At 45.5% G+C, this 238,573-nt stretch overlaps 7 protein-coding genes and 1 non-coding gene across 27 annotated transcripts; 2 read left to right on the plus strand and 6 right to left on the minus strand.

Annotated features, from left to right (window-relative positions):
- Positions 1–2,669: 2,669 nt before the first annotated feature.
- Positions 2,670–63,383, minus strand: CMC2 (C-X9-C motif containing 2). 14 transcript variants are annotated; one of them, XM_054534185.2, is made up of 6 exons: positions 63,212–63,378; positions 51,286–51,413; positions 47,235–47,370; positions 23,941–24,056; positions 8,467–8,538; positions 2,670–3,051 (listed from the first exon to the last, which is right to left on the minus strand). In XM_054534185.2, exons 3-6 carry the CDS (start codon positions 47,278–47,280, stop codon positions 2,965–2,967), a joined length of 321 nt encoding a protein of 106 aa, XP_054390160.1. In that variant the 5' UTR covers positions 47,281–47,370; positions 51,286–51,413; positions 63,212–63,378; the 3' UTR covers positions 2,670–2,964. The 14 variants fall into 14 exon arrangements, with proteins under 14 accessions (XP_054390160.1, XP_054390161.1, XP_054390157.1 ...); XM_054534181.2 differs by lacking the exons at positions 47,235–47,370; positions 51,286–51,413; positions 63,212–63,378 and adding exons at positions 5,496–5,589; positions 35,666–35,797; positions 36,864–37,007 and having other exon boundaries at positions 2,923–3,051; XM_054534186.2 differs by lacking the exon at positions 51,286–51,413.
- Positions 33,758–59,656, plus strand: CENPN (centromere protein N). 4 transcript variants are annotated; one of them, XM_003778669.5, is made up of 11 exons: positions 33,758–33,849; positions 38,520–38,700; positions 41,067–41,112; positions 44,155–44,214; positions 44,605–44,681; positions 46,937–47,113; positions 49,424–49,525; positions 51,525–51,588; positions 53,151–53,263; positions 56,646–56,772; positions 57,040–59,656. In XM_003778669.5, exons 2-11 carry the CDS (start codon positions 38,530–38,532, stop codon positions 57,120–57,122), a joined length of 1,020 nt encoding a protein of 339 aa, XP_003778717.1. In that variant the 5' UTR covers positions 33,758–33,849; positions 38,520–38,529; the 3' UTR covers positions 57,123–59,656. The 4 variants fall into 4 exon arrangements, with proteins under 4 accessions (XP_003778717.1, XP_009249251.1, XP_009249250.1 ...); XM_009250976.4 differs by lacking the exon at positions 49,424–49,525; XM_009250975.4 differs by lacking the exon at positions 44,155–44,214.
- A 915-nt stretch (positions 63,384–64,298) lies between the features above and the next one.
- Positions 64,299–73,622, plus strand: ATMIN (ATM interactor). 2 transcript variants are annotated; one of them, XM_024233809.3, is made up of 4 exons: positions 64,299–64,646; positions 69,803–69,928; positions 70,726–70,925; positions 71,606–73,622. In XM_024233809.3, exons 1-4 carry the CDS (start codon positions 64,329–64,331, stop codon positions 73,413–73,415), a joined length of 2,454 nt encoding a protein of 817 aa, XP_024089577.1. In that variant the 5' UTR covers positions 64,299–64,328; the 3' UTR covers positions 73,416–73,622. The 2 variants fall into 2 exon arrangements, with proteins under 2 accessions (XP_024089577.1, XP_054390153.1); XM_054534178.1 differs by lacking the exon at positions 64,299–64,646 and having other exon boundaries at positions 70,705–70,925.
- A 12,340-nt stretch (positions 73,623–85,962) lies between these two features.
- C18H16orf46 (chromosome 18 C16orf46 homolog) lies at positions 85,963–107,869 on the minus strand. Of its 2 annotated transcripts, none has more exons than XM_002826675.4 (4): positions 105,577–107,869; positions 94,565–94,654; positions 92,162–92,409; positions 85,963–90,548 (listed from the first exon to the last, which is right to left on the minus strand). In XM_002826675.4, exons 3-4 carry the CDS (start codon positions 92,369–92,371, stop codon positions 89,571–89,573), a joined length of 1,188 nt encoding a protein of 395 aa, XP_002826721.1. In that variant the 5' UTR covers positions 92,372–92,409; positions 94,565–94,654; positions 105,577–107,869; the 3' UTR covers positions 85,963–89,570. The 2 variants fall into 2 exon arrangements, with proteins under 2 accessions (XP_002826721.1, XP_054390154.1); XM_054534179.2 differs by lacking the exon at positions 105,577–107,869 and adding an exon at positions 105,260–105,553.
- A 2,437-nt stretch (positions 107,870–110,306) lies between these two features.
- On the minus strand, positions 110,307–124,086 carry GCSH (glycine cleavage system protein H). 2 transcript variants are annotated; one of them, XM_002826677.6, is made up of 5 exons: positions 123,796–124,086; positions 118,259–118,338; positions 115,250–115,313; positions 112,449–112,580; positions 110,307–110,952 (listed from the first exon to the last, which is right to left on the minus strand). In XM_002826677.6, the coding sequence occupies exons 1-5, from the start codon at positions 123,941–123,943 to the stop codon at positions 110,855–110,857; spliced, it is 522 nt and encodes a 173-aa protein (XP_002826723.1). In that variant the 5' UTR covers positions 123,944–124,086; the 3' UTR covers positions 110,307–110,854. The 2 variants fall into 2 exon arrangements, with proteins under 2 accessions (XP_002826723.1, XP_054390155.1); XM_054534180.2 differs by having other exon boundaries at positions 110,307–110,970.
- A 4,443-nt stretch (positions 124,087–128,529) lies between these two features.
- Positions 128,530–165,791, minus strand: LOC100451910 (polycystin-1-like protein 2). The gene is made up of 14 exons (XM_054534424.1): positions 165,687–165,791; positions 165,334–165,516; positions 163,234–163,358; positions 162,028–162,154; positions 160,958–161,114; positions 157,948–158,133; positions 155,212–155,539; positions 151,104–151,237; positions 149,040–149,167; positions 144,719–144,879; positions 139,472–139,682; positions 136,415–136,516; positions 135,796–135,927; positions 128,530–128,927 (listed from the first exon to the last, which is right to left on the minus strand). Exons 1-14 carry the CDS (start codon positions 165,789–165,791, stop codon positions 128,841–128,843), a joined length of 2,166 nt encoding a protein of 721 aa, XP_054390399.1. The 3' UTR covers positions 128,530–128,840.
- LOC112129515 (U6 spliceosomal RNA) lies at positions 133,678–133,784 on the minus strand. Its single transcript, XR_002911906.1, has one exon. It is a non-coding gene; the product is annotated as a U6 spliceosomal RNA (small nuclear RNA).
- Positions 165,792–167,702: 1,911 nt separating the features above from the next.
- Positions 167,703–219,666, minus strand: LOC100452660 (polycystin-1-like protein 2). Its single transcript, XM_054535069.1, has 18 exons — positions 219,246–219,666; positions 215,438–215,599; positions 214,188–214,373; positions 206,399–206,509; positions 205,397–205,544; positions 200,464–200,684; positions 196,556–196,960; positions 192,877–192,954; positions 188,926–188,975; positions 187,134–187,251; positions 183,438–183,645; positions 179,125–179,245; positions 177,288–177,429; positions 175,450–175,626; positions 173,046–173,191; positions 172,164–172,358; positions 168,357–168,488; positions 167,703–168,219 (listed from the first exon to the last, which is right to left on the minus strand). The coding sequence occupies exons 1-18, from the start codon at positions 219,544–219,546 to the stop codon at positions 168,154–168,156; spliced, it is 2,967 nt and encodes a 988-aa protein (XP_054391044.1). The 5' UTR covers positions 219,547–219,666; the 3' UTR covers positions 167,703–168,153.
- Positions 219,667–238,573: the final 18,907 nt, after the last annotated feature.

The following is a 238,573-nucleotide window of genomic DNA, read 5'->3' on the forward strand; positions in this document are numbered from 1 at the left end:
CTGGGACTGGCTTCCTCTATGGAAAGGCAGGAAGTACAGGGAGCCAGAGAATGGGGCCGGCTGGGGATGAGTTCTAGAGGCCTGGCCCTTCCTTCTGCCTCATATTAAGCCCCTCACCCCTTGACCCCCTACCCCATCAGCTGGGGCCCCACTCAAATGGTATCACCCCTAGTGATTTGGTGCCTTCTACCAAAGTACAGAGGAAGTGTTTCCAATACCCCAATTTGGGTGCACTTGAGAGAAAAACAATATTGAGGGGGCCCTTACTTTGTGCCAGATAATCTATCACATACATCTCAATCAATCCTCACAGTAACTCTATGTGACAGGTACTGTCACTGGGTTGAACTGGTTTAACCATAACTATTCACCGAATAACCAGAAAGATCTTTATAAAATATAAATGAAATCATAACCACTCCCTAAAACCTAATGGTTTTCCATTACACTCCAAATAACATGCAAGTTCCCTGAGGTGGTATCCAAGGCCTGTGTGTTCTGGCCCTGCCCACCTGTGTCCTCAGCTCATGCCACCCTCCCCCTTGCTCACTGTGCTCCAGCTCACTAGCATTTTATTTGTCAAACTCCCTTCCTAGAGGGAGCTAGAAAGGTAGATCATTGCCATAGCCTTCAGTGTGGCTGATGTGTGGTAGAATAAAGATCCCTTTATTCTCCAGGGATCAGCAACAGCTGGAACACAGAGAGTAAGACCTAAAAACAGTAGGTGGTTTAAATATCCCATAAAAATGTACTCATATATTACTTATAAAATTTTTAAAAATGAATTTCCAAAGTTTCATCCTGCTCTTATGGTCAACTACTGACATTGGCCTACAGGGCCTTAGCTGGCATCTGCATGCTGACATCTCCCAATTCTGTTCTAATCCAGGCGACTCTAACGAGCTGCAGACCTAAATACCCAGCAGCAACCCGGAAGCCATCTCCCCCTGGATCTTCCACACACACTTCACCTCCCCAGTACTCCCTCCCATGCAGGTACAAACTGAATGCCTGAGACATCCTAGACACTTCCTTAAACCCTACACCTAGTCAGTCATGCTGACTCCATGCTTGAATCGTCACTCCTCTTGATCCCCAAAGCCACATCTTTCATCCAGGCCCTCATTTCTCACTCAAGTTAGGACAAAAACCTAATTGGTCTCCCTGGGCGTAATCTTCCTTCCCCTCCAATTTATCCCCCAAACTAAAACCAAAAAAATCTTACTAAAATACAAATTGAAATATATCAGCCTTCCAACTAACTCCTCTCCCCAAATCCCTATCACCATATTAAAACCTGCAACTGGTCATCATAGCACTGAAAAAAAATTCCAACAGATTTCAAAGCTGTCTGTGATCTTCCTCCACTCTAAGCTCCCATATTCTAGTCATGCTAAATGCCTTAAAGTGAGCCTCAGAATGTATCCCATTTTCACTCATTTGTCAAAGATCATCTTTGCTAAATAGCTTTCTTGGAATAGCTCCTTCTTCATGAAGACTGAACATGAATGTCCTCTGTCTTCTATGACACCTACCTAATCATGGCACTTTGATGATTACAGGTAACTAAAAGTCAACTTATCAGTTTACTGCAAGATTCTGAAGGCAAAATGTCTCATTTCTGTATTTCTACTGCCTGACACTAGGGGGACTGAATAAATATTCATACACTTTGTCTTGGAAGGTACTTCAGAATTAATTCTGGTTCTTTCCCCATTCTTTCACTGAATGTCTGTTATGCTCTGTAATCGACGTACTGAGTGAAAGTCCAGCTTCTTGAATACCTCCTGTGATGGGGAAATCACTTATTAAAAACCGACACCAACAAGGCCTCATGCTGGACATTATACACAGAACTCCACTAGAAGGAGCTCACAGCTGAGTCTGTTCCCTGACACCTGACAAGAAGATCAAGCCCCTGCTGTGACTGCAGCTGGAAGCTGCTGACTTCCAGATTGTCACAGGTCTCAGAAACACTTGGCAGAAGGAACACTGGTGAGATGACTGCTAGAATTGGGCATGGGAAGAACGGTCCTATACTCAGCAGAGAGGAGACACACTGGCCTAAGGTTAATGTCCAGGAGTTAACTGGCACCTTGAGTGGGCACATTCAACCAAATGGGAAAGCAAAGTCTGCTAAGACTCAATTCCTAACCAGATGCAATTTTATCAATGTTAAGTGTAAATATCTAATCTTTTAGTCTGGGCAGAGTGGCTCACGCTTGTAATCCCAACACTTTGGGAGGCTGAAGTGGGTGGATCACCTAAGCTCAGGAATTTGAGATCAGCCTGGCCAACATGGCGAAACTCTGTCTCTACCAAAAATACAAAAATCAGCCAGGCATGGTAGCCTGCGCCTGTAGCCCCAGCTACTAGAGAGGCTGACGCAGGAGAATCACTTGAACCCGGGAGGTGGAGGTTACAGTGAGCTGAGATCGCACCACCGCACTCCAGCCTGGGCGGCAAAGTAACACTGTGTCTCAAAAAAAAAAAATTTTTAATCATTTAGAAAATCACTCTTTAAAAACAATAAAGTTGGAACATTTTCAAATAGTTAACACTGCTGGGATTTCCCCAGAACTCTTCAACATCATGTTGTCAAAAAGAAAAAGCCTAATGGCAACATTTTGCTCTAATGCCAGAAGAATCTAAGAGAAAGGATAAAAAAATTATTTAAATGAATTATTTTATTGAGGGAGATAAGTTACTCAGATATTAACTGGTTATAGGCAAAGGGAATAAACATGGTGAAGTCAGGTTTGCTGGTAAAGGGGAGACGGTACTAAACGCCCTGCCCAACAAATACTCAGAATCCAGGGTTTTCATATTTCTCCACGGTTCAATCTCTCACAGGTCACTTTCCATTCAAAGGATTATGGAAACCAAATAAGACAGGATTCTTTCAGGTATCAACCCAGAGTCTTTAGGTCTTCTCTCAGCCAAGGCATCGAGTGAAAATACAATTTATTTTTCGGATTCCTCTGGAGGATTAAAAAGTTTCTTTCGCATTGCAATGCCATGCTCCCTGCTCTTGGTCCTGTTTTCTATGTACTGAAAAATAAAAGAAGGGGGGAAGAAAAGAAACAGCAGATTATGTCACTATTTATAGCAGTTTACTATTTAGAAATATTTGCAAAATATAAATGTTCTTTGAGATTAACAGGGGTTAAATTTTTTAAACATGTTCTTACTGACAAAATTCTTATCTTTTATTTAACCAAATCTGAAATTGGAAAGTTACCTTAGAGAATATCTCATATCTAGCACAATTTCATTCAATACAGTACAGCATCTACATGCTAACAGGTGCACAAATGTTTGCTCAATCAATTTCCTCCCAAAATATGAATTAAATAAGTACTGAAGATGGGCAAATTCTGTCCATGTTCTCCAGGGGCTCACCGTCTAACTAGTCCTCTAACTTCTGCTGAGTACCTCTAGTGGAGAGGCTCACTTCCTTGAGAGCCTGTCTAACTGTTGGACAATTCTAGTCATTCCAAAGTTTTTCATTTTAAACCAAAAGTGCTTCCCTGTAAACTCCTTGAGAGGTAGCCTGTCTAACTGTTGGACAATTCTACTCATTCCAAAATTTTTCATTTTAAACCAAAAGTGCTTCCTTGTAATCTACCACCTTTTATTTCTTCTTGTCTGCTATAATTTTCAAACATTTAATTACAGATAACCCACTTCCTACCTTTTGCGCTGAACATTGCTAGTTTCTACAACTGCTGCACAGAACATAGCCTCCATCTTTTAATATCTAACCTATAAAATGACTTTTATTTCATAAAGCACTTTAACATTAATGCCCCTTACCCAAAAAAAAAATCACAACCAAAACTGAATACAGTGCTCCAGTCACAATGACAGACATAGACTACAGTGGGCCTAGATCTTATGACCAACTCACATTGTATTTTTTTAGACATTATCAAGAGTAACTAGCTCTTAGCAACCATATTATCCTATTGACTCATATGGAAATACACAGCTCAACTTCCCAAGGTTTCTTCATCACCAACAGTTAACAAACCTGATACTCCTCAAATCCTATGTTTCTTAACCAGCTACATATAAACACAGTTTTCACCTCAAGAGGTTTTCAGCCTAGTATTCTGATCTGGCCAGCAGGTTATAAATAACAGGAGACACAAAGCCTGGCACTTAGATTTTCTTAAATAGTTAACCTACATTTAAAGCAGAGGAACTTAAAAGTGTTTTCATATGGATGTATGTACATGCTTATAATATATACACCAATCCAACACACTTTTAAAGGTGAATGAGTGTGTTTTCCCCTGGGCAGAAGGGGAAAAGGGTAAAAGTAAATTCAAACAGAAAAAACTGAAAACATGTGAACAGTTAAACATCAGAATCTTTTAGGAGCCACAGATCTGGAGAGTGAGGCCACAGAAATTAAAGATTACTGATACCGAGCTCATCAGGGACAAACCCCACCACCCAAGAGAGAGTAATGAGGGGACTCATGACTTTGAGTTACTTCACTCTTCTGGGCCAGTAACTTCAAATATAAGGAGGTGGGCTAGATACTCTTTAAGAAGTTTTCTAAGTCAAAAGTTTTGACTGAAGAATTCTAACATATCTTCTGGAATGGTAGTTTTCAAACTTTTTATTCCTTCCTTGTCAAAAGGCTACTTCAGGCCGGGTGCGGTAACTCATGCCTGTAATCCCAGCACTTTGGGAGGCCGAGGCGGGCAGATCGCCTGAGGTCAGGAGTTACTGACCAGCCTGGCCAACATGGTGAAATCTCGTCTCTACTAAAAATACAAAAATTAGCTGGACATGGTGGCATGCACCTGTAATTCCAGCTATTCAGGAGGCTGAGGCAGGAGAATCACTTGAATCCAGGAGGAGGAGGTTGCAGTGAGCCGAGATCGCACCACTGCACTCCAGCCTGGGCGACAAGAGTGAGACTTCGTCTCAAAAAAAAAAAAAAAAAGGCTACTTCAAATTACACATGAAGCACCAGGTCCTTTCAAAGTCATTCATTTTATCTATCACACATTAAATTTACTCATAAAATTGTTGGGGGAAAAAATCAAAAAACGCTATTCTAGAACAAGGAAGGATACCTGCTCTGAGAAAAAGCTTTCATATCTACCTTTAATCACGTCTTCTGGATTGCCCCCAGCAATCAGGTTGAGAAGGGTCTTAAGGGAAACTCTTCAGAAGATAATACTTTGTAGCAGGCTAATAAAATAAGTTACAGAGCAAATTAAAATATAGTCTACATTAAAATATGTTAAGACATCTTCCAAAGGAAGTCAAGATGGTCCCTGAATAAAAGGGGAGAAAAGGATGAAGATGAAGTTACTCACAAAACTCCATCAAACAATACAGACAGAATGAAAGAAAGGCCAATTAACTCCAAACCAAACAAAACAATTAAGAGGGACAAAAGAGAATGCCACAAAAGTACTATTAGTGTTTCTTTTCAAGAAGAAGAACAAAAGGCCAGGTGCAGTGGCTCACACCTGTAATCCAAAACTTTGGGAGGCCAAGATGGGAGAACTCCTTGAGCCCACAAGTCTGAGACCATCCTGGGCAACACAGCAAGACTCCATCTCTCTAAAAAAAGGAAAAAAAAAGAATAAAAGGAGTGACACAGCAGAGTCCTAACAAGAAATGGCCATACCCTTTTTCTACTTAAAAGCTTCATGGAGGCCGGGCACAGTGGCTCACGCCTGTAATCCCAGCACTTTGGGAGGCCGAGGCGGGTGGATCACAAGCTCAGAAGATTAAGACCATCCTAGCTAACACGGTGAAGCCCCGTCTCTACTAAAAATACAAAAAATTAGCTGGGCGTGGTGGTAGGCACCTGTAGTCCTAGTTACTCGGGAGGCTGAGGCAGGAGAATGGCGTGAACCCGAGAGGAGGAGTTTGCAGTGGGCTGAGATCGCGCCACTGCACTCCAGCCTGAGCGACAGAGTGAGACTCTGGGTAAAAAAAAAAAAAAAAAAAAAGCTTCATGGAATGAAGTAATCAGATGACACATGAAGCAAACAGTAGCAGGAAAGCATTTGAAGCAAGCATTAAGAGTAGAGAAGAAATACGTGAGTGCAGACTCAGAGGTTAGTGATGGGCAAGCAGACAGAAAAACATCTACAAATTAGAGAATAAAGTAACATACAACTACACAAAGGACTTAGAAAAGAAGTCAAAGAGAAAACATGAGATGTATAGGAAAACAAACTCAGACAAAATAAGAAGAATATCTCCAACGGTCTACCAAAAAGTCACTAACAGATCTCAGGCCAGCTGAGAAGACAATTTCATATGAAGATTGAATTGACAAAGCAGTGGCAAAATTTCTGAACTACAGGGGAAAAAAATTTAAAAACATGAAAAAAACCTATGCTATACAGCTGAAAGTATGTAAAAAACAAATAGCCATACTGAATAAAATAATATGAGCTATATTTTTCCATAAGTTATTTATTTATTTATTTATTTATTTATTTATTTATTTAGAGACAAAGTCTCTCACTCTGTCACCCAGGCTAGAATACAGTAATGTGATCTGGGCTCACCGCAACCTCCGTCTCCCGGGCTCAAGTTATTCTCCTGCCTCAGCCTCCCGAGTAGCTGGAACTACAGGCGCCCACCACCATGCCTGGCTAATTTTTTTGTACTTTCAGTACAGCCAGGTTTCACCATGTTGGCTAGCTGGTCTCAAACTCCTGACCTCAGGTGATCTGCCTGTCATGGCCTCCCAGAATGTTGGGATTATAGGCATGGGCCACCACACCCGGCCAGTATTATTTTTTAGAGATAGGGTCTCACTCTGTCACCCAGGCTGAAGCACTGTGGCGACCTAGATAGCTCACTGCAGCCATGAACTCCTGGGCTCAACCGATCCTCCCTGCTCAGCCTCCCAAGTAGCTGGGACCACAGATGTGTGCCACCACACTTGGTTAAATTTTAAGAGATTTCTTAGAGACAGGGTCTCACTATATTGCCCAAGTTGGCCTCAAACTTTTCACCTCAAAGGATCCTCCTGCCTCAGCCTCCCGAATAGCTGGGATTACAGATGCCAGCTCATAAGTTTACTATTAAAGAAACATCATGAAAACCTAGGTGTAGTTTTCATGTAAACTGGCTTTTTCATATAAAGGACAAATATTTTTAATAAATCTGTTTAAAAACACTAATAAGGCTGGGAATGGTAACTCATGTCTATAGTCCCAGCACTTTGGGAGGCCAAGGTGGGAGGACTGCTTGAGGTTAGCAGTTTGAGACCAGCCTGGCCAAAACAGCGAGACTCTCATCTCTACAAAAAAATGTGTAAAACCTTAACCAGGCATGGTGGTACACACCTGTAGTCCTAGCTACTCAGGAGGCTGAGGTGGGAGGATCACTTGAGCTTGAGGCTTCAGTGAGCTATGATCACCCTACAGGGTGGCATGCACCTGTGGTCCTAGCTACTCAGGAGGCTGAGGTGGGAGGATCACTTGAGTTTGAGGCTTCCGTGAGTTACGATCACCCTACTGCACTCCAGCTTAGGTGACAGAGCGAGACCCTGTCTCAAAAGAAAAAAGAAAAAAAGAAACAAACTATTACTCTTCATTGAGTACTCCAAAAAGTTCTTCAAACAGTAAAGGTGAATGTCACACTTTAAAGGGAATCCAGGAAGGGAAAAACAGCCTAAGCAGAAAACAAAATCAAAAGAAAGATGCTGGACAACTTCAAATATTATATTTAAATCTTTCAATCTGAGGCAAAAAAAAAAAAAGTTCAAAAATAACAAAAATGATATCTGAAAGGCAAAATTTTAGCCATCATATATTTTAAAAAGTTCTGGATACAAAAAATCTGATGTACAAAACAGAAATTGAATCAAATTTCTTTTCAAAGGTTTAAAATGCACTCTGCTTATTTGGCAGTGCCTGGAAAAAGACAATGAACTGTGCACTGTGGCTATTTGCCCAAGTCCAAGTCGTGCCCTAAAATCAAGTTCAGGAGATGACAGTGTTCCAAAACAAGTCAAATTAGATCCCTATGGCTTACACAAAGCATAACTACAAAGAAATTCAAAATGTTAAAGCTGAAAAGAGCCTAATTCTAGCCTCCTCAATTTATATATAGAAATTGAGGCCCAGAGAGTTTTAGTTACCTGCCAATCAGCTAATAGGTAACTGATATAAGTCTTTCTGCCGGCCAGAGATACAACTTCCTAAACCATTAAATTCATCCAGATAACCTACAGTAATCATCATAAGGAAGCTGTTTTCCTCATTTGTGTTCATGGCCAAAAAGCTATGTTCTAAAACTGTCCCCAGAAAAGCTTTCATTTCTTCCCTTAAACAGAGGAAGTTCATACATGAAAGTCAATTTTCTCTGTTACACTAAAATTTGGGAAAAATTCAATAATGGCAGTAATATACAATATTCCAAAATGTTCTGTTTTATTGTTCAACCATATCCAACCTTTGACACTTTTCTTACCTCATTCTTCAGGCATTTTCTCAACTCCCGATCGAAATCATTACAATAACCAAAAAATTTCAGAATGTTGTGCTAAAAGGAAGAAAAGGAGTAAAATATTTCATCCCATAATATGCCAAGGTTTGGGGCACATAAAATTTAAATACTGCTACAGAAATGAGTTTATAGTGTCACTTTGTTAATAAACAAGTAATAGTTAAATCACATGTATAAAACACAGTTGGCCCTTGAACAACATGGATTTGAACTGCGAGTCCACTTATACCTGGATTTTCTTTCAATAAATATATTGAAAACATTTTTGAACATTTGTAACAATTAAAAAAACTCACAGATGAACCACCATAGCCTAGACATATCAAAAAAAATTTAAGAAAAAGATACGGCATAAATGTATAAAACATGTAAATACTGGCCGGGCACAGTAGCTCACACCTGTAAATCCCAGCACTCTGGGAGGCCAAGACGGTGGGTGGATCACGAGGTCAGGCATCAAGATCAGCCTGGCCAAAATGGTGAAACCCCGTCTCTACTAAAAGTACACAAAAAATTAGCCGGGTGTGGTGGTGGGCACCTGTAATCCCAGCTACTTAGGAGGCTGAGGCAGGAGAACTGCTTAAACCCGGGAGGCAGAGGATGTAGTGAGCCGAGATCGCGCCCCTGCACTCCAGCCTGGGCAATGGAGTAAAATTCCGTCTCAGGAAAAAAAAAAAATGTGAATACTAGCCTATTTTGTCATTTACTACCACAAAACATATACAAATTTTAAAAAGATAAAATTTATCAAAACTAACACACACACAGAACATAAATAGCACCATTCAAAATTGAGAGAATTGTAAGCAAACATAAAGATATATCAAATCACAACTACGTAAAATTAACTGCGGTATATACTGTACTGCCGTAATAATTCTGAAGTCACCTCCTATTGCTATTACAGTGGGCTCAAGCATTACAATTATCCACTTAAAACACCCTGTGATACCAATAACATACACAGTAAGCAAGTCATGTTTACTGCAATAACCATAAACCTTGAATAACACCATGGGACCCATATGAAGTGCCACTAGTAATGCTGGAAGTGCTCCCAAGAAGCAGAGAAAAGTAATGACATTACAGGAAAAAGTTGAACTACTTGAAATGTACTGTAGGTTGAGGTCTGCAGCTGTGGTTACCTACCATTTCAGACTGACATACATCATCTTGTAAACAGATGATGTAAACTTACAATATCAATAAATACAATACCATACTATAAATGTATTTTCTCTTCCTTATTTTTTCTCTAGCCTACTTTATTGTATGAATACAATATATAATACATATAACATACAAAACATGTTAATCAACTATTTATGCTATCAGTAAGGCTTTCAGACAACAGGAAACTCTCAGTCAAGTTTTCGGGGAGTCAAAAAGTTATAAGTGGACTTTCCACTGCATGGGGGTCAGTGCACCGAACTTCCAAGCTGTTCAAGGATCAACTGTATACAAATGAACAAATTATCCTGGTTCTTCTTACAAAGAAGGAATAAATGTTCTGCAAGTAGAAACAAAGATTTAAAGACTTTTTCTTAATGAAAGGGAAGCCCACTTACTAACTCACCAAAACCTCACAAAGACAGTATAAAAGTTTTATCATGACCTAACTCCCTTTTCTTAAAGGAAATGTTAAAATCACAGCACAATCCATTCTCTATTATAGGGAGTGGTGTCAAGCTGCAGTGTGGCCACACTGCCATGGGCAGAGTAACTTCACTACCAAACACTGTCCTGTAAAAGAGTTATCTAATAAATGCTTAGTGCCATAGCCCTTTTCTCATTTGCCCCCATTCAAAATGTCACCAAAATACATCAAATAAGTAACACAGCTGCGCATGGTGGCTCACGCCTATAATCTCAGCACTTTGGGAGGCCAAGGTGGGCGGATCACCTCAGGTCGGGAGCTTGAGATGAGCCTGACCAACATGGAGAAACCCCATCTCTGCTAAAAATACAAAATTAGCCAGGCATGGTGGCACATGCCTGTAATCCCAACTACTCTGGAGGCTGAGGCAGGAGAACTGCTTGAACCTGGGAGGTGGAGGTTGCGGTGAGCTGAGATCGCGCCACTGCACTCCAGCCTGGGCAACAAGAGTGAAACACCATCTCAAAAAAAAAAAAAGAAAAGAGGAAAAAAAACCACTATCATTACATGCCCTATAAAGGTCATATAAATAAGCCACTAATTTACTAATTTACAATATAAGGAAATCTGCCTGAAGTTCAGTCTGATTTAAAAAATAAAATCTCCTAGTTGTTTCTAGTCCTATGAGTATTATCATGGCAAAAAGTATGAGTGCTCTAAATCAGGTTAAGCTGAAGCCTGAAGTTAAGAACCTGAATTTCAGTAGGAACATAATTAGTGTGTTTGCACTTCACGATTTTCAAGGGTGGGTCAGATAGCATGGTGATCTGTTTTATAATGACAGGTCATAAATGCTGAACTTGGTAGTTGTAATAATAAGCACATCTTTTCCTTTTCGTTCTAATTAAGGCTTTCATGGAAACCAGACAACACATAATTAATAAGCTATGCCTCATGCTATTTCTTTTTTTCCTGCTTCACCACCATTTTAAACGCATGTTACAAGTCCACACTGAATAAGTGGTCAGTTTTTCCAGAAAGCATTTAACATAGACTAAACTCTCCTATTTGTTACCTAATGACCTTTCCAGAATAAATTCATTAATTTAAAAAACTTTTTGTACTTAATTTTTATTTTACTTTTTTCTTTCCTCTATCATTCCCAAAGAATAAATATTTCCTGTGTATTTTCCTATACTACTACTTCCTTGACAACAAATAAACATAACAATGCATTTTCATGTCTTCAAGTCAAGTAGACTTTTCAAATATAAGGCAATATTACATAGCTGACATTTATTCATATCATTCCATATATGTACATCTTAATTCAAAAATCCATAACAAAAACTAATTTATATGCTTCCTTTTACCTCAACATTAACTAAGGTAAAATGAGAATTATACTCTTGTGATGTCACATGAAAAATATTAGACCCAAATGCCCCAGAGAAATTGGTAGAAGAAACGCCCACAGACTACAATTTGCTTATACTTACATGGACTAAGTCTCTAGTGCCTGATGTCAATTTCTTGTGAACCAAATCAACCGAGTAATTGACTGAATAAGTGAATCAACAGATATCTGCGAATCTTTTACATAAAGGACAATGTCCCAGGTACCAGGGACACAGAAGTGAGCAAGGTGGATCTGGGTCCTACTCTCACAGTACATAGTCAGAGGGAAAGAGGCAAATAAGAAGTAATTGCCATAAAGCAGTGGTTCTCAAAGGGCAGTCCAGAGACACCGAGGGGTTCCTGAGACCTTTTAAGGAATGTACAAGGTCAAAACTATCTTCTCAATAATACAAAAACATTTGTTTTGTTCGTTTTCATCCTCTCACAAAGGTATAGCAGAGTTTTCCCGGGGCTACATGAAGTCTAACATCACAACAGACTGAATGTGGAGGCAGACATGAGAATTCAGGTATATTTTATTAATTCAGACATTAAAAAAATGAAAAGCAATGCAATTCTTTTCGCTTATTTCTGGTTTGAAAAATAAGATTTTCGTGAAAAATAACCATGCTAACATGTCATCTTAACATGTAAAATTATAATTTATCATTGTTACTTTAAAATAAATTTTTAATTTCTCAGCCTTCATTTCTAATCCAATAAATACTGTAGATATCACCCACATAAACAATAGCTCCCTAGAATCCTAAATAATGATAAAAGAGTGCAAAAGAGTCCTGAGACCAAAAAGCATGAGAACTGCCACGAAGTAGAAAAGCTATTACGTAATGATGCTACTCAAATAGAGTGACTGCACCAGGAGAATCTAGGCCAGGAAAGGGAAAAGGAAACGACCAACTAAGCTGAAGAAAACCTGAAGATGATAAAACCTGGTTTAGCAAACAGTAAGTGGAGCCAGGAGGAATGCACTAAGCTCAGCAAAGGAAAAATCAAGGCTTGTAAGACAGAAATATCATTCTCCCATATACCTGCAAAAAAAAAAAAAAAAAAAAAAAAAAAAAAAAACCACAGGAATGAGGGGGAAGGAGCTGTGCGAGAGTGGCGAAGACTAACAGCTACTCAAGGATGAGTTTCATTAAGGACTTGAAACACAAGGCAAGACATTTATAATGCATTGTATAGGCAAAAGGATCTATTAAAAAGGTGACAACAAGCCAGGCGTGGTGGCTCATGCCTGTAATTCCAGCACTTTGGGAGGCCCAGGCAGGCGGATCACCTGAGGTCAGGAGTTTGAGGCCAGCCTGGGCTAACATGGTGAAACCCCATCTCTACTAAAAATACAAAAATTAGCCGGGCATAATGGCTGGTGCCTGTAATCCCAGCTACTCGTGAGGCTGAGGCAGAAGAATCGCTCGAACCAGGGAGACGGAGGTTGTAGTGAGCCGAGATCGCGCCACTACACTCCAGCCTGGGAGACAGAGTGAAACTCTGCCTCAAAACTAACTAAATAAATAAATAAAATGCAGATTCCTAACAGCTGCAGTGAGCTGAGATTGCGCCACTGCACTCCAGCCTGGGCGACAGAGTGAGACTCCGTCTCAAAAAAAAAAGGTAACAATGATTAAACTTATTTTTGAAAGATCACTCTAAATCCAGGGTGGAAAACTGATTTAAACAAAAAAGAAAACACAACCGCCAGGAGACCAGATAGAAGTCCTTTACAGGTGGCCCCAATAAAAGCGTTGGCACGGACTATGGCAGTGGCACTGGCAAAGGAGAACAATGGTTCAAGAGAGATTCGGCAGAGAACAAACAGCACCTGGTTAAGGACTCACAGGAAGAGGTGAGGCAGATGGAGGAATTAAAGATGACACTGACTTTCAGCTAAGAATGACAGTGGAAGTTTTAAAAAGAGATAAGATGAATTTGTATCCGGACATGTTGAGTTTATTGGTGGAACAGTTAAGTCCACTATCTAGCTGAGATAAACAGACCCGGAACTCAGAGGAAATCTGAGCCAAAGATACAGATTTGAGAGTTACTGAAACCAGGAAAGTGAATGATTTTTTGCAGGAAGGTGTAGCCTAGGGTATCCTGAAGAGTGGCCAAAAAAACTTAAGGAAAACCAGGGAAGAGAAAGTTATGGTAGAAGCCTGTGGAAGAGTGTTTTGAGAGGGAATCAAATGCTGCTGGGAGAAAAGTGAGGTAACTACTGAAAACATCCACCAAATTTGGCAGTAGTGCAGTCATTAGTGATCTTGATAGTTTTGGGACCCTAGTGAGGGTAGAAGCCAACCTGAAAGAAGAAAGCAGTATTCTTTCAATAGTTAGCTCTGAAAGGGACGCTAACACAAGATACCAGAAGGCTGGGATTATGGGAAGGAATCTTATGTATTTATTTTCTCACAATGGAAAAAATGTGGGCATTTCAAAATGCTAATAAGAGAAAAAGGGAAAATACAAAAATTTTTAAATGGTGGAAAAACCCAGTACTTAATGAGTTTATCTCTGGATGGTTGAACAAAAGGTAATTTTTGTTTGCTTTATACTTTCCTACCTTTTTTATACTATCTAAAATGATATGTATTATTTACATATTACTTTTATAAATCAGAAAAAATACGTAAGGATTTCCAAGTAGCTTTGAGGAAATCAGTTGTTCTAAATTCTGTATTTTACCTTCAGATGGAAAGAATATCTCAGTCTTGCTGACAAATGTAGGCAAAATAGGCCAGTAGATCAGAAGCCACCCACAGACACCTGAAAGCTGTGGAAATAACATTTGTCTGCAAAGATCACAGCAGAACTATAAAAGCACGGAAAGAATGATAAAAGCACGGCAAGGTAGGCTATTTGGAGATAAAACACTCCTGCACTTCAAGCAGGTTGGAGAGCACTGCAGCATTCCAGCACAGACAGGAAGACTAATCAACAAAAAAGACTAAAACAGAATTACACAAACTCAGGGCTAGAAGACATCTTAGGTAATATAATTCACTCAATTAATTAATTAAATAACCAGGATCAGGCCAGGCACAGTGGCTCATGCCTGTAATCCCAGCACTTTGGTAGGCCAAGGTAGGAGGACAGCTTGAGGCCAGGAGTTTGAGACCAGCCTGGGCAACACAGGAAAGCCTGTCTCTACCAGGAAAAAAAAAAAAAAAAAATTGAATTAGCCAGGCATGATGGCACACACCTGTCGTCCCATCTGCTCAGGAGGATGAGGCAGAAGGATCACTTGAGCCCAGGAGTTCAAGGCTGCTGTGAACTTTGATTGTGCCACCGCACTCGAGCCTGGGTGACAGAGTGAGACATCCTCCCCATAAACTTTTAATTAACTTTATCCCCCCAGATCTAAACCTACAGAATTATGGTTGTTTTAAGTCACTAGGTGGTGATGGTGTTGCTGTTGAGAGACATGGTCTCGCTCCATTGCCCAGGCTGAAGTGCCAGAGTGACATCATAGCTCACTATACACTCAAACTCCTGGGCTCAATTTAACACGTAAAAAGTGCAAGTCTTCAGAAAGATCAGTTAAGTAAAATATTTCTTGATGACAGCAGATGTCTTTAAAAACATTTGTCAATTTCAAACTTGAAGAAAAGTTGCAAGAACAGTACAAAGAATTTCCAAATAGTAACATTTCACCACATTTGCTTTATCCTTCTAGCTCTTACATACACACCCAAGCTTTTCTTCTGAACCGATTAAGTTGCAGATATGATGCATGTTTCCTAAAAAAACAAGGACTTAAATTTAAGTCCCCATACGATTATCAAAATTAGAAAATTAACATTAACACTAGTATCTAATTTATAGACCTTATTCAAATTTCACCAATTTGCCTAATAATATCATTCATGCAAAAGGCAAAAAAAGTTGGGTGGGTTTTTTTTCCTGGTCCAGATTGCCATTGCATTTAGTTGTCATGTCTTTTTAGTCTTTTTTTTTTTTTTTTCCAACTCTTACACTATTTTTCTTATCTTTAATCTTTATTTGAAACAGCTTGCCTCTTTTTTCTTTCATTACCTTAACATTTTAAAGAGTACAGGCCAGTTATTTTGCAAAATGCTCCCCCATTTGGGTTTGTCTGCTGTTTCTTCACAACTTGATTCAGGTCATGACTTTTTGGCAGGAATACCCTAGAAGTGATGTTGTGTCTTCAGTGTATCACATCAAGAGGCACATGGCAATTTGTCCTATTATTGATGTTAACTTTTATTACCTAGGTAAGAAGCTACCTGCCAAGTTTCTACACTGTATTCGTTTTTCCTCTGTAATTATTATGGGGACACACTTTGAGACCATTTAACTATCTAATTATTTCCTCAAACTTTTCACCCACTAGTATGAGGATCTATTAATGATTACTGACTAAATCAATTACTACTACAATGGTTAACAAACAGTGATTTTCTAATTCTAGCACTCCTCTTATATTTAAGTTGGCATTCTACTGTAAGGGAAACTTTCCCTTCTCATCCATTTATATATTTATATGAGTTTGGACTCATGGATCCTTATTCAATTGATTATATTATTTTCATTACTTTGATGCTCTGTCCCATTTTTGGCCAGTGGGAATCCCTTCAAGCTGGCCCCTGTCCTTTTAACAGCCCCTATCATTCTTTGATAAATGTCATACTTTCTGGTACAAGATGTTGCAGGTTCTTCTTGTTCTTTCCCAGCCCTAGCCCTACAATCAGTCATTTCTCCAAGGATCGCTGTTTCTGTTTACTGAAGAATGGTATTTAAAAACAAAATCTGGGCGTCACGTATGCTCATTGCTACAGGAAAACATATATTGAATATATACATTAAATAAACATAGACACACATATCTATCTATTCTACATCTTATATATATTGAAAACCATGAGTTCACACTGATACCTCTAATTCCAATCCAACATCACAGGATACATCCTAGTCTTTCCACTTCCATATTTATGACAGTAAGAAACCTGTCTCTTATTATCTACAATATGTTTACTTATTTGCTAAGTCTTGGAATACACAGAATACACAGAAGCCAGTTTCAGAGCTGCCAATCCACGCCACTGCAAAATCCAAACTACTAACAACAGCTCTACTTTGTCTTTAGCCTACGTTCAAATTACTTGGGTTAGTTCATTTTTTTCTTTAGTGTAATTAGATGACTCATTTCAAGTAAGTTTGTTTGGTTTTGCTTGTATTCCATTTTTGAGTTTTCTTCCCAACTCTGCTCATCCTTTTTTTCATCCCCCTTTTTTTCTGAGTATATGAAACATTAACAAAGTTCAAACAGCATGAATTATACAAAATACATATTTTTTTGTTTTTTGAGACAGTCTCACTCCGTCACCCAGGCTAGCGTGCAGTGACACAGTCTCAGCTCACCGCAACCTCCGTCTCCCAGGTTCAAGTGATTCTCCTGCCTCAGCCTCCTGAGTAGCTGGGATTACAGGGGTCCGCCACCACGCCCGGCTAATTTTTTATTTTTGGTAGAGATGAGGTTTTGTGATGTTGGCCAGGCTGGTCTCAAATTCCTGGACTCAAGTGATCTGCCCACCATGGCCTCCCAAAGTGCTGGGATTACAGGCATGAGCCACTGCCACTGGCCAAAAGATTTTGTAAAAGTGTCACTCCTCCACTCTCTCTACTTTGCTCCTACCCACCTCTCAGACGGTAATTAATCTCATTAGCTTCCGGTTATCTTGTTTCTTTTTGCACAAATGAGGAAATATAAATGTTTTCCTATCTTCTCCTCCTTTTTTATACAAACGCTAGGATACTATAAATACTGTTTTGTCCTTTGATGTCTTCACGAAATATATCCTGTAAGTCATTACATGTTGGTTCAAAGCAATTTTTTTTTCTTCTTTTCAGAGGCAGGGTCTTACTCTGTCACCCAGGCTGGAGTGCAATGGCACAATCATGACTTACTGCAGCCTTGACCTCCTAGGCTCAAGTGATCCTCCCACCTCAACCTCAGCCTCCTGAGGAGCTGGGACTACAGGCATGTGTCATCTAGTGACATAATTTTTAAAAATTTTTTGTAGAAACAGGTGTCTCACTATGTTGCCCACGTAGGTCTTGAACTCCTGGGCTCAAGCAATCCTCCCACCTCAGACTCCCAAAGTGCTGGGATTACAGGACTGAGCCACCAAGCCTGGCTTTTTTTTTTTTTTTTTTTTAAACAGCTGCACTGCCAACTGAAAGACTCTCAGTGGCCAAAGCTGGAACAATTTGGGCAACAAAACAAAGTATTATTGGATTATAACCCAAGGTATAAAGTAAATATACATGAGTCCATACTGACATAAGTAAATAAATGGGGGAGAACAGGCAACTCTCCAGAACAGAATTCCAGAAGATTATGTAGATACTCCACCACCTTGGAGGAACAGGGTAACTTCCCAGTCCTTACGTGTAGGCTGCACACAGTGACTTCCTTCCAAAGAGTTATGAAAAGGGAGGAAAAGAGTAACTTCAAAGCAGAGAAACCTAGCCACGTGCAATGGCTCACGTCTGTAATATCAGCCCTTTGGGAGGCTAAGGCAGACAGATTGCTTGAGCCCAGGAGTTCAAGACCAGCCTGGGCAACGTGGCAAAAACCCATCTCTACAAATATACAAATACAAAAAATTATTCGAGCATGGTGATGTGGCCTGTAGTCCCAGCTACTCAGGAGGTTGAGATGAGAGGATCACCTAGGCCCAGGAGGTTGAAGCTGCAGTGAGCCAAAATGACACTACTGCACTGCAGCCTGGAAGACATAGTGGACCCTGTCTCCAAAAAAACAAAAGGTAGAGAAACCTAACACATATCTCAGCCAGGTGATCAATGTCAACATCAACAGTGATAAATTATGTTGTAGTATGCAGCCTTGATGAAAATGTACTTTACCTCTGTGGTCTTCTTCCAAAAACACATGATCCCAGTCCAACTATGAGGAAAACAAGACAAATTCAAACAGAGGAGCATTCTACCAAATACCTGACCATTATGCCTCAAACCTTTTCGGGTCATCAAAAACAAAGAAAATGTCACAGATAACAGGAGCCTAAAGAGTGACAAGAACTAAGTGTAATGTGTATCCTGGACAGAATCCTGTAACAGAGAAAAGACATTAGGTAAACACTAACCTGAAGCAATCTGACTAAGCATGGACTTTAAATATCGATCATGTATCAATATTGGTTTATTAACTGTAACAAACACCTTATCAATGTAAGATGTTAATAATAAGGGACACTAGATGTGAGGTATATGGGAACTCCCTGTACTGCATTCACAATTTGTCTGTAAATCTAAAACTGTTCTAAAAAAACAAAGTCTGTTTAAAAATAAAAATTACAAAACAGCTGTATAGTGCTCCATTGTGTGGATGTACCATAGCTCATTCAACTACTTTATGTTGGGAAAGTGAGTTCCCAACATTTTCCAAGTGCAAACAACACTGCTGTAAATAACTCTGTGCATACATTTTTTCATACCGTTAGAGTTATACTTTTAAGATAAATTCCTATAAGAGGGACTGATGGATTAAAAAGCAAATATACGGCACTTTTGCTACATGTCAGCAAATTCCTCTCTATAAAGATTATAACAATTTGCAGTCCCATCAGAAATGTATGAGAGTATACAGCCTTGCTAACAGAATGCGCTGTCACACTGTTTAATTTTGCCTCCCTGCAGATAAGGAATGGTATGTTCAGTATATTTAATTTGTATTTCTCTAATTATTGAGGTTGAACATCTTCTCATGTTTAAAGGCCATCTTTTCTTTTTTTTTAAGTTGTCTCTCACGCTTTTGCTCATTTTTCTCTCTGATTTTTGGCCTCTAATTCCCCCCTCTTTTTTTTCCGTAAAGACAGGGTTTCACTTTGTCACACAGGCTGATGTGTTGTACTGCAGCCTCAAACAACTGGGTAAGTGATCCTACTGCCTCAACCTTCCAAGGAGCTAGGACTACAGGCATGTGTCATGCCCAGACACTTTTATTTTTATTTTTTGTAGAGACAGGATCTTGCTATGTTGCCCAAGCTGGTCTGGAACTTCAGGCCTCAAACGATCCTTTATCCATCTTTGATTTTATTGCCTCTGAAATTCAGGATCCTTACTTAGGCACACTTTCCCCACACCTAGGTTATATAAGAATTTATCCAGGTTTCTTAGTGTTTGTATCGTTTCATTTTTGACATTTAGATGTCTGCCTCATTAGTTGATTCATATGTATGGTATTCTAACTTTTTCCAAATAGCTATATAATTGTCCCCATGCTATTTACTTAAAAATCTATCTTCCAGACTTCTGCTTCTAGCCATGAAAGAATAAACTGAATATATAAAACAACTATTTTCAGATATCGAGACAACAGACTACAGGAGTGTGATACCTGAAAGAAAGAAACAAAACAAAGTGAAACCTACATTCACCTAGCTTTCTACCTACAGACAATTTCCAAACCACATAGCAGAGAACAGAACTCAAGAAGAGAACGGTGGTTTCACCGAGTGGAGGAGGCAAACATCAGAGGAATCCGGGCAGGGTGGGGCAGCTGGAATTTGTGAGGAAGAGATAAGCAGCAAAAGAACTCCAGAAATCTACATGGAGCTGTCTTGAGTCACTGACAGTATTCACTACACATGTGTTGGGTGACTTTCACAATGCCACAAGCACTACGAAGAACAATTACAGCAGCTACAAGCTGAAAAACGCAGAGAGCTCACACAGGGCTGGGAGTCAATGGAGTCCTTATAAGCCAAAGTAGAGATCTCATTGAACACTCAAGTCAATCAGTAAAGAATCCTATTTTAGTAATTGGGCTAAACTAACTCTAGAGTAAAGGCTATGCCAGCTATGCCCTAAAAATATATAAAAACACGAACTGCCTCCTGATACAAAAGATAAAATCCAAGTCATCAACAATGTTCAGCCTCAAAAAACAAAAAACCAGTAAACATGTTTTTTGTAGAAAATGACAAGCTGATTCTAAAATTAATATGGAAATGAAAGTACTTAAAATAGCCAAAACAACTTTGAAAAAGAACAAAATTGGAGGATTTATACTATATGACTGAGACTTACTACAAGGCAGTAATTAAGACAGCATGGTACTGGTGTTAAGAAGAGACATATAAATCAGTGAAACAGACTAGAGAGCCCACAAATAGACCCACTCACATATGGTCAATTGATTTTTGACAAAGGGACCATGGTAAATCAGCAGGGATAGAACAGTCTCTTCAACACATGGTGTTGAGACAACTGGCTACCCACAGGCAAAGAAAATCAACTTCAACTCACACCTCATACCATACACAAAAATTAACTTGAAATCTCAGATAAGAATATACAAATATCAAAAGAAAAAAATGAAATCAACTTGAAATGAATCATAGACCAATGTAAACCTAATACTACAGAACTAAAAGAAAACACAAGAGTATCTTTGTGACCACAGAATACACAAAGCTCCTTAAGACACAAAAAGCACAAACCATGAAAGGAAAAAAAAAGACTTCATCAAATGTACAAGCTACTCTTTGAAACACATCCTAAAGGAAGTAAAAAAAAAGCCACAGAGAAAATATTCACAATACACTTATCAAAGGACTTGTATCCCAAATGATAAAAAGAATGCTTATAACTCAGTCATAAAACAACCCAATTTTAAAATACAGGCAAAAAATTTTATATGAATGGCCAAAGAAGCACATGAAAAGCATATCAAAATCATTAGTCATCAGGGAAATACAATTTAAAACCAAAAGGAGATACTACTACATATCCACACAATGGCTGAACTTAAAAAGTTTATAACATTAGGCACTGGTGATGGAGAGTGGTAGGAATGTAGAGCAGTATAAAATGGAAAACAGTTTGGTGGCCTTTTATGAAGGTACATATACACTCAGCAAATGACTAGGTCATATGGTAATACCATTCCTAGGTATTTACCCAAGAAAAATAAAAAGATGTTCACACAAAGACTTGCACATGATGGCTGGGTGCGGCGGCTCATGCCTGTAATCCCAGCACTTTGGGGGGCCATGGCAGGTGGATCACCTGAGATCAAGAGTTCGAGACCAGCCTGACCAACATAATGAAACCCCGCCTCTACTAAACATACAAAAATGAGACAGGTGTGGTGACACATGCCTGTAATCCCAGCTCCTCAAGAGGCTGAGGCAGGAGAATTGCTTGAACCTGGGAGGCAGAGGTTGCAGTGAGCCAAGATTGGGCCCCTGCACTCCAGCCTGGATGACAGAGCGAGACTCTGTCTCAAAAATAAATGACTTGTGCATGAATGTTCACAGCAGCTTTATCCAAAACAGCACAGCTGCAAACTGTTTATTTGCCTAAATGTCCATTAATAGGTAAATAAACGGTGGCATATCCATACAATGAAATACTACTCAGAAATAAAAATAAATGAACTAATGACATGTGCAACAGCATGTTATGAACCTCAAAAACATATCATGGTGCAAAATATAGGAATATACAATGTAGGCCGGGTGCAGTGGCTCATGTCTGTAATCCCAGCACTTTGGGAGGCTGAGGTGGGAGGATCACCTGAGGTCAGGAGTTCGAGACCAGCCTGCCCAACATGGTGAAACCCCGTCTCTACTAAAGATAAAAAAAATTAGCCAGGCCTGGTGGCACACACCTGTAATCCCACCTACTAGGCAAACTGAGACAGGAGAAATACTTGAACCTGGGAGGCGGAGGTTGCAGTGAGCCAAGATCACGCCACTGCACTCTAGCTTGGGTGACAGAGTGAGACTCCATCTCAAAAAATAAAAAGAATATACAATGTAGTGTAAATTTCTAACAAATTCTAGAACTGCAAAATTCATCTATATCAACAAAAAGTAGTGCAGTGGTTACCTGGGCAAGAGGTAAGGGTTGGTGACTCACTGCAAAGGGGCACAGGAAACTGATAGAAATGTTTTAGATCTTGACTGTGATGGTGGTTGCATGGGTATCTATATTTGACAAAACTCATCAAACTGTACACTTAAAATAGATGCATTTCCTTCCATGTAAATTATACCTCAATAAAGTTAATTTTTTAAAATCCATCTTTAGTTCCAGTGATTCAAGAAGCCACCTTTATTATAAGAAATCCATTTGAAAGAAAAAAAAAAAAAAAATTTAAATAGATTTCAATTTAAAAATAGTCATGGACCAAAAAGCAATATACAAATATAGACATAAAACAAAGATTACTTAAAAGCTAGGATTGAAAAACTCTGGCCCTTAATTTGATTAACCTTGGAAATAAACATGATGAGATAATATCCTTATTTATGTCTAGTATTACAAAAAGCACAACATACATCTAAAGGGCTATACTGGCAAAATCCTCAATAACAAGACTGAAATGTTATTCCACAGAGTCTCTTTCTCTCCACTGTGCCTCTCTGTTGCTAGATCCTCTCCCCTTTTCTGTCTCTGACTATAACTGACCATATACAAATTGAAATATTCTACTTTAACACAAATAATTAGTTCTTGTTCCTTAAACAGTGAAAATTTTATATAGTTTTTACTTTAAAAATCGAAATGTTGTTTTATTTATGTAGTCTGGCTCATTTGATCTATATGTATAGTGAAATAGCCCAAAAAATATTGTCATCAACAACATTCTTTGAACAAGTAAAAATATCTGACTTCACATTTTATAATTACTACTTACCACCTTACTTTTGGTTTATAAATTTTACTCATTTAAGTGATACTTTGTATTATTAAAATTTGATATATCTACAGTTTATGGATATCATGAGAAAAACTATGCAAAGCTAAAGAAAAAATAAATGCTTCTTATAACAACGGATCAAACATATAAGGAAAAGCTAAATATTCAACAGCTATAAAAATGTCAGCTTGATTTAATGCATTCCAAATATGGATGGGCTCCTTTTGTATTTTGGTTTTAACCATGTAATTTTACTTCCATTCCCCTAACAACTAAACACATCAGATTAAGCCAATCATAAATTTAGTTAATGTCTAATTATATAACGCGTTTCTATTACCATTAAACACAGAATGGTAGCCATCAAAGAACAGATACTTTTAGAATAATTCCATTATAATCAGAAGTGTCAGTGCTGAATATAATTGTTCTAGTGCCCTATAATTAGGAAAGAGAAAGCATTTTATTGTAAGAACATGGATTCCAGTTCAGACGTTCCCTAACAAACTACCATGTCTGATTTTTACTAATCATAAAAGGAGGTAGTTTGTGTAAAAAAAAAACAAAAACAAACAAACAAAAAAACACATATCAACTGCTAATCTTGACTAAACTCAGACTCCTTACTAAGACATTATCATTTCCTTCTACCAACGGAGATAACATTTTACATCAGTGTGTTGTAACTAAGTTTCATTTTGGCTGTACAGTCGTTTTTCTGAACTCTTACATTTTTGTGACATTCCTTAAGCAAGTTAATCAAGACGTTGCATTCTTCAGTGTGCAAGTGTGGAGATAAGTCAGGATGCATCTTTAGGAGATGATGATGGATCACAGCAGTGCAACCTGTGGATACAAGAGTGTCTTGAATATGCATAAACACATTTGTTATGCCACCTAAAAGTATCTTCATAAGAACCTCTAGTGACCTTTATCAGAGAAGTATGTTAACCATTAACCAGCTGTGTGACCTCAGGCAAATTATTAAACTTGAGACAAAGCTTTCTAATTCAATGATTTAACATATTCAGCAAGTTATCAGTAGTATTTAGAGAACCTGCAGGTTCAGGAGAAAAGCAGGAAGCCTCAAGAGACCCAATCCCGGAAATCAGCGCTAAAACAGAAACAGCTTGCTTATATTAATAAGCCTGACTTCAAACATTTTCGCCACATTCCCGAAATTAACAACTCATTTTGTTCAGATGAAATTGTACCAATTAAGAGAATTGGCTTATTATTTTAAAATGTATATTATTCTGAGGGTTAAAGGGTCATTAGTCTCATATTAGTGTGAATATAGACTGCTTTTTTCTTAATAGCTGGCTGAAAAAAAAACTAAACAATGAAATGAAACCAGAAGTTGTGAAAAAAATTTTCAAATTTAACAGATATAGCCATAAAACTAATTATTACACTGAAAACATGAAGATGAAATCCCTGAACTTAAGTTTAGTTGGTTCATTCACAAAGTGGAAAATTAGCAGCCAAGGTCAAAGGAAAAACATCATGGGCAGCTGGTTTTTTTTGGTAGTCAGGGGTCTTGCTATGTTGCCCAGGCTGGTTTCAAACTCCTGTCCTCAAGTTATCCTCAGCCTCCCAAAGTGTTGGGACAGGCATGAGCTACCATGCCCCACCTGGGCTTAACCTATTCTAAATCAGAAATGATTACCAAAAGAAAGAACCGATTAGCTGCTTTAATTTTTTAAAAGTTCCAAATAGAAAACAGGAACCAACCCATATCCATTAGGATGGCTACTGCTGAAAAAAAAAAAAAACACAGAAAATAATGAATGCTAAAGAGGATGTGGAGAAACTGAAACTCTTGCGCACTGTGGGCGGGCATGTAAACTGGGATAGCCACTGTGGAAACTGGTATAGCAGTTCCTCAAAAAATTAAAAATGAAATTACCATATGATCCAACAATTCCACTTCCGGCTATATTCTCAGAAGAATTAAATGCAGGGTTTTGAAGAGATATTTGAACACCCATGTTCACGGCATATTATTCACAATCATTAAAACATGGAAGCAACCCAAGAGTCCAAAAGACAATGGATCACCACAATGTGGTATATACATACAACGGAATACTATTCAGCCTTAAAATGGAAGGAAATTCTGACATATGTTACAACATGGATGAACTGTGAGGACATTCTGAATGAAATAAGCCAGTCAAAAAACATATATATAGGGTTCAACATACACAAATCAATAAATGTGATTCACCACACAAACAGAATTAAACACAAAAACCATGTGATTATCTCAATAGATGCAGAAAAGCCTTTGATAAAATCCAACATCCCTTCATGATAAAAACCCTCATCAAACTAGGCCCTGAAGAACATACCTCAAAATAGTAAGAGCCATCTATGACAAACTCACAGCCAACATCATACTGAATAGGCAAAAGATGGAAGCATTTCCCTGAGGACCGGAACAAGGGAACAGGATGTCCGCTCTCACCACTCCTATTCAACACAATACTGATGTCCTAGCCAAAGCAATCAGTCAAGAGAAATAAAAGGCATCCAAATAAGAAAAGAAATCAAACTGTCTCTCTTCACTGATGATATGATTCTATACCCAGAAAACCCTAAAGACTCTGCCAAATGACTTGAGTAGTTTCAGGATACAAGATGAACATAGAAAAATCAGTAGCATGTCTATACACTATAACGTTCAACCTGAAAGCCAAATCAAGAATGCAATCCCATTTTCAATTGCCACAAAAAAATAAAATACCCACGAATACATCTAACCAAGGAGGTAAAAGATCTCTACAGGAGGAACTACAAAACACTGCTGAAAGAAATCACAGATGACACAAACAAATGGAAAAACATTCCGTGCTCATGGATTGGGAGAATCAATATCATTGAAATGGCCATATTGCCCAAAGCAATCTACAGATTCAACACTACTCCTATCAAACTACCAATGGCATTTTTTCACAGAATTAGAAAAAACTATCCTAAAATTCATATGGAACCAAAAAGTGGCTCAAATAGCCAAAACAATCCTAGGCAAAAAGAACAAAAACCAAATGTATCACATTACCCTACTTCAGACCATAAGGCTACAATAACCAAATCAGCAAGCTTCTACAAAAACACACACATGGACCAATGGAACAGAATAGCCCAGAAATAAAGCCACACACTTTCTGATGTTTGACAAAGTCAACAAAAATAAGCAATGGCAAAAGGACTTCCCATTCAATAAATGGTGCTGGGATAGTTGGCTAGCTATATGCAGAAGAATAAAAGTGGACCCCTACCTTTCATCGTATATAAAAATTAACTCGATAGATTAAAGATTTACATAGAATGCCTCAAACTATAAGAATCCTGGAAGAAAACCCAGCAAACACCATTCTGGACATTCACCTTAGGAAAAGAATTAGGACTAAGTACTCAAATACAATTACAACAAAAACTGAAACCTAATTAAAGATCTCAAAACAGCAAAAGAAACTATGAATAGAATAAACAGACAACCTACAGAATAGGACAAAATATTCACAAACTATGCATCCAACAAAGGTCTAACATCCAGAATCTATAAGGAAATTAATTCAACAAGCAAAAAATAAATAATCCCATTAAAAAGTGGGCAAAAGGCTGGGCATGGTGGCTCACCCCTGTAATCCCAGCACTTTGGGAGGCCAAGGCAGGCAGATCACAAGGTCAGGAGTTCGAGACCAGCCTGGCCAATATGGTGAAACCCCATCTCTACTAAAGATACAAAAATTAGCCAGGCGTGGTGGCGGGTGCCTGTAGTCCCAGCTACTAGAGAGGCTGAGGCAGGAGAATCGCTTGAACCCGGGAGGCGGAGGTTACAGTGAGCCAAGATGGCCCCACTGCACTCCAGCCTAGGTGACAGAGTGAGACTCCGTCTCAAAAAACAAAACAAATAAACAAATTTTTAAAAAGTGGGCAAAAGACATCAACAGCCACTTCTCAAAAGATATACAAGTGGCCAAAAAACATGAAAAAATGCTCAACATCACTAATCACCAGAAAAATGCAAATCAAAACCACAATGAGATACCACCTCACATCAGTCAGAATGGCTACTACTAAAAAGTCAAAAAAACACAGATGCTGGGGGAGGTTGTGAGAAAAGAGAATGCTTATACACTGTTGTGGGAATGTCAATTAGTTCACCCACTGTGGAAAGCAGTCTGGAGATTTCTCAAAGAGCTTAAAACAGCTACCACTTGATCCAGCAATCCCATTACTGGGTATATAGCCAAAAGAAAATAAACCATTCTACAAAAAGAGAAACATGCACTCATATGTTCTTTGTAGCTCTATTCACAATAGCAAAGACATGGAATCAACCTAAGTGTCTATCAGTAATGGATTGGATAAAAAAAAATGTACATATACACCATGGAATACTAAACAGCCATAAAAAAGGACAAAATCATGTCCTTTGCAGCAACATGGATGCAGCTGGAAGCCATTATCCTAAGTGAATTAATGCAGCAACAGAAAGCCAAATATGGCATATTCTCACTTATAAGTGGGAGCTAAACACTGGATACTCACAGACATAAAGATGGCAACAAAAGACACTGAGGACTAATAGACGGTGGAAGGAGGGTAAGGGCTGAAAAACCGTTAGGTACTATGCTCACTTACCTGCCTGACGGGATCAACAGTACCCCAAACCTCAGCGTCACCCAACGTACCCATGTAAGAAACCTGTACATTACATATACGCAAAATCTGAAATAAAATTTGAAATTACATATTTTTTAAAAGGCAAATACTTTAACATTCCACTTATACGAGGCACCTAAAGTAGTCAAAATCAAAGAGACGGAAAGTGGAATGGCGGTTACCAGAGGGAGGTGGAAGGGCAGGAGGACATGAATATGGAGTTACTGTTTAATAGGCAGACTGTTTTACAAGATATAAAGTATTATGCAGATGGATGATGGTGATCACGGTTGTACAACATTATTAATGTATCTGATACCATTGAACTGTGCATTTAAATGGTTAAGATGGTAAATTTTATGTTACGTGTATTTCACCATGCGAATTTTATGGTATGTAAATTATATCTCAAGCTGTTAAAAAAAAAAATTGTGAGAAATTCAAACTGCCCATCCACCTCCCACTCAACAGAAACAAAAAACTGTCTGAACAAATAATTCCAAAGGATTACAGCATAGCTACTATTTCAATTGCAACTTATAAAAATGCAGTAGCTCCCTGTTCTATTCAGTTAACTACTAAACACACACACACCCCCCACAGCTGAAGACCACAAAGCCATTGCACCTAGTTTTCATTTGAAACGAAAAACGAAAATGCAGCCAAGTTTAAATTTTGTTTGCCTGCCACTGACTCCAAGATCCTTCCAATGACATTAATTTTTGCCTTAGAAAAATTAAGTTTCATAAAGTTCAGCAATTTAAGTTATCTAATATCATACCAATACTATGCACCTACATTTATGTGAAGTGTTACTTATCTGGTTTCTGCCTTATTTTTTCCTAAAGAAAACATACACTGGTACAGGCCAGGTGAGGTGGCTCACACCTGTAATCCCAGCACTTTGGGAGGCTGAGGCAGGTGGATCACCTGAAGTCAAGAGTTCAAGACCAACCTGGCCAACATGCCGAAACCCCATCTCTACTAAAAATTCAAAAAATTAGCCGGGCGTGGTAGTGGGCACCTGTAATCCCAGCTACTTGGGAGGCCGAGGCAGGAGAATCACTTGAACCTGGGAGGCAAGGTTGCAGTGAGCCAAGACGGCACCACTGACCTCCACCTTGGGTAACAGTACAAGACTCCATCTCAAAAACAACAATAACAGAAAACAAACACTGGTTTAATCACTAGAAAATGTCTCTAACATTTTCTAAATGTATTTGACAAAATATTTTTGCACACTTCTATCAACCAGCACTCAAATGTGTGCCTTTACAATTCAGAAACAAGCTTATGATGTACTGAAATGATTTCTTTAATTGACAAATACCTGAGAAGACACCTGGCCGAGATAATATTAATAGATGCAAAGATGTATGTAAGCCTAAGTACATAAAATGGTACATATTTTCCTCCCTCTATAACAAGTTTACCTCAAATACGTATACTATTGTCAATCTGGGTAGGGTACCAATAAAACGTCTTCCCTTCTAATTCTCATTATTTAGTTTTACTTTGAATTGACAAATAATAATTGTATATATTTATGATATGTCAAAGAATAAAATGGTTTAATTTCATTTCCTTTTCCTATTCTTGGTAAGAAGCTACTACTTAATCTAAAGCTCTAAACACTCACCTTATCCCTTATCCAACAGATTCCTTGCTTTCCCCATCACTCCTTTCTTCTACCACATATTTTTAGCTAGATATGCTCTTCCTCCCCTTGCCCTCTATCTACCCGTCACCTATGCTCCCTTCCATCCACTTTGTGTCACTTGGCTTTGCCTAAATGTTGGTGCATACACAGATGTACTGCTGTATTCTGGGGTGTAATATGTAAGGTACAGCTGTAAAAATGGCAATGTTCTCTCAGAACACATGTAATTAAGTGCTGATGTCTTCCAGTACTCACCTTTAAAAGACTATTCTAGTAACACAATTTAACTCAAAATATATTTAACTGAAGAAAAGCTAAATAAGTATTCCATACTCTTATTCTTAAAATTTCTTGAAAGTCATAAGAGGATATCAACGTTATTAGTTTAGAAAATAATTTGTTGAACACTTGCCAAGCGCTAAGCACAAGTCTTATAATGCAACAACCCTATGAAACGGGTGGTAGCCTTTTAAATTCAGTTGAACCATGAGAAATTGTATTTTTATAGGTCAAAATATGCACTGCCCACATTTTCATAGAGAAACTAAGCCCCAGGTCACACAGGAGTTAGCTGCAAAGTCACAACCCAACATAATCTCTAACCATGACAGATTTTTAATCCATGTTCAAAATAGGAAAGACAGGCCTTCACAGCAGTTTGTGAATGAAATACATTCAGATGGAAAAACTATTTCCCAAAGAGCTTCTGATTGACTACAAGTTCAACAGGTAGTCATTCCAGACCCAAGTTCCAAAGCAGCCAACGTAATATTATCCTGTAAGTGTGGAAATAGTGAGTATTTCCACAAAAAAAGAGAAGAGTATTGTATTTGTCACTAGTCAGCTACTCACAAGTTATGTCATTTTGGTTACTAATCTGAGACCTAAGTCTCTCTTTCATAAAATGGAATTTGCTCTTGACCTATATCTCAGTGATGGCATGGGTTTAAAGTAACTTATGTGAGGCCGGAAGCGGGGGCTCACGCCTGTAATCTCAGAACTTTGGCAGGCCGAGGCAGGCAGATCACTTGAGGTACGGAGTTCGAGACCAGCCTGGCCAACATGGTGAAACTCAGTCTCTACTAAAATACAAAAATTCGCTGGGCGTGGTGGTGGGGGCCTGTAATCCAGCTGCCTGGGACGCTGAGGCAGGGGAATCGCTTCAGCCCTGGAGGCAGAGGTTGCAGTGAGCCGAGATGGCACCACCTGCACTCTAGCCTGGGTGACAGAGTGAGACTCCATCTCGAAAAATAATAATTATGAACATCAGCAGCATGGTGGAAACGAAAGTGAAAGGAACATAAGACCCCGTTCTTGGATGTTTCCAGTGAAATAGAGAGAGAGGGATAAATTCCATTCAAACTGTTATTATTTGAATAGAGTAATATTTAATTCCAGTGCAGACCCCATGCCAGGCTGCTCCTGGGAGCGACCCCAGGGGCTGCCTGGGGAGAAAGGCTTAACTACTCTGACTTCCACCAGTTTGTCAGTCTCATCTTTACAATGGCATTTAAGAAAACATCAAAAGGGTAAATTTGTCACGATTCCACCACCTCCCTCCTCAATCCAGCCCCATCCACCGTGTATGCACACAATGATACCAAAACAGTCCACTGAAATTCCTTAAAATTTTCAGCTGTCAAATGTGTTTTGATAGCTAGCTAAGGGGCCCATAAGGGCAATTTTAACTTTTCCTGGGGAGTAAACTGGGAGGGTAGAAGCGGTAGGGTACTCTTAGTGAAGATATAAAAATTATAGCTTTATTTTACTCACTCCTTCAACCTTAGTCTACTGATTCTGAGGTACAATTTTCCTCAAGAGTAGTCTAAGATTTCAACCACCAGGTGGCACAATTTTAGAAAATAAATCAAGAGCCAGCGCTGTATTAACCCTAGTATAAAGAAAACGGGCAAGCATTCTAATAACTCACTTCAGCAAATCTATAATCACAAGGAAGAACCCTGTATTTTAATGCCAGTTGGCTTTTCTTTAGAAAGATTTTCCTATTGTGCGGCTGCACAGGAAATTTACACTACAGTTGTAATTTCTAATGTTACTGCAAAATAAGCAAAAAACAAGGCCAGAAAAGTCTGTTGTGCAGAGTCTGAAGAATCTGTTCTCCAGAAAAAAGACTGTAAACACTCCGCTTTCTAAAACATATCTTTTTAGGCTAGGCGCGGTGGCTCACGCCTGTAATCCCAGCACTTCGGGAGGCCGAGGCAGGCAGATCACTTCAGGTCAGGGCAAGCCTGGCCAACATGGTGAATCCCCGTCCCTACTAAGAATACAAAAATTAGCTGGGCGTGGCCTGTAACCCTAGCTACTCAAAAGGTTGAGGCACGAGAATCACTAGAACTCGGGAGGTGGAGGTTGCAGTGAGCCGAGATCGCGCCACTGCACTTCAGCCCGGCCGACAAAACAGGACGCCGTCTCAAAATAAAATTTAAAAACATAAAAATATATAAAAATAAATAACATAAAACATTTTTAAAGCCTACATTTCGGCCCTGGTATTAAATAATTACTTTTCAACTTTTCAAACTTGAGCCATACTGCAGCAGAGGTCGCAGACACGGTCGGGGACTGCCTCCCCTGCCCACTTCCGCTTATCACAGCGACTTATCACAGGACCAATTCTAAACCGATACCACTAAGAAAGTGACTGGAGCTGGCACTGTAGACTCCATGCCAGGCTGCTTCTGGGAGGGACCCGGGGGGCTGCCTGGGGAGAAGGGCTTAACTACTCTGACTTCCACCAAAGAGTTTCTCAGTGAATGCGCCCTCGCAGCTTTCCCTGTATAAACATTACCAGGACTCACAAGGTGCCGAGCACTCTGCCAGAATCATGTGAATTTCAAAGGAAAATACTCGTTCATACATCTCAAGGAACGCACAGGCTCGTGAGCGAGCATTCTTGCAAATGCACATGGTAAATGCCCAATCGATGTTCGTTGAATGTCAGAAACTGACAACTAGTTCAGGCCTCAACGCAGCAGGAAACAGATGAAAAAGAAACTCATTTTAAATCAACTAAACAAGTGCAAACGCCATGCATATAGAGGAGAGGAGATACGAATGGCATCACAACATAATTCCTTTGCCATCGAAAACTTCCATGCCTTTTAAGGTTTTAAATGAAGACTTCCAAAACTGATTTACTTAAGACTCTACATAAAACGCCTGATCTTTAAACCCAAGAAAAGAAAGGTGAATGTATTACTTCCCTAGAAAAAAAAAAAAAGTATTAAAAGAGAAAAAAAGAGTAAAGTGTACTGACGGGGCTCTTAGTGGGTTCTCACATCACAGGGCACTGCAGCTGAGACATGCTTGAACGGCCCCCGTTTTCTACCCCCAAATTCTCAATTCAACAATAACAACACTTTATTGGGCGCTCATCGTGTCAAACCCTGTGTTGAGGGCTCCATTCCTCAAGGCTCATTCTACCGGCGAGGAAGCCCCGGCTCCGGGAGGGGAGGAGCGCGCCCAAGGTCACCAGCCAGTGAGTGGCGAGCGGACTCTAACCCAGAGCGACGCCCAAGGCCTGTCTCGGCCACCAGCGTGTTCCAGCGAGCGCCCAGCCACCTCACTCGCAGCCTCCCCAGCGCAGCAGCCCAGCTGTGGGCCTCCGGCAGCCGGGTCTTCCTGGTCCCCGCCTCCAGGGGCCGACGGGCGGCAGGAAGGGGCTCGGCGGGACGCGCCGTCAGGGGACCTGAGGAGGAACAACGGACCGCGTTCGGAACCGCCTGGACTCCCGAGACTCACCCGACTCGTGGCCACACCGGCAGAACTCAAGCTGCAGTCACCGACGGAGACGGCCGACCCGAAGGCCGGCTGCCAGGGAGCAGACAGCTGAACCCCTTGCCAGACGCCGAAGCCCAGAGACGCCCTCCACCGCTCCACCGCAGTCCCGGCTCCCCACCCCCGCCGCCCGCGGGCCCTAAGGCGCATGCGCCGCCTGGCCTGGAGGGGCCCATTTCCGTCCGTCGTGGGGGGAGGCACAGTGAGTCCACTGAGGCACGGTAGCGTCTAAGGCACAAGCCGAGCACACAAGCCAGATCGTAATGGAGCCTATGTGTAAGGCCACTACTGGTGCAAGGCTGCACACTTCTAAGAAGAGCGGCGCGGGGGCTCGGCGACCTTCGCTTCAGTCGCTCCCCCGTGCAGTCCCTTGTGTCCAAGACACAACCTGATGCTTGCGCTCTAGTGGGCCGGGCTTGGAGGCGGCGGGAACTGCAATTGGTGGCTTTGAAGGCGCGGCGGGCGGGAACAGCTGCTGAGGAGTCAGACTGCAGGAGATGTGGGCCGGTAAGAGAGCCCCGGGCGGCATTGGATCGGGACCCGGAGGGTGTGGGGCCTTGAGGAAGCCAGATCCCAGGCCTCGGGGGCGGCTTTTTTCACAATTGTCGCACGTTGTGAGGCGCAGGATTGGCGCTAGGTCTCGGGCTCGGGGCGGGGAACTACGGTTCGGGTCGAGGTGAGGGGGCGATGACGCTGTGCCGGCCGTGGCGTCACCTCGCCTGCGGTGAGGCGGGTCGAGCCTTACGTAGGCGCGCGACTGCGTCAGAGGCGGGCCGTGTGGTCATGTGACCAGGGGCTCGGCTTTCCGATCTTGGGGTTGCTTCCTGGCCCAGAGTTGGGGTTTTGCTTTTCTGTCACCTCGGCTTCCGTCGTTTTTCGTCCGTGTATCCTCTTGCGTTGCTCCTCGCATTGCCTGTTGGAGCTCAGCAGAGGTGTGTGGCTACGGGAACGTTACTTAAAATGGATCTTTTCGATCATGCGTTCCACAGATCTTGAGCATCTACTGTATGCCAGGCACTAAAGCGCTAGGAAGTACAAAGAAAGTTTAAAAATGGGGCCGGGCGCGGTAGTTTACGCCTGTAATCCCAGCAATTTGGGAGGCCGAGGCGGCCGGATCACCTTAGGTCAGGAGTTCGAGACCAGCCTGGCCAACATGGGGAAACCCCGTGTCTACTAAAAATACAAAAATTAGCCGGATGTGGTATCAGGTGCCTGTAATCCCAGCTATTTGGGAGGCTGAAGCAGGAGAAGCGCGTGAACCCGGGAGGCAGAGGTTGCAGTGAGCCGAGATCGCGCCACTGCACTCCAGCCTCGGCGACAAAGCGAGATTCTGTCTCAAAAACAACAAAAAAAGGAAAGTTTAAAAATGGTCACGGGGTAAACGTTTACTAAAGGGATTTCCGTCTTAATTGGTGAGATTGAGGGCGCCCTACCAAATTTCTTTAGATTGGCGTTCTGCAAAGTTTACCCAGAATTAATCATCTGACGTACTCTTTAAAAAAAGATGCTAAATCTCAAGCCCTCCGTGCGCCCTTCTCACAGTTTAATTTGATAGGGCCCAGGAATCTTCATTTTAACAGCCTAGCCTCGCCTGTGGTTTTTTGTTTTGGTTTGGTTTTTGGTTTTTCTTTTTTGAGACGGAGTCTTGCTTTGTCGCCCATGCTGGAGGGCAGTGGCGCGTTCTCGGCTCACTGCAACCTCCTCCTCCCGGATTCAATCGGTTCTCCTGCCTCAGCCTCCCGAGTAGCTGGGACTACAGGTGTGCGTCACGACACCCGGCTAATTTTTGTATTTCTAGTAAAGACGGAGTTTCACCATGTTGGCCTGGGTGGTCTCAAACGCCTGACCTCAAGTGATGCACCACGCCCGGCGCGCTCCCGGCCCCTCGCCCATGTTCTTAATGGGAGAGATGTTGATTTGGTGTTTCACTGACTGTTGAACCCCAGTCCGCCCAGGTTGTCTCCTCAGGCATTCATTCCACAAGTATTTATCAAGTACGCATTAGACTGTTCTTGGCCTGATTGGACATACTGACTATAGTGAGGCAGTTCTGATCTAGGAGTATAGCTGTGAATAAAAACATCATCCTGCCCTGGAGCTCAATTTCAGAAACAAAATTTAAAAGATAATTTCAGATAGTTCTGTAAAGACAATCAGCAGTGGATGGCCTGGTGCAGTGGCTCACGCCTGTAATCCCAGCACTTTTGGGAGGCCGAGGTGGGAGGATCACTTGAGATTGGGAGTTCAAGACCAGCCTGACCAACATGGTGAAACCCCATCTTTACTAAAAATAGAAAAATTAGTTGGGTGTCATGGTGCACACCTGTAATCCCAGATACTCGGGAGGCTGAGGCAGGAGAATCATTAGAATCTGGGAGGCAGAGGCTGCAGGAGGCTGCAGTGAGCAGAAATCGCACCACTGCACTCCAGTGTGGATGACGGAGCAAGACTCTGTCTAAAAAAAAGGAAAAAAAACAATTAGCAGTGGAGAGTGGGGAAGTAACTTTTGGTTGGGTGGTGAGGATAAGCCTGAGGAGAAACCATCTAAGCTAACACCAGAATTACAAGAAGTCACTGGAGAGAACATGTGCAGGAAGAACCTTCTAGGGAGTCGTAACTACAGGCACAATGGTCCTTCCCCAGAGAGATTATTTAAGAAACTAGCATAGTTGGAGCTCAGAAAGCCAAGGAGGGAAGCGGGGGCCACGCAACACGGGGTCTTGTAGACCACAGTGAAGGCTTTAGATGGCCCAGTAACTACACAAAGAAACAAATCCGACTCCTGTTTCATGATCCTGATTCTGTTCCTACGACCTTAATTCAGTCATTTTTCTATTTCTAAATGACTCCTAATCCTTCCTCTTTATCTTTGTCTTACTATCGTTTTCAGTATATTGTTAAAATACAGTCAACTATTTATTTTCAGAAGTGGACAAGGATAATTTTTCAGTGTTCAACAAATAAGTCACAGCCAGGACTCTTGTAGGAAGATACTTCTTTGTTCCTGGGATTCCCAAAGTTGTGAAGGAAACAGATAAGACTGACAGGCTTGTGTCTTAAACACAGATGCCAAGGTCTGTGTGTGGCTTCCTAGAAGATATACTGTTAAGGGACATTAAAGTATGCAGATGGTACCCTGCATTGTTTAAAAATCATGTTTGCAGACCATGCGCAGTGGCTCACACCTGTAATCCCAGCACTTTGGGAGGCCGAGGTGGGCAGATCACTTGAGGTCAGGAGTTCGAGACCAGCCTGGGCAACATGGTGAAACCCTGTCTCTACTAAAGATACAAAAATTAGCCAGGCATGGTGGTGCACGCCTGCAGTCCCAGCTACCTGGGAGGCTGAGGCAGGAGAATCATTTGAACCAGGCAGGGGAGGTTGCAGTGAGCCGAGGTTGCACCACTGCACTCCAGCCCGGGCGACAGAGTGAGACTCTATCTCGAATGAAAAAAATAAATAAATATCATGTTTGCTTGCTTTTTTGTTCTGTGTTTGAAGAGAGAGAGAGAGATGCTCACCGGTGTCCCCAAATAAAGTAGCAGACGTGAGATCAGCTGTCACCATTGGCTGACAACTTCTGCCAAAGGAAAATAATAAAAGGGCTCAGGATCTTCCTTCCTTATTCCTGCAGCCGCTAGGTCATTCTTCTGGAGATTATATCCCTTGCCTATTGATGAGGGAGGCACACGAGATTTGGGGCTCAGGACGTTATAGACAGTTAAGGAATCTCACCTTCAGGCATGGGCAGGAGAAGTGAGGGAGGAAAGAGCTCTTTGTTCACAGGCAGTGCATTAAAGGAATAAGAGAGAGCAATCCACTGCACCGCTAGCTCTTAGCATGTCCTGTGGACTCACAGATCCAGCTGTTTATTCAGTATCTCCATTTGGACTCTCATCTTTATCTTAATATTAACAGATTCAGAACAGAATTACAGAATTCTTGAGCTTTCTTCTGCCCCTCTCACAGTCTTGGGCATCTCAGCTAATAGTAACTTTGTCTTTTAGTTACCTGGTAAAAACCTTGCTTTCATCTTTGGTTCTTTTCTTGATCTAACACCCCACATGTAATCCATTTGGAAACCTCATGAGTTCCCTCTTAAAAGTGTATCCAGAACCTGACCTCTTCCCCTGCCTCACTAACCTCCAACCTCTGTCCTTGCCTCCTTACACTGTGTTCTCAGTACAGTAGCCAGATTGATCCTGGTAGAAAAGCTAAACAAGAGCATGTCCTGCCTGTGCTCAGTAACTTGTAGAGTGAAAAAAGCAGTGATCCCCGAGGTGGCTTTCAAGGCCCTCCATGATGACTGACCTCACCTCCTTCTCTATGCCTCCTTCCTGTCTCTGCTGTCCCCTCACTGGAGGCCACCCTTCCCTGTTCCTCGAAGGCCCCAAGCAGGCTCTTGCCTCAGGACTTTTGCACATGCTGTTCCTTCTGCCTGGAAAGCTCTTCCACCACATGACTCCTTCTCCTGCAAGGATTGCCCCCAAGTTATATTCTCTATGAGGCCTACTCTCTCCAGCACTCCCACGCTCAACTCAGCCTGCCAAAATTATTCCATTTTCTCCGGCGCTCCTCACTTTTAACATAGTTTGTGATTTCCTTGTTGTTTCTCTCTCCCCACTAGAATGGATGTGCCATAGTGGAACAGATGTTTGTCTTTTTGGCCAAAGACATATCTATCCCCAGTGCCTAGGAAAGGGCCTGGCATGCACAGATCCTCAGTAAGGGGTTACATGAATCAGTAAATGAATGAATGATTTATATATCATCGCCATCAAAACATCAAAATACTCCAGCCAGAAAAGGAGAGATAGCACTAATTTTTAAACTCTAAAACATTTAAATATACATTAAGGAGAAAATAATTAAATGCTCATGCTAAAACACTGCAGAATAGCTGAAAAAGTGTAAACATTTAGGTGTTTGACCTACAAATCAAAATCCCAGCTAAATATGATGCTGATGGCCAGGCGCAATGGCTCACACATGTAATCCCAGCACTTTGGCATGTTGAGGCGGGTGGATTGCTTGAGCCTAAGAGTTCAAGACCAACGTGGGCAATCTAGTGAGACCCTGTCTCTATTTTTCATATGTGTGTGTGTGTATGTGTAAATAAAGACAGACAAGTATTGTATTTGGTTAATATTTGTTGTGCTGTTTTTGTTTTGTAAAAGTGCCAAAGAGATGGATGAGACTGTTGCTGAGTTCATTAAGAGGACCATCTTGAAAATCCCCATGAATGAACTGACAACAATCCTGAAGGCCTGGGATTTTTTGTCTGAAAATCAACTGCAGACTGTAAATTTCCGGCAGAGAAAGGAATCTGTAGTTCAGCACTTGATCCATCTGTGTGAGGTAACAGTGTTAAAAATGATGAGTCTTGAATAGAGTGCTACCCCCTTGGGTTTTTCTTTCTTCTATTCCTTACTCCAAAAGAGATGCAAGGTAGCTGCTAAACTATTAGTGAAGTGATGAGGGCTATATACAACTGCAGTGGAAAAAAACCTAATTTTTAATTGACCTTTTCATCTTAAAAGAATGCTTAAAAGTCAATAAGATGGAAAAAGTAAATATCATAGGAGAAGAAAAAAACAGTACAAATTAAAATAAGGAGCAGTATTTTTTGCAGTATTTTTTTAAACCTATCAAATTATCAAGGATGAAAAGACAACACCACCCAAACATATTGGCAAAGTTGTAAGGAAAGAGACTCTGTCTTTCATGTGTATTTATCTACTTAATTGCTTATTGTTTTAAAATGTTTTCAGACTATCAGAAAAGTTGCAAATATAGTTCAAATAATTTTCTTATTCCAATATACCCATCTCTCCTTCAGTTTTATTTATTTATTTCTTTATTTTTCAGACAGAGTCTTGCTCTCTCATCCAGGCTGGAGTGCACTGGCACAATCTCAGCTTACTGTAACCTCTGCCTCCCAGAGGTTACAGCCTCCCAGAGGCTGAGGCGATTCTAGTGCCTCAGCCTCCTGAGTAGCTGGGACTACAGGCACGCACCACCACAGTGGCTAATTTTTGTATTTTCAGTACAGACGAGGTTTTGCCATGTTGGCCAGGTTGGTGTCGAACTCCTGACCTCACGTGATCCACTCACCTTGGCCTCCCAAAGTGCTGAGATTACAGGTGTAAGCCACCATGCCTGGCCTCCTTCGCTTTTAAATAAATATACTTTTTGACCTAGCAATTCTACTTACAGAAATTTATGATGAGAGAATAATAAAAAAAGGAGGTATGTATAAATACTATAATTGATAAATATTTAGTTATATAAATCAAGATGCATTGTAGCATTGTTTTAAAAACAAAATACATTCACATAAAGACATGTGTACTGATGTTCACAGCAACATTATTCATAAAAGCCACAAACTGGAAACAACCCAAATGTCCATCAGCAGGTAAACAGATGAACAGACTGTGATGTTTCCATACAGTGGATATACTCAGCAATAAAAAGGAATGAAGTATTCATAGATGCTAACATATGGATGGATATCAAAATAATTGTGCCGAGTAAAATCCAGACCAAAAAAATGAGTACACACTTATGTTAACATTCATATAAACCTCTAGAAAATGCAAACAAATCTGTAATGACAGAAAGCAGATCAGCGTTTGCCTTAGGACTAAGGCTTGGGAGGTAGAGACATGGGAACCAAGAAGAGTGGAAGGAAGTGGGCGGTGATAAGAAAGGGACACAAGACTGGACTCAGTGGCTCCTGCCTGGAATCCCAGCACTTTGGAAGGCCAAGGCAAGCAGATCATTTGAGGTTAGGAGACCAGCCTGGCCAACACGGTGAAACCCCTTCTCTACTAAAAATACAAAAATTAGCTGGGCATGGTGGTGCACACCTGTAATCCCAACTCCTTGGGAGGCTGAGGCAGGAGAATCACTTGAACCTGGGAGACAAAGGTTGCAGTGAGCTAAGATTGTGCCTTTGCACTTCTGCCTGGGCAATAGAGCAAGACTCTGTCTTAAAAAAGAAAGAGACACGAGAAAATCTGGGAGGCAGTGCTGGTGGATATTGTCACTGTTTTGATTGTGGTAATGGTTTTGTGTGTATATTCATAAGTCAAAATGTATCAAATTGTATACTTTAAAAATATACAGTTTAGGCCGGGCGCGGTGGCTCACGCCTGTAATCCCAGCACTTTAGGAGGCCGAGGCGGGCGGATCATGAGGTCAGGAGATCAAGACCATCCTGGCTAACACAGTGAAACCTCGTGTCTACTAAAAATACAAAAAATTAGCCGGGTGTGGTGGTGGGCGCCTGTTGTCCCAGCTACTCGGGAGGCTGAGGCAGGAGAATGGCGTGAACTGGGAGGCAGAGCTTGCAGAGAGCCGAGATCGCGCCACTGCACTGCAGCCTGGGCGACAGAGCGAGACTCTGTCTCAAAAAAATATATATATATACAGTTTAATGAATGATAATTATACTTCAATAAAGTTAATTTTTAAAAAATCAAAAAGTTAAAAGTGATAAATGAGGAATAAATTGTGACAGAAGGTTGTGAATGCCTGGACTAAGACATGAATCAGAAAGAATGTCCATTGGTTAAGAGGAGAACAGATTGGAGACAGGTTGTCAGTAAAGTACTGAGAATGTGCTAATAGTCTGTTCTAACCAATCCTAAAATGTGTTTTAAATGGGATAGAGCCAAACCTATCACCACAGTTACTAAATAATTTGTTTTCTCTTTTAGGAAAAGCGTGCAAGTCTCAGTGATGCTGCCCTGTTAGACATCATTTGTAAGTTTTAGTGATTTGTATTTATACCTAACCAATCAGTTTCATTAGAGGCAATTTTGTTTCTTTGTGAGACAGGGTTTCCCTCTGTCACCCAGGCTGGAGTGCAGTAACGCCATCTCAGCTCACCGTGACCTCTGCCTCCTGGATTCAAGTGATTCTCCAACCTCAGCCTCCCAAGTAGCTGGGACTATAGGAGTGCATCACCACATATGGCTAATTTTTTGTATTTTTTGCTACAAGGTTTTGCCATGTTGCCCAGGCTGGTCTCCAGCTCCTGGGCTCAAATGTTCCTCCTTCCTCAGCCTCCCGAAGTGCTGGGATTATAGATGTGAACCGCTGTACTTGTCCCAGAAGCAATTTTGTATATAACACCTCAGAGTCTAGAGTTGAGGAGACCTTGTTTCAAATCCCAGTATGTCACTCAGCAGTATGTTCTTTGACAAGTTGCATCACCTTTCTGAGCCTCAGACTTCAAGCAGAGATAATAATACAGTATCTACTTCACGGTATTCTTGTTAGGATTAAATGAGGCAGTGCCTGAGAAGCTGTTATCGTGGTAACTGGCACATCAGAAGCACAAAGTAAATGTTAGGCTTTGTATTACTCACGTTGCCAACTTACAACAGCTCAACTTAATTTTTCAACTAGTATGAAAGCAGCAGACATTCAACAGAAACCATACTTTGAGTTCCCATATGACCATTCTTTTCTCACTTTCAGCACGGTATTTAGTAAGTTACATGAGGTATGCAACAGTTTATGATAGAAGACTCTGTTGGATGATTTTGCTCAACTGTAGGCTAATGTAAGTGCTCTGAGCACACATAAGGTAGGCTAGGCTAAGCTAAGATATATGAAGGTTACGTGAATTATTTTCACCTCAAGGTGGATTTATCAGGCATAGCCACATCATACGTCAAGAAGCATCTGTATTATTATTATAGGATTTGAAAATATCTTTCTGAAAATTCATTCCTATTAGTGTAGCTTCTCACCTCTCCTCCCTTCCATTTCACTGATTTTTGTCTAGCTTTCCTGTCTGTACTTTTTCAAGATGCCTGTTTTTTTTAATCAGAAGGCAGCATAATATAGGGGCTGAGAACACAGGCCCTGGGGCCAGACTTCTTGGGTTCATTTCATGGCTCCATTACTGCCTCCCTGTGAGCCCTGGAGGAAGCTGGTTAACATCTCTGAGGCATACCAACATCTCTGGTATTATCATTTGACCAATCTGTACAATAGTGATAATATCACATAAAGTTATGGTGAGGATTAAATAAGAGTACATGTTAAATACTTAGAGCCTGGTATTAACTAACTGCAATCATTAGGTATTAGCTGTTTTCTGTAAGTGTAACAAAAATTATCTTTATTAATACTTTGCTCCAACTCATGGCATGCTCCAATTCGGCTATTGCTGAATTTACAGCATCTGCCTCTGATTTAGTTTGTCTCATTTTCAGTGGTTGGATTCTCTCAAGCATAAAAGGTGGATCCACACCATTCCCATTTCTCATACATTGATTCAAAAATTCATTAAGCACCTGGCTGGATGCAGTGGCTCACACCTGTAATCCCAGCACTTTGGGAGACCAAGGCAGGTGGATCACCTGAGGTCAGGAGTTGGAGACCAGCCTGGCCACTATGGTGAAACCCCATCTCTACTAAAAATACAAAAAATTAGCCGGGCATGGTGGCAGGTACCTGTAATCTGCTACTCAGGAGGCTGAGGCAGGAGAATCACTTAAACCCAGGAGACAGAGGTTGCAGTGAGCCAAGATCGCACCACTGCACTCCAGCCTGGCAACACCGCGAGACTCTGTCCAAAAAAAAAAAAGAAAGAAAGAAAAAGAAAAGAAAACCTGGTCTGAAGTCCAGAGACACAGATAAAGGTCTCAGTGCAGAGAGAGTTTTAAGCCAGAAGGACGAAGGGATATGGTTGAACTTGCTAACTTCCTAGGTCCATTTCTACTCCAAGATAGGAGTAGTTTGTAACTCCTGAAAGATGTTTTCTGTCATATACTTATTCATTCATTCATTCGTCAAACATATACTGAAGCCTGCTGTGGTGGTGTGGGACACTTGGGAGGCTGAGGCAGGAGGATCGCTTGAGCCCGCAAGTTCAAGTCTAGCCCAGTTAACGTAGTGAGACCCTGTCTCTAAGAAAAACAAAACAAATATTGAGTGCTTGCTTTATGCCACGCAGTTAAGTTTAGACCTGGGACTACAACAGTGAACAGGTCCCTCATTTCCATCAGAGTCTAACTGGAAAGACAGGCAGTGTACAAATGAACATCTAAATAAATAATGTGGCTGGGCACGGTGGCTCATGCCTGTAATCCCAGCACTTTGGGAGGCCAAGGTGGGTGGATCACCTGAGGTCAGGAGTTCGAGACCAGCCTGGCCAACATGGTGAAACCCAGGAGGCAGAGGTTGCAGTGAGCTGAGATTGCACTATTGCACTCCAGCCTGGGCAACAAGAGTGAAACTTTGTCTCAAAAAATAATAATAATAAATACATACATACATACATACATAATGTGACGTCAGGTAGTGATGAGTCCTCCCATGGGAACTGGGAACTAACGCAGGGCGTTTGGGGTAGGGTGATCAGGGTGGGGACTACTCTGAGTAGAGAGCAGAATGAGGTGGGGAGTGGGGTGTGTAAGGAGCTAGGAGAGGGCAGAGGAGCAGCTGGCTCAAATGTGGGTCCTGTGGGGCACAGCATTCCCTGTCATGCCAGATTAATGTGGCATTCTGTGGGGCAGGCTTATGTGGAAATGGAATAAATGGGCTAACATAGAATAAATACCAAAACTCAACTGTATTATCTAAGTCAGTTGAATTGAGTAATTATGATTTGCTTTATTTATATGAATTAAATTTAATCCATATAAAGTTTATATTTTGAATACAAATCTGTATAACCCAATTTGTGAATTACTGTTATTTTCCCCAGTTTTAAAGTATAGAAATATCTATAAGCATATTACTTCAAAGTTCTATGATATGCTAGTAGTAAACCTTTCTTCCCTCTCTCAGATATGCAATTTCATCAGCACCAGAAAGTCTGGGATGTTTTTCAGATGAATAAAGGACCAGGTAATATTTTCTGTTTACAATTGAATATTTATATTTGATTGTTTGACTTGGACTCAGGAGGCAGAGGTTACAGTGAGCTGAGATAGCACCACTGCACTCCAGCCTGGGTGACAGAGCGAGACTCTAGATCCAAAAAAAAAAAAAAAAAAAAAGGAATAGCAGTATGTTCCTCATTTCTTTCAAAATGAGGTGATTATTTATTACTCACTTATGGAAAATGAGAAACATATTTCTTGGTGCCATGTCAGAAGTACTAGCAGCATTTGTGTGATTTGATCATTATTACTCTGGAATTATACAAAATGCTTAGTTTCATGGTACTTTACAAATGTATTTACTGAAGACATTGTAGCTCTCTTGATTTTTCTTTATTTTTTTTCACTTTGGCAGGTGAAGATGTTGACCTTTTTGATATGAAACAATTTAAAAATTCGTTTAAGAAAATTCTTCAGAGAGCATTAAAAAATGTAAGAATAAAATTCATCTTTTACATAAAATTCAATGTCATCACGTCTGTGCACTTAAAATTTGCTACTATCATAGTTTTTTTTTTTTAATTTGTAAGAAATTCAGTTAGTAATCGTTCATACTGTTCTACTCCATATCAAAAACACACTGTAAATATTATGAAAACTTCCCTTTCCTCTCTCCTGTCTATTCAGGGCCTGAGGCTTCTTTTTCCAGAGAAGCCCAGTCCAGCAGAGCTCTCTGCAGTGATGGAAATGCTCTGTATTGACATTGTTCAGTTCAGCCACATGTAGCTGCTGAGCACTTGTGGCTAGTGTGACTGAGCAGCTGAATTTTTAATCTTTTTTTTTTTTTTTTCTTGAGACAGAGTCTTACTCTTTTGCCCAGGCTGGAGTGCAGTGGCAAGATTGCAGCTCACTGCAACTGCCTCCTGGGTTCAAGCAGTTCTTCTGCTTCAGCCTCCCGAGTAGCTGGGACTACAGGCGCACACCACCATGCCCAGCTAATTTTTGTATTTTTAATAGTGATGGGGTTTCTCCATGTTGGCCAGGCTGGTCTTGAACTCCTAACCTCAGGTGATCTGCCTGCCTTGGCCTCCCAAAGTGCTGGGATTACAGGCATGAGCCACCACACCCAGCCTGAATTTTTAATCTTATTAAACTTTGATGATTTTTTACACTAAATAGCCACATGTAGCTAGTAGTTCCAGTAATGGTCAGTGCAAACCTGAAGCACCCTTGATTTTACAGATGTTTTTGCTTTTGTAATGTGAAACAAAGAAGCTATTCAGAATAAGACAATCTTCCATTCAAGCCAGTAGAGGCCCACTGAGCACGTGATTGGGGCCAAGCTCTATGATGCTCACTCAGGAAAGTCAGATAGGTGTGTGCCGCCATACCCTGGACTGGGGAGACTTTCTTGTCTCCTGCACCAAGGGTATTTGGAAAAGCTGCTAAAGAATGGGCAGAATTTGCTAGTGCCACTGTAACAACCCACTTTTCCTAGAACAAGATCTCAGAGGGAGGAAACAGAGACGTGGGCAAGCCGATTGCATCTCACTCAAGTCCCTCCTTTTTAGGCTCAGAGCTTTAAAGGGAAGCTGAATCAGAGAGGAGTTGATAATCCAGGAGCAGGCTATTAAATTCCAGACCAACTGGCAACCATATTTAAAAGTTTGGAAAGGCCTGTATTTTATCCATGAAATGGATTCAAGGTAGTACCTCTGGTCTCGCCATGTAACATTCCTTTAGAGGAGTTTTTAGCTTCTGAGCTAAATGCATAACAGCATTAGGAATAGTATATTTTCAAGCCCATTATGACATAGAAATCTTCTTTTTCTTCTTCTTTTTTGTTTTTTTGTTTTTGTTTTGTTTTTTTTTCTTTTTTTTGAGACATGGTCTCACTCTTTTGCCCAGGCTGGAATGTACTGACATGATCTCGGCTCACTATAATCTAGACCTCCCAGGCTCAAGCTATCCTCCCACCTCAGCCTCTTGAGTAGCTGGGACTATAGGCACATGCCACCGTGCCTGGCCTTTTTTTTTGGGGGGGGTAGATACTGAGTTTCACTATGTTGTCCAGGTTGGTCTCAAACTCCTGGGCTCAAGCGATCCTCCTACCTCAGCCTCCCAAAGTGCTAGGATTACAGGCATAAGCCACAACACCCAGCCTAATTAGATAGAAATCTTACTGTTAAACTTCATAGCGTGTGCTAGGTCTGGGTTAGATGCTAAGAAGGCTTCATTATAAAACAAGTAACTCATTTGTAAGGCTGCCTTACCTCATAAACTCTTACACATGGAGGAACAGTTTTCAGGACAAGCCCAAGAAATTATTGAAAAAACAATCACCTCTACAAAAAAAAAAAACTTTTTTAAAAAAATTAGCCAGGCATGATGGCACGTGCCTGTGGTCTCAGCTACTAGGGAGGCAGAGATGGGATTCCTTGAGCCCAGGAAGTTGAGGCTGCCATGAGCAAGCTATGATCATGCCACAGCACTCCAGCCTGAGCAACTGAACAAGACCTAGTCTCAAAAAAAAAAAAAAAGAAAAGGATTTTTTTTTTTTTAAATCACAAAATGTTTTCCCAGAGATTCCCAAAATACTCATGAAAAGCAGAAAAGACTGCCAGGTCTCAACCTGCATACAAGAGTATAGGGACATCGTTGTTCACCCCAAAACAGCACCTGGAGTTGGTGCCACAATGAAATTTTAATTAGGAAATTAAGCCTTTTTTTTTTCTTTCTTTAATAAGGTGACAGTCAGCTTCAGAGAAACTGAGGAGAATGCAGTCTGGATTCGAATTGCCTGGGGAACGCAGTACACAAAGCCAAACCAGTACAAACCTACCTACGTGGTGTACTACTCCCAGACTCCATACGCCTTCATGTCCTCCTCCATGCTGAGGCGCAATACACCGCTTCTGGGTCAGGTATGGAACAAATTATTACAAGCTATAATATTTTATTATCCTATCTCAAAGGTCTATATAGATTTTAACTGCTCAATAAGCATTTGATAGAGAATACTAGGCCAGGTGCAGTGGCATGTACCTGTGGTCCCAGCTACTTGGGAGGCTGAAGTGGGAGGATTGCTCATGCCCACGAATCCGAGGCTGCCGTGAGCTGCCGATCACAAGACAAAGCAACACCCCACCTCTAAAAAAACGAAAAAGAGATTCTTGTTCTCCTAAAATAAGAAACAGAGAGTGTTGTTATCTGCAGATGGGAACATGGCATAAGATATTAGATTGGAGCTATATTTTATTGTTTTTTGATCTAGAAATAATGCATACTTAATATAAAAAAATGCAACCGATGCAGAAGTCTCTAAAGATATAAAGTCTTCAAAGCTTCATACCCCTTTTCCCTATTCCATTCGTTCAAAGTAACTACTGTCAAAGTTTGCTATTTCCTTTGACAAGATGGTTATTAGAAAAGCCAGGGTAGGCCGGGTGCGGTGCTCACGTCTGTAATCCCAATACTTTGGGAGGCAGAGGCGGGTGGATCACCTGAAGGCAGGAGTTTGAGACCAGCCTGGCCAACATGGTGAAACCCCGTCTCTACTAAAAATACAAAAAAATTAGCCAGGTGGCGGGCACCTGTAATCCCAGTTACATGGGAGGCTGAGGCAGGAGAATTGCTTGAACCCGGGAGGCAGAGGTTGCAGTGAGCCCAGATCGCACCATTGCACTCCAGCCTGGGCAACGAGAAAGAAACTCCGTCTTAAAAAAAAAAAAAAAAGAAAAAATTAACATAACATTTCCACGTGGTTACAAATGAATATACCTCATTACTTTTTCATAATTGTATAATTTGCTTATTAATGAACATTATTTTCATTTGTAACCATTTCTCCCATGTTCCATACACAAGAAGACTGCTTTCACATAAGATGTAGCCTCTGTTCCGAGCCTGCTTCTCTTTATGGTTCTGCCTTTAATATCACAGTCTTCCTAGCATCTTTCCCCAAAGTTAGTTCTCCCTAAAGTGGCCTGACACTTGCTGCTACCACTATTAGCATTCACAACCACAGTGGCACCTTCAATTGGTTCCAGAGCTGCCACATCAGCTGGTTGTAGGTGAGCAGCTCCACTATCCTGGCTGCATCATGTCCTGTCACTCCACAGCAGAGCTGGGTGGAGGTGCGGTGTGGAGTACCAAGAACTCCATTGTTGTGACCAGGCAAGCCGTAGGGTCCCTGTGACTACTTGCTTGTCATTTAAGTTTTTTGGTGGTTTATTGAAATGGCAAAGACTGCTACTCACTTCTATTTCCTTAAAACACTTCTTTACATTTGGGGTCTCCTCCTCCATGATACCTAGTGGTCTTTCATCAACTTATAGCCAAGTGAGTACACCTTGCCACAGGTAGTTTAAACATTACCCCAAAGGCTAATGTTCTTTTTTTTTTTTTTGAGATGGAGTCTCACTCTGTCACCCAGGCTGGGGTGCAGTGGGGCGATCTTGGCTCACTGCACCCTCCGCCCCCCAGATTCAAGCGATTCTCCTGCCTCAGCCTCCCAAGTAGCTGGGACTACAGGCACTCACCACTATACCTGGCTAATTTATTTTTCTATTTTTAGTGGAGGCAGGGTTTCACCATGTTGCCCAGGCTGGTCTCAAACTCCCAACCTCAAGTGATCCACCTGCCTTGGCCTGCCAAAGTGCTGCGATTACAGGCGTGAGCCACCACGCAGACTAATGTTCATTTCTATTGTGTATCTTAAGGCAAACTTGTCTCTGTTCTCTAGATCCGGGTAAACATCTTATCCTATCATAGTAATTCTGTTTCAGTCTTCTTTTCCCCTAATGACAGGACACTCTTATGAGCTGTATTCAATACACACTTTTTTCTTCAGTATTTGCCATAAAGCATACATATCTGCATTTTTGTATGGCAATATCATTATAGTATTAGATGACTGATATTCAAAAACAGTAACATTTTGAGTATTTATTGTTTATTCCTAAGTCTGAACTTGATTTATTACTACCTCCTAACTTTAAACAGGATTGCTTTTCTAAAAAATAATACAAAAGACTGCATTTATCAGAATCTTAATGCCATTAACCACTTTGTTTTTGAAGCTCAGTAACAGGCTATCACATTTTTTTCTAGACTTCTTTTTACATTTACGGGGAAACTATTCACTAATTGCAGCTCTTACATCTTACTTTGACAAGTATTATAAACACAGAGACAGTAATCCTAATAATAGTCTTGCAAATTTTCATTTCAAGGCGCTGACAGTTGCTAGCAAACACCATCAGATTGTGAAAATGGACCTGAGAAGTCGGTATCTGGACTCTCTTAAGGCTATTGTTTTTAAACAGTATAATCAGGTGAGCCAATCAGTGACTCTCTTTAAAGGTAAATCTTTATCTTCTCTTTGACACAGGAGTTAGAAGCTACTGGGAAAATCTACCTCCGACAAGAGGAGATCACTTTAGATTTTACCAAAATGAAGAAAGCTTGCAATTAGTGAACATGAAAGGAAAATAAAAATTCCTCACAGTCATCTTTTTATAATTGTATTGTGTTTTATACCACTCATTAGTCACTGGAGTCTGTGTGGTAGATCTCAGCTTCCAAATCAGCTAATCACACTAGAATTTGTTTTCTCTTTAGAGTAACTTCACATTGTCTTTTGAAGCTAAATATATTATTCTTTGAAACAACAGAAAAGTAGAATTAACTTTTTGTCCCATCAGTCAAGCAGGTTATACAGGCACTGGAATTAAAGGGAAACGCAGTGGTTTTTTAAATCCCAAAGTTCATTTGTTAAAATTATTTGAATGTAATGTTCCCCTCTAATGACAAATACAGATCTGTCCTTACAGATGCAGGGGTGTTTTTTCAAACTATGCATGGCAAATGTGTGCATATGTGTTGACACTCCTGCGGGTGGATTGTTAATGCTCTGTGTATATCTTTGAGCCACTAGAGATGTTATACTTCTGTTTTTTCATCTGTTCTAAGCAGAAAGAAGTGATGGCTCTCTGCAAACAGTCCCTCTTTAAGGAAAAACTAACATTAAGAAGTTATATCATGAGGCCAGGCGCAGTGGTTCACGCCTATAATCCCAGTACTTTAGGAGGCCAAGCTGGGAGGAATGCTTGAGCCCAGGGTTTTGAGACGAGCCTGGGCAACATAGGGAGACCCCATCTCTACAAAATAAAAAATAAATAATATTTTTTTTTAAAGTTAGATCATGATTTTCTTCTCTAGCCATCCCCTCCTACCTACTACCCTCTCACCAAATTGATATAAACTGTTTTGCTATAATATGACAGTAGTGACCGGGCATGGTGGCTCATGCCTGTAACCCTCGCTCTTTGGGAGGCCAAGAAGGGCAAATCCCTTGAGCCCAGGAGTTCAATACCAGCTTGGGCAATATGGCGAAACCCCGTCTCTACAAAAAATACAATAAATAGCCAGGCATTCCAGGCGCGGTGGCTCACGCCTGTAATCCCAGCACTTTGGGAGGCCGAGGTGGGTGGATCACGAAGTCAGGAGACCGAGACCATCCTTGCTAACTCGGCGAAACCCCGTCTCTACTAAAAATATAAAAAAATTAGCCAGGCATGATGGCAGGCACCTATAGTCCCAGCTACTTGGGAGGCTGAGGCAGGAGAATGGCGTGAACCCAGGAGGCGGAGCTTGCAGTGAGCGGAGATAGTGCCACTGCACTCCAGCATGGGTGACAGAGTGAAACTCTGTCTCAAAAAAAAAAATAGCCAGGCGTGGTGCCACATGCCTATAGTCCCAGCTACCTGGGAGGCTGAGTTAGGAGGATCTCCAAAGCCCAGGGAGATTGAGGCTGCAGTGAGCCATGATCATGCCACTGACACTCCAGCCTGAACAACAGACTGAGATATTGTCTCAAAAAAAAAAAGAAAACACATTGTCAAGCACTGAACTATAAAAACAATGGATTCAGTGGGTGAAGGTAGGAGAAGGGGTTCAAGAGATTCAGACTAACAGTAGGAAAGTTATTTTTCCAATCTCAGTAAGTTTTTTAGGGTTAGGAAGATTCAGCACTGACGACGCTGAAATACCACAGTGCAAATGCTGCCTTAGATTCCCTGGGCTTTGCACTCACCAGATCCATTTCTATGATAAAGCACAGAGCTCCTCAAACAGAACACTCGAGTTGCAGGCTCAGCAGCCTCCTTGTCAAGTGTCCTGCTCAACTCAGCCAACTCAGCCAGGATATGGCCTTGGATCTTTCTGTTGGAAAAAAATAAACATTTGGCATACTTCAATATACTAAAAAAAAAATTAATATGTGTACTTCAAGATGTCAAAATTAGTAAAATATTCACTTTTTTTATTTCCTAGACCTTTGAAACTCACAACTCTACGACACCTCTACAGGAAAGAAGCCTTGGACTAGATATAAATAGTATGTGTGTGTTCATATGAAACTGAATTTTGGAAATGCATCATTCCCTCATAGATTTCTTTCACTTGGTAAAACGTGTATAGTAGGATCCTAATTCAAAAATTTTATTGTTTTCAGAAAAATTGAAAAGTAAATATCTGTTGAAGGAGTAAAGCTAATCTACCATAGGTCTCCTTTAGAATTTACTAGAATAACAATAAACAACAAAACAATAATTACAAAAACAAAAATTAGCTAATAGTTGTTGAGCATTTCTTGTGTGCCAGGCACCACACTAAGATGTTTATATGTATTCTTTCCTTAATCTTCACAGTAGTCCTGTGAATAAGCGCTATTCATCAGGAAACTGGGTTTCAGGGAGGTATGGTAACTCTAGGCAAAGTCACACGGCTAAGGAGTGGCAAAACCAGGAGTGAAATCCAGGTATGTCTGGATCTGGAGCCCATGCTCTTAATGCGCTGGATAAACTTCTAAAACAATGAGAATCATGACTGTATTGCTACTCACAGATGTCTGAAGTCTCTCACTAGAAAACCCAAGAGAACAGAGTACAGAACTACTAAAATAAATTTACAAAAGTGGTGGGGTAAAATAAAAATTCATAAAAAAATGAAAACTTGCCTATCTCTTAGTAGAGATTTGGCAATGAAACGAAACAGTGCCACTGTTATAAACTAAACACTTTTATGATTTTCCAGTGTCATAGGAACTGCTGTTGATCTCATCTTAGGTAAAGAAATCAGGATATAAAATGGCGTGTATCTTACGATTCCAGTTTTAAAAATACATAGGTGAGGCTAGGAACAATGTTATGCATCCATGGTCCTGGCTACTTGGGAGGTTGAGGAGGGAAGATCACGAGCCCAAGAGATCCAGTCCAGACTGGGCAACATAGTGAGACCCTGTCTCTTTTTGTTTTTGTTTTTTTTAGACAGAGTCTCACTCTGTTGCCTAGGCTGGAATGCAGTAGCATAATCTCAGCTCACTGCAACCTCTGCTTCCCAGGTTCAAGCGATTCTCTTGCCTCGGCCTCCCAACAATCTGGGACTACAGGCGCCTGCCACCACACCTGGCTAATTTTTGTATTTTTAGTAGAGATGGGATTTCACTATGTTGGCCAGGCTGGTCTGGAACTTCTGACCTCAAGTGATCCTCCCGCCTCGGCCTCCCAAAGTGCTGGGATTACAGGCGTGAGCCACCATGCCCGGCCGAGACCCCATCTCTTAAAAAAAAAAAACATATAGGCTGGGCGCCATGGGGATATATATATATGCATCTTTATTTTTGTTCACTATAGAAAGAGCTAGGCAAAAATATACTAAAATGCTAACAGTGCTTATCTCTGGGTGGTAGAATTATAATTTTTATTTTCTCTTTTATCAACCTGTACTTCACTACACTAAGAAACTTCCCTACACTAAGAAATTATTATAGCCAAAAGAAGCAGTAAATGTTATTTTAAAATTATACAAACAATTTGAAGGGTTAGGAATGAAAGGAGGATAATTTAAGGATGAAATATATTCCTAATGGCTGTTTTATTTGAAATCTTCCACCTATAGTGGATTCAAGGATCATTCATGAAAACATAGTAGAAAAAGAGAGAGTCCAACGAATAACTCAAGAAACATTTGGAGATTATCCTCAACCACAACTAGAATTTGCACAATATAAGGTAAGACGTCATAATAAATATTAACTACAAGATATCAACATTGTTTAAAAAAAACAAAAACCTTAAGTGGAAAACAAATCTAAGAAACTGTTCCTTTTTCATTTGTCACTTAAATTTCATGTAATAAATTTATGAATTAAATAGACCTCTTTATCGTATTTATAAGTTCCTCTGTTAGCAAAGGAGATCTTTAGAAATTATGAATCTGGGCCGGGCACGGTGGCTCACACTTGTAATCCCAGCACTTTGGGAGGCCAAGGCAGGCGGATCACCTAAGGTCAAGAGTTCGAGACAGCCTGGCCAACATGGTAAAACCCCGTCTCTACTAAAAATACAAAAAGTTATCTGGACGGGTGGCACGTGCCTGTAATCCCAGTTACTCAGGAGGCTGAGGCAGGAGAATCGCTTGAACCCAGGAGGCGGAGGTTGCAGTGAGCCGAGATCGCGCCACTGCACTCCAGCCTGGGCGACAGAGCCAGACTCCATCTCAAAAAAAAAAAAAAGAAAGAAAGAAATTATGAATTTGCCTTTTTGTTTCACCTTACATATTAATGCAGTTATGCATAACTGGCAGTAATCTGTATATTTGAGGGGGAAGAAATGTAGATTATGCTATTCTAGCCCATCTATAACCTAGGACAGTATTTGGCACATAATAGGCGCTCATAAATACTTCCTGAATAAAAGAATGAATAGGTAAGTCATTACATCGCCCAGCCAGCATCACGTGGAGAAAAGCCAGTAACCTAGGCAGTACCACAAAAGTGGCTTGTTCAGAAGTGTGCCTTCCAGACATGTGCTGCTGCCCACCGGGAAGGCCAGGGCAGGGGGCTACAGGTGTTGAATGCAAACCCACTGCCACCACTAGGAGAACTTGAGGCTTATATTGTGATCACTCTAATTTCAGTCCATGCTCATACTCAAAACACCTTACTGCACCCAAGCCCTCCAATAAATTATTTTCTCTTTAGCCTTTCTGTAGCTACAGGCCACACTTTAAATCTGCCATTGATCTGCTCACTTAGGCCCAAAGCCTGTTTGATATGATTTAGTTTTAGTGGGAGAAATGGATTGACACCTTTCAAGTTGGGTCCCTTCATGGCAGGCTTTAAACTAGTTCCTTTAAACAGTTGATAATCTAGGATAGTGGTTCTCAAAGCGTAGTCCCTGGATTAGTAGTATCAGCATCACTTGGGAAGGGGGAAGAAATGCTGATTCTTGACCCCACCCTAGTCCTACTGGACTGGGGGAGGTGGGACCCCGCATTCTGTTTTCACGAGCCCTCCAGCTGATTCTGCACACACAGGCATGAGAGCCACTGGTCTAGGATGCAGAAAATGTGCTTTCTAAACTTCCCTTTATACACATCTCAGAATGGCACTATTCTGTATGTCAAGGTTACACATTTAATCATAGCTTCTACTGATTTTTTCTACCTTTTCTATTTCAAAAAATGTCAAATCTGGCCAGGTGCGGTGGCTCACACCTGTAATTCCAGCACTTTGGGAGGGCGAGGCGGGCAGATCACCTGAGGCCAGGAGTTCAAGACCAGTCTGGCCAATATGGTGAAACCCCATCTCTACTAAAAATACAAAAATTAGCCAGGCATGGTGGCACACGCCTGTAGTCCCAGCTACTCAAGAGGCAGAGGCAGGAGAATAGCTTGAACCTGGGAGGCGGAGGTTACAGTGAGCCGAGATGCACCACTGCACTCCAGCCTGGACAACAGAGCAAGACTGTCTCAAAAAAAAAGGGTCAAATCTTCAGAAAACTTGCAAGAATACTCCAATGAATATCCATTTCTCTTCGCTTCAGTTCACCAGTTGTTAACAGTTTGGTGCCTTTACTTGAACCATTTGAGTTAGTTGCAGACATTACTCATCCACCACATAGTTTACTGTATTGCCTCTGAATTTTAATGATCACTTTAAGTTAAAAAAAAAATTGAAACTTAGAATTTCATGAATATTTGATGATATCAGATGGTACGGTAATGGTATTGGGGTTCCCTTTTTTCTTTTTGAGATGGAATCTCGCCCTGTCACCCAATCTGGAGTGCAGTGGTGCGATCTTGGCTCACTGCAACCTCTGCCTCCCAGGTTCAAGCAATTCTCCTGCCTCGGCCTCCCGAGTAGCTGGGATTACAGGCACCTGCCACCACACCCGGCTAATTTTTTTTTTTTTTGATTTTTAGTAGAGACGGGGTTTCATCGTGTTGGCCAGACTGGTCTCGAACTGCTGGCCTCAGGTGATCCACCTGCCTCGGCCTCCCAAGGTGCTGGGATTACAGACGTGAACCACTGCACCCAGCCACAAGTTGATAATTATTTTACCTGGGTGATGTGCACTTGGGGCTCATACCGTGCTCCTTACTTTTGTATGTGTTTGAAATCTTCCATAATTAGAAGTTAAAAAGATATCTCAGCTGGGCACAGTGGCTCACACCTATAATCCCAGCACTTTGGGAGGCTGAGGCAGGCGGATCCCTTGAACCCAGGAGATCGAGACCAGCCTGGGCAACATAGCGAAACCCTGTCTCTACAAAAATTCAGAACTACAAGGTGTGGTGGCACGTGGCTGTGGTCCCAGCTAGTGGCGCTGAGGCGGGAGAATGGCTTGAGCCAGGGAGGTCCAGGCTGCAGTGAGCCATGTTCGTACCACTCCAACTTGGGCAACAAAGTGAGACTCTGTCCCAAAAAAGAAAGAAAGAAAGAAATCTCAGTGTGACTCAAAAAAAAATGTGGTATTTTTACATTGAAGTTACAGATTGCAAAAGATAGCACTAATTTTCCATTAAGAATGCAAACTGTAAAGGGCACCTGAGGGTGGAACTGACAGCATCTCCCAGGTGGCAGGCACTGTGCATGCTGGCATTTTGCCTTGGATGTTGTTTGATATACCAGTTGCCCTCTATGTTTTGTTTTGTTTTTTTCTGAGATGGAGTTTCACTCTGTTGCCCAGGCTGGAGTGCAGTGGCACCATCTTGGCTCACTGCAGCCTCCACCTCCTGGGTTCAAGCAATTCTCATGCCTTGGCCTCCTGGGTAGCTGGAATTACAGGTGCCCACCACCATGCCCAGCTAATTATTGTATTTTCAGTTAAGACAGGGTTTCACCATGTTGGCCAGGCTGGTCTCAAACTCCTAACCTCAAGTGATCCACTTGCCTTGGCTTCGCAAAGTGCTGAGATTACAGGCATGAGCCACTGTACCCGACCTGCCCTCTATGTTTGCAGTTAGCAGATTAAATGGTCCCCACCCCTGTTAATTCCTGTATTTCTTAATGGCAAGAATTAATGAAATGTATCATTCTGATTTCATTATATTTTACCATTCGTATTTATACAGTACATTTAATAGTCATTTATAAATGTTTGTTGACAGCTTGAAACGAAATTCAAAAGTGGTTTAAATGGGAGCATCTTGGCTGAGAGGGAAGAACCCCTCCGATGCCTAATAAAGTTCTCTAGCCCACATCTTCTGGAAGCATTGAAATCCTTAGCACCAGCTGGTGAGTGGTCAGCTTACACTATAAGCTAGAAAAATTAACAGCATGCCTCCATTCCATCCTTATAATCTGCTAATTACTTCTGAGCTCTCCCATCACCCCAGTCTGCTAGCCCATCCTGCTCTCTCTTGCATCTTCTGCTTCTGTACTTAATGGGGAGGAGGGGCATCTATGATCCACCCTCTAATCTCAGCCATTTTTAAACTGACTCAAATCCATCCTCCTGTGATGACTTTTAATTTTCTTTTTCCTTTTTTTTTTTTAATTTAGGTATTGCAGATGCTCCACTTTCTCCACTGCTCACTTGCATACCCAACAAGAGAATGAATTATTTTAAAATTAGAGATAAATAAGACGTGCGTGGTTTCATAAGCACAGCTCCTCCTTCTTGATACTGCACATGCACTTCAGCTCATGGCTAGCTGTATAGCTTCCGTCTGTAAACTTGTATTTTCAAGAATCCTTGGTATTGAATTTTTAGAAATGCTCACATCATTGTTGGGACTGATTCATTCGTCCACGATATGCCTCCTCTCTCCGATATCCTGCTAACTATAGCCATTGTGGCATTTGAGATGACAGGACTACATATATATGGCCCCACACTTGACCTTGAGTGCCTGAATGCTGTGAAATCAAGCATATGGCACAGCGCTCAAGACTTTTGGGTTTGTGTCCTTTTTTCTATGGCTGTCTCTTCTCGATTCTGGAGAGGTCTGGTTCCAGTGGCTCGTTTCCAGGGATTGATTCTTAAGCTCTGGATCACAGAAAGAAGCAACAAGGAACTATACTCAACTCAAAACTTTTTAGGAGAATCATGAAATTGGTCCATTCGAAGGATGGAGTTGAGTCTATTGTGTTATTGTTGCAAGAGGTTGCATATTTGGTGAGTCAGTTACATAAAATAATGTTCTTATTGTAAATATACTTCTCATAATCTATTTTATCATATGTATAACATTCAAACTGACAAATATTATACTGACTTATGAATAAAGGTGTCAAAAAACTGGCACATCAGTTAATTTTGATGAAAGTACTTCAGTGATCATCACTAAATACCCTATCTTTTTAAAAATTTTTTCCTTTCTAATTTTTTATTTCTTTATTTATTTATTGAGACAGGGTCTCACTCTGTCACCCAAGCTGGAGTGCAGTGGCATGATCATGGCTCACTGCAGCCTCGACCTCCCAGGCTCAAGTGATCCTTCCACCTCAGCCTCCTGAATAGCTGGGATTACAGACGCGCTCCATCATGCCCAGCTAATTTTTTTTGTTTGTTTTTTGTTTTTTGAGACAAAGTCTCCTTCTATCGCCCAGGCTGGAGTGCAATGGCACAATCTTGGCTCCCTGTAACCTCTGCCTCCTGGGTTCAAGCGATTCTCCTGCCTCAGCCTCCGAGTAGCTGGGACTAAGGCCTGCACCACCATGCCCAGCTAATTTTTGTATTTTTAGTAGAGACAGGGTTTCTCCATGTTGCCCAGGCTGGTCTCAAATTCCTGGGCTCAAGCAATCTGCCCATTTTAGCCTCCCAAAATGCTGGAATTATAGGAGTGTATTAGTCTGTTCTCATGCTGCTAATAAAGATACCTAAGACTGGGTAATTTACAAAGGAAAGAGGCTTACTGACTCACATTTCCACATGGCCAGGGAGGCCTCACAATCATGGTGGAAGGCAAATGAGAAGCAAAGTCATGTCTTACATGGCGGCAGGCAAGAGAGCTTGTGCAGGGAAACTCCCATTTATAAAACCACCAGAGCTCATGAAACTTATTCACTACCATGAGAATAGTAGGGGGGAAATCGTTCCCTTGACTCAAGTATGTCCACCTGGTCCTGCCCTTGACACATGGGGGTTATTACAATTCAAGGTGAGACTTGTGTGGAGACACAGCCAAACCATATCATAAGCATGAGCCACCACGCCCGCCACCATGTCTTTTTTAAACATTTTAAAATCTATTCTTTATCTTGTTTCAGAGAGAATTTGGAGTTACAGAAACACATTAGACTGGGCATGGTGGCTCACACTTGTAATCCCAGCACTTCGGGAGGTTTCTCCTAGTGTATGCTCACACTTCTGATACCAGATATGTGGGGGGAGGGGGTTTCCCCCACACATTAAGCAAGTGTGAAACATGATATACAAAAATGACTTCACTCTGGGCCGGCCGGGTGTAGTGGCTCACGCCTGTAATCCTAGCATTTTGGGAAGCCGAGGTGGGCAGATCACCCGAGGTCAGGAGTTCGAGACCAGCCTAGCCAACATGGCAAAACCTTGTCTCTACTAAAAATGCAAAAATTAGTTGGGGGGTAGTGGCAGGCGCCTGTAATCCCAGCTATTCGGGAGGCTGAGGCAGGAGAACTGGTTGAACCGGGTAGGCAGAGGTTGCAGTGAGCTAAGATCATGCCACTGTACTCTAGCCTGGGTGACAGAGTGAAACTCTGCCTCAAAGAATAAAGGCCAAGCATGGTGGCTCACGCCTATAATCCCAGCATTTTCAGAGGCCGAGGCGGGTGGGTCACAAGGTCAGGAGTTCGAGACCAGCCTTACCAACATGTTGAAGGTTGAACCCCGACTCTACTAAAAATACAAAAATTAGCCGGGTGTGGTGGTGTGCACCTGTAATCCCAGCTACTCAGGAGGCTGAGGCAGGATAATCGCTTGAACCCGGGAGGCAGAGGTTGCAGTGAGCCGAGACTGCACCACTGCACTCCAGCCTAGGTAACAGAGTGAGACTCCATCTTACAAAATAAATAAATCAAATAAAATAAATGACATCACTCTGGTTCAGAGCTCTAAAATGGAGGGAGGAAACCATTCTAAAAAGGACTCCCTACATGACCTGCAACTTGAAAAAAAATTAAAAGCTCCAAAAAAAAACAATACAGGAACTTACCTTGAACCTTTGAATTGGGCCAAATTGTGACGACCACTGCATCCTGGAAAATTTTATTTCACCAGCACTACAACTCCTCAACAGCACCAACCAATAACTATGGATTTTTGTACTAAGCCAGTCGCCTCTTTCAAAACAACTTGTCAACTTGTCTAATCACCCTCAGCTTTTTTTAAAAACCCCTCCTCTACCCTCTCTCTTCAGAACACAAGTGGCTTCTAGCTGAATCTGTCTCCCAAATTGCAATTCCTAAGACCTCAATAAAAACACCTTGTCTTGCTGCTTTGCAGTGTGGTCTTTTGCCCCTTGGATGACATTAAATGGTGTCAGAATTGAGTGGGACAAAGAAGCGACTCCCTTCTTTGTTCTGGTGCAGCCACGGATTCGAGCACAGTTCCTGCAGGAGGAACCCCATGTGTTCCACACCTCTCCCGTCGCCACGGATTCTGTTTATGAGTTGTCTCATTCCCTAACCCCCTACCTTGGTTGAGGTTCTTTATCCAACATCCTTGGTTGCCAGCTGTCCAGTAGCTGGGATTACAGGCACGCGCCACCATGCCCAGCTAATTTTTGTATTTTTAGTAGAGACGGGGTTTCACCATGTTGGTCAGACTGGTCTCGAACTCCTGACCTCAAGTGATCCTCCCGCCTCGGCCTCCCAAAGTGCTGGGATTACAGGTGGGAGCCTTGGTGCCCAGCCAAAATTCTATTTAACTTGATTTTTCTCTTCATGGCCAACTCACTGTTTCATTTGTGAAACTACTAGGGAAATTTCAGACTAGGGAATATTGAGGCACAGAAAATGATGGTACTTGGGCATGCTGGGTGCTTTTGGAAATGGAAAGGCCTGAGAAATAACCTTGAGAGTCAAGGTCCCTCTAACCTTGTCTTATTCTTGCCTCAACCAAGGGCAGAGAGGAACTCCCTCTGGAATTTCCTTGTCTGACAAAGAAAGCTCCTTACTAAAAGAAACACAGTTGCCTTCTATTCTGTCCTTCAAATCTCATTATCTATCAAAGAAATGAAGACTGAGGAACAGAGCCACACATGGATGGACCTTTTCATAAGGCCTGCCCCTCAGGCTCATTCAGATTCCAAAGAGAATCATTTACCAGTTAATTTCTGTCTCCCTGGTCCATTTACTCTCCCTTATAATAATGTACTGCTCCTCAGAAGAATTACACACGTTCCCCATCTCCTTACTCCCCTATGAAAAAGGGTATATAAGCGTCCACACCCCACTGGGGGTTGGGGAATAACCACTCTGTGATGACTCCCCTTCCCCCCAGGCACATTAATAAAGCTTGTATGCCTTTTCTCCTATTAATCCGTCTTTTATCAGTTGATTTTCAGTGTTTTTTTTAGCACTTTTTTGCAGGATCCAAAAGCTGCTCTGCTATTCTGGAAGCCACATTCAAGGGACCCAGGACCTGAGCAGCTGGCAGAAGGACTTGTACCTTCTGTTTGTCCCATTGTATCCAAGATGTTAAAATCATGATGTCACAACATTTAGACATTTAAATGGTTAATCAGATGTATGCCTCTCCTGATATACAGCTAACTGCTATAGACTAATGCAGGCCTCCTTGTTAAAATGGACCCCTTGTTACTCCAATTTGACCAATCTTGGAAGCTTGGATGCGCACTGACTTGACAACCACTTTTTGTGGGACATAACACTCTAGACACAGGTGTTTCTAGCTCTAAGGGAAACAGATAACTAATCTGTGGCCAACCAACCAATGATTTATCAGCTATGCTGCCTCGGATCTTGATCAAAAGAGGAAAATGTGAAAAGTGATACACAAAATGGCGTCACTTTGGTTCAGAGCTCTAAAATGGAGTTGGGAAGCCATTCTAAGAAGGACTGCCTACACAACCTGCAACTTGCAAAACACAAAAACGAAAAATATGAATTTGCCTTGAAGCTTTGAACTGGGCCAAAACTGCAATAACCACTACATCCTGGAAAACTGAATTTCACCAGTTTTACAACTCCTGAACAGCGGCAACCAATCAACTATGGATTCATGTACTAAGCCAGCCACCTCCACCAATGATAATTCTTTCAAAACAATTTGTGTATTAACCCTCTGCTTTCTTTTAAAAACCTCTACTTCTCTCCCTCTTTTCAGAACCCCATTTGGCTTCTAGGTGAATCTGTGTCTCCCAAATTGTAATTTCTAAGACCCCAATCAAAATGCCTTGTTTGGCTGGACGTGGTAGCTTGCACCTATAATCCCAGCACTTTCGGTGGCCGAGGCAGGTGGATCACTTGACCCCAAGCTGGCCAACATGGCGAGACCCTGTCTCTTTTCTTTTTTTTTTTTTTAATTAAAAAAAAAAAAATGCCTTGTCTTACTGCTTTGCAGTGTGGTCTTTCACCTCTTCTCTTTTTTTTTTTGAGACGGAGTCTTGCTCTGTCACCAGGCTGGAGTACAGTGGTGCGATCTTGGCTCACCACAACCTCCGTCTCCTGGGTTCAAGCGATTCTCCTGCCTCAGCCTCCTGAGTAGCTGGGATTACAGGCGTGCGCACCACACCTGGCTAATTTTTGTATTTTTAGTAGAGATAGGGTTTCACCATGTTGGCCAGGATGGTCTCGATCTCTTGACCTCGTGATCCGCCCGCCTCGGCCTCCCAAAGTGCTGGGATTACAGGCGTTAGCCAGCACGCCTGGCCCTTTCACCTCTTCTTGGTTGACATAAGCAATCAGTTCTACAGCAGATACCAGCTGGGTATGCTCCAGTTCAATTCCAACACTAACTACCTGGCGATATCATCAGACCCCATAGGTTAAGGGCTCAGTCCCACAAAACTGCCACCCACTTCTGAGGCCAGTTGCCAGCCTCAGGTTGTTTCACCTGCGCTTCTGACTAACCAGCTATAAACTGCATTTCCCACAACCCTCTCTTCATGTTCAATTAATTTGCTAGAGCAGCTCACAGAACTCAGGAAAACACATAGACTGACTTCTTACAAGGGATGTTACAAAGGATTCAGATGAAAAGATGCAAGAGCTTCCATGCATGCCCTCTTTGAGTGCGCCTCCCTCCAGGAAACTCTATGCATTCAGCTATCTGGAAGTTCTCCAAACTCAGTTCTTTTGGGATTTTATGGAGGCTTCATTACCTAGGAATGATTGATCAGCTTAAGCTTCAGCCCCTGTCTCCTCCCCAGAGGTTGAGGGGGAGGGCTGAAAGTCTGAAGCCTCTAATCCTACCTTGGTCTTTGCAGTGACCGGTCCCATCCTAAAGCTACCTAGGGACTGCGAGTCATCAGTCAACTAATTAGCATACAAAAAAAACACCATTTTGCTGGTTCCAAGGATTTTAGGAATTGCATGCCAGGACAAAGACTAAATATATACTTCACATTATCACAGTTATCTTGCAAGGCAAAGGGACCTGGCAGTTGGAGAAATTATCCTGGATGATTTGAATGGGCCCAATGTCATCACAGGGGGCCTCAAGAATAGAAGAATCAGAGGGATCACTACTGAAGAAATCAGAGTGATGTGATGTGACGAAGACTCAACTCACCGTTACTGATTCCGGAGATGGAGGAAGGGGCCGCAAGCCAAGGAATGTAGGCAACCTCTAGAAGCTGGGAAAGGCAAGTGAACAGATTCTCCCCTGGAGCCTCGGGAAGGAATACAGCCCTGTTGACACCTTGATCTTAGCCCAGCAGTCTCATTTCTTTTGACCTCCAGAGCTGGAAGATAATAAATCTGTGTTAAGGCAGTAAGTTTGTGGTAATTTATTAATAGCAAAAGAAAATGAATATAGCTGCTAGTATGTAAAAGGTGGAAGTTTTCACATAAAACTCTAGCCACACCAAAGATGAGTAGCAGCTTCCCCCTTTTAATAAAGGATGTGTTTCCAATTTCACTGCAATCCTCACCCCTCCCTTTTGTCTACCCCAGCCTCCTATGTCCATTTACATGAACTACCCAGTCTAAGTATTTAAGTTTTGTAATCATATACTGAACTACAGTGTCTCCCAAACAGTAATCCTAATTTCAGCAGCTAAAATAGAAGCAAGCAAATCCAGCCTTCTTAAAATGATTAACCCTATCAGTTATAACAATCCTTTCATTTGTACAGTGTGGTCTAGGTCAAGTTACTTAATTTATATAAGCCTAAATATCCTTCTCCGCACAAGGTGGGGCAAGTTACAGTACATACCCGCTACAGTCGTTTTGAAGACAAAATGAGACACAGCATGAAAAGTGCATCCACCAGACCCACCTGGTACCCAGTAAGGCCTAGGTAATAAACAACGGCGGAAATTAGAGTACTTCTGCCTCACCTGCCACTAGACATTTGGGTTGTTTCTAATCTTTGGGAAGTAAACGCATTGCTCAACGTATTGCTTTTTCTTTTATGTGACTACTGCCTGAAGTCACGTTCCTAGGAAGAATGGATCGATTAGAGAGGCAGGGCAATACCTTTTACCTGCTGGCAGGTGAAATTTCGCCTCCTGGCGGCGTCACCTAAAGTCCTCTCCCTCCAAGGCGCGCCCTCCGCGGCCGGCAGGGGGCGCCGAGGCCGCCTGGGCCCGCCGGATGCTAATAAGCCTGGCGGCCCCGCCCCCCTCCGGAAGTGGCTGCGGCGGGGGCGGGGCCTGCGAGCTGGGCCCGGCGGCCGAGCGGGAGCCATGGCGGCCTCGGAGGCGGCGGCGGCGGCGGCGGGGTCCGCGGCTCTGGCGGCGGGTGCCCGGGCCGTCCCGGCGGCCACGAGAGGAGCCGCCGCCGCCGCCTCGGGCCCGTGGGTGCCCCCGGGACCCCGACTGAGGGGCAGCCGGCCGCGGCCCGCGGTCGCCGCGCCGCCGGCGGGGGAGCTGATCCAGCCGTCGGTGAGCGAGCTGTCCCGGGCCGTGCGGACCAACATCCTGTGCACCGTGCGCGGCTGCGGCAAGATCCTGCCCAACAGCCCCGCGCTCAACATGCACCTGGTCAAGAGCCACCGCCTGCAGGTGAGCCCGACGCGGCCGGCGGCCCGGGCGGCCGGGCCTGGCTCCAACAGAGCGCCCGGCGCCGGCGCGCGAACCCGGCCTCGGGGGGACGAGCGCCCTGCGCGCTGCCGCTGCCCCACCGGCCTCTGCCCTCCCCGGCCGGAGGCGGTTCTCGAACCCTCGCGGTGGGCCCCGCAGGTGCGGCCTCTGGCGGGGAGGAGGAGCCGGGAGCCCCGGGTCCGCCACACGCGCCGGTTCCCTGGCCCCGAGTGTCGTGCCGGACGCCGGCCCAGGCATTTTACACGTTTTTGCCCGTGAGTTCTCACGGCAGTTTGGCGAGGGACGCATCGTCTCCATTATGTTAATGAGAAACAGATTATGCAACCTAGATGATGCGGGGCTTTAAACCGGGGCCTCTGGTTCTGAAGCCCTGTGCTTGCCACCACACCCACAATGCCGCCCTTAGGTCCTGCCCAGTGGACTGTATGTGCCAAAATAACTAGAAGAGAGGGTTTTAAATGTTCTCACCACCAAGAGACAATACGTTTGAGGTCAAGGACATGTTAAATACTCTGACTTGGTCACTATGCAATGTATGTGTGCATCCATGCTGCACACCGCACCCCCATCAGTAGGAATAATTACTGTGTGTCGATTAAGAATAAAAAAAATGTTTTAAAGGAGCGGTAGGTTTGCCTCTAAACACCATCAGTCTGTTCCATGGTGTTAGTAAGATCAGCTCAGGATTGAGACCTAAGGGAAATTGCCCCTGTGGCTCTTCTTTAAGAGGGGGACACAGTAAATACACCATGACAATAGTCTGAACAACCCTCCACGTTATGCAAAACGGGGCAGTCATTTTCAACCTTGGGACACATCTGTGACAAGCTTATTAAAAATCCAGATGTCCAACCCCACCCCAGACCTATTAAGTCATAATCTCTCAGTCATTACAATGGCAAGTTTCCTTCCACCACTCTAGGCCAGCAGTGACATAATTCAAAAGCGCAAGTCGTTGAAAGCAATTCTGCGAATATGTAGCTTTTGATGATCAAGAGTAAATTTAGAGTACCCAGAGTATTGCATGTTCTGTCTGCCCATAGTCAGGCTTCTGATAAGAATTTCACAGCAGAAAACTCTGAGGTTGTAGTCTCTAGTAGGACAGATGTGTCTCCAATGAAGGGTGATCTGCTCTTACCACCATCTAAACCGAGATGCAACAATATTCTCAAATGAACATCAGGGAGCCAGTCAGGAAATGTAGGTGAGGTATGCTGAGGAAGACCCTGCAGGTGGGGCCAAATTGTTGGACTGAAAAGCTCTGGGTTTCTTTCAGAACACAAGTGTAACTCTGGGAATGGCTTTCAACCTATTGTTTTGTTTTCATACTAAATTTTAACTAAATCCTTTTTTTCCCTGTTGTTTTTGTGGTTCTTTGTTTGTTTTTGAGACAGAGTGTCACTCCATCACCCAGGCTGGAGTGCAATGGCGCCATCTCAGCTCACTGTAACCTCCACCTCCTGGGTTCAAGCAATTCTCCTGCCTCAGCCTCCCTAGTAGCTGGGATTACAGGCACCTGCCACCACACCCTGCTTATTTTGTTTTATATTTTTAGTAGAGACAGGTTTCACCATGATGGCCAGATTGGTCTTGAACTCCTGACCCTCAGGTGATCCACCCACCTCGGCCTCTCAGAGTGCTGGGATTCCAGGTGTGAGCCACCGCGCCCGACCTAAATCCTTTATTTAATCACAACTTAGGTGTATGAACTATTTCTTATTAGTTTCTGTTGTTCCTTTCTGTGGAATTGCTGTTAGGAGCTCTAGCTCTTTAAAGACCCTGGTAAACGTCTGTTGAACATAAAGATACCATTTACTTTTCAGGACTGGTTAGTATACAGTAGGTTTGTTTCTAATTATGTTGGGTTTTTTGTTTTGTTTTGTTTTGTTTTGTTTTGTTTTGTTTGAGACAGAGTCTCACTCTGTCGCCCAGGCTGGAGTGCAGTGGCACGATCTTGGATCACTGCAACCTCTGCCTTCCAGGTTCAAGTGAGTCTCCTGCCTCAGCCTCCCTAGTAGCTGGGATTACAGGTGCATACCACCACGCCCAGCTAATTTTTGTATTTTTAGTAGAGATGAGGTTTCACCATGTTGGCCAGGCTGGTCTCGAACTCCTGACCTCAAGTGATCCACCCGCCTCAGCCTCCCAAAGGGCTGGGATTACGGGTGTGAGCCACTGCGCCCAGCCAGGGCAAACTTTTTTTTAGCAGGAATTATACCTCACCAGATCCATTACTTTTTTTCTTGACAAGCAGACTGACTTTCCTGTCTTGTCCTGGCTTTCCAACTGTAGTGCCCAGTGGCCCCTGAGCAGCTGCTGTCTTGGTGTCTTCCTTTAACGAAGGTGGTCTGTGTGATGCAATAGCCATCTATATGATGGTGCCTAGTATGGAGATCTGTACCCTCAGTCTGGTTACTACATAGAAGGCTTTTCAGGGTCTTGCTCTGTTACCCAGGTTGCTGTCAGACTCTTGAGCTCAGGTGATCCTCCTGCTTTAGCCTCCCCAGTAGCTGAGACTATAGCCTCCTGCCACCACGCCCTGCCTCAAACATTGTTCTTTTTTTTGTTTGTTTGAGACAGTCTCACTCTGTTGCCCAGACTGGAGGGCAGTGGCATGATCTCGGCTCACTGCAACTTCTGCCTCTCGGGTTCAAGCAGTTCTCTTGCCTCAGCCTCCCGAGTAGTTGGGACTACAGGCATGCTCCACCACACCTGCCTAATTTTTGTTTTATTAGTAGAGACAGGGTTTCGCCGTGTTGGTCGGGCTGGCCTTGAACTCCTGACCTCAAATGATCTGCCCGCTTCAGCCTCCCAAAGTACTGGGATTACAAGAGTAAGCCACTGCACCAGGCCTCAGACATTAATGTTGATACCTGTTTTCAAAGTATTGGAAGAAGGGAGGGGTAAGGACAGGGAACCGGGAGGAAGGCTGGCTGGGAAGCTATCTTAGGTTGTAAGAGCTGTGTTGACCAGAGACTCCACCTGCTTTCTGCCCTGAGTATCTCATTGGCAGGTTTTCATATAGTCAGTGGAAATTTTCGGTCTTAGTTACAGCTGCTTGCATAATTTCTTTCATTGTTTATATATTTTCTAAATTATATTTTCTTCCCCTCCCCACTAGTTGCTGTTGGTTCTTATTTTATTCTAATATTTCTTCCCAAAACACCCCACCCCCAACCAAATCTTCCCTTCTTAACATAAATGATGAGCAACGAGGATGGGCGAGAATGAGGAATTGGATTGCAAGCTGTAGAGTATGTGCCGCCTTCTGGTTTGATGTAGGTGCCTAAGGTATATGGCCGTATTCCATATCCTGTAAGGAAATCCAGAAATCTAGCCCAGCCTTGTGTACGGTGGGATTCATGGAGAAATGAAAGCTATGAGGATTCAGGGGCAGGAAGAGCAGAACTAAATGCACATTTTTTTATTGCTAGAGATTCTTTTGTTTCTTGTGTATGAAAGCAGTGGAGGGGACAAGCAGGCACTTAAAGAACCTCTTATCAAGCAACATTTATATTTGTAAAACATGGCTTAGAGGATTTTGTTATTTTTAGTCCAGAGGTTTGCTTTTAATGATTTGCCAGAAATTTTTTAAGGAAAGGAAAGGTTCCAAGTTGCTCTATAGACTATATTGTACAAAGATTTCTAATTTTAAATTTAGAATAAGATGACAAAGCAAACCGTTTCCTTCTTGGATGCTTTCTCGGAAGGCAGTCAGGTGGTGCTAGAGTAGCTAGACAGACAGTTTTTCCTAGTTTTTGCTACAGTTCCTACAATCCTTTCTTTTTACCCTCTACTCTTCAACTGTGTCTTACTTTTCCTCTTGTGTATTTTCTTTCTGTCTTGTTACTGGATTGTTTCCTCTCATAGGTTCTTTTTTCAGTTATGTGCACAAAAGATACAGTACAAAAAGTCTAGTGCATTTTATTCTTGAAAGTATATAGAACTTCAGAATAAAAACACCACTTTCTCACTGCACTTCCATTTTATCGTGCCATCGCCATTTCTCATCTGAGCCATCCTACGCTTGAGCTTATTCTCTGAGGACAGAAATGGGAAGAAGGCCCCAAAAGCAGTGGGTGGGGGTGGGAGGAGGCTGCTGTGCTGGTGAATGGTGGGGTGTTGGCTCTCAGAAAACAGGAGCATGGACAGTGTCAGCTTGTTGCCATGACAGTGAGGTTATTAAACATCCATTTAGACTGTCTTCAGTGGTCTCTTACCCAGGCATGATAGTTTTGGCTTACATGGCCATCTGAAGAGATTCAGTATAATACTACCAGTTTTTATTGAACATTTATTCTGTTCAAAACATTCCCAAAGGCAAGAGAAGATACAAATAAATCTCTGCCCATGAAAAGGTGTGGGGGGCATTAGAAGGCATTCTCTTAGGTGTAATTAAGTAATGAGAGAAGAGAAAGTAGTTTGAAGCTATGGAGTAAGGGACTTCGAGTATCCCAGGCTCAAGAAGATGGGACTTGAACAGTACGGGGGTGCTGCTGAAAACGTTTGAGGGAGGTAATGACATGATCGAAGCTATACTTGAGAAAGGTGAATCTGATAAAGTATGAGTGAAAAAGAGACTGAAGGTCTAGAAATTAGATTGAGGCTAATGACAAAATCCACATAAATAGGAGGACTTGAACGAAGGGGCACTTAGAAGAGGACAGGAGATAGTAAAAGGCATGCAACGATGAGAGCACACATTACGGGGGAGCATGAGGGAGGTTGGAAGGGATAATGAAAGGATTACCGAGCTTCGCTGACGATGTGTTCGAAATGAGCAGGAATCTTGTAGTGATCCTAATCCGTGGTTTTATGGAGCATTTCACAGCGTAGGAACATACAAGGGGGGCATCTCCCTGGAATGTAAATTGACTAAGAGGAATTCAATAACGGTCCAATGAATGCAGGATTTTACAGTCTTGCTTAGTATTCTCACCACATTTCATTTAATCTACTCATACTCTCTTTCTCTTACTGCTAACACTAGATGGAAAAACTCTAAGTTAATTAAAAGTATTTCACAAAATGTGCTCATTTTCAGTCATTCCGTTTGCACTCCAGCCTGTTGTGTTGGTTTTTTGAAATAATTATTTAAAGTAATTTTCCTTTTGCAGGATGGCATAGTCAATCCAACAATAAGAAAAGATTTGAAAACTGGACCGAAATTCTACTGCTGTCCAATTGAAGGCTGCCCCAGAGGCCCTGAGAGACCATTTTCTCAGTTTTCTCTCGTAAAACAGGTACTCTCTACTTCTCTGAGGATGAGATACAGATGCTATAAACCTATTGTGCATTCTGATTACTTAGCAGACATAACTAAGAATCGAGTAGACAGCTGCTTGTGAGAGGAGATGCCTGCGTGTCTCCCAGTTGGTATAAACCTGAGTATGCTGTCACACAAGTGGAGGGAAAAGCGGCACGGTCTGGAGGGAATATGTCTAGAAATGAGTTAAAATACAGAGAGAGAGAGTAAACCAGTTCAGCAAAGAATGAGAAAATGTTTGCTCGCAGATCTGTGTGAGTCTGCATACCTCCAAGGGCCCAGCACAAAGGCACAAAGGAACTGTTCTCCCAGGGGAATAAGAACCTGCAGAATCCAGGAAAAGAAGTTTTGGAAGCCACAATCTTAAGAGAAGGGAGGACCTCAGTGACTGGGACAAGAGGTGTTTCAGAACTGGAAGAGATTGGCATCTGAAATGTTCCCCCCGAGGGTGTGCTGGAGGGTGTCCTGAGAAGAGCATTGTAAAGACATTTTTTTCCTGCCTGCAGCACTTACAGATCAGAGTAAATGCTGGGGACCATAGATGTTTCCAAAACAATCTCCTCACTTTTCACAAAGCAAAAGCAACAAGAGGAGGCATATATATAATTAACGGCAATGTGCCTGCTTTTACATTCTTTTGACTTGGACTGCTGTATTTTATATGTTATTTATATTAACAGTGTAAAATCATTATTAATTTGGGTGTATGATGGTTTCTGAAATGTTTTGACCAGTTGCTGTTTTTCATCTTAGTCCCTTCTGCGTTTTTCCTAGCACTTTATGAAAATGCATGCTGAGAAGAAGCACAAATGTAGTAAGTGCAGCAATTCGTACGGCACAGAATGGGACCTGAAAAGACACGCAGAGGACTGTGGCAAGACCTTCCGGTGCACGTGCGGCTGTCCCTACGCCAGCAGAACGGCATTGCAGTCTCACATCTACCGAACTGGCCACGAGATCCCTGCGGAACACAGGTGAAGGGAAAGAAATGATGGCACAAAAGTCAGTAGCTATGGGAAGCATTTCAGATGAAACATCCTGGAGAGCCAGTGGTGTGGGGAGAGAAAAGGAATCTTAGAAAATGTGTGACGTGGAAGAAGGAAGCTTTTGAAAATGGAAGCAGGTCTTGCAAATGACCCATGTCTGGGCCTGAAATCTTGACCCAATTGTTCCCCCTATTTTTTTCTGCCAACCCTCTTTGAGAATCCCTTGTTATTTCCATTTGAAAATCTCAGCTTCCAGAATTTTCTATCAGAGGGAACCAAACTGCCAACGAATAAGTTTTATCATGAAACTGTACTTCATTTAAAGGTCAAATTTTCATTTAGTGTGATAGCTTCCTGCCTTAGAAATGATAAAACTTGCATTATGTCTTTTAGCTTCTTTTGGCTTAAAGATCTGAGTTGAGTTCTAGTAATTAGAGCTTAACAAAAAAAAGGTATGCCTCCTCCTCTTCTGTTTGCATGTTTCTGAAAGTTCACCTGCCATAATAGGACCAACTCCCATAGTTGCGAGAGAGTGGATTTATCTTGTCTGCGTTGAATATGACCTCTGCTATAGATGGGGGAAATGGCATTTGTAAGTGAGGATAGAGTGTCATGGTCGAAGAAAGTTGTATTTTAAGGTTTTCTTTTTGCTCTGTCATTGTTTTCAGGGACCCACCTAGTAAGAAAAGGAAAATGGAAAACTATGCACAAAACCAGAAGTTATCCAACAAGACCATTGAATCATTGAACAACCAACCAATCCCTAGACCAGACACTCAAGAACTAGAAGCTTCAGAAATAAAGCTAGAACCATCTTTTGAAGACTCTTGTGGCTCTAACACTGACAAGCAGACTCTTACAACACCACCGAGATATCCTCAGAAGTTGCTTTTACCAAAGCCCAAAGTGGCTTTGGTTAAACTACCCGTGATGCAGTTTTCTCTCATGCCTGTCTTTGTGCCTACAGCCGACTCCTCAGCCCAGCCTGTGGTGTTAGGTGTTGATCAGGGCTCTGCCACAGGGGCTGTGCACTTACTGCCCTTGTCAGTAGGAACCCTGATCCTCGGCCTAGATTCAGAGGCTTGCTCTCTTAAGGAGAGCCTACCTCTTTTCAAAATTGCTAATCCTATTGCTGGTGAGCCAATAAGTACTGGCGTTCAAGTGAACTTCGGTAAAAGTCCATCTAATCCTTTACAAGAACTAGGGAACACGTGTCAAAAGAACAGCATTTCTTCAATCAACGTGCAGACAGATCTGTCTTATGCCTCACAAAACTTTATACCTTCTGCACAGTGGGCCACTGCTGATTCCTCTGTGTCGTCTTGTTCTCAAACTGATTTGTCGTTTGATTCTCAAGTGTCTCTTCCCATTAGTGTTCACACTCAGACATTTTTGCCCAGCTCTAAGGTAACTTCATCTATAGCTGCTCAGACTGATGCATTTATGGACACCTGTTTCCAATCAGTTGGGGTCTCCAGAGAAACTCAAACCAGTGGGATAGAAAGCCCAACGGATGACCATGTACAGATGGACCAAGCTGGAATGTGTGGAGACATTTTTGAGAGTGTTCATTCATCATATAATGTTGCTACAGGTAACATTATAAGCAACAGTTTAGTAGCAGAGACAGTAACTCATAGTTTGTTACCTCAGAATGAGCCTAAGACTTTAAATCAAGATATTGAGAAATCTGCACCAATTATAAACTTCAGTGCACAGAATAGTATGCTTCCTTCACAGAACATGACAGATAATCAGACCCAAACCATAGATTTATTAAGTGATTTGGAAAACATCTTGTCAAGTAATCTGCCTGCTCAGACATTGGATCATCGTAGTCTTTTGTCTGACACAAATCCTGGACCTGACACCCAGCTCCCATCTGGCCCAGCCCAGAACCCTGGAATCGATTTTGATATCGAAGAGTTCTTTTCGGCCTCAAATATCCAGACTCAAACTGAAGAGAGTGAACTTAGCACCATGAACACCGAGCCAGTCTTGGAGTCACTAGACATAGAGACTCAAACGGACTTCTTACTCGCAGATACCTCTGCTCAGTCCTATGGGTGTAGGGGAAATTCTAACTTCTTAGGCCTTGAGATGTTTGACACACAGACACAGACAGACTTAAACTTTTTCTTAGACAGTAGCCCCCATCTGCCTCTGGGAAGTATTCTGAAACACTCCAGCTTTTCCATGAGTACTGATTCATCTGACACAGAGACCCAAACTGAAGGAATCTCCACTGCTAAAAATACACCTGCTCTTGAAAGCAAAGTTCAGTTGAACAGTACAGAAACACAGACCATGAGTTCTGGGTTTGAAACCCTGGGGAGCTTGTTCTTCACCAGCAACGAAACTCAGACAGCAATGGATGACTTTCTTCTGGCTGATCTGGCCTGGAACACGATGGAGTCTCAGTTCAGCTCTGTAGAAACCCAGACTTCTGCGGAACCACACACAGTCTCCAACTTCTAAAACTAACAGTGGAGTCCGTGTGTGAGACGGCATCTACCATTTCCTCTGGATTAAAACTACAGACTGGGGACAACAGTATTAATTCGATTGAATGTGGCTGATGATGCAGTTGCTTAGCTTCTTTGTGGGTCTCTGCCTTTTGTACTTATAAACAGAAATTTGTGTATAAATGTTAGTGTATTATAAAGTTTGAGATGTTGATCTAAATTGTTTTTGTGTTGCCTACATTTGCCTTTTCACAGCTAGTCTTTTCATGTTAAAAAAAATGTATTTCATACCTGTAAAACCTATATAGCCATTTAGCTGAAGCCCAGCTTACCAGGTTCAAGGGTACAAACTTCTCAAATCTTCAAAACATTTTAGTCAAAGTGTAATATACTTAAATTGCACCTAAAATATCTTTGGCAATGCTTGTTAGAGATTCCTGATTCCTGTTACTAATCACTAAAGAAACCGGATGCCGCCACCGTAGGATTTAAGCAGTAGTGCTTCCGTGCTCTCAAGACTCCTGCTGCCTGGACCTTCGTCAGCTTTGACACCTCTTTTCTGATTTAAAGACACCAAGGAAAACTACAACTGTCTTTAGTTTTGAATCAGTTTTCATGTAATCAATGCCACCTCTTCCCTACATGAACTACTATTGATACCAGGATACAAGTGTATAGCACTTTACACACAAGAGGTTTATTGATGTAAAATTATTGGCTAGGGAAACAGCAGCAGGCCAGTGTGGTGGCTTACCCCTGTAATCCCAGCACTTTGGGAGGCCAAAGCAGGAGGATCACTCGGGCGCAGGAGTTCAACACCAGCTTGGGCAACATAAGGAGACCGTGTCTCTGGAAATTTTTTTTTTTTTTTAATTAGCCAGGCACAGTAGCATGCGCCTGTGATCCCAGCTACTTGGGAGGCTAAGGTGAGAGGATCACTCGAGGAGGCTGGGGCTGCCATGAGCCATGGTCATGGCACTGTACTCCAACCTGGGTAACAGGGCAAGACCCTATCTCAAAAAAAAAAAAAAGGCACCAGCAACAAGCACTTAGTGTAGTGTTCCTACTAAATAAGCGTAGGTTATCCAAACCTTGGGAACAGGGAGTTATGGAAACATGCCTATGACTTCATCTTGGGGTGTGTCCTATGAAGATCCTTTCTGCTCTCCACAGTAGGCCAGAGCTGGGGGCTCTGGAGCTGTTTCCCCAAGTGCACCCACAAGCTGGATCTGAGTTTTGTCACTCTAAAACAAGAATAAAAGTGGGAAAAGGGCATCCCCCATTAGGTTTCAATACTTTGCACTTCCACTAAGCTTCATAGGGCAGGAGTGCAATCTACAATTATTTTAAAGTGAATTTCCTTCCATTCACCATTCTTCATCTTTTCTTTGAATAAGGAAAAATATCTAGCAAGGATATTACTTGTGCCTTGAGGCTAGCAATTATAGGACAGATTCATCTAAAATATGGTATTCTGCATTTTTTTTAAGTGAATAATACCAGTCTTCAAAGAAAACAAGGTGAAGACCTATTGCTTCAATAATCAAGAATGCTTTCTGTGTTTTGAGGTAGGAGCATGATCAAGTATGCTTGGGGATTTTCTGTATTTAGGAGATCCTAGATTCTTAATTGTTGGCTAAGTTCCAGTCAAGTAGGAATCAGTGCAGCCTGTAAGTTCTCCACACTGACACACACACAAATGCTTCTTTCTGTAGCACATGCCTGTGTTACTGAAAGCTAAATCCTCAAAACCTAGTAAGGGGACTAATGATTCATTAAAGTAAATTGATGGTTTTGCAACTAATTCCTATCCCATACATTTGATACAAAAGAAGTGTTGGTAATGGATAAATAACACATCCTGGGCAGATGAGCTCAACCTAGTAGGTAAGAGCTTGCTTTGGCCACAGTCACCTATGAGTGGGTTTCAAAACAAACATAAAGCCTTAACTTAGAATTTCATTATGTTTTAGAATCATCACTGCCTTAATATTCAAGCATCTATTTAAGTTCTCCTAATAAAGGAGAAATGCATGTTTATGGCTTTTTCGTAAATATAAATGCAGTGATCTATGGCTTAAAAAATTTGTTTCCGTGACAATGTTTGTAAGTCTAGCCAATAGAGTTATTTACAGAAGAAAAATTAGCATGTAATAATACAAGAACTGTTTCCCCCTCAAAACCTGAACCTGAATTATTTGTAAAAACTGAAATTTAATGATTAAAGAGAAGTCAGAATTGTACCCTTTTTTGTGAATTCTTGAACCTACTCATAAATATGACTTATTTTATTGCCTTAAGTTTTCACACTCATTGTCTTTTGAAAGCCATATGATAAAATGATTTCATCATACCCAGTTATTTTCATTGTTTTTTCTTTTGTTCATGAAAATATGCTAACAATTTTCCTAGAAAAGACACTCCAGGTAATACCAGCCAGATGGCTGACTAGAGGTCCCTAATGCTTGTTGCCCCCACAGAAAAGGACCAAAAGAACAAATAAAATACATTTTGACTAGAGTATCTAAAAGAAAATGAGGCCTGGCACAGTGGCTCACGCCTGTAATCCTAGCACTTCGGGAGGCTGAGGTGGGTGGATCACCTGAGGTCAGAAGTTCGAGACCAGCCTGGCCAACATGGTGAAACCCCATCTCTCCTAAAAATACAATAATTAGCCGGGTGTGGTGGTGCATGCCTGTAATCCCAGCTACTCGGGAGGCTGAGGCAGGAGAATCGCTTGAACCTGGAAGGCAGAGGTTGCACTGAGCCAAGCCTGCACCACTGTACTCCACCCTGGGTGGCAAAGTGAGACTGTGTCTCAAAAAAAAGAAAAGAAAATGCTGGAGTACATCAGGGGAGTGGTAGAGAACCTGTGGCACACAGAGACTCAGGACGTCCAGAGAAAGAAGGGAGCGAAATACCCTGCTCTGCCACCCCGTCTCCCCAGTCAGGATCAGCTCAGAACCAAGGTGGATTTCTGCCTGGGGAAAAGGAAGGCAGAAGGTCGCCAACAGTTCCCATTACCAACACAGATACCTGTAGTCTTTTCTGCTGGAGAATCCTGCAGTTCTCTCAGGCCCTGAGCCCAGTTTAGAAAGCATCCTCGAATTCACATGGCCGTGTTACTGCAGAGAAGAAGCCCACATTGTGACCCAAGCTACTACAGCATGGCACCATTTTCAACCTGGACCCACTGCCCTAGGGGACAGTAACCACTGCATCTCTCCATTCCTGAGGCTCTGCTATCACTACACCATCTCACACACAGTAGTGCAGCATCCCCCAGCTGAGGTGCTACAGCTCCCTACTCCTTGGGAACAAGCTGCCCAAGAGCTGCTCCATCTTAACCATCCTGGCGGCAGCACAGTCCTTAACTCAACTACTCAGAACCTAGGCCTAGCAGAACAGCCATGACCCTAGCACCCAAGCCCATGCAGGGCCCTGCCACCAAAGGAACAGGAAGTGTTGTTCAGCGGGTAAGCCAAGCTCAAGCCAGTGGACCAGCCCTGCATTCCCTCAGCATGTCAAAAGCCTGATACTCCATCCACAAAGGAGCCATACTCAACCCAGGATGCCAGCCACACAGTTTACTGCAGCCTAGGTCACTGAGGCACTTGCAGGCATTGCTGACATTGATTACAGCTGAAGAACCTGCATGAAGACCACACTACTACCGTACCCATACAGAACCAAAGCCAGTGTGCCTTACTCAACCGATACTTAGGCCCCATCTGCACGTTAAAGCCTTTCCCTATGAAAGCCACTCTATAGAACTGGAAAAGGCAGCTGATCCATCAGCTGCAAAGGAATCAACATAGGAACACAAGAAGCATGAAAAAGCAAACAAATATGACACCACCAAAGAAACACAATAATTCTCCAATAACTGACCCCAAAGTTAGATAGAAATTTATGAATTTCTTGAAAAGAAATTCAAAATAATGATCTTGTGGAAGCTCAGCAAGACACAAGAGAATACAGATAAGCAAAATAATTCTTGATCTGAATGAGAAATTCAAGAGAGAAAGGTATTTTTTAAAAAGAACAGAAATCTGAAGAATTTAACAAATGAAATAAAAAATACAATTGAGAGCTTCAACAGCAGACTAGATCAAGCAGAAAAAAAAATAATTTCTATTTTTTTATTTCTTATTTTTTTGAGACGGAGTCTCCGTCTGTCACCGAGGCTGGAGCGCAGTGGTGCCATCTCGGTGCACTGCAACTTCCACCTCCTGGGTTCAAGCGGTTCTCATGCCTCAGCCTCCTGAACATCTTGGATTACAGGTGTTTGCCACCACGCCTGGCTAATTTTTGTATTTTTAGTAGAGAGGAGGTTTCATCATGTTGGCTAGTCTGGTCCTGAACTCCTGACCTCAGGTGATCTGCCTGCCTCAGCCTCCCAAAGTGCTGGGATTACAGGCGTGAGCCACCACACCCAGCCAGAAAATAAAAAGAATTTCTGAATTTGAAGACAGCTCTTTTGAAATAACACATTCAAAGGGAATAAAGAGAGAATGAAAAAGAGTGAAGAAAGTTAACAGGACTTATGGGGACATCATTATGTGAACAGATACTCACATTATGAGATTTTTGGAGGGAGATGGAGAAAGGCACAGAAAGCTTATTTAATGAAATAATAGCTGAAAACTTCCCAAGTCCTGGAAGAGACATATGGACATCCAGATCCATGGCACTCAAAGAATCCCAAATAGATTCAACCCAAAGAGGTCATCTCAGAGGCACATTGTAATCAAACTGTAAAAATTCAAAGACACAGAGTTTTAAAAACAGCAAGAGAAAAGCATCAAATCATATATAAGGGAATCTCCATTACACTATCAACAGATTTCTCAGAAGAAACCTTGAAGCCTGGGAAAGAATGGGATGATATAGTCAATGTTCTGAAAGAAAAAACAAAAAAAAACAAAAACTGCCACCCAAGAATGTTATACCCTGAATGAAAGTGAAATAAAGTATATTTCAGACAACAAAAGCTGAAGGAATTCATCACCACTAGACTGGCCTTACAAGAAATGCTATGGAAGTACTTCAACCAAAAGCAAAAGGATGATAATTACTTTCATCATTTTGTATGTCATATGAAAACATATGACAGTATAAAACTCACTGGTAGAGGTAAATTCATAAATTCAGAATACACCATTACTCTAATGGTGGCATATGTCTTTCAGATCTCCAGTATGAATAACTACAGCTATAATACACTGTTAAGGAATACACAAAATGAGGTAAATTAAGACACAATTTTAAATTGTGGAGGAAGGACAAAAATTTTTTGTGTGAGTATCTGTACGGGACCAAAGTTGTTATTAGCTTTAAAAAGTCTATTATATCTATAAGATTTTTCATGTAAGTACCTTAGTAACCACAGAAAGAAAAATTACCTCAAATACACAAATGAGAAAGAGAAAGGAATCAAAGTTGAGCACTGCAGAAAGCCACCAAAACAACAAAAAAGAAAAGAACGAAGGATATATAAACCAGAAAATAATTTTTAAAATAGCAGGAGTAAGTCTTTGCCTATCAATAATAACCTTGGGCAGGGCATGGTGGCTCACACCTGTAATCCCAGCACTTTGGGAGGCCAAGGCAGGTGGATCACAAGGTCAACAGATCGAGACCATCCTGGCCAACATGGTGAAACCCCTTCTCTACTAAAAATACAAAAATTAGCTGGGAGTGGTGGCACGTGCCTGTAATCTCAGCTACTCAGGAGGCTGAGGCTGAGGCAGGAGAATCGCTTGAACCCGGGAGGTGGACGTTGCAGTGAGCCGGGATTGTGCCACCGCCCCTCCAGCCTGGCAACAGAGCAAGATTCCTCCTCAAAAAAAAAAAATAATAAGAATAATAATAATAATAATATAATAATAATAACCTTGAATGTAAATAGATTAAATTCTCCAGTTAAAGATATAGAGTGGCTGAATGGATTTAGAAAATAAAACCTGCAACACCATCCAACTATATGCTGCCTGCAAGAGACTCGCTTAACATGCAAGGTCACACAAAAACTAATGTGGAGGGATGGAGAAAGTTATCCCATGCAAATGGAAACCAAAGGAGAACACGAGTAGCTATACTTATATCAGGTAACACAGACTTTAAGTCAAAACTGCAAAAAGAGAGAAAGTCATTATATAACAATTAATATAACCATTTTAAATATATATGCAACCAACACCAGAACACCCAAATATATAAAGCAAATATTATTAGATCTATAGGGAGAAACAGACTGCAGTACAACAATAATAGGGTATTTCAGCACTCCACCTTTGGCAATGGACCAATCATCCAGAAAATCAACAACAAAACATTAAACTGCACAATAGACCAAATAGACCTAACAGACATTGACAGAATATTCCTCCAAAACACTGCAGAATACACATTTTTCTCAATAACACATGAAACACTTTCCAGGACAGATCACATGTTAGCCCACAAAATAAATCTTAACAAATTTAAGATTAAACTCATTTCGAGTTTTTTGTTTCTTTTAACCACAATGGCTATTACTAAAATGTCAAAAAATAACAGATGTTGGTAACTTTGCACAGAAAAGGGAACACTTATACACTGTTAGGGGGAATGTAAATTAGTTCAGCCCCTGTGGGAAGCAGTTTGGAGATTTCTCAATGAACTAAAAATAGAATTCAAGGTAGCAATCCCATTAGTGGGCCTACTAAAGGAAAACAGATCGTTCTACCAAAAAGACAGATGCACTCATATGTTTATTGCAGCACAATTCACGATAGCAAAGACATGGAATCAAACTAGGCGTCCATCAATGGTGGAATGGATTTCTTTTCTTTTTCTTTTTTTGTTTTGTTTTTGAGATGGAGTCTCACTCCATCGCCCAGACTGAAGTGCAGCAACCTCCGCCTCCTGGGTTCAAGTGATTCTCCTGCCTCAGCCCCCCAAGTAGCTAGAATTATAGGCGTGTACCACCGTGCTTGGCTAATTTTTGTATTTTTAGTAGAGACAGGGTTTCACCATGTTGGCCAGGCTGGTCTCGAACTCCTGACCTCAAATGATCCACCCACCTCGGCCTCCCAAAGGGCTGGGATTACAGGTGTGAGCCACCATGCCCAGCCTGGATTTCTAAAATGTGGTACATATACATGATGGAATACTATGCAACCATAAAAAAAGAACAAAATATATCCTTTGCAGCAACATGGATGTAGCTGGATGCCATTACCCTAAGCAAATTAACACAAAAACAGAAAACCAAATACCCTATGTTCTTATTTGTAAGTGGGAGCTAAACACTGGGTACAAGCAGACATAAAGATGAGAACAGACACTGGGGACTCTTAAAAGTGGGGAGGTGGGAAGGGGAACAAGGGTTGAAAAACTACCCATTGGGTACTATGTTCACTATATGGGTGATGAGATCAATGGAAGTCCAAACCTCAGCATCACACAATATAACCATGTAACAAACATGCAAATGTAGCCTCCACACCCCAAGTCCAAAATGTTTACTAGACTGTGAGTTCTAAATTAACAAAAGAAAAAATAATTTTTAAAAAGAAAGAGAAGGGTTATATCAGTTTGGGGGGTTTAGGGACACAGCCTTTGGGGTACCACACAGTTTTATTTTCCTTGTCTCTCACAATATATCCATGTGTGTTGTCCTCCAAAGCATGTTTAAATGGCATTAATTAGATTTGACAACTAGGAGGGGACAACATATGTGCCTTCATACTCTCAACTTTTAAAAGGCTCTAATTTGTTAAATGACATGAATTTTATGTATGTATGCATGTATTTATTTATTTATTTATTTTTGAAATGGAGTCTTGCTCTGTCGCCCAGGCTGGAGTGCAGTGGTGCAATCTCAGCTCACTGCAACCTCCACGTCCTGGGTTCAAGCAATTCTCCTGCCTCAGCCTCCCGAGTAGCTGGGACTACAGGCACGCGCCACCATGCCCAGGTAATTTTTTGTATTTTTAATAGAGACAGGGTTTTACCATGTTCGCCAGGCTGGTCTTGAACTCCTGGCCTCAGGTGATCCACCCACGTCAGCCTCCCAAAGTGCTGGGATTACAGATGTGAGCCACTGCGTCTAGCCATGAATTTTAATCTAGTTTCTTCAGCAAGCTGTTAGCCAGTAAAATGTTTTAAGGCCAAGAAGATGACTACATTGTTTTTCAATGTTTAAATCCAAAGGATTCTCTCAGTTGTTGGAACGGTATTTATTAGCAGATACACTGATATTTTAGTTTACATATCCAGAGACACAGGCTAGAAAACAAACAGGGAGAGCTCTCAGGTTGTCGGTGTTCTTGACGTTCACAGGGGCACTGCATTTAAAAATCAGCTTGCTTGAAAGGAGCAAGGCCCAAGCTACGTGAATCAGTAAAAGCAGCACTGGCTACGCCATAGCTGGAACACTACCAATATCCAGTTTCTTCAACAAACTCCAGAAAAAACTCTAAATGTTTTATTGCCTTACGAATAAATAACAAAATGAAAACTCATAAATATTAGTAAGACAATTTAATTTATTGCTTTACTAATTAATAACAAAATAAAAACTTTGTTCTAACTCCACGCATTCCAAAATAGTATAGTTTGACCTATGAGAGACCACAACCATGGCCCCTCCACTAACTTTTCATACTTTACTTCAAAGCAAGTTACTATTACAGAACATTAGGCTGCAAAAAAGAAACAACAAAAAATTTAAACAAGTGATACTCTTTTTAGCATCAGTGAAATAGTCCAATATATCTGAAAATGAAAATAAATTGTTTTGAAATTATCTCCACGGTGACTTTGTTATTTTCAAAAGTACATATATTATATTACCTCTGCATATAACCTCTTTTTCGGGGGCAGGTTGGGGAGACCTAAAAGAGCGAGCTGATGACCATGGCAGGTGTAAATAAGACCTTGCTCCAAACTTGGCGTCTTCTTACTGCTTCTGCTTGCAGCGTTTGACTCTCTACTTTCTGGTGATCCGCCGCTTTTCCATGTCCTGGGTGAAATATTTGCATTTGATTACATCTCAACCATCTTGCTGCTTAGGACTGAATGTGAAACTGACCCCTCTCCTACTTTATCTTCTTTTTCCTGTGCTGTAACGAGAAATTTAATGACTGCAGAAAATGTAGAGCCCATGCTGTAATGAAAATGTGGCAGAAGTCAATGCATCTGAATTATGACAAAAGGATATTCAACCATGAAGACTCCCCTCAATAACTTTTTCCTTGGTAGATGAAACTAGTCTCTAAAAACCAACAAGCAAACAACAACAAAAATAAAAAACTTTTTTCTTTTTAAAAAGTGAGCCCACCAAAATTAACATTTTAATTTTGGGAAGCCAACCAACCTTTGGCAAATTATGCTTTAGGAATTATTTACTCTCTATTGTCTTATTTTAGCTCATGGAAATAATTTTACTTATATTTTAGAGTTAATACTATTAATGACTTGCAAGGTGGTATCAATTTTTTTGCAGCTTCTTTTTTGGTAACGCGAGATATATATATCTATATACATGTTGGCCAGACTGGACTCGAACTCCTGACCTCAAGCAATCCACCCATCTTGGCGTCCCAAAATGCTGGGATTGTATACAGGTATGAGCCACCGCACCTGGCCACATGTGATATATTTTTTTTTTTATTTTTTGAGACAGTGTCTCACTCTACTGCCCAGGCTGGTATGCAGTGGCGTGATCTCGGCTCACTGCAAACTCCACCTCCAGGGTTCAAGCCATTCTTATGCCTCAGCCGCCCGAGTAGCTGGGATTACAGGCACGCCCCACCACGCCCAGCTAATTTTTCTATTTTTAGTAGAGACAGGGTTTTGCCATGTTGGCCAGGCTGGTCTCGAACTCCTGACCTCAAGTGATTCACCCACCTCGGACTCCCAACGTGCTGGGATTACAGGTGTGAGCCACCGTGCCTGGCCAACATGTGGTATATTTTTAAAGCATTTAAGTCACTATTCTGTTACAAGATATGTGCTTAACTAGTAAGAACCCTTCAGAGTTAAAGTTCTCTAAATAACGACCATAATGCCAAGTATTCCTCTGACATCCTACTTTCCTGAAATTTAGAGAAGTCAGTCATGAGGATTTCATTGAATAGCCAAAGAAATTAAAACAGAGGCATGAACAGTAATAAGGCCAGTGGTATTTATCCCAAATTCCATATCGGATTTATCTTCAGAGGACACACAGATTGGAACACATGAAATCACTAACAGTTCTTTCACATTTAGAGGTTTAGTGATCATGGTTATTCTTGGGCAGATAAAAAGGAAAAAAAAATAAAGGCTTAGTGAACTGTCATAACCCTGTGTGGTTATGAAAATAAAAAACTATATTATATTTTCAAGCTAGCTCTCCTCAAGTTTTAATAAGTGATAAAACTAGTTGGGCATGGGGGCTCATGCCTGTCATCCCAGCACTTTGGGAGGCAAAGGCAGGCGGATCACTTGAGTCCAAGAGTTCGAGACCAACCTGGGCAACATGGCAAAACACGTCTCTTCAAAAAATTAAAAAAAAAAAAATTAGCTGGGCATGGTGGCGTGTGCCTGTACAGCCAGCTACTAGGGAGGCTATGGTAGGAGGATCGCTTAAACCCTGGAGGCGAAGGCTGCAGTGAGCTGTGATGGTACCACTGAGCTCCAGCCTGGGTAACAGGTGAAACCCTGCCTCAAAAAATAAAATAAGTAGATAAACTTTTTATTATTATTATTATTGTTTTGAGACGGACTGTCGCTCTGTCACCCAAGCTGGAGTGCAGTGTTGGAATCTCAGCTCACTGCAACCTCTGCCTCCCCGGGTTCAAGTGACTCTCCTGCCTCATCCCAAGTAGTTGGGATTATAGGCATGTGCCACCATGCCTGGCTAATTTTTGTATTTTTAGTAGAGACGGGGTTTCGCCATGTTGGCCAGGCTGATCTCGAACTCCTGACCTCAAGTGATTCACCCACCTCAGCCTCCCAAAGTGCTGGGATTACAGGCATGAGCCACCATGCCCAGCCAACTGTTTCATTTTAAAAGATACATGGGGAGGAAGATTTGTAGTTTAAGCTAAACGGGAGAGAAAAGCCACTTTGATATATACATATGAAGCACAGATTGCCAGTGCTTGCTAAGGTGTATCCCACAAAGTATTGGCTGCCTCTTCATATTTACGCCTGTTCAGCCCAAGCAGTGAGTGTGGAAAAATGAGTATTAAACATCAGAGGATTTTGAATAATGGCATTAAAGGTAAATACACTAATTTAACATCTTCGACTTATCTTGAAAACCTTGCCAAACCAGTAATGTACATTCTCCTGAAGATGGGAAAAGAGAATGCCCACAACTCTTCCTGTCACTGACTGAATGGGCCCTCCTGTTACTCTGAGAGACTATTCTCAGAGAAAAGCAGACTTGGCGGGGTGCGGTGGCTCACACCTGTAATCCTAGCACTTTGGGAGGCTGAGATGGGCGGATCACTTGAGGTGAGGAGTTCGAGATCAGCCTAGCCAACCTGGTGAAACCCCATCTTTACTAAAAATACAAAAACTAGCTGGGCATGGTGGCAGGCACCTGTAATCCCAGCTACTCACGAGGCTGAGGCAAGAGAATCACTTGAACCCAGGAGGGGAGGTTGCAGTGAGCCAAGATCGCGCCACAGCACGCCAGCCTGGGTAACAGCGTCAGACTCCGTCTCAAAAAAAAAAAAAAAAAAAGCAGACTTATGGCTGCTTCTTTACTTCTTTCTAGAAAGGACCTAGGCAGGTGCCACCATGAGACCCTAGAGGACCAGCGCAAAATGGACAGCACATATGCCTCCTGGGGTGTGGCAAGCTGGGCGTTCCCCCAGCTCCCTTCATACCTGCAGCAAGGCACTTGCTTGATCTATAAGTAAAGCTGTCAAAGAAGCTGCAGCAAAGGCGGTGGGCTCCAGATTACCAATTCCCTAAAGCAGCGGTTCTCAGCTAGGGTGATTTTGCCCTAAAGGGGCATTTGGGAAAGTCTGGATACATTTTTGGTTCTCATGACTGGGGATGGTATTGGCATCTAATATGTCAAGGCCAGGGATGCTGCTACACATCCCACAATGCACATACAGGCCCACCACAAAGAATGATCCAGCCCCAAATAGTGCAAAGGTTGAAAAGCCCTGTCCTAAAGATAGGCCAGGTGATGGGGTGGCTTTCAGCATTGCTGTAAATACAGCACCCACCTGGGCCATTCAATCCTCCCATTCAGTCCTCTAAGAAGTTATGTGTATTGTTTAGAATGTATTGGGGCCGGGCATGGTGGCTCACACTTGTAATCCCAGCACTTTGGGAGGCCAAGATGGGCGCATCATTTGAGGTGAGGAGTTCGAGACTAGCCTGGCTTACATGGTGAAACCCTGTCTCTACTAAAAATACAAAAATTAGCTGGGCATAGTGGTGCACACCTGTAATCCCAGCTACTCGTGAGTCTGAGGCAGGAGAATTGCTTGAACCCGGGAGGCAGAGGTTGCAGTGGGTTGAGATCATGCCAGCCTGGCCCACAGAGGAAGACTCTGTCTCAAAAAAAAAAAAAAAAAAAAAGTATGTGTTGGTAGAGAAGGTTAAGTGCCCACGGTCTTAGGTTAAAAAAAAAATTTCTTTAGGGTTTTTACTATCATCATCTTTTGAAATGTATAAACTGAAATTCATTTAGTTTTTTTTTTTTTTCACATTAGAAAGGCCAGGATCCAGAGCAAGACTGATCAAAACCTGAAACAGGCCGGGCGTGGTGGCTCATGCCTGTAATCCCAGCACTTTGGGAGGCCAAGGCGGGCGGATCACAAGGTCAGGAGATCGAGACCATCCTGGCTAACACGGTGAAACCCCCTCTCTACTAAAAATGCAAAAATTAGCTGGGCGTGGTGGCGCACGCCTGTAATCCCAGCTACTCAGGAGGCTGAGGCAGGAGAATCACTTGAACCCGGGAGGCAGAGGTTGCAGTGAGCCAAGATTGTGCCATTGCACTCCAGCTTGGACAAGAAGAGCGAAACTCCGTCTCAACAAACAAACAAAAACCTGAAACAGAAACAACTGTTCACCATTTTGAGTCTCTATAATAATAATGTTTGCAGGCAAGTTAAATGCATTAAAATGACAGAACTAGGGAAACTTCAGACACTACTCGCTCATTTTATAGGCAAAGGCAGAAATGCTCAGTGGCAAAGCTGGGGTACTAAAAAATATACATCCTAATGGTTCTCACCTCCTAGGAAAAAGGAAGATGGTTCTTATCTTTACTTATTGCAGTGAATACTGGATTTATCCTGAGACTGTGTCCAAGAAAATATACAGATGCTTTTTGATCTAGGAGATTGAACTTGAAAAGTTTTTTCCTGGAACACCTCCGTATGCACAAATTCAGTACAAGAGTCATGCCTTAATCTGCACAGTGATGGTGTTTACACTGGCACAGTGGAAATACAGGCAAAACCAGATGCGGAAAAAGGCCAGGGAATTAAGATGGACTGGACCCAAGCAAGGAGCACCTTAGTTGACAAGTTGCAAAGGTAAGTTCTGAGAACCCATTAGAGAGTAAAGACCCATCATCAAATATCCAAATGCCAGCTTGCAGGCCAAAGGACTTCCATACAATTTTGAACAGTCAGTTATTCATTAGAGGGAAATTATCCAGCTTGTTATATTTGATCCACTCAATGCATTCAGGAAAAACACAGATCTCTGTTGGAGTTCAACATACACTACCTGGTCATCTTCACCACATCCTGTGTCTGAAAATTGTTCCCATCTTAAAGGAAGAAATGACATTCTTGAGCCCTCCTTCCTGCCTTATGTGATATTTTCCACCTAGTACTTCAAACGTCCCCAACCTGTAAAATATAGTTTGAGCCTTCAGAAACCCAGGCTACAAACCTTAATGCTGTCCTGACCAAACCCAACCCTCTGTTGAACAATTTCTCCTTGGGTTAGAAGAGGAAAATGATCCCTGATTCCCATGCATACATGCAGGATTAAAAGAGATAATGTCTGGGAAGAGGCCTTGGATTCTTATTTTATTTATTTATTTATTTTGAGACAGTCTTGTTCTGTTGCCCAGGCTGAAGTACAATGGCGTGATCTCAGCTCACTGCAACCTCCAGAAACCCAGTCTCTACTAATAATACAAAAATGAGCTGAGTGTGGTGGTGAGCACCTGTAATACCAGCTACTTGGGAGGCTGGGGCACGAGAATCACTTGAACCCAGGAGGCAGAGGTTACAGCGAGCCAAGATCATGCCACTGCATTCCAGCCTGGGTGACAGAGCGAGACTCTGTCTCAAAAAAACAAAACAAAACAAAACAAAACCCTAGGCAAACAGACAAGACATTACAAAGACCACTATGGAAGCAGATATTTACAAATACAGTCATATATTCTGTCTACTCCATCGTTTAGGAGACAGGAAATCCAGAGTTCAAGTCCAACCTACCTTAAGCAAATTCAAACTATGTAATTACAAAGCAGCTTAATGATTACTGGTATCACAGAACGGTTCATCAGAACATGTGTCTATATAGCAACATCACTTGGCATTTAAAATATAAATCATTTACAAATGTCATTTAATTTAGATAGAACTGTGGGAATATGAGTTGGGGTAAAATGAGGGTAGAGGAAGGACAGAGGGAGAAAGTAACAGCCCCTTTCCAAAAGTGTCTGGGGTTGAGGGTTTCCAAACATTAGATGCAAAGTAATGCCAAAGGAAGCATGTGGGATGATAATCACAGTGATCTTTTTATTTTTTTTCCCAAAAAGTAATCTTTTTTTTTTTTTTTTGAGATGGGGTCTCGCTCTGTTGCCCAGGCTGGAGTGCAGTGGCGCGATCTCTGCTCACTGCAAGCTCCACCTCCTGGGTTCACGCCATTCTCCTGCCTCAGCCTCCCGAGTAGCTGGGACTACAGGAGCCCACCACCATGCCCGGCTAATTTTTTGTATTTTTAGTAGAGATGGGGTTTCACCATGTTAGCCAGGATGGTCTCGATTTCCTGACCTCGTGATCCGCCCGCCTCAGCCTCCCAAAGTGCTGGGATTACAGGCGTGAGCCACCGCGCCTGGCCCCAAAAAGTAATTATTCTTAACCTGCTTCCCAGGCTGGATTTTGTAGCACTATAGCTAAAACTTCCAGACAGACAGATTAGTATGAGGGTGGAATCTGAGGATATGGCACCCTGAAAATGCAGGAGACGACAGACAGTGTATATACATGGAAACAATCTGAGGGTGTGACACCCTGGACACACAGGGTCTCTGATGCCTTGGACGTCCTGGACCCAAGCTGGAGTTTTCTTTTCTTTCTTTTGAGGTGGAGTTTCACTCTTATTGCCCAGGCTGGAGTACAATGGCACGATCTCGGCTCACCACAACCTCTGTCTCCCGGATTCAAGCAATTCTCCTGCCTCAGCCTCCTGCGTAGCTGAGATTACAGGCATGCGCCACCACACCCGGCTAATTTTGTATTATTTTAGTAGAGACAGGGTTTCTCCATGTTGGTCAGGCTGGTCTTAAACTCCTGACCTCAGATGATCCACCCGCCTTGGCCTCCCAAAGTGCTGGGATTACAGGCGTGAGCCACCGTGCCCGGCCTGGAGTTTTTTATTAAAGCAATTCTTCAGATCTTTGTTGCAAAAGCAAATGAGGCAGCAGATAGACACCTGCTTCGTTCAAAAAATCAGGAGGCACTTTCAAAAAATCAGCCCAGTATACTTACTTTGAGGCACGAGGGTGGGGCAGAAAGGACACCTGCCAGATGGCTCTGGGCTGACCTGGGGCCAGCATGGAGGGAAGGAGGCCCTTTGGATTCCCCACCTTCTGCGTGGCTTCTGCTGGGAGTGGACATGAGGCAGGCAGAGGCCGGGGCTGGCAAGACCAATTGGCATTTTGTGAATAGCTAAGTAGCAGAAGCACGTAACACATGAACATGGTGTTTTAGAAAATAAATCCCAACAATCCACTGAGGTTCAGTTTTCTTCGGCTGTACTATAAAGAAAAAATGGAGGAAAAGAAGAGTAAAGACAGACTGACGGGGAGGAGAGAAAGAGAGGGTGGCGGGCGGGTTGGAAATGAGAGAGAAGAAAGAGAAAGGATGGCTGCATCTCAAGTGGTGCTTTTTCCCAGGGGTTCTACCGTGACCGCTCAGAGGATCCTGTGGGTAGAGACAGGAATGACAACTCTGCTCACTGTGAGAGATGGCAAGAGAGGTCTTGGGAAAACTTTGGTCTCCAGCATTTGGGGCCTGTTTTCCTGCTTGGCCTTTGGGAGAACGTGCTTTTGGGTGATCACAGGAGATCTTGGCTCCTTGGCTTTGAATTTGGATTTGTAGTTTTGCACTCCCCGTTTCTGCAGAAGCTGCAAGGCAGCAAGGTAGCGAACGTTGCTGGGGTCTGGAGGGCACGCCAGGTTTTTCTCAGACAGGAGGGACCAATGCAGGCAGCGCTGCTCCGGATCGGCCAGCAGGGATGTCCGGGCCGCTGGGGACGGGGAGGATGGCGTGTTGTTGACCATAGGGTGTTTGGCCAGCTCACTGGGTCTCTTTTCACCTTTCTCATCTGCTGTTTTCAAGCCGTATGCACAAGCCACACACCCATCCTTTTCCACACTTAGCACCTTCTCTTCTGACTGCAAGAAAGAGTTCTTACTCTTCTTACCCAGAACATCCAAGGCATTTGAAAGTGAAGCCTTCAGGGGAGGCAGAACTAGGAGGGCCCTGGAAGTCAGGGGGCCTGGGATGGACAGCCCTCTGTGGGCCCCTCCACTGGGGTTCCCAAGGGCCTTGCCCCTGTTAGTGTCGGGAATGGCCCAGTCTTTGTTGCACCAAATAAACTCCTTGATTTGCAGACTTTTTTTCTCTGCTCGAAAGTAGGTGGGAAAGCAGATGTTGCTAATTGCCCTGGAAGCAGTGCTGGGGCCCTGGGGGGCTGCCTGAGTCTGGGAGGGGCTGCTCTGATCCTTCTCTGGGCCCCCCTCAGTAGGAGGCTTGGTCTCAAGGCTCCAGTGGGAGAGGTTAACACACACTAAGCAATCGCTGCAGGCACCTTCCCCTACCCTCGCCTTTTTTGGTGTCTTCCTCGGCCAGATGCAGGCAGCTGGAGAAGTCCTTCCCCACCCTTGGACCTGCAAATAAAGCAGCATGTTACTCCTCCAGCTGAGGGGCCCAAACCGTCCTTGCTCCAATTTTGGCCACATTCCCATTTTGGCAGTCTTATGTGAAACAATATTCTTATTTTTATTTATTGTTTCACTACCCCTTCCCCTACTAATAATTTTCTTAAAATTCATTCACTTAAAAAAAAATTCCTTCAAAGTTGCAAAGCATGTAAAAAAAGTGTAATACCTACTTTCACCCCTATAAAGCAATAACAGTATTTGTAATAGTATTTGTTAATCCTAAATACTAGCAAGGGCATTTGTTAATACTAAAATACTACGCAATAGTATTTGTAAATGGCCACTTTGATGTGCTGACTATATTTCTTTTCAAATGCATATTTAAATTCGAAGCTATTAAAATAAAATGAAAACCGTTCATACTTGTCCCACCAACAAGGATTTCGAGCACCGCCAGTCTCTGCTTCCCATACCTGGGGAACACTGTTGCTTGGAGAGGCTGGAAGGAGACCGAGGAGCAGAGGCAGGTTCTGGAATGCAGAGGAGCCCTGCATACCCAGGGATACCTACTCCCCATCCACGCCCAGAGTCCTCTGGCTCATCTTGCCACAGAGATCACCATTAAAAAAGGGTTGCCAGTAAAAATACAGGACCACATTTTGGACATACTTATATTGATAAATTAGGTATTGTTTATCTGGTAATCCTATGTTTAATCACTGGATTAGACCAAGTTTTCTTATAGTATTATGCTTTTTTTTTTTTTTTTAGTTTTCTTATAGTTTTAAATATAGGATTCTATGATTGATTCTAAGAATTGTTTAAGAGTAAGCCTGCAGACCAGGCGCAGTGGCTCAGGCCTGTAATCCCAGCACTTTGGGAGGCTGAGGTGGGCAGATCACCTAAGGTCAAGAGTTCGAAACCAGCCTGGCCAATATGGTGAAACCCCGTCTCTACTAAAAATACAAAAATTAGCTGGGCATGGTGAGCACCTATAATCCCAGCTACTTAGGAGGCTGAGACAGGAGAATCACTTGAACTCAGGAGGCAGAGGTTGCAGTGAGCCAAGATTGTGCCATTGTACTCCAGCCTGGGTGACAAAGAGAGACTCCATCTCAGGAAAAAAAAAACAACAAAAAAACCCCACAGAGTTCTAAGTAGAACCATTAGGAAAGAAGCCTCAGTTCTCTCAGGGAGTTCAGCACAGCTGTTAACGAGCTCAGGGTTCTAGAGTCCAGGAGACCTGGATTCAAGCCCTGCCTTGGCTACTTATTGGCTGGGTGATCTCGAGCATGTTACTTTATCTTCCGAGTGACTCGGTATATTCATCCACAAAGCGAGGCTGGGAAGAAAACTTGCCCCATATGGCTATTGAGATGTTAGATGAATTAATTTATCCAAAGCACTTAATACTGTGCTGTCCACATACTAAGTGGCCATAAATACCCACAGTAGGTGCTGCTATTATCATCAGTAATATTTTACCTCGATTCCAGGGTTTCTACATGCCATTGATTCCACATTTTTTGGTAATATTAACTACTTTTGGAAAAAACAGGTTTGCACCAAAACACTGATGTGCGAGAGACAGAAAAGCTGTGACTCAGGAAGATACTTACTGCCTCTTCCCATCCAGTTCCAATAATAAACTCTTTGGCTTTTTCATCTTGTTCAAGCGTAATGTCACTGATATCGAGAAGACAATAAACATGATTTTTTTCACTTTTTCCATCTGGACAAGTATAGGTTGGTTCTGTTTCTTCTGTGAATTGAATTTCATTATTTTCAGCATTTTCTAAGTCAGTCTCATTTTTCTGACAGAGATCCATTACTGTGATGGTTGCTTAAAGTTTTTAACATCTTCTTGCTGTTTGAAAACATGAATGGAACTTCGTTTTTAATATTAATTTTTTTTTTAAAAAAGCAATTCAATACTCAGGTGAAATATCTTCAAGACACATTCAGGAATATGGCCGGCCACGGTGGCTCATGCCTGTAATTCCAGGAATTACTTTGAGAGGCCAAGGCAGGCGGATCACTTGAGGTCAGGAGTTTGTGAGCAGTCTGCCCAACATGGTGAAAGCCCGTCTCTACTAAAAATAAGGCGGGTGCCAGTAATCCCAGCTACTCGGGAGGCTGAGGCAGGAGAATCACTTGAACCCAGGAGGCAGAGGTTGCAGTGAGCTGAGATTGGCCACTGCACTCCAGCCTGGGTTAGAGAGTGAGATTATGTCTCAAAAAAAAAAAAAAAAAAAAAGAAAAGAAAGAAAGAAACATTCAGGAATAGACTGAGAACAAATATTATGAAACCATCCACTGCCAACCACTGGCACTATGAAAGATAAGGCAGCCAGGAGCGATGGCTCACACTTGTATTCTCAGCACTTTGGGAGGCTGAGGCTGATGGAACCTGAGGTCAGGAGTTTGAGGCCAGCCTGGCCAACATGGCGAAACCCCATCTCTACCAAAAATACAAAATTAGCTGGGTGTGGTGGTGCGCACCTGTAATCCCAGCTACTCGGGAGGCTGAGGCAGGAGAATCACTTGAATCCAGGAGGTGGAGGTTGCAGTGAGCCGAGATCACGCTATTGCACTCCAGCCTGGGCAACAGAGTGAGACTCTGTCTCAAAAAAAAGAAGATATGAAGAGACATAGGGAGAAGATGGCCATCTACAAGCCAAAGACAGCAGCCTGGAACAGAGCCTCCTCTCACAACCCTCAGAAGGAACAAACCCTGCCAATACTTTGATTTTGGACTTTGAGAATCCAGACCTATGAGGTAATACATTTCTGTTATTTAAGCCACTCAGTCTGTGGTACATTGTCATGATGCCCCTAGCAAAGTAAAACAGTAGGTGATGGTGATAACCCTATCTACCATTAATGGATGTTTTTCTGGAAAATGCACTTGGCATTTAGAATCTAGACAAAGGGTCTGGAAAGTTGTAATCCTGATCAGAGCCAAAGAGCTGAACAGTTCCAGTCCTGTTTACCGGCTGTGTCCATTGAGCAATGACTTACTTTTCTGGGTCTGTTTGCTCATCTATAAAAAGGGCAAAAGTGGCTGGGTGCGATGGCTCACTCCTGTAATCCCAGCACTTTGGGAGGCCGAGCTGGGTGGATCATTTGAGGTTAGGTGTTTGAGACCAGCCTGACCAACATGGTGAAACCCTATCTCTACTAAAAATACAAAAAAGTTAGCCAGGTGTGGTGGTGCACACCTGTAGTCCTGGCTACTCAGGAGGCTGCAGCAGGAGAATTTCTTAAACTTGGGAGGCAGAGGTTGTAGTGAGCCAAGATCACGCCACTGCACTCCAGCCTGGGCGACAGAGTAAGAATCCATCTCAAAAAAAAAAAAAAAAAAAAAAGGCAAAAGCATGCATGATACCTTCCTACAGATGCAGAAATTAACTAGAATACCTGAGCAGTGACCACCAAAGCTCTGGCTCAAATGCTGATAAGCACCCAGTGTCTTCTCAAGAAGTTCCTTGCTTGTGATAAGACAGAAGCCACAGGGGACACCCACTCCTTGCTTTTTCTCAGCCAAACATGACCCATGCCAGAAAACTAGTTTTTTTCATTTTTTGTTTAGGAAAAGATCAGTACTTCTTATGACAAATCTGTTTAATTACCATTTTGACTTTTTCACATAAGCTTAGTTTTTTTGTTTTGTTTTGTTTTGCTTTTGAGACAGAGTCTCACTCTGTTGCCCATGCTGGAGTGCAGTGGTGCGATCTTAGCTCATTGACAAAATTTACTGGAGTAAATTTTGCATAATTTCAAGTTGGAAGTTGTACCTCCGCCTCCCAGGTTCAAGCAATTCTCCTGCCTCAGCCTCCCAAGTAGCTGGGATTACAGGCATGAGTCACCATGCCTGGCCAACACTACATTTTTATAAGCACTTTACTTATGTAATGAGGGTTCATAAGGAACTATATTGATTCCTTGTGACTCAAAACTAAGAATCATCCCTGAGTCGATTAACACAGTATTATTAATCAAAAGGTCAGATTACTGCATACCAGATCACCAGATGCACCTTCAGAACACTGGTGTACTTCAGGCAGGATCAAGACGCTCCGCTACCGAAAGAGAATATTGGTGGTCTTTTCCTAATTAAAAAGAAATTCAGTTAGTGGATAGGAAAGTTGTATTTTAAGTTTCTCTTCTCTAAACATACTATCAAGTTTTTTTTGTCTCGCTCCGTTGCCCAGGCTGGAGTGCAGTGGTGTGATCTCAACTCACTGAAACCTCTGCCTCCCGGGTTCAAGCAATTCTCCTGCCTCAACCTCCCAGGAAGCTAAGACTACAGGCGCCTGCCACCATGCCCGGCTAATTTTTTTGTAACTGTCAAGTTTTATTACCCATTCTTGTCTTCCAGCTCATGTTAGCAGATGACACGCAGAAATGGACAAGAATCAATAGAGAAGATCAAAGAAAAGAGTGGATATGTGATTCCTTGCAATTTGTATGCAGTTTTACTTTTATGTTGGAATGCAGACATCTATATTCATATAATATTTTCTGGTAGTAAAATTATGCCTGACTTACACATTTGACATAAACCAAGAGCTCATACCATCCCATTTCTTGGCTTCCATTGGACTTTACAACCTGATTCAGTTTGAGAATCACCAGGATAAAGCATACATCAAAGTCCATACAAACGTTTTCCACCACATCAAGAAAACACAAAGATCACAGTGAAGATGTTGCCATGGAGATGCATTTGCAGATGCAACTCTAAAACTGGATTTAGAGTACAAAGCGGGAAAGCTCAAAGATGTAGGCCAGAAGGTATTAAACTCTATTACACAAGCTATTAAAGTGATTAGAACCAACATATACAAAAGAAATAGTTGACTCTGATCCAAGCCCCCAAAATGCATGTTTGAATAAACAAGAATAAACCCAAAGAAAAATTGATCAAAGAACTTAAGATATTTGGAAATGAAATAAAGATGGTGAATGAGAGCCTAAAAAATATAGCCTATGGAAATTTACCATAATCCAGAAAATACCTTTTCTAGTAGCATTTAAAGACAGACACAAAAAGGAAATGATCAGCCAAATAACTGTAAAGTGGTTTATTTTCTTTTACCAATAATATGATTTGCTTCAAAATAATGTGAGGTTGAGGTTAGGGATGGAATAATGAAACCAAAGTGCCCTTAAGTTCTGTTTGTTGTAGATGGGTATGAGGACATGGGGATTAATCGTACTATTATATTTTTATGTAAGCATGAAATTTCCTGTAATAAAACTTTTAAAGCCATGATGTTATCGGAGAGCTCCAAGAAATGAAATGTGGAATAATGATAGAAGCCAGGGTACGATGAATTTTGACCTTAAGCAAACTGAAATAAATGTGGTTTGTTTGTTTTGGTTTTTTGTTTGTTTTTTGTTTTGAGACACTCGCTCTGTTGCCCAGGTTGGAGTACAATGGTGCGATCTCGGCTCACTGCAACCTCCGCCTCCTGGGTTCAAGCGATTCTCCTGCATCAGCCTCCTGAGTAGCTGGGATTACAGGCATGCGCCACCATGCAGGGCTAATTTTTGTATTTTTAGTAGAAACGGAGTTTTACCATGTTGGCCAGGCTAGTCTTGAACTCCTGACCTCAGGTGATCCACCTGTCTCAGCCTCCCAAAGAAATAAATGTATCAATGAACAGATAACATAGTTTGTGTAATTTTAAGTTGGAGTAAAGACCGTGAACAAGGACTTATTGAAAAAAAAAAACACAGATGTACAACAAAGATATAACATCAGATAATAGGGTTTATAAAAGTGATTTAGAGGAACTCCAGAAGTATTTGTCCAATTATTCTTAAGTCACAGTACACAAGGCCTTCTCATTGAATTTATTGAATGGCCAAAGGAACAGGTGTAAATGCAGAAAAGAACAGACATTACTATTTGGATCTGTGACACTATATTGAGATCATGTAATTTGTTAATGAACTGAGAAGTACATAGACTATCAAATGCTCCTTTGTTATACATCCGGCAAAGTTAATGTAGCTTTAACACCTAACCAATCTATAATTTAGAGTACGAAGTGTCTTGCTCTTGAAATGAACAAAGACAACCATTAAGCTACCACAGTCAACAGTAGAGGCATACCAATTGAATACAGCAAAATGACATGTTTTCTGTTGTGTGTTGTATAAAAGTTAAAATTGGAAAAGAGGGGGAGAAATCAGTGTAAACTGAGAACAATGAACGTATCTCCTATTTATAAATAAGTAACACTGCCCAAAGAAAAACCTATGTGGAAAGAGACCACCCGACCAAGAACATAAAAAAATTTCCAAAGGCCTGGTAGCTGAAAAGAAGTGAAATGATAGCAGAAGAAATGACCATGCCATATAGTACAGAAAGGGCCTTTGTATTTCTTTGCATTTTTTCTTTTTTTTTTGAGATGGGGTCTCATTACATTGACCAGGCTGGTCTCCAACTCTTGGCCTCAAGCGATCCTCTCGTTTTGGCTTCCCAAAGTGCTGGGATTACAGGCGTGAGCCTGGACTTTCTTTGTTTTATATATATATATATATATATATATTTTTTTTTTTTTTGAGACCAAGTCTCGTTCTGTTGCCCACGCTGGAGTGCAGTGGCATGATTACGGCTCACTGCAACCTCTGCCTCCTGGGTTCAAGTGATTCTTGTGCCTCAGCCTCCCAAGTAGCTGGGATTCCAGGCGCATGCCACCATGCCCGGCTAATTTTTTTTGTATTTTTAGTAGAGACAGGGTTTCACCATGTTGGCCAGGATGGTCATGAACTCCTGACCTCAGGTGATCACCCGCCTTGGCCTCCCAACGTGCTGGGATTATAAACATAAGCCACTATGCCTGGCCCTTCATATTGTTTTGATAAAGAAGGTAATAACGTGGGTACTTTATTATTTTAATGAAAATGAAGTTAGAAATGGACTTATAAAAAAAATAGAACTCTTATTTTGTGTTTGCTTGTTTTTGGTTTATGTCTTTTTTTGCCCCAGATAGGACTCAAGCTGCCAGGCTCTTTTTGAAGAAGGCTGCAGTGGGTACACTTGAGTTAGGAGGAGTACTGTCTGTCAGTCTCAACTACCTAGCATTAGTCAAGACAGGCAAGGATAGGCTGCAATAACAAACAGCCCTATTTCTTTTCCAGTGGTTAAAAAAACATAGGCTTCTTTCTAACTCATGCTGCAGGTTCATTTTATGATGTCTGGAACTCTGTTCCACATCATCCTCACTCCTGAACATGAACTGACCGAGGCCGCCTGCGTCGTCGGAAACCACAGCCAACTGTGATGCAGAGTGTGATGGCAAACATGGCTCTTAGATGCTTCTTTCTGGAAGTCACTCATTTGACTTCAGTTCACATGTCATTAGCCTGGAGCAAATCACAGACATTGCCTAACTTTAAGGAGAAGCAGGGCTAATACTTCCTTCTATATCTCCAGGAGGAGTAAGAAGCCAGATTTTGGTGACTGATCATACTGTCCTGGTACCACATTAATCTGGTATCATTAGACGTGAAATACAAAGAAAATGACCCATATGTACTGTGAATGTCACTACCTAAAATGTGGACATTTATCATCATTGAAAATAGAATCGAGACTCCCTGGACCATTTCCTAGGAATGGGAAGTCCTAGATTTTAGGAAGATAAGACTGGACTTAAAACATTATAATGCGGTTCTTAAAACCTTTTTCACCAGGCGCGGTGGCTCACGCCTGTAATCCCAGCACTTTGGGAGGCTGAGGCGGGTGGATCACGAGGTCATGAGTTCAGTACCAACCTGGTCAAGATGGTGAAACCCCGTCTCTACTAAAAATACAAAAAAAATTAGCTGGGCGTGGTGGTGGGCGCCTGCAATCCCAGCTATTCAGGAGGCTGAGGCAGAGAATTGCTTGAACCCAAGAGGCGGAGCTTGCAGTGAGCCGAGATCACGCCACTGCACTCCAGTCTAGGCGACAGAGTGAGACTCCATCTCAAAAAAAAAAAACAAAAAACCTTTTTCAAATTTTTGGATTCTAAAATTTATATGAAAACACAAAGGCCCAAGAATAGATTGAAAGGTTAAAAAAGAAGTTGTAAGAGTGCACTGATGAATATTGAGATGATATAAATAGGAATCTACAGCAGGATTCTTTACACTGACAAGCCAGTTTTAGAATTTATTGGGAAAGGTAAAGGAACTAGAATAGCGGAAACATTTTAAAAAGGAAGAATTAAGTGGAGGAATCACACTACCCAGTTTTAAGAATTACCATAAAGCTACAGTAATCAAAGCAGTATGGTATTAGTGAATGAAGAGACACATAGGTCAATGCGCCAGAATAAGGAATCCAGAAATACACCCCCCCAAATATGGCCAATAGGTTTTTTTAAACAAAGGCACACAAATAATTAAATACAGAAAGGACTGTCTTTTCAACTAATGGTGTTGCAACAATTAACCGACTATATGCAAAAACACTTTACAATGGATCATAGATATAAATCTTAAAACTGGACAGCTTTTATTTGGGGGTTTCCTATTTTTTATTTTCACTTATTTATTTTTGAGATGCAGTTTTGCTCTTGTTGCCCATGCTGGAGTGCAATGGCATGGTCTCGGCTCACTGCAACCTCCGCCTCCGAGGTTCAAGCCATTCTCCTACCTCAGCCTCCCGAGTAGCTTTATGATCTTATAAGTCACTCTATAGTTTCACTTCTATATAATAACTTATAGTCATGTATAGTTTCACTGCTGGTCTCAACTGGTTTATCAGCCATTGGGGTCAGCCCACATTCAAGAGGAAGGGGCACAGACTCTTCTTCTGTATGGGAGAAGTATCAAATAATTTTCAGACATGTCTTGAACCACCACACCATGCTTTTCTGACTCCAGAGTCCATGTGTACTTCTTTTCACTATATTGTGTGGACATACTTGTTCCTGGGAATCCAGTGCCAATCAGACAGCGGCGATATGGTGAGTTATATTTGTTCTGACCTCGTGAGACTCCATCCAGCCCCACTAAGAGTGAAAAGAACATTCCTACCTGGTTCCTGACATGATTGCTCCTTACTAGAGATCAGTATATTCAGAATGCCAAAGCTCCACTCCCAGTGGTATGGGGAAGCTCCAAGTGGCCCAGTCAAATGTGGCAGGTTATCACTAACCAATAAGAGCGACCGACTATCTGTGATCAAGGCTAAAAAATGCCAGAGAAGAAAATATAATCGCTGTAGGGGAAGATAAGTCACTATATTGGAAATGAACACTTCCAAGACAAAGAAACACTGGTTTCAATTAAGATACAAATGCTGGGAAAAGAAAAGTCAGTGCAGGCTGGTGCAGTGGCTCACGCCTGTAATCTCAGCACTTTGGGAGGTTGAGGCAGGAGGATCACTTGAGCTCAAGAATTTGACAACAGCCAGGGCAACACAGAGATACCCCATCTCTAGAAAATTTTTTTTTAATGGCCAGGCGTGGTGGTGTGTGCCTGTGGTCCGAGCTACTAGGGAGACTGAGGTGGGGGATCGTGTGGGACCCAGAGGGAGATCTTGTCTCTAAATAAATAAATAAGTAAATAACCCCAAAAAGAAAAAAAATTTAAAAGTCAATGCATAACGTTAACTGGTACATATACTGAATCTCTAAGAGAATAACTCACTAGTTGTACCACCTTATAAATGAGAAAAAAAATGCAGGAAGGTGAGGAATGTTCCAGGATCACTGTGAGAGACAGCTACTGCTGCCCAAAGAGCCACTGTCTTTGCCTACATTGCAGCCTCCATTGCAGTTGGATTAGAGACTTGTGACTAGCCTGGTCAACAGACTGTGAGTGGAACCAATGTGTGTTACTTCTTGGGTGAGGCAGTGAATAGGTAACGTCCTCCTTCAGTTCTCTCTTCTCTTCCCACAGTGACCCTGGGGGTCACATGTTGAGTTAGCGGCTCCACAGAACGGAAGAAGCCTAGATTTTGAGTCACAGCTTTGAGAAATGTCCCCATAAACCCTCATCAGACTGTGCACGGATGAGAAAAAACTTAATTACTCCAGCCATGAGATTTGAAGAACTGCTTGTTGCTACACCAGTCTGTCCTATACAGGTAAGTACAGTTACTGAGATTGTGTCAGAGCTGAGATTACAAGGCCAGGTGGGACTCTGACTCTGAGGGGTTGTTCATGTAATGATTATACCTGATGCAAAAAAAGAAAAAGAAGAAGAAGAAAAAAGAAACTAGCTATAACATACTTTTTATTATTATTATTATTATTATTATTATTATTATTATTATTTTGAGATGGAGTTTCACTCTTGTTGCCCAGCCTGGAGTGCAATGGTGCGATCTTAACTCACTGCAACTTCTGCCTCTGGGTTCAAGCGATTCTCCTGCCTCAGCCTCCCAAGTAGCTGGGATTACAGACATGCGCCATCATGCCAGGCTTATTTTGTATTTTTAGTAGAGATGGGGTTTCTTCATGTTGGTCAGGCTGGTTTCGAATTCCCGACCTCAGGTGATCCACCAGTCTCAGCCTCCCAAAGTGCTGGGATTACAGGCGTGAGCCACCGTGCCCATCCTAGTTTTTATTTTTTTATTTTTATGTTTTTGAGATGGAGTCTCACTCTCTTGCCCAGGCTGGAGTGCAATTGCATGATCTTGGCTCACTGCAACCTCTGACTCCCAGGTTCATGTGATTCTCAAGCCTTAGTCTCCTGAGTAGCTGGGATGACAGGCGTGTGCCACCATGCCTGGCTAATTTTTGTATTTTTTTGTAGAAACGGGGTTTTGGCATGTTGGCCAGGCTGGTCTCCAACTCCTGATGTCAAGTGATCTGTCCGCCTCAACCTCCCAAAGTGCCTGGCCAATTATAACATACTTTAAAAAATAACTGGATGAAGAGTTACATACTAAAGGGAACTAGCTATTTAGTCCTCTAAATTATAGCTACCATATAGGAAGTCACATGATGCTAGCAGAAAAGGACTAGTTTCAGGTAAAAAAGGAAAATACAGTTGCTGTTTCACAATAGGAAAATATAAAACATAAAGTATTTTACCACTATAGAAGGGAACAGATGTCTGTAGTTATTACCCTGTGTAAAGCCAGATTGGTATGTACCATAAATTCAGGCTAAAAAGTGCCTATTAGAGATTGAAAGTCTCATGAACACAAGCTCCATGTCTTTGGAAGATTAAAAATGTGCTTAATTCAAAGATACAACTCTGATTAGAGGCAGAATTAATAGCATATAAGGTTAATTTGTGGTCATGGAGAGAAAAATGGGTAAAAATACCTGCTACAATAAGCTCTTCTAGAATGTTCCTGAAAGACAACGTGGTAGGCAGAATTCTACAAATTCTCTCCCCTCAAGATTTCCCACCCTAATCCCTGGGTGAATAGGATGAAATATAACATCCACAAATATGTTATATTACATGGTAAAAGGGACTTTGCAGATGTAATTATGGTTATTAACCAGTTGACCTGAAGATAGGATATTATTTTGGATAATCAGGGTGGCCCTAATCAAATGACATAGTCTTCTAAAACAAACTTGTCTTAGCTAGCAGCAGCAGAAGTCAGAGATACAAAGCACAAGAGGAATTCAATGCATTGTTGCTGGCTTTGATGAAGTGGGGGTCACATCCCAAGGAATGTGGATGGCATTTGGGAGCTGAGAAAAAACCCTGGTTTACAATGAGGAATTAAACAGGGATCTCAGTTCTACGACTTCAAGAAACTGAATTCAGCCCACAGTCTCAATGATCTTGGAAGTGGGTTCTTCCAATAAGAGTCTAGACTGGATGACTTAGGAGATCTTAAACAGAGAACAAAGCAACAACAGAAAACTAATACAATAATAATTCAGCTTAAATACTTCTGCTTAAGTACTTTCAATGACTGAGTGAGTGCTCATAACTTTACAGGAATTTTTTTTCTTTCCATTGGAAGCTCTAAAGATTTGAATGATCTCAAATTAAGTCATCCGCAAGCCTGCAAATTTTGTTCCTCAGTTCTGGGTATTCTTCTCAAACGCAAATCTGAAAACATCCAAAGACAGCTATCATTTTGTCAGATACAAATCTCAAGTTCCTCATCATCTTAAGAATGCAAAATTACCTGTCTCTTAAAATGTGGTGCCTGGAACTGAAAGCAATACCTCAAAAGTGGTCTGACTATTAGTGTCTACTTTCAAATCTGACTCCTTTTGATCTGAAATCTACATCTATTAATTAAACAAAGTTACTGTATTTTTTAAAAAGTATAACCCAATCTTTTTTCTTTCTTTTTTTACGACAGAGTCTCGCTCTGTTGCCAGGCTGGAGTGCAGTGGTATGATCTCGGCTCTCTGCAACCTCTGCCTCTTAAGTTCATGAGATTCTCCTGCCTCAGCCTCCTGAGTAGCTGGGATTACAGATGCGCGCCATCACGCCCAGCTAATTTTTGTATTTTTAGTAGAGACAGGGTTTCACCATGTTGGTTAGGATGGTCTCGGTCTCTTGACCTCGTGATCCGCCCACCTCGGCCTCCCAAAGTGTCGGGATTACAGGCATGAGCCACCACACCCAACCCTATAACTCAATCTTGATTAACACTGAGCTTGAGGTGAACTACAACTTCTAGATTTTTTTTTTTTTTCACATGAATGGCTAAAAATTCCTGTCTTCTTTACTCCGTAACCATGCTGTTGATTTTCTTTTCTTTTTTTCTTTTTCTTTATTCTTTTTGTTTTACTTAGATGTAGACCCCAATGCATCAGATCCTTGTAAAATTTCCCCTTTTGTTTTTGGACCATTATTAAACCTGCTTAGATAGTTCACAACCTAACTCTGACTTCCCACAGTTTGACCATTCCTTCTTGCTTGATGACTCCATTAATTTGACGAGGATACCTTCTGTATCTCCATCTACATCACGGATAAAGACGTTGAGAAGGATGGGTAAAGGATAATGCCCTCTGGGTATCCCTTTCACTTGGACATTTGCTAATTATTCAACTAGCTGCAAATTCACCTTCATCTTACTCCCTATGCAATGATCTGGCCTATGTTTCTAAATCTTTTCTACAGTATTCCACATCCATCCATTTAGATAGTCTTTTTTTTTAGAGGAACCTACCAAGAGTTATAGAAGTTGATGTCTCTCTCTCTCTTTTTTTAAAAAGACCTATTGCCTAGATCAGGGATAAAGAATACATTCTGGCCGAGCACGGTAGCTCACACCAGTAATCCCAGGACTTTGGGAGGCCGAGGCCGGTGGATCACTTGATGTCAGGAGTTCAAGACCAGCCTGGCCAATATGATGAAACCCCATCTTTACTGAAAATACAAAAATTAGCCAGGCATGGTGGCTCACGCCTGTAGTCCCAGCTACTTGGAAGGCAGAGGCAGGAGAATCGCTTGAACCCAAGAGGCAGAGGTTGCAGTGAGCCGAGATTGCACCACTACACTCCAGCTTGGGTAACAGGGTGAGACTGTCTGAAAACAAAACAAAAAAAATTCTGAATTGTCAACTCCAAACGAGTAGTGGCTACCTAGAGTGTTGTATTGAGAAGGATCTTATGACCTGACTATAGCAGGAAAAATTTCTGGGGTTGATTAATTATGTCTTCCAGAAAATAAGAGTGTGCCACATGTTTGCCAGTCTGTCTACATAGTCAGATTACAAATATCTTACTGTAGCTTCCTATACCTGGTTGACAGATTCCTAATCCATTAAGGGTGGGGGAATACTGATGGACCAGGAGAAACCAAGGCCCAAGGTATTAAGTCAAACGCAAGCTGTTTATGTCAAAAGCAGATAGATGGTAATCTCTCAAAACTCCTTATCACCTTGCCCCAACTTCTCATTGGCTCTCCACTGTGCCACACACCCTCATCTTCCTACAAGCTACAGATTTAAAGGAATCTTAAATTCCAACCAGGGAAAGATGAGTTTCTGGCAGCCTCATTTGGAGTTTGAATGAACGTTCCTGTGGGTCGGGTCCTTAACAACCAATGCTGAATGAAGGAATAATCATTAGAAATACTGTTAGCCATGGTAGAAGTTAAGTTTCTTAATACAGGACCAATCTTCACTTATATGAACCAGTTAAATAGGTCCTGAAGACTGACCTGGGCATCCTGATCATTTGTGACATAGTTTCTACAGGAAAAAGAGTTGGGAGTCGCATTTAGAAACACACTGGAAGGAGCTGAAACTTTGTCTCAAAGTTAAGCACCTGCGCCACCTAACTTGCACAATTTGTTCATATTTCCAAGAGTATAAATTTTATCCTCCTTGTTAACTATATGTGCCTTCTGCTTATTATATGCCTACAGGTCACAGGAACCTCAAGTATTTCACAGAATGATGCCGAGGAGCGCAGTTTCTACACCATCCCTCCCGATCAGACCACATCTATTCCAATCTCAGTCTCAAACTCTTCCCCTTTTTCAACTCACATTAATGAATTCACTAAGTACCTAGCACTGAGAATAAAAAGTTAAAGCAGCATTCGTCTTCTCTGCTCTCACACAGCTTACAGTCCACAGCAAAGCATACGTCATCAAACACACGCGCTCCACCTGCCAACCCTAAAGCCCAGGCGCATCACGCTCGGCTCCACCTCTTCATCTAGCCCCGCCCCTTCCTGCAGGCCACACCCCTTTCCCTATCAGGCTCCTCCCCTTATGCCATGAGCCTTTCTTCCTCATCTAGCTCTTCCCCTTCCTCCCCCAGTTCCTACCGTGCCACAGAGACGCCTGCCCTTCTTTCAAGCTATCCCATTCAGAAAAGCGCTCTGGCTTGCCCTTTCGAATTCCTCCCCGTCCTCCGTCTACCCGCCCTTAAAGGGTTCCGCGCCCAACGGCTCCTTCTCAGGCCCCGCCCCCTCCCCAGACCCCGCCCGCTCTGGGGAAGCCCCGGCCCATAGTGCCTCTGCCTTTCGCTTCCCCCCGTCAGAGGGTCGCTTCCTTTCGAACGAGGCAGGGACTCTCGCTCTGTCGCCGTTGGAGTGGTCCCGGGCCTTGCCCCAGGGGTGGAGAAATGGCCGTTCACACCTACCTGTGGGGCCGAGCGGATGGAAGGCCCCGAGACAACTAGCCCCGGCCTACTTGCAGGGGCTACTCAGGTCGCTGCCGGCCGCGCCGTTGCCTTGGGTTACGACCACGCTGGGGGCCGGACCGCGGCGGAAGTGACGTAGCCCAACAAAGCTGAGCACAGGCGGGGCGGTTCGTGGCACCTCCTACCCGCTCCGGGCGCTGCCGCCGGAAGGGCCGGCGACGGAGGGTCTTAGATGGCGGGGCTGGAGGCCCACCCGGGCTTTCGGGCCGGCGAGTCCCGTGGGGGCGCCCTTGTGCCTGCTAGGATATTTAGCAGATGGCAGGCGACCAGAAACGTCCTCACTTTTCTCCTTCGGCCCCCTGGGGAACCGCCGTGAGCGTTTCCCACGGACACAAACTTAACAGGCCCAGAACGTCCAGGGAGGACGCGTTGTGAACCTCAAAGAGCCCACTTACGTGACCGACAGCACCGGGCCGACGGGCACTCGCTGAACTGGCCCGGAGCAGCACAACTCTGAAGTGGGCACTGGCATCTTTTGTACAAATAAAGGAAAGTGGCCCCACGTCCCTAAAACAACAGCTTGCTGAAGAGAGATCGCAAAGCATCCCCCACTGCAGCTCGGGCCTGACTCCAAAGCTCTTCTGCTTTAGAAAGTGTGACTATTTCTGCTGTAGAAAACCGGTATCTAGGCCGGGCGCGGTGGCTCACGCCTGTAATCCCAGCACTTGGGAGGCTGAGGCGAGTGTATCACCTGAGATCAGGAGTTCGAAACTAGCCTGGACAACATGGCGAAACCCTGTCTCTACTGAAAATACAAAAATTAGCCGGGTGTGGTGGCGGGCGCCTGTAATCTCAGCTACTTGGGAAACTGAGGCAGGAGAATGGCTCGAACCCGGGCGGCGGAGGTTGCAGTAAGCTGTGATGGCACCACTGCACTCCAGCCTGGAGAGCAAAACTCAAGTCTCAAAAAGAAAAATCGGTATCTAAGTTCTCTAGCACTGTGATTGCTCCAATGAGACGGATTCAGCTATAATTCTGTTCCAACTTTTTTCATACGTGAAAGCTTATTAGGTACCTTGTTCACATAAACAGGAAGATGCCAATAAAAGGGGTTTTATTGTATCTCAAGCTAGTAAGTATTAACCAAAAACATTTAAATGTTTTATCAGGTGACAATTTGTTTTGGTCTTCCTTCAGATCTATTGAAAACAGCTGGGCACCGTGGCTCACACCTGGAATCCCAGCTGAGGCAGGAGGCTCCCTTGTGCCCAGGAACTGAAGGTTGCAGTAAGCTATGATTGTGTCACTGCATGCCAGCCTGGGAAACAGTGCGAGACCTTGCATATTAGAAAAAGTTTCTGGGAAGTATACCAAAAGTCTTAACTAAGATTTGCTAAATGAATATTAATTAAATAACCTAACAGCAAGTACATGGGGAAGTTGGAGGATCTAGAATCTGACTTCCTTGACACCAACTATTCCTGCATTTAGCAGGTAAAAGCCCGATAGCATGATTGAGTGGAAACATGAAGGGACAAGGGTTTGGCTAGTTATGTTTATAAAAAGTCAACATAGGAATTGAGTCAAGATACCAGAAACTCTACTTATAGTAAGATCCCAATTGCAAAAACGGAGAATGGAAGCATACAGAACTGTACCTTCTGCTCAATTTTGCTGTGAATGTAAACTTCCTCTAACACATAAAATGTATTTTAAAGAAAAAAAGCCAGGAGTGGGGCTTGCGTCTGTAATACCAGTTACTCACAGGAGAGGCTAAGGCAGGAGAATCACTTGAGACCAGCTTGGGAAGTGTCACAAGATCCCATATCTATTTTTTAAAATTAAAGGGGGATGGCTGGGTGCGGTGGCTCACACCTGTAATCCCAGCACTTTGGGAGGCTGAGGCGGGTTGATCACTTGAGGACAGAAGTTCAAGACCAGCCCGGCCAACATGGCGAAACCCCATTTCAAAACCCTAATACAAAAATTAGCCGGGTGTGGTGATGGACGCCTCTAATCCCAGCTACTCAGGAGGCTGAGGTGGGAGAATCACCTGAACCCGGGAGGTGGAGGTTGCAGTGAGCCAAGATTGCACCATTGCTCTCCAGCCTGGGCGGCAGGAAAGGCCTGCTGCAGGGAAGAAAGAGGAATTTAGTCCTGGTGTAAAGAAAGGCACCTCTTTTAAGTATGGGAAGGAACGTGTGATTTGGTCTGAAAGAATACAGTAAAAAGACACGCTTGTAGTTAGCATAATTTTTTAAACTGTGCTCTTTTTAGTAGCCCCAGAAAAACTACAGAAATTGGAAAAATTCAGCGGCTGGGCGCGGTGGCTCACGCCTGTAATCCCAGCACTTTGGGAGGCCGAGGCGGGTGGATCATCTGAGGTCAGGAGTTTGAGACCAGCCTGGGCAACATGGCAAAACCCCATCTCTACTAAAAATACAAAAATTAGCTGGGCATGGTCGTGGTCCGGGTGCCTGTATTCCCAGCTACCCTGGAGGCTGAGGCAGGAGAACTGCCTGAACCCGGAAGGTGGCGGGCCTGGGCAAAAGAGCAAGACTCCGTCTCAAAAAAAAAAAACAAAACAAAACTTAAAGCTAACGACTAAACTACCTGGGAGGTGATAGCAGAAAAAAAATTTAACACTTGGAGGGTAACCTATTCAGTTTCTCAAGTTTTAGTTACTAGAAAGCTTTCTTCAAAACTTCTGCTCTATTAATGCCAAAACCATTCAAAAGGAATATGAGGTCATGAAAATTAAATTCCCTGGATTCAGTCAATTTGAAGAGCCATTCAAAGCCTGTATTTTCGGCAGCACTGTCACATCAATGACAGTGGATTTGGCTCTGTGTTCTAAATAGTGGAAGAGCAAGTTGCCAGATGTTCTACTCTTTGAAAAAAGAGGGGCTGTTACAGAGCAAGTATGTGTGTCTTTGGGAGGAAAAGGGAAAAATAAAAAACCGCCCACCTTCTTCAGAGACTATAACCACTCATGGACTTTCATACTCTAGAATGGCCACTTTTGCTTCCCACCTTTATTTAGAACATTCATCCTCCCCCTCTTCCCTGAGATTCCCATTTAAATTTTTTTTTTTTTTTTGAGACAGAGTCTCGCTCTGTCACCCAGGCTGGAGTGCATGGCGTCATCTTGGCTCACTGCAGGCTCTGCCTCCGGGGTTCACGCCATTCTGCTGCCTCAGCCTCTCAAATACCTGGGACTACAGGCGCCCACCACCACGCCCGGCTAATTTTTTTGTATTTTGAGTAGAGACGGGGTTTCACCGTGTTAGCCAGGATGGTCTCGATCTCCTGACCTCATGATCCGCCGGCCTCGGCCTCCCAAAGTGCTGGGATTACAAGCGTGAGCCACCGCGCCCGGCCCCATTTAAATATTTGTGTAGTAAAATTTGCTAAGGGACTGATTAAGAGTAGACCAGGAAATGTGAAAATCATTACGACCACCCAACTATTTAACAAATTTCTTATCCTATCACCTTGCATACCTGTGAAATGATGGTAGTAATCAATGCCTAGAGAACTTTCAAAACAAAAGGGTAAATCTATGTAATTATTACTCATCCCCATCTATTTTCAAAGCAGACAGATCAATTAACCTGACTGACAATTATACAATATAGACAATCATCCAGGATACCTTGGATACTTTTTTTTTTTGAGACACGTTCTCACTGTCACCCAGGCTGGAGTACAGTGGTGTGATCTTGGCTCACTGCAGCCTTGACCTCTCAGACTCAAAGTGATCCTACCTGCCTCCCAAACAGATGGGACCACAGGCAGATGCCACCATGCCAGGCTAATTTTTATGTTTTTGTAGAGACAGGGTTTCACCATGTTGCCCAGGCTGGTCTCAAACTCCTGGGCTCAAGAGATCCACCCACCTTGGCCTCCCAAAGTGGTAGGATTACAGGCGTGAGCCACCACGCCTGGCCAATACTTAAGATTTAAGGGTACAAAGACATAGTTTAGCACTGATATGGCTACTGGCAGAGTCTTGGAATGAAGAGTTTCTTCAGCTGAGGAGCAGGAAAGATTTGTATGTTATTTACCTACCTACTTTCGCTAAGTCCTTAAATTTGCTGTTTATTCACCACCAGAAGGTGGTACTATATGAATACTTCTCTTTTCCTCTAGTAACTGAGAAAATGATACAGGAGTTTATCTCCTCTTGCTCTGTGTGTATGTACATATATATTTGCATGTGCATATAGACCCCCACCCCAATATTACCAGCATATTACAGTTGGTTAGCGTATGCTATATATTAGCTACTTGGAAATAACTTTTGGCACTCTATGCTTAAGCTGCAAAGAATACTATCAAAGTCCATTATCTGAGCTCATAAAGCTTCAATCTTTGTCCACTTTTATTCCCATGACTTAAGTGGAAACCTGAATGTGGTTTAACTTCTTAAAAATACCATGTGCTATACTGATCAAAACTTCCACCTTCCTTTGTCTTTCCTCTTCTTTCTTCAGACCTCGCATGATAGAAAATCAAAGTTGGTGATTTATTTTTTTATCATGTTAAAGGTGACAGATCTTGGCTTAAGAAAAACCAGATTTGTGACTAAAGAAAACATTTTCTTGGAGCTTTTCATTGTTCTGGCTTAAATTTCCTTTTAAAAAGTAACTTTCCATAAGTTAAAGTTAGCACTTTCACAAATACTAGCAGAGTCACTAAATGAAATATTAACATCAAAACAAACATGATTAACGAAAAAGTATTTTATTATTTTGCTGCAAAGCTGTTGCTTCACTGTATAAAAATAGCACCAGCAAATGCAGTGTATTGCAAAATTAAGATAGTGATGTTCCTCATCTGACACTGTACAAGCAACAAAAACCTCTTCACATCCAGTTATTTCCAATGGAAAGATCATTAAGTATTTCATCCCAAATCCAGGTATGGATACATGCAAGTTACAATATTATATAAGGCTTAAGAATAACAACGTTATCTTTGAATTATGTAATTTTTATAACTAGTTTTTACGATGGATAATTTCATGAATTCTGAACACTAGAGCCTAGTCTAAAAATCATAGGATATTGTGAAAAAGATGCATATTATATTTATCTATAATCATTAGAAAGTTAAAGACCATTTTCTTTCATTAGCAGTGTTAACAGTAGTTTTTTTTTTCCCCATCGGTAATGCTAAAAGTTGCTATTCTAAGTCTTCTATCCACCACTAATTTAAGACAACTCTGCTGGGTTGCGTTATTTCATACTAGTTTATTTAGGAGTTCCATTTATTTTCACTCCTCAATAGATTTTATGTATTTCTCATATGCTTCTTCACTCATAAGTTCATCTAGTTCTGAAGGGTTACTCAGTGTCATCTTGATCAGCCAACCTGCAACCAAAAGACAACCTTATATTCCACATTAACTTTTTAAAAAGTCAAATTCATCCAAAACGTAAAACAGATTTCTGAGCGCCTCAATCTCGTATTCTTTACAAAAACCATACATTATTTATTCATGGAACTTTAAATTTTAGCCTTAAGAATTAAAATACTTGTATATAACAAATGAAAATAATTATGGCTAGAGTAGATTCTACCATAATAAATTAAGAACTCTTAGGTTGTAATAAGCATCAGAAAATGACATTTAAATCTTTAAGGGCCAGGCATGGTGGCTCATGCCTGTAATACCAGTACTTTGGGAAGCCAAGGCAGGCAAATCACTTGAGGCTAGGAGCTTTAGACGAGCCTGGCCAACATAGTGGAACCCCATCTCTACCAAAACCACAAAAATTAGCCGGGCATGGTGGCGGTTGCCCGCAATCCCAGCTACTGGGAAGCTGAGGCAGAAGAAGTGCTTGAACCTGAGAAGGGGAGGTTGCGGTGCGCCGAGATCACGCCACTGCACTCCAGCCTGGGCGACAGAGGGAGACTCTGTCTCAAAAAAATAATAAAAATAAGTCCTTAAGTATATGATCCAAATATACAAGGCCAGGTATGTCTTTAACAAATGGAACACTAACTACTGAGGTTAACGGGATTAGAAAGCAGTGCTAATTAGAAGGGCTAGGTGACAGACAAAAGAGAACTACAACCTAATCCTAACTTTGCCATTTCTCAGCCATGTGACCCTGACAGATAAATCTTTTGGAGCCTCTATTCATCTACAAAATAGAGAAAATTGTTGTTAGCTTACCTCATTAGATTATAAGGACGAAATTGTGAGAAAACCAAAATTAATGCAAAATATATATTTTTTTACCCCCCATATCACACAATATAAGTGGCTGCTTTATGTCTGAAAAAGTAAATACTTTGCAGGTGTTTACACCAAAACCAAAGAACCTACAACTGATATCAAGAAGCTGCAAAATAAGGTAATGCTTTTATCATCAGAGTTTTTTTTTTCTTTTTTTGAGACGGTCTCGCTCTGTCACTCAGGCTGGAGTGGAGTGGTGCAATCTTGGCTCACTACAGACTGCAGCCTTGACCTCTCAGGTTCAAGCAATTCTCCCACCTCAGCCTCCCTAGTAACTGAGACTACAGGCACATTCCACCACAGCCAGCTAATTTTTGTATTTCTATAGAGACAGTTTTACCATGTTGCCCAGGCTGGTCTCCAACTCCTGGACTAAAGCAATCCACCCACCTTGGCCTCCCAAAGTGCTGGGATCACAGGTGTGAGCCACTGCGCCTAGCCAGAAATCTTAAACATAACTTTATGTATTCAACTAACCTCTGTTTTTCTTTTAAAGCAGAACATCTCTATGTAGTACCAAGAAGTAGAAAAAGATGAAGTCACAATCAGCTAAACTTGCTTTAAATTCTAGATAAAATATTAACTGTAGTAGTAATTCCTTGAGAAATTTCTAGCAACAGCTTACCATCTTCATAACAAGATTTGTTTACAAGTCCTGGATTTTCTGCAAGAGCTTCATTAATTTCAGTTACTTCTCCTGATAAAGGAGAATAGAGTTCACTAGCAGCTTTCACACTTTCCAAAGCACCAAACTCATCTAAATGGAAAAAAAATTAAAGAAAACATGAAATGTTACAAGTCAGTTACTTGAAAACACAAAATATGAAAAAGTAGATTCCTGTCATATAGCTATGATTTTAAAATTCCAAATTTCTTTTTTTTTTTTTTTGAGATGGAGTCTCGCTCTGTTGCCCAGGCTGGAGTGCAGTGGCGCAATCTCGCCTCACTGCAAGCTCCACCTCCCAAGGGTTCATGCCATTCTCCTGCCTCAGCCTCCCGAGTAGCTAGGACTACAGGCGCCCCCCCGCCACCACGCCCTTCTAATTTTTGGTATTTTTAGTAGAGATGGGGTTTCACCGTGTTAGCTAGGATGGTCTCAATCTCCTGATGTCGTGATCCGCCCGCCTCGGCCTCCCAAAGTGCTGGGATTACAGGCGTGAGCCACCGCGCCTGGCTCTTTTTTTTTTTTTTTTTTTTCAGACGGAGTCTTGCTCTGTTGCCAGGCTACAGTACAATGGCATGATCTCGGCTCACTGCCACCTCTCCCTCCTGGGTTCAAGCCATTCTCCTGCCTCAGCCTCCCAAGTAGCTATGATTTCAGGCGCACGCCACCACGCCGAGCTAATTTTTGTATTTTTAGTAGAGACAGCGTTTCACTGTGTTGGCCAGGCTGGTCTTGAACTCCTGACCTAGTGATCAACCTGCCTCAGCCTCCCAAAGTGCTGGGATTACAACCGTGAGCCACCATGCCTGGCCTAAATTTCTTTAATTAAAAATAAAACCATAAGTTTTGTCAGGCTATAATAACCACGAGAAGGGTATATATTGTCTCAATAAAGTGGACCTATCTGTGTGTCCTGGACACAGTGAATAACAAATGGTGATGTGCCTGAATGCCAGATGTGTGTAGGTTCACTAAAACTCCATGTTCTTGCAACTTAGCTGTGGCTCAGAAAAAAACAAAATGAAAACTTTAGAATGTTCCAGTGACAGTGAAGTACCTTGTATCAGATAACAATTATAAGCTCTGGGCCGGGCGTGGTGGCTCATGCCTGTAATTCCTGCACTTTGGAAGACCAAGGCAGGCAGATCACCTGAGGTCAGTAGTTTGAAACCAGCCTAGCCAACATGGTCTCTACTAAAATACAAAAAAATTAGCCGGGCATGGTGGTGGGCACCTATAATCCCAGCTACTTGGGAGACTGAGGCAGGAGAATCGCTTGAACCCAGGAGGTGGAGGTTGCAGTGAGCCGAGACCATGCCATTGCACTCCAGACTTGGTGACAGCGTGAGACTCCATCTCAAAAACAAAAAACCACAATTATAAACTCTGAACTACTGGCCAGGAACGGTGGCTCACGCCTGTAATCCCAACACTTTGGGAAGCCAAGGTGGGTAGATCACTTGAGGTCGGGAGTTCAGGACCAGCCTGGCCAACATGGTGAAACCCCGCCTCTACCAAAAACTCAAAAAAAAAAAAAAAAAAAAATTAGCCTGGTGTGGTGGTGTGTGCCTGTAGTCCCGTCTACTCGGGTGGCTGAAAAAGGAGAATTGCTTGAACCTGGGAGGCGGAGGTTGCAGTGGGCCAATATCGTGCCATTGCATTCCAGCCTGGGCAACAGAGCAAGACTCCGTCTCAAAAAAATAAAAAGAAGAAGAGAAAAAAAAAAGCACAGTTTAAAAAAATGCTGAAAAGTTAACAGTCTTAGGGACCCTATAGGACAATATCAAGTGATATGACGAACACGTCTCAAATCAGAGAAGAAAAAAGGAATGAAGTGGGAAGAGAAAGAAATCATGACTAAAATAAGAAGTCTCCAAATTTAATTGAAAAAAAAATTCAATCTACAGATTCAAGAAGCTTGGTAAATCCCAAAAGCAGCCAAAAGTAACACACACACTGTGTGATTCCTTTCATATAAAGTTAAAGAATAGGCAAAATAAACCTATGGTGTAGAAACGAGAGAAGAGGTCATCTATTTGACTGGGAAGGTTTATTTAAGTGTATACATTTGTTAAAACTCAGTGAATTGTACACTTCTGGTCCATGCATTTCACTGTATGTAGATTTTACATCAAGTTAAAAAACTACCTTTAGCAGAATGTCTTAAAAGGGTATTCATTAGTTTAAGGATATTATCTAACATATTGATATTAATAGACTTTTTTTCTTTTTTTTTTTTTGAGACGGAGTCTTGCTCTGTCGCCCAGGCTGGAGTACAGTGATGGGATCTCGGCTCACTGCAAACTCCGCCTCCCAAGTTCCAGCAATTCTCCTGTCTCAGCCTCTGAGTAGCAATTACGTTTGCACCAACCTAATACTTGGGTCAAAAGCACTCTAATTGGCTGGGCACGGTGGCTCACACTTGTAATCTCAGCATTTTGGGAAGCCAAGGCGGGCGGATCACTTGAGGTCAGGAGTTCGAGACCAGCCTGGCCAACATGGGGAAACTCCGTCTCTACTAAAAATACAAAAATTAGCTGGGCGTGGTGGCACGTGCCTGAGACACAAGAATCACTTGAACCCAGGAGGCAGAGGTTACAGTGGGCCGAGATGATGTCACTGCCCTCCAGCCTGGGTGACAAAGTAAGACTGTCTCCAAAAAAAAAGAAAGCACTCTAATTAATCCAGGGTACAAACAAATTACTATTCAATGTAAGCAAAATTCATGGCATGGATCATTCTAAGATCCTAAGAACACTCACCTTGTTTGTTCAATTTTGTCCCAACTTCAGGCAGACTACAGTAAACAACATCTCCCAACGCTTCCTAAATAAAACAAGACAAAACCAAAAATCTCTAAGAAGTTACAACTAAACCCTCCAGTAAACAGAACAAGCCAAATACTGAATCCCCTATAATGAAGATTTAGTATATATTTTATACTGGAGGGGCTACATTCTTGAGTTTTCCTTAAAATCCTTTAAACATGTAAAAACTACTCTCAGTTAGGTGTGGTAGTTCACGCCTGTAATCCCGGCACTTCGCAAGGCCCAAGGTGGGCACATCACTTGAGGTCAGAAGTTCGAGACCAGCCTGGTTGACATGGTGAAACCCAGTCTCTAATAAAAATACAAAAATTAGCCGGGTGTGGTGGCAGGCACTTGTAATCCCAGCTACTCAGGAGGATGAGGCAGGAGAATCACTTAAATCTGGGAGGCAGAGGTTGCAGTGAGCTGAGATTGCACCTGTGTACTCCAGCCTTGGCGACAGAGCAAGACTCCATGTCAAGAATAAAAATAAATGGCTGGGTGCGGTGGCTCATGCCTGTAATCCCAGCTCTTAGGGAGGCAGAGGTGGGAGGATAGCTTGAGCCTAGGAGTTTGAGACCTGCCTTGGCAATATAGCAAGACCCTGTTCTCCAAAACTAAGTAAAATAAAATGATTTTAAAAAACTATTCTCAACCCAGGAGCTGCAAGAGACCAGCCACCAGCCAGAGCTGGCTCACAGGCTTAAGCAACCTAACACAAGCCTCATGCCCCACACAACACTGCTAGCTCTTTGTTTTGTTTGGTTTTGAGACAGAGTTTCTCTCTTGTTGCCCAGGCTGGAGTGCAGTGGCCTGATCTCGGCTCACTGCAACCTCCGCCTCCCAGGTTCAAGCGATTCTCCTGCCTCAGCCTCCCAAGTAGCTGGGATTACAGGTGCCCGCCACCATGCCCGGCTAATTTTTTTTAATTTTTTGCTAGAGATGCAGTTTCACCATGTTGGCCAGCTGGTCTTGAACGTTTGACCTCAGATGATCGACTTGCCTAGGCCTTCCAAAGTGCTAGGATTACAGGTGTGAGACACTGCGCCCAGCAAACACTGCTAGCTCTTCTGAGCATGAACATATTTGGTGTTCTTCCACCTCCGCAGTTTTATGTACACCATTGCCCCCAAAGCATTTGCTGAAATCCTGCTCACTGATTCTACAAATCATAGTCCTCACACCTTGTACTCCCTGAAGTCCTTGACTCCAGAAAGAAGTGGTCCCTCCATCAGGTAAGTGAATTACAACCCCACCGTTCCGATGCTATCATGTAATAATGTTTGCAAGTCATTCTCATGTAGGTTAATTCCCCTCACAAATAAACTCTAGGAGGTAAGGACGACATCTTACATAACATCTCAAAAACTATCCGACACTAGGCCTCATAGTAGGTATACAGAGATGCCAAGGAAGATATAATTGTCAGTGATTCTCAACACACAAGAATCTTACATGTCTGAGGAATTTTGTACAGTCACGTGCCGCCTAATGGCGTTTTAGTCAACAACAGGCCACATAAATGACAGTGGTCCCATGAAATTATAATATAGTTAGTATCACTTATCCAAAATGCTTGGGACCAGAAGTGTATTGGATTTCAGAATTTGGAATACTTGCATTATACTTAACATATGAGCACTCCTCATCCAAGATTCTGGAATCCAAAATGCTCCAATGAGCATTTTTTTTTAAGAGTCACGTTGGTGCTCAAAAAGTTTCAGATTTTTGGAGTATTTCAGGGATTACAGATGCTCAACCTGTGCCATATTTTTACTGTACCTTCTCTGTGTTTTGATAGGCAATTGTAACACAATTGCCTACAGTATTCAGTACAGTAACATGCTGTACAGGTTTGTAGCCCAGGAGCAAAGGCTATACCATATAGCCAAGGTGTGTAATAGGCTGTACCATCTAGGTGTGTGTAAGGGCACCCTAGGAGGCTCACATAAGGACGCAATCCCCTAGGAGGCAGTTATCAGAACATAGCTCCATCATTAAGTGACACATGACTGCATTCCCATCAGTTAACACATCCCCCCTTCCCCGCCTCACCCAATACATACATCCAGTTGAAAATCACTGAACATGCCAGTATTTGGCTTCTCATGTTCTCTTAAACAGTATCGCCATATGGAATTGAGGGGAATTTACAGAGAAAAGATGGGCTAAATAAAAGCCTTCCCTTTGTGTCATCTGTGCCTATTGAGGTTTTCTTTCTTCCCGTCCTCCTGGTCACGTGTGTATCACTGGACCCACAAAATGCTGGTAACACCCTGTTCTTCTTTTTCCTCTTTCCTTAATTGCCCAGTACAAAACACACACATTTCCTTCTTGAATAGGACATGTTTCCTACTTTCAGTGTTAAGCTTGCAACGTCTCTTAAAATACCACATAATGCCCTAACTAAATTATGTTTTACTTAATTCAACTCTGGTTGGTTTTCTTACTTTCTTTCTTTTTTTTTTTTTTGGAGATGGAGTCTTACTCTGTCACCCAGGCTAGAGTGCAGTGGTACAATCTCGGCTCACTGCAACTTCTGCCTCCCAGGTTCAAGTGATTCTCCTGTCTCAGACTCCTGACGAGCTGGGATTACAGGTGTGTACCACCAAGACCAGCTAATTTTTGCATTTTGCAGTGACATGATCATGGTTCACTGCAGCCTCAACCTCCTGGGCTCCAGCGATCCTCCTGCCTTAGCCTCCTGAGTAGCTGGGACCACAGGCGTGAGCCACCATGCTAGGCTAATTTTTTTTTTTTTAACTTTTGGTAGAGACGGGGTTTCACTATGTTGACCAGGCTGGTCTTGAACTCCTGGCCTCAAGCAATCCTCTTGCCTCAGCCTCCCAAAGTGTTGGGATTACAGGCATGAGCCACCTCACACAGCCTAAACACTTTTTAAAAGGTAGAGATAAAGCAAATTATGCAAGAGCACACTGACAATATTTCAATATAATCCAATACCTGTGCAAAATTGCTGATTCCCACTGTTCCAATGCCATTTTCTGTTGTTACCCATTCGTGTTTCTCTGTGAATTTACGCACTAAAACAGAAGACCAATATTTCAGAAAAGCAGTAGCATTACTTCTTAAGAAGCACTTTTCATTATCATTCCTTTCAAAAGACTTTCCCAGAATTTGTGTTTGACCTGTTGACACTACCTTTAAATAGTGCATGGCTCAGGAAAGAATGAAGATCATGTATAGAGATGACGCATTTAAACAGCAGTACCATTTAAGCAAAGATGACTTGATCTGAACACCTTGTACATCTTTTGGAGATTGGATTATCTGCTTTAACATTACTTAGCCTAAATCACAAAAGAAAATTTTGGAGCATATTTCAAATGTATACTTAACTATTACTGGTCTGTCTTGCAGAAAAAAAAATCTGTCCCTCTGAAGACAGATTTGGGGTGATGAGATTTAGGGAGGCAGCATAAAGATGGCTCATATAAGAAATGATTTAACCTAAAAAAAAAAATAACAGTAATAATTAGGTGCCTCTTTAGGCAGAGCTGACCTAAGAGAGCTTCAGTGCGGCTTGGGTTACAAAGTAAAATTTTACAGGAATGAAACTGACCTCCTGGAACAACTATAATTTGACTAAGTTCTTAAAATTCTACTTTAATCAAAGTCAAGCCTAACCTTGAAGATAGTACTACCGTTGCTTAAAGAAGAAAATTAAGATCAGAACTCAACAGTCTTCTCAGAGCTAAGCCATGGGTTGGTGGAAAGTCAAGCTCTGCTCATCATTCACTGGACAGGTTCAGCCCTTGACTTACTGAGCACTTCTCTAAAGATACGGTCAAACGATTCAGGGAATCCTGAAAGAAGGACCGCCCAATGTTCAAGAGTAAAAAGAGTTATTTAGGATATAAAGGTAAAAGTACTTGCCTTGGAGAATAGTATTTTTTAAAAAGCATATGCTATTAAATATATTTCATATTCTGATACCAAGTATTTTTCTAAAAACAATGCAACATAAGTTCATAGGAAAATGGTTAACTTAAATACTGTTTTAAAGAGGCCTCACTGGCTCATTTTACCCCTTACCCAAAAGATAGTTGTACTTAAAACAGCATTCAGTTGCTTTGGTTACAGCTCTGATATGCAGCACAACGTAAGTAGAGTGTATAATTATTATTTTTATTTTTTATTTTTGTAGAGATGGGGGGGTCTATGTTGTCCAGACTGGTCTCAAACTCCTGAGCTCAAGTGATCCTCCCACCTCAACCTCTCAAAGTGCTGGGATAATAGTGTGTGAGCCACCGTGCCTAGCCAAGTATGTAATTTAATATTGCTTTCTTCTCCCCTTAATTATGAAACTTTCTAAAGTTCATACCCCTTCAGTGGAAGAAGTCAAAAAATGTGTCACAAAGAAATTTATTTTGCTTCATTCCACTTCAAAGAACTCAATGTTTCAGGTCAATCTGATGTTCAGGTAAGGAAGTTTAAGATGTGTACACTATGTTCTGACTGAAAGACTCTCCCTACCACCTTTACTAACTACTTCAGGTCTAGATTTAGAAGTCTGTTCCTGCCCAAAGGCTTGTCTAACCAAGTCTAGGTTCTTGGGCCAGCCAACATGCTCTTACGGCACCCTGCACCACTATCCCCCAGCACACACACAGTGCTGAACATGCTAGAGTTCATCTGTCAGTCTCCCCAGGAAGTAGACTGCGTACCCACCAAGAAACAGCAAGGTTTATCTTACTTTCATTTGTTTTCCCAATTCTAAATACAGTGCTTGCCACATAGCAAGCACTCAAAAGCTGAAGGAATGAAATATTTTTTTTTTCCTTAAATTATCATGTCGCAGGCCAGGCACAGTGACTCATGCGTGTAATCCCAGCACTTTGGGAGGCCGAGGCAGGTGGATCACCTGAGGTCCGGAGTTTGAGACCAGCCTGGCCAGCATAGTGAAACCACGTCTCTACTAAAAAAATACAAAAATTAGCCAGGTGTGGTGGCACACTCCTGTAATCCCAGCGACTTGGGAGGCTGAGGCATGAGAATTGCTTGAACCCGGGAGGCAGAGGTTGCAGTGAGCTGAGATCACGCCACTGCACTCCAGCCTAAGCAACAGAGCAAGACTCGGTCTCGAAAAAAAAAATCCCTGGGCGTGGTGGCTCATGCCTGTAATCCCAACACTTTGGGAGAAAAAAATATATATATTTTTCCCCTTAAATTATCATGCTGCAGGCCGGGCACAGTGGCTCATGCCTGTAATCCCAGCACTTTGGGAGGCCGAGGCGGGCGGATCACCTGACGTAAGGAGTTCAAGACCAGCCTGGCCAGCATGGTGAAACCAAGTCTCTACTAAAAATACAAAAATTAGCTGGGTGTAGTGGTGCACGCCTATAATCCTAGCTACTTGGGAGGCTGAGGCAGGAGAATCACTTGAACCTGGGAGGCAGAGGTTGCAGTGAGCCGAGATTGCACCATTGCCTGGGCGACTAGCAAAACTTCATCTCAAAAAAAAAAGTTGCAGAATGACATGATTTTTTAAAGTTTATTAAGAGGATTCTGAGGAAAATAGATAGTATATAGTTATTTGTCTATAACACTTAATTCTCTCACTCTGTTACAAATTGCCGGTTATATGCCAATTATAAGCAGTTTGAAGCTAATACACCTTTTCAAAGTAAGTGCTGGACAATTATAAATACCACCTGAGACTACCTTCTTTGACCTTGCCATCTTGCCTACCTGTGAAGATAATTTTAGGAGTAAGGCTGCTGTGACACTCATTTTAGCAACCGAGCAATTACTAATTGTAATTAGTACAATTCTCCTTAACAAGAAGCAGTTAGTGTCTCAAACATTTGGGCGTAAAGAAAATTGTTGGCTCCAAGTTTAGAGGGAGACAGCAACATTACTGGTAATGTTACCCCTCAGTCCTGGCCAACAGCAGTGGCTCTCGCCTGTAATCCCAGCACTTTGGGAGGCCGAGGCAGGCAGATCACCTGAGATCAGGAGTTCAAGACCAACCTGGCCAACATGGTGAAACCCCGTCTCTCCTAAAAATACAAAAAATTGGCCGGGTATGGCGGCGGGCACCTGTAATCCCAGCTACTCGGGAAGCTGAGGCAGGAGAATCGCTTGAACCTGGCAGGCAGAGGTTGCAGTGATTCAAAGACCTAAGTCTTTATTTTACTAAGCATGCTGTTTAGGCTAAAGGCAATGATTAGTACAATTCTCCTTTAACCCTTGGCCCGACAAGAAGTAGATAGATTAGGTAAATAATTACTTTCTTTTTTTGAGACAGAGTCTCACTCTGTCACCCAAGCTGGAGTGCAGTGGTGCGATCTAGGCTCACTGCAACCTCCGCCTCCCGGGTTCAAGTGATTCGGCCTCATCCTCCCAAGTAGCTGGGATTACAAGCACGCGCCACCACGCCCGGCTAATTTTTTGTATTTTTAGTAGAGACAGGGTTTCACCATGTTGGCCAGGCTGGTCTTGAACTCCTGACCTCAGGTGATCCGCCCGCCTCAGCCTCCCAAAGTGCTGGGATTAAAGGCACGAACCACCGCACCTGGACAATAATTACTTTCTAACTGGGCCTTGAAAAAGGTGGTTTTTGGCCTCGGAAAATCAGGAGTTGTGAGCAATTTATGAAAATTTTGCATTTCCCTTTTTCAATGTCACTAGTCTGATAAAATATTTTATATTAATATTAGTCAATTTTTCTTCTCTTTCTTTTTTTTTGAGATGGAGTTGTGCTCTTGTTGTCCAGCTACTCGGGAGGCTGAGGCAGGAGAACTGCTTGAACCCGGGAGGCGGAGGTTGCAGTGAGCCAAGATCCTGCCACTGGATGTCAGCCGAGGCGACAGAGCCAGACTCCATCTCAAAAAAGAAAAAAAAAAAGGAACGAAAACCACAGACTTGAAATTAAATTCTTATCTGAGAAATGCTTTACTTTTGTATTCAAATTAGTGATGTATGGATCCCTATCAGAAACAGAGCAGACGGACTATTAGCAAGAGAGCATAAGTAAATCTGCTACAAATTTTGGAATAAATTTATCAACCATTCCAGCTCCAAACAGGTTTCTAAAACGATGAATTAATGAGACAAGAGCCATCACTGATCTACAAAATCGAAGCAGCCCGAGTTCTTCACAAAGAGCAGTCAGTGTCTCAAGCGTTTGGGCGTAAAGAAAATTGTTGGCCTGGCGCGGTGACGCACGATTGTAATCCCAGCACTTTGGGAGGCCGAGGCGGGTGGATCACTTGAGGTCAGGAGTTTGAGACCAGCCTAACGTGGCGAAACCCTGTCGGTACTAAAAATACAAAACTCAGCTGGAGGTGGTGACGGGCGCCAGTGAACCCAGCTACTCGGGAGGCTGAGGCAAGAGAATCGCTTGAATCCGGTAGGTGGAGGTTGCAGTGAGCTGAGATCGCGCCGCTACACTCCAGCCTGGGCGACAGAGCGAGGCTCCATCTCAATAAAAAGAAAAAAAAAAAGAAAAGAAAATTGTTTTTCCTCTGCAATAATTGTGCTGAAGTAGCACAAATGGCCGAAACATTCATGGGCAGGCATCCCAGTTATTTCAAGTCTGTTTTACTTAGGACTCATTTCAGCAAGCGCACATATGAATGATCCAATACAAACTTTAGCAGAACTTCTGTTGAGTCGAGAAGACTTTATGTTACTTGTTTTGGGGAAATAGCTGAATCTTCAAAGTTATGATTGTTTTATCTAGTAAAAAAATCTAGATCTGGTGCTTTAATTTTCTTTTTTTTGAGGTGGAGTTCTGCTCTGTCGCCCAGGCTGGAGTGCAGTGGCGCAATCTCGGCTCACTGCAACCTCCGCCTCCCAGGTTCAAGCGATTCTCCTGCCTCAGCCTCCCGAGTAGCTGGGATTACATGCGCATGCCGCCACGCCTGGCTAATTTTTTGTACTTTTAGTAGAGATGGGATTTCACCGTGTTAGCCAGGATGGTCTCGATCTCCTGACTTCATGATCCGCCCTCCTCGGCCTCCCAAAGTGCTGGGATTACCGGCGTCAGCCATCGCGCCCGGCCTGGTGCTTTAATTTTAATAAGCGCTTCTGTTTTAATTTTACTTTGGAGTTCTCAGTAACGGTCCACTTAGTAAACTAAAGGCCTCCCCATTTGGGGTCTCAACGATGCACGCAGATGGGAGATAAACTTAAGGCCACCGAGACGCTTAAGCGACACGTGCCTGGCTTCTGCAGCAAGCGGCCGACCTGCCCGCGGGACCCGCCGAGTCACCCCCGCCTCGGTGTCCCGCAGGCCTCCCCTCTCGGCTGCATGCAACCCCTAGAGCAAAGGCTGCTCCCGGGTCCTCCCGCTACTTAAGGGGGAGAAGCGGCCGCAGAGCCAGGGATCCCAACAGAAGAAGGGGGCAGGGTCCGCGCTCGCTCCGCCCCGGTGGCTCAGGAGCGGTGCCCCGGCGTCCTCCGAGTCCCGCTGGGCCCGGGACAAGCAGCCCAGGCGGGGAGGGAGCAGCCGCCCACGTGCCCGCCGCGCTTACCCGAGAGCAGAGCGGGTCCAGTGCGCAGCGTCCGGACGGCGCCCACCCCCAGCTGCCAGGGCCTCGGCGGGCAGGGCGCGGCGGGTGACGGGACCGCGCGCAGGGTGCAGAGCAGGGCCCGCACGCTCCGCACCACTCGCAGCGCCATGTTCGCAAGGGTGCGGGGGTCGCAGCGCTACGCCTCGGCCACCCACGCCGGGAGGCGGGGCGGGGAGGGGCAGTTCGTGGCCGGAGGGAGCCGGCTGGATGGAGGGGCGGAGGCGGTGCCGCCGGGGCGGGACAGAGCCCGACTGGGCAGAGCGCGGAGGGCGGAGACTCCCAGGCGAGGGGGCGAGGCAGGGTCTGATTGGCCAGCAGGCGGAGACTGGCGACTCCAGGGCCTGGCGCGACCTCGGATACGGCGACGCGAAAGAGGGGCGTGGGCATGGGGAAGAACCTGAGGCCCGGAAGAGGCAGCATCGAGGGGCGGGGACTAGCCCGGCGGGCCTGGGTATGATTGGGCTGCCCGGAGGAGGGGGCGGGGCCTAGCTCCAGACTGGGTTCCTTTCCACATGTGGATCTCTTTCACTGTCTCAGTCATAAATTTGCAAAGGTGGTTTCAACACCTCACGAAGGAATTCAAGAACAAGTCGGAAAATCGTGAAAGTACAGAGATTTACTGCAAAGTACACACTGAAGAAAGGGCGGACTCAAAAGAGGGCCACACAATGGGGCTTGGGGTTTCCATCTTTATAGGTTTCTTTAAGAAATGGAATATGCACAAAGGTTTCTGGAATAAGGTGGAGACTTCTCAGAACTGTGGTGCCACCCATTTTTACACCAAATATGGGTGTTCCCGGAATTGTCGTGGTGCCGGTGGGTGTGTGACTTAGTATGTTAATAAGTCCTAGGTGAAGCCTAGGTCAAAGCCACACCACGTTGGGTCCAGTTGGTTTTAGCCAGCTTGACCCACACCCTGGTTTTTCAGGGTCTTAGCCCATAGCTTGTGCAGCTATTTCAACAGTTTCCTTTTGTTAGATAGAACTGCAGCCTGGAAGTTTCTATTCTCCTTCAACTGCTCTGTATCGTTCCTGTCTCAAAGAGTCCCAGGAACCCCAAACAGGACTGGCAGAATCCAGAAGCTTACTTAAAAAGGAATAAAGACTTGTCTAAGGGTCAGAAGTGGCTTCTTGGTGGAGACTGGACCCAAGCCAGTCACTAATGCAGAAATATTCAAAACGCAGAGAGCTGAGACCCAGTGTGCACAATTCCTTGTTTCATCGGCCAGCGGTGTGAGCAAGGCCTTCCGAGAAAAGCCGAAGTCATCATCCCAATCCAAGAAGTCAGAAAAAAATTAGGTTCTGGGAAAAACCTCACCTTCAACACAGATTTTATGGCGTGACCATGAGTCAGCAAAGAAATACTGTTCTGAAAAACACCTTAAGCTACACACACACCTTATCCAGACCCCAAGAGAGGGTTTTTGGACCTCATGCAAGAAAGAATTTGGGGCGAGTCTATAAAGTGAAAGCACGTTTATTAGAGAAGTAAAGCAAAAAAGAATGGCTTCTCCGTAGACAGAGCAACAGTATGGCTTCTCGACTGAGTATACTTATAGTTATTTCTTGATTATATGCTAAACAAGGGGTGGATTATTCAAGAGTTCTCCAGAAAAGGGGCAGGGATTTCCTAGAACTAAGGGTTCCTCCGCTTTTTGGACTATAGGGTAACTTCTCTGGACGTTGCCATGGCATTTGTAAACTGTCATGACGCTGGTGGGAGTTTTTTTTTTTAACATGCTAATGCATTATAATTAGCGTATAATGAGCAGTGAGACCTACCAGAGGTCGCCATCTTGGTTTTGGTGAGTTTTGGCCGGCTCCTTTACCGCATCCTATTTTATCAGCAGGGACTTTGTGACCTGTATCTTGTGCCAACCCTAGCTCATCCTGTGACTAAGTGAGGCAGGTGAATCACTTGAGGTCAGGAGTTCGAGACCAACCTGGCCAACATGGAGAAACCCCATCTCTACTACAAATCCAAAATTTAGCCAGGCATGGTGGCAGGTGCCTGTAATCCCAGCTGCTCAGGAGGCTGAGGCACGAGAATCACTTGAGCCTGAGAGGCAGAGGTTGCAGTGAGCCGAGATCACGCCATTGCACTCCAGCCTGGGTGACAGAGTGAGACTCTGCTTCAGAAAAAAATAAAAATAAAAAGAATGCCTAACCTCCTGGGAATGCAGCCCATGAAGTCTCAGCCTCATTTTACCCAGCCCATATTCAAAATGGAGTTGTTCTTGTTCAAACACCTGAAACAGTACCATAGGGGGCACACCATGGAGTGTGTGTGTGTTTGGGGAGCCCATACATTGTTGCACTGAGCTTCTGCCCTGCTATGAACTTAGGGTTGCCACCACATCTGTGCAGTGGCTTGCAAGGGCCGTCATGCCCACTTTCTTTTGAGCAAATCATTCCCGTCTATTGAGCCTTTGCTATGTGCCTGGCACTATGCACACATCTTTTTAATCCTATCCAAACCTCTTTCTGGCAGGTGTTAACACTTATTTCATAGATGAGGCTCAGAGGTTAAGGCGCTTCCGAGGAGTGGGATCAGGGAGGCGTTTTTGTGGCTTAAGTAGCTCCTAGGTGGCAGTAGTAGACCTTGGCCTCTACACTGATTGGAAAGCAACTGTTCTTTTTTTCTTTTTTCTTTTTTTTTTTTTTTGAGACGAAGTCTAGCTCTGTCGCCCAAGCTGGAGTGCAGTGGTGTGATCTTGGCTCACTGCAACCTCTGCCTCCCGGGTTCAAGCAATTCTCCTGCTTCAGCCTCCCGAGTGGCTGGCACTACAGGACTACGCACCACCATGCCCGGCTAATTTTTGTATTTTTAGTAGAGATGGGGTTTCACTATGTTGGCCAAGCTGGTCTCAAACTCCTGACCTCGTAATCCGCCCGCCTCAGCCTTCCAAAGTGCTGGGATTACAGGCATGAACCACCGTGCCTGGCCAGCAATTGCTCTTAAGCTCTGCTCCACTTGCCTTCATTTGGGATGCTGACTGGATCACGCTGGTCTACCCTGCACTACAGATCTTGGCTACCTTCTCTAATGTCAAGATTTTGTTTTCTGTTGTTGTTTCATTACAAGCCAGTGCAGCATCATGCCACTTAACACCTTAACATATTTATTCTCAGCTTCACTAACTCATATGATGGGAAGAAAAAGATCACACATCAACATCAACATATGGGCTACAAAAACGCCCTTCCACCAAAAAATATGACATGTGCTTTTCTTTTGGTAAAAAGCCTAGAAGACAGTCAAAATTTTTTTTCTTTTTCTACCTAGTAATCTTTGTAACCTCCTGGTTTGAGATTTTAAAGGTCATCTCATTGCCCATTGAGTATAAGCTCTGGAAAATTCCAGGTGGTCATTTCTTCCAGGTGTTTTGAGAGGGGCCCATTCATCTCTTTGAGCTGATAGACATATTTTCCTCTTGCAACAATACAGTAGACTGGGTGCAGTGGCTCGTGCCTGTAATCTCAGCACTGTGGGAGGCCTAGGTAGGCAGATCACTTGAGGCCAGGAGTTCAAGACCAGCGTGGCCAACATGGTGAAACCCCGTCTCTACAAAAAAATACAAAAATTACCCAGGCATGCTCTTGTGTTCCTGTAGTCCCAGATACTGGGAAGCCTGAGACACAAGAATCATTTGATCCCGGGAGGCAGAGGTTTCAGTGAGCTGAAGTCATGCCGCTGCATTCCGGCCTGGGCAACAGAGCAAGACCCTGTCTCAAACAAACGAACAAACAAAAAAACTTTTATAAACCAGTATTCCCCAAATTTATTTGACCCAGAAACATTTTTGGAGGAATGACACCTATTCTGGTTTGAATTGTGGCTCCTAAAGAGATATGTCAAAGTCCTAAGTCCCAGTTCTTCAGATGTGACCATATTGGGAAACAGGATCCCTGCAGATGTATTATAATTAGTTCAGATGAAGTCACCCTGGACTAGGGTGGGCCCCTAATTCAATATGGCTGGTGTCCTGAGAAAAGGAGAAGGAACAGAGGCTCCCAGCAAGCTTCTTCCCATCTGGGAGTGATGCATCTAGAAGCCGAGGGACACCAAGGCTTGCTGGCTAACACCAAAAGCTGAAAGAGGCAAGAAGGATTCTTCCCTAGAACCCTCAGAGGGAGCGTGGCACTGCCAACATCTTTTTTCTTTCTTTCTTTCTTTTTTGTGAGACGGAGTCGTGCTCTGTCGCCCAGGCTGGAGTACAGTGGCAACACCTAGGCTCACTGCAACCTCCGCCTCCTGGGTTCATGCGATTCTCCTGCCTCAGCCTCCTAAGTAGCTGGGACTACAGGCGCACGCCACCACACCTGGTTAATTTTTGTATTTTTAGTAGAGACAGGGTTTCACCATGTTGGCCAGGCTGGTCTCGAACTCCTGGCCTCAAGTGATCCGCACGCCTCGGCCTCCCAAAGTGCTGGGATTACAGGCATGAGCCACCACGCCTGGCCACTGCCAACATCTTGATCGCACACTTCCAGGCTCCAGAGCTGGGACAGAATACATTTCTGTTGTTTTAAGCCACTCAGTTTGTGATACTTGGTTCTGGGAAACTAATACAGCATCCATTAGCATCTCTCAGACAGTTTGAGAAGCCCTGAACTAGAATCATTAAAAAGCAACCCCCGACGGACTAAAAAGACGAAATAATTAGTCTGTGCAGGAAATTGTTTTTTCCAAACTCCATGTAATATTTGTTTTATTTATAATAAGAGGAAATACATTTGAACAAAGAAGCTCTCATAGTATTGGCAATTTTATATATGTCTCTGTTATTCTAATTTTTTTACTTGCTGGGCTTGGTAATTCTTCAATGGACACAAAAGCTATGCCTAGAGAGACTACAGAGTCGCTGATAAGTGGAGGCCCGAGACCCCGGGCGTCCCCACTCGTAGATGGTGGCGTGTGGATGAACAGCTTAGACCTTGGGCAAAGCTTGCGCTGGTTAAGAGCAGTGAGTCTGGGACAGGGACCCAGGCTGCTCCCCGCTGCTTTCAGGCTCCTCTCTTCTTACACTTAATGCCCAGGAAACTGAGTATTTTCATCAGCAGCAAATCTACGATCTCCCCTTCCTCCGACAGCTGCAAGAGAAAGAACCAGACAATTCACATAGAACCATCTTCTTTGGGGGCTTTTCTTTCTAAGGGGGAATCACAGTTTTTATTTTTATTTATTTTATTTTATATTGTTTGAGATGGAGTCTCGCTCTGTCACCCAGGCTGGAGTGCAGTCGCGCAATCTTGGCTCACTGCAACTTCCGCCTCCCGAGTTCAAGCGATTCTCCTGCCTCAGCCTCCCGAGTAGCTGGGATTACAGGCACCCGCCACCACGCTCAGCTAATTTTTGTAATTTTAGTAGAGTGAGAGTTTCACCATGTTGGCCAGGCAGGTCTCAAACTCCTGGCGTCTAGTGATCCACCCGCCTCGGCCTCCCAAAGTGCTGGGATGATTACAGGCTTGAGCCATCGCATCATCCCTGGCCGAAATCACAGTTTTATTGTCCAGTTTGGTCTCAACCTAGGTTACTTCACTGTTCAGAGCTGTTTTAGGGCAGAAGGGCCTCCCTCTTGGAATGCCAAGGGTGTGTGCTCCATCCTTTATCCTCAGTGAGCTCCCTCCACCTCTCTGTTGAGGATGACTGTTTTCACTGCAACGTTTTAAATTCCCAAGCCAGCGCAGAGTAAGCCTCGGCTGGGCGGCTGAGCCTGAAGTTAAACAGCATGCGGGCCCCCTTCTGAGATACGCGTCTCCCCTTTTCCTCTAGGTCAGAGTGTTGGTGGTGCTCCTTCTTTCATTCTTTTTTTTTTTTTTTTTTTTTTTTTGAGACAGAGTCTAGCTCTGTCGCCCAGGCTGGAGTGCAGTGGCTCAATCTTGGCTCACTGCACCCTCCGCCTCCTGGATTCCAGCTATTCTCCTGCCTCAGCCTCCCGAGTAGCTGGGATTATAGGCACGCACCACCACGCCCAGCTAATTTTTGTATCTTTGGTAGAGACAGGGTTTCACCATGTTGGCGGGGCTGGTCTCAAACTCCTGACCTCAGGTGATTCACCCACCTCAGCCTCCCAAAGTGCTAGGTAGGATTAGAGGCATGAGCCACTGCGCCTGGTCTTGTAGTTCTTTATTATTATTCCTTCTGTTTGCTCTGTTTACCTCCTAGCCTAGCCTGGTATGGGAGGAAGTTCTGGGAATGAAAAACTAAATTTTCATTCCCACACTTCTCAACCATATATACATATTTAAGAGTGACTTAAAGCAAAGAAAGAACAACTTCTAGGAAACAGGAATGGCAGACTTCACATAAGGGATATAGGTACCAACAAGGCACATTCAGTAAACTCGTCAGAAAATGCTCTCTACCACCCCAACAGAGGCTGTTAAGAATTTATGTACAGGCTGAGCACAGGGGCTTTTATCTGTAATCCCAGGATTTTGGGAGGCCAAGGTGAGAAGATTGCTTGATCCTAGGAGTTCGAGTCCATCCTAGGCAACATAGTGAGACCCCATCTCTACAAATAATTTTAAAAATCACAACCGGGAGGGGTGGCTCGCTCCTCTAATCCCAGCACTTTGGGAGGCCGAGGTGGGCAGATCACCTGAGGTCAGGAGTTCGAGACCAGCTGGACCAACATGGTAAAACCCTATCTCTACTAAAAATACAAAATTAGCCGGGCATGGTGGGCACATGCCTGTAATCCCAGCTACTGGGGAGGCTGAGGCAGGAGAATTGCATGAACCCAGGTGGCAGAGGTTGCAGTGAGCCGAGATCGTGCCATTGCACTCCAGCCTGGCAACAAGAGCAAAACTCCATCTCAAAAAAAAAAAAAAAAAAAAGAAGAAGAATGTGTAAAAATCAGGCCAGGTGTGATGGTTCACACCTATGATTCCAGCACTGTGGGAGGCCGAGGCAGGCAGGTGACTTGAGCCCAGAAATTTGAGACCAGCCCGGCCAAAATGGGGAAACCCCATCTCTACCAAAAATACAAAAAAATTAGCCAGGTGTGGTGCAGTCCCAGCTACTGGGTCTAAGGTGGGAGGATGGCTCGAGCCCGGGAGGCCGAGGTTCCAGTGAGCCAAGAATGCACCACTGCACTCCAGCCTGGGTGACAGAGCAAGCCCCTTTCTCAAAAGCAAGCAAGCAAACAAACAAACAGAAGAATTTATGTACAAAGGTCATGCACATTGCTGCTGGGGATCTAAAATGGTACAGCTGCTTCAGAAAACAGTGTGGCAGGTCTTCAAACAATTAAAGAGTTACTGTGTAAACCAGAAATTTCACTTCCAGGTATATGCCCAAGAGAAGCGAAAATACATGTCCATATGGAATTCTGCCCACAAAATGTTCATAGCAGCATTGTTTGTAAAAGCCAAAATACAGAAACAACCCAAATACCCATCAGCTGAGGAACGGATAAGCACATCGTTGTTTTACCCACACAATGAAATATGACTCAGCCATAAAAAGGAATGACATGTGGATACATGCTACGACATGGATGAATCTTGAAGACATGATGCTAAATGAAATAAACCAGATACAAAAGGCCACATATTGTCCGAGCTCATTTATATGAATATGAATTTCCAGAATAGGCAAATCCAAAGAAATAGAACGTAGATTACTGGTTGCCAGGGGCTGGAGGCATGGATATGGGAGGTGATTATTAATAGGTAGGGGGCTTCTTTGTGGTATTGAAAATGTTCTGAGCCCAGGCATGGTGGCTCACACCTGTAATCTCAGCATTTTGGGAGGCCGAGGCTGGCAGATCACCTGAGATCAGGAGTTCGAGACCACCCTGGCCAAAATGGTAAAACCCATCCCTACTGAAAATACAAAAATTAGCTGGGTGTGGTGCTGGGCACCTGTAATCCCAGCTACTGAGGAGGCTGAGGCAGAAAAATCACTTGAACTCGGGAGGTGGAGGTTGCAGTGAACCAAGATCATGCCACTGCACTCCAGCCTGGGCGATGGAGCGAGACGCTGTCTCAAAAAAAAAGAAAGAAAGAAAGAAAATATTCTGGAATTAGTGATGATGTTTGCACAACTCTGTGAATATACTAAAAAACGTTAAACTGTATGATTTAAAATGGTTAATTTTATGGCACATGAAATATATCTTCATTGTTAAAAAAATAATTTATTTACAATGGACAAGTTCAGTCTTCTGATAGAAGGAACCCACTCTGAGAAAGTAACTTTAATTAAAGGTGGCTACCTAATTGCATCTCCAAATTCAGGTACAGTTGGAGTACCTGGGCATCAGACCTAGCAATGCTCTCTGCTTCGTTGCTAAAATGAAAACATTTCCCCAACACTACAAAATTGTTTTTAATATATCAAATCTTTTTGCAGGACAAAGGCACTGTGGTAGAATATGAACCATATTTGACCTCGGTTCCCATCACAGAGCTCCTGAAACCCTTAGAATTTACTAATAATAGGAGTGTCTTTTTTTTTAGACAGAGCTTTGCTCTTGTTGCCCAGGCTGGAGTGCAATGGCGCGATCTTGGCTCACCGCAACCTCCGCCTCCTGCATTCAACCGATTCTCCTGCCTCAGCCTCCCGAGTAGCTGGGATTACAGGCATGCGCCACCATGCCCAGCTAATTTTTTTGTATTTTTAGTAGAGACGGGGTTTCTCCATGTTGGTCAGGCTGGTCTCGAACTCCCGACCTCAGGTGATCCGCTTGCCTCGGCCTCCCAAAGTGCCGCGATTACAGGGGTGAGCCACCGCCCCTGGCAATAATAGGAGTGTCTTTTGCTATTCAAAATGAGCCCCCTTTCATCACATCTGAGTTTTTGCTAATGAGTGACTTAGGGCAGGCCCCTAGATAGCTTCAGGATGAGGCAGGTCACCAGAAAATCCTCAGATGGTCAAGTCTCTGATTAAAAAAAAAAAAGCCATAATATTTACATATAACCCACACACATTCTCCTGTACACTTTAAGTCATCATCTATAAGTACCTTTTTTTTTCTTTTTTTTTTGAGATGGAGTTTCCACTCTTGTTGCCCAGGCTGGAGTGCAATGGCGAGATCTCAGCTCACCGCAACCTCCGCCTCCCAGGTTCAAGCAATTCTCCTGCCTCAGCCTCCCGAGTAGCTGAGATTACAGGCATGCATCACTACACCGGGCTAATTTTGTATTTTTACTAGAGACGGGGTTTCTCCATGTTGAGGCTGGTCTCGAACTCCTGACCTCAGGTGATCAGGCCGCCTCAAGCCACCCAAAGTGCTGGGATTACAGGCATGAGCCACCACACCTGGCCTATAAGTACCATTAAGTACTTATAATACTTAACACAATGTAAATGCTATGTAAATAGTTGTTACACAGGTTGAGTATCCCTCATCCGAAATGCTTGGGATGACAAGTGTTTTGTGTTTCAGATTTTTTCAGATTTTGGAGAATGCATAATGAGGTATCTTGGGAATGGGACCCAAGACTAAACAGGAAATTTATTTATATTTATATACACCTTATACACATAGCCTGGAGGTAATTTTATACAATATGTATTTTAAATTTTTATTTATGTTTTAGAGATAGCATCTTGCTCTGTCGCGCAGGCTGGAGAGCAGTGGTGCAATCATGGCTTACTGCATCCTGGGCTCAAGCTATCCTCCCAAGTAGCTAGAACAAGAGGCACATGCCACCAGGCCCAGCTAATTTTTGTATTTTTTGCACAGATAGGGTCTTTCTATATTGCCCAGGCTGGTCTTGAACTCCTGGCCTCAAGTGATTCTCCTGTCTCAGCTTCCCAAAGTGCTGGGATTGCAGGCCTGAGCCACCGGGCCCAGCCCAGTATATTGTTTTTTTGTTTTAAAATTATATTAAAAATATGAAACACTTCGTGAATTTGCACGACCTCCTTGCACAGGGGTCATGCTGATCTTCTCTGTATCATTCCGATTTTAGCATATGTGTTGCTGAAGTGAACACTGGCTCAGTATTTTCAATAATTTTGTGCATGAAACAAAGTCTGTATTAAGTAGTTACGTGTGGAATTTTCCATGTGTCACCTCAGGTGAGCATGCAAACAATTTTGGATTTTGGAGCATTCTGGATTTCTGATTTTTGGATTAGGGATGCCCAATTGGTATAAGATACCCAGTCGGTGTCTGCTGGAGAAATGCTTGGTGTGTGGAGAAAATCTCCACATATTTGGTCACAGAAGTGTTCTGTGTTAAGTGAGAGCTTAGTAGAAATAAAAATATGTATTTCCTTTCCAAACACAGATCCGGGACACACGTTACAAGTGTACCACAGACCATTTAGCAACAGAAGAGGGGCAGCATTCTTAGCATTCTTGAATCCTGCAGGCAATAATTTCCTGGTTTCCAGGAAAAATAACTCTTTACAATGATCCTTTAACATGATGGAGTATGTCACCTTTATGAAATCTTTTGCAATTTAGAAAAACAACAATATACCAAATTGCTGCTCTTGTATAGAAATGGAAAAATTCAAAGAAGAGTGTCTTAAGGGTTTCTTTGTTAGACGTGCAGATTTTTCTTTTTTTCTTTTGAGACAGGATCTTGCTTTGTCACCCAGGCTGGAGTGCAGTGGCATGATCACAGCTCACTGCAGCCTCCTCTCCTGGGCTCAGGTGATCCTCCCACCTCAGCCTCCTGTGTAGCTAGGACTACAGGTGTGTGCCACCACACCCGGCTTAGGCATACAGATTGAAAGAATCTTTCAACTGGGACAGGAAGGGTGAGCTGCACAATACGTCACCCTTCACACAGTCATACCTCCAGAAGGGCAGGAAAAGAAAACAAAACAAAACCATACATCCAAGTCAGACAGATCCAGGTTGAAATCCCACCTTTCCTACTTTCTAGCTCTGTGGTTCTAGGTAAATGATTTCATCTCTGTGAGCCTTGGTTTCCTTCTCTGTACGTTGTGAATAATTATACCTACTTCAGGGAGCTGTTTTGAGGATTAAATAAAATGTGCGAAGCCTTCAGCACAACTTCGGTTGTGAAGAGAGCGCTGTGTGGGTGGTGCTGGTGGCTGTTATTAACCTGCAGCCTGTGTGCTCATATCCCTCTTCCTGCAGGCAGCCCAGCAGTCCGACTCTTCCACGGGTGGGAAGTCGACCGCGAGTCCCCAGCTTGTTGCCCTCCGAGCCATGACGATATGGGTTGAGGTTTTGGAGTGTAGTATGGGTTTTCAACCTTGGCTGTTCATTAACCTTAAAATTACCCAAAGAGAGGGCTGGGCGTGGTAGCTCATGCCTGTAATCCCAGCACTTTGGGAGGCCAAGATTGGTGGATCACCTGAGGCCAGGAGTTCAAGACCAGCCTGACCAACATGGTGAAACCCCATCTCTACTAAATACAAAAAATTAGCCAGGTGTGATGGCGCATGCCTGTAATCCCAGCTACTTGGGAGGCTGAGGCAGGAGAATCGCTTGAACCCAGGAGGTGGAGGTTACAGTGAGCCAAGATTGTGCCATCACACTCCAGCCTGGGCAACAAGAGCAAAAACTCTGTCTCAAGAAAAAAAAAAAGTTACCCAAAGAGATTTCAAACATACCAAGGGCTGGCCCATTCTCCCAGAGATTCTGTTCGTGTTGGTCTCTGTTGGTATTAGTCTCTGTTGGTGTTGGTCTCTGTTGGTATTGGTCTCTGGTGGTATTGGTCTCTGGCGGGGCAGCCATTGTTTCCAAAAGGCCCCAGGTGATTCTAAGGTGCATTCAGGGTGGAGGTCACTGGTGTTGCAAACAGAGTCTCACATTCGGAATCAGGAGACCCAGCTCTGGTCCCAGCCCTGCCCCTCACTTGCTTGTGATTTTGGGGAATCAATGTCCTCTGTCTATGCCTCAGTTTCCCCTCTTGTTAAATGAGGGCTCTGAGCTACAACGATCTCTCAAGTTCCCTAAAGTCTAACACCACTCCAGCCTCTTCATAGTTCAATGACTGATGAGGAATAGGCCAAAGCGACTCACCTGATAGTATTTTTGCTCCTCACTGAAGGCCACCAGGATGACAGAGATAAACAGGTTCAGCACCACAAATGTCATAAAAACGATGCAGGACACAATGAGGAAGGAGCCAAGCACTGGGCTATAGTCCAGGACCTGTCAGAAAGAAAGCCAGGGTCATCCAGTGTCCTGGGTCCCAGTAGCCACTTCCCCTACTGGGAACCCTCAGAGGGAAAATGGTCCTCAGAGCTAGGCGGAGCCTGGAGCCCGGAATGGGGCTGAGAGAGCTGAGCAAGGAGAGAACGGGCAGCCCCTCACTTTCCACGGCTGCCACCTCCAAAAACGGCTGCCCTTTCTGCCCAGGGTAGGGGGTGTTTCCTTTGGGAGACACCTGTACAGCCCTCCCCTGAGTAGCCAGCGCCCAGTGTTCCTCTGTGAGCAGGGGTCCCAAGGGCAAGCTGTGGGCTCTAGCAGGGGTGTCCACCTAGAGGAGGGGGAACATTTCTGTTTGTCCAGACTTGCCCGGTGCTTGCCAGGCCATGGGCCCAAGGGATGGCACTGGGCGGGGTGGGCAGGGAGTGCTTTTTCTAATCCTCATAGAGGCTCAGTATAGATGGCAGCACCCATGCCCTCACCCCGTTACCTCCTCGTAGTTGAAGATTCCCAGCTGAAGGCTGATCATCGTCTCCGCCGCATCAAAGAGGGTTTTGTAGGAACGGAGTTTCCAACCAAATATTAAGTTCGACTGTCATGGAAAGAATTCTCATGAACAGGGAAGGAGGCTGCCAAGGCCCAAAAAGCCTGCTGTTTCACAGTGGGTGGTCCGTGTCAGCCACTGCCCTGGCCGGGCTGGTCAAGCTACTGTACCTATAGGGGTGTGCAAGTGGGTGTGTGTACACAACAGGTTTTTGTTTGTTTTTTTGAGGGATGGAGTCTTGCTCTGTCACCCAGGCTGGAGTACAATGGTTCGATCTGGGCTCACTGCAGCCTCCGCCTCCTGGGTTCAAGCGATTCTCCTGCCTCAGCCTCACAAGTAGCTGGGACTACAGGCACACACCACCACGTCTGGCTAATTTTTATATTTTTCGTACAGACAAGGTTTCACCATGTTGGTCAGGCTGGCCTCGAACTCCGGATCTCAGGTGATCCACCCACCTTGGCCTCCCAAAGTGATAGGATTATGGGCGTGAGCCACTGTACCCGGTCCATAACTGGTTCTATATGGCCTGCATATATTTCTCTCTGTGGGTCTTGCCTGCAAGGCCACACATGTGTCTGTGTGAGAGTGTACATGTGTATGCCTGTGGGCATCAATATCTGCACATATGCACTTGTGTGTATGTATGTGTATATATGTGTATGTGTGTATCTATGTGTAGTGTATTTGTGTGCACATGCATGTGTATATATGTGTATGTGTGTGTATCCATGTGTAGTGTTTATGTGTGTGCATATGTGTGTATATTTGTATGTGTGTACGTGTATGCACGTGCATGTGTGCATGTGTGTATATATGTGCATGTGTGTATGTGCATACGTGTGCATGTGTGTATGTGTGCACGTGTGTGCATGTGTGTGCATCCATGTGAGTGTGTGTGTCATGTTTCTGGAAGTGCCTGCCCGGATGACCTTGTCCAGGACCTTTATTGTGTCCACGGCCTATTGATGATGCCCATCTTTGTGACCACCAGGATGAGGGAGTGCCCAGGGTGCCTCTGGGGCTCAGGCAGCCACCTGCTAAGCCACCACTGTGTTCCCCAGATGCGGCACAAATACCTGACAATGAGTCTGGGCACTCTATGGCTCCAAACTCTTCACTCTGGGGAACTGGGTTGAATGGACGATGGGCTTCTGCCTGGGTGAGGCCCTCCCCTCACTGATTTTTCCTCACCACAACCCCTCACTCCTAAGACTTTCCCAGGGCTGCGGTGTCAGAGGGAGGCCCAGCAGCCCCTGGTTCTGGCTCTGAGTTGGTGACTTTTGGTCCCATGGGACACTGCAATGTCCCTGCAGCCCAGACACTGCATGGTGGGCTGAAGAAATCCACATTAGCGTTTAGACGGGCGCTTTCACCAAAATCACAGACTCCAACTTTCCAGAACACACCCCCCATCACTCCCTCAGTGCACCCCACCTGTTTCCAAGGGTGGGAGAGGAAGATCGGGTGGGGCTAGGGATGGAAGGGGTCAAGGCTGAGGTGACAGGGAGGCAGAGTGGGGTGAGGGTTGGGGTGGAGCGGGGACTAGGATGCGATGGGCTGGTGGATGGGATGATCAGGGAGGAGTGAAAGGCAAGAGACTGGATGGAGACAGGGTGAGAATGGGGAAGGCCCTGGGGTAGGGACTGGGCCAGGACTGTGCTAAAGGCCAGAGGTGAGTGGAAGCCCAGGGCTCACATGGGAACATGGTGGGCAGTAGGGGGTGTGTTTAGAAGGACATCAGGATGTGGTGGGGGCCAGGATGTAAGAGGGGCTTTGTTTCTCACATTATCATAAAAAAGAATTGAAAAGGTAATGATTTTGGCCGGGCATGGTGGCTCACGCCTGTAATCCCAGCACTTTGGGAGGCCGAGGCAGGCAGATTACCTGAGGTCAGGAGTTTGAGATCAGCCTGGCCAACATGGTGAAACACTGTTTCTACCAAAAATACAAAAATTGGCCGGGTGTCGTGGCACATGCCTGTAGTCCCAGCTACTCAGGAGGCTGAAGCAGGAGAATCGCTTGAACCTGGGAGGCAGAGGTTGCAGTGAGCCGAGATTGTGACACTGCACTCCAGCCTGGGCAACAGAGTAAGACTCTGTCTCAAAAAAAAAAAAAAAAAAGAAAAAAAAAAAAGCCAGGCATGGTCGCTCATGCCTGTAATCCCAGCACTTTGGGAGGCCGAGGTGGGTGGATCACCTGAAGTCAGGAGTTCGAGACCAGCCTGACCAACATGGTGAAACCCTGTCTCTACTACAAATACAAAATTAGCCAGGCATGGTGGTGCGCACCTGTAATCCCAGCTACTCAGGAGAGTGAGGCAAGAGAATCGCTTGAACCTGGGAGCTGGAGGTTGCAGTGAGCCTAGATCGTGCCACTGCACTCCAACCTGGGCAGCAGAACAAGACTCCGTCTCAACAAAAAAAAGAAAATTTAATGTTTTCATTTATGTTTTTCTACACAGGGCCATGCTTGTCAATGTGCTCTTAGTGTTAAGGTGCTGACTGAAGTGGCATTGGCCCTCCCAGGCTCATGAGTCATGTCTTGGACAACAAGCACTGGCATGGCCTGTGGATGTCTCTACCTTCACGTCCCCACCTCTGCCCCAACTCAAGGACGTGGTGGTCCCATCCATCCCCCAGCAGAGCAGCAGTGCTCTGTGTGTGTCTAGGAGTTAGCCCTGTGCCTTCTGACCAGTTGGGAAGCCAGGAGAACTGGCACATCCAGGAGGGGTCTAGAGGCAGAAAGGAATTCTTCCCAAACCTGGACCCTTTCAGCACTAGAGCCTATGCCTCCTCACCCTACTCACCTGAGCTCTCCAGCCTTTGCCATTTGAGATGACTGGTGCATGAGCTCACAGCGAAGAGACCCTGTACTCAGAAGAGCCACCACCTTCCTTGGGTTCCCAGGGTCTCCCTAACCCTAACTGTCCACTTCCCACCACCAGTTAGCCTTGGCTTCTGCAGAGACCCACCCCAAACTTTTCCCAAAGCAGTTACTTACCACGATGGAGTAAGCCAGGAGCATGGTAAGGATGACAATGACAAAGCCTGAAATGTCGCCCCAGGCACGGCATAGGGCTGCCGTGATCATGTTCATTTTAGGATTCAACCTGAGCAGATGCCAAAGCTTCACTGTGGACAGGAGTACCAGAAAGGCAATCATGTAGCCAAGGGCGGCATCGGCTGCTGCTGTCTCACTGAAGCTGATGCCTCTGTGGGACCAAAATGCAAAGGCTGGGTCTTAGAAACCTTGAGCAGTTCAGCCAGAACTCATCTAGATGCAAGATTAGACTTATCGGCATTTCAGGATGTGGGATTAGTTTTATCATCATCTCACAGGCCATCAGGTCCAGAAACAGGTCTGGGAAAGAGAGCCATCCCAGTTCCCCCAGGTAGGTGGTGATGATGATGATGAGGAGGAGGAGGAGGATGCTGGGAATTGTGGTATGAGAGCGATAATGACAATGACAGTGATGATGATGGTGATAATGCTGAAGATGATGGTGATGGTGACAAAGATGATAATGGTAGTTGGACTTCATGGTGTGCACTGGTAATCCTAGCTACTCAAGAGGCTGAGGCAGGAGGATCACTTGAGTTCAGGGGTTTGAAGCTGTAGTGAGCTATGATCTCGTCAATGAGACGGCAGCAGACCAATCAAGATGTGGTTTTCTCTGGGATGTTGGACTCAAGACATTTTTTTTTTCTGATCTGTTTTTAAAAGTTTTGCAGTCCAGGCGTGGTGGCTCACACCTGTAATCTCAGCACTTTGGGAGGCCAAGGCAGGCAGATCACCTGAGGTCAGGAGTTTGAGACCAGCCTGGTCAACATGGCGAAACCCTGTCTCTAGCAAAAATATAAAAATTGGCCAGGCATGGTGGTGCATGCCTGTAATCTCAGCTACTTAGGAGACGGAGGCAAGAGAATCTCTTGAACCCAGGAGGCAGAGGTTGCAGTGAGACGAGAGCATGACACTGCACTCTAGCCTAGGTGACAAGAGCAAAACTCTGTCTCAAAAATAAAAAATAAATAAAAATAAATAAAAGTTTTATGAAGCCATATGGTATTTCTTGTTAACTGAAAAACTTTGCAGCCACGAAAAGGAACAAAACCACATCCTTTGCAGTGGCATGGATGCAGCTGGAGGCCATTATCCTAAGCGAATTAACACAGGAACAGAAAATCAAATACTGCATGTTCTCACTTATAAGCGGGAGCTAAACATTAGGTAGTCATGGACATAAACATGGAAACAACAGACACTGGGGACTGCAAGACTGGAGGGAGGCAGGCAAGGCTTGAGAAACTATCTACTGGGTACTGTGCTCACTACTTGGGTATCGAGGTCATTCGCACCCCAAACTTCAGCATCACGCACTATACCCATGTAACAAACCTGCACATGTACCCCCTGAACCTAAATAAAATTTGAGGCCAGGCGCAGTGGCTCATGCCTGCAATCTCAGCACATTGGGAGGCTGAGGCAGGAGGATCACTTGAGGCCAGGAGTTTGAGATCAGCATGGGGAACAATGTGAGACTCATGTCTCTATAAAAAAATAAAAAATAAAAATTGAAATTACTTAAAAAAGAAAAAAGAAAAACTTGTGAGGCCTGCCTTCTAGCCATTCTACAGAAGAAGACTTTTCGAACAGGCTCAAGGTGACACTACCTTCCCGAAGCTCTGTGATCTGGAGAGCTTTCCCCATGCTCTCCTCCAAGGTTGGACCTACTAAGGGCAGCTCTCTACAGGGCCACACTGAGGGACACAAAGCACAGACTGGGTTTGCCACCTTGGGTACTGGCCAGGCCTCAGTGAGAACCATCCTTTTACCCAAATCTCCTGCCTTCCAGAATCTTCCTTCCCTTTGAGCAGACTGGAGTTGCTGGTATAAACGGTTGCTTCCGCCTTTGACTCCAGCAGCTCCTTTCTTCTATCTCTCTTAAAAGACCTAATGCTGGCTGGGCACAGTGGCTCGCACCTGTAATCCCAGCACTTTTGGAGGCCGAGGCTGGTGGATCACCTGAGGTCTGGAATTCACAACCAGCCTGGCCAACATGATGAAACCCCATTTCTACTAAAAATACAAAAAATTAGCCAGGCGTGGTGGCAGGCGCCTGTAGTCCCAGCTACTCTGGAGGCTGAGGCAGGAGAATCGCTTCAACCTGGGAGGCAGAGGTTGCAGTGAGCTGAGATCGCACCATTACTTAAACTCCAGCCTGGGCAACAAGAGTGAAACTCTGTCTCAAAAAAAAAAAAAAAAAAAAAAGAGAGACCTAACGCTGTCTCATGCCATTTAATTGCTTATATATGTGGAAAAAATAACAATACATAAGCCCTCTTTTATTTTTATTTTATTTTTGAGATGGAGTCTGGCTCTGTCGCCCAGGCTGGAGTGCAGTGGCACAATCTTGGCTCACTTCAACCTTCTCCTCCCGGGTACAACCGATTCTCCTGCCTCAGACTCCTGAGTAGCTGGGACTATAGGCGTGCGTCACCATGCCCGGCTAATTTTTGTGTTTTTAGCAGAGACGGGGTTTCATCATGTTGGCCAGGCTGGTCTTGAACTCCTGACCTTGTGATCTGCCCCCCCCACCCTCAGCCTCCCAAAGTGCCAGGATTACAGGCATAAGCCACTGCGCCCAGCCTGGCTTCAGTATTTTTAATGTCTCCTTGGAGTTATTCTCATATGTAGCCAGGGTTGAGAACCATGCTTTAATATGGCTAACTGCCTTCATAAAGGAGGGCTGGCTGGGCATGGAGGCTCATGCCTGTAATCCCAACACTTTGGGAAGCCAAGGCAGGAGGAACGCTTGAGCCCAGCAGCTCGAGACCAACTTGGGCAACAGAGCAAGACCTCATCTCTACAGATAATTTAAAAATTACCTGAGCGGCCGGGCGTGGTGGCTCATGACTGTAATCCCAGCACTTTGGGAGGCCAAGGTGGGCAGATCACGAGGTCAGGAGTTTGAGACCAGCCTGGCCAACATGGTGAAACCCCGTCTCTACTAAAAATACAAAAATTAGCCGGGCGTAGTGGCGTGCACCTGTAATCCAGCTACACAGGAGACTGAAGGAGGAAAATTGCTTTAACCTGGGAGGCAGAGGTTGCGGTGAGCCAAGATGGTGCCACTACACTCCAGCCTGGGAGACAGAGCGAGACTCCGTCTCAAAAAAAAAAAAAGAAAATTACCTGAGCGTGGTAGCGTGAGCCTGTGGTCCCAGCTACTCAGGAGGCTGAGGTTAGAGGATCGCATGAGCCCTGGAGATCAAGGCTATAGTGAGCTGTGATCACACCACTGCACTCCAGCCTGGGTGACAGAGCAAGACCCCATCTCCAAACATAAATAAAAGAGGCCATAAGCCCTCTTTTATTAGGCATGAGCCACCATGCCCAGCCCGAAGCCTTCAATACTTAAAAGAGAAAAGCAGGGTAGAGAGGAAAGAGGGATGGTCTGGTGACACTATTGAATCCACATGTTGCCAGAGAAAAGGAGCAGGTAGGGGAATAGTCAATGATGTATTTGTCTCATGCTCAGTAAGTGGGCACGTCACATAAGATAAGGTGAACATGGAGCTGCTGCCTGCGGAGATCAACCTTTTAGCTGTAACTCTCTCTTTAGGAACAAAACGAAAGGCAGTTTCTTGCATGACCCAACTTTCAGCTTAATTTTTCTTTTTCCTTTTGGCAGAGTGCATTGGGGTCCCAAGATTTTATTTTCCTTTCACGCAGCTTAACCTCTCCAAGCCTCATTACATGTGATTTCCTCATTTGTAAACAAAAGGATGATGAGGCTGGGTGCAGTGGCTCACGCCTGTAATCCCAGCACTTTGGGAAGTCGAGGGGGGCGGATCACGAAGTCAGGAGTTCGAGATTGGCCTGGCCAACATGGTGAAACCCCGTCTCTATTAAAAATACAAAAATTAACCGGGTGTGGTGATGCACACTTGTAATCCCAGCTACTGGGGAGGCTGAGGCAGGAGAATGACTTGAACCCAGGAGGCAGATGTTGCAGTGAGCTGAGATCATGCAAGAGTCCATCTCAAAAAACAAAACAAAAAAAGGGATGGTGACAATATCATCTCTTAGAGGTCTCAGGAGGATTCAGGTGTAGGTGAGATGAGACACTGCTTGTAATGTGGTGTTTTTATGAAAGTGTATGACATTTAGCAATAACTCAATACATGTTAGCTATATCTATAAAACGAATGAATGAGTCAAGAAACCCAATGTTTCCAAGCAAAGGAGGGGAACCTGGAGCCACACAAGTTAGGCTTAAATTAATTGTCTGCCACATTTTAGCTGTGTGGCCTTGGGGAAGTCACATGACCTCTCTGAGCCTCAGTGTCTTTGTCTGTTTTTTTGAGACCCAGTCTCCCTCTGTCACCCAGGCTGGAGGGCAGTGGCGCAATCTCGGCTCACTGCAACTTACTCTTCCTGGGTTCTAGAGATTCTCCCACCTCCTGAGTAGCTGGGACTACAGGCGCCCGAGTAGCTGGGACTGCAGGTGTGTGCCATCACGCCCAGCTAATTTTTGTATTTTTTGTAGAGATGGGGTTTCACCATATTGGCCAGGCTGGTCTCGAACTCCTGACCTCAAATGATCCACCTGCCTTGGCCTCCCAAAGTGTTGGGATTACAGGCATGAGCCACCGTGTCCAGCAATTTTTCCATTTTTAGTAGAGTTAGGGTTTCACTGTGTTGGCCAGGCTGGTCTCAATCTCCTAACCTCAGGTGATCTGCCAACCTCGGCCTCCCAAAGTGCTGAGATTACAGGCATGAGCCACCACACCCTACCCTCAATGTCTTTGTTAAATGGGGCGATGATAACACTGACCATCATCAATTCTGATGATGATTCCCTAGGTGAATACATCCTGCCTACCCCATAGTGGACACTTAGTGTATGGTAGCAGAGGTGAGCTTACTGGGGCCATAATACTTGCAAAGGGCCTCTCCTTTGCAAGGTTTTGGAGAGCCTAAGCAGGATGCCCCATGGTCCTATGTTTTGGGAAGATTTGCACAAGATGTTCTATTTTGTCTGAGTCCTCTCAATCGTACTCACTTGCGGCTGGCCCCACACCTGAATCTAGGTGGCAGCTAGAGTTATGTCTACTAGGAGTGCCCCTTTATCCCCTGAGGGTCCACAGCATTCCAAAACCTCCTTCTGACCCCTGGGCCTCAAACGGAGCTGTAGGAAGAGGGACCAGTGTGGGGAGCTGGGGGGCAGAGGAGACAGCCACTTACTCCTCGCTGTGGTTCCGGCAGCGCTGGAGGTCCCTTTCGGCCAGGACAGCCCTCTTCACAAACACCGCCAGGGCGCTCCAGCTGGCCAGGATGATGGCCAGCTCCAGAAGGTTCCACTTGCTGCGGAAATAGCCCCACGTCTGCTTCCTCATGTGCTTGCCCTGGAAAAGGAGCGTGAGGTTGTGGCCATGACTGCCCCCCGCCAAGGGCTGCTCCCTCCCCATCCCGGAGGGCCCTCTGGCAGGAGGCTTCCCCAGCTCTGGCCCCCATGCACAGAGTGCCCGGGCCTCTCCCCAACCTTGTGCACAGACCCATTGAGGCGGGATAATAGGGCCTGGAGGCAGGGAACCTAAGAACTATATCAAATGGAAACACTTCAGCTATGACAGGAAATATCCTCTTCATTTACATAGGGTGTACCCCGAGTAAATGACTTTGTAACTTCACTTTAACCTCTTCATTTACATAGGACGTACACCGAGTAACCAATGGAAACCTCTAGAAGGTTTTTTTATTTTATTATTATTAATTAATTAATTAATTAATTAATTTATTTATTATTATTATACATTAGGTTTTAGGGTACTAAAAGGAAATTCTTTTTTTTTTTTGAAATGGAGTCTCCCTCTGTTGCCCTGGCTGGAGCGCAGCGGGCCCCATCTCAGCTCAATGCAACCTCCGCCTCCGGGGTTCAAGCAATTCTTCTGCTTCAGCCTCCTGAGTAGCTGGGATTACAGACGTGTGCCACCACACCCAGCTAATTTTTGTATTTTTAGTAGAGATGGGGTTTCATTTTGTTGGCCAGGCTAGTCTCAAACTCCTGACCTCAGGTGATCTGCCCGCCTCTGCTTCCCAAAGTGCTGGGATTACAAGTGTGAGCCACCGAACCCAGCTGGCTGTAGTTTTGCAACATGAAAAGAGTTCATCCTTCTGGAGATGGACGGTAGTGGCAGTTGCACAATGATATGAGTGGACCTAATGCCACCAAACACTTAAAAGTGGTTAAAATGGTAAATTTTATGTTACGTATATTTCCCACAATTAAAAATAAATAATTTAGGCTGGGCACAGTGGCTCACGCCTGTAATCCCAGGACTTTGGGAGGCTGTGGCTGGCAGATTACAAGGTCAAGAGATCCAGACCATCCTGGCCAACATGGCGAAACCCTGTCTCTATTAAAAATACAAAAATTAGCCGGGCGTGGTGGCGGGTGCCTGTAGTCCCAGCTACTCAGGAGGCTGAGGCAGGAGAATCGCTTGAACCCTGGAGGCAGAGGTTAAAGTGAGCCGAGATTGCGCCATTGCACTCCAACTTGGTGACAGAGAAAGAATCTGTCTCAAAAAAAAAAAAAACCAATAAAATAAGTAAATAAATAAATAATTTTAAAAATTGCTGAGCGTGGTGACTCATACCTCTACAACACTTTGGGAGGCTGAGGCGTGACAATCACTTGCGCCCAGGAGTTAGAGAACAGCCTGGGCAAAATCACAAAAACAGGCCGGGCATGGTGGCTCACGCCTGTAATCTCGGTACTTTGGGAGACCAAGGCAGATAAATCACTTGAGGTCAGGAGTTCGAGACCAGCCTGGCCAACATGGTGAAAACCCTGTCTGTACTACAAATATAAAAATAAGCTGGAAATCTCTTAAACCCAGGAGGCGGAGGTTGCAGTGAGCAGAGAATGCACCACTGTACTCCAGCCTGGGCAACAGAGCAAGACTCCGTCTCAAAAAAAAAAAAAGAAAAAGACAAAGCCTCATCTCTACAAAAAGTACAAAAATTAGCTGGATGTGGTGTCACACGCCTATAGTTTCAGCTATTCAGGAGGCTGAGGTAGGAGGATCACTTGACCCCGGGGAGGTTGAGGCTGCAGTAATCTGGGACTGCGCTACTGCACTCCAGCCTGGGCAACAGAACCAGACCCTCTCTCTAGATAGATAGATACATAGATAGTTAGGTAGTTTTCTTTCTTTTCTGCCGTTGTGGAGAGGTTTTCTGGATAGGCAGGAGACTTAGTTTTAATTAAACTTCCCCAACAGGTGTCACAAGTTCAAAAGAACGATCCTGCATGTGTTCTTCATCTTCCTCCCCATCTTTTCCCTTTCACTCAAGAGAATCTTCTATTTTTGTACCAGTTTCCCCTCCTGCCCATTCTTTTTTCCTCTTCTTTCTTCCTTTCTTTCCTTTCCTTCCTTTCCTTCCTTCCTTTCTTTCCTTTCCTTCCTTTCCTTCCTTCCTTCCTTTTCTTTCTTTCTTTTTTGCCAGGGACAGAGTTTCGCTCTTGTTGCCTAGGCCTGGAGTGCAGTGGTGCAATCTCGGCTCACTGCAACCTCTGCCTCCAGTTCAAGCAATTCTCCTGCCTCAGCCTCCTGAGTAGCTGTAATTACAGGCATGTGCCACCACGCCCGGCTAATTTTATATTTTTAGTAGAGATGGGGTTTCACCATGTTGGCCAGGCTAGTCTTGAACTCCTGATCTCATGATCCACCTGCCTTGGCCTCCCAAAGTGCTGGGATTACAGGCGTGAACCACCGCGTCCAGCAATTTTTTTTTTTTTTTTTTTTTTTGGAGACAGAGTCTTGCTCTGTCACCCAGGCTGGAGTGCTGTGGCAGGATCTCAGCTCACTGCAACCTCTGCCTCCCAGGTTCAAGTGATTCTATTGCATCATCCTCCCAAGTAGCTGGGACTACAGGTGCCTGCCACCATGCCCGGCTAATTTTTGTATTTTTAGTAGAGATGAGGTTTTGCAATGTTGGCCAGGCTGGTCTCCAACTCCTGACCTCAAGTGATCTGCCCGCCTTGGCCTCCCAAAATGCTGGGATTATAGGTTTGAGCCACTGTGCCCTTCCTACCCACTCCTAAGGAGGAAGGACTTCCATTTGACTGGTGGCAGGCTAAGTTCACTTTTACAGTAAAGGGATGGAGAGTGGGGAGATTTTTAAAACTGCCCAAGCAGCATTTTGAGAGAGATTTGTAGGTTTTGGAGAGCAGCCTTCTGAAGCAGCTGCAGGCAGAGTGTGGAGGTGGTTGGAGGAGGGCAGTGAACCGTGGAGGCGGGTGGTGAACAGATCTGCTCTGAGGTTCTTGGACAGGTGCGTGGACTGAAGTTGCTGTCTGATGACTGTTGGCCATTGGGCTTGAACTGATGATGCTCAAGACCAGGTGAGTGTGCTGCTTCATGAGGCTGATGCTGTGGATAGGGGTTGAGTGTGACGGTCAGGGGTCAGACTCCCTGTGTTTAAATTCTGACATTGGATAAATGACTTAAAGTCTCTGAACTTTAGTTTCCTACTCTGAATTGGAGCCCATAGGACCTGTCTCCTGTTGTTGAAGGAGAAAACACATACATTCTTAGCACAATGGCTGCTATGCAGTAAGCACTCAAAAATATCAGCCTTGCTTTAAAGAGGGTGTTGGAGAAGAGGGTGGAGGGCCAAAATGCCCCGTTTTGGGAATCTGGTTTGCATTTTTGTCAGGAGGGGAGTAGCTTCCGGTGTGTTCTCATCATCGTCCAGCCTTTAGCATCATCAACATCTGCACCTTTGGGTGCAACATGGCGATAAAGGTGGCAAAGGGAATGTTGCCTAACTCCCAGTGACCGTGGGTGGGAACAAAAGATGCTAAGAGACCCCACAATCTAAGTTCAGAGGACTTCCACACCCAGCTATAGGGTCACTTCCCCATACCATCCCCTACCCTGGCTCTTTGGAAGGTCTCAGTTCAGTAGAAACAGGACCCATCCTCCTCTCCCTTCCCCACCCACGAAGGACCCCCCTTTGAGTTCTCAGTTCCTGAGGAGTACCAACCTTGGGTCCTTCCCATGCCCTGATCTAGCAGCCTAGATCAGCCCTTTGCCCAATGGAAGGACCAAAGTTCGCTCCCAGCAAACACCTAAGGCAAAGCCCTTTCTCGGCTGGGTGCGGTGGCTCATGCCTGTAATCCCAGCACTTTGGGAGGCCAAGGCAGGCGGTTCACGAGGTCAGAAGTTCGAGACCATCCTGGCCAATATGGTGAAACCCCATGTCTACTAAAAACACAAAAATTAGCAGGGCGTGGTGGTGCATGCCTATAGTCCCAGCTACTCAAGATGCTGAGGCAGGAGAATCATTTGAACCCTGGAGGTGGAGGCTGCAGTGAGCCAAGATTATGCCACTGAACTCCAGCCTGGTGACAGAGTAAGACTCTGTCTCAAAAAAAAAAAAAAAAAAGGAAAAATATCCTTTTCCCATCCCACTTGCAAGGAAGAGGAGAGGAGTTGGTGAGGCACCAGGCACCCCTGCACCCCAAACCCTGCTCATGAGCTATGAGTATGCCCCTTACCTGCACCACCATGTAGTAGAGGAGGAAGAGGAAGTAGATGAGCTCTGCCGCCAACACGAAGGGGTGCCAGCCGTCGGTGAAGGGGTACAGGCGGAGGCTCTGCAGGGCCGTGTGCGTAAAGAAGGTGCCTGGGGAGCAAAGTGCGTTCTGCTCACTCTGGGCCACCTGCTCGCTCAGAGCCATGGCTTCTGACAGGAGCCATCAGGTCAGATGACTCAAGGTCAACCCCTTGAGGGCTGGCTGGGGCCAAGGAAAATCCAAAGTTATTTCAGACCCGAAGGACTGAACATGGACACGTGGTAGACATCGAAGACAGCGGATGCAACAGAAGGGGCGGAGGGGCTGCAGTGGAAGGTTCTCCCCTCCCCTCGGCGTTTGGTGTTGGCCTTTTGGGCACAGACACCTCCAGATAAAGCACATCCACCCATATAATGACAATTGACTCCCACTTGGCTTATTTAAAGCCGTTTTGGGCCGGGCCCAGGGGCTCACGCCTGTAATCTCAGCACTTTGGGAGGCTGAGGTGGGCAGATCATAAGGTCCGGAGATTGAGCCCATCCTGGCTAACGTGGTAAAACCCCGTCTCTACTAAAAATACAAAAACTTAGCCGGGCGTGATGGCGGGCACCTGTAGTCCCAGCTACTCGGGAGGCTGAGGCAGGAGAATCGCTTGAACCCAGGAGGCGGAGGTTGCAGTGAGCCGAGATCGCACCATTGTGCTCCAGCCTGGGTGACAGAGAAGGACTGTGTCTCAAAAAAAAAAAAAAAAAAAAAAAGATACACACATAAACCCAAAAAGGATTTGGAAGAAACTATTAGCAATGGGGAATGACAATGGGAATTGAAAGCCCTTCATTTTTCACAGTTCTGAATTTTGTTTTTAAAACACAAACATATATTCCTTTTTTTTTGAGATGGAGTCTTGCTCTTGTTGCCCAGGCTGGAGCACAATGGCACGATCTCGGCTTACTGCAACCTCCACCTCCTGGGTTCAAGTGATTCTCCTGCCTCAGCCTCCTGAGTAGCTGGGATTACAGGTGCCTGCCACCACGCCTAGCTAATTTTTGTATTTTTAGTAGAGATGGGGTTTCGCCATGTTGGCCAGGCTAGTCTTGAACTCCTGACCTGGTGATCTGCGCCCCACCCCCCCACCCCTCCAATGGCCTCCCAAAATGCTGGGATTACAGGTGTGAGCCACCACTCCCGGCCTATATTACTTTTATAGTTAAAAACGTAATCTAATATTTTCTAAAAGTTTGGTATTCACTGGAGAGGAGGTTGGCTTTTAGGTAAATTGACCATTAGCTGAACAGACTATAGATTGGTTTTTAGAAGACTGTGATCAGCATTTTAAAGGGGGAAGGAGGCATGAAGAAGAATAAATAGAATACAACACAAAATATGAGAGCCCATCACATGTAGTTTTTTGTTTTTTAAATTTTGTAGAGACCAGGTCTCACCATGTTGCCCAGGCTGGTCTTGGACTCCTGGGCTCAAGGAGTTCTCCCACCTTGACTTCCCAAAGTGCTGGGATCATGGGCGCGAGGCACCATGCCCGGCCTCATGGAGTTAAAGTACATGTTATTTGTGAACATTTCATCTTGGTTGCATGTGTGCTGGATTATGATGTAAAACGTACTTTGTGCTGTGCACTGATGTATGGTGAAATATTATATTAGGTGATATGATCTGTTACGTCACATTCTCCCTTGCTGTCGCTGCCAGCTCACCACCCCCAACCCCAGCAGACAGGGAAGCTTGGGATTAGGCAATGGATAAGCTGCCTTTGGACTCTGAATAGGCTGTTTTACGATAACTTGGGCAACTAGGCCAGAAAGATGGGGAGAATTCAGGTGGGGGGCCCTAATGCTTTGCCTTCGGGGGCCCAGGGACTCATGGCTGCAGGGATAACCAACACTCACATCTAGATTCACTAAATAACTATTTGCTCTGGAGCTCTGGTCCTGGGGTGGCTGCACCCAGGTAGGTCAGGAGCCCCAGCCCAGGGGAAGGAGTATCTGTCTTCTGAAGCCCTGCAGAGGGTTCCCAGGCGAGGCTGCCCACCCAGGGCGCTGGTCTCTAGCGTCAGCGTGACAATGCAGAACAGGTTGACGTTGGCGTTGTAGACAGTGAACTCCACAAACACAGCTCTGGTCAGGGCGTCCAGCCAAGTGTTGTCAAAGAGATAACGGAGAATTCTGCAGGAAAGAGTGGCATTGGGGCATTGCCATCCTGCAGGGGCTCCATGTCCCCACAGCCCCTTGACTGAGGCCAGTACTTCCTGTCTCAACTTCTCCCTCTGTTTCTGCTCTGCTCCCTAGTCCACTAGGCCAACAGGGCTGCTGCTGGGAGTGGTCACATTTTGTAGCCCACGCTGTGATATGGTGGCACCCCTCATCTCCTGGCCATCAGAGCAGAGATTCTCAAAGTGTGGTCCCCACACCAACAGCATCAGCATCACCTGGGAACTTGTTGGAAATACAGATTCTCAGGCCCACCCTAGACCTACTGAGTCAGAAACTCTCAGGGGAGCCCAGAATGCGTGTTTTGATGAGCCCGCCAGGATTTGGATGCTTTTTATTTTTTTTTTTTTTGAGACGGAGTCTTGAACTGTTGCCCAGACTGGAGTGCAGTGGTGCGATCTCGGCTCACTGCAAGCTCTGCCTCCTGGGTTCACACCATTCTCCTGCCTCAGCCTCCCGAGTAGCTGGGACTACAGGCGCCTGCCCCGGCACCCGGCTAATCTTTTGTATTTTTAGTAGAGGCGGGGTTTCACCGTGTTAGCCAGGATAGTTTCGATCTCCTGACTTCATGATCCGCCCGCCTCGGCCTCCCAAAGTGCTGGGATTACAGGCGTGAGCCACTGCGCCCGGCCTCGGATGCTTTTTACGGTTTGAGAGCCGTGGTGTTAGAAGAATCATAGTCCGGGTGCGGTGGCTCACATCTGTAATCCCAGCACTTTGGGAGGCTGAGGCAGGTGGATCACCTGAGGTCAGGAGTTTGAAACCAGCCTGGCCAACATGGTGAAACCCTGTCTCCACTAAAAATACAAAAATACAAAAATTAGCCAGGCGTGACCGGGTGTGGCGGCTCACGCCTGTAATCTCAGCACTTTGGGAGGCTGAGGTGGGTGGATTATCTGAGGTCAGGAGATCGAGACCAGCCTGAACAACATGGTGAAATCCTGTCTCTACTAAAAATACAAAAATTCGCTGGGCGTGGTGGCGCATGCCTGTAATCCCAGCTTCTCAGGAGGCTGAGATGGGAATTGCTTGAACCAGGGAGGCAGAGGTTGCAGTGAGCCAAGATCACGCCACTGCACCTCAACCTGGGTGACAGAGCGAGACTCTGTCTCAAAAAAAAAAGAGAAAAAATTAGCCGTAGTGGTGTATGCCTGTAATCCCAGCTACTCAGGAGGCTGAGGCATGAAAATCGCTTGAGGCTGAGATAGAAGAATCACCTGAACCCAGGAGGCAGAGGTTGCAGTGAGTCAAGATCATGCCACTGCACTCCAGCCTGGGTGATAGTGTGAGACTCTGTCTCAAAAAAAGAAAAAATGGCCGGGCATGGTGGCTCACACCTGTAATCTCATCACTTTGGGAGGCTGAGGCAGGCATATCACCTGAGGTCAGGAGTTTGAGATCAACCTGGCCAACATGGTAAAAACACTGTCTCTACTAAAAATACAAAAAATTTAGCTGGGCGTGGTGGCACACACCTGTATTCTCAGCTACTCAGGAGGCTGGGGCATGAGAATTGCTTGAACCTGGGAAGTGGAGTTTGCAGCGAGCCGAGATCACGCCAATGCACTCCAGCCTGGGCAACAGAGCAAGACTCTGTCTCCAAAAAAAAAGAAAGAAAAAGAAAAAAAGAAGGCCGGGCTGATGGCTCATGCTTGTAATCCCAGCACTTTGGGATGCTGAGGTGGACGGATCACCTGAGGTCAGGGGTTCAAGACCAGCCTGGCCAACATGGTGAAACTCCGCCTCTACTAAAAATACAAAAATTAGCTGGGTGTGGTGGCGTGCACCCGTAATCCCAGCTACTCAGAAGGCTGAAGCAGGAGAATCACTTGAGCCCAGAAGTGGAGCTGGCAGTGAGCCAAGATCATGCCATTGCACTCCAGCCTGGGCAACAAGAGCAAGACTCTGTCTCAAAATAAATAAATAAATAAATAAGAATCATATAAAACATCAGGGACTTAGGCAAGCGGCTCCCATGAGCTCCCAGAGATCTGTCAGCCTGGTGTGGTGGAAAGAGCACATGCCCTGAAGGTGGTGGAGGGATCTGGGTTCAAATCTTGGCTGCCTCCTGGACAAGCTAATAACTTCTCCAGGCCTCGGTTTCCTCATCTGCCATGGTGTGGTTTTTTGTTGGTTTTTTGTGTTTATGAGACAAGGTATTGCTCTGTTGCCCAGAATGGGGTGCAATGGCAATCATCCCTCACTGCAACCTCCACCACCTCCTGGGCTCAAGTGATCCTCCCACCTAAGCCTCCCAAGTTGCTGGGACCACAGGTGTGCACCACCATGCCCGGGTAATTTTTTATCTTTTTTAGAGGCAGAATCTCAGTATGTTGTCCAGGCTGGTCTCGAGTTCCTGGGCTCAAACAATCCCCCTGTGTCAGCCTCCCAAAGTGCTGGAATTATAGGTGTGAGCCACTGTGCCCGGCTCTACAACGGTGTTAACACCAGTGCCTTCAGATCATTTAGAGAACATGGAGGGACGTGTGTGTATGTGTGTGTGTGTGTGTTGTGCGTGTGTAGTAATGATAGTTGTTATTACTTCCAGTAATAATGATGGGCCTGTAATATGCTGTGTCCCCAGTGGGTCTGCATCCTGCTTGGTACATAGCAGCAGACAGAGAGAGAATATCTTTCTTTTTTTTTTTTTTTTTTGAGACAGTTTCGCTCTTGTTGCCCAGGCTGGAGTGCAATGGCGCAATCTCGGTTCACTGCAACCTCTGCCTCCCGTATTCAAGCGATTCTCCTGCCTCAGACTCCTGAGTAGCTGGGATTACAGGCACCCGCCACTAATTCTTTGAATTTTTAGCAGAGATGGGGTTTCACCATGTTGGCCATACTGGTCTCAACTCCTGACCTCAGATTTGAGGTCAGGATCCTTCCGCCTTGGCCTCTCAGAGACCTGAGATTACAGGCATGATCACTGCACCCAGCCACCAGAGAGAGAATATCTGCAGTCATTCCAATTAGCAGGAAAAATGCCTCTTATTCTGAAATAGACTATTCCTGGCCTTTCCTTAACTCCAGGAGACCCTGTTTGTAGACAGAGTACAGGCTGCACCATCACAAACCACCTTGGTGCAATGATCATACAATGGAGGAAACTGAGGTTCACACGGGTCTGCTAATTTGCTTGGGCTACACAGCTAAAAGGAGCAGTGCCAGGGTTTCAAATCTAGGTCTCTTGTCTCAAGGGCATGTTGAGTCAGTCTTCATGGATCCTGAGCATCCCTGCACATTCTTACTGGGTATTCTAGGAATGCAAGGCCGTGCCTGTGCTTTAGCCAAGCAACTTCTTAGGGCTGTATTTGCAGTGTGCAACCTTGTGGGATGAGGTGATGCCTTCCTTTGGACAAAGAGTAGGCTTCTTTCTGCTGCTGTAAAAGCATCAAATGCCCCAGGCTCCAAATTGCAGGCACATGCAGGCATCTTTCACGGCCCTTTGTGGGCAACAGACTCAAACCAATGTAATGTTCTTCTATGACTTTTGCTGTAACAAAATCCTTTGTCTCTGACCCAGGAATCTTGCGTCTTCTGCCAGCATCCATGAAACAGTTAACAGGCTAGCTTGTTGGCTTACAAGTAGGGTAAAACCTCAGACTTTGCATAATTCTTGACAGATCCTTAATTAATTCCCTCTTGCCTAAGGGTGCACTGCTTTGAGTGGTAGTGAGCTCCGCATCTCTGGCCTGGCTCTAGCAGAAGTAACCAGGCTGTGAATGCTAGAGAGAGACTTTCCTTCCAATTCTGAGATGGCTCAGTTCCCAGGGACCTGAAAATACAACCTGCATGATTCTGCATCCTACAGCCCTCCCACAAGGACCTGAATGAACTTGGCTCAGCCCTGTTTTGAAGACTACATTCCCCAAGCAGATGTGGACTCTAGCAAAAGACTTTACTCAGCTACAAATGAATCAAGTCAACCTTACCTTGACGCGCTTTGGCGATCAGTCCCCAAGGGGACCACGTAGCCTCCTCCCCGGTACACAGTGAGTTTGCCCCAGATGGGATACCCTCGACGTTTGTCCTGGCTCTGGTACTGCCAAGCCTGGGGAAAGCTACTGCCATTACTGAGGGCAGTGGCATTCCAGCCTTCCCCATAGTCTGCTAGGTCTTCAGCATCCAGGGAATATGGTGCACGGCATCCGTTGAGAGACGCCTGCAGCTGCTGGGCAAGAGGGCAAGAGCTTTCCCGGACCCTCACTTGACGAATCTGGGCACTGCCAACCAGCTTGGAGTTCCCATCAGTGATAAAGCCTAAAAAGAAAAACAAGGTGGGTAAATCTAGCAGTCAAAATCATCTTAACACATTCTAAGCTCCCTGGCCCAAGGCTAATGTGAACTTCAGCATACCCATTATAGAGACAGCCCAGAGAAGTTTATCGCCAACTATAGGCTACATTTACCCAAATAACCTCACCATCTCTCCATCTGAAACCTACTGTGCTTCTGCACAACTTCTCTTAGGGAATGGAACCTGCCACCCCGTCATCCACCTGGACATGCCTGTGCCCTTTCTCCTCAATCCTCCATCCCAGTGGTCACCACATCCTACCCATCCTACTTTTTCCGTGTCTTATGTGCCCATCCCCCTCTCTCCATCACCACTGTCCCTAGTCCCTGCACCAGCCCTCATGCTGTGTCCTCAGCATCCTAACTTGCTCACCTCCCCCTACCCCTTTTTTTTTGAGACAGAGTTTTGCTTTTGTTGCCCAGGCTAGAGGGCAATGGCACGATCTCCGCTCACTGCAACCTTCGCCTCCTGATTCAAGCAATTGTCCTGCCTCCGCCTCCCGAGTAGCTGGGATTACAGGCACATGCCACCGTGCCCGGCTAATTTTTTGTATTTTTATTAGAGATGGGGTTTCTCCATGTTGGCCAGGTTGGTCTCGGACTCCTGACCTCGGGTGATCCACCCACCTCGGCCTCCCAAAGTGCTGGGATTACAGGTGTGAGCCACCGCGCCCGGCCAACTTGCCCACCCTTTACTCCAACTTCCACATGCTTCCAGAGTGATCCTTCTACACCACAGATTTGTGCCACAGCCTCATGTAGAAATTCAATGGCGCCTCATTTCCTCAAGGATGAGATACGCACTCCTGAGATCCTTCACAATCTGGCCTGTTCATCTCTCCTAGTTTGCTTCTCATTGATCCTTAACTCACACCCTACACGAGAGTCACACTTAACACCCTGTGGTTCCAAGAACACACATCCCATGGCGTGAGAGGCTGGGTTTTTCTCATGTTGTTCGTTCTGCCTGGCACTGTTTTTGCCTAGCTGGTTCAAGCTCTATTATCACTCACTTAGGAGGTTCTCCACTCTGCATCGGGGGAAGGGAAGGTGGAGAGTCCCCCCTTGTGCACACCCAGCCTTCTGAGAGTCTCTCCTTCACAGCATCTGGTGCTGTGGTTATTGATTGGTTTTCTCCCTCCCTCGCTCCCTTCCTTCCTTCCATCCTTCTTCTCCTCTTCATCCTCCTCCTCTCTTTCTTTCTTTCCTTTCTTTCTTTCTCTTTCTTTCTTTCCTTCCTTCCTTCCCTTCCTCCCTCCCTCCCTTCCATCCTTCCTTCCTTCCTTCCTTCCCTCCCTCCCTCCCTCCTTCCTTCCTACCTTCCTTCCTTCCTTCCTTTTCCCTCTCTCTCTCTCTCTTTCTGTCTTTCTTGACAGAGTTTCACTCTTGTCACCCAGGCTGGAGTGCAAGGGCGAAATCTCAACTCACTACAATCTCCTCCTGCCTCAGCCTCCTGAGTAGCTGGGACTACAGGTGCACGCAAACACACCCAGCTAATTTTGTATTTTTAGTAGAGATGGGGTTTCACCACATTGGCCAGGCTGGTCTGAAACTCCTGACCTCAAGTGATCCACCTGTCTCGGCATCCTAAAGTGCTGGGATTATAGCTGTGAGCCACTACGCCTGGGGTGTTACTGGTTTTCTTTTCTTTCTTTCTTTTTTTTTTTTTTTCAGATGGAGTCTTACTTCTTCACCCAGGCTGGAGTGCAATGTCGTGAGCTCAGCTCACTGTGACCTCCGCCTCCGGGGTTCAAGCAATTCTCCTGCCCCAGTCTCCCAAGTAGATGGGATTAAAGGCATGTAACATCATGCCAGACTAATTTTTGTATTTTTAGTAGAGATGGGGTTTCACCAGGTTGGCCAGGCTGGTCTCAAACTCCTGACCTCAAGTAATCTGCCTGCCTCGGCCTCCGAAAGTGCTGGGATTACAGGCGTGAGCCACTGCGCCTGGCCTCTCTCTCTCTCTCTCTTTTTTTTTTTTTTTTTTTTTTAAGACAGAGTCTTGTTCTGTCTCCCAGGCTGGAGTGCAGTGGTGCAATTTTGGCTCACTGCAGGCTCTGCCTCCTGGGCTTAAGCAATCCTCCCACCTCAGCCTCCTGAGTTGCAGGGACTACAGGCATGAGGCATCACATCCGGCTAATTTTTGTATTTTTCAAAGAGGCAGGGTCTTGCCATGTTGCCAGGCTGGTCTCGAATTCCTGGCCTCAAGCAATCCTCCCGCCTCAGCCTCCCAAAGTGCTAGGATTACAGGTGTGAGCCACCACACTCGGCCTGGTTTTCTTATGAGGCTGATGCTGACAGTACCCCACGTCTGTTCCTAGCCAGGAGAAGCCACAAGGAGGCTGACACAGCCCCAGGGCTGCAGGACTTACCTGGGGGGTGACCATACAGGTTGCTCACGAGGGTGGTGTTGGCCCACTCAAAGAACTCTCGGAAGCCCAGCACACCTGAAAAGCCCCTGGTGAAGCTGTGCTCAAGGTGTCTGTTGAGGTGGTAGGCGCTGGGGTCCCTCTGCCCGTAGGCCATGAGCAGTAGCATCCACAGGAAGCCCAAGTATGCTGGGGAGGGAGGCACAGCCCCTGGTCAGGCAGGATCCACGACTCCCACCCAGTCCAAGTCAGAAAATGGAAATGCCCCTAGACCAGCCCCTTGCCCCTGTGGTGACAATGGGACCAATCTTTATAGAGGTGGCAGAGAGGAGTAAATCACAGACCATGGGATCTCCTGCCTAGGTCCAAATCCCAGCTCTGCCACATCTCATCCAGGCGCCCTTCACAAGTGACTCTATCCCTCCTTGCCTCACTCTCCCCATCTATGAAATGGGAATAACAATTCCGTGATGAGGAGATCAGTTAATATTAGAAAGCACTGGCCGGGAGTGGTCGCTTATGCCTGTAATCCCAGCACTTTGGATCACTTGAGGCCAGGAGTTCAAGACCAGCCTGGCCAACATGGTGAAACCCTGTTTCTACTAAAAATACAAAAATGAGCCGGGTATTGTGGCACAAGCCTGTAATCCCAGCTACTCAGGAGGCTGAGACAGAAGAATCGCTTGAACCTGGGAAGCGGATGTTGCAGTGAGCTGAGATCACACCACAGCACTTCAGCCTGGGTGACAGAACAAGACTCCATCTCAAAAAAAAAAAAAAAAAAAAATTAGAAATCACATAAAACAGTGTTTGCAGGCTGGGCATGGTGGCTCACACCTGTAATTCCAGCACTTTGGGAGGCCAAGACAGGTAGATCACCTGAGGTCAGAAGTTCATGACCAACCTGGCCAACATGGTGAAACCCCGCCTCTACTAAAAATGCAAAAATTAGCCGGGTATGGTGGTGCACGCCTGTAGTCCCAGCTAACTGGGAGGCTGAGGCAGGAGAATTGCTCAAACCCAGGAGGCAGAGGTTGCGGTGAGCCGAGATCGTGCCATTGCACTCCAGCATGGGCGACAGAGCGAGACTCCATCTCAGAAAAAAACACAAAAAACCAAAAAACAAAAAAAACAGTAAAAACAGTGTCTGCTACATTAAGTATTTCTTAAATAGAATTTTAAAAAATGGGGTATTTGCCATGTTGCATGGCTGAGGGTATGGTGGTGAAGACAAACACATTCCTGCCCTTATGGTGCTCACCTGTCTTGTTGGAGACAGGTGAGTGTGACATAGAGGACCTTTTAGGTGCAAATATTTAGTGTGGGAGGCTGGACATCACAATCACATGAGGGATCAGGTTCTTAGTGAACCAGAACCTTTGGTTCCTGGGCCTGGGAATCTGAATTCCAAGACCCTCCCCTGTCCCCGCAACCACCTCAGAAGACTTGAATGGACGCCAATGAGTAGGACTCCTTGGGGGCATGCACTACATGCTCTCTCCAAGGTCCACAGTAGGACTGAATCCCAGTGGTCCACCTAAAATCCACCTGTCAGGCACCCTCTGTCGGCTTCCTTCCCTCTCCGCTGCCCTTTCTCCTCCAACCAGTGCTTTCTAGGACCACCTCCCAAATCAGCTACTTGCACCCAAATCTGCTCTGGGAAATCCAGACTCAGAGACTCCCTGAGGTGTGAAGGCTTTTGACCAGAGGGGCCAGGGAAGCCACGCTGCAGACACAGTGTTTAGGCTGAGATTTAAAGAATACGAGGAATTAGGCCAGGCCCAGTGGCTCACGCATGTAATCCCAGCACTTTGGGAGGCCAAGGAGGGCAGATCACTTGAGGTCAGGAGATCAAGATCAGCCTGACCATCATGGCAAAACCCTGTCTCTACCAAAAAAACAAAAATTATCCGGGCGTGGTGGTGTGCATTTGTGGTCCTAGCTGCTCGGGAGGCTGAGGCAGGAGAATCGCTTGAACCCGGGAGGCAGAGGTTGCAGTGAGCCGGGATTGTGCCACTGCACTCCAGTCTGAATGACAGAGTAAAACTATCTCAAAAAATAAAATAAAAAATTAAATAAAAAATTTAAAAATCTTAGGCCAGGCGCGGTGGCTCATGCCTGTAATCCCAGCACTTTGGGAGGCCAAGGCGAGTGGATCACCTGAGGTCGGGAGTTTGAGACCAGCCTGACCAACATGGAGAAATCCCATCTCTACTAAAAAAAATACAAAATTAGCTGGGCATGGTGGCGCATGCCTGTACTCCCAGCTACTCGGGAGGCTGAGGAAAGAGAATTGCCTGAACCCGGGAGGCAGAGGTTGCATTGAGCTGAGATCGTGCCATTGCACTCCAGCCCAGGCAAAAAGAGCAAAACTCCGTCTCAAAAAAAAAAAAAAAAAAAATTAAATATCTTTAAAAAGGCCGAGCATGGTGGCTCACACCTGTAATTCCAGCATTTTGGGAGGGCAAGGCAGGCAGATCACCTGAGGTCAGGAGTTCGAGACCAGCCTGACCAACATGGTGAAACCTTGTGTCTACTAAAAATACAAAAAATTAGCCGGGCATGGTGGTGGGTGCCTATAATCCATCTACTCAGGAGGCTGAGGCAGGAGAATCACTCGAACCCAGGAGGTGGAGGTTGCAGTGAGCCAAGATCTCGCCATTGCACTCTAATCCGGGCAAGAAGAGCACAACTCCGTCCCCCTACAAAAAAAAAAAAAAAAAAAAAAACAGAAATGTGGTCAGGCGCAGTGGCTCACGCCTGTAATCCTGGCACTTTGGGAGGCCGAGGTGGGAGGACTGCTTGAGCCCAGGAGTTTAAGACCAGCCTGGGCAATATAGTGAGAACTTGTTGCTACCAAAACTTAAAAAAAAAAATCAACTGGGTGTGGTGGCTTGCACCTGTTGCCCCAGCTATTTGGGAGGCTAAGGTGGGAGGATTGCTTGAGCCCTGGAGGCAGTGGTTGCAGTGAGCTGAGATCATGCCACTGAACTCCAGCCTGGGCCCACCTGACTTTTGACAACACCCCAAACTTCTACCTCGATATTCTCCGACAGATTCTTCATAGGTATGAGCTGACCACCAGGGCTGGTCACACGGAGGCCACCGACAGTCCCGCTGACATCAAAGTGGCTTTGGGCTGGAAAGGGGCTCTTTGGGAAACTCATCATCTGAAACCAAGAATAAGGAGTGTTGGCCAAGGCCCCTGAGGAGCTGGAGGGTGAAAGACAAGATCCTAAGACTCAAGGAGCAGTAGCCCTGGCGTGTGGGGCGGGTGGGGCCTGCCTTCCGCTGCTGCTGCTTCCCCTGCCATGTTTCCAGCCTCAGGGCTGAGGCTGCAGAGAGCCTGACCTAGAGGACCCATATCAGACTTGCTTTGGCTGAGCAATGACTGGAATGTAAAACCATCCAAGTCTTTTTTTTTTTTTTTTTGACACAGAGTCTTGCTCTGTCACCCAGGCTGGAGTGTAATAGCACAATCTCGGCTCACTGCAACCTCCGCCTTCCAGGTTCAAGCGATTCCCCTGCCTCAGCCTCCTGAGTAGCCGGGATTACAGGTGAGCACCACCACACCCGGCTAATTTTGTATTTTTAGTAGAAACGGGGTTTCACCATGTTGGCCAGGCTGGTCTCGAACTCCTGGCCTCAGGTGATCCACTCTCTTCGGCCTCCCCATCCAAGTCTTTCTTCCCCAAAAGCCAGTAAGTCTTTAAGAGAAAGATGTTTGCTTTCACTAGAGCTCAGGGAGTACACAGTTGGACATGCTTTAATTTGCGGATGGAAAAGAGCCTGGGTTGGCCATTTCCAAGTTATGACACTAAGCTGGAAGAGCTTTATTTCCAGTGACTACCTGAATCAAGGCTGTTGGAGAAATTTTGCAGCACAGTGGAAAGAGGGTAAATCTGGGAGCCCAGAGGTCTGGGTCTGAAGCCCGGCAGAGCCACTTACTTGTGGCTTTGGGAAAATCATTGAACCTCACCGGTACAGCGGGCATCATCATACTAAACACAAATGAGCAAATGCACGTGAAAGTGCTCTACAAACTGTAAAGGCTGTCCCCAAAGACACTCCTACTGTTATTACCTTTATATCCACAGGCTCCTGGCCGTCCTCCAGAGAGCCGAGGGAGGAGGCAGCGGGCAGCGTGAAGGTTGCAGAGTCTGCAGCATCAATGCGCAGGGAGGAACCTTGCCAACTCCAGGGTTGTATTCTGTCCAGAAGGTGAGAACAGAGGTGGCAGGGGAGGGAGAAGAAAGTCAGTGTTCGAGGGAGACCCCACACCTCCTGCGCTACTGGGAGCCCAGCTTCACCATCAGAGTGGGGGTGTGTTTTGATCCCTATAGGTAGTTCAGCATGTTTGTTTCAGCAGAAGCAGCACAAGAGGCAGCTAGACTGGAGGCTCCATGAGGGTGGCGCTTTGCCAGCCTCGTTTACTGCTGTACCCTCAGTGTCTACAGCAGCGCCTGGCATATAACTGGTAGTCCATCAGTATTTTCGTTGAATGAATAAATGAGCTTGGATGCAGGTTTTTCTCCAGGGTTATCTCCCCTTCCTACCTTACCTCTGACGTCACGTCTTAACCCTGCCCCATCTTTTCTGGTCTTTGACCTTGCCCCTTTCTAAACGTGTTGGGGACCCCATTTCAGATCGTTCCTCTAATCAGGATACTGCTTTGGGAAACTGTCTGTGAGATCTAAGAGGGAAACTCTGGCAGGAGGAACCGAGGCTTGGGGCAGGGGGTCCCAGTGTTGCCAGCAGCATTGTCCAGCTCCTGCTTCTCAGGTGGAGGAATGGAAGGTGTGGAGCATCCCAGGTATGGGGTCAGTGCTCACTGAGAAATGAGCCCTCTGTGTGTGTGTGTGTGTGTGTGTGTCTGTGTGTGTGCACGCACACGCCAAAGGTAAGTGGATCTTGAGTCCCTGCAGGCCCAAGGAGCAGTGGCTGGCCAGACACACGCAGGGCATGGTTAACAGCAGGCTGGTCCTATTCATTCAGCTCCCTTGCCTGCACAGCTGCCATGTGACCGTCTCTCAGGACTCCTTCAGGTGGATCTAACACTGGGCTTGGCACTCCATGCCTCCCTTCCTGTGCTGTGCAAACACTCAACATGGTGACAAGGGGACCTTCTCTCGGTGGAAAGCCCTTCCCAGCTCTAGGTCCCATCACTTCTCTAGCTCCAAGGCTGGTCTCCTGAGCTCTGCCTAGCACAAGGTTTTGGAGTGCGGGTGTGCAATGAACCAGGTTAGGGGATGAGCTTTCTTGGGGACCCATGGTGCAGCTGGTTTGTACCTGTTTGTGTACACAGAGATGGAAGGGGTGGCCAGCATGGCTGGAAGGCCCTCCGGCAGTTTTCCCAGCAGGAGGGCGGTCTGCACATGCCCCACGACTCCAAGCAGCCGCGGCACTGTGGCAATCTGGAAAAGGAGGCAGGAGGATGTTGCTATGGACCTGCTGCCATACACCATGTTTGGTTACTGTCACCAGGCCAATGTGGGACCTTTAGAAGGCATCGGGAGAGGACAGAGAGGAGGAAGAAAGACTGCCTCGGAGATGGCCCAAGAGCAGTACTCATAAAGCTTCCAGACTGGCTTCTGTGAGCCCATTCCATCCTCACAGTAACTAGGTGTGGCAGGGGCTTCACTAGCCCCATCGGACAGATGGGGGATGGAGGCACAGGCAGAAAAAGGGTAGGAGACTGTGGGAGGTCACAAATTGATAAGAGGAAGAGCCAGGACTCACGGCAAAGCATATGGCTATAGAGCCCGTGTGCTGTGCTGTCAGACAATGTGGCTGTCTGGGCTGCTGACATCTCCCAGCACCCTACGGCTTGTTCCAGGGGAAATGGACAGCTGAGAGCGAGGCCATTTCACCAGGTCACCTGGGCTTCAACTCTGCTCCCCACCCATCCCAACTCCCAGATGAGATGCATCCTGACACCACAGCTGGTGCAGGGACCCAGGAAGGGCTGGATGTTTGCACATAATTCCTATTGGGGCACAGATCGTGTGGGTGAGTGTGTGTGTGTGAGTGTATGTGTGCATGTGCGCACGCACGTGAACACAGTGTGAGGGTGATGTCACTGCATGTGAATGTCAGTATTTGAGCGTGTGTATGTGTGAGTGAATGTGAGTGTGGTCCTGAGCATGTGTGTGGGTACAGTGTTTGAGTGTGTGAGTGTGCATAGGTGACTGCATGATTATGGAGTGTGCAACCATATGTGAGAGTCTGTGAGTATGTGAGTGCGTGTGATTGCATGGCCCCGTATGAAGATGTGTGTGTGTAATTGTGCATCTACCTGTGTGCAAAAGTGTGTGCTTGAGGCCATGTGATTATGAGGGCCTCTCAGTGTGTGTGTGAGCTTGCACGTGAGTGTGAGTGTGGCCATGTGTTTTCGTGTGTGAGTGCGTTTGTGGAGATTGAGTGTGTCTGAGCATGTGCGTGTGTGCATCCAAGCATCTTTGTGCGTTGTGTGTCTTTCAGTTCTTCCTGAATAGAGGTGATGGCCCCATGTGATAAAGAACATTCTTGCAACAGCAAGAAATGGGTTTTGTGGCTCTGTCATGATGCCATCTAGGAGGCTATGTCCCCACCGGGATGCTGGGGCCACGTGAGACAGTGCTACACCTATTCTTACTCTGGGCAGCTGCCTCTCTTCTGTGTTCTTGGTAAAATGAGCCACAAGTTTACCCAGACCTGCTAGCGGGTCCATATGATCTCTCCAGCTGGCAGCTTATTTCGGACAAAGCAGAGTGCCTTGATTTACACATAAGGAAATGAGGCTTAGGTAAGCTCTGTAACTCGCCCAGGTCACAAGCCTCCTAAGCGACAGAGGCAGGATTCAAACCCAGGCTGTCTCATTCCAGAGCCTGTGATTTGCCCACCACTCCACACTGCCTCCCAGAAGCCCTGCTCTCTGGAAATTTTCTTTTTTTTTCCTTTCTTTTTTTTTTTTGAGAAGGAGTTTCACTCTTGTTGCCTAGGCTGGAGTGCAATGGCACGATCTCAGCTCACTGCAACCTCTGCCTCCCGGGTTCAAACAATTCTCCTGCCTCAGCCTCCCGAGTAGATGGGATTACAGGCGCCGGCCATCATGCCCGGCTAATTTTGTATTTTTAGTGGAGACGGGGTTTCTCCATGTTGAGGCTGATCTCAAACTCCTGACGTCAGGTGATCCTCCCGCCTTGGCCTCAAAAAGTGCTGGGATTACAGGCTTGAGCCACCATGCCCGGCACGCTCTCTGGAAATTTTCTTCCACCTCCCAGGGCAACACTTTATCCTCTGTGCCTCAGTTTCCTCATCTGCAAGATGGGGGGGAAAGCTCCACCTAGAAAAGCTGATGTGACTAAGCATTCAGTGTGTGTGAGATCTGCATCTGGCCTGGACACCCACCTGGCTGCCGCTGGCCTCCACAGGCTCTTCTGGTCTGTTGCTCAGGGAAGCTTCCAGCACACTGCCCACAGCCTGAAACAGGTCCCTGGTGGCTGCCTGGCGCCTCTGGTCCTCAGGGTGGGCCTTGGCACTCACTGTCAACAGGGCCTCACTGGCATGCTGTAGAGCCAAGCTGGCCTCCCACTGGGTTCACCCAAATAAGGAAAAGCAGTGTGAGCCTCTGCTTAAGATAGACCATTCTTGTGTTATTCAAGGGACAAGGGAAGGAAGGAGGGGAACAAGCCAGGAAAGAGCTGGGCTAGACCTGGCACACAAGCTCCCTGTATCTCTGGCTTGAGACCAGGTCCTCCCACCTTACAGTCCTCTGAGATCCTCCAGGAGAGTAGCCTGGTCTGCCTCTGAATCCTTCCCAGAATGCCCTGCACAGTGCCCAGCACATAGTAGGTCTTCAGGAACATTCAATGACTAGGGGATGGATGGATGGATGGATAAATGAAGGGTAGATAGGCAGTTGGATAAATGGATGTATGGATGATAGGTGGATGGGTGGAAAATGGATGGATGGAGGATGAATGAATGAATGGGTGGATGTAGGATGAATGGGTGATGAATGGACGGATGGATGGTGGGTGGATGGATGGTAGATGGATGGATGGGTGGATGGTGGGTGGATGGATGAATGGTGGGTGGGTGGATGGATGGAGAATGAAGGATGGATAAGTGGGTGGATAGATGGATGGATGACAGGTGGATGGATGAATGGGTGGAAGATGGATGGATGACAGGTGGATGGATGAATGCGTGGAAGATAAATGGATGGAGGATGGATGAATGATGGGTGAATAGATGGGTGGATGGTAGACGAATGAATAGGTGGATGGTTGCGTGGGTGGGTGAGTGGATGGATTCAGTACATATTCAAATTTTGTAGTTTTATATGTATTTTTGAAATTATTTGTCTAATGTCTGGCTGTCTCAGTAGTCTGAAAGGACCGTAATGGCAGATGCCATGTCTACATGATTTGCTGCTGAATTCTCAATGAGTTGCACATTACCTGGCACATACTTGATATTCAGGAAGCATTTGTTAAATGAATGATGAAATTAATGCATGCATGAATGGATAGAAGGATAGAGTGGAGGATGTGTACAGGTCCATGTATATACAGTGTATATGCATGTAAACAGATGGAATGGATGTGTAAATGGGAAGTGTCATATCAAGAATAAGCCCCAGAATCAAGACCAGCCTTGCTGGCTTCAGGCTGGAAGATTTTAGGGGCACAACCTCCTACCACAGTGGGTGGGGCAAAGCCAGGACAGTTCTCTTCTCTTCTGTTTTTTTTTTTGTTTTTGAGACAGATTCTTACTGTTGCCCAGGCTGGAGTGCAGTAGCGCAAGCATGGCTCGCTGTAACCTCGAACTCCTGGGCTCAAGTGTCCCTTATGCCTCAGCCTCCTGAGTAGCTGGGACTACAGGTATAAAAGCCAGTATTTAGGCTTTTTTTTTTTTTTTTTGTAAAGATGTGGTTTCCCTATGTTTCACAGACTGGGCTTGAACTCTAGGGATTAAGTGATCCTACTGCCTCAGGCTCCCGAAGTGCTGGGATTACAGGCGTGAGCCACTGTGCTGGCCCACTTTCCCTGTTTTTAGGGCTTCTTTTTATTGTTATTTTTTTCAAAGGGTTTGCTCTGTCTGCCATGCTGGAGTGTAGTGGCACAATCATGGCTCACTGCAGCCTCGAGCTTCTGGGCTCAATTGATCCTCCCACCTCAACCTCCCAAGTAGCTAGGACTACAGGTGTGTACCATGATGCCCAACCAATTTTGTTTTGCTTTGTTTTTGTTTGTTTGTTTGTTTTTTGAGATGGAGTCTCTCTCTATCACCCAGGCTGGAGTGCAGTGGCACGATCTCAGCTCACTGCAACCTCCACCTCCTGGGTTGGAGCAATTTTCCTGCCTCAGCCTCCAGAGTAGCTCGGACTACAGGCGCACACCACCACGCCCAGCTAATGTTTGTATTTTTAGTAGAAATGGGGTTTCACCATGTTGGCCAGGCTGGTCTCAAACTCCTGACCTCAGGCAGTCCACCTGCCTCGGCCTCCCAAAGTGCTGGGATTACAGGCGTGAGCCACCGTGCCTGGCCTTTGTTTTGTTTTTGAAGGGATGAGGTCTCACTATGTTGCCCAGGCTGGTCTCAAACTCCCGGCCTCAAGCGATCCTCCTGCCTCTGCCTCCCAAAATGCTGGGATTACAGGCGTCACCACCGCGCCTGGCCCATGGCTTCTTTTTTAACCCTTGGCTGTCAGAACCCTGGGAACACGGTGTTTTAATTTGAGTTCTCCAAGAAGCAAGATCCCAGAGCAAGGATTTGAGAGCAAGTCATTTATTTGGACATGATCCCAAGAAACACTTGTGGGGAGTAGGGGGTGTGAGACAGGGAAGGGTGGAAGCCAGTACAGGAGTGTGATCAAGCCCATTACCTGGGATTCACTCCTGCTTGGGATTATCCAGCAAGAGGGGTAAGGTAGCTGGGGTGTTTATACACCAGCTCCATTAGTCACTGAACACTGCATGAATTCACAGTCATATGGGCAGGTAGAGCAGGCTCTGAGGGTCAGAGAAGACCCCCAGAAGGATAAGGAAGGGCAGGAGCTGGCAGCCGGATGTCAGGCTGGCATGCACTGAAGTTGAGAACATGGGCAGTCAGTAGCAGTGTCTGGACTCACATTTGGCCACCCAAATATTAATGAGATTCAGTTACTCCCTCAACTTGCTCACCAGCAGATGCAGGAGTGAGAGTCTGGGCAAACAGGCCCTCTCACCCAGCATGAGATACACGGGCTGCAGGAGGGGCACCTTCCCATGAATCACCCATGCAGGACCCCTGGAAAGAAGATGGCAGAGGTCTTGGCAGCCCCAAAATAGCCCTGTGACCAAGGGACCCCTTCAACCTATGCTGATCACCCACCTGCCGTGAAGGAGCATGTCCCATGGTAGCCTCTGTAGATGGGAGCTACTCACCTGGGCCGAGGGTGTGAGTTCCTTACTCCGGCAGGTCACCTCTCTCAGCACCTCGGCCAGCTCCTGCACCCTCTGCACGTCCTCCAAGCCGGTGGTGATTGCAGTCAGTGATCTCAGCACTTGCTCTCTGACCTTGGCATGGGGGAGAAAGACAGGGAGAGGAAATGTAATTCCGTGGCTCCATGAAGTAGTGTCAGGGTCAGGAGTGACCAGGCTTATTAGGGGGTTCTTTTTCTTTTCTTTCTTTTTTTTTTTTTTTTTTGAGTCAGAGTCTCGCTTTGTCACTCAGGCTGGAGTACAGTGGCATGATCTCGACTCACTGCAACCTCCACCTCCTGGGTTCGGGCCTCAGCCTCCTGAGTAGCTGGGATTACGAGTGCGCACCACCATCACCAGCTAATTTTTTGTGTTTTTAGTAGAGACAGGGTTTTGCCATGTTGGCCAGGCTGGTCTTGAACTTCTGACCTCAAGTGATCCACCTGCCTCAGCCTCCCAAAGTGCAGGGATTACAGGCGTGAGCCACCACACCTGGCCTCACTGGTGGTTTCTAAAGCCCTGCAGACCTCTGTCTGCCTTGTATGATGTGTGATTAGGCAGATAACAGCCCCCTCAAGATGCCCACACTCACATCCCTGAAACCTGTGAATATGTTACTGAATGTGGCAAAAGGCACTTTGACTAAGTCATTTTGGAGAAGTAATTAAGTTAAAGATTCTGAGATGGAGAGATTATCCCAGATGAACAGGTGGGACCAACGTTATCAAACGATCCTTCTAAGAGGGAGGTAGGAACGTTAATCAGAACAGGAGATGGGTGATGGAGGCAGGGGTAGGGGGAAGAGAAAGAGAGGGAAAGAGGATGAGGTAAGGGTGGGGAGAGAGAGAGGGAGAGGAGAGGGCTTTGGAGATGCTGCGTGGTTGGCTTTGAAGATAGGAGTCAAGGAGTGCAGGCGGCCTCTAGAACCTGGAAAAGGCAAGGAATGGCTTCTCCCCTGGAGCCTCCAGGTTTGCAGCTCTGCCGACACCTTAATTTTGGCCCAGTGGACCCCATTTTAAACTTCTGGCCTCCAGAACTATAAAGTGAATAAATGTGTGTTGTGTTAAGCCATGATCTTTGTGGTCATTTGTAACAGCAGCCCTAGCAAACATGTATAGGATGTCTCCAGCTTTCTCCAAATCTTCAAATCGAATCTGTAGAATTTGGCACTATTTGAAAATAAATTTTGTCTCAGCATGGCACCTGTGACCAGAATGGCATGAAATTCAGAAACTGGATGACTGTTGGTCCGGCGTGGATGGGAGGTCTCACCGGAGGCTTGGGGTCCCTGTGTGCCTTTGCAGCAGTGGGGACAAGGACCCCCTTACCCAGCCCTCCACTCCTGCCTTGGGCCAGGCCACGGGCTTCAGGGTCAAGTGCTTTCTACACTACAAAACACTAACGAGGGGCTGGTGGGGGGCTTTGGTAGGAGCAGAGAAAAACTAAGAACATCGTTTCAGCACTGCCCAGTAGAACTTTCATTTGTAACTTTATTTAATTTTAATAATGACTTAGATTTAAGCAGCAGCCACTTTTGATAGGGCAGAGACACCGTGGCCTGTTGCTCACACCTGGCTCAGCCTGACAGGCTTTCCTGAAGCTTCCAAGTATGAGCGCATCTGCCATCCACTCCAGGGGCAGCCAGGCCTCCATCCTGGCTCTGTCTTGGGTGGAGGAAAGAATAGGTCAGTGTGGCAGGAGACTCTTTGTGGAATGTTCCAGAAGGGAAACTCAGATAATGGGTAATCTAACGTCTGCTTCTGCAGGCCTTCACCCCATCCTTTGTCACCTACGCTGGGTGGAGATGTCACCAGCTCTGGACCCTCCAGCCAATGGACTCACCCAGCAGGACCCCAGCAGGGGACGAGAGGGCAGGAGGAGAGAGAGCTGGGGGGGGTCATTCTCCCGATGCCCCCGGCCAGGTCACCGGGGGCTGGCCACCTCGTTCTTCAAAAGCCACAGCTCCTACCAGAGAGTCCCTCTGTGGGCAGCCGCCCCATGGATCCCGCTCATGGCAGGCCGGGCCCCTAGGGTCCTCCACGTTGTCTAGTTTGTTCCCTAAGCTCTGCACACACCTGTCTCAACAGAGCCCTTGTTAACATCTTCTCAGTTGCCCAGTGAGAGTTTGACATCTGTCTTGTGCCAGGCCCCGGGCATTTCATGGGGAGACCTTGGGTTAGGCTGTGTGGTCTGTGTGCTTTGGGACCACAGGATGTCCAGGGGAAGCTTACCACTGGTACTTCTCAGAGTGAATGTGACCAGGAATGAGAGCTGTGTGTGTGTATGTATGTGTGTGTATGTGTGAAGCATAAATGTGTGTGGGTATGAGTATGCATGTGTATGAATGTGTGAGAGCATGTCAGTGTATGTGTGTGAGTTTGTGTGTGCATGTGTATGTGTGTATATGTGAGTGTGTGTGACTGTGAGCATCTGTCAGTGTCTGTACATGTGTGACTGTGAGCATGTGTCAATATGAGTGACTGTGTGAGCATGTATGTATGTGTGTATAAGTGTGTAAGCATGTGTGTAGGTGTGTGTGAGTGGGAGTGTGTGCATGTGTTTGTGTGTGTGTGCGAGCATGTGTGAGTGCACGTGTGTGTGAGTGTGTGTGTGAGCATGAGAGTGTGTGTGAAAGTGTGTGTATGTGAGTATGTGTGAGAGTTAATGTGTATGTATGTGGCAGAGGGGATGGGGTAAGAGGGCTGGAGGTGGATGGGGAACCTCTAGCCTGGGTGTGAACCCCGGCTTCACCACTTACCAGACACAGGGACCCAGGCAGGCACCTTTGATTCTCTTACCCTCTGTTTCCTCAGCTGTAACATAGATGGAGGCCTCACCATTTACCTTCCAGGGTTGTAGTGGGGATTACAGATCCATGAAGCCCTAATTCAGGGCCTGGCAGCTCATAGCAGGTGCTTAATACATGTTAGTTTCTTTCTGTAAGCGATCACAATGACGATCCTGCTTCCTGTATTAAGTACCTACCGGGCCTCCAGCACCACACTCAGTACTTTCCTGCAAACCTTTCAAGGAGCCAAGAGAAGTCTTTCTTCTCTTCTCTGTGCCCACAGAGGGGTGTGTGTGTGTGTGCATGCACACACACAAACACAAACTCATGTGGCACACGCTGGGAGTGGACACAATCATATGTTCCGCAATAGTTTATCATACTAGGTTGTAACACATGGAATGGCCATTTTCGTAGATTAAAACTGGTTGAATGTTGGCGATCTTATCTAGTTTTTTAGTTGCAGTGATCGTAATTCTTATTTAACTCTTACCACAATTGTATGAGGAGACTAGTATTCTTATTCCTCTTTTCTATATGGGGAAACTGAGGCTTAGAGAGGTTCTGTCGCTGGCCCGTGACAAGGCAAATGGTAAGTGATAAAGCCGGGACACCATCTGTGGTCCAACTCCAAACCGCTACCCATGTGACCGAGGACAGTCGCCTTTCTCCTCTGGGGCTCTGCCTTGTCATCTGAAACGTGAAGGGGAAGGGGTGATGGGTTCTAAACTCCCCCCATTCCAGAGGCCTGTGCCTCCATGAGGGCCAGCCGAGAAAGCAGGTTACCAAGGAAGAAGGCATCTTCTTCACTTTATGTCACTCACCCAAAAGACCAGAGAGGGAGGTGGTGTCAGCCGCTTGGGAGACACCACAGGCTTCTCCCCTGATCCTTGAACCTTGATCCACAGCCCAAATGGCCGCACACAGACCCTGAAGCCCCAGAGGAAGGGAATGAAAGGAGCCCCCCAGCTTCCCACGGGCACCTTCTGTCTGACATCCATGCTCAGCGACTGTCCTGAGCCCTGGCTTTCGTGCTCTTGGTTCAGCACGGAGGACACGGCCTTGGCCAGCTGGAGGAGCTGCTCGGGGCCACCTTTGCCTTGCAGAGCTGTGGGGACTTTCTCTGACACGGCTGCCTGGAATGCTACATCCTCAACACATGTGTCTCCGAGTGCCACCTGTTAGGAAATCAGAAATGTGCTCAGAACCTGCTAGGAAGAACCTGGCCTCTGAAGTCAGGGGTCTTCACGTGTGGTCAGAGAGGCTTGGACGCCTTTGGCCTGGCCTGTGGGCTCTCGGGCACTTCCTGAAGCTGGAGGGCACCCAGACCTGCTCGCACCAGGCAGCTGACAGCCACCCAAACCAAGCCTTGGTCGGCTCCAGCCTGGCGCAAGTCATTGCTCTACCACTGGCTGCCCTCCTCCTCTTGGTCTCAACCTCTTCTACCTCTACCTGGCCTCTGACGCTTGAAATCTTCTTGGGATCTTATCCAGGCCCTTCCTTGAGTCCTTGTTGGCTAATCTTGGTTCTACTTCCTCTGAGCCCTCTGAAGGTGCTGGCCTTACTCATGCCAGAGTCATTCTCCAACCACTTTCACCCACCAGCTCCCAGGACCCTCCCCCTATTCTGGCCACTAAATCATAACATCTACAAAGGTAGAGACCATGTCTGTTGTGTCCCTGGCTATACCCACAGGACGTGGCCCAGGGTGGATGCTCTGTAAATATTTGTGGAAGGAATGGATGAATCGGTGACTCATCTGGCTATGCCCCTGGCTATCTTCCATCCGGCCATCCTTTTGGTGAGGTTCATATGCGTGGAGAATTTTTCTCAGTAAAGAAACAGTGGCCACTGCCACCACCCACCTTAGCCACGGCCTGGGTCTGCTGTGTGTCCCCTGCACGATTGGTGGCAGAAATAACTACCGTCAGCACAAAGTCATTGTTCTCCTTTCCAAGTGGCAGATACACTGATGGGAGGACAGGTTCAGGCCCACAGTGTAGGCAGGAACCTGGCAAAACCAGAAATTGACCGATGAGGGGGCATCGCTAAGCCCCAGGTAGACTGCAACCCACTCAGGTAGAGGCTGGTGACAGGGACACAAAAGCCACAGCTCTTGAAGGCATGGTAGGCTCTTGGGATTCCACACTTTCAAGTACGAGACAATCACATATGCTGATTCACAGTCTTCTCTAAGCAACTGCAGGTTGCTGTAACTTTGGAATAATTTTACTAAAATCCATAAAAAATTGCAGGAAAAATATCCCATTTACAGTTTTTTTTTTTTTTTAAAGTCAAGGTGGTAAACCAAATTATAAGAGGAAGAAAAAGAAGGAGGAGGGGGAGGAGGAGCAACAATGGGACAACTTAAAAATTAGCTCAGGGGCAAGGAGTTCAAGACCAGCCTGGGCAACTTAGGAAGACCTTGTTTCTACAAAAAAAAGTAAAAATTACGTCTCGAACTCCTGACCTCAGGTGATCCACCCACCTTGGCCTCCCAAAGTCCTGGGATTACCGGCATGAGCCACCACGCCCGGCCTGGGACTCATTTTTATGTAGCCACACTTTCCTGCCTCCGTCCTCACTTGGATGATGGGGGAGAGGTACTAAAGAGGAATAGCCTATTGGAATTAGAGCAGCTGTCCCGGCCTTTCCCTCTGGCGGGACGCAGTTTGAAATAACATCCACTTACCTTGCTTGAACTTTTTCCTTTCAGACTCAGCCCCGTTTACAGCCCTTTTAACAGCGGTGCATTTCCACATCTATTAGACAGGGCACTCGTGAAAACTACACTCCCTTGGGTATTACAATAGCTGATGTGCACTTTCCCTAATCAAGGTGTAGTGTTTATGCCATTGTGATGTTTGATGCTGGATTTGGGGGACCATCCTGGCAACACTCCTGGTGCCTGACTTTGGAGGAAAATTACAATCTGATTAGAGCATTTTCAGAGCACAGAATGCCAAAGCCCTCCTGGGCGTGTGGCTTACATCTGTAATCCCAGCACTTTGGGAGGCCGAGGTGGGCAGATCACCGGAGGTCAGGAGTTTGAGACTAGCCTGGCTAACATAGTGAAACCCCATCTCTACTAAAAATACAAAAATTAGCCGGGTGTGGTGGCGGGCACCTGTAATCTCAGCTACTCGGGAAGCTGAGGCAAGAGAATCGCTTGAACCCGGGAGGCGGAGGTTGCAGTGGGCTGAGATCGTGCCACCACACTCCAGCCTTGGCAACAAGGCAAAAGTCTGTCTCAAAAAAACAAAACAAAAACAAAAACAAATACAAAAAAAAAAAAGAAGAAGAAGAAGCCAAAGCCCATGGGGTCAGAGAGGCTTGGACGCCTTTGGCCTGGCCTGGGGGCTCTCGGGCACTTCCTGAGGCTGGAGGGCACCCAGACCTGCTCACACCAGGCAGGTGACAGCCACCCAAACCAAGCCTTGGTCGGCTCCAGCCTGGCACAAGTCATTGCTCTACCACTGGCTGCCCTCCTCCTCTTGGTCTCAACCTCTTCCACCTCCACCTGGGTGGAGATCAGGGCTCAGATGAGCCCTCCAAGGACCCATCACTCCCCAAATGGAAGAATAAATGCAATGTGAGTGGCTCCCTCATCTCTCCTGCTAACGCCCTGTGGCTGTCCTGGGATGTGGGTGGTTAGGGTGACAGCAGGGAGATTGTGTAGGGTTTTATGCATCGTGGATGGGGTCTTCCATGTTTGTCACCTGTACACCTTTGCAAAAATGTTCTTTCAGCTCAGCTCGTCCTGCAATATCACCCATTCCCTGGGGCCACTTGCAAAGCAGCGTCAATGAAATTGTTGAAGATTCTGTTAACCAGACCCATCTCTGTCTTCCTGAATAGCTCCAGGCTTCTGGGAGTCCCACCTACTACAAGTGAGTGTGTGTGTGTGTGTGCGTGTGTGTGTGTGGTGAGCAGGGGTTGAGGGGATGGTGTCTTGGTGGCGGCCCCACATGGTCATACTTTTGGGTATCCTTGTTCTTTTTACTCCATCAATGTCCCCCATGCCAGGGCAATGGATTTTGGCTTCCAGTTGTGGAAGAGCTATTGATGAGACCTTCTTCTCAGGTCTCTGTGGAGTGATGGCTGAGTCAGTGTCTCGGGGCTAGGGGTTGAGGTTTAGGGGAGCCCTCATCCTGCCAACCTCTCTTACACACAGAACATATTTTTTGCAGCTCCCAGAGAGAACAGGCCCCTGTTCTGCAAGAAGATGAGCCCAGGAGCTGAGAGAAGAGCAGAGTCCTCAGCCAGTACCTGATTCCAGACAGAAGCAGAACTCCAGGGGTCCCAGGGCTGTGGAGGCGTTGCAGAAGATGGCAAAGCTTGTCAGAACGGTGCCCTCCTCTGGGGCAATAGTGCAGGCAGGCACCTCAGGGGGAGGCAGAGTGCTGATCACATAGGTGTCCTCCCCATAGGCATGCCTGGTCAGTGCTGGGAGTGAAGACAGATCATGTTCAGCGGGCCACGTGGGGCCCACAAACTCCATGCTGCTGTTAGATCGCCCCCTGAGCTTGTTAAACACAAAGATTCCTGGGCCCTACTTCAAACCCAGAACCTCAGATGTCTCTGGATCTGAGAAGAGCCCAGAAATGTACATATCTAACAATTAAACAATTAAACCCCCAAACAACTCTCCCTGATGCAAGGGATCCCAGGGCATCACTTTGAGAAACTGGGCAGAGATAGGGGAAGATAATCAGACAGACCTGAGCTTGAATTTTAGTTCTGCCATTTGTTAACCAAGTGACCTCGGACTTGACCTTTTCTTTTCCAATTTTGTTTTCCTAATTTTTTTTCTTTTTAGAGATAGGGTCTTGCTCTGTCACCTAGGCTAGAGTCCAGTGGTGCAATCATGGCTTACTGTAGCCTTGAACTCCTAGGCTTAAGTGATTCTACTGCCTTAGCCTCTCGAGTCAGCTAGAACCACAGGAGTGCACCATCATGGCTGGCTAATTTTCTAATTTTTGTAGAGACAGGGTCTTGTTCTGTTGCCAGGGCTAGTCTTAAACTCCTGGCCTCAAGGGATCCTCCCACCTCAGCCTCCCAAAGTGCTGGGATTACAGGCATGAGCCACTGCACCCAGGCTGAGAACTTGACCTTTTCGAGAGTCAGTTCGTCATCTGTAGGATGGGGCTGATGATAATAGCTTCCCCACAGAGATCTCGTGAGGTGGGAGTATGCTGGGGAAATGCTCAAGATCACGGAGCCAGGAAAGACCAGAACCAGGATCCGGAAACAGGCTGAGCCCACCCCGAAGCCCACACTCTTCCCAGGCCCCGAGATCACTGTAAAGAGCCACGAGTGGACCTGCAGTCACATCCCACATCACCTGGAGTAGCCACCTAGGTTTTCAGAGAGCGCATGCCTGGAAGAGCTGGGCATAAAGAGAATTTTAACCCATAAAAACTCATTCTTTGGCCTATACCCAATTCGGAAAGTTTGGGGTGGACCCAAGAGTGTGCATGTTTAACTAATTCCTAGTTTATCCTGATGTGCATGGTCTGTGGGCCACTTCGGGAAATATGGAAGCAAAGCAATCCTTCCTAAAAAGAATCATCACCTCCATTGTTTGTGTGTTTGAGAATCTATGTTTCTCACACAGGGCTTGTTTTAAACGAGAAGCCCTGAACAATCCTGGCAGGGCATACAGGTTGCACGACCCCAGAATGACCTGCTTGTAACACTGGGGTTATCTCATTCATCCTGCAAAATAACCATTCTGAGGCAGGCATTTCCATTATCCCAGTTTACATGTGAGGAAACAGAGGCATAGAGAGGCGAAATCCTCTGCCTAGAGTCTCCCACGTAGAAAGTGGCAGTGGTGTGATTTACACCAGAGCCTGCGCTGTGGCCTCTGCACTAAGCTGATGCCCTGGCTGGGCGTGGTGACTCACACCTGCCATCCCAGCACTTTAGGAGGCTGAGACAGGAAGATCGTTTGGCTCCAGGAGTTCAGGACCAGACTGGGCAACATAGTGAGATTCCATCTCTCTATTTCAATATTTAAAAGAAAAATAAACTGACGCCCAATATCTGAGCGTTTCTGGGTTTATCTGGGTTCCCTGAGAGGAGATAAAAAGGAGGCTTTGCACCTGTGGCTCTGATTCGGATGACCTCTCCCCAGGACTGCAGAAAGGAGCTGTTCAGCAGCAACATGGAGGTGTTGCTCTGGAGGAGAGTTAAGGACCTTGGCCAAAATCCTCTGAGTCTGCAGGCATCCGGGAGGGAGTCGGCCTGAAAGAGAGGATGGCCCAGGGGTCCTGACGCTACAGCCAGGCCACTGGACTACAGCAGGACAGTGGCTTCTGGGTGCTAGACAGACTTTCAGATTTATTACTGATGAACAGAGGACAGGCAGCCCCAGCTCCCCAAGAAGGTCACCCGGAACATACACTTTCCAGCCTCAGTGCGGTATTTGTCTTAGGTTGGGCTCCCTAGAAGCAGAGCCTGAGATGGGGATTTGTGTGCAGGTTATTTATTTATTTATTCATTTATTTATTTATTTTTGAGCCAGGCACAGTGGCTCACACCTCTAATCCTAGCACTTTGGGAGGCCAAGGTGGGCGGATCACCTGAGCTCAGGAGTTCGAGACCAGCCTGGCCAACATGGTAAAACTCTGTCTCTACTAAAACTACAAAAATCAGGCTGGGCATGGTGGCTCACGCCTGTAATCACAGCACTTTGGGAGGCCAAGGCGGGTGCATCACGAGGTCAGGAGATCAAGACCATCCTGGCTAACACGGTGAAACCCCATCTCTACTAAAAATACAAAAAATTAGCTGGGCGAGGTGGCGGACGCCTGTAGTCCGAGCTACTTGGGAGGCTGAGACAGCAGAATGGCGTGAACCCGGGGGGCGGAACCAGGAGTGAGCCGAGATCGTGCCACTGCACTCCAGCCTGGGCAACAGCGAGACTCTGTCTCAAAAAAAACAAAAACAAAACAAAACAAAAAATCAGCTGGGCATGGTGTTACGCGCCTGCAATCCTGGCTACTTCGGAGGCTGAGGCAGGAGAATCGCTTGAACCCAGGAGGCAGGTTGCAGTGAGCTGAGATCGTGTCACTGTACTCCAGCCTGGGTGACAGAGTGAGGGTCTGTCTCAAAAAAGAAAAAAAAAGAATTAAAAAGAAAATATTTTTGAGACGGAGTCTCACTCTGCTGCCCAAGCTAGAGTGCAGTGGATGATCTCTGTGCACTGCAACCTCTGCCTCCCAGGTTCAAGTGATTCTCCTGCCTCAGCCTCCCAAGTAGATAGAATTATAGGCACGCATCACCATACCCCGCTAATGTTTTTGTATTTTTAGTAGAGATGGGGTTTCACCATGTTGGCCAGGCTGGTCTCAAACCCCTGACCTCAGGTGATCTTCCTGCCTCGGCCTCCCAAAGTGTTGGGATTACGGGCATGAGCCACCATATCCAGCCTTGTGTGCAGGTTATTTATGGAAGGAGGATCCACAGGGAAAAGCAGTGGAGAGAGAGAAACAGCAGAGAACAAAACGAGGCAAAAAACAGTTACTGGAGGCATCCAGCCTCAGCCTGGTCGCACGGACAGCCCTGAAGTGTAAGTTGCACAACTGAAATCACCCTACCTGGGGACAGAGAAGCTGGGCAATTAGACCCTCCATCCATCAGCTGTTGGCCAATGGCCAGTCCACGAAAGCTGGAGTTAGGATTGTCTGCCTGGGAAGCGGGACTTTGCTGAGATGCCAAGAGCACCTGCTGCAAAGTTTCTCCAGAGCTTATGCTGTCTTGTGCCCCTTTGCCCTGCTGTTGATTCCCTGATTTTCTCCCCAGCCCAATACCCCAAGTCCCACACCACAGGCTCTGAATAGAGTTGACCCAACCCTGGCCCAGCACTGGGCATGAGACACAGGTGTGCTGAAAGCGCAAGGGAGATTTCCATTCTTGAGTGATTGTCACTGTTCTCACCTGCTCTGTTGGGGTGTTGTCCAAATACCAGCTGAACATAGCCACTGGGGAGCCCTCCCCCATGGTGACCCTGAGCAGAATGTCTTCGCTGGCATTAACTGGCCTGCAGTTCCTCTCACAGCTGAAAGGCAGACAGAGGACAGAGTGAGGAAGCTCCCCCAGGCATTGCTATCATCTGGATGTTTGTCTCCTGAAACCTCATGTTGAAATATGATCCCCAATGTTGGAGGTGGGGCTTCGTGGGAGGTGTTTGGGTCATGGGGTTGGACTCCTCATGAATGGATGAATGCCTCCCTCGGGAGTGAGTTCTTGCTCTACTAGTCACCCCCGGATCTGGTTGTTAAAAAGATGGCCGGGCATGGTGGCTCACATCTGTAATCCCAGCACTTTGAGAGGCCCAGGCGGGTGGATCATCTGAGGTCAGGAGTTTGAGACCAGCCTGGCCAACATGGTGAAACCCTGTCTCTACTAAAAATACAAAAATGAGCTAGGCGTGGCGGCAGGTGCCTGTAGTCCCAGCTACTCGGGAGTCTGAGGCAGGAGAATCGCTTGAACCAGGGAGATGGAGGTTGCAGTGAGCCAAGATCACACCACTGCACTCCAACCTGGGTGACAAAGTGATACTCCATCTCCAAAAAAAAAGAACCTGGTACCTCCCGCCCTTCCCTGCACACACCAGTCCCCTTCATCTTCCACTGTAAGTGGAAGCAGCCTGAGGTCCTTAGCAGATACAAATGTCCAGTCTTGGATTTTCCAACCATAAGAATCATGAGCCAAATAAATCTTTTTTCTTCTTTCTTTTCTTTCTCTTTTTTTTTGAGACAGAGTCTGGCTCTGTCGCCCAGGCTGGAGTGCAGTGGTGCGATCTTGGCTCACTGCAACCTCTGCCTCCCAGATTCAAGCAATTCTCCTGCCTCAGCCTCCTGAATAGCTGAGATTACAGACATGCACCACCATACCCAACTAATTTGTATTTTCAGTAAAGACAGCGTTTTGCTATGTTGGCCTGGCTGGTCTCGAACTCTTGGCCTCAAGTGATCCACCCACCTCAACCTCCCAAAGTGCTGGGATGACAGGCATAAGCCACTGCACCCAGCCAACCATTTTTCTTTATAAATTACCTAGCCTCAGATATTCCTTTATAACAATGCAAAATGGGCGGGGCGCGGTGGCTCACGCCTGTAATCCCAGCACTTTGGGAGGCCGAGGCGGGTGGATCACGAGGTCAGGAGATCGAGACAATCCTGGCTAACCCGGTGAAACCCCGTCTCTACTAAAAATACAAAAAATTAGCCGGGCGTGGTGGAGGGCGCCTGTAGTCCCAGCTACTCGGGAGGCTGAGGCAGGAGAATGGCGTGAATCCGGGAGGCGGAGCTTACAGTGAGCTGAGATAGCACCACTGCACTCCGGCCTGGGTGAAACAGCAAGACTCCATCTCAAAAAAAAAACAAAAACAAAAAACAATGCAAAATGGACTCAGACAGGCATTGTGACCACTGGCCTGGTCTTTTGTCCAGTCCTTCTCAAGTCCTTTGAGAAGGTAGGAAATGGCCCTTTTTCAAATTAAAGATGGAATAAAAGCCGCCCCTGCCCCAACCAACACTGGGAGGTAGCCTTGGTTGTGAAGATAGACTGAGTCATGGCCTGACTGAATTCCCATGTCATTCACTGCACAGCGTAATGATATGGTAGGTGAATGAGGCTGAGACAGGACCTGGGTTCTAATTCTGTCCTTGTCACTTATGAATGGTCACCTTATGTGCATCACTTAAACTTTTTTTTTTTTTTTTTTTTTTTTGAGACTGAGTCTCACTCTATCGCCCAGGCTGGAGTGCAGTGGCGCGATCTCGGCTCACTACAACCTCCGCCTCCCAGTTCAAGACAGTCTCCTGCCTCAGCCTCCCAAGTAGCTGGGATTACAGGTGCTCACCACCATGCCCAGCTAACATTTGTATTTTTTTAGTAGAGATGGGGTTTCACCATGTTGGCCAGGCTGGTCTCAAACTCCTCACCTCAGGTGATCCACCCGCCTCGGCCTCCCAAAGTGCTGGGATTACAGGTATGAGCCACTATACCTGGCCGAATCAGTTAAACTCTCTAAGCCTCAGTTTCCTCAACTGCAAAATGAGGGGATAGCCTAGATAATTTCTGTGATTCTGTTTAGTTCAGATAATGGTAAACTAATGCTGTGGTTTAACAGCGCGCCCGCCATGCACACATTACTTCCATTGTCTCTAGCTCGTCCAGCGCTCACAATAGCCCTATGAGTGACATGTTAGCATCCCCACATCACAGGTGAGCAAACCAGGCCCCGAGAGCTTGTGTGATTTGTCCTAAGTGATGTAACTTCTAAGTGGGCAGATAGAATGTGAACCATCGTGTCTGGATCCAAACTCTTGGCCTTCTCTATAAAGCCTCTATGAAGGCCAAAGCAACTCCATTTCGGATGCTAATCTGCCACGTGGACTACCGATTAACCCCAATTCCAGGAATGCCTCTAAGACTTCTATTCTCTCTAAAGTTCTTTGTGTAAGACCATGTACTTACTATGAGTCCTGCCCTTAAAGAGATTCACATAGTATTCTTACCTTTCGCTACGACTGTCCTACGCATTCCTTCCCTATGGTATATAAGCCCTGGTTCTGGGGGGTAATGGCGCTGGCTTTCACCATCTTGTCTTGCAGCTGCCCTAGACATCATGGTTTCTGTTCACAAGTCTCAATTAAATGTTTCTTTCTGAGAAACTAAATTTGTCAGCTTCTTTCTCTGGCCTCTCTGCTTCCTCAAACTTTGGGGGAAGGTTTGCATAGACCTGCCCTCCACAGGATGGTCCCCCAGTTTCCCTTTTGGTCTGAACTTGATGATAGCTCTTGAACTTCCTACTTCTCTCATGTCTGTCCTAGTCCAAGTGTGCGGGACGTTCTCTATCTGCCTCTCCATTCCAGTCTCCTCCCACTTGCGGCTCTGACCTGGGAGACTGAGCTCTATATACTGCATCACCCAAGCTGCCACACCCTCCAGCTTCTGACTGGGTCCAGCCAATGGGAACCATTGATAGAGGATTGGAGGGTGAGAGGAGAGAGTTTGGGGAATTTATTCACGGCTTTCCCTGCTCTTTTCCCCGATGGGCTGCAGGTGGGAGAGGCTGTGCTTCTCCAACCAAGGCCACAGCTCCCTATGTGTGTGGTCCTGCCTAGTCTTACCTCTGCATTGCTGGGGGTGATAATGGCTTCCCTTGGTTGTAGTCCTGCCTTGTCGCCCCTGGTTCATTGCCTTATACCTGCCCTCACCTGTAAACAGTCCCTTCATCAGCTCTCTTCCATTCATTCCTGGTTTGTCTGAGCCATCAGCTTCCTGCAGGGACTGGCTGATAGGCCAAGCAACCTTGACCTCCTACCTTGACTCCTGCAACAGCCTGGGCAATCTCCCTGAGTCTTCTCTTGCCCTTTTTCAAGTCATTCTCCACTGAGCCACCAGAGCATATTGAAGTAACATGCTTAGAACTCTTGGATGCTTGGCTGGGCGCGGTGGCTCATTCCTGTAATCCCAGCAATTTGGGAGGCCAAGGCAGGTGGATCACCTGAGGTCAGGAGTTTGAGACCAGCCTATCCAACATGGTGAAACCCCGCCTCTACAAAAAATACAAAAATTAGCTGGGCGTGGTGGCATGCGTGCCTGTAATCCCAGATACTCAGGAGTCTGAGGCACGAGAAACGCTTGAACCCGGGAGGCGGAGGCTGCAGTGAGCTGCGATGGTGCCACTGCACTCCAGCCTGGGTGACAGAGCGAGACTCCATTTCAAAAAAGTAAAAATAAAAATAAAGAACTCTTGGGTGGTTTCTCTGTATCACTCTTAGGAAAAAGGCTAAAATCTTGATATGACCGGCAAGGCCCCACTTGAGCCAGGCCCTGCCTACACTACCAGCTGCTTCCCACCCTTTTCTTCTCCATCCTCAGGACACTGGCCTCTTTCACTCCCTGATGATTTTCTGCTCCCTCCCTCTGCCCACTCTGTTCCTGCTCCAGCTGCCCCTTCCCTGCCCTGTGAATTTCTCCTGAACATCTCTGCTGAGCTGCAGTTCCTGAGAGAAGTCTCTCTAACCCCCAGTCAGGGCAGTTTTCATAGAAGTGCGCTCTCTCCCTTCTTCATTCGTGTCCAGCCGTGCTGATCACCAGGTGGTAGTAACCCCTATGAGAACAGAGACCACCACAGCAAGCCCTGCCCCAAGGCAGCCCCAGCCTTCGTGGGTCCTCAGTAAGTGTTGGCTGAACGAATGAATCAGGACCCTGGAGGAACTGCCCACATGCCCCACCTGACTCGAGGCCTGAGTTTCCAGGGCGCAGACACGTAGAGGCACCACTCTGCCCTGTTCTCCAGCTCTTGGCCTCTCAGAACAGCCAGGTGCAGGGTGACAGCAGAGTCAGGCGGCGGCAGGCAGGATGCTGGAACCACCAGCTCCTTCTGGTCTGTGCGAAGCAGCTGCCTCTCAACACAGCCGCTCCACTGAGCCCAGCAGTGCCCTGAAAGAAATGGACAGACACTGTTATCCATCAGGAGCCCTGAACGTGGCACACGCTGCTACCTTCTGGTTTTGAAAGGGGTCATGAATAATAACATCAACTCTAAATAGACATTTTAATTTTTTAACGTCATTTTTATATTTATTTATTTTGAGATGGAGTTTCGCCCTTATTGCCAAGGCTGGAGTGCAATGGCGCCATCTTGCCTCACTGCAACCTTTGCCTCCTGGGTTCAAATGATTCTCCTGTCTCAGCCTCCAGAGTAGCTAGGATTACAGGCATGCACCACCACACCTGGCTAATTTTTGTATTTTTAGTGGAGATGGGGTTTCAACATGTTGGCCAGGCTGGTCTCAAACTTCCAACCTCAGGTGACCCACCCGCCTCAGCCTTCCAACATGCTGGGATTACAGGCCTGAGCCACCACGCCCGGCCAAAATGTCATTTTTAATGCGGGTTGCAGAAATGGTGCTGTGGAAGGATGCTTTTGGGAAAAAGAACCATGCTTCACCCAAACTCTGAGCAAATCTGCAGGATGTGGTTGGCTTGTTTTGCACCAGTGAGTTGCACTGGTGCTCAGGCAGGTGTATAGCAGGAGAGGGGCCAGGAGGATCTATGGCCCTGGGAGAAGGTCCAGGGCAGCTTCTTATCCCGCTACATTTGTCATTCCATGTGGACGAGGCTGTCCACAGCTGCATGTCCCTGTGGGCTACTATGGCAGCCTGGGAGGCTATACCACCATCTGGGAGGCTGCTGTGTCACCTCCTGCTTTATGTTAGCAGCTTCCCAAGTTTCTGTATCCTCTGCCCTTCAACTCTATTGACTGATGTTTACTCATCAATACCTCACTTCCCACCATCTCCAATATGGTGACAGGCATACAGCAGGAGAGGGGCCAGGAGGATCTACAGCCCGGGAGAATTCCAAGATTCCCTAGATCTACAGCCTGGGAGAATATTCCCAAGATTCCTGGGAATATTCCAAGAATTCCAAGATTCCCTAGATCTACAGCCCCGGGAGAATATTCCCAAGATTCCTGGGAATATTCCAAGAATTCCAAGATTCCCTAGATCTACAGCCCCGGGAGAATATTCCCAAGATTCCTGGGAATATTCCAAGAATTCCAAGATTCCCTAGATCTACAGCCCCGGGAGAATATTCCCAAGATTCCTGGGAATATTCCAAGAATTCCAAGATTCCCTAGATCTACAGCCTGGGAGAATATTCCCAAGATTCCTGGGAATATTCCAAGAATTCCAAGATTGCCTAGATCTACAGCCCCGGGAGAATATTCCCAAGATATGTTCCCTGAGCATATTTCCAAAATATGTTCAGGGTTCAGGCTCATCAGCTGAATCACCTAAACTCTGTACTTACATGCTCTGTATTCAGATAAGGAGAATGAATATTCAGAGGGATGTCATGACCACGTAACAAATAACATCAAAAGCCTTAAAATGTTGCATGACTTTTGACCCAGTTATTCCATTTCTAGAAATTTATTTATGAAAGTAACCACAGTTGTAAATAGAGATTGAACTGTATAAGAGCAACCAATGTGAAACAATCTAAATGTCCAAAAAGAGGGTAAAGAAATGATCACACATCGGCCGGGCACTGCGGCTCACACCTGTAATCCCAGCACTTTGGGAGGCCAAGGCAGGTGGATCACCTGAGGTCAGGAGTTCGAGACCAGCCTGGCCAACACAGTGAAACCTCATCTCTACTAAAAGTACAAAAATTAGTTGGGCATGGTGGCACATGTCTGTAATCCCAGCTACTCGGGACCTGAGGCAGGAGAATCGCTTGAACCTGGGAGGCAGAGGGTGCAGTGAGCCGAGATTGCGCCACTGCACTCCAGCCTGGGTGACAGAGTCAGACTCCGTCTCAAAAAAAAAGAAAAAAAAAATTCACACATCAATGTTATGGTCTATTGTGCAGCTATTACGAAAATCAAGATGGAGACGATACTACGACATTATAATATGCAGGTTATATTGTTCAATGAAAAGAGGGTAAAGAAAACAGTATGAAAAACATTTATTTCTTTCTCTCTTTTTTTTTGAGATGGAGTCTTACTCTGTCACCCAGGCTGGAGTGTAGTGGCACAATCTCAGCTCACTGTAACCTCCACCTCCAAGGTTCAAGCGATTCTCCTGCCTCAGCCTCTCGAGTAGCTGGGATTACAGGCACCCACCACCACGCCTGGCTAATTTTTATATTTTTAGTAGAGATGGGGTTTCACCACATTGGCCAGGCTGGTCTCGAACTCCTGTCCTCAAGTGATCCTCCCACCTCAACCTCCCAAAGTGCTGGGATTACAGGCTTGAGCCACCATGCCTGGCCCATTTATTTTATTTCTAAAAGCTAAAAGAATGTGTATGTAGCTAGGCTATATTCCTGTAAAAAGGAGGATACCATTTCTACAATGTGAGCGCTAGTGCTGCCATCTTGGTTTGTTGGAAAATGCCTGACTGACTTCCCCCTTCTAGATTCTCTCCCTAGGGATATACCAAAGGGCTGGGGGAAGGGGAGGAGTCCACACCAGAGGGGAGGAGCACTTTATCACTTTTATTTGGAATTGCCAGCATGTGGACCAGCTTTTCAGGTTTCATTATTGTTTTAAAATTCTCTAGATCCCCTTGCTGCCTGCATTCAGGGCCACCCTTGGTCTGTCACTTCTTTCTCCCACCTTCTTTTTTTTTTTTTTTTTTTTTTGAGGTGGAGTCTTGTTCTGTTGCCCAGGCCAGAGTGCAGTGGCACGATCTCAGCTCACTGCAACCTCCACCTCCCGGGTTCAAACGATTCTTCTGCCTCAGCCTCCCGAGTAGCTGGAATTACAGGTGTGCGCCACCATGCCTGGCTAATTTTTGTATTTTTAGTAGAGACAGGGTTTTGCCAGGTTGACCAGGCTGGTCTCAAACTCCTGACCTCCAGTGATCCACCTGCCTTGGCCTCCCAAAGTGCTGGGATTACAGGTGTGAGCCACCACACCTGGCCCCACCTCCTATTGCCATGGAATTTGCAAGCTCTGGCATGTACAAGTTACACAAAATGTAGGCCATAGGGAAAGCTGGTGTGAAGATTAAGAAAAAGAAAAGCAAAATCTGACCGCTGCTCACCATTTCTTAGTGAAACAGGACAATTGAAGAACTCTATCGTGGGCCAGGCGTGGTGGCTCACACCTGTAATCCCAGCACTTTGGGAGGCCAAGGTGGGTGGATCACTTGAGGTCAGGAGTTCGAGACTAGCCTGGCCAACATAGTGAAACCCCATCTCTACTAAAAATACAAAAATTAGCTGTGCTTGGTGGCAGGCACCTGTAATCCCAGCTACTCGGGAGGCTGAGGCAGGAGAATGGCTTGAACCCAGGTGGTGGAGGTTGCAGTGAGCCAAGATCACACCGTTGCACACCAGCCTGGCAACAAGAGCAAAACTCCATCTTAAAAAAAAAAAAAAAAAAAAAAAAGAACTCTATTGTCACCTACCACATGACCATTGGAATTGTAACTCCTTGTCATTGTCTGGCCAGTCCAGGATCACTGTCGTGAAAGGATCCACGTATGGACCAGGTTGGATATACACCTCCATATCGCCTTTATCTTTCTGCAAAAAAAGCAGCCAGCTGGTGAGACTCCAACTACAGTTAGCTCAGGCTCACTGTGGGGTGCTGTTGGCATCCCCCTTTCACCCCAGAGCAGTCTGCACCAAGAGCAACCGCAGTGTAAGGCATGGAGTGGAGACAGACCCTGGCCAATCCCCCTGGCTTCCTTCCCCTCATGGGGCGTGGAGTCGGTTACTCAGGATCCCTGGGCAAGTCACGTTATTCTGAGTGTGGACTCGGGGCACATGCAGTGTTCCTGGAGTAAGTTCTGGTGGGACTTGTTAAACAGCTCAGGCTCTGGAGCTTCTTGCTCAAGCCCCGAAGTCCTGACCTGAAATAACACGGGGCTCCAATGGAACTCAACCCCCAGTGGCCTCCCGTGGCCTGAGATTAAAATCCAAACTTCTTGCCTTGGCACCTAAGGCTGCGCGTGATCTGGCCTCTGTCCATGTGTCCATAATCTCCTACATCCCTCTCCTCCACCAGGCTCCAGCCACGCTGGCCTCAGGCCATCGCCTGCCTCTTAGATCTGCCCACTCAGAAAGCTCTTGTTCTGCTTTCTGACATAGCTGGCTGGCTTATCTTCACGTGTCCGCTTACACGTCACCTCTGGAGAGGCCATGTCTGACCACATCAGCCAGACCACCCTGTTCATTGCTATCACTGCACTCTATTGGTTCTTATTAGATACTTATCACAATTCCTAATTCTATGATAATGTGTTTGTTGGAGTTTTTTTTTGAGACAGAGTCTTACTCTGTTATCCAGGCTGGAGTGCAGTGGCACAGCCATGGCTCACTGCAGCCTCAACCTCTCAGGCCCAAACTATCCTCCCACCTCAGCCTCCCAAGTAGCTGGGACCACAGGCATGTACCTTAACGCCTGGCTAATTTTTAATTTTTTTTTTTTTTTTTTTTTTTTGAGAGATGAGGGTCTTACTTTGTTGCTCAAACTCCTGGGCTCAAGTGATCCTCCCACCTCGGCCTCCCAAAGTGCTGGGATTACAGGCATGAGCCACTGTACCTGGCCGATATGTTCGTTAGTATCACTCAGTAAGCTTCCTGAAGGCGGGGACCATATGTGCTTATTCACTATTGCATTCCCAGCCCCTAATACCAAGCCTTGAACATTGTAGATGCACAATAAGTCTTTCTTATAAAATAAATGTATGCATGAACAACGTCAACAGCAAGGAGTTGAACTCAGTCTTGTTATAAAAACTGAAGAGCTTGGTCTGTTTTCTTTTCTTCCTGCTTTCTAATATAAGCATTAAAAGCGATAAATTTCCCTCTGAGCACTGCTTTAGCTGCATTCCACAAATTTGCATAGGTTGTACTGTCATTATCATGCAGTTAGAAATATTTTCTAATTTCCCTTGTGATTTATTCTTGACCTATTGATTTTTTTACAAGTGTGCTGTTTAATTGCCAAGATATCTAACAGATATCTACATATCCTAGACAGCTTATTATAGATTTACAACATAACTCTGTCGTGATTAGACAACTTGCTTTGTTTGAATTCAGTCATTTTGGGCCTCTTTTCAAATGGAAGAAGCCTCAGGGATTCCTAGTGCTGTGGCTATTGGTACCAACAAACCAAAACTCAAAACTAAAACAGAGTGCTTGGATATCTTTTCCTTGTGAGGTTAAATGTTTTTTAAAGACAATACTCACATTCTTTCCTTCAGCATTCACCCCAGATGGTTCTTGGAGACCGGAAGGGGCTGTGAACACAGTGGGAATGGGTATCAAGCTTTGGTTGGAAACCTTATAAAAGGTTGTCAAAACATAGAGTCAGAGAGTCATGTGGAAAATGCCACCAGTGGCATCAACCTGTCTTTGAAAATGGTTTAAGGGAACATAGCAAATGTTCAAGTCACAGGGAAATGGATTAAAACGGAGCCATCGTGTCCACCACTGGACTAAAGACACCTTTGGTAGCTGAGAAAGAGGCAGCTGCCAGTGAAGATAAAACACAAGATTTAGAGTCAGACAGATGCAGCTATGCATTGCTAATGTGTGTTTTTGATTTGTTTTTTTTTTTTGTTTTGTTTTTTTTTTTTTTTGAGACAGAGTCTCGCTCTGTCTCTCAGGCTGGAGCGCAGTGGGGCGATCTTGGCTCAATGCAACCTCTGTCTCCCGGTTCAAGCGATTCTCCTGCCTCAGCCTCCTGAGTAGCTGGGATTACAGGTGCCCATTACCACACCCAGCTAATTTTTTGTGTTTTTAGTAGAGATAGTGTTTCACCATGTTGGTCAGGCTGGTCTTAAACTCCTGACCTTAGGTGATCCGCCCATCTCGACCTCCCAAAGTGCAGGGATTAGAGGCATGAGCCACTGCGCCCAGCCTGCACTGCTAATGTTTAACTATCAGTAAAGGAGGTGGGAGTGAGGAGCTCTGATTTGTAGCGTTTGTCAATTTCCATGGTATAAATATTCCCACAAATCTATAAACCTGATGCTACCGAATATAGAGTGAGGAGAGATGGGCACGCTCACCTCTGGCAAGTGGGTGGAGTCGGCACCACACACTACGTTGTTGTCAGATCCTCTTATTGGCCTCCTTTTGGCTATGTGAACTGGGCAGGTGAGTTATCCTGAGTCTTAGTTTCCTCATTTGTAAAAATGCCTGGAATCCATCCCTGTTTCTCAGGGCTCCAGGAAGACTGAATGTGGTGCTGTTTATAGAATTGCTTTGTAAACTATACATCTAGAAAGAATGTCATCCTGGCTAACACGGTGAAACCCCGTCTCTACTAAAAATACAAAAAAATTAGCTGGGCGTGGTGTCGGGTGCCTGTAGTCTCAGCTACTCAGGAGGCTGAGGCAGGAGAATCACTTGAACCTGGGAGGCAGAGCTTGCAGTGAGCCAAGATGGCGCCACTGAACTCCAGCCTGGGCGTCAGAGCAAGACCCTGTCTCAAAAAAAAAAAAAAAGAAAGAAAGAAAGAAAGAAAGAATGCTAGTGTGTCAAGTTTAAACAATGGAAAAAGATACAATCAATTGATGTCTCTGAAAATATATATATTTTTGAGATGGAGTCTAGCTCTGTTGCCCAGCCTGTAGTGTGGTGGCATGATCTCGGTTCACTGCAACCTGCACCTCCCGGGTTCAAGTGATTCTCCTGCCTCATCCTGCTGAGTGGCTGGGATTATAGGCATGTACCACCATACCCAGCTAATTTTTGTATTTTTAGTAGAGACAGGGTTTCACCATGTTGGCCAGCTGATCTCGAACCTCTGACCTCCAGTGATCCACCCACCTCGACCTCCCAAAGTGCTGGGATTACAGGCATGAGCCACTGTGCCTGGCCTACTGAAAATATTGAAATATTAATGATTAATGTCTAATTAAAGTGTAGTGATTAAGATAGGAACTTAGAGTTAATTCATGTGACTCACTAAGGCCCTGGATATATTAAGGTCTGAGTACCACGGATCTTTAAAAAATTCTCTCCCAGTGAATTCTCATTCACACAACTATAATTCCAAAGGCATGTAAAACTATACAAATCAAGGCTAAGATGCCAGAGAAAGGGAACTTTCTTAACCTTAAGAATGAAGGCAGTCCAATCAACCTGAATGAAAAAATTAGGAGAAATATTTGCTGCCTTTGATCCTGCATGAATCAGCCGTGTGACTTCTGCAAAGTCAATTAAACTTCCTGGGTCTCAAATCCCATATCTGGCTGTCGAACTTCCAGGCATCTATGCCCCCCTCCCTTGGTAGCAGCATCTATGGGTGATATTTTCCCTAAGAACTATCCCTCCCCAACTCTCAAGCCTTGGTTTGGGTGAAGCTGACCCTACATTGTACTCCAGTGTGGGCGTAAGACCCTGACCTGCCAGACTGACTGCCACTTCCCCTGGTCTCAACAGCTGGTCCAGGAGAAACCATGAACTGAACTTCAGCCAGCAAGAGGCAGCCTCAGGACTTCTACTAGAAATATTCATCAAGAGGTGCTCTTTCTCCTCTGGGGTTAAGGATCAAAGCCTGGGGCCATCTTGCTACTGCTGGGAAGAAAGAATCCAAAAGAAGCCAACTCAGAACCAGAGGAGGAGAGATGCAGGTTTCTGAAGACATTGAGCGACGCATCCAGCTGTGCTTAAGCACAGGTCTACTCCCTGGGCTTTTCATTTTCATTTTCATTTTCTTTTTTCTTTTTTGGGGGGATGGGGGGGCGGGAGACACCGTCTCACTTTGTCACCCAGGCTGGAATGCAGTGGCATGATCTTGGCTCACTGCAACCTCTGCCTCCCAGGTTCAAGCGATTCTCCTTGCCTCAGCCTCCCCAGTAGCTGGGACTACAGGTGTGTGCCATCACACCCAGCTAATTATCATATTTTTAGTAGAGATAGGCTTTTGCCATGTTGGCCAGGCTGGTCTCGAATCCCTGACCTCAAGTGATCCGCCACCTCGGCCTCCCAAAGTGCTGGGATTGTAGGCATGAGCCATGGTGCCCAGCTGGCTTTTCATTTTCTGAGCTGATAAAATTTCCTTTTGACCCAAGTCAGTTTGAGCTTCTTTTCTGTCCCTTGCTACTTGAATTGTCCTAGCAAACACATTCGAGTGAACCTACCTCTGATGGCTACTGTCAGCTAGTTCCCCAACACCCATTACCCCAGCCTTCCTCCTGGCAGCCAGAATCCACCTTCTCCCACAGAACCTGAAAATGCTGGGTATCTGCTTTTCCGGTGCAATTTATAGCGGCAGACATGACCCTACTTTGGTCATGGTATCTGAGGTGATGATTGCTTAGAGTGAGTGGGAAAGATTTTTCCCCTAATAAAAAGAGGTACACAGGAGGAAACCCCTGCTCCCACTGCTGGATAATGCTGGATTGACATGCAATATCCGGAACTGCAGCAGTCACTTTGATTCCTTGAGCAGCAAGCCTAAGGCAGCCCCAAAGCTCTAATGATGGCAGAGGAGAAAGATAGACTGAGCCTGGTTTCTCACTGGCATCACTGAGCCACTGAACCAACCCTGGAAGTGCTTACCTCCTAACTTCTTATGTGAGACAAGAAAGCCCTGAATCTGAAGCTACTTAGGTTGGACTTTCTGTTACTTGCAGCTTAAAGCATCATAATGAATGCAAACTCTTGTTTTAGAATTCTGTGTCAGTGGTTGGCCAGGCTCGGTGGCTCACGCCTGTAATCCCAGCACTTTGGGAGGCTGAGACGGGTGGATCACGAGGTCAGGAGATCGAGACCATCCTGGCTAACACGGTGAAACCCCATCTCTACTAAAAATACAAAAAAATTAGCCAGGCGTAGTGGCGGGCACCTGTAGTCCTAGCTACTCAGGAGGCTGAGGCAGGAGAATGGCGTGAACCCGGGAGGCAGAGCTTGCAGCGAGCCGAGATCATGCCACTGCACTCCAGCCTGGGTGACAGAGTGAGACTCCGTCTCAAACAAACAAACAAAAAAAGAATTATGTGTCAGTGGTTAAATGTTTTACTGTAAACATCATTGCCTCCTTAGAATAACTGGAGGATTCTAACCATCTGTAGAACAAGATACGTATTCAGAGCCGTGTTCGGAGAGGCCCCTCACTGGAGCCCAAGCAGGTGCAATGCCCTGGACTCTTGGTAAAAGGTTTTATGCTCCCTTGCAGAAACACCTTGCCTGTGATAGTGATGTTCCCGATTTCCAAACTCAGGTTGGAGAAGGCATTCCTCACCAGCATGGTGACCAGAAAGGTGTCTGCAATACAAAGGACCCAGAGTCACAGCCGTTGTCATGAATTTGACCAAGAAAACTCTCCCAGCTTGCTCTCTAGTACACTGATACCTCCAACGAAATCTTTCACCTCTGAGCATTTAATGAATCCCTGCTGTATGTCAGGCACAGCGCAAGGCTCTGGGGACACAGCGATGAAGGAGCTTGGTTCTTGTCCTCAAGGGCCTTATCATGTAGTAGACACATAGGACAGTGAACGCCAAACCACAGGAGGAATCGGCATGGAGCACTGTGGGCATTGGGTGGGGCCGCTTCAACCTCAGGAGAGAAAGAAATGGTTCACAGGATGGAGCCAGGGCTGGAGCTAAATTTGAAAGGAGAAGTAGGTTCTCGATAGATAAGACTGCGGATTCCCAAGAGGGAGAGACATAGCAGGATTGTGAGAAGGGTGGAGACAGTGGAAAAGGATATTTTATTTTATTTTTATTTGATTTTTGAGACAGGGTCTTACTCTGTCACCCAGACTAGAGTGCAGTGGCACAGTCTCAGCTCACCACAACCTCCACCTCCCAGGCTCAAGCAATTCTCCTGCCTCAGCCTCCCGAGTACCTGAGATTACATGCTCATGTCACCATGCCCGGCTAATTTTTGTATTTTTAGTAGAGATGGGGTTTCACCGTGTTGGCCAGGCTTGGAGAAGGATTTATAAGATTTATTTAGATACATGTGTGTCCCATCCCTTCTCCCTCATGGGGAAGGGGCTGTGGGTAGGGGCTACCTTCTGTCTTCTCAAGCCCAGAGAGAAGCGCTTCAGAGGGTAGCCTTCCTTGGAAAGCCTGGTATGTGTCTGTTTGGGGTCCGCATGGACAGGCTTCATACTCATGCCTTTGAAGGAACAGTCTGTGATGGGAAGACGTGCGGGTAGGAAGGCGACAGGAGGAAGGGGCTGCATTTCTGTGTCTGGGAAATAACTGCATTTGGTTGGGAGTCAGCCAAGACATGGATCAGAATGTTCTGTGGACCAGATGTGTGCCTTGGGGAGACGGATGCTGACGAGGGGAGGGAGAATGAGGAGAGTCCAACAGAGAAGGGAGATGGCCAGGGAGAAGCAGCCAGGGCATGTGGCCAGCTAAAGGGGAGGCATCCCCCACCACCCCAGGAACAAAGGCCTATAAGGCCCAGCTGGGGGCCCCAAGAACCCAGAGAAGCTCCTACAAGAAAGAGGCAGCTTCAAACATCTGCTAGGCCTCAAGAGCCAAGCCAGCTAGGACTGGGCCAGCACCACCAAGTACAAATGTCCCTGCCCTGTCCCGTTCCCTTTCCATCCTTCCACCCCCGCCACCCCTGGAGTCATCCAAATCTGTTGGCCTTAGGGGCAGGAGAAGTCTGTTAATCATCTAACAGTGAGCAAAAGTCACAAGGCATGCGGATATTTTAACAGAGAGGGATCAACTTCCCCTGTGGAGTGACCTTTATAGCAGCGAGTTTCATGGGAGGAGTAATTTTTATAGGTAACAAAGCAAAATCTGCATCTGGCTTATAACCCATGCGTGGTGTGATTTTCCAGCTGCAGCAGCCTCTAGACTTTCCCTCTTCCAAGCTGGACCCTTGGTATCTGGCAAAGCCCCCGTGGTTTTCTTCTCAAATCTATCATCCCTTCTGCTATCTGGTTTGTGGAGTTGCTTGCAGAGGGCATGGTAACCCCACACCTGCACAGTATCACCCGTTTTCTAACACACCTCTGAGATCCAGGGGGAGCTATGGGCAGGTCCTGGATGGGCTGGAGACTCTGCCATTCTCATCACATTTCTGCCGGCTGATCTCATCAGGGCCCTCAAGGACTCTCTGTTCCTTACAGATTAAATGCAAATGGGCGCTGTGGCCACCTCCCCTGGCTGGTGCCTGCCAGTCTGTCCTCCCGTCAGCATCATTGCAAATACTTCTGAGATAGACCAGAGATGGGACTTGGACCCCTGCCCTGCCTCATCGAGGACTGTACTACAAGCTGGTTGGGGAGGGTGGCCCATGGCAGGCACAGACCCCAGTCAGATCATCCAGACGTTGCACCACAAATCTTGCTCAAGGTGCCATGCCCACTGATTGCAGACCTTGAGGAAACGAAAATAAACAGCTCCTACCTTAAATCTTACTCAAGGGAGTTAACCCTATAGCCCGCACACACAGAAGACCAGAAAAATGACAATCTTTACCCTTTGCCTCATTATAATACTAAAAATCATGCCCAAGGGTGGAGCTTTAACATCTAATGAGACATACCACACATCAAGAAGCATGTGACCAGACTGCACAGGCGCTGAACATTCCCCACCTCCACATGCTTAAACATCGCCCTTTTCCCACCCTACCTCCTTTCAGAATGCCGGGTGTGGTGGCTCATGCTTATAATCCCAGCACTTTGGGAGGTCGAGGCGGGCAGATCACGTGAGGTCAGGAGTTCAAGACCAGCCTGGCCAACATGGTTAAACCCCGTTTCACTAAAAATAAAATAGGCATGGTGGTACATGCCTGTAGTCTCAATGACTGGGGAGGCTGAGGCAAGAGAACCTCTTGAACCTGGGAGGTGAAGGTTGCAGTGAGCTGAGATTGTGCTACTGCACTCCAGCCTGGGTGATAGAGTGGGACTCCATCTCAAAAAAAAAAAAGACAGGCCAGGCACGATGGCTGATGCCTGTAATCCCAGCACTTTGGGAGGCCAAGGCAGGTGGATCACCTGAGGTTGGGAGTTCAAGACCAGCCTGGCCAACATGGTGAAACCCCTCTCTACTAAAAATGCAAAAAAAATTATCCAGGCATGGTGGCGCACATCTGTAATTCCAGCTGCTTGGGAGGCTGAGGCATGAGAATTACTTGAACCCAGGAGGCGGAGGTTGCAGTGAGTCAAGATTGCGCCACTGACTGCACTCCAGCCTGGGAGACAGAGCAAGACTCGGGCTCAAAAAAAAGAACACCCTCCCGACTCTTTGGAGAGTCAGCCCCTGAACCTCCACTCCACTGTTGCCTCCTTTATGTTTGAACATAAGCCTCTAATAAAAAGCCTCGTCCAGGAAAGTTTGAGTACATCAGAGCCTAAGACCCCATGGTCAGCAATACTTCCTCTCTCCATCCCCGTCTCTGCCATTCTTGGTTTTTACCTCTTTCCCGCTAGGGCATCACCTGCAGTTTCCCAAACCACACTCTTCTCTAGAGATGTTTGAAGATATCTGAATATGCCTGGTCTCTTACAGGGGCCCTAAATGGGGGTGATTTTGCCCCCCAGGGGACATTTGGCAATGTCTGACATTTTTATCATCATGACTTGGGGTGCTGGTGCTACTAGCATCTAGTGAATAAAAGCCAGGGATGCTGCTAAAACTCCTTCAGTACCAGCCCCCAACTGTAACGAGGAATGATCCAGCCCCAAATGTCAGAAGTGCCGAAGTTGAGAACCGATAACTCAATGATGGCAGATTACATCTGGCTGTTCCTTATCTTGTGACGCAGGCAGGATGCTATGAACAAAATCTATGTCCAGGACACACTGGAAAACTGGCTGGCAGGACCCTGGGCACCAAGTCAGAAAGGGAAGAGGAGGAGCATCAGAAGGGGAGCCACTAACCCCATGTACCTTCAACTGGAACAGCCAGGCGGTAAATCCCAAATGGCTCTCCAAAGCTCACTTGCTCGTGGGAGAAGGTTGCATTGAGTCCTGCCACCTCAAAGGTCAGCTCTTCTGGGGTGCCCTGAGCCACTGAGATGTTGATCAATAGGTCCTGTCCAAGCTCCAAATGGTCAGAAGCCCAGGAGGCCTGCAGCCCTGACAGCAGCTCTACCAAGTGGACTGTGATGTTCCTGGAGATTGTAGAGGTGGTGGTGTTGCTGGTGGCTTGGATCTCCAGGCGGTGCCTCCCAGGGCCCATCAGTTTCTGGCTTTCTCTGTCCAGGGTCAGATTGTACGGTAGCAAGCCCCTTTGGGTGGTGGACTCGGCCAGGGTTATGTCACCCGAAAGCACAGTGTAAGTCACTCCTGTTCCTAGGTGGGGTAAGAAAAATTTAAGAATGTTGGTAACAACCATGGGGTTGATAATACTATGGCAGCTCAGACTCAGTCTCTGAAGCCTGATTCTGGATATAGACATGGATACAGATACAGATATAAAGAAATATGTAAGGATATGCCCCCTTCTCAAATATTAATGGTGGTTATCCCTGAGTATTAGGTTAATGACTGATTTCGTCTTTCTTTTGAGACAGAGTCTGGCACTGTTGCCTGGGCTGAAGTGCAGTGGTGCGATCTCGGCTCACTGCAACCTCTGCCTCCCGGGTTCAAGCGATTCTCCTGCCTCAGCCTCTGGAGTAGCTGGGATTACAGGTGCCTGCTACCACACCCAGCTAATTTTTTGTATTTTTAGTAGAGACAGGGTTTCACCGTGTTAGCCAGGATGGTCTCGAACTCCTGACCTTGGATTTGCCCGCCTCACCCTCCCAAAGTGCTGGGATGACAGGCGTGAGCCACCGCGCCCAGCCATGATTTTGTCATTTGAGGGTCCGCTCTGTTCATTTGCATATTCTAACTTATTTATACTGTGCATGTCTTACCTGAGAACCTAAATATTTGTAATTAAAAAATTACCACATTTAGTTGCCAGGGATGTCCTGGTCAGGGGAGGAGGAAGAGGACTAAAAGGGAGCATTTCTTAAGGGTGGGGGCTGATTTTTATGCATGAGAATTAGCTTTGGGTCTTGTTCTAAGCAGGAGCAAGTGAAGCCATTCCTTCAACCTACATTGGTGACTGCCCGGAATCCTGCAAACCAACATGAGAACTCAGCCCATTCAGGGTAAGATGGGGGCTCCCTTGCAGTTTGCAGATGGTTGTTCTTATCAGATGCTAAATATTGTGGTTGACTCTTAAAATCTGACTTAAATCAACGAATTAGGATTCTTTCCAATAAAAACCAAGCTGGCGTAGTTCTTGTCTGGATGATGATGATGATGACTACGATGTAAGCCCCATGAGAATGGGAACCCTGACTTTCATATTTACTGCTGCCACCCCCACACCCAGCAGAGTAGTAGGGACTCAATTATATTAGTAGGATGAGTAAATAACGAAGGATTATTTTGTTTCCTCAGGGGAACACATGAGCCCTCTTCGTCCAACAACCACACAAGAACAGAAGGGGTTTCCTGAGCGCTGTGTTAAAGCCCCATTATGGCTTCCATAGCTATTGCTATGAGAGGGCTCCAGGTGGGATGTGAGGTCAAACCAAGCCACCTGCTCATTGCACTAGCTCTGTACTGCCCTGTTTACATCAACAGGCCTCTATTCTGATCTCAAACTGGGCCTGGGCTTCAGGAAAAACGCTGCCCTGGGTGAGGATGAGTCTTAGCCAGGAGGGTCTCTATTGAGAGAAGGGATGATAATTTAAAATATTTAACAACCAACACTGCATGGGCGCCAACCAATTAGAATGGATGCTCTGATAAATCAGAATAGACACTGCTACCAACAAATAGATGCCATGACCAATCAGAATAGACGCTGTGATCAATCAGAATGGACATCCTGACCAATCAAAATAGGCATGACAACCAATCAGAGCAGTCTTTGTGACCAATCAGAAAACACAGGCCGGGCGCGGTGGCTCACGCCTGTAATCCCAGCACTTTGGGACGCCGAGGTGGGTGGATCATGAGGTCAGGAGTTCGAGACCAGCCTGGCCAATATGGTGAAACCTATCTCTATTAAAAATACAAAAATTAGCCGGGTGTGGTGGTGGGCACCTGTAATCCCAGCTACTTGGGAGGCTGAGGCAGGAGAATTGCTTGAATCCGGGAGGCAGAGGTTGCACTGAGCTAAGATCATGCCACTGCACTCCAGCCTGGGACAGAGCAAGACTCCATCTCAAAAAAAAAAAAAAAAGAAAGAAAGAAAACACTGTGGCCAGGCACAGTGGCTCCTGCCTGTAATCCCAACATTTTGGGAGGCCAAGGTGGGCAGGTTACCTGATGTTAGGAGTTCGAGGCCAGCCTGGCCAACATGGCGAAATCCCATCTCTACTAAAATAGAAAAAAATAAAAAATTAACCAGGCATGGTGGCACGCGCCTGTAGTCCCAGCTACCCAGGAGGCTGAGGCATGAGAATCACTGGAACCCGGGTGGTGGAAGTTGCGTTGAGCTGAGATCGCACCACTGCACTCCAGCCTGGATGACAGAGCAAGACTCCGTCTCAAAAAAAAAAAAAAGAATAGACACTGTGACCAATCAGAATGGACATGACAATCAATCAGAGCAGTCTCTGTGACCAATCAGAAAACACACTGTGACCAATCAGAATGGACATGACAATCAGATCAGTCTCTGTGACCAATCAGAAAACACAATGTGACCAATCAGAATGGATCCCAGCCATAACAGCTGGCACGGCTATACCAGTGGGTGCAGCTGAATACTGGCCTTGGCCAGGGGCAACCTGATTGTGCCAAGCTAGTCGATGCTGGCTGCACTGAGATGGGCTCAGGCCCAGTTGGTAGCAGTCCCAGTGCCACCTCATCCTAGTCAAATTCCCAACAGGAAGTGACTTGGAAGTTCGGTTCTACAGGGATGCAAAGAAGGGCCTTTGGAAGGCTGGGAGCGCTCACTAGCTTACTAGCCTTCTGACTCTGGGCAAATGTTTTAACCTTTCTGTGTCTTCATTTCTTCATCTGTAAAATGAAGATAATACTAGTATGTAATGAGTAGGCAAGTTTATGCAAAGCACTTAGAACAGTGCCTGTCACACACTAGGTGCTAAATAAATGAATAAATGATAGTTTTAAAATGAACTCGGCCAGGCGTGGTGGCTCACGCCTATAATCCCAGCACTTTGGGAGGCCAAGCTGGGTGGATCATCTGAGGTCAGGAGTTTGAGACCAGCCTGACCAACATGGTGAAACCCTGTCTCCACTAAATACAAAAAATTATCCAGGTGTGGTGGCACACGCTTGTAATCCCAGATACTTGGGAGGCTGAGGCAGGGGAATCACTTGAACCCAGGAGATGGAGGTTGCAGTGAGCCGAGATCGTGCCATTGCACTCCACCTGGGGAATAAGAGCAAAACTCCATCTCAAAAAAAGAGAATTCAGTAGGTGATCCTTGTTACTATTTATTCAATTTTTTTTGAAACAGGGTCTCACCCTGTTGTCCTGGCTGGCGTGCAGTGGCACGATCTCAGCTCACTGCAGCCTCGACCTCCCGGGTTCAAGCCATCGTCCCACCTCAGCCACCCAAGTAGCTGGGACTACAGGCATGTGTGACCATAACTGACTAATTTTTGTACTTTTTGTAGAAATGGGGTCTCACCCTGTTGCCCAGGCTTGTCCTGAACTTCTGGGCTCAAGCGATGCGCCCGCCTCAGCCTCCCAAAGTGTTGGAATTACAGGCTTGAGCCACTGCACCCAGCCCACTATTTATTAAGGTCTGGGAGTTGGATAGATTTGGAGGAAATCAGTGATTTTATAGCTTGCCTTGATGTGCCCAATTCTGCAGACTCACCTCCATCAAGCTCCACCTGAATCCACAGAGGATCCCCAAAGACAGCCTGGCAGAGAGGACCGGCTCCTGACTGGGACAGGCCGGAGCATGCAGTCACACTGAGCCTCTCCATCTTGTCTTGCACGGTCACTTGCCTCTGGGCTGTCACAGGCCACTCACTGGTTGTGCATTCAGCAAACACGGTGAATTCCCCAGGAGATGTGAACTGGTGGGTCACATTGCTGGACACACTGCCGGCCACGGTCAGGGACATGATCAGTGTTGGGAAAACACAAAGACACGCATTTACACATGCACTGACAGGGTTTGGATCTGCGCTCCTGCCCAAATCTCATGTTGAATTGTAATCCCCAGTGTTGGAGGTGGGGCCTGGTGGAAGGTGACTGGCTCGCAGGGAAGTTTTCTCATGAATGGCTTGGCACCATCCCCTGATGCTGTTCGCTTGATAGTGAGTGGGCTCTCACAAGATCTGGTTATTTAAAAGTGCATGGCTGGCTGGGTGTGGTGGCTCATGCCTGTAATCCCAGCACTTCGGGAGGCCGAGGTGGGTAGATCGCTTGAGGTCAGGCGATTGAGACCAGCCTGGCCAACATGGCAAAACCCCATCTCTACTAAAAACACAAAAGTTAGCTGGGCGTGGTGGTGCACACCTGTAATCCCAGGTACTAGGGAGGCTGAGGCAGGAGGATCACTTGAACCCAGAAGGCGGAGGTTGCAGTGAGCTGAGATTGCACCACTGCATTCCAGCCTGGGCGACAGAGTAACAGCCTGTCTCAAAAAAAAAAAAAAAAAAAAAAAAAATCCAGTGAATACTAGTAACACTAGCAATAATAGTAACAACTTAGACCATGTCATTCCTGGCCTGAAAACCCTCCTATTATCCTCTGTAGCAGGTGCTGTAGGGAATCCCCCAGATTCCACTCTTCAAGCCTGAGGCATGCAGCCTGTACACCTGTGAGCTGTGGCTGAGGGCTCATAGCTGAATCCATGTCCAGGAGTCCCTTTTAGCCAAAGGGAGCTGCCTCACTCAAACCTACCTCCCCTCCCGTGGACATCCTGCACGCCACGAGTGCTCAATGCCGGGGTATAATGGTCTGGCTCTCTGGCCTCAACTGGAAACAACTCTGAGGGCCATCTCCGCTCAGAGGTTTCTGCAGGATCGGCAGGGCCTCTGTGGCCCCTGCATCCCAGTTGAACTCTCCTCTTGCCCCATCTTACTACTCCCTTCCCACGCTCCACATCAGAGTCTGTTTCCTGGTTCCTGTGAGACAAAGTAGCAAACTCAGGAAGACAGATGCGCTCATTTCTGTTTGCCAGCATAATCACAGGAAGCCCCTGACTTTGCAGTGACAGGCAGCCCTCCAGAACACTTTGAAGACAAAACAGAATAGAGTGCTCAGCTTCCATGTCTCTAGCCTGAGTCACTATATCCCTAAAAAGATAAAAGACTGGTCCTTTTCTTACATATAAGATAATGTCTGGCCGGGCGCGGTCGCTCACGCCTGTAATCCCAGCACTTTGGGAAGCCGCGGCGGGCAGATCACGAGTTCGGGAGATCGAGACCATCCTGGCTAACACGGTGAAACCCCGTCTCTACTAAAAATACAAAAAAAAAATTAGCTGGGCATGGTGGCGGGCGCCTGTAGTCCCAACTACTCGGGAGGCTGAGGCAGGAGAATGGCGTGAACTCGGGAGGAGGAGCTTGCAGTGGGCCGAGATCGCGCCACTGCACTCCAGCCTAGGTGACACAGCAAGACTCCGTCTTAAAAAAAAAATAGATAATGTCTGAGATGGCTAGTGATTATGCTTTTGCAATCTACAACAAGAATTTTTTTTTTTTTTTTTTTTTTGAGACAGTGTCTTTCTCTGTTGCCCAGGCTGGAGAGCAGTGGCACGATCTCGGCTGACTGCAACCTCCGCCTCCCAGTTTCAAGCTATTCTCCTCCATCAGCCTCCTGTGTCGCTGGGAATACAGGCATGCACCACCACGTCCGGTTAATTTTTTTTTTTTTTTTTTTATAGTAGAGATGGGGTTTCACCATGTTGACCAGGCTGGTCTTGAACTCCTGACCCCAAGTGATCCGCCCGCCTTGGCCTCCCACAGTGCTGGGATTACAGGCATGAGCCACCGAAGCCGGCCAACAAGATATACTTGAGTCATCTAGAGGCAGATGTACTCTCGCACCCAAACTTTGATGTGATTTTACGTGGACTGAACCTCCACAACCCATATAGAAGCTGTGAGCTGAAACACTGTTTTGGAGCAGGCTGGCAGAACCTCTTCGAAAGACTCCTCCCAGTCTGTAGTTCTCAGTCTACGGTCCTGAATAAAACTAACTTTAATTATTTAAAAAGCTTGATTTTTCTTTAGTTGACAGACCCCACCTACGTTAGACTGGCTAGCATCAACAGCTCTTGAGGACCAGGCTCCTGCTGAGTTTTTCAGCATCTTTCATTTTTCCACAGAGTCCTAAACTCCAGGCATGGCGAGGTGCTTGTAGTTATTTGAATACGCCACATGCTTTCGGGTCCATGCTACTCTCTTTTCTCTAGATCCATTGCTCTTGCCTCATAATTCTGGTTCCCCGAGAGAGGACTTTAGCTCTAGGTCACTCTAAGGCTCGTGTTGTTTTGTGGATTATTGGTTTCCGACAAATCTCTGCACTCCCAACATCAGCTGTGTGCAGCAGCCGCTTAACGGAAGAACAATGTCAATCCCTAGATTTGCCAGAAGGTGGCGCTTAGCTAACCAACGCTGGATTCACACAGATTTCACCACATGCAAATTGTTCTGTAAGGCCCGTAATACAATTTCAGAAATGTGGAAAATTTTCCATGACAAACACAGAAAAAAAAAAAAGGCCCTCTATGCAAATGAATATAAGGCAAGGTAAAAAGGAGCTTCTAACAGAGAAGTCTTCTGACTTCTATGCAATGCAATTCTTCCCAGGAGCTCTTATTATTTATCTACAATGGATACAAAGGGTTTGATTTAAAAATCTCACCTCTTAGACTAATGAGGAGTTAAGAAAAAGTAGGAGACTGTACCAACACATAAGAGAAAAGCACAGTGATATTTACACAAAAAAAGTGGCTTCTGTACATTCAAAAATCAAAATTCATGCTATTTTCCATATGATAAACTGAGTTCTGTGGCTGCTAGTATCGATAAGAAGGCATCAGAAAGGCATTTCCCAGTGTTTATAAAAATGATTTTTAAAAGGTGGGTGGTGACCAGGCACAGTGGCTCACGCCTGTAATCCCAGCACTTTGAAAAGCCAAGGTGGGCAGATCATCTGAGGTCAGGAGTTCAAGACCAGCCTGGACAACATGGCAAAACCCCATCTCTACTAAAAATACAAAAATTAGCTGGGCATGGTAGTCCCAGCTACTCGGGAGGCTGAGGCAGGAGAATCGCTTGGACCTGGGAGACGGAGGTTGCAGTGAGCCGAGATCATGCCACTGCACTCCAGCCTGGGTGACAGAGCAAGACTCCGCCAACCCTCCCCCCAACAAAAAAAAAGGTGGGTGGGTAGTTTCAAGGTCCAACTAATCTTTAATGTAAAGGAAGATGGACTATTTGGGTGGGGCAATGGTGGAGGAGGTGCCACTATCTATTTCCTTTGAAAGAGAAAAAAATGCCAGTGATTGCTGCTTAGAGCTAATGCCCAGAGAGACTGCAAATGTCAAACAGTGCTCACTGTGTCTTAGATTTTAATCGCACAAAAACTTCCAGAGAGTAATACAACAAACACCCTTGGATTTGCCATCCAGACTTAACAAACATTAACATTTGGTCCCATTTGCTTCTGTTCTAAACCATTGTTTATCACTGAAAAGTCCTGTGTAGCTGCGGGTCATAGCGGGGCTACATTTAGGCAATTTTGACTTATGCCAAATTCAAGTTCTACAAGATTTGGGGGCTGAAAGATTGTGTAACTTACAATCTGTCGTTTTCTTTATAAACTCATAGCAGTCAGGAAGAAACCCACAGAACAATGGCATAGGTATTTGTGTCACCCAGACATTTGCCCCCAAAGCATCACTGCATCTAGTTTCTCATTCGACACCATGAAACATTCAAGGCAGCCACGAACATAAATGTGACAGGGGGCCGTGTGCTGTGGCTCACGCCTGTACTACCAGCACTTTGGGAGGCCGACAGGGTAGATCACCTGTGGTTAGAGGTTCGACACCAACCTAGCCAACATGGTGAAACCCTGTCCCTACTAAAAATACAAATATTAGCCAGGCATGGGGGCACATGCTTGTAGTTCTAGCTACTTGGGAGGCTGAGGCAGGAGAATCGCTTGAACCCAGGAGGTGGAGGTTGCAGTGAGCCCAGATCGAGCCACTGCACTCCAGCTTGAGCGATGGAGCAAGACCCTGTCTCAAAAAAAAGAAAAGAAAAGAAAAAGAATACCTGTGAGGTAGAGTGTTTGCAAAAGTAGCAGCAACAGTTCCTCCCATCCCATATGGGAGCACCTCGCAGTGTGGCTCCACGCTCCTTCTATCAGTAGGTGGGGTCTACTCCTCCACCTCTTGAATCTGGTCTTGGCCATAGAACTTGCTTTGGCCAACGGTATCTTAGAAAATGTAACACAAGCAGAGATTTGAAAAAATGTTTGCACATCAGGCTCTGCTGCTAGGAACATTTTGCCACTGTGTGAATGAGCCTAGGCTAACCTGTTGGGTGATGAGCAGCATATGCTTCTAGCTGACATCCAGCTGACCACTAGGTATGTGAGTGAGTGAGGTCTTCCCGGACAGCCCACCCCAGCCAACTCCACTCAGACAAGAAAAGCCGCCCAGCTCTCCAAAGAACTGTAAGAAATGGTAACTATTGTTTTAAGCCACCAAGTTGTGGGTTGGTTTGTTATGCGGCAAAAAACTGATGATACAACCTGGCTCAAGGCTCAGAGATTTCTCGTACCTCGGCGGGTTGTAGGGATCAAAAGTGTGGCCATCTCCTGTACTAATTATACAGGACAGGTTTCCTATGTAGGGTGAGAGGAGCCACGCCAGGGAGATGGTGACATTGTCAAAGATGAAACTCTCACTGGACACCATCAGCTGCAGGGCTGTGGATTAAAACACAAAATGCTGCATGCACTTGTGAAGCAAAATTGCACATTTCTGTTTATAACCGACTCTCTTCTGGCTACCTGTCCAGTATTTTTATGTGGGTCTTTTTTTTTTTTTTTTTCCCCCTCACAGGGTCTTGCTCTTTCACCCAGGCTGGAGTGCAGTGGTGTGATCATGGCTCACTGCAGCCTCAATCTCCCCAGGCTCAGATGATCTTCCCACCTCAGTAGAGACTGAGTAGCTGGGACTACAGGTGTGTGCTATCATACCTGCTAATTTTTATTTTTATTTTTTGAGACAGGGTTTCACTCTGTTGCCCAGGCTGGAGGGCAGTAGCGTGATCTCTGCTCACTGCAACCTCTGCCTGCTAGGTTCAAGCGATTCTCCAACCTCAGCCTCCCAAGTAGCTGGGACTACAGGTGCATGCCACTAGGGCTGGCTAATTTTTGTATTTTTTGGTAGAGACAGGGTTTCACCATGTTGGCCACTGGTCTCGAACTACTGACTTCAAGTGATCTACTCCCCTCAGCCTCCCAAAGTCCTGGGATTACAGGCATGAGCCACCACATCCAGCCTAACTTTTATATTTTTTTGTAGAGACGGGGTTTCTCCACGTTGCCCAGGCTTGTCTCCAACTCCTGGGCTCAGACTATCCTCCTGCCTCCCAAAGTGCTGGGATTACAGGCGTGAACCACCGCGCCCAGCCAAGTGGAGCAATTTTGAATGAGGGAGTGTCTTAGCACACAGAGATCGGCCCATGTGGGTGGCTGCTGTCTCTGTTTTCAGGGGAAGCTGGACATGCCGTGAAATCAGAGGGAGATTTCTATGCTCAAGCAAGTTGGGGACTCACCTTCCCGGCACTGGTACTGCACCCACAGGTAACTGCCCTGAGTCGGACACAGGTTTCCAAAGTAGGTCTCATCTGCTGCCACCTGGCAGGCCTGTAGCCCCTGGCACTGGCCTGGGAAGCATGCACATTCCAGTGGAAGCAGGAATGGTGTGCAAGACAAAAGAGGATACATTCAACAGAGCTGTACAGAGATGAATGGCCTCTCACCCACTCATTCATTTACCCACCATCCGCCCAACAAATAGCTTTTGATATCTCCTGAAGACCAGGCACTGGGCTAGATACTCAGGGGACGGAGAAGTAGGATTTCTGTCCTCAGGTAGTTCAGGGTCTAGCATCCTGGTCTCAAACTTCAGCTTGCACCAGATCCCCCTGTGGGTCTTGTGAAGATACCACATTCCAGACCCTACCCTCAGCAACTCTGATTCAGTGCAGCTGGAGAATATGCATTTCTAACCAGTTCCTATGGGATGCTGATCCTGACATTGCTGGCCCAGGGACCCCACTTTGAGAACCACTGGTCCAGTAGCATCTAGTCAGATGGCCCAAAATAGAAATCTACAGCCAGAAAACCAGCAGAGGGGGCAAGATTAGGAATCCTGCATCTATCAGTGTGCCACGTGCCCACAGAAGGGAGGAGCAGGGACAGCCCATTCCAGAAACTTCACGGTCATCCAGCACCTCTCCCTCCTGCCCAGTGAGATGTGTTAGATGCCCTCAGGGAAGCCTGGGAGAAAGAAACAAGTCCAGAACACCCACCTGTGCTTTTCCCAGTTACCTGCTAGGTCCCACTTCTTCCGGGCAGTTGGCCCTGGGCCCACAGAGCCACCCTCACCCTGCCCTGCTTGTATCACAGGGAACTACATTTTCCAGACTCCCTTCGCCGCTGGCTCCCAGGTAGCCTTGGCCAATGGCCGGCACTGGTGAAAGACTGGAGGGTGGTGTATTCATTTCCAAACACTGTTGTAACAACTTACCACTAACTTAACGACTTCAAGCAACATAGATTTGGCTGGGAGGTGTGGCTCACACCTATAATCCCAGCACTTTGGGAGGCCGAGGTGGGCAGATTACCTGAGGTAAGGAGTTCGAGACCAGCCTGGCCAACATGGCGAAACCCTGTCTCTACTAAAAATACAAAAATTAGCTGGGCGTGGTGGCACATGCCTGTAATCCCAGCTACTCGGGAGGCTGAGGCAGGAGAATAGCTTGAGCCTGGGAGGTGAAGGTTGCAGTGAGCAGAGATCGCGCCATTGCACCCCATCCTGGGTTACAGAACGAGACTCTGTCTCAAAAAAACAAAAAAACAAAAAAACGCAGATTTTTGTCCGGGTGTGGTGGCTTATGCCTGTAATCCCAGCAATTTGGGAGGCTGAGTCAGGTGGATCACTTGAGGTCAGAAGTTCGAGGCCAGCCTGGCCAACATGATGAAACTCCATCTCTACTGAAAGTACAAAAATTAGCTGGGTGTGGTGGCACGCGCCTGTAGTTCTAGCTACTTAGGAGCCTGAGGCAGGAGAATCACTCGAACCAGGGAGGTGGAGGTTGCAGTGAGCTGAGATTGCGCCACTGCACTCCAGCTACAGCAACAGAGTGAGACTTTGTCTCAAAAATAAAATAAATAAAAATAAAACAGCACAGATTTTTTAAATCTCACAGTTCTGTATGGTGGTCAGAAGTCTGGGTGGGCTCAGCTGGCCTCTGCTCATATCACAGGGCTGACACCAAGGTGTCAGGGCTGTGTTTCTTTTCTTTTTTTTAATTTCTTTTGAGATGGAGTTTTGCTCTTGTTGCCCAGGCTGGAGTGTAGTGGTGCGATCTCGGCTCACTGCAATCTCTGTTTCACAGGTCCAAGCGATTCTCCTGCCTCAGCCTACTGAGTAGCTGGGATTACAGGCATGTGCCACCACAACCAGCTAATTTTGTATTTTTAGTAGAGATGGGGTTTCTCCATGTTGGTCAGCCTGGTCTTGAACTCCCGCCCTCAGGTGATCCACCTGCCTCGGCCTCCCAAAGTACTGGGATTACAGGTGTGAGTCACTGCTCCTAGCCATTTTTTTTTTTTTTTTTTTTTTTTTTGAGACAGAGTCTCGCCATGTCACCTAGGCTGGAGTGCAGTGGTGCCATCTTGGCTCACTGCAACCTCTGCCTGTCAGATTCAAGCAATTCTCCTACCTCAGCCTCCTGCATAGCTGGGGCTCCAGATGCGCACTACCATACCCAGCTAATTTTTGTATTTTTAGTAGAGACGGGGTTCCACCATGTTGGCCAGGCTGGTCTTGAACTCCTGACCTCAGATGATCTACCCACCTCAGCATCCCAAAGTGCTGGGATTACAGGTGTGAGCCATCATGCCCAACTGGCTGTGTTTCTTTCTGGAGGCTCTAGGGAAGGATCTGCTTCCAATCTCATTCTTGTTGGCAGAATTCAGCCCTCAATTCCTAGAGGCCTCTTTTCAGTCCTTCCATGTGACCCCTGCATCTCAGAGCCAGCAACACGGCATCAAACCTGTCTCACACTTGGAATCTCTCTGACTTCTCATTTTCCCACATCTGTCTTCTGCTTCTAGCCAGAGAAAGTTCTCTGCTTTTAAGGGTTCATGTATTTAAACTGTGCACAATTGCACATTCCAGCATAATATTTCTATCCTAAAACCAACTGATTAGCAACCGTAATTACATCTGCAAAGTACCTTTTGTCACGGACGTTAACATAGCCCCAGGCATGATGTCTCATCATACCCACAGCTCCATGGATTAGGATAAGAATTCCTGAGGGCCATAATTCTGCCCCTGCTAGACAGAAAGAGGTGGGAAGCCAGGGTACTTCTCATCCTGCCTCTCACAGCAGCTTCCCTGTAGCTCCAGCTCCCTCTGGACGGGCCCTCCGCACACGGTCCTATCTCCCACCGGCAAGCTCTGCCATGGCTCTAATATCTACTGGATGATCCTGACTTCTGATTTTGGCAAAAAACATCCTTTCCAGTTATCCTGCCGGCCTTTAAGGGTGGCAGCAGCTTTCCATGGCTGCTAATCTCAGTCCTGCAGCAGCATCCTTTGGCTCCTCTGCACTTTCATGACTTGGGAAACCAATTCCCTGCATTAAATTCCTTCTATTGAAAGACCTAGTTGATGCACCCCTCAATCTGAGTTATTCCCATTATGTATATCCACAGCACTACACTATAATCTCCAAAAGAGTGGGAGGGTTTATTTTCTTCTTGTTTTGTTTATTTTTTTGAGACAGGGTCTCGCTGTGTTGCCCAGGCTGGAGTACAGTGGCATGATCTTGGCTCACTGCAACCTCTTCTCTGGGTTCAAGCGATTCTCCTGCCTCAGCCTCCCAAGTAGCTGGGATTACAGGCACATGCCACCACACCTGGCTAATTTTTGTATTTTTGGTAGAGACGGAGTTTCCCCATGTTGGCCAGGCTGGTCTCAAACACCTGACCTTAAGTGATCCGCCCACCTTGGCCTCCCAAAATACCGGGATTACAGGCATGAGCAACCGTGCCCAGCCTCTTGCTTTTTTTAAGCATCTCTTCTCCCCTGGCACAGCAGTTCCCCCAATGGAAGCTCCAATTAACAGGCAGCTGTCAGCATTTAACTAGACTCAGACCCCACCCCCCAGGATTCTGATTCAGTAGGTATGGGGTGCAGCTGGAGAGTGTGCAGTTCTAACAAGCTCCCAGGGGATGCTGATCCCAATACTGCTGGCCCAGAGCCGGCTAGAAGAGAGCATGCAGGAATGTCAACTCCACTTGCAGAGTGCATACAAGGTGCTACACTCTTCCCCCATGTTCTCCTGACCCTCACAGGAGCCCCATGAAACTTAGAAAGATTGTGCAACTTGCCTGGATCACCCAGGCAGCAGGGGCTGAGCTGGGATTTGAACCCCGACCTGCCGCCCTTTTGCCATGTACCCTGCTGCCCACATCCCAGGGGTTTCTGCCCCATCCTTGGACTTGGTCTAAGCAGTTTGCACTGGGGGTGGCAGCAGGGCTCACCTTCCAGCTCACAAATTAAACCACACAAAATATTCAACATCCCCTTGTAATGGATAAACTGCCTCAAGACGCAGAGGCCACGTCCCTGCTGAGGTTTTTTTCTAATACTGTTGTTATCCAGCGAGACCATCCTGGGCTCTCTCTCCACCATCACGGTTCATACTGCAGTCCACACCTGAGCCTGCCACCTCATGTCCTCACCACCTTGTCCCCCAGTCTTTCTCCTGGCTGGATCCTGCACTTCCTTCACAGCCAGGCTCCTGATGCTGCCCCCATATAGCTTTCCTGAGCCCCACCTCCACCCCGTGATCCGGGGGGCCCCTCTGATCAAACGGGAACACGAACCACCACCACATCTCTGTTCTCAGATTAAATAGACTCAAAGAGAGGTCTAATTCCAGAACCTGAGGACAGAGTTTTTTCTATGACTCTTCGTAGCCGCATATAATCCACTTAAAAAAAAAAAGTTAACTAAATCTGATCTAATTCCAGGATTTAACACGCCTTGCAGACAAACTTTAAAATCCCTTCAGGTCCCCAGATGACTTGAGGCTCAGAATGTGGCCCAAAGACACTTGGGATCCTAAGTGGCATCACTTGAGAGCGAGTTGGAAATCAAGTGGGAGGTTTTTAAAATTTTTTGGTTCACTGCAACATCTCCAGGACATAGAACAGTACCTGGCACATAGTAGGTACAAAATAAGTTTTGCATGACTAAATAGATAGTGTTTGCTCTTCTGGGTTGCAGCATTTTTCACAGCATTAGTTAATTGCCTGTGTATCACTGTCTCCCCACTGCGCCACGAGCTCTTTGAAAAACAGTTTGGGCCAGGTCCGGTGGCTCATGTCTGTAATTCCACCACTTTGAGAGGCCAAGGTGGGTGGATCACTGGAGGCCAGGAGTTACAGACCAGCCTGGCCAACATGGTGAAACCCTTTCTCTACAAAAAATACAAAAATTAGCTGAGTGTGGGGGTGCTCGCCTATAATTCCAGCTACTTGGGAGGCTGAGGCAGGAGAATCGCTGGAGCCCGGGAGGCGGAGGTTGCAGTGAGCCAAGATTGTGCCACTGCACTCCAGCCTGGGCAACAGAGCAAGAATCCGCCTCAAAAACAAAACAAAACAAAACAAAACAAAACAAAAAAACACGTGTTTATTGGCTAACTGAATGAATGAGGGACCAGGGTGCTTAGATACAGACCCCGTGGGATCCTCTCTGCGCTCCTCCTCCGACTCCCACAACAGGGTGCAGGGCTCCCCTCTAACGTGCTCTCTGAGCTGTGGGTGCCACATTTCAGGAACTTGCAGCTGAGCCTTTGAGGAAACAGGCCCAGCAGTGCCTCAGTGAGGGAGGTACATCCATTCTCCCGTCAGGGGCCCTTTCTCCTTGCAGGGGCCACAGCCTCAGGAACGCTGGAGTAAGAAGAGTCAGTGAAAACCAGCCAGCTGATTTTAGCATTTCCTTTCCCCATGCCTGCTCCAAAAGGCAGGAGGACAGAGGAGCCATTCTCAGTTCCCCAAGGCAGGAGGAAGTTCTGGGAGTACTGGCGTCCCTCCCTGAATCTTCAAAGGGTCTTTGGGCAGAAGTAGAGGTTCAGAGGAGAGTGCCAAGATGCACAACTGGGGAGGATGGCTCCCAGGACCTGAGGCTTGCAGCCTGGCCACAGGGGGCTATGTCCTCATTTAGCCAAGAAGCAGCAGACCACTTGCCTTCCTGGACCCTCCAGGGGGGACAGTGGTGACTGCAACAGAAAGAAGAGGGTTCCCCAATGTCCTGGACCAGGGAAGTCTCTGAAGAGTTTTTACCTCCCAGCAGGGTGCAAGAAACCCCCCATAATCCCGGAAATTGAATCCTGGTCACTGGGCAAGCGCAGCTCAGAAGTAGATTTAATCCGATTTAGAAAAACAAAGCCCTAGAGTAACTCTCCCACGTGAATAAGACACCATCCATCAGGAGCTTGGCTTCAGCGTTATTCACAGTCACAAAGATTAAGAACAAACCTTTCTCAACAAGAGAAGAGACAAATGACAGCACAGTTACATAATAGATGAAACAAATAAACCAGCACAACATGTATCAAGATGGATAATACATCTCAAAAACATGCTGTTGAGCAAAACACAAGAACCAAAACAAAAAGAAAAATGCATTCTGTAGAATGACACACAATATGATACCATTTACATAAACAATGAAACCCTGCAAATATACCATTTATATAAACATTAAAATTCTGCAAATATGATACCATTTATATAAACATTAAAACCCTGCAAAGCGGCCGGGCACAGTGGCTCACACTTGTAATCCCAGGAAGGCCGAGGTGGGCAGATCACCTGAGGTCAGGAGTTCGAGACCAGCCTGGCAAACATGGTGAAACCCCATCTCTACTAAAAATATAAAAAATTAACCGGGTGTGGTGGCACACACCTGCAGTCCCAGCTACTCGGGAGGCTGAGGTGCAAGAATCGCTCGAACCCAGGAGGCAGAGGTTGCGGTGAGAAGAAATTGTGCCACTGCATTCCGGCCTGGGTGACAGAGTAAGACTCTGTCTCAAAAATAAATAAATCATAAATTTAAAAAATAAATTTTTAAAAAGCCCTGCAAAAGCAACAGTCTGTAGTGTTTAGGAATATGTGTCTAGAAGGTGAAAATAAAGCAGGTGCAGTGGCTCATGCCCGTAATCCCAGCATTTGGGGAGGCCGAGGCAGGCGGATTGCCTAAGCTCAGGAGTTCGAGATCAGCCTGGTCAACATGGTGAAACCCCGTCTCTACTAAGAATACAAAAATTAGCAGGGAGTGGTGGCACCTGCCTGTAATCCCAGCTACGCGGGAGGCTGAGGCATTAGAATCGCTTGAACCCAGGAAGCAGAGATTGCAATGAGCTAAGATCGGGCCAATGCACTCCAGCCTGGGCAAGAGAGAGAGAGAGACTCTGTCTCGAAAAAAGAAAGAAAGAAAGAAAACAGAGAAGCATGAAGCATGCATGCAATTAAGAAACACTGAGTTCATAATGGGAACAGGACTGTGGAGGGATCCACAGGAGTCTCCTAATGTTCATTTTTCTTTTTCTTTTTTTTTTTTTTTTTGAGACAGGGTCTGGCTCCATCGCCCATGCTGGAGTGAGATGGCCTGATTTTGGCCCGCTGCAACTTCCGCCTCCAGAGCTCAAGCGATTCTCCTGCCTCAGCCTCCCGAATACCTGGGATTATAGGTGTGTGCCACCAGCCCAGTTAATTTTTGTATTTTCAGTAGAGATGGGGTTTTGCCAGGCTGGTCTTGAACTCCTGACCTCAGGTGATCCACCCACCTCGGCCTCCCCAAAGTGCTGAGATTACAGGCATGAGCCACCACGCCCAACTGTATTCATTTTTCTAACGAGGGAATCTTAAGCAAATTTGGCATGGTGTTCAGATCTGATGAAGGTGGGTAGCAGAGTTGTGGGAGTTCATTACAGTGTCTTCTATTCTTGTCTCTATGTTTGGAGTATTTCAAAAATTAAAAAATTAAGTTAAAAAAGTGATGTTTCCTGCATCCAGCAGGGGTTGAGGCACACCATGCCCACCAGATCCATGGCTGGGTTTGATGTCGGGGTGGGTGGGCCACAGCCACCTGCTTCCCTGCTCCGTGCCATGGGCAGGGACTGGCCAGTTTTCCCACATGTTGGAGGCCCACGGTCAGAGATGAAGATTATCAGAGGCTTCTGGAACCCTTTGCTGAGCACAGGATACCAGCAACTGCCCTCTGCTGGCAGCCAGAGCTTCAGAACCCTTGGGCCCTACCTGCCACCTCATCCTTGACGTTGGCCCAGCTGCATCCCTGCTCCAGATCTGAGGGATGCCTGGCATCCTGGGTGCAGAAATGGGGGTTCTGGCGCCCGTAGACGGCATCCTGGACCTGGATGACCTGCCCCGAGCCACAGTGCATGGTGGCATTGAGTCCCTCGCAGGCCAGGCTCTGGCCAACCCCTGAGGCAAAGGGAAGGCAAGACATTAGGGGGGCTCACAGTTACAGACAGGTGAGTGCTGGTTCACAGGAAGAGGAGGGTCCCGGGGGTTGGGCTGAGATGCAAGAACCAGATAGAAGCTGCTAGGCAGGGGGTGAGAAATAGAATATGATTGTCGGCAGCATTGTGCTGAGCCAGGTTCCCTGGGATCACATCCAGCCCAGCCACACACTGTTGTGTGACCTTCAGCAAGTTAGTTAGCTTCTCTGTGCCCCCACTGTAATACTAAACCTCATGCAGGCCAGGCTCCATGGCTCACCCCTGTAATCTCAGCACTTTGGGAAGCCGAGACGGGCAGACCACTTGAGGTCAGGAGTTCCAGACCAGCCTGGCCAACATGGCAAAACCCTGTCTCTACTAAAAAAAAATACAAAAATTATCTGGGGATGGTGGCTCGCACCTGTAATCCCAGCTACTCGGGAGGTTGAGACAGGAGAGTCACTTGAACCCAGGAAGCGGAGGTTGCAGTGAGCCAAGATCACACCACTGCACTCCTGCCTGGGTGACAAAGCAAGACTCCATCTCAAAAAAACAAAAAAACAAAAAAAACAAAAAAAACAGAGCAGGAAAGACAGAAACAGAGATGAGACAGGTGGGTAGGCAGGAAGGTGCGCAGGTGGATGGAGACAGGGCAGGGATGAGTGACGGAGCATCACGTGGACAGAGAGAGATGCATAGAGACAGGGAGAGAAAGCCGCAGACAGAGGTAAGGTCAGAGAAACACACACAGGTCAGCTCTTCAGCAGGGAGACGGGGACAGACACCAGCAGGCCCTGAAGAGCAAGAGGGAGACAGAGAGAGACAGGAAGAGAGTCAGAGACCAAGGGAGAGAAACAGGAAGAGTTAGAGAAAAAGAGAAGGGGAAGAAAGACCCAGAGAAAACTGACACAGAGGAGGCGGCAAGAGAAAGAGAGGGTCAGAGAGATGCAGGCGGAAACAGGAGGGAGAGGCGAGCCTGGAGAGAGGTCCGCAGGCAGGCAGGGAGACAGGGTGGGAGATGGGGACTCAGGGGCACGGGCCACTCACGGAACTCGCACACGAAGGCGAAGGTCTGGGCGCAGTCCGAGGCCACCCACTCAGAGGAAGGGCCTCTCTCGATGTGGCCACAGGTGTCAGGGGCAGCGGTGGCCTGCCCTCCATGCCAGTTGCTGTAGGTCACATTGGAGGTGTCCAACCAAGTCCCCGGTCCTGGAAGGGCAACACGACCACCAGGACTCAGCAACTGTCTTCAAACTCCATTTATACAAATGCAGGGCTCAGCCCTGCTCTGCCGCTGGTGTGCAGCAGGTCAGCAATTAATTTTGATGGGCTGGAGACCTCTCTCTCCGGGACCAGTAAAGTTCTCTTTCTCACTGTCATCTTCAAACACTCAATGTAAGAACTGGAACACCAAATTGGAGAGCTTGCAAAAGGTGCTTTGATTAAATAAATGAGGCTGCCAGCTCTGTCTAACCATAATCAATAATTTATTTATTTTGAGATGGGGTCTTGCTCTGTCACCCAGGTTGGAGCGCAGTGGTGCCATTTCAGCTCGCTATAACCTCCACCTCCCAGGCTCAAGTGATCCTCCCAACTTAGCCTCCAGAGTAGCTGAGACCACAGGTGCAAGCCACTATGCCTGGCTGATTTTTTAGTATTTCCGGTAGAGACAGGGATTTTGTCATGTTGCCCAGGCTGGCCTCCAACTCCTAAGCTCAAACTCCACCCGCCTCAGCCTCCCAAAGTTCTCGGATTACAGGCATGAGCAACCACACCCGGCCCTGACCACAGTCTAAGGAAGAGCCAGGGGCCAGGCCCAGTGGCTCATGCTTGTGATCCCAACATCCTGGAGGCGGGAGGATCACTTGCACCTGGGAGTTTAAGACCAGCCTGGGCAATCTAGAGCGACCTTGTCTCTACCAAAAAAAAAAAAAAAAAAAAAAAAAAAATTTAGTCAGGCATGGTGCCTGTGGTCCCAGCTACTCGGGAAGCTAAGTTGGGAGGATTGCTTGAGCTGAGGTTGGGGCTACAGTGAGCCATGATCATGCCCCTATACTCCAGCCTGGGAGACAGAGCAAGACCCTGTCTCAAAATAATAATAATAATAATAATAAAAAGTCCAGAAGTGGGCCATGGGATGTTTTAACATATCATCTTCTTCATAAGCTGTGTCCCTTGCCAAGTACACCTGGGCAGTGCTGAGTTAAAACATAAGCAGTTATTGTTACTTTGGGCCTCTTCAGACCCTTGAAAATACTGATGTAACTCTTGAAGAGGAGTGTGTGTGTGTTTGTGTGTGTGTGTGTGTAAAACAGAACCATGTTGAGGACACCAGAGAGCTAGAAAACACTACATATAAAAATTTACTATGGGTTGGGCGTGGTGGCTCACGTCTGGAATCCCAGCACTTTGGGAGGCCAAGGTGGATGGATCACTTGAGGCCAGGAGTTCAAGACCAGACTGGCCAACATGGTGAAACCCTGTCTCTATTAAAAGTACAAAAATTAGCCGTAATTCCAGCTACTAGGGAGGCTGAGGCAGGGGAATCGCTTGAACCCGAGAGGCGGAGGTTGCAGTGAGCTAAGATGGTGCCACTGCACTCCAGCCTGGGAAACAGAGTGAGACTGTCCCAAAAAACAAAAATTTATTATGGGTACTCAAAAACATAATTATTAATTTATTGAAAGAGACTCATGCAAATGAAATGGTTTTAAAAAATCCAAAGGGTCTAAAATGAAAGTATCTTCCCTCTCCAAGCTATGGGCTTCTCCATCATTGTTATGTTTCTCGTAAATGATTCCAGGATGAATTGAATTGTATCCACACATGAGCATCTATGAGTGTCTGAAATCTATTTACATAAATGCCATGTGATTGCACACAGTATCTGGCCCTTGCTTCTTAAATGACATTAAATATTGGAGGTTGTTGCCTATGAGCCTAGTTAGAACTACCTCATTTTCTGCAACAGCCACACAATATCCCTGGAGAGGTTTTAATAGGCACAGCTCCTCTAGCTGGATGTGAATGGATGTTCATACACAGAAATAGGCAATTGTTGCATCTACATCTCAAGAAACCATTCAGGAGACATTGCCTGCAGGGGCATCTTAAGAATTCAAATCCCCTTGGCTGTGGGTTTTCTTAAATGAGCTTCCCGGTAGCTCATTTATTAAAACACTTCCATCCACTCTGATGTTGTTCTGTGGCTGTTCGGCACAGGCCATGTCTCATTTCTCAAACCCAGTAGCTTCTACAGGGGCAAAGAGAACCTCTGGGTACCAAGGTGCCTAGTAGGAAAGTCAGGCTTAGCATTGCTCTGACTGGTGGAGACCCCACTGTGCACCACCAGTTGTGTCATGTTGAGCATGTCTTTTCTCTCTAGACTTCATTTTCCTCCTCCGTGAAAGGAGAGTAGCCACGCTTACCTTGTCGGGTCCGTGTGAGGCTTAAATGCAAATGTTTTCTTGACCATTCCCTCTCTCTCTTTCTCTTTTTTTTTTTTTTTTTTTTTTGAGACAGTGTTTCTCTGTTTTGCCCAGGCTGGAGTGCAATGGCACAATCTTGGCTCACTGGAACCTCTGTCTCCTAGGTTCAAGGGATTCTCCTGCCTCAGCCTCTTGAGTAGCTGGGATTACAGGTGCGTGCTACCATGCCCAGCTAATTTTTCTATGTTTAGTAGAGATGAGGTTTCACCATGTTGGCCAGTCTGATCTCGAACTGCTCACCTTGAGTGATCCACCTGCCTCGGCCTCCCAAAGTGCTGGGATTACAAGCGTGAGCCACCACGCCCAGCCTCCTTGTCCATTCTCAATTTTGTCTAGGCACTGGGAAAACAAAAATGGCCAGGGTATGGTTCTTTCCTTGAAGGGCTTGTAGTCTAGGAGGGAGACAGACAATTAAGCCGTTTAAGCCACACCAAAAGCACTGCCTTGGAAGTGTGAACAGGGCCCTGCAGGCTCATAGAGAACGACTCACCTGACTGCACTGGGTTAGGGATGGAGCCTTCAGAGAATAAAGGAGGACTAAGACTTTCAGGACCATTAAGATTAGACTGTGAATGGAACTATGCTAAGCACTTGCTCTGCTTTAATCTCAGAGCAAGTGGGGAAAGACAGGTGGGACACTTTAAAAAACAGCTTAGTCATTATTTTCTGAGACTCAGTTTTCTCATCTGTAAAATGGGGACATAAGGCCGGGCGCAGTGGCTCCCACCTGTAATCCCAACACTTTGGGAGGCCAAGGCAGGCAGATCACAAGGTCAGGAGATCGAGACCATCTTGGTTAACATGGTGAAACCCCATCTCTATTAAAAATAAAAGAAATTAGCTGAGTGTAGTGGCATCTGCCTGTAATCCCAGCTACTCGGGAGGCTGAGGCAGAAGAATCACTTGAACCAGGGAGGCGGAGGTTGCAGTGAGCCGCGGTGGCGCCACTGCACTCCAGCCTGGGTGACAGAGAGAGACTCTGTCTCAAAAATAAATAAATAAATAAATAATGGGGACATAATAATTTTTCTCATTGTTATTGTAAGAATTCAACATGATAGTGACCATGAAGCACTCAGGATAGTGCCTGGCACTATCCTAGCAACAACCAAAGCAGTCAGAGTACTACTATTAGGAACAGGCAAAGAAGTGAACATTTCTAGAGGGTCAGAATTTGATGTGCCAGATTCTGTGCTAGGCATTAGACACGAAATGTTTTCTTTAATCCACAACACAACCAAAGGGAAGGGTATCCATACCATGAGAATTAGGACATATTAATTTGTTTCATGTTGCTTTGGGTGAGAAGTGATGACAAGAATTGCAAACACAAGTTTCTCATAAAACACAGCGATCACGGCACCTACCTTCCGTGGTTCCATTCCGTGCCAAGTTCCACGTGAGTCCAATCCACCATTCCCTGTCCTGGGAGATGTGCTTCTGCAGAAACCACTGGGTGCCTTCATCCTGAATGAAGACCAAATGGCCTCCTTGCCCTTCACACCAGCTCTGGGCATTACGGAAGGTGCGTCCGAGTGGCACAAATTCATAGCAAGCATCTCTGAAGGCCACCTGGCTCTTAGAGCAAGAGCTGCCATCCTCTGGCTTAGCAGTGGTGGCCCTAAGCCTCAGAGCAAGCACCAGGAGTACCAAGCCCACTGCACTCATGCTTGAACCACTGCTGGGGCCTCTGGATGGAGCTCGCTCTTCGGACTTTCATATGCGGGTGCCCTCACATCCACCCATCATCCATCTTCCCTTCTGTCTTTGCATCACATAATGGCAGCTACCTTTTGTTGAAGAAACAAAAGGCTCAGCTTGACAGTGTCTGCATTTTTGCGTCACCCAGCTCTTTGTTCAATGCCTGCTCCAAAGCCTATTGATTTGTCAAATGGTCTCAGGAGAGATAAAGTTGCTGTATCACCTGTCTGCTTATCTTTCAGTAAACTGTTAGCGGTGGATAAAAAGTCCTTGCTATTGGTTTTATGTCATTACCCTGAGGGCTGTATGTTTCGTGCAAAGCCATCAGCATGTGGGAAGTGTGTGATAAAAGAAACATTGTAGGAAGGTTAGAGAATGGCAGGAAGGCAGGAAGATGGTAAAGAAACCAAGTTGCTTTTATATCCAAGCCCATTGTGCCGAGTGGCAGCTGTGCCCAAATGATACCCATTCTCTCCCCAGCATGGCTGAAATCCTAATGGATATTTGGTCCCCTCTCTGATTCACCACATTATTCATCACGCATACCTGCTGGAGAATAAAAATCCCCTAAAAAATTTATTGGATGTCATCACGAAAATAAGCTTTCACTCAAAGCTCAGAACTGACCATCCTTATCCACTACTTACACCTTCCCGTGGGTTTCCATGGTCCATGGATCAAGTTCAAATTTCCTAGCTTTGTATACAAGGCTTTGTATGGTCTGGCCTCCAAGAGCATTTCCAAACACGTCCTCCCAAATGTGGGGAAACAGGCTGTCTCTCTGCTTGCTGATGGTAAATTGGTACAACCTCTATTGTGGGCAATGTGATAATATCTATAAAAATTTTAAAAGCACAAACTCTATAATGTAGCAATTGCACATCTAGGAATTATACCAACAGGTAAATTCATACATGTGTGAAATGCCATATGAATAAGGTTATTCTGGACAGAATTTGTTAAGAAGGAAAAATCGGAAACAACCTAAATGTCCATTGATAGGAAACGGGTTCACAAAACATGGACTATCATATATAACCACTTTCAAAATGAACAAATTCTTCCTCTGCAAATTTGGAAGGATTCCTAAGGTTTTTGTTTTTTATTTGTTTGTTTTGAGACACGGAATCTCGCTCTGTCGCCCAGGCTGGAGTACAGTGGCGCAATCTCAGCTCACTGCAGCCTCCACCTCCTGGGTTCAAGCAATTCTCGTGTCTCAGCCTCCCGGGTAGCTGGGACTACAGGCACGCACCAGCACGCCCTGCTAATTTTTTGTATTTTACTGGAGATGGGGTTTCACCAAATTGCCCAGGATGGCCTTGAACTCCTGAACTAAGGCAATCCACCCACCTCGGACTTCCAAAGTGCTAGGATTACAGGCGTGAGCCAATGCACCTGGTGAGATTTTTGTTAATATTAAAAGCTAAGTATGAGATATTGTATATAATTCAATCCCATTTGCATAAAAACCTATCTAAATATTTATTTGTATGTGTATAATATAGCTCACAAAAAACATACAAGAGGCCGGGCGCGGTGGCTCACGCCTGTGATCCCAGCACTTTGGGAGGCCGAGGTGGGTGGATCGCTTGAGCTCAGGAGTTCAAAACCAGCCTGGCCAACATGGTGAAACCTGGTCTCTACTCAAAACACACAAAAAATTAGCCAGGCATGGCGGCACATGCCTGTCATGCCAGCTACTTGGGAAGCTGAGGCAGGAGAATTGTTTGAACCTGGAGGCAGAGGTTGCAGCGAGCTGAGATCCCGCCATTGCACACCAGCCTGGGCAACAAGAGTGAAACTCCGTCTCAAAAAAACAAAAACAAAACCAAAACAATAACAAAACACATACAAGAGCTGGGTGAGATGACTCACACCTATAATCCCCACACTTTGGGAGGCCAAGGCAGGTGGATCACCCTGAGGTCAGGAGTTCAAGACCAGCTTGGCCAACATGGCAAAACCCCATCTCTACTAAAAATACAAAAAATTAACCAGGCATGGTTGCATGTGCCTGTGATCCCAGCTACTCGGGAGGCTGAGGCAGGAGAATCACTTGAACCTGGGAGGCAGAGGTTGCAGTGAACAGAGATTGCACCACTGCACTCCAGCCTGGGCGACAGAATGAGACTCTGTCTCAAAAAAAAAAAAAAAAAAAATCAAAGCCCAGAGTTGGATGATGTGGTCTGCGTAAGAAATTAGTAATCTGAGGTTACAGAGGGAGCCTTGCAATGTGGTGAGACCCTGGAGTGTTCAGAAAAGGTCCACCAGAAAAGGTCCAGCCAGAGACGTTAGAGAATGCAGTTGTCTAATATTTGGCTTTAAGCTGTTAGCTTGCTCTGACATAAGTCCCTCTTTCTTTCTCCCCATTGCCCTTCCTCTATCCACTGGCAACCCCTAATCTTTTTTTTTTTTTTTTTTTTTTTTTTTTGAGGCGGAGTCGTGCTCTGTTATCCAGGCTGGAGTGCAGTAGCTCGATCTCGGTTCACTGCAACCTCCACCTCTTGGGTTCAAGTGCTTCTCGAGCCGCAGCCTCCCGAGTAGCTGAGATTACAGGCGCGTGCCACCACGCCCGGCTGATTTTTGTATCTCTAATCTATTTTCTGACTCTATGGATTTGCCTATTCTGGACGTTTCACCTAAACGGAGTCATACAATATGTGGACTTTTGTGTTTGGCTACTTTCACTTAGCATCATGTTTTCAAGGTTCATCTACGTTGTAGCATGTACTTTACTCTTTTTATGGCTGAATTATATCCCATCCTATGGATAAACCACATTTTATCTATCATCAGTTGATAGACATTTGGGTTGTTTTACTGTGTGAATTTCTTAGGGAAGGGACATCTCTTAATCTCTGTCTTTCCCATGTCTGGCTCATGATAAGACTCAAGGAACATTTGCCAGCCTGGCCCCATCTCCCAGCTCCCTGGAGATTACTCTGTTGCCTCTGTCATTTTCCTAGAAACCACTGCAGTCCTTCTGGAGTGACCCTGCCAGACAGAGAATGGGGAAGGGCTAGAGCCCAGGATGGGATGCAGGATCGTTGCTGACTCAGGCTAGGACACAGGCTGAGCAGAACAGGCCTGTTATCTCTAGAGGTCAACCTTCTAATAACTTTCCTTCGAAAACTATGTGGAAAGTCACACGCAGTGATAATGTAAAGGGTAAAGGTTTAATTTATGTCCCTAATGGAACTTGCTTGGGGACATTTGATAACAAATGCAAATCTGCAGGCTAAATTCCATGTTCACATTCTTTACATTCTGATAAATTGCAGACTTCTGGGCACAGTGTTCTTCTTGTTGACGTCAGCTCCCAATGTCCCTTAACCTCTGTGTGCATGAAGCTCCACTGAAAGTAGTCAGGACATGGCTGGACCCTGTGAGCATTATTTCCAGTGATCTGATCCAGCTGTCTGAGCCTCCAAGTGGGATCAGCAACATGAAAACAGAAAGACAGCAAGTTTGGTTTAAATAAGGCATTGAGGCCAGGCGCAGAGGCTCATGCCCGTAATCCCAGCACTTTGCGAGGCCGAGACAGGTGGATCACCTGAGGTCAGGAGTTCGGGACTCAGCCTGACCAACATGAAGAAACCCCATACTACTAAAAATAAAAAATTAGCCAGGCATGGTGGCGGATGCCTGAAATCCCAGCTACTGGGGAGGCTGAGGCAGAATCGCTTCAACCCGGGAGGCAGAGGTTGTGGTGAGCCAAGATCGCACTACTGCACTCCAGCCTGGGAACAAGAGCGAAACTCCGTCTCAAAAGATAAAAAATAAAAATAAGGCATTGAGTCCATAAAAAGAACCATAAAGATAGTTACACCCTGTGGCCCAGACATTCCATTCTGGGGAATATTCACATCTTACTTTGGGTCCCCAAGAAGCCAACTGAGACCAAGATTAAGAGCAAGGAGTCTATTTGCTTTTTGTTTTGGGGTTTTGTTTTTTTGAGACAGCCTCACTCTGTCACCCAGGCTGGATTGCAGTGTTGCCGTCTTGGCTCATTACAGCCTCCGTCTCCCAGGTTCAAGCAATTATCCTACCTCAACCTCCTGAGTAGCTGGGATTACAGGCACGCGCCACCACGTCCGGCTAATTTTTGTATTTTTAGTAGAGATGGAGTTTCACCATGTTAGCCAGGCTGGTCTTGGACTCCTGGCCTCAAATGATCCGTCCGCATCAGTCTCCCAAAGTGCTGGGATTACAGGTGTGAGCCATCACACCTGGCCTCAAGGAGTCTATTTGGGAGGGAATCCAGGAAGCCCTGGCAGGGGAAGAGGAGTATATTTCTCTGCAGGAATTGGCGGCTTTATCAATCATATTTAATCTTGTTCTCCTTTAGATCGTAAAGAGGACATAGCAGAAGAATTCCCATGGTCCCATTACCCTAACACATTTTCATTTCTTCAGGGTTCCTTCATACACCTCGTTCCCTTGAAGACAGGTGTTTTCCCAGGCACAACTGTAGTGTCTGTGATTAGTTCATAAGCATTTCCTTCTTAGCATTAGACAGGAAGGCTTTTCCATGTTGCTAATGGGCTTTGAAATTGATATGGTGGTGGCAGAGCCTCCTTTTACTAAATGGACATTTCTAAAACATTCCCATCTGGCTGGACACGTCGTGTGGATTTTAGTCATCTGTTTCTCATTTGTCTGGCTTTGCTATTCTAGTCAACACAACTTTGAACATCTTCTTGCATGCATGCATTAGCCTGGGCTGAGTTATCTTTTGAGGATTGTAGCAGACACTGTCAGTGCTCACCCTAAACCACACACCTGCCATGCAGACACCTGTGGCTCTGCCTCCCTCTGCCTACGTGGGACAGGATGGAAGTGCCTGGAAGTTAGTACCTCTCAGGAGAAACTCTCAACCTTGACTGAGCAGAATTGGTGAATCAATACCCTGACTCCTGAAGATAACTCTGAGGCGTGTTCCCACTGGCTCCAGGAAATCCCCAGCCAGACTGAGTTTCAGTTGCTCATGATGGTGATAGGCTTGAGAACGTATTGTTAACATCTTCTCTCCTCCCTTATCTTATGTCCCCATTCCCCTGCTGTTATTTCCTACATTCAAATCTTAGGCTTCTCCAGAGAAACAGAATCAATAGGAGATAGATCAATAGACACAGATAGATAGATAGATGCATAGATACATAGACACATAGACAGATCAATAGATAGACGGATATTATAATAATAAAAAAGAAAATAAATAAATGAAGCAAAAAAAACCAGGGCCAGGCACGGTGGCTCACACGTGTAATCCCAGCACTTTGGGAGGCCGAGGCAAGTGGATCACCTGAGGTCAGGAGTTTGAGACCAGCCTGACCAAAATGGTAAAACCTCATATCTACAAAAATACAAAAATTAGCAGGGCATGGTGGTGTGTGCCTGTAATCCCACTACTCAGGAGGCTGAGGCAGAAGAATTGCTTGAACCTGGGAGGCGGAGGTCTCAGTGAGCGAAAGGTTTCAGTGAGCTGAGATTGCGTCATTAGACTCCAGCCTGGGCGACAAGAGCAAAAAGGTCTGTCTGTCTAAAAAAAAAAAAAAAAAAAAAAGGAACCAAATAGGCCAGACGCAGTAGCTCATGCCTGTAATCCCAGCACTTTGGGAGTCCAAGTCAGGTGGATCACTTGAGACCAGGAGTTCAAGACCATCCTGGTCTACATAGCAAAATCCCTTCTCTACTAAAAATACAAAAATTAGTTGGGTGTGGTTGCACACCTCTGTAATCCCAGCTACTTGAGAGGCTGAGGCAGGAGAATCATTATGATCATGGAAGCTAAGAAGTCCATAATCTGCTGTCTGCAACCTGGAGACCCAGGAAAGCCACTGGTCTAACCCCCAAGTCTAAAGGTCCAGGAACCAGGACCTCTGATGTCCAAAGGCAGCAGAAACGGATGTCCCAGCTCATTTTTTGTTCTACTCAGGTCCTCCATGATGCCCATCCACATTGGGGAGGGTGGGTGTGCCTTTCTCAGTACACTGATCCAAATGCCAGTCTTTTCTGGAAACTACCTCACAGACACATCCAGACATGCTGTTTTACCAGCTCTCTGGGGAATCCCTTAGCCTAGTCAAGTTGACACATAAAATTAACCATCACAACCTCCCAAATAAATTTCTTGCACTTGAATCCTACTTCTGGGGCAACCCAAGACAGACATATTCCCAGGACGAGGGCACCTGGACCACAGGGGTGAATATCTTCATGATTCTTGTTGTAGACTCAATGCCCTATTTAAACCAAATTAATTATCTTTCCATTGCTCATGTGACCGATCCCACTTGAAGTCTACGACCGGTAGATCAAATCCCAGGACATACCCTCACACAGCCAAGTGGGGTCCTGAGGTCCCGGTTGCTTTCCTGATGGCTTCAATTCTGTACTTGGAGACCATCTTTGAGCAACTGATAACAACCTCAGTCTTTGGAATGATGAGCTCTTGATTATTTATTGATTTATTTTTATTACTTTTAAATTTTATTTTATTTTTATTTTTGTAGAGACGGGGTCTCACACTGACACCCAAGCTGGAGGGCAGTGGCATGATCACAGCACACCGCAGCCTCAAACTCCTGGACTCAAGTGACCCTCCCGCCTCAGCCTCCTGAGTAGCTGGGACTACCGTCATGTGCCACCACGCCAAGCTACTTTTAAAAAATTTATTTTTTAGAGATGGGAGTCTCACTGTGTTGCCCAGGCTGGTTTCAAACTCCTGGGCTCAGGTGATCCTCCCACCTCAGCCTCCCAAAGCACTGGGATTACAGGGGTGAGACACCATGCCTGGCCCTTCTCTTGATTTTTCAAAACATGTATGTAGGTGAACCCTACAGGTTTGCCCATGTATATTTCTTTATTTATTTTAATTTTTAATTTTTGTGGGTACATAGTAGTTGTATATATTTATGGGGTACATGAGATGTTTTGATAGAGGCATGCAATGTGAAATAAGCACATCGTAGAGAATGGTGTATCCATCCCCTCAAGCATTTATCCTTTGAATTACAAACAATCCGATTACACCCTTTTATTTTAAGATGTACAATTAAGTTATTTCATGTATGTTAGTTGGTTGCTTTCACAGGGTGGCTGGTTACCTGGATCTTACAGGATTAGCCAGACAGAATGGGGCAGAGCTGGAGGTTGGGGCTTGGGGGAGAGCTGGTGGAATGATTGTCTCAGGGAGAGGCCCAGAATGCCAAAGCCCTATTTCTTTCTTTTTTTGTTTTTTGTTGTTGTCGTTGTTGTTTTTTGAGATGGAGTCTCACTCTGTTGCCCAGGCTGGAGTGCAGTGACATGATCTCAGCTCACTGTAACCTCCACCTCCCGGGTTCAAGTGATTCTCATGCCTCAGCCTCTTGAGTAGCTAGGATTACAGGTGTGTGCCATGAAGCCTGGCTAATTTTTGCAATTTTAATAGAGATGGGGTTTCACCATGTTGGTCAGGCTAGTCTCAAACTTGCAACCTCAAGTGATCTGCCTGCCTCGGCCTCCCAAAGTGCTGGGATTACAGGTGTGAGCCACCGTGCCCGGCCATCCGAAGCTTTATTTCAGTACCCCAGAACCAATAGAAACTACAACCACCCCGGTTGTTTTCCACTGAGTGGTCCTCCATGCCCTGTCACACCGCCACACTCTCGGACACGCTGTTCCCTGTACCAGGAGTGCTTTCTCTTGTACACTTGCTTATACACTTCTGCCCTTTTTCTACAATTGCTCAATTGTCACCCTCTTCTCTGATTTTTGGTTGTGTTTGTTTGTTTGTTTTGAGACAGAGTTTCGCCCTGTCACGCAGGCTGGAGTGCAGTGGCACAATCTTGGCTCACTGCAGCCTCCACCTCCTGGGTTCAAGCGATTCTCCTGCCTCAGCCTCTGGAGCAGCTGGGATTACAGACCTGTGACACCATATCCAACTAATTTTTGTATTTTTAGTAGAGATGGGGTTTTGCCATGTTGGGTAGGCTGGTCTCAAACTCCTGACCTCAAGCGATCCACCCGCCTCAGCTTCCCAAGGTGCTGGAATTACAGGCGTGAGCCACTGCACCTGGCCCAATCTATACTCTGAAGGTTTCTCATGTACTACTGCAGTTAATTGCCACGTCTTCTGTGCCCTAATAGCAGTTTAATGTACTTCCATTTTAGTGCCATTTAAAGGTGACAGCAAGCTTTAAAAAAAAAAAAAAGCGAGTCATAGAGAATGCAAGGGAAACAATAAGAAGTTGACTATAAAAATAAATTCATTTCTAGCCTTTTCTGTTCTCATTTTAAAAGTAAGTTGCTTGACGACAGTTGGTTTAACATTAGTCTCAGAAAGACATATTAAAGTCCTAATCCCTGGTACCTTTGAATGTGACTTCATTTGGAAATAGGGTCTTTGCAGAAATAACCAAGTTAAGATGAGTTCATTAGGGTGGGCCCTAATGCAGGGACTGGTGTCCACACAGGAAGGGGGAAATCTGGACACAGAGAACCAGGGGTAGCGGGGGATGTCATATGAGGATAGAGACAGAGGTTGGAGTGATAAGCAAGTCAAGGGACATGGCTTCAAGTCAAGAGTGGCAGCCACCAGAAACTGGAAGAGGCAAGGAAGGATCCTCCCCTTGAAACCTCAGAGGGCCCATGGCCCTGCAGTACTTTGTTATGGCAGCCCTAGCACAGGAATGCGACGCCTGCGTAGCACAAAGAGGCCACATGCCATTCATTTGTTCACTTATTGTTCACTCATTCATTTGTTCACTTATTCATTCCATAAATATTTGTTAAACATCTACTCTGTGCAAGGCACTATGCTAATCTGGATTTCAACAGGAAAATGACATGATCAGGTTCCAATTTTAGTCAGGTCACCTAGTAGCAGCAAAGGTGGATTGGAGGGGGCTGGAGGTAGGGAGGCCTCACAGGCCTGTTTCCAGAGGTTAAAAATAATGACAGTGGCTGATGGCTGGAGGAGAGTGGACCAATCTGAAAGATTATTTAGGAGGTAGAAATATCAGGACTGTAGGTCAGACTATAATCTGATAGTTTGGTTTTCTGTTTTGTTTTGTTTTGTTTTGAGATAGGGTTTTGCTCTGTTGCCCAGAGCAAATGTGGAGTGCAGTGGTGTGATCATAGCTCACTGCAGCCTCAAACTCCTGGACTCAAGCAATCCTCCCACCTCCGCCTCCCAAGTAGCAGGGACTACAAGCATGTGTCAGCATGCCCAGCTAATTTTTTTTTTTTTTTGAGACAATCTCACTCTGTCGCCCAGGCTGGAGTGCAGTGGCATGATCTCGGCTCACTGCAACCTCTGCCTCCCATAATCTGCTGATAACGACCTCAGTCTTTGGAATGATGAGCTCTTGATTATTTATTGATTTATTTTTATTACTTTTAATTTTTATTTTATTTTTATTTTTGTAGAGAAGGAGGTCTCACACTGACACCCAAGCTGGAGGGCAGTGTCATGATCACAGCACACCGCAGCCTCAAACTCCTGGACTCAACTGACCCTCTCACCTCAGCCTCCTAAATAGCTGGGACTATAGGTATGTGCCACCACACCGAGCTAATTTTTAAAAATTTATTTTTTGGAGATGGGAGTCTCTGACTCAGCTTCCCAAGTAGCTGGGACTATAGGTGCACACCATGTTGGCCAAAACTCCTGGCCTGAAGTGATCCATCCACTTCTGCCTCCCAAAGTGCTGGGATTACAGGCATGAGCCACCACACCCGGCCCCAGGTAATTTTTTTTTTTTTAATTGAGATGGAGTCTTACTCTGTCGCCCAGGCTGGAGTGAAGTGGCGAGATCTCGGCTCACTGAAAGCTCCTCCTCCCGGGTTCACGCCATTCTCTTGCCTCAGCCTCCCGAGTTGCTGGGAACTACAGGTGCCCACCACCACGCCCGGCTAATTTTTTGTAGTTTTAGTAGAGACGGGGTTTCACCATGTTAGCCAGGATGGTCTTGATCCTCTGACCTCATGATCCGCCCGCCTCGGCCTCCCAAAGTGCTGGGATTATAGGCATGAGCCACTGCGCCCAGCCAGCCCCAGTGAATTTTTTTTTCTTAAGTTTTTGTAGAGATGGGGGTCTCGGTATATTGCCCAAGCTGATCTTGAACTCCTGGGCTCAAGCAATCCTCTTGCCTCAGCCTCACAGAGTGCTGGGATTAAAGCCGTGAGTCACTGCACCCAGCCTTGATAGTTATTTTTTAAATTGAATTTTTGTCAAGAATCCTTGATCGAACCCTAATTACATACATGGTGGAAATTTGGTTTTCCAGCTCAGGCATCAGGATAACTTATTTTTTATGCATTTATTTATCAGTAATGCCTTCGTATTTCAATCTTATCCATTCTTCCTTCTATGCATGGGATATTAGTGTCATATAAATTATAGCACTGATAATTGTTACTTGCCTTCTTATCTTCCTTGTTAGACTTTGAACTCATTGAGGTCAGGAGATACAATTCTCCAGTTTTCTGTCTCTAATACTCCACATGACACTAGTCTTAACTGCTCTGTAGAATGCTGTAGAATTAATGAATCTTCTTAAATATTGATGGCATAATTTGTGGTCTTTTGTTCAGTAGCAAAGGTTTTTTGTTTTGTTTGTTTGTTTGTTTGTTTGAGATGGAGTTTTGCTCCTGTCACCCAGGCTGGAGTGCAATGGCAAGATCTTGGCTTACTGCAACCTCTGCCTCCTGGGTTCAAGCAATTATCCTGCCTCAGCCTCCCAAGTAGCTGGGATTACAGGGGCCCGCCACCATACCCAGCTAATTTTTGTATTTTTAGTAGATACAGGGTTTCACCATGTTCTCCAGGCTGGTCTTGAACTCCTGACCTCCGGTGATCTGCCTGTCTCGCCCTCCCAAAGTGCTGGGATTACAGGTGTGAGCCACTACACCCAGTGAAGTTTTTCCTCCAGAAGCCCCAGGGAGGCTGTCTGGTTCCCCATGCTATTCTCCCTTTGCAGGGACAGCAGGTGCCACCTTTGTGGGAACTTTGGCTGTCACTATGGACTCTGCTATCTAAGATTTCAAAGACCTCAGTGTTATCTGGTCAACTTATCACCCTAGCTAATTAGAGGCCATTTAGAAGCAAACTTAATTGGAAAATTGCAAAGTAATTTAAATATGATAATATTATCTCCAAAAAGTTAATATTAACTAATTTTAGCTAATCATTTTGTAATCGGAGATATAGAGTTGCAAAATAAGGCTGTCGTGTTTTTAATAGCATGAAAACTTTTTGAACTCGCTTTTATTTCTTAACCTCATGACTGTTCTATAGGCTCCACCCGTCCTGTGGGACAAGTGGCCTCAGGGAAGGAGCGACACCTCTTCCCTGCCCCTTCCCAAAATCACTCAAGGGAGAGGATCCCATGGTCAAATCTCCCACCTCCGCCACATATTGCATGATCTCTGACCTCACCAAGCTTCTGCTGCTTTGTCCATAAGATGGGGATAATAATAGTTCCTGCCAAACAGTGCCTGTGCAAGAATTAGAAGATTCGATGGGTGCAAAATGCAGAGAAGGGGGCACACTCTATGTGAACTCCCTTCCTTCTCCAGCCCCGAAGTTCACTTTCTTCCTCTCCCCAAAAGGAGGAGGTGAAGGCATTCTACTTCCTCTGGGAGTAACTTAGAGCCTCCCAAGGGCTGTGTGTGATTCTACACCCAGCCCTCCACCCTCCCAGTGCAAACTCAATTCTGCTATCTCTGGATTGCTACAGAAGCAGCACTGTCAACTTGTGCAAACATGTGTGCCTTGTGAGGAAGCCAGGAGATCTCCAACCCGACACCAATGCCAGGAGAGGCCTGTTGGTAAAGGCCTTCATGCAATGCAGATGTCCTTGCTCTGTGTTTCTTCCCAAGGCCTGAGTGCAATGCAGACTTTCTCCCTCTATGCTCTAATTTCCTTCCTGGTTTTCTCTCAGCAACTCGCACCTCCACTCCCACAATCTGTTGGAAATTTTCCTGTTCCCTCCCTCCCTCTCTCTTCTGCTCACCTTTCTTGCTTCTCTCCCACCACAGCCCTATGTAACGCACACCTCTCCCTCCCACAATCCAGAGCAATTTGTGTAGCAGCCACCCCATGTGATATCTTGAGTCTGGGCACAAGCAGGTCCTGCTAGTAGGAACGCTCTTCTTTTCTTCTCCACATGGCCAGTGCCTAGCAATCCTTCAGGTCTTGGAGCAAACATTAGTCTTTCTGTGATGTCTGCTCTCCACTACGCTCCTCCAGCCTTGTACGATGTCCCATACCTTCCTCTGTTGCCAAGCATGCTGTGTTCCATATTTATGGAACAGATGAATGAATGGATGCATGGACTAATTTACATTTTTGCCATTGTCAGCCATGGGCTTCCCTGACATTGCACCCTTTCACCTGGGTTTCCATCCAGCCATAACTGCCTTGGCCTCCCTTGGTCACCTATAAATGCCATCTTAGCAGTTCTGCTAACTCAGCACTGTCAATAGAACTTTCTGTGATCATGGAAATGTTCCGTGACTGTACTGTCCAGTATAACAGCCACCAACCACACAGGGCCACAGAGCCCTTGAAATGTGGCTACTGTGAATGAGGAGCTCACTTTTTCATTTAACTTCATTGCAATTAATATATATTTAAATATAAATAGCGAAGTGTGCTTAGCGGCTACTGTGTTGAACAGCACAGCTAAGCTGTCACATGAATAGCTTCATTGAACATCTTCTCCTAGGATGCTATTGCCTGCAGTATAAAGGCCATATTCTTACAAACGCTGCACAGTGCAATCCTTAAGCCACTTACCAGCCCCAGGTAGTGGAGATGAACATGGCTGCAAGTACAGATTCTAGAGCCAGGCTACCGTGATTCAAAGCCCAGCTCTGGGATACTGAGCAAGTTTCTTAGCTTCTCTGTGCCTCATTTTCCTTATCTTTACAACGGGGTAAAACCACCTAAACTCAGGATTATTGTGAGGAGGACATGGATTCATATGTGTAAAAGGGTTAGAAGCGGGTCTGGCATATACAAAGTTCTCAATAAATGGCCAGTGGTCCTCCCACCTGGAGACGCCACTCCCTCCTCCTTCCCCATCCAAATACTTCCCACTCTCAAGGGCTCAGCTGTGCACCCCCTCCTCCAGGAAGCCTTCTTTCCTAATCCTCCCCAGCATCACCAAGCTTTCCTTCCTCAGGACCCCTATGATAGTTCCTCTCTGTGCCTCTTGTAGAGCAGCTATTCTAGGCAACTAATTATTACTTACTGTGTATGTACATGGCTTCACAGCCAGGCTAAAAGAGACTGAAATCCCAACGTTCCTGTGTATTGGTGTCTATTTTTCAACTGCATGCGAGTAACTCAAAATTAGTATGTTTGATTATTATATTGGCTGGTCATTCCAGTTTTCCTGTCTTTCCCAAGAAAAGAAAGGGGGAAGAATGCTCTGAGTGCCTACTGCATTTTAAGCCCTCTGACATACACAGTTTTACACTGTTTAATTTAAACTTTGTAGCCACTCAATGAGGCAGATGTTATAATTTCCATTTCAGAGATCAGGAAACTGAGGGTCTGAGACTTAAGTACGTGGTTCAGACATTTAATTTGTAAGCGGAAGAACTGAAATCCAAATGCAAATAAGTCTGTTGGGGTAGCTAGTTTCCAAAGATGGTCCCAAAGGGACCATATAGCCCAGACCCTATAGTCACAACCTTGAGTGGTCCCTCCTCAAGGAATTTTTGCTGGCCCTGTGATTGTCTCTAACCAATAGAAGGCAGTGGAAGCTAAACTATGTCAATTCTGGGGTAGCCTTAAAAGGTATTGGCAACTTCTGCTTCCTCTCTCTTGTGTCACTCACCTTTGGGAGACCTTTGATGCTATGTATTATAAAAAGTTTGGCTACTGTGTTGGTAAGATCTCACAGAGGGAAAGCGAGGCCAAGGCCCAGCCCCTCCAACATCCTAGTCAACCTAGTCAATTCCAGCAACCATGTAAGGAACGCTGAGCAATGAAAGCAGAAGAACTGCCCAGCTGAACCCACGCACCCTGCAGAACGTAGAGAGCATATGAATGATTATTGTTCTAAGCCACTACATTTTGGAGTGGGATGTTACACAGCAATAAATAACCAAAACTCTTACATAAGATGTGCCATTTCTCTCTACATTGCCATTGCTCCTGTTCTCTTATGCACTGGCCAGTTTTCAGTCCCGTTTTAAGGCAGTGAATGCATTACACAAATTGTCTGTGAAACACTCACCTTTGCTCTCCTAGCTATTCCCCAGCCAGCAGCTCTGAAAGGTGGGAAGTATTACAGTTTTGTGGGGAAGAACATGTACTGATCGGCTGTTGACCTACATCAAGTTACTCCACATCTCTGAGACTATAAAAATAAGATTGCTACTGACATCCTTGTAAGGATGTGGAAGGATTAAAAGAAAGACTGCTGCTAGAACACTTAGCACAGTAACCAGCACGTGCAAGCATTCAGATCAGAGGCTGGAGGAGAGCAGGCCAGCAGACAGCTTCTACTGGAACCAACCCCTCATCCCATTCTCCCCACATTAGTGAAAACAACAGAACACAAGGGTCAGGCCTCCATGGGTTCAGAGCAATGCCAGAGCTTTTGAGGGGAAGAGCAGCTGCTGCTTCATGTCGATGGGTTTTCAACATGAAGGCAGTCCTGCAAACCACTGTGAGACCCCTTCCCCTTTGGGAAATCTATGTCCAGCCTCAGCCTCCAAACAAAAAGAACATCATGAGGGCCAAAAAAGGCAGAGACTGGGTCTCATTAATCACCTCTATTCCCTCAGAGGTTGGCGTGTAGTAGGTGTCAGGTCCAAAAAGGCACAGATTTGTTTTGTTCACTGCTACATTTCCAGCACACAGTAGGTGCTCAATCAATATGTGTTGAATGGGCCAGGCTCGGTGGCTCATGCCTGTAATCTCAACACTTTGGGAGGCCAAGGCAGGTGGATTGCTTGAGCTCAGGAGTTTGGGACCACTTGCCCAATTGCCTGGGCAATATGGCAAAACACCATTTCCACAAAATACAAAATAATTAGCCTAGAGTGGTGGCACAGGCCTATCGTCCCAGCTACTCAAGAGGCTGAGGTGGGAGGATCGCTTGAACATAGGCGGTTGAGGCTGCAGTGAGCTGAGACTGCACCATTGCACACCAGCCTGGGTGACAGAGTGAGACCCTGTCTCAAAAAAAAAAAAAAAAAAAAAAGGTGTTGAATGCACTGGCTGCAGCAGACACTGTCAGTTGCCTATCCTAGGCCATTCCCTCCTTTTTCCTTGCTAATGGAATTCTGACAAGATCCAGGTGGCAATGATGCCACTCCAGGGGTGACTCGGAGGAAATTAAAGTTTGTCTGAGGAAATTAAAGCGCTCCTGTTCCTCTTTGTCGGGGATTGGTTAGGGGTGGTCATGTGACACAGTTCTATTTAGCCAATGAGGCACAAGAGAAAATCAGCTCAGAGGATTCTGGGAAAGATTTCCCTCCATCATGAAATGAGAGGTCTGCAAAGAAAACTCCTCTTCTGTCTCTGCCTTATCTTCGTGCTTTTGCACATCTCTATGTGAGGCCATGATTTCCCAGACAACGGCAGTCATTCATAACCAGAACTGAACAAGCCAACGATGAGAAGACAACCTTCTGAGGCTAGAAGTGTGGAAGCCCTCCCCAGGCGAGCTTCTGAGTCAACCAGCACGCCACCTCTGGATGGCTTGATGTCTGCAATAAATGCGCATCTTTGGAGTTTCAGCAGATGTTCTGTTACCTGCAGCAAAAGTGTCTTCCCTTACACATTGTGACTTAATGTTATTGTTACGGGCTGAATTGTGTTCTGTAAAATTCATGCATTGAAGCCCTAACACCCCATACGGCAGAATGTGACTGTATTTGGAGATAGGGTCGTCAAAAAGGTGATTAAATTAAAATGAGGCCATTAGGTTGGTCCCTGATCCAATATAACTGGTCTCCTTACAAGAAGAGGAAATTTGATTGGGCACAGCGGCTTGTGCCTGCAGTCCTAGCTACTCAGGAGGCTGAGGCAGGAGGATCGCTTGAGCCCAGGTGTTTGAGACTGTAGTGAGCTATGATTGCACCACTGCACTCCAGCCTGGACAACAGAGTAAGACCATGTCTCTTAAATAAATAAATAAAATTTAAAAATGAAAGAAGAGGAAATTCAGACACATCAAGAGACACCAAGGATGTGCACACAGAGAAAGAGTATATGAAGACACAGCAAGAAATCAAACCTGCTACCTTGATCTCCCAAACAACCTGATACCTTGTTTTTTGTTTTTTTTTTTTCATTTGTTTGTTTTTGCTTTTTTGAGATGGAGTCTTACTCTGTTGCCCAGGCTGGAGTGCGGTGGTGCAATCACATAGCTCACTGCAAGGTTAAACACACCTGGCTAGAGTGGTGGGATCTCAGCTCACTGCAACCTCTGCCTTGCCACTTCAAGCAATTCTCCTGCCTCAGCCTCCCCAGTAGCTGAGATTACTGGCATGTGCCACCATCCCTGGCTAATTTTGTATGTCTAGTAAAGACGGGGTTTCACCTTGTTGGCCAGGCTGGTCTTGAACTCCTGACCTGGGGCAATCCACTCCTCTAGGCCTCCCAAAGTGCTGGGATTATAGGCATGAGCCACTGTGCCCAGCCAAAACCTGATACCTTGATCTCAGACTCCTAGCCCCTAGAACCGCGAGAAAAAAAAAATCTGTTGTTTAAGCCACCCAGTCTGTGGTATTTGTTATGGCAGCCCTAGCAAACTTACACAGATATCTATTGTTATGCTTAATTTATTACCACCATTAGTTTTTTTTTGTGGGGGGTTTTTTGTGTGTGGTGTTAGTTTGTTTGTTTGTTTTGAGATAGGGTCCCTGTCGTCCAGGCTGAAGTGAAGTGATACAATCATGGCTCACTGCAGCCTCAAACTCCCTGAGCTCAGGTGATCCTCCCACTTCAGCCTCCAAAGTAGCTGGGACCACAGGTGTTTGCCACCACCACCACGGCCAGCTAATTTTTCTATTTTTCATAGAGGCAAGGTCTCGCCATGTTGCCCAGGCTGGTCTCAGACTTCTGACCTCAAGTGATCCACCAGCCTCAGCCTCCCAAATTGCTGGGATTACAGCTGTGAGCCACCGTGCCCGGACTCCATTTGTATTTTAAAAAAACTTTATTTCACTATCTAACTGTCCCTTGGGTGCAGTTGGGACCTGGATAAAAAAGCTTGCCCTTGCTCTGATATAAGAATGCAGTGACACCAACCCAAGACCCAAGACTGGTCCTCTCAGGGCCCATCCACTCATTACTTCATTCAGTAAAAATCCAGCAGACACCCATCGTGCGTTGGAGCTGTGTAGAATTGTCAGGGTTAGTACTTCGAAGTCGGGCTGCCTGGCTGTGCCTCCTAATTTGAGCCGCTCCTCACTTTGAGACTGAGGGCAAGCGAGGTATCTTCCCTGTGCTCTCTGACCTTGAGAATGGTTGTAGGAACACACATCTCACAGGACTGTGTAAGGCCAGGGTGAGCCAGTGCAGGTAAACTGCTCAGTTGCTTTTCTGAATATGCAAAGATTGACAAGAAGGGAGAGCACAGTCATGTTTTGTCTCATATAGTTTTTTTTTTTTTTTTTGAGACAGATTCTTGCTCTGTTGCCCAGCAGGCTGGAGTGCAGTGGTGGGATCTCAGCTCACTGCAACCTTCACCTGCCGGGTTCAAGCGATTCTCCTGCACACCACTATACCAGGCTAATTTTTGTATTTTTGGTAGAGACAGGGTTTTACCGTATTTGCCAGGCTGGTCTCGAACTCCTGATCTCAAGTGATCTGCCCGCCTCGGCCTCCCAAAGTGCTGGGATTACAGGCTTGAGCCACCGCGCCCGGCGTGTTTTCACTCATACGGTTTCATTGTAACCCTTCCAACAAGCCCTGTGACACAGATACTGCCACACCCATTTTGCCCAGTGAAGTGAGGTTCAGAGAGGTCACGTGACAACAGCGGCAGAGTTGCTGAATCTCAGAGCCGAGGTTCAAACCCAGGTCTTCTGACCTCTAAGCCCTGAGCTCTTTCTTGCACCCTGGTGGTGTCGTTTTTTTTCCAGAGCCCTTAGAGTATGCCAGACATTCCCATGTAATCCTCACAAGAACGCAGCTTCCACAAGCTAGGAATAAAGAACTCTGACATGGATACACATGTTTAGACCACACAGCGGGATAAACTGGCAAGTTATTGGAGGTCTTACTGGAAAGGTGGATCAAAGGGAAATGCCCTCTGAGAGAATGGGAGGAAAAGGTAAAGGCATTGATTGGTAACCGTCTGAGACCAGGTGCTTTTGCTAGACCCTATACAATAGGCTTGAGGTGCTAATATCATTATGCCTCACTTTATAGTTGAAAAAAAGGAGGCTCAAAGAGGGTAGAAGGGCCCAGACACACAGAAAATGGATGAGCTGGCCAGGCACGATGGCTCACGCCTCTAACCCCAGCACTTTGGGAGGCCAAGGCGGGTGGATCACTTGAGGTCAAGGGTTTCAGACCAGCCTGGCCAATATGGTGAAACCCCATCTCTACTAAAAATACAAAAATTAGCCGGAGATGGTGATGGGCACCTGTAATCCCAGCTACTCAAGAGGATAAGGTAGAAGAATCGCTTGAACCCGGAAGACAGAGACTGCAGTGAGCCAAGATCACGCCACTGCACTCCAGCCCGGGTGACAGAGCAAGACTCCATCTCAAAAAAAAAATAAAAGAGAAAAGGATGAGCTGTAATTTTTTTTTTTTTCTGAGATGGAGTCTCACTCTGTCACCCACGCTGGAGTACAGTGGCACCATCTCGGCTCACTGCAACCTCCACCTCCTGGGTTCAAGTGATTCTCCTGTCTCAGCCTCTTGAGTAGCTGGGATTTCAGGTGCCCATCACCACGCCCAGCTAATTTTTGTATTGTATTTTTAGTAGAAATGAGGTTTCACCATGTTGGCCAGGCTGGTCTTGAACTCCTG

The sequence above is a fragment of the Pongo abelii genome, chromosome 18, assembly GCF_028885655.2.
Source record: "Pongo abelii isolate AG06213 chromosome 18, NHGRI_mPonAbe1-v2.0_pri, whole genome shotgun sequence".
Lineage (NCBI taxonomy): Eukaryota > Metazoa > Chordata > Mammalia > Primates > Hominidae > Pongo > Pongo abelii.

Bases quoted from the DNA above. Each gene is read 5' to 3' on its own strand.
- CMC2 (XM_054534181.2), bottom strand. From the start codon at position 36,909: ATGGTGACAGCTGATCTCACGTCTGCTACTTTATTTGGGGACACCG. The intron at 35,798-36,863 runs GTGAGCATCTCT...CCTTTTTTTTAG, and splicing joins TACTTTATTTGGGGACACCG to ACAGAGTCTTGCTCCGTCAT. The intron at 3,052-5,495 runs GTGTGAGCCACT...TTTATTTTTCAG, and splicing joins CCCAAAGTTTTGGATTACAG to TACATAGAAAACAGGACCAA.
- CENPN (XM_003778669.5), top strand. From the start codon at position 38,530: ATGGATGAGACTGTTGCTGAGTTCATTAAGAGGACCATCTTGAAAATC. The intron at 44,682-46,936 runs GTAAGAATAAAA...TTCTTTAATAAG, and splicing joins TTCAGAGAGCATTAAAAAAT to GTGACAGTCAGCTTCAGAGA. The intron at 56,773-57,039 runs GTGAGTGGTCAG...TTTTTAATTTAG, and splicing joins GAAATCCTTAGCACCAGCTG to GTATTGCAGATGCTCCACTT.
- ATMIN (XM_024233809.3), top strand. From the start codon at position 64,329: ATGGCGGCCTCGGAGGCGGCGGCGGCGGCGGCGGGGTCCGCGGCTCTG. The intron at 64,647-69,802 runs GTGAGCCCGACG...TTCCTTTTGCAG, and splicing joins TCAAGAGCCACCGCCTGCAG to GATGGCATAGTCAATCCAAC. The intron at 69,929-70,725 runs GTACTCTCTACT...CGTTTTTCCTAG, and splicing joins AGTTTTCTCTCGTAAAACAG to CACTTTATGAAAATGCATGC.
- C18H16orf46 (XM_002826675.4), bottom strand. From the start codon at position 92,371: ATGGATCTCTGTCAGAAAAATGAGACTGACTTAGAAAATGCTGAAAAT. The intron at 90,549-92,161 runs GTAAGTATCTTC...CTTTATTTGCAG, and splicing joins GAACTGGATGGGAAGAGGCA to GTCCAAGGGTGGGGAAGGAC.
- GCSH (XM_054534180.2), bottom strand. From the start codon at position 123,943: ATGGCGCTGCGAGTGGTGCGGAGCGTGCGGGCCCTGCTCTGCACCCTG. The intron at 112,581-115,249 runs GTGAGTGTTCTT...TTTTCCATTTAG, and splicing joins GACAAAATTGAACAAACAAG to ATGAGTTTGGTGCTTTGGAA. The intron at 110,971-112,448 runs GTAAGCTGTTGC...GTGGAATATAAG, and splicing joins CAAATCTTGTTATGAAGATG to GTTGTCTTTTGGTTGCAGGT.
- LOC100451910 (XM_054534424.1), bottom strand. From the start codon at position 165,791: ATGTTCCTGAAGACCTACTATGTGCTGGGCACTGTGCAGGGCATTCTG. The intron at 136,517-139,471 runs GTAAGTAACTGC...TTTCCATGACAG, and splicing joins TCCTGGCTTACTCCATCGTG to TCGAACTTAATATTTGGTTG. The intron at 128,928-135,795 runs GTGAGTCGCTTT...TTTCTCTTGCAG, and splicing joins AGGAGCAAAAATACTATCAG to CTGTCGGAGGAAGGGGAGAT.
- LOC100452660 (XM_054535069.1), bottom strand. From the start codon at position 219,546: ATGAGTGCAGTGGGCTTGGTACTCCTGGTGCTTGCTCTGAGGCTTAGG. The intron at 188,976-192,876 runs GCAAGGTGTTTC...CTGTGTTCACAG, and splicing joins CGGGAACATCACTATCACAG to CCCCTTCCGGTCTCCAAGAA. The intron at 177,430-179,124 runs GTGAGAACAGTG...CCTCTCTTTCAG, and splicing joins ACAACACCCCAACAGAGCAG to GCCGACTCCCTCCCGGATGC.